The sequence below is a fragment of the Aythya marila genome (genome assembly GCF_965140915.1).
Source record: "Aythya marila genome assembly, chromosome: 3".
NCBI classification, from domain to species: Eukaryota; Metazoa; Chordata; class Aves; order Anseriformes; family Anatidae; genus Aythya; species Aythya marila.
In genome coordinates, this window is record NC_139044.1 from 44,432,299 (window position 1) to 44,720,656 (window position 288,358).

General features: G+C 39.4%; 4 protein-coding genes across 16 annotated transcripts; 1 reads left to right on the forward strand and 3 right to left on the reverse strand.

Moving 5' to 3' along the window:
- Nucleotides 1-20,369: 20,369 nt before the first annotated feature.
- SMOC2 (SPARC related modular calcium binding 2) lies at nt 20,370-165,784 on the reverse strand. 7 transcript variants are annotated; one of them, XM_082755641.1, is made up of 13 exons: nt 165,322-165,784; nt 121,992-122,163; nt 106,715-106,821; nt 105,528-105,627; nt 98,607-98,654; nt 94,505-94,555; nt 93,675-93,749; nt 63,565-63,751; nt 58,369-58,451; nt 26,991-27,093; nt 25,779-26,053; nt 23,366-23,409; nt 20,370-20,529 (listed from the first exon to the last, which is right to left on the reverse strand). In XM_082755641.1, the coding sequence occupies exons 1-13, from the start codon at nt 165,394-165,396 to the stop codon at nt 20,506-20,508; spliced, it is 1,344 nt and encodes a 447-aa protein (XP_082611767.1). In that variant the 5' UTR covers nt 165,397-165,784; the 3' UTR covers nt 20,370-20,505. The 7 variants fall into 7 exon arrangements, with proteins under 7 accessions (XP_082611767.1, XP_082611766.1, XP_082611763.1 ...); XM_082755640.1 differs by having other exon boundaries at nt 63,565-63,775; XM_082755637.1 differs by having other exon boundaries at nt 94,505-94,588.
- Nucleotides 165,785-170,789: 5,005 nt separating this feature from the next.
- Nucleotides 170,790-223,998, reverse strand: LOC309876925 (sulfotransferase 6B1-like). 4 transcript variants are annotated; one of them, XM_082757813.1, is made up of 8 exons: nt 223,742-223,998; nt 222,519-222,664; nt 221,974-222,063; nt 221,147-221,273; nt 220,633-220,727; nt 220,087-220,243; nt 182,020-182,099; nt 170,790-170,816 (listed from the first exon to the last, which is right to left on the reverse strand). In XM_082757813.1, exons 1-8 carry the CDS (start codon nt 223,941-223,943, stop codon nt 170,805-170,807), a joined length of 909 nt encoding a protein of 302 aa, XP_082613939.1. In that variant the 5' UTR covers nt 223,944-223,998; the 3' UTR covers nt 170,790-170,804. The 4 variants fall into 4 exon arrangements, with proteins under 4 accessions (XP_082613939.1, XP_082613938.1, XP_082613936.1 ...); XM_082757812.1 differs by lacking the exon at nt 170,790-170,816 and adding an exon at nt 178,207-178,684; XM_082757810.1 differs by lacking the exon at nt 170,790-170,816 and adding an exon at nt 180,027-180,107.
- A 2,545-nt stretch (nt 223,999-226,543) lies between these two features.
- LOC309876927 (sulfotransferase 6B1-like) lies at nt 226,544-240,304 on the reverse strand. Of its 4 annotated transcripts, none has more exons than XM_082757817.1 (8): nt 236,811-236,849; nt 232,592-232,697; nt 231,057-231,193; nt 230,296-230,385; nt 229,526-229,652; nt 228,596-228,690; nt 227,895-228,051; nt 226,548-227,214 (listed from the first exon to the last, which is right to left on the reverse strand). In XM_082757817.1, the coding sequence occupies exons 1-8, from the start codon at nt 236,832-236,834 to the stop codon at nt 227,084-227,086; spliced, it is 867 nt and encodes a 288-aa protein (XP_082613943.1). In that variant the 5' UTR covers nt 236,835-236,849; the 3' UTR covers nt 226,548-227,083. The 4 variants fall into 4 exon arrangements, with proteins under 4 accessions (XP_082613945.1, XP_082613943.1, XP_082613942.1 ...); XM_082757816.1 differs by lacking the exon at nt 236,811-236,849 and adding an exon at nt 239,800-240,302 and having other exon boundaries at nt 226,549-227,214; nt 232,592-232,835; XM_082757818.1 differs by lacking the exon at nt 236,811-236,849 and adding an exon at nt 239,800-240,300 and having other exon boundaries at nt 226,551-227,214.
- A 29,669-nt stretch (nt 240,305-269,973) lies between these two features.
- Nucleotides 269,974-283,733, forward strand: DACT2 (dishevelled binding antagonist of beta catenin 2). Its single transcript, XM_082755956.1, has 4 exons — nt 269,974-270,302; nt 275,255-275,387; nt 277,015-277,302; nt 280,754-283,733. Exons 1-4 carry the CDS (start codon nt 270,054-270,056, stop codon nt 282,541-282,543), a joined length of 2,460 nt encoding a protein of 819 aa, XP_082612082.1. The 5' UTR covers nt 269,974-270,053; the 3' UTR covers nt 282,544-283,733.
- The last annotated feature ends 4,625 nt before the right edge of the window (nt 283,734-288,358 follow it).

The following is a 288,358-nucleotide window of genomic DNA, read 5'->3' on the forward strand; positions in this document are numbered from 1 at the left end:
GAGATCCCAATTTACCAGCATGTGGTTCTCATTTGGAAAGATTGAGGAGGAGCAGTGTTCTCATAACAGCTCCAAACAAAAAACATTTACTTGAAACTAAAGAGTATAGTGAGAGGTGATGTCCACAGGAATATTTTTTGTTTGTTTTTAAGCCAAACATGGTACAAAAAGATGCATTCATTTGCCAGCCTCATTACCTTACCATGACCTCTGTGAATTCAAGAAACACAACTGAGAACAGGAGCATTTGCATTAGTACATCATGGGTATCATGTTGAATCCATCTCCTGATTGAAAGTAAGAGTATTTAAAGCTCTGAAATTTTAAAGCATTATTTAACATTTTCTAGGTTGCTACCACATAGCAACATGAAAACTATACTCATTATAATATTTCCTACAACCATGAAGTCACTTAGAACTTCCCTTAGTGTGACATAACTACAAAATTAACTACAAAATAATAAAACACTTTACCATTTGAATATGATCGATCAAATTTGACTTTACTAGTTATATATGAAACATCAGCCATAATTCTGAAACCTGTGCAGCACTAATGGAAGGAAGGAAGGAAGGAAGGAAGGAGGGAAAACAACACCCTGTGTTAAATGATTTAACAAACTTTTCTTTTGAAATAAAAGAAAATTCAGTGAAATTTCCCCCAGTTGGCCCAAATAAGAGAGATTTAAAAAATCTTAATCCTCTTCTAAATGAGAAAATTGTTTATTCTCCTATGTGTCTTCTTCCATATTTTTATTTTAATTTTGGTAATTTTCAGTTCTTAGATCATTTTTAAAAGGGCAGAATTTCAGCTTGCACAGAAATCAGAGGCTGAAGTGATCATGTTGTTATTTTGTTATTATTGTTGATTCCGCACCTGATTAATCCAATTTTGCATTAGAGTAGATTATTTCCTAGGACATAGCTTAAGGTGGGGACAAAAAAGAGCTCCTAGAAGCCTTCCTGAAGATGACAAAGTGCAGATTCAAAGGTATTGCACACCACTGAGATTATTTCATCAACCTCCCAGAGTCTAGTATGTAGACATTGGATTTGAAAAGGTTTCAGGGGAGTTAGGCTCTGTGTTTAAATTAACTATAACATACATGTACCTCTAAACACTATAGAAGAGATGTGAAAAAAATAAATGACTATGAATATGAGCACATCCAGAATCTCAACCCTTGGATGGATTTCTTGATCATTCAGGTCATTTTGCTCTTAAGGGTTGCTATAAACAGTGATGAACATGCTTATAAAGCATGTTTTTATTACTGATTTTTCCTTCAGTGTCTCACTGAAATTTACATCATGATTTTTTTTATGTTTCTGACACTCCATGAGACAGTATACATGCAGTTATCCTCATGGCATACAAGAATGGTTACAGAAGGCACGGACTTCTAGGCAGGTACTCAGCAGAAGAATCAGGACAGAAGGAGGAAGAAGTATACATGGCTAATTACAGTAATGATAAAAAATCAACCCTCTGCATAGGATCCACTGGGAGGTAGAATAGCATGGGGTGGGAGTGGCAACAGGGATTTTTGCCAGATGTGAAGAGCAGAGAGAGGACAATACTGACTCACTGCAGGATGCCTGTTTTCCTCCTACCAGTTTTGAATGACTGCCAGCAAAAGAGTATACTTAGGAATATCTCTCCCTTGAGTGCCTGTGTTCCTGACAAGTACTAAATACATGCAGAAGGGCTTGGCTATACCATCAAAATGTGAAGTAGAACTACTCAGAAAGTTTGAGTGTAATTTTTCTGCTAGCAAAGGGTTTGTCCAACTGTTATCATGAAAAATTGTTTGTTTTTTTTTTTTTTTTTTTTTGTCTTTTTTTTTTTTTTAAGTTTCCAACAGGAAGACAAAATATCAAATCAAATCTCAAGGACTCCAAAAGTAAAGTTGTTTGTTGTTGTTGTTGTTGTTGTTTTTTCTATTTCTTTTTTATCATTTTATTGCTCATTAAATTAGGTATTTTTCTGTTATTTTTGCCCCACCTTTTATTTTATTTTATTCCCAAATGTGATTCTTCCTCTCTTTTGTTCTAATAGTGTTCTAATAGTTAAAACAGCAAAAAAAAAAAAAAAAAAAAAAAACAACAAAGTAATCCAACTGACAGTCAGAAAGACTTTTTACACTACCTCCACTCCAAAAAACCTCAGATTAGAAAATAATGTTCCATTTTAGTATTTGTAATTTTTTTAATCAGAGAAAAACATCTCCCTAAGGAGGCAATGTTCTGACTAGAACAAGAGGAGCCAGGTTGTCTGACACCTCCTAATATGTAAAGACCCTGCACAGGCTATCAGTGCTGTTGAGCCATTGGGAGGGACTAAAAAAGTGAATGCAGCCTCTTCCCTCTCTCACACTCCTGCCACCCATGGTGCAGTTAAGTTAGGCATCTTCAAAGAGAAAAGGTTCAGACAGAGGGACCATAAATCTACCTGAAACTGTTCTTGTGGCAGTAGATTGTTAGCTTGCTGGCATGCCACTGGCTCTGGCTTTGTTTAACAGCTTGGCATTCTACAAAAAAAATAAATCAGGTCTTTAATTTAGATGCTAACTTTATGCCTTCAAGTTTGAATATTTGCATCCAAGACATTTAAAATGTAACAAGTTTTTTTTTTCACAGATCACATAATCAGATAGTAATAATAACAATAACACCTAATTGACTTTTCTTTTGGCTAGAACATATTTCTCTCATCTTAATGATTACTATAAAATATGCCAGTTGTTACACAAGAAAAGAAAGAACTTTATTATGACAATGGAGTTTTGTTCCTGCTTAGGTACAAAATTATTTGGTCTGACATAAGTTTCTGGAATAGAAGTTCAATGTTGTCCCAATCAAACAAAGCCTGTCATAACTTCAGCTGAACACTGTTTTCAAACTGGGTTTTATTCCTTAATTGACTGGGTTTTATGCCTTTGAGAGCAAATGTGGAGCAATGGTTCCCCTGAACTATGGATCTCTGTCTGGATCCCACTCCCAATAGATTTGATATCCATGATTGCTATATCAAACCTGAATCTTTTTGTAATGAAAAATATCAGGCTCTGTGCTATGTGTGAATAATAGTCCTTCAGTACTGGGTCTCTGTTCCCCATATAAGTATATTGTATCTTCATAACAACCTAAAAATTCTTAGAAGATCGTTAATGGGAAAAAAAAAAAAAAATGTTGTGCATGAATCCCTGTCTAAATGTGTCCTGGGAGAAAGTTCTGTTAGTTAAAAGAAAACACATAACAGGAAAAGATTGTTATTAGTATAATACCAACACAGCTGGTATCTCTTCTTCAAGAAAATGCTATGCTCTTTACATCACAAATGTAAACAAAGGTTAATAGAAAAATTTAATTTATTGTATTTCCATTAAAAATAGTAATAATAATAATAAGCTTAGCAAAATCCAAGCAGAACAGGAACACAAGAATTAGAACAACTATTCAACACAAAGTATAGAAAGAAGGTATGGAGGTCTCGGAAACAATCATTTTGTTCTTTGCTGTACTGTTTTCTCCATAGTTGATATTTTCTAGCTCCACTTAAATATTTAAATGTAATAAACATAGGCAGGTGGGGAGGAAGTTAAAGCAGACAAAAGAAAGCCAGGTTTCCATTTCATGGTGCCAGACTTTCAGGTAAATTCCATGTCTATTTATTCTTTGTCTCTGTACAGAACATAGGTATTCTTTTCACTGAATTCTGTTGAGGTGCTGCAGGGATTAATTTGCTACAAAATTCATTCAGGTTTTCTGATGGTGTTGCATAATGGCATATAAGAAACTTGCTTTGGAAATCCACATAAATACATACTCTCAGCTAACATGCACTCAGCTGCATTAAGACTGAGACAAAGTTGGGAGTGAGGTAGATCCACCTCTTAGCAGACTACATGAAAGTTGCACCAGTCATGTCTGAATTTGGTCCACTGTGTGCACAGACCTTCAATACGCTTGGCAAAGTGTATTACAGTATCTTAAGAACAAAACCTTGTGTGTGGTATAGAACAGACCCACCTTTTCCATATTGGGAGATACTGAGCCAAATTGTATTTCATAAATATATCAAATTTTGATATATTTCATAAATATATCAAATTTATATTTGGGGTCTAGCCATACCCATCTGACTCAGATAAACAGGGCTTGCTATGATTTATACTTGACCCTTTCTTCTGGGTCAAGTTTGTTGGTCTTCTCATGGCAGCTTAAACATGGCAGCTTTGTGGAATAGGTTGTCCTAGTGTTCAGTGATGGAGTGAGGCTTGGAAAAGAAAAGAGAGGAAAAAAGATTTATTTATTTGTGGTGAAGAAACCCTCATTAGGCAATTCGTGCAGTAAAGTTATATGTTTGGTTGTTTTTTTGTTGTTGTTGTTTGTTTGTTTGTTTGTTTTTTACAAAGTGTTATAAAATACTTAACTTTGGAGCTGAAATTGACATGTGTTTGTCCAGGCAACAACTCATGCCATAAGTCTCTTTGAAATTGCTTCTTCTGTGTAGCCTTCTTTCCTTCTCTGGCAAATTATGTTCTCAAATAGTCCTTAAAGAAGGGACAAACATGAAGTGCAGAAACTGTCATTTAAGAGAAACGACTATTTTCTACGGAGAGGCTTCTCTCTCCACTGGAAATGAGATATTGCTAGAATGGATCCCAAGCATAGGATCTATTCTTACTGGTCGTGGAAGGTTGATATTTCTCATTACAAATTGAATTAGATACAGAGGTGTGATCAAGTACTCCAATTAAAAGTAAAGCAAAATTAGTTCAGTAGGAGGTAAATCACTGAAAACCTCAGCTGAATAGCTCAGTTCTGCTGCCTTTAAGTGGGTAGAAGACCATGGATCATCTCAGGTGAAAAAGTTCCTCTTGTCACTGGCACAATGTGTTTAGTTAAAACTATATTAACACTGGCTGAACATTTCCCAGAACTTAGCTCTTAGGATGTTTTAGAATGAAGAGAAGGTGATCTCTAATATCTTATCAGCCTACTAGGAAACGTAGCTGGCAGCAGTACTCTAGAAATGCTGTTATAGTTTATATGGTCATCGATTTTTCAGGTTTGTAGGAAAACAATAATCCACTAGCCTAAAAAGATGTGAGAAGGGACTCTTATCTCAAAGTGTTTACAGATTAACACAACAGAAATATACTTGGAAACTGCCTGAGAACAGCTGTAGCTGAAGCACATAAATGCCATTTCCCTGATGAGTTCATTCCATAATTAACACAAGCAAGATGAGATGGTAGATCTCACTCTCACTGAAACCAGTGATCAATCATTTTCTCTACTAACTAAGGCACTTAACACAAAATTAGGACATTCAGCCAACAAGCTGAAATTCAGTTTTCTACAGGCCAGGTAGAAGTGCTATGCATAAAATCTCATTAAATCCTTATGGATTCTCATGAGATCTAAGTTATATATGGGATATGCCTCCCATGAGTCCTGAAATCCTTGTCTCAGACAGAGAATCAGTCTGACTCTCCTGGGTGTAACACAGCATAACTTTATAGGTATGAAAAAAAAAAAAAAAAAAAAAAAAAGGACTTGCTTCCATGAAAGTAAAAAAAGTTAGGTATCTCATGCTCCTTATACATTTCTTCAGAGTATGACAGTGACAAAACAATGCTGCTGAGGTGGCTAAAGCCCCTCTAGGGCAAAGCACTGTGTCGTGGCCTCATAGCTGCCATTGGAGGGAAATGGAATATTCTATCAGACTATTGGATGGATATAAAGATGTCCCTTCAAATGATGCATGTAGAAAGTACACATCTAGGATACATCCATCCTTGGAGTTTTAGCACTGAAGATACACATAATACAGTCAGTTTCTATATTGCAGGGGTAAAACAAACAAACAAAAAGTCTCCAAAGTAACTGCAAAAACTTTGCAGATGTTGCATTAGACAAAGCCAGAAAAGAATGTTTTACTAACCTAAACTGTTTATCATGTATCAGGTGGCATGGAAGAAAAAGAGAAGAAAAGAAAATTTAAGTGTTCTTTTTTTTTTTTTTTTTTTTTTGTGGAAGAGTAAGACATTGCATATTAATATTGATTAAGAAAATATGCAACCACAAATTTCTAAAATAATATAAACACCTCTGCAAATCTTATGTTTTAAAATAACAATCTAAGGAGCTTGAAGAGAGACTGAATTCTGAAGAACTGCTGTGTTACTATTCCCCTACAGCACTAAAAACTGCAACCTAGAATATAATGCCAAGCCCAGCTCTCATTTAATAGTCCTGTTTGAGAAATTATACTTAATATTAACAAATGAAACAATAATCTAAAACACAACAGACTTCTGGTTTCATTTTAGGCAAAAAAAATCCTTTGTGAGCTAGTGATAGCGCATTTTATAGACAGAATGACAACAGTGGGGGGACAGATGCTTCATCTGGTGGAAAGCTTTCAAAGATGCTATTATCAGCACTCTCTGGCTAGCTGAGCTTTGATATTTTCCAATAAAATCAATCAGTGAATGTAAGCCATGCTTTGGAACAAGGAATTCATATTTTTGTAGCTAGGCACCACAAGGGATTTGATTTTTTTAAAAAGTACTAAATTATGTGTTTGGTAGAAATGGTTAGAAAACCTGAGCATCAGAGCAGCCTTTATATAGTTGTTTTAAAATATCTAAGTTTGAAAATCTTTGTTCCTTATGGACTGTTAAACAGGACTCCTAAGCAAGAGTGATTGATGTGTTATTTGTATTCGTATAAATTTTGAACCCTGTGGACAACTTCAGGATAAAGGAGTAAGGATCTTCAAGATATTGTTTGCACAACTCTCTTAAAAGTTATTAAATACCAGGAAATTCAATCACAGATGTCAAGCCATCAGAAATCAGGACCTTCACATAAATATTTTTTTATTTGAGTCTCTTTTCTGTACCTACCTTGTTCTATGTCTTGTCATATTTACATAATTAGCTTCATGAAACTTGTTTAAACTTCTCCATAAATGTCAGGACCTCTTTGCATTCCTAGGAAATGCATAAACAAATTAATGTGAGGTCTTGGGCAAGATTCCTACCCGGCCAAACATGGGTGAGTCAACCTCTAGGACCTCAACTGTGACGTCTGTGGGCCCTGCCCAGAGTCTTCCTCTTAGCAAGTGCTTCAGTAAATTTCTGTTTGGTATGCTGAGTTGCAGCAATAGGTAGCTTGCAATGGGGTCCTGTACAACTTTGACTGTTTATGGGCAGGGAACAAGGGACTAAGTGACGTTTCATTGGTTAACTCCATGTCTGTCAGTTGGTGGGTCCCATGTCAGTTTTTCAAACCTTTCACCACAACCTATGTTTACATATCATAGTTCAAGGGCAGACAAAATGAGAAGAAGCAACTCCCAAAATTCATAGTATCAATTGAAACAAGAATGGCTAGTATTTTTTTCTCCACTTCTGGCTTTTAGCAAACAAGGAAAAAATTGCTATTGGGTTTTGGTAGCAACTGAGCGCACAAGATTGTGTGAATTATTAATCTTCATTCACTGTAAAGAGAGGATAAAACATGAAATCTAAAGTAACATGCCTGAAAATATGTGTTGGAGCCAATATTTCCCTCTGGAAAACAAATATTAGTAAAGTTTGTCAGATCTGTGTCCTACGAGAAAATCTTCCCTCTAATTAAAATTTATATTAAAAAGTTCATTTTAAACAAGTGGTATTAAAGGCACTTCCCCTTTCCTCCTCTATATTATACATACCTGTTTTGAAATTCACAAGCTGTGAAATCCAAGAAGCCATAGTCTGATCTCCTGCCATGTGGATGTGCATAGACCCTCACTCAGTTACTACTGCTCCAGGTCCAGCAATCTGGAGGAGTCAGGAGAACATCAACCTTGATTTAAAAAGTGAAATTCTGTCCCCACAGCAGGATACAGAAACTCACCCCCAGATCTTACCTATGTAATTACTAACTAGTTTGGCTCTGGCAGGCTTTTAGCAAATACAAAGTACAAAGGAACCTGGTGATATATACTTTGCACATCTCCATGTTGGGAATCTGCAGTGATGTTATTTGATGAAGCAGTTGCTCTCTAGACCTCTGAGTAACTTAATTTTATGTGACCACAGGTAGATTCAAAATGACATGCAGGCTCTAAACTAGGCAATTGGCAGCACTGGTACAGATACCAGAACACAAAATAGCAAATTTACCAGGCTGTGGCATCAGATGATCTGCATACTGTGAGATATCAGATTTTCCAGTATAGCTTGTGGCAGAATCAATTATTTTCCAAAGTACAAGGATGTGCATTAGCAGATGAAAATAATTTGTATTGGTTTCACAACTAGTATTATCCATACCACCAGTGTTTTCTGACTACACTGGTGATGACTACACTGATAACAATGATGAACTGAATTTGCTCATGGTCCATGTGGATTCTGAGGAATCCACAAAAGGTGGTAATTAAAGATCTATTGTCAGCTGCTTGTATTGACTCCAGTGAAGAAAACACCTTCAAAAAAAAAAAAAAAAACAAAAAAAAAAAAAAAGAAAAGAAAAACAACAAAACAACAACAACAAAACAAAACACCAACCAACTAAAGAACAACAATTACAAGAAGATTTACAAATTGAAAAAAAAGCTAGAAACTAGTAATTTAGGAGTGTGTTGTCCTGTTTCCTGCATTACCAAATTAATAGGACAATTGACTACTGAAAGAGCAGACAAGCTGAGACAAATGGAAGAGAAATAGTTGCAGATATAATAAATATATAAATATAAATAATATATAAAATATATGTAAATATAATATATATAAATATAAAATATAATATATAAATATAAAATATAATATATAAATATAAAATATAATATATAAATATAAAATATATATAAATAAATATAAAATAATATAATAGTTGCAGATTTAACAAAGAAACAAAAATATACACATAGAAGGATTACAAAAAAAAAAAATACCTTCACACCTGCTGGCAGAAGGATGTTGGACAGTAGCCAAAAGAATCCTGTGTGTGGTGTTGGAAGTGTTGTATTGAACTATATTATGTCCCATGTTTAGTGGTCCTAGTGACCATAGTAGGTGGGGATTGCCTTATGTGTGGAAATGTAGATTATTGCCTTAGCTGAGGGAGATAGATTAGCAATAAGGGTGTCAGTCTGTTGTCCAAAGTGGTAGAATTGGCAAGTGTAACTTCTAACTTGCAAAGAAAATACATTTTCACTGCAATACATTGTCTCTGCTTCATTTTTTTTTTTTTTTTTTTTTTTTTTTTGCATGTGTTGCTTGCATTCATAACCTTGTTTAAAAAAAATTCCAGTGTTTTCCACAGATTTAAGGTTTCACCCCAGTTCATGACCTGGGAAGTTATCTAGAATTTGCTGCTATATATCTTGTATTTTGGTCACTCCCAGACCACAAGAGGAAAATATAACCAAACATGAATCTCCCCTGTGAGATATCTGATTGTCAAGTGGACAAACAAACAAAATTTGCTTTGAGCCAATTGAGACATAAACTAATAATCCTTCAGTTTGACTTTCTGGAAACATTTTTTTGCCTTCTGCTGGCAAACGCTCTTTGTCAAATCTGACCAAAATTTGTGTAAAGCCTTTCTGGGGGTGGGTTTGCTATTCATCACAAATTTCGTGCCAATTTTAGTCCAGTCAAATAGATATTAGCAACCTTTCAGTCTCTCCACATTTGGTGAGAATTTCAGTATGGTATCTGTTTTCAGGGTAAAAATAAATAAACACATAAATGAAAAGCTGAAAGATGCATATTTATATGTATATGTATGTATGTATTTTTTTCTTCAGTATCAGTTCCAAAGGCTTTCTAGAGCATATGTAACCCAGCTTTCTGATGCAATCTGTAGATTTTCCATGCACCTGGAAACAGATGTATGTATAGACTAGACTGCCAACCATGTTTTTTTACTGCAAAAGAATTCTAAGACTTGTACAAGGATGGTAAAACTCAGCTGGGATATAAGCAGTGCACATAACTTCTATGGCTCTATTTATCAGGACAGATTTTGTTCTGTATTAGAAACACCTAATATGTTGATTGACCCTTTAACTTTGGATTATGCACTTGCTTCTGACTCAACTTTCTTAAGATACTTCAATATGAAATGTACAATTTGCTGACTTTTCACAATACATGGATCAACATTTTTTCTTTCTAATGATGGCCTAAACCATTACATCAGTACAGATGTCTGGATTACACATTAGATACTTTTATCCTAGCTTCACCTATGAGAAAAACATAAGATTAAACTTGAAAAAATACATGTATGTCTGATCTGTAATACTAGCACCGCCTTGTTCTCAAAATCCCCACCATGGATTCACATACTTATTACTCAGAAAGTCAGCCAATAAGCCCAGATACATTGCTTTGTATCTGGGGCCAACTATGCCCTAGTCTGAGGTCTTAGTGTGAATTAAAGTTGAAGTTATTGTTGCCCTAACTTACTGCTGGCAAACAACCATTTCTCCTCCCTGTTCATGGAAGCCAGTCCTTGCACACTTCTTGCAATACAGAGTAGGTCCCATCTGTTTCATCTGTTTATTCATGCCTGTGCTGATTAAGCCTGACGGAAAGGCTGCTGTAAGCCTGGCACTGTTTGTGGGGATGGCTCTTGCTGGGGCTTGTCTGGAGTCTCGCTCAGCAGCTGAGCCCACAAAGCCGTGTTCTAAAGTAATGGCATTGGAGCCCTGCTTTGTAACGTACCCAAGCACCACATTTAAATCTGGTGTCTAGACAGCTGTGCATTTAGTCCATCACAGCACACAGTCCTAACAGGTTTTTAAGGCAAAGAGCATGGCTACTCTACAGTGTATGGGCTATGACAGAGTAACACACTGCTTGCACTGTAGGATGAGGTGAGAAGGGAAAGGGTAACTTCACTTTGCAAACGTGAGCTCAAAGCCTGCATCCATCACACTGTCAGCCCTTGCCTTCAAAGAACTGGGCATATTTGTATTTCAGAGTACCTTAACTCACTACCTTTGAGAGCATCTACATGTTAACTCTCACAGGAACACAACATGATAAATTGATGTTTCCACATTCTCCTCTCAGATCTTCCTTACTCTTCAAATCTGCTTACTGCAGCTGATCTGGACAATGGTTCAGTGTTCCCAGTGAACCAGCACACAGCTGATCTGCACAGAGTTTTAAAGAAAGGTAGAGATCTTTTTGTGGTAACAGAAATCTTCCTGTGAGTTATGTTGTCTGCATAAACATAGGTTTTGCTATTAACCACAGCACTGACTGTTTATAGGAGGCAATTCACAAGGGATATTATACAGGGGGCATTATCTTCTTATGCAGAAACATTTGTATGCATCTTCCTGTAGCAAATGTAACATCACTTGATATTAAATGTTGCTCTTTAAAAAAAAAAAAAAAAAAAAATGAGTTGAAAGTTCACCAGAAGGCAAGTTTAAGAATAGCACAAGAAGGCATTTTACAGGTTTCCACATGTAGGTTTGCCTTTACAATTCCACCTGGATCATTTGTATTCCACTCCTTGCTATCTTCAAACAAAGGCTGTCAGCCACATCCAATTATCTCATAGTTCTATGATGTACTACAAACACATGGGGGTTAAGATGAAAACAGTCAACTCCCTTATATTTATGGCAGACACTCAAGAAATGGGAACCTTCTTTTGTGAAATCATGTAGCATGACAGAACCACATAGTAGATCAGTGCAAGACAAATTTTGCTCCTAGAATTGTGTGTAAAAGATTATGAACATTAACAAACCCTGCAATATAATTACTTCACTAGCATAATGTCATGCCTAAATTATATATATATATTTAATCATTTTCACTGTTTCTTATTTTCAAATACCAATTGAGAGATCTACGATATGAGCTAAATATATTTTAAGTGCATGACAGACAAAGCATGAAAACACCTTCAGCAAAGCACTATCACCAATACATTAATGCTGGAGGAGCTGACCTGTTAGGTTTCTCTCCATTGTGTTTTCTATTAGTTTCTATTAGCACTATTCAATATAGACAACAATTGGTACAAGTGGGGTGTTTTGTGGTGTGAAAGACTTTTTGGAATCCCACAAGAATAAATAAATAAATAAACAAATAAAAAGATACACTATCAGTTGCAATCAGCCAAGGCTATGATTGTGCCCATTACTGGCTTCACCTCTGTGACAAGGCATATATTTTCTGTTTGGAAACTAATGCCAACTACAGCAAGAATTATAAGTGAAAATATCTCTCAAACTGAGTAGTTGCTGTTAGTTTCATTTCTATGGCTCAGACTACAATGACAAATTTCTTAAGCAAAATCCATCAAACGTAATGTTGAAAATTAAAAGAAAAAAAATACAAAGTTGGAAATAAAAGGAAGAATGTGATGATTGAATCCCTACACTCCAGTACTCAGTTATGGGTTTAGCTACTAGTCAGTGTTTGTCAATGCCACATTTGAAAAGTAGTTTTTATTGTCAGAAGGCACACTTTGCAATCTTAATACTATTGTGGAAGAAAAGCAGATATTTTGACTCTCAGCTATAGAAATTCTTTCACTTAAAAATAAATACATAAAAAAAAAATAAATATGAGAAGGATATGAAACTTCTGATGTACCACAAAAGTCAGCATATTGCCTGGCTGGGAAATGCTTAGAGAGGTGTTTTCTCAATGCTTCTGACTCAACAGATGTGGCATTTGGACTGTATGAAACTTGCTCACACTGGTGCCTTGATCTCTGTTTCTCACTGTGAAGAGGACACTGAGCACTGGGAAGTTGCATGTCATAGATTTCAGGAGATAAATTATTCTTTCTTTCTATTTCAAAAAGATGAAATAGAGCAGAGACTCTGGAGACTAAAACACATTTCTTTCACACACACACACACCCTCACGTGAACTCCAAGCAGCTGGTGAATCAGTGCCCGTTGTCATTTTGTGGCAGTACTGCCTGGCTTAATGTGAAAAGCTTCCAGGCAGAATTTCTTCTGAGAACATCAATACTGACAGGCTATGCTGCTTGCTGCAAGGATGCATCCTTCTTGACAGTTAAGAAGTCTATGGGCTTAAAGGAGTGCAGCAGGAACTGTTTGTAAACCAGAATGGCTGGCAACCCTCAGGGTCATCCTCTTCTTCACCTGATCCTTTCCCCCCAGTCCACTTATAAACTCTATGTCAGCATGTAACTGGCACTCTCCTCTCTCCCAGCTGCTCAGGGTATGTCTGTTTCTATTTGCATTAGGACAGCATATGATGAACATGATCCTTTACCTTCTCTACAGCACCTCTGAAAATCTGAAATGTGAGGCACTTCCTCTCATTAGCTATTATCCAAGTCATTTTCTGGATGACTATTCAAGTCTAATGAAATCAAGCTGCTTGTCATCAGGTCATCATGACATTTGGTACCTTGAACATAATTCCAGTCTGAACCTGTTACATTTTCCATAGACTCTAAAGTTCTCTTGAACATATTTCTTTCACTCTTTCTCTGTCTTTTTCCCTCTCACACACAGTTACAAACCTTCAGAGTAAAGATTAAAGATTTTGAGAAGTATTTATATAATTAGTTTTAGCCACCCCAAGAGTGAACATAAAGGCAACCACAAAAAAAGACAATGAGAAGCCAGCACTCTCTTGTAATCCTTTGCCATCAATGTGCTGATTAAAGAAAAAGTTGAACTGTAGGGTATCAGCCAAGCCTGTAGAGGATCTATTGGTACAATGAACAAAATAAAATAAAATAAATAAATAAATCTAATTACACTTTGCTTGCATCTTTACTGAATAAGAAATACAAAAGAAAATTTATCTTTGTTGTGGTTCAGATTTCCTCATCCTTCTCAAATCTGCTCTTAATTTAGAAATATGCTGGTTTCTGCTTTCACATTTTCTTTAAATGCTGCTTAGACTTCCTGGATCTAAAGAAAGCCTTAGGATTGGTCATGAAAACAAATGTCTCTTGGAACAAAGAACCCAAGCCACCAAGATACAGAGGACCAAATTCAGACCTTATGTATTGACAGAGAAGTGATTCAAGGGCAGGCTGCACCTTCTTTCTTGGTCAGAAAGTGGATGCGCAGTATCTGAGTGACAAGCTGTCTCCAGAAAGAGGGAAGTTGTGTCCTTTTCACCTGTGTCCCCTTTGTTCTTTTTTCCCTCCAAGCAAAGTCCCTCATACTTTCTCTTTCCGTATCCATATCTTATGGGCAGTTCTGCTTTCTTCTGTCTCTAGCATTTCTATGTGTGCTTTGTTTTCTTTCTTCCCTCTGTCATTTCTCCTCTTTTACCTTCTCCTCTCATTCCTACCAACTTTCTCTTTTCTTATTTGTTTAGTCTCCTTGTCTGCTCCTCCTTCACTCCCACATGTGCCTTTAACACACAGCTCTGGCCAACCTTGCAGTTTCCCTGTGGTATCTCCATTATCCTCCTTCCATTCCTTTCCTCTCTCTGTCCCTCTACTTCATTTTTTCTTCTCTCTCTCTTATTTTTAGTAGTCTTTTATTTTTAAACTGTATATCTCAAAGAAAGAGTGTGACTCTTTCTTTGTCTTTCACTTCAGCACCTCATCTTTCATATATTTTGTCTTGTAAAATACTTCTTGAATTCTATATAAAGCAGCAACAGTATGATTCTGGCTCTTGGGAGAACAGTGAGAGAGGGCCTATAGAATAAGCTTCCTCACTCAATGCTAAGAGTTTAACACAAAGAAATATGCTACAGACTGAGAGAAGCATACTTCCCATCTGCAGAGCATTAAGAAGCTGGTGTGTGCAGAGGTTGTTTCATCATATGGTGCTGTAAAATAAAGAGGAATTCTTAGGTGGGAGTTAACTGAGCATATGCATTTGTTGAATGGGTGACAGGGTACTTCTCAAATACCCCTTAGCTGAAACTTGCATTGACTCCCCACAGCTGAAGCATGATGTTCTGGATTGATCTTGATTGTTCTGGATGGATTTGATGGATTGAGAAGCAAGTAGTTAGGGCTTGTCATTCATGATACAGGGCAGGGGTTTTCAGCCTTTTTTTTTTTTTTTTTTTTTTTTTTTTTTCCAGTGGATATAACCCACCAGGGTAATAAAATCTCAGCTATGGAGTAATATCCTGTAATTTACAGTTTCTGTCATTGTGGTTTTTCTTGTATTCTTTGTTCTGGTTCTTAGTCCCATTGATGTCCCAGCCTCAGATTTCAGACGACTGAACCCAAGCTGTGGGTTCAGGAAGACTACCTTGGGAGCTGCATGCTGACAGAACTAGAGCTGTTCCTCAGGTAGTAGTCAGAATGGGTTTTTGCAAGCATCAAATTTAGATGAATTGTCTGGTAAATGATCAAGATATGCTAGGATATTAATTTAGATTTAAGTGTGTTTGCATTCAGTCCCACAGCAGACTTATTTTGCAAAGCAGGATAGTACCATATATATTTCTGCAGGTCACTAAATCACACTGCCATGGCTTCACTGCTTCAACTGTGTTGTGCAGATATAAACTGGGATAAATACCCGTACCCATATTACGATTTTCTTCTTCTGAGTGCATAGAGAGCTAAATCCATCTTTAAGCTCTAAACCTGTTAAATGAAAATGTAGCATTTCTTTGACTCATACAGGGATAACAAAGTACACAGAGACTGTAAAATGAGACTCAGATGAAGCATGAGAAATGAATGGTCAGAAACCTGTCTTTTTTCAAACAAAAATGATTTTTAAAAATAATCTCAAGTTCAGAGGAAGAATAACAATGTTGCTACTTTTCACAACCTCTAATTTTGGGATAAAATTCATGTCAAAATGCCCCTTTTGAAGTCCACACTTCTTGCTTTTTAGATAAAGGAAGGGACATGTCAACATAAAAATAAACTCTAAATCAAAAACAAACAAACAAAAAAACCTTTCTAAAGCAAAATTTTATCCCAATCACCTCAATCTTCTGATGTTGGCCAGTCATGGTTTAGTGAATATAATGATCATTCACTACCTTTTTTTTCCTTTCCCAAGTAACTGCCTAGAACAGATACAGGCATCTTCATGGATGTTCTTCAGGTACTGCGTGAGCTTTATGAATGTTTATAAACTGTTATTTCTGGTGTAATATACAATTGCAGCATTCTGCCTACGATCTCATAGACTTTTATGAGTTATTTTCTTTATAAAGTACTCATTCCAGATTGGAACAGATTCTATGTCAGTATGAAGTATTTTGTATTTGATAAGAAGTAAGATATTCTTTGTATTGAATTAATGTCAAGAATAGAGACCCTACGGAAAGGATGCCTCAATTGACTGTATTTTATGGAAATATTGTACAAATGCAGAGAACTGATTCTCATTTTGCTGTCTTCCTTTCCAACAGGCATTGTGTTCCAGCAGCAACATTAGTAAGAGGACAAAGCATATGACAAAACAGGGAAGGTGAGTCAGGGGATAAAGCAAATGACAAAACAGGGAAGGTGAATGTAGAAAAGGCAAATGATTGCAAATATTTCTGATGCTAAACCAGATGAAAAACAGGCTTCTCTCCCTGTTACCCCCCACATTTGACATTCTAGAGAAATGTGTTGTTCTGAATGCTTTCCACATACGCTTTTGTTTAAAGAAAAAAATAACATGCAATATTTATGCTTTTTAAACAAAGGGCATATTTTCACTTCTAAAACTTGAACTGGAATAATTAAATGGGACAAAGAGTACAGTTTGTATCAGTAATTTACTATAATCATTCTAATGTTTCAGGCATCAATAAATTTAGCTAGTTGCTATTTAACGTCAAAGTAATTACTCCAAAATGACATCAATTTGCCATCCCAAAGAAAACAAAAGTAATAAACCTTTCACTTTCGACATTAAAGACTCTTTCACACCAGTTTCTAACGTAAATCCTAGTTATACAATACACTAACGTAAATATTTAAAAGGGATAGCTAAATTATCCTTGCCAGGGAAGATTTCTTAACCCCTTTTAATCCACCTTTTATTACTACTATTAAAGGAAACATTACCTAAAACTATCAAAGCCTGCACATACTTAAATATCTTTAATGAAGCAGTTTATATTTTTCTTCCTCCTTACAGTTTTCTAGGAATGTCTGCTTCTGCAGTGGCTTATGGCACTTATGAAGGTCAAAAACCTGGTCCCAGTGAGAAAAGTGTGAAGTGTAACACTTGATGTATATGCAGAGAAAATGTAGTTTAAGTCTTCTCCCTTATGCTCATATGAACTGATGGCTTTTTGCTCTCTTCTACCTTTGTTATCTGAAATTATATTAGCAAGAAATACTGTAATTCCAAGTACTCATATGTTGTCCAGTTCTACAAAATGAGGGTCTGAAAGCTATACTGGAAGAATGAGAATTAAGTGATTTTGGTAAAACTGGAACTATGAAGTTGGCCTACTTCTAGGGGTGGGACCAGGATGAGAAAGTTATCCAAAGTGTTGACAAAACATGGAACATTTCTTACTGTGTGGCCTGTTGACTAATGGACATTGCAACAGACTGGACAAATCATTGAACACATAGACATTTTACGAAGTTAATAGTCTTCTACTTACAACTTTATAAAAGCTCTAAATAAATCTGTTCAGCAACAGCTGGAACTAGAACAAATAATAGTCCATGAGAACCAGAACATACATTGTGTTTTCAATAAGAACTGAATTAAAATTGCATCTGAATTGTAGCAATTCTTTGAATGGGGAAAAAGCTAGAACTAATTAATTATTGTGGAACTAAATAAACACTGGTACTCTGGTGTGAGCCTGAGGGCCTATCCACATAGATTACTTTTTGATATCAAGGCCATGCTTCGCTACAACTAGAAGAGCCAAGATTTCTCTGAGTTTCACTATACACACAGGTGTGTATAAAGGAGATATAGGAACTAAAAGCAAATTTACCAAGCTCTCAAATGTGTTCCATTTAAGGATCAGAACTCTAAATAGAACTATGAGAACTAGGTATTGATTGTAGCAAAATGGTCTAATCGCTAAAATATATGGACCATAAACTATGTGACAATACCAAAACATGCACAAAGATGACATACTTTGAGCTTCCATCACTGTTGAGTCATCAAATGACTCAATGTTACAGAAGTCCTTGGATATCCAAGAGAATTCATGTAGCATTTATTGTGATTTAATAAGCTCTTAAGGCTATTCTTTGAATAAGGAAGGCTAGTTAAAATTTGCCTCCCCACAGACCTTTCCAGTTTAAATAGGCTGCCACTTCAAATTCATGGACATAGCATTCATCTTCCATTCACAGACAGCAAAATATTTAATTGCACACATCTGTATTGTGTCCAAAGGCCACAGTGATAGAATTAGATGATTCTTACAAAATCTAAAATTACAAAATGCTGCTATTAACTATTCAGGTATTGAATATTCCTCATGTTTTGCCTGTTGAGTATTCCTCATGTTCTGCCTTTTTCTGCTCATCATTTCCAGTCTGGTTGAAGGTTGCCCGGCAGTTTACAGTTACACCGAGGGGAAAAGTCCCACATTGAACTTCACTAAGAGGCAAAAGAACAAGCTGAAACTATATAGAGATGGCAGCAACAAAGAATCTGGCCTCAAAATCACTATTTTGAGAAAGTAGTGGTGTAAATAAGGTGTGAGTTTCAGGAGAAAATAAGGTATGAACCTAAGGAAAGAAGACAGTAAGGGGTCAGGGAACGAACAAAAGATAAGTGCAATATGAGGTCATGAGGTTTCTTGTAAACTTATTGCAATGGTGAAGTCATAATTGTATGTACCTGTTTCCAAAATTCTCCGTGTCACAGAAGAAAACCACTAGCATAGTTTGATAACATACTGAGCTTTAATCTATAAAGAAGATTAAATTCAAAGCTTAACATCATAAAAGAATAACAAATACTTTTTAAAACAAAAATACAAGATAACACACGGTTCTAACTTAGTTCCTCCTGTTACCAAAGCTTAGAGTACATATTTTCTGGGGTACAATTCCAATGCATACAGTATTTCCTATCACCTCAGCATATATCCATATGTTGAATTAAAATGAAACATTTTTATTTGCAACATAGCTTTTCCAGGTAAAAGCTTGAGCCAGGGTGCTACTATGATTAGTTAGTCACTTGTCAGATCCCACACATTATTTAAACGAACCAAAATGAAATCACTGCTTGTTGCAACGTTCCTTTTTTCCATTTTTCATGTCATTTCCTAGATGCCAGCAGTCCATCTACCACTGCACTGATCAACCCAGCTCCTTGTAACTCACAGCTGTTTAAGAGCTGAACCTTTATTTACTTGGGTCTCCTGCTCACACACACAAGTTCTTATTCACCTCAGGCACACATACAAAAATGTTGGGAGCTGGGGGGGAAATGATAGAGAAGGTATGAAAACTTGTGACAGCTTCTTTCAGACAGCAAGAAGGAACCCTCAGGCAGGGGTGATGTGAGTAGCCCCTCCTTAAGGCAACTCTTCATAATTTGTTCAGCTTTACCTCTAGTGGGCCCCAAGGCAAAGCAAAGAGTTGATGGGGAGAGCCAGGTGTAGAAAAAGAAAAGGTTGACAAAACCGTTTAGCTTTCTTGGTCTCTTTAGAGTTAGATTTACAATTCTGATCCATATCAAATCTTCTATGCTTTTCACAGAATCATGCTGAATCAGACTTTAGTCACATTACTATCCACCTTACTTGTTCTTGGTTTGCTGTGTTAAAAAAAAATAAAGGGGGGGGGGGGGGGGGGGGGAAGAAAAAGAAAAAACTACTACAACTTATATTAGCAGGCACCTCAAAAAAAAAAAATGAATAAAAGGATACATTTTGATACATTTTTGTACAAAAATCTTAACTGTAGAATAACTGCTTTGAATCGGTTAGTGGTTGCATTCTCATTGCATGATCTTTGGTAATAATAAACACTACATGAAACAAAATATTGCCATGGGTGAAAAACTCTGTTTAGTTAAAAACTGCAAGAACAAGTCAACAGCATTTTACACACTTCCCTCAGTTTATGGAAATCTGAAGCATCCAACATTGCTTGGACAAAATTGAGAATACAGTAGACTTTTCAGCGTAACTCTACTTAAATGACAGTACTGGTTAAGAAAAACAAAGTATACTGTTGAAACCAAAATACATAGAATCAGGTTTCTTTGCTAGTATTTGCCAAAGAACTACTAAAAAGAAGAAGAAGAAGAAGAAAAAGAAAAAAAAAAAAAAGTTTAAATGCAAACTTTTACATCTCCAACATGTTTTACATATTTCAGACAACAGAAGAATCCACATACATTGTATGTGATAATTTTTCAAAACTAGCCATTACATTTTCACAGATTAAAAAAAAAAAAAAAAAAAAAAAAAAAAAGTCTGTTTAAATATTTCATTTCTACAAAGTGAATTTACATTTTAAGTACAAAGTGCAAATACTACAGTTGTTCTTATTGCCTTTTGGTGAGGAAATCTCCCACATGTCAGAGATCTGCCTTGGATCAGTAAGCTGTTCACCCTTGCTTCTTAGAAACTTGCTGAAAGACAGTTGAAAAATTTTTCATTATTAATGATGTCCTCAAATAATCAAGCATAAACATTTCTCTCTTTGTATTTCAGCAGTATCTACATGCTACTGTCAGGACAAGAGCTCTGCACACACACACACACATATATATATAGGAAATACAATGATGCTGCCTTGTAGGCTTTCATGGCATATATGAAGGGTATGAGCAACATCTTTACCATTTCTTACCTATGGCTGCTTTAAATGTATACATATCAAATGCACAGTTCTAGCAATTGCCTAGGCAAGTCCCTGGTGCAGTATAACCTTCTATGGCATGCGATGCATACGGAACGGGCTGCTGGCCAAAGTCTTATGAACATTCTCTAGTTTCCTTGTAAACTTTAGGCTAGGCTGCAAAAGATCCTTTGGGTCTCATTGACAGTATGTGAGTACATGTGTGTGTTTGTTGGACAGGGTGGAGCTGAGAAAGGGAAATACACCTGGCTGCTGCCTCAGTTGGGTCAGATCCATCATGTACTTGACCTCATTTAGAACAATAACTGCTTCTAGTACATTAGTACATCTATATCTGCCTTCATTCTGTAAGCTTCAATGTGCCCATATGTTAAAAAAGTATTCAGCAATACATGCATAAGCACATATAAACATATATAACAACTACTATAATGCACTAGTCGAAAATGAGCTTTTGAATGCCCGTCTCCTGAATAATACCAATCTGATCACTCCTTCTCAGATGAGTGGTTTCTTTTAACCAGCTTCCCAGTCCAGTTTCTTTCTAATAACTTCCTTTCAAGTGAAAACTTTTGTGATGAAAGCCACCTTCTGTATTTGCAGCCTTGTATTGTTCAAGTATGAAACTGGCAACAGATGGTTTGCTGAGCCAGCCTTAATTCAAGGCTATCATTTGTCAGCAACAGCTTTTAAAATAATTAGTGCTGATTCAGCAAAATTATTGGACAAAATTAAAAAATAAAAAATAAATAGAAGCTCTAGGACACTTTTATTACAGATTCTGCAAGTCAGGATCAGATTACAAGAAAGGGGAGAGGGCTTGTCATGCTTCAAGTGTAATGCACGTGTGCCAGTAATTGCCATTATATAATTAAAATAACCCCTTTGAATGTTCTTCAGTTCCGACAGGATAATTGTTTTCAGGCTGCTTTGTTTAAAGCGTAAGTGATTTGTGGAGGGAACTTGAAAAGTTAAGACCACAAACATTTGTTTAAACAAACAGAAACTTATCACATCCCTCAAGCTGCGAGAACATTTTATATTCCTTCAAAGGTATGTAGGAGGTCTTTGGTAAAACCCACAACCAATGTTGAGCTTGCCTTAGGAAGTGCAAACCTAACATCAAACAAATCAGAGACAAAGCAAGTAACAAATTGGATAGCAACAATGACAGGAAGGCTTTTTTGGCTTGTGGGGAGGTTCACCCTGGGTTCAATTTTTAATAAATTAATATAGCTTTCTGATAGATGGGAAGACATTGACCACAACTAATGAGGTATTTTTAACCAAATTCCTATTTTCCCAGATACAGGATCACCTGAGCTGATGTTATAATACACTGTAAGAAGCATTTGGACTGTGCACAGTCATATGGTCTGAATTTTTGGGTAGACCTGTGTGGTGCCAGGAATTGGACTGGATGATCCTTATGGGTACCTTCCAACTTGGGATATTCTATGATTCTGTGATTCACTGATGTTTTTGTGGGCATTAACCATTTAATTTCTCTAAAGAATACAAAAGTGAGGCAAGAACAGTAAGAAGTTGATTATCTTACTAAATTATTAAAATAATTGGCAGATTCACAAGTCTTTCTTCAGACGCATGTAAAAGTGTCACAAAGTTGTGCCCATGTTGTCCAGAAGAGGGATTAATTGTAACAAAAATAGATATAAAGAAGACATATGAAGATGTTTTTTGTCAGTTTTGTTTTTTAACTTTCTTCCTTATCTTCCATTTGAGCCTCTCTTTGTCAATGTCTAACTTACCTTGATTTAAAAATTCTACTTTTGTGTCTTTTTAGCTCTGAATGCCATGTGTAACCAAAACTCTATGAGTGAAATACACTGGTGTTATTCAGAAGGGCAAGGTAGAGTCTTTATAGAAAATTGATGCAAAAACAGATCATGGATTATGTTGTCAGGGCACTTGACATTTTATTTGTTGCAATCATTCCACAGACCAAACCAATTTTAGTTTTAGCATACATTATCAGACTGATGCAAATCCTATGTTCTCTAGCATCATTTTACAGAGTCAGCAAAGGTATTTCAAAATGACAGCTATTTTCTTTCTACTAAGATCTTTAAAGGTATCTAAAACCACCACAGAGCAATTCAGTGGTGTTCACAGAATATATAGATTTTCATAGGGTATGGGAAATACATGGCGTGTTGCACAAAGAGTAATTTCAATCACTGTAAGTTTGCATCTATAGTATGACACAGGAAAGTTAACAGAATTCAGTTAAAGCAAAAGGTAAATGAAGATAATGCAGGACACTTTTTTAAAAGTGTGTGGGAATGCTGTCATTCAGGAATGCAGAAGACTTATGTGAAGGCTCAGTTACAGTCATCAAATTATCACTAGCCTGGATGTCATTGTACACTTTACTAGGAACATCCACAGGCAGTCCTATTCTACTTTGCATTTTGGTACATTTACTCTGTACCTGTAGTTGACTGAATGACTTTTCTTAGATAAATACAAAACCAAGATTTGTTAATTAGGACACAGATCTGTGTTTTCTTGTAGAATGGCAGACTAATGCATTCTGAAGCTACAATGATAACAGAAATAGAGATTTTGCTCTCCTCAATACTCACCTGCCTGCTAGGTGAAGTGCTCTCAGTGTTGGTTTTAGGAGCTGCTAAAAGAAAGAAAACATCATAAATATGACTTGCAAGTTATATGTAGCATCCTAAGAACTGAAAAAAAAAAAAAAAAAAAAAAAAAAAAGCAATTTTTAGAGCAGGGTAACTGCAGTTTAAAAAAAAAAAATCTTTAATTGAAACATTTATTATTTTTTTTTCCCCTTTTCTCAGTCCCAGCATTGCTTCTTTCATATGAATGCTGAATGACAGCATTTCTAGCCAGCTAATACACGGCATTTGCTTTGGACAGACTGCACCTACTCAGTATTGAGTATTTCAAACTTATTAAATCTTTAGGGGTAAATATAGCCTATTATACCTGTGGGAAAGAAGCATGTAAAAGCAAAGACTGTCTGGAAGTATTCACTTTACTTAAAGATATTGCACAGAAACAGGTCTAGCAGCCAAATACGTTGTTCACATTTAATCTGTAAAACAGCAAGATTATTGCTGCTGGTTTTTAAGTTTCTGCTTAGTGTCAAAATCCAAGATACCCTCTAAAAGAAGAGAGAAATAATAAAAATAAAAATTGATAAAAGTAAACCAGTTATAACAGTCTGCTGATTCATTCAACTTCACAAGCAAACTTGGGAGGCTAGGGCAGAACTTAGCATCTTGGTTTTCTGTGTCAGTTTGCTAGCCTGCATTCAGACGAAGACAAACTAAAGAGGACCTTAAAAAATGCTTTAGAAATTACCATTCCCCTGAGAATATATGTTTTGCATCTCTCTGTCTTTTACATTGCTTCAAATGGTTCTCACAAGACACTTGGGTCTAACACAGAATGACACAGTTACCTCCTTATCTCAGCTTTCACACCTCAGGTGACAGGGTCTCACCTATTCCTAGAAATATAACTCTAGCCCTAGGAAAGTGGTGATTAAATCCTTTTGTTTGGAATGGAATCCCCAAGTGAAAGGATTATCAGTAAGGAAATTTTAACTACCAAAGCAGGAGAGGGAAGAAAAAAAAAAAAAAAAAAAAAAAGATATTCTAATAAAAGCTGTTTTATGGTCTTGTCTTAAAAACATGCATTGTTAGGAAGTCAAACAAATGATCTAGTTTAGAAATGTTTTCCAACTGGATACTCTTAGTGCAAAAGTATTTTTTCCTTCTTAAAACAAATATTCTTATATTTATGAGGTTTTTGGGAGAGAAACACTGTTAAAAATCTTGCATGAGAATTATTATTGCTTCAGCAAAATGTGTGTGATCTTCATATAATTTAATGTATTTTAAAACTTACAATGATGTCAGACCCAATTTCACCTAGTATAAAAGCAAAGAGTGCTGGCTATGGCAGGATAGAATTGTTTTGAGGTGGATGTTAAAATATGAAGTGACTATAGTGGCCTCCATTTTAAGACACTGGATTACCAAATAGTCTAAATGAAAAAGAAAGTGTTACATTTATTTTTTCCACCTTTATAGAACAAAGACAACAATATTCAGCCACCTTCATATACAGTATTTTACCTTTGCATAAGTGAAAATTGCAAGGTATTATTATTAAGTCCACAAAATATCAGAAAAAAAAAAAATCTTGATTTCTTGTTTGTTTTGAGAGATCCATTTCCATGAGACATGAACAATTTATTAGTGCAACATAGAGCTGTTCCTCCTTTCTGCAACACAACCTTTCTAGACTTGAATATAACCATTTCCCACTTGTCATGCTCTTCATTTCCTATGGCTCTTTTATTTTACTCTCCTGGCTTCATTTTAGTGTCCAAAGCAAACAGAACAATTTGCCCACATTAATTTTCTACAGCTTCTTACAGTATGGAGTTACTGTATATGTTCTTCTATTGTTTACAAAGTATTTTAGATTCTTCTTTGTTTTCAGGAATTGTGTGACTGAATTCTGCAAGGACCATTATACACTGTAATTAATTGTTCCTCTTTCTATCAGTTTTGCAGCAAGTAACTGGCTGTTAAGTTTTGTAGCAAGTAACTGACAATTGTCCCACCTGTTTGGTAGATGACCACATTCCTCACATCATCTCTAAACCACATTTGAGAAATAAGTCATTAGAAAGCTCAACAATGTTTTTTCCTCCCAGCACGAATCCAGGGAAGCACAAGTGTGATACTTGCACTCATTCAGAACACATTACAATAATGACATTGAACAGGCTTTTCAATGATGATATGATGTCATGTCAATGGCATTGTATCCTCATGTTTCCTGCTCTAAATGCAGAAGCATATTTCCAACAAACAAGCATCTACTGGGCTGGAAAGCTTTTGTTTCTCTCAGAACAAAGAGATAATTTGCATACCCAGAAGCTGCTTTCCTGTCATCTGCCCTAAACAAAAGCTATGGGTTGAAAAATCTAGACAAAAAGATATAAAAGGTTCTTACTATGGCGTTTCTTTGTTTCTGCTTTACCTTCTTCTTTTGTTACTCCCAGGCAACCCATTAATTCTTGAACTGACAAGGACTTGTCATTGTTCACATCACAGTATTCCACAAACTTCTTCACACATTTTTTAGGTTTTGATTTCTTTCTTAGGAACCTTTTGAAAGGCTTAATTTCTTTCTTTCCAATGTCACCACTAGAATTTTTATCTAGTTGTTTGAAATACCAGTGGACTACTCTCTCTTCCAGAGTGTGATTTGGATCAGGTTCTGAAACCCTGAAACAGAAAATAGGTGTTAAGCCTTTATTCTAATACAGAAACCTTGGTTTATTCCTTTGCTTCTGAATAGTTAAAGCATTGTTAGATGTTTTGCTACATGAGCCTCTCTGCTTTTGGCTACTAGTTTCTTGCAGTGAATATTTCTCTTTTCAGTTTGGCCAACTGCATGCTAAATTTTACCCAAAGGGCTATAATCTCCTTTTAGTTAATTCTCTTAAGCTGTATTGAGGTCAGCACAGTTCTCAGAACATTGCGCCTTCTCCTTTCATTTCCTTAAACAAAGAAAACTGAAGAGAGAAATAAATGAAAGACAGACATGGCGGGAACATGAAAACACATAATATACATAACTGAAGTATGTCAACAGTCAACATCACCAAATACCTAGACTCAATTACAACCCATGATGGATGCTTTCAGATAAAACACCAAAATGTACTGAATTACAGGGTGAACTATAATAATAAATGCCCCCTCCTTTCAGGTAGTAAGCACCTGACCTGCAGATGCCCAAAGTTTGCCAACACTTATGTGTTTTTAATTATGTATTTTTAATTATGGGTGTTGAAAGCATTTATTTGTTTTAGTAGCAAGTAGGCAAAACATAAATCAGGAAGGCAACACATATTCATCAAGCAAAGGCTGACAAGAAAAAGAAAGACCAAGGCACAGTTGCACCAGAAGCTACAGATAAATTTAAGTTCTGATGATGATGAGAACTCAGCCATCAGGTGTATCTCTGTTTAGTGGACATATTCCACAGTGGTAAATTTGAAGTAAACTATCCTAGACAGATAGATTCTTGGAAATTTACCCTTTGTGAAGGCAGGAGAAGAATTACTTCTCAAAGTTTTTAACAATTCATTCACCACTGCCAGAGTCCTTTTAAAGACAAAAAAAAAAAAAAAAAAAAAAAAAAGGATCTGAAACCCACCGGCTAGAAGACAATGATGGATCAGAGACTGCATGCACCATATCTGTGGACAGTGCATCCAAAACACTCGTCAGGAACTCATTCTTCTTGGCCCCAGGACAACCTAGAAAAAACAACAGTGATTTTTTGTTGTTGTTGTTGCTGTTGGTTTTTTTTTTGTTTTTTTTTTTTAGTCTCCTATTTTTATGACATTTAACTTCCAAGAATCTTTCAAAGTTAGAGATAGATGTGACTCATGTACACAGAACTCCCATAAATGGTGCACAAATTTAGAACCTAATCCAAAGAAAAGCACCTAAATTCAGGCATATATCTGTATCATAGAGCAGGAATAGAAAAACATCCCTTTACATCCCCTTACATCTAGTAAAGTGGTTTGTATACCTTGGAGTCCTCTTTTTCAGATGGGGCATTATTCTTACCTCTTTAAGATGCTTTATCCACGTTTTCCCATTTTGAAAAGAGCAGCTTTGAAACAGCAGAAGTTTGTCCATCACACAGAACATTTGAAACATAGACTAGAAACCCACAGCACAACACCTTTTCTTTTTCCACCTTTCCTTCTCTGAACTACCAGTGGTTTTCTCAACATACATTCTCTTAGTGTATCATTTTTCTGATATTTAAAATGGCAATCAACTCATTTCTTCTTTCGCTTTTCTCTAGGGATTAATTACCACTATACAGTACTTCACAAAATAGGATGCTGTTAGATGGTTCTTTGGATCATACTGTGGGAACCTATGGTGATGCTAGACCATTCACATAATTACATTCCTTATGCTACAAAACTCTCATCTGAAAGAAACTGACAGCATATTTCATACACATAATACATTAGATAAATATATACTGAAAGATCCACTCTTAGAGCAGTGCAGCTGGAGCAGATAAATCCATCTGACAAGAGAATGGTTGTTGACACATGGAGATATGCTTATACAGCACACCTGCTTCCTCTCTTCTTCCCTATAGCCCTGAGCCATACACCAGGTCTTCACCTAGCCCTGTAACAGCTGAGATAAATTCTAGCATGATCCATGAGCAGTGACACAGACATCACAAGCTTGAAGCTGGAGGCCACCATTCACAGGTGATTCTGTGCTGGAAGCCCACTTATTCTTGTTGGAAGCGAAAAAGGAAAATGCTCTGAAGGGTTGTGGGAAAGGAAGATAAGTTAATCAGAAGGTATTTGTTATTTTGTTAAACTTCTCAGTGGCCTCTGGAGCAGGTAGTAGAATTATCTGTGCCCGAAAAGCCTCATCTTGCCCAGCAAATTATTTTTTAATACATCCAGTGTTGATACAAGGAAATGAACCTGTGTTATATTAGCACTAAGCTGTGTTACAGTAAGAATAACTCAGCTATTTTGAATACCAGCAGCAGCACCCACTACATGTTATTGTCCAACACATTCATGAATTTATGAGTTCCCTGTCTCTTATGAGTTAGCCTTCTGCACCAGGGATATTTTATTGAGTAACTATGAAAGGCATATGACAGGAATTCAGTGAAGCAAGTTCTACTGCGCTAAAAGTACACATCTGAAACCAGATGTCATTCTCCTAGAAATGTTCCTCTTCCTTTAGTCTTTAACCAGGGTTTTGGTGGTTTTTGTTTGTTTTATATTGTTTTCTTGTTTGTTTTTTTGTTTGTTTGTTTGTTTGTTTTTTTCTGCTACAACTGGAGTAAAAAAGGACAAAAATAACCAACCAAAACAAAAACACACACACAAAGACATTGCTATGATTACAGTCCTAAATTTGAGTTCAGTGAGACAAGCTCTTGAGCTATCTCTGTCAGCTACATAAATGACAAAGGTGGCAGGAGAGTAATAGGGAGGGACAGAGGAGTGTACCTACAAACTCCTGGCAGTATTCAGTACATAATTCAGAAGTATATTCTTTTAGAACAAAGAATTTTCTAGTAAGTAAGGCTCAAACTATGTTGCGCACTGTGATTTAAATGAAACCCTGTAACTTTGAAAGACACAAAAACCCTTCCACCCAAAGATGAACAGACAGAGCCCAAACTGCTCCAATCCAGAAGGCATGTCCAGCCATGCTGCATGGCAATGTGCCTGAATAAAGCAACCAAGTCTCTAAGTAATCTATTGAGTTCAGCCCAACATCTTGCCAGCACAGATTCTCTGCCGGAGGACCAGAGCTGGTTCTCTTCAAAGCGCAGGCAAAAATTGGCTGCCCATGTAGAACTGTCGTGAGTGATACAAGCTTCATCCATTTCTTGCTGGGGTTGTCACTGTCATAAAACAGAAGCCTGAATCCTACTCCAAACATGCGTTGTGAATTGATAGAGGGCTCTTGGAAACTGCAGACAGTAATACCTCAGTATATAAGAATGCGGGACAATATGGAGACAAGATAATTTGACTTTTTCTTTGTTTCTCTTTCCTTTTGGGGCTATATGATAATGTTAATATCCAATTTGATTTAGGAGCGCCATCTGACATTTTCATGTCAGTTATTAGTGTATTCCTGAAACATCTGTAAGAAACAAAAAAGTTTGCTTTGGGTAGTTTCCATTGCTGTCCAGGGAGCTGCTGTGTGTACATATGCTACAGATGTAGAGATCAAAATCATTATTTAGCTTAATATTTATGAGGTACAGTTAGGTAGGAGAAAGAATTAACTTTTCAATTTACAAGAAATCACAGGGGGAAAAAAACACACAGTTTAAAGCCGATCTCTGATAATTTTCCCTAAGATTAAGAAAGGTTTCTAAATGTGCTTTGCATAAAGTTGAAATAGCAGCTGACAGTAACAGAAATCTCATAGAAAAGAAATCTTGCTGTTAAAACAAACATTATCTGTTGCTGTGAAACATTCCAAATTATAACTCTACTATTTAATGTAAAATGACACCCCACAAAATCCTCACCAGTTAAATACAGAGAAAATATTCAGTTTCTCCCAATTATAATTTTTGCTGATGTGTGGGCAATCACACAGCAATTTACCTCACAGTGAAATCTCTGTTCTTTGCAGGTGTTATTAACTCAGAATAATTCTCTGGAGGCTTCATGCTGAGCTTTAATTTTCAACAAACTTGCAGATGAAATGGCAAGACTAGGGGAGCTTTAGCTTGATTATAAAGAATAATTCACTCTTAGTGGACTAAATAGAGAAAGTGAAAGCATAGTTTGTTATGGGAGCCTTATGTTTCTTACTATGGTTTAAGTGTTACAAATTTTTCTTGTGCAGCTGCTTGTCCTGTGTGGATTTCACAGCTTACATAAATAATATTTGTTGTCAAAGTGTTGAAGTTGAAACCACATGAAATTGCCCTACAGGTTCAGAGATGTAGCATAGAATCGAGTGTTTGCTTTAAGGATAGTTTTACTCAGAGTAAACCTTAGACCAACAAATGCATACCACAAATGGAGAGAATACACAAGCACCTCATTTCAACTACAGCATAAAGGCAATCAAAGAATCTTCATTATATTATTATATAACTCATATTTATATATACATGTCTGTATAAATCTATCTTACATTAATATGAATAATAGATTTTTGGAGTTAATCGGTGGACAGGTACCTGTAAGTCTTCTGAAGCTGGAGCTTCCTGCTTGGTTGATAATAATCTATTACTACCAATCTTGGAAGAATATATTATACTGAACATCTGAAGTTACAGCAAGAAACACACGTTGTTCTTTTTTTTTTTTTTTAATGTTCATACAATAGGTAAGATTATTCATTTTAAAAGGGAGTTTACATTAATCTTCCTGCAATGGAGGAAACTCTCTTGAGTTGGTCACTCATGTAACTAAAAGTATGGCAACTTTTAACTACCAAATCTAAAATTCCCCTTTCATTTCCTCTTTGTTTATATGAAAATCAGGCTTAGCAGTCTGCTCAAACACTGAAATATCTCTGTAGATTATAAATAAGTTTTGATCTGCCTGAAATCAGAATGAACACAACTACTGATATTTCCTTTGCAGCTTGGACTGTACTGTAAGAGTGGTATAAGTAAAAACTGAATTTAACAAGATTTTTCAGTGCTAATGGTTATGCTTGGATAGCAGAAATTGCAGGAAAAATACTTTTTCTTAGACTATTACTCTATAAAAATGTATATGTAAAGTTCAGGACTTTATTTCTGTTGACCTATATAAATCACAAAAAGTTTGTGTTTGTCTAGTTATGCACAGAGCCCTCCTCATTTTATGGAGGACTTCCTGAGCTATGCCTGAGCCCTATTCCAGAAGGAAAAAATAAAAAATAAAAGCTTCCAAAGATGAGTCTGGGAACTGAAATTTGTAACTCTGCTGGAGACTAAAATCATGACCTCAACAGAGTCAGTGGTTTTATAGCTCATTACAGTTTTTTCCCTTACTGCACCTCTGGGTAACCTCTCACAAACAGTAATTATCTCCCTTTTACTCTCTCTATCCTACAGGATTTGAGGACATCATCATTTCTCCTTGTTAACATCCCTCAGGTATTAGATTTTGTTGTTGGTGTTTTTTTTTGTTTGTTTGTTTGTTTTTTTTCTTGAGTACTCTTACACATTAAAAGAATTAAGTTAAACTCAGAGCCAAACTCTCCCATATCTGTGCTTATCCAAATTTTGTGGTTCTTTTCTTCCAAATGTATTCTTTTGGCCTAGCAATGAGATATCACCTCTCCCTACAGCTTCTCTTAGCCTTACTTCTAATTTCTTTTTAAATTGTCCTGTGCTTCAGAGAGCCAAGACAAGGCCATTCTTATAACCTTAAGACTGACCAGAGATCTTGCTGATGGCAAGTCTTGAGGAAGAATACAATTGTGTTTTTTTTCTGTAGCACTGTGTTCAAGGTTTTTGTGTCCTGAACAGACCAGCACAAAAATAATAAAGTAGGACAGAACGGATGTTAGCTGGAAGGGATGTTAGCTACAGGTCTGTTGCTTTGTAGCCACAGAGCTGTAAGTCTTAAAGGGAAGAAGTATTATTTCTGTAAAAGCGCAGGTATCAGATTTCAATTCTCCATGTTTATTTATTAACTTTATTTTTGTTACTATTTTAAAATGATCTTTCTGTTTGAATTTCAGGGCTGGAGAAACAGAAGAGTCAGCAAAGGATGCTCTTTCAGGGCCCTACCCTACAATCCCAGACATTCATGTCATACCAAAGTGCAGTGAGTGGGATTTGCTGAATTTATGTCTACTGAAATGAGATGTCTCACCCATAACCATTATCTAAGCTCAGTATAAAGGAACACATTCAGAAGGCATTCATCCCATTAGACTTCTTCTTAGAACAGGATAGGATAGGATCTCCCTCAAAATGTATCTCTTCTTCCCTACAGAGGAAGCCTAGACCACTAACCTATGCTCTCAGATGATGTAAAGGTGCTTGTGATTAATTCTGTATGTCTGTTTTGTAAGTTCACTTAGGATCAAGCTACTCTTATTTTCCAGGTAAATGTTGTGGACAGAAGGGATAATGTTCATAACAGAAACAGATCCTATAAACAGTTTTTGCAGGCAACTGAATAACAAAGTTGGGCTAGGGTGACAGGAAAAGCAGCTCATTCCATTTATTTCAGTTCTTTAAATATTATTATTAAACAAGGAAAAGAAAATCAGAATGTCATAGCATAACACAGACAATATGAAATGACTAACTTTTGACTACCACTTGTTAATTTGAGTGTTCCTCTGTAAGAGTTTGAAAGGGATTTAAGAAGCAAATTTCTTGCTTCTAACTGTTCAGGGATGTCATTGTGAAAACAGGAAGAGATGAGCTGTAATTCTCTCTAATGCCATGCAAAATACAAAGCAGAACTTGAGAAGGTCTGTGGATTTTATTTGCCTTTTTAAACATTTTTTGTGGACTTCTACCTTCCTAGTTTTGACTAAGTCCAGGAAAAAGGTCTGAAAACTCAAACGATAAGAAGGTCTTGCTTCCTTTGCTGCCTATCTGGACACAAAGCAGATGATGTTTTTATTAAGTAGTCACTACCTATACACTATCTATGCCAGTTTAGGAGGCCAAAGACATTTCAGTATGTTGAGGAGAATTTGAAATTATGAACATTTATGTTCAGCTTGAGCCAATGTAAACTCCTAACCTTTAGATGCTTGTCACCTTGCCACCAGAACATGATCTGCAACATAGCTGTGTGGATCCAGTTCCAGCGTACATGTAAGAAACACAGCGTATTTGGATGGTGTTTGCACCATGACACAAATGCACCATGACTATCACCCATTGATTAGGACACAGACAGAAGAGCTTCATGATTAGAAATGGGCACCCAAAAAGGTCAAGAAGCAAAAAACAACTGGATCCAACTTTCAGAAAAGTTTGCCTTACAAATATGTAATATTTCATGACTACCTGTCCCTGAGATATACATGTACAGATGGTATTTCTGACTGCAGTAACACTTTCTACTATAGCTTATTAAATTTAAATATTTTGAAATCCAGTTTTGTATAGTATGGTATGGCATTTGAATCTCCACGTTATCACTCTGAGAGTCTTAACAATTAACAACCAATATTACTCATGGATTCAAAATGTAATCTTTTTTAACAGAAATTTACTACTTCTAATTTACCTGTATTTTTATGGTGCTGCTATTACCTCTCAGGAGATGGGTATAAATAACCATATTTAATTACATCTATTTAAATATCTATTAAAAAGGAAAAGCTATTACAAAAGAAGTATGTTGTTGCAATTATGGAAGTGACCTCACAAATAAGGTGCATGATTCTGGTCTCCTGCTGGAAAAATTGAACTATGGGGACTTACTTAGTGGGGATGTTTTTTACATTACTTAATTAATCTAAGCAGCCTGCTCCTTGGAAATGTGCCTGAAAAACAGTCTTTTCTACAAAACTTTCTGGATATCTCTTACTGAGACTGTTATCATTGGAGGCATCAACTAAAAATTCCCAAAGTATTCATTCTCAACTAATGCCACAAGAAAGCTCTCTATTCTGATGCTAAGAACATTAAAGTAAAATTAAAGCTACGGTCATTAAAGCAAAAAGATGAAGGAAATTCAGAGCTGAGTTAAAATTCAGTCAGCCGAGAAGCACAATTTTTTGAGAGCTATTTTTGAAGAGTCCCTTCCCACAGTGTGGTACCAGGTGTTCAGAGAAAAGCAAAGCTTTCATGCTACTCTGCAGTCCTTATTCTGTCATAACATGAGGTAGATGGAGATGTAAAAGACAGCACTCCTTAAAGACACCATTCAACACCTCAAAGGGTCATACATACATGATAGGTGCACCTCTGAAACACTGCTTTGTTGCCTTTTTTTTTTTTTTTTTTTTAATCCAATTGTAGACATGATAAAGAGCAACCCTACCTGTGGCTAACAAGTGTGAAGTCCTAAAGATGCAGTGATCTGGTGTGTCTCTACCCTGGAGATGAAAGCAGTGACAGAACCACCAATTATCACCATTTAACACTGCTACAGGGGAACAAAACATATTGTTGTAAAAGGAGACAGGGAAGGAGGTAACAGAACGGAGGCAGAAGATCTAGATAGATTGCAAGCAGTCAGGTGAACTATCAGAATCTCACCCATGCTAGATTTTGCTTATACAGAAACCTACAATAACTGAACTTGAATTAGAAGTAAATTTTTCATCAATTATTTGATTATTTTTCTCCCTCACTTCCACAAATTGCAGATAAAAGAATTAGAAATTGGATTGCAAACACAGAGGGGAGCTGGGAATAAGGAGAGGCAGGGATGGCTATTTCTTGGATCATTAATTATATAATAAATTTGAACTCAGAATTTATTTATTTTTTTTACAGCAGTGATTAAAATAGGTTTATAAAATGGAAATTCTGGAAGTAACTGAAGTGAAACAAGAGTCAGCAAGAACCACTAAAGTATTACTTGAACACTATGGAATGAACCGGTCCTTGGAAACCTGGCATCACAAAAATCTATGAATTTTCTTATGTAGTATTTAATTTGAGATTGGCAGTTGTTATTTTCCTGGATACTCTCCATTAAACATGGCAGACTTCCTCTGCAAATAACATTTCAAATCTCACTGCCTCATCCTTTGCTAAATAAAAAAGCTGTAAAATGACTAATACAAAAGCATAAATGCATCCTCACAATTGCTCAGTATGAAATTTTTACAAGGTATGGTATTATGCAAGAATGAAACACCCTTAATTCCTGCTGAAGGAAGTGGGGATACTATGACAAATTGCAGGCTCAGACCTTAACAATTAGACTGTTCATTTAGTTTAAAAATGAAGATCCACTCCTAATTCACTGTTACCCAGCTCACTTCTCCAGGACTGACAGAGAGCTCTTTACCTCTAGCAGGATTGCAAACAAACTTTCTTTGCAAGTTGGCATCTGTTTGGAATGGATTCCCCAAGCCAAATATAATACTGTGTCCACCGTTAAACCACAATAAACTAATATTCAAGTAATTATGAGCTTGACTTCATCCCACCAAGAGTAGGGCAATTCAGAGTTAAAACCGATGCCACGCTTAATTTGCCATTTACAGTAAGCATTGAAGAAATGAACACATAGTGCTTGGTAGCAAAGATCTTGCAATGACAGAAGCACAATGGAGTAAATTAAATATGGAGATGAATGTAATTATGGTTCTAAAGTGTCTGCCAGGAGGGATGCAATGCAGCTGACTTCATGTAAAATAGTTAGCGGCGTTTGGTTTGATTACAAAGTGCCTTGGGTCATCTTACACCATGGAGATCCAATTACATGATAGCACTCCATTATGGATTATGAGGGTGGTTTCCTCACTGAACTGCTACACTGTACGCTAGTTTCATTGTGTACAGTGTGGTCTGTTTCCCTTGTGTACTGCACATCCTAGATTTGCTTGGGAACCTAGCTGCAGCCTTGTCAAGGCCTGGATTTCATTACATTTTGTGCAGAAGCCCACTCTACAACCTTTAGCACAATGATAATCATGTTGCCCATAGTCAGTCATTTAGTATTAGCAAGTAATATCCAATAAGGCTGAAAAGAGAGAGTATTGAAAACTGAAAACCTTCTCAGGCTTACTAATTGTGGGACAAAGATACAGAGACATACTCTCCAACAGACGGAATTGTTCTGGAAAAAAAATGACCCCATTTTATTCACAGGCTGACATGATACGGACTGTCTGGAACTGATGTAACATTGAGCATGGGTACACAAGTATAGGAACATGTGTGTCTTATTTCTGGAGCAGACTATGAAATCTCATTTGTTGACAACACAACAACAGCAACATAAAAAAGGGGTTCCCTGGCATCTTGATATTTGCTGCTGCATAAATGCAGACAGATGGAAACAAGACAAACATGATTTCCAGACGTATTTTGCAACAGCAGGTGCCTGCTTATGGGTGAATGGAACTGAAATAATGTCTCTGATTACAATTCATTCATTCTACATTTCCATTCTAACTCTCCTGTGAATACTTCTTCAATATAAATGTGTGTACTCCAATATTGATGTAGTAAGTAGTGGTAATTTTCCATCTCAAGTGAATGAGTGCACTCATTCAAAATCAGAGGTCCACATGCCATGCTTAGAGATATACAGCACTGCAAATTCTAACTGATAAAGATGTTATGTCCATGAACTTCATCTGACTAGAGTAATTAAACCACGTATAGATGACTATAAAAGGGTTGAAATGCTAAAGTCTCATAAAAAATATTTATTTTATTTTTTTAAAAAAGGAAGAAATTCTACTGCGTGTTTAGAAATGGAATGCAGAAGATAAGGTAGGGAGAATAAAGATGTTTAAACCTTTAAAAATGCCTAGGATTAGATTAAGAAATTCGATATGTGTGTGTGGATTACAAGGACAAGATAAACCCATCCATTTCTGTCAGCTGATATGAGCACAGTCACAGAGGGATTTGTGCCAGGGATCAACCACACGTGCCATTACAAAAAAATTAAAATAAAATAAAATAAAATAAAATAAAATAAAATAAAATAAAATAAAATAAAATAAAATAAATAAAATAAAATAAAATAAAATAAAATAAAATAAAATAAAATAAAAAATAATTTTAAGCAAATTTCTTTGCATGAGAAGTTCAAAATTTAAGGGAATCAGAAGGATGTGAATATATAGAAAGGGCAGTGAAAGGAGGAGACAAGCACAGAAATTAGAGAGAATCAGGTAGAAAACCAAGGGAGAGAAGAGAGGCACAGAAAACAGTGGGGGAAATAGCCGCTTGAAGTTTCAGGTGAACTCTCATAGACAGCCTGTGCCCTGACACAGACACCCCCATTGCACTGATGCTGATAGAAGATAAATCCTCCTCCACCATTCTCCTCCAAACAAAACTGTAGGTCACTGAGACAGCTCTGGCTTTCCATGAGGATGCTTCTGGTGGTTTTGTTTTTCCTGCTGCTGCCAAAGCCATGTAGATAATGTGTCTGAATCTCTTTGCATTTAGCTGCATTTGCAGAGACAAAGAGGTTTTATATCTTATTGGTTCTGGCTCCCCCAGTATGTGACCACAAAGTCTCTCTCTCTCTCGGCCTGGCCAGAAAACAATTCCATCATGTGGAAAGCGTCAGGATTGGGTAATTTGGATTTTATTCTGGTGCAGAATTAACTTTTTTTTTTTTTTTTTTTTTTTTGTAAGAGCAAAACACCCCATTCCATTGGCCAAATAGCTTCCTGATGAGGGCACACAGCTGAGATGGGGGAGACTGAGGTTCAGCTCACTGATCCAAACCAGACAGAGCAGGGGGTTGAACCTGGCTTGCTGTTATCCCAGTGGAACACCCTAATCTCTGACACTAGAGTCAGGTTCAGTTCCCTGCTCTGTCTGGTTTGGATCAGTGAGTTGAACCTAGGTCCTCTCCTCCTCAGCTGAGTGCTCTAATCATCAAGCTATTGTCTGTCCACAGAAGGGTTCCTTTTGTTGTGAGCAAACTTCTCAGAACAAAGGCTGTCAGAAATTAATTCTACTGCCACATTAAGACATTTTCTCCAGAAAAATAACAATAGCTTCAGACTGGACACCATGTTCGTTAAGTTATGGTTTAATCCTGTGTGGTGTAGAGAAATGCAACAAACATCTTCCAAAAAACCTGGCAAGTAGAATAACAGAGTACTCTCACTAAATCAGATGAAAGCATAAGCTTAAAGACAAGCATGTGTTTCAGTGCTTTGCTGGATCAAAGCCCCTACACTTTACACTCTGATGAGTTGAATTCTCAGTAATTATTTTGCCTTGCATGTTTTGGATTCATGATTTCTGCCTTACCAAACAATAGAGGTGTGGGAACTGACAATTAAGCAGGACTTTTTCCTTCTGTAAGACACTTTTTAAATGTTGGGTTTTTTGTTGTTGAAGTCGTGTTTTTGTTTGTTTGTTTGTTTGTCTCTTTCCCAGCACTGCTTATTCACATGAGAAGCCTGTGTGATATAGGAATTCATAAAGTCTGTTGGATTTAATTTTCTATCTATAAATACATTCTATTTAAAACTGAGTATTTAACTTGTCTATTATTCAAGATAAATGTTACACTTAGGAGACATAAAGAGGAAAGAAAACAAAATTTCTTTGATAAAATAAAATTCAGTGGAAAAAATATGGGAGCTGGAGAGAACCAAACATTCAGACATCAAGGAAAAGAACAAAAAAAAAAGATCATTCATATAACCAAAATATAATATAGGGTACTTAACTGGTGAAGTCTCAATTTGACAGGTATGCTTCCATTCAAAACACATAGTGTAATCTTCATTTCAGCTGTCTTTCCTCTTTCTTGTCATGAAATATGTTCCATTCAATTTACTAAATTTTAAATGAAAGGAGAACTCAGGGTTCCTACAGAATACCTTCACAAACTTCACCAAATGTTATGTTTAATGACATGGCTTAGTAAAGTATCTAGGATTTTCTTGAATATTAAGTGCATTTTAGGTTGTTCAAATGTCTGTGGTCTTCTGGAGCAGGACCAATATGGTTTAAGCATTTCATGGATATATAAACATAGAAACTATTATCAAGAAAAGAGAGGGTAGGAACTCCAAATTTCACAACAATTTTTGATGACCTTTTGTTTTTCTGTTTTCCTGCATTAAAAAATTATTACGTTTAATCTCTCATGTACTTGAGGGATTCTATTAATACTGACAATGTGTTCTGGTTATCGGGAAATGGTTATCAGGAAAAACCCATCAAGAATGGAACTGTATGGCTGTCAGTACAGATTTTAAGAATGAATTGCAGTGGTTTCTTTTTATGACAAGCATTTATCTGTAGACTCTACTGAGAATATAATGAGTATAGAATGTCCTCACTTTATCTTTCCTGTTTTAAAGCATTCTGGTTTATCTGTAAACTGAGATAAAATGTAAACCAGGCAAGTGGGGACAGCAGGGTTGGGAAATGAATACTTCGTTGTTGAAGAAAGGAGTTCAAATTTTGGTTAAGTTACAGACAAACCCAATTAAATCCTACTTGTCCCCAAATTACATATATTACTAAGGGAAAGTGCTGAAGTTAAACAACTGACTGGGAAAATTAATCTGTGAGGAGAAACTTGACTTGAGGTTATGTACCGGGACGTGAATCCTTGATTTAATAAATTTGCAAACAAGTAAATAAATGCATTCATCAGTATTATGACTGAAAATACGTTCACTCATGAGTGTCATCTGACATATAAGAAATAAAAGGTGCCCTTATCTTTCTGTGCACTTGAACAATTTTGAAAGTCCATTGTAGAAGGAGGGAAAACCTCTTCCCTCACTGTGTCCCACAGTGCTATATATCACTCATATTTTTCTGAATTAAGAAAATAGCATAATATTACAATTAGAATCAAATCTAGCATAGATATTTTCTTTTTTTCACCCTCTCTCCAGAACAAGTTTGATTTGGAATGAGGAGCCCAGGTTTAATAGACTCATTCATTTAATCATTTAATAGTTTTACGATAAGAAATGCATGTCTCTCTTCTCATAAAGAAAAAAAAAAATGTTTTTGACCTGCTTCCCAGAGTGACTTTCCTTGGGCCAATTGCAAAGAATCAGAGCAGTGTGTATCTGCTCACATAACCCCTTCCCCCTCCAACCTTTCACACGAGGCGACTATCAAGCGAAGCCTGCCCACAAGATACCCCACAGCTAGAGATGAACGAGAGCTAGCAACAATAAAGCATTCACCCAAATGCTTAGCTAGGTCTGCAAGCTTAAAGCACAAGCAGCGGAGGAATTTGACAAAACAAGGTTTCACTGTAGAATAAACTGTACAGTTTTCACTCTCCCAGAAGATTTCCCAAATAACCCTAGTTTCACTGAGCCACCTGCCTGTGTCAAGGAAATTAATGAACTTCAAAAGTAAAAACAGCTCAAGATGAACAGTGACCCTGTTTTTCCAAACATCGGAAATGCCAGCACCACAGCAGTATGACTTCTTTTTCACCAAGTCATATGGGGAACTGTAGATTAAAGCCTGATTTCTAGACCTTACATGTCCAGCCACTGTACATTAATCTATTTGCTTGATTCACTTGCCAAGTTTGCAATAAGATTGTATGATATATGCCTTGAACCACAAGCTTGGATCCAAGAGAACTGTGCACCCTTTTAATACAGGGGTCAAAATATGTATCTCAAGAAATTGATTTTTTATAGGAACTTCAAATGAGTAGGGTTTTTTGTAATCCCTACTGAAAAACGCATCTAGTGAACAAAATCCTACAGAGAAATCCTGCACAGCTCATAGAAGTAATGAACATGTGAGAACATGTGAGACACAGATGTTGTGGCTCAGTTTGCCTTGAATTTTTAATCACGAAGCATGAGCAAGGGAGAAAGAAGCACAGTAGACAAAGGATGAAGTCAGTATTGTGTCAAAGTGGGCATTCAAATCAGAGAATATTATTTCAAAGAATTCATAGCAGGCTGGCATTTTAGTGTTTGAAAACAAACAACAACAACAAAAAAGCTCATAATTTTATGAAAATAATAATAATAATAAAAAAAAGTAATTCAGGAAACAAAAGTAATTTCTATCAGAGACACTAGCTTCTTTTGATTCAGTAGGAACTGAACTAAGTTCAGTCAAAGAATGATTTGCTTCAAAATCTGACATTGGGATTGTATATCTAATATGAATTATTTTTATCCATGACTTTGTTTCAAATTGATACAGCCATATCAGTGACATCCAGAACATGAACTCTCTGTAGGTGCTGTTTATGTAGTTTAGATAACTTCAGCCTCTGCAGCCCAGCTGGTCTTCTAATTACACTAAAGTATGCTTTGCACAAGCAGATCTGAAAACTTGGATTCTGCTAAATGATTAAGGAGGAAAAGAGATATTTACCAAAAGTTCTTAATTAACTAGGAAAAAAAAAATATTGTATACAGAAAGTAGTCCTTTGAATTATATACAGCATAAGATACATCAACCATATTTTTTTCAGAAGCAATTTTCCTGCCTTTTTGTGAGAAAAGATGTCAAGACAGTTATAGTTGTAAGGGCTGAAAAGTTACATTTTCTCCCATCCTAAAGTAGACTCCAGTTTGTTAATAGGTCTGCATGAAAAATCTGGAAGATAAGTATGAAAAGCTGGTACCAAAAAAAAATAAATGTGGCCCAATCAGCCATTTCAACAACTGTACATGGTAAACTACCACTTAACACCTCCAAAATGATTGGAAATCACTGATAAATGGGAAGTGTGGGTAGACCCAAGGTATCACATCATATATGTAGTGAACCTGACATCACCTGAGGCTGTCAAGGTCACTAACACAACATAGGGGAACTCCATCCCCACCACAAGGAATGGGTCACACCGCAACCTTTATGCAAAAAATGAAGGCAAATACATGTGCCTGTGGGAAATGTAGGCTGGCCCACGTAATTCACTTCTGATAAAGGACTAGTTTAAAACCCCTGCTAGGTCTCACAGCAGGAAAAGATTTTTTAAAATGTCATTCAGCACATCTTCCCCCAACCCAGCCTCATGCCTGAGCAAGCTGGCCCCTGCCACGTGGAAGGAGCTAGCCAACATATCTCAGCACAGGGGTGCAGATGGATGATGTCACTCTGGCCTCATCCCCTGTAGCCCCTCCAGAGTCTGGCATCTGAGCAGGGAGCAGATATGGAGGAATGACCTCCATTCAGACTTCTGGAGAGCAGAAGACAATAACACCCACAATCGAAGTCCCAGCACCACTCTCCAGCAAAAGTCAGGGTTAATGAGAGATCCATGGTTTGTAACACTTGCACTTCTGGAAACCTTCTGACAATTCTTGCTACTGAACCTCATTTATTTCTTCCATTCTATGAAATAAAAATGCTAATAAAAATATCAGAGTTCTCCAATTCATATCAAGCTCTATGTAGGGACTGGTAGATGTTCTGTTCAGTTTTTTTATCACTGTCATTTATTCCACTTTAAACCCTGACTAGCCAAACAGTTCACAGTGAGAATTTTACAGTTTTCAATTCAAAGCAAGGAATTAGGGGCAGATTTTGATCTATAGTATTATATATTAAATAAAATAATAAAGCTTCTTTATAGCAACTACCAAGCATACCAATAAACCACAATTTACCAAGTCAATTACAAGCTATTTTCAAGCAGATACCTATACAATCATCTGGATAATATCAGCTAATATTAGAAGAACTATTAGCACTGTATTCATCTACTTGTTTTTCTAATTCTTAAGAAAATGACAATTAACATAGTAAAAAATCCTGGTAGCAAAACCACTAATTTCTTAAATTTGAATAGTACAGTTAAATTGAATGATGCTAAATAAAATTTTATTTCTCTAAAGTATCTCACAACAACTAATGACAAGCAGCAAAAATAGCATGCAGTTTACAGAATTCAATTAGATTTAAATCAGTTCAATTCAATACATGAGAAAACTCTTCACTGAGCTGACTTCAATCTATGCACAAGTAGAACATGTTTAAGACCTTTCCATAGGAAGGTGAGTTGAGAGGTGTAAGAGAATGTGTATGTGTGCATGTGCAGGTTAGTATAAATACAGATTTAAATACAGGGCCATGTAATCTATTGTATAAAAGCTTTTAATCTGTGCAAATCAGAATCACATTATTGCTGAGTGGTGAAATTACAAGCACATATCACCCCAAAGAAATTTCAGTAGAAACTTCATAGCCCAGTTCACATTCACAAATGCTGTGTAAGCCACATGGTGTTTGTTTGTTTGTGGTGGTTTTTTTGTTTTTTTTTTTTTTTTGGTGGTGGTGGTGATATTTGTTGTTTGTTTGTTTGTTTTGGGGGGGGGAATCCAAAAGTCTTTTTTATAAATATTTTAGAGAGTTTTAAACATTTTATAAGAACTATTTTTATATCCTTCCAGCTCTTTCCTCTTTCTCTGATACTGTGAATTTGCCTACACAGATCTCAGTGCAAGAAAAAAAAAAAAAAAAAAAAAAAACTAATAAAATACTTCTCTAAATGACTTAAAATTGACTTTCTGCATTCAAAGTCTAATGGATCAAATAACAGATACTCTGAAAAATTTTCAACAGTGGAAATATATGCTGTATATCTTAATGGAGAGACAAGAATCTTCTCTTTTCATTGGTTCAGAGATCTTGTTTCATGACTATTTAAAAGTAACCTCTCTGAATTTAAATTGTGAGGATGGAATCTCCAGCATACATGGAATGGTAACTCTTTTTAGTCACTGGTGATTTTTTAAATGTACAAACATACACAACCATAAGCAACTAATGGAGTTTATTTGCTTTTTATGATTTCCTGTTTGAAATGTTGAAAATTCATGGGAATAACAGCAAAAGGCAAGTGAGATCATAGAACTGAATCCCAAATGCAATTTATCACTTACATACAAAATGCAGTATATTCTTTTCACCACTACTTATATAATACATATAATACAGCTAAATATACAAGTGAATGTGCCACTCAATAACTATGCCTAAATGCTGCTTTTTTCTTCAGTTAACTTTTTTTTTTTTTTTTCCCAAACTTAAGGTTTTATTTTCTTTGAACAAATCTGCCTAGCTCTAGTACATATTTTCTATTGTTACTGTGGATGGCCATAAAACCTACAAACTCTTTGCTTATTGGTGTTTTTAACCATTGTAAAGTTCACAGTATAGAGGGTTCTATAGTGCTGAATAAATCATTCAAAAGTTTATGAGTATTCTTTCTGATTTATAGATGAATTGGGTTTAATAACCTTTGTGTTGCATTTGTTTTGCTGTGTTCCAAAGCTGATTTCAAGTTGGATCACAAATCAGCAAATCTGAATTATGTACTCATTCAGATTCGTATGGGTGGATTCTGTTAATCTTGACTTAGGGAATAAGAATGGTACCCAGGGACTGAAAAATCCTAACTTTCTATAGGTTCTGAGTGCCTGCATCTCATTTTGCAATCAGAGACTACATAGCATGTCGAATGTCAAGGGTTATGGAACCAACCTAAACCTTCACCCTACAAACTCTTATGGCTAGGCTTAACTTTACAACCACATGTAAAGGTTCCTTTGATTTTAACGGGACTAATCACAACAAGAATGTGAGTAAGTTTTTGCAGGATCAGGGTTAGGCAGACCGTGAATTGTATTTTAGGAATATTTACGGTGAATTGCTTGTGGGTGACATACAGAGCAAGAGTTTTTACCAGAAGAAATTTCTAGATAGCAAGCAAATTCAAAAACTTCACACGCATAAAGGGCAAAATTAGTGAATAATTTATTTCCCAAAATTATTCATGGATTTCTGCCATATGCCAACATCAGGAATCTATAACAGTAGCACTCCTGCTGAGCTATAGAGAAGCAAATTTCTGAATCTTGTGAAGCATTCTGAATCCTTTGAAAGAATTCCCAGATGTTTGTATGGAGTAATTTTGTTTCCTCCTTGAGGGCTCTCAGTTGTGGGAGCCTACAAGTTGTACGGAACACAAGCAATAACATTATATGTTATGAAACCAATGAGATAGTCTTGCATACATTCATCTTTATGAACGTCTACATCTCCTCACTGATTCCAAATAAATGCATTCTCTGCTGTCTAAATACCTGATGCAAAAAGGGCTCTGGCGAAAAGCCAGCTGGCTTAAGCTGAGTCAATGTGAAATAGAGGTGACGCATGTTGGCAGACTGAAGCACTTTGAGGAATTGGCAGGAACTTTCACTGCCTCTTCAATTGATGGCATCTGTCCACCTATTGTCCAAGTGGCTTTGCAATCAGATGGACTGTAAAATTTCCAGGGATCATTTTGTTGTTCTTTGTTTGTATAGTGCTCAGAACACTGGGATCTCTGCACAAGGCATTCCTATAAAATACTGTGGTACAAATAATTAACTATACTAAGCACATAGACTTCCCAAGCATTTTTCTGTTCCCAGGTTCTCCATATCAGTAGTGGCAGGTATGCCTTCTTTTATCTGTGGCTGTGACAAGGCTTTAAGCACTTCCTTACCAAGATACAACACATACAGTCAATTGTGCCTTTGTAACTACATGACTAGGAGGACATAACCTTTGAACCTCGGCTGCAAACCTAAGCTTGATATTTTGCTTTCTAAAGTAAAGCCAACCTCGGTGACAACATTCAACACTTATTTTGTCCCTTACACTGCTAACCAGTTCCACTGTCAGGAAAGCTCAAAACATGTATTAGCATTCACAAATTCATTTCTAGTCTATGTCACAGGAATAAAGTGTGCTTTTTCTCAGTGTCCCATTCTGATACTTCAGGTAGTTTCAAAGATATATTTAGAAGGGAAAGACTGTCAGCAACAAACTCTTTCTGGACAGATGGGTTAGTGTCAAAGCAATCTTCCATTAGGACCTAGGTAGGTCCATGGATAATCTCCATCAGAGTACATGCAACATACAGATTTGTCCTAAATAAATCTTGTAATCACTAGATATTTGATGTACTGTTTTATTCTATGTCATATGTTGGACTTCCTCTCACAAACTGTCACTGGTCTTTCCATGCAAGCCATGCTAGTGTCTAGAAAACACAAACATTGAATATACTCTTTGTCAGAGACAGCCTTTTCCTCAAAAGCAAGTGAACAAAAAAGATTTATGCAGCGGGCTAAAATCTAAACATTTGCTTCAGAAAAAATATACATACTGATCTGAGATCAGAGTATCAAAAGTTTTGACTTCATCTTGTTCATTTTCCTTGTCAAGTGAGCTAAACTCACTGCTAGACACTTTCAGTCATTACTCAGAAGCCAAAACTGATGTCATTTCTGTATTATACATCTGCATTATAAATTACACAAAACATTAGGAATTGGGAAGTCTTGTACTGGCTTAATATTTCATAAGCCCTAACCTCATAACTCTGCCTGGATTTCAGCAAGTCATGGTTTGATACAAAACACAAAATTACTAGGGTGGTTCATTATCAGTACAGGATATTTGCAAAGTTTCTGGGAACTGAAAATCCCACCAAACTCACTGAGAACTAAGTACTTATTCTGTTTCAAAACTGTAACATTTCTCCAAGTGACTACATGCAAGGAATAAGTGCCCAAACTTTGCTATCCCTTCTTGAAAATATAGCTGTAGATATCCATCTATTCAGAAATGAAAATATTTATTTCTCCCTATCTGCAGATTAAGCATGAGAGCTGTTTCTGCTGGATAATCAAGGAGGACTTGTATCCAAAAATGAAAACAAGACAGTGCAAGACATCCATTTTACAGGGAACAACCTTACAAATCAATGGCATGTTTTCATTCAGTATATACTCTATCAGATGGAAAAGGAGAAGGCCCATACCATGCCTCTTAAAGGAAATAATACCTTATTATGTGACTCCTACTCACTGTCACGATAAGGTTCAGGTGTCATTTTTCATTATGATTACAGCTCTGGCAGACTAAAAGATTTTCACCTTTTCTGTTCAGTCATATGAGTTTTTTTCCTGCCATCTGTCAGATTGCAAAATGATAACTGCAGGCATTCTGGTAGAAAACACTGAATTTATCTTCCCATCAATCTTCCCATCTTTGTGTGTTGTTTTTTCTACTCCTCACCCAAGAATTGCAATCCAGTTGCCCCTAGTTATTATGAGATACCTCTCCCATGTCTTCGCTGTACCAGAAATTATATCAAGATTTTGTTAATGCATTTCTTGAAGCTTAGTAGCTTTAGAAAGACAGTGTCAATGTTTGTTTAATGAGGGCAAGTATTTTAATCCCTTTCAGGTTCCAATGTGATCAAAGGTTCACTCTGGTTATGCTAGGATTTTATACAGAGCACGGACAATATCTCAGTATCTATAGTCATGTATTTACAAGCAGCTGCTTTAAAAGGGTCTGAGGTATTTTCATTGTAAATTACAGACTCCTTTTAAAAGGCAAGAACTATCTTGACTTGACTCAGATATATTTTCTGTGAGCCCTTTCTAAAAGAAACAAATCTGTTTAACATACACTGTTTACACTTTCAGATATTAAACTTGAATGGCTGCATTGAAATATTTTGTAAGAAAGTATTTCCCTCTTTGTCTCTTTGATTTTAGAAAAAGGAAAAAATAAAATAAAATAAAAATAGTTAATGTAATGTTAAGTAGAAAGAAAGGGCTCACAGCCCTTGATTCCAGAGCATCTCTGTTACCCCAGGGAGGGCTAAACACCGTGTGCTTTTAAGCACCTGATCACTGATCAACAGAAAGCTCTTGAAGTACAAAGCATTTATCCATGCAGCTTGGGTGTTTGACAACAGGAAGCAGGTCTGAGCAGTCTATATGAAGTGCAAGTTTAAGAAGAATGAAATTCAAGACTTCATCAGACTAAATTTGTTTCAGGAGGCCACTAGTCATTGCTCCTTCCCTTACCAGCCCACTATATCCACAGTGTAGGTAAAATTCTAAATACTTCTGTTAAATGAGATAAAGGAATATCTGAAAAAAAAAAAAATGTTTTTCAAACAGGTGCTCTTATAACCTACTAGTATTTTTTAAACTTATTTCTGTGCTAAAAGTACTTCCGGGTAGAACAGCACAAGAAAGAAATGTTGCAGCATGATTTAATCCTAGCTAAATACTATCAACCACAGTACAGACAAAGCCAAATTGTATCTGACTGGAGAAAAGCACAACTGTTCATTTTCATGAACTGCTCAGGTAAAGTGTGAATTACACTATTTAATTTGAACTATCAAAGTATATTCAACTACTGATGTTGCTCATACATGCTCTCTCTACAGTCAATGGAAATTGGCATTTCCAGAAAGACATCATACAACCAAAAAAAGATACCAATGGGACATCAAGACATAATTCTATTATGATTGTATATATATATATATGAACTCATTGAATATTTTTATTTAAAAATCCCTAATATTCTAATTATAAAAATGACCATTTGCTTGATGGGGAAGATTTAGTGCTGTGTGGGTTTCTTTCCCCCTCTTTGGTGTGATGACTACAAAGATAAGATAGATTTCCCTACTCTGTTTGCTAAGTGTGGTTTGACTAGTAATGTATTCTGAGTTTCATCCAGGAGGGCTGTATACATCTGCTTGTTACAGGCTAATCTACTATGGCATTACCAAGTCTGTCCAAACTTTCACTGTCTTGCAAGATAGCATTTCCTTTTAGGTAGAAAATTCACTGTTCTGATTTTTGTTAATGGGTGGGCTCCTTCCTATAAACATTTCAGAGATATCCATGCAACTGTGTGAAGGTAGAGGACTGCTAAATATAAGCAGAGATTTATAGTGGTTAGAAATTTCTCAGTAAAAGACAAATAAAATATTAACCCTCTTTAAATTAGCTCTAACCATGATTTATTTTTTTTCCAGATGTTTCAAATATACAGCTGTTGGGTGACAGCCCTCAGGGAAGCCAGTCAAACACAGGAGAACATTCTCTCTCTCTGGAGGGACCCCTGGAGGTGTACTGCTCCAGGGTCTTTCTCATCTTCCACTGAAAGCAGGACCCAGTGGCACAGAGCAGCACAGCAGGCATGGCTGCTGCACTTAACAACGGATTTGGCTGAAAACAGAGGATAGCAACAAGTGAGGTGAGAGACAGAATTTATATTCTTTGGCATAGCCTCCAGCATTTTTTTTAATGCTGAGAAGCAAATTAAGTCAGTGTTTATCAGTCCTAATATAGCCCTTTAAAATAAACATTAAATTATAGGTTAATATTAAATACAGCAATGAATGAAATGCTATTGCTGAGCCAGTAGCATCACCTTTAATTAGCCAGGTTTTCTCTTTTGCTAGCTGTGACACAGCTGTGTCTTTCACTGGTACTTTACTAGTAGCTCAAATGTTTCCACTGTAATTTTTTTGGACAAACTCACTCATAACTGGAAGCTAAGGCTGTTCTTTAGTTATGTGTTTGAGCTTTTTTTTTTTTTTTTTCTTCCAGATACTAGTATTTGTTTATTAATAATTTTTAGGTTGGGGGGAAGACATTCTTTCATTAAGAAATAAATACAAATTGAGGCAAGAATAAAGAAATGTGACTAACTGTTACCAGACCATTAGTAATTAAAGACAGGATGGGGAGATGGACAGAAGGGACTGTACAGGAAATAAATGTGATCTGCAGAGCCTTGAAAAATAACTCACAGGCCTTCTTTCCTCTGGAACAAAGCTGCCTACTGGGAGACTACAATATAATCATGTAGTCAGACAATAGGGTAATAATATTTAAGTTACTAAATCCAAAAGCCCAAGAAGACTGTTGTAGGTTAAAGAGACAGAATCCTCTGTGCTCTGCTGCTCTGAAGTTATTGCAGTGGTGTCAGCAAATACAGGACTAATTACAGCAGAACTCCCTCTTCACAAGGAGGTCTGACCAGTAGATACACACAGTCATTAAAAAGTCCTGCCTTAGCCCAATGTCCTCCCTAAGCTACCACTAGTCATTGCTAAATAATTCTTTGTGTTACAGCGTGGGTACCCTTACTCAGTCAGCACATGCAATACCAGTCTGTGCTTTGTACCCCTCACCCCATCCATCGGATGCCCTGGTGTTGTATGAACCTTACTGCTCTACAGTCACTCAGATCTCTTCTTTGACAACCGAATCTTTGCCTGGTGAGCATCCCCCACAGATGATGCTCAAGCTTCCAGCACAGGATAACTGTAATGGACTTTGATATGTGGAAAGGGTCTTTCACCGAGCTGTCACTGACCTAAATGAAGCCTCTGGTAGTGGAAAGATATCTGGCCACTCCAGATAGCTTAGGCTATCTTGAGATGCAGGAAGAAGTTGGGCTTCCTCCTACAGCCTCATACCTTAGAAGACATGGCTACTGCTTTGGAAAGGGAAGTAAGCATTCCCCAGCATTATGGGAGCAAGGCTGGCCCTGCAGCACCCCTCAGCATCTCAAAGTTAAGCATCACCTCTCCCACCCTTGCTGCAGGAGGAGCCAGGCTCCAGGCAGACCTTCATCCATGTGCTTACTCAGTTCTGCCATCACTGCTGTGGAGGTTTGCACCAGCTTTGCATTGACAATTCCTGATCACAGTTATAGCATTTAACTAAGCAGGTCTTAGTATAGAGCGTTTTGGGCAAGTATCTCTTAGTAAATAAAGCTGTAAAGGGCTCAGCATGATAGCTACAGACTCAGCCAAATCAGCCAGAAACTTCAAATATTTTTTTAACTCGTGGACTTCAGACTAGGCAACCCAAAGCTTAAATATCTGATAACAGAAGGGGATATTTTAAATATTAGCTCATCCAGCCAAAAAGATGTTTACATCATAAAAATATAATCCATTTAAATCTCAGCTCAGTGGAGAAAGTTACATACCAATTGACCTAACAATTTGAAGCTCATGGGAAGGAAGGCATATAATCCATGTTATAATCAGAAAAACTCAATTATTTAATCAATACTTTTAAAAACAAGCAAATTTTTAATAATTTAAGCATCTAAGAATGTGTGGTAAGATAAGACTATTTTCTACTCGGTACCAGCACTAGACTCCATAGAGGAAACAAAGAACAATATGAAACTACAGTAAGCAAGATCAGGTAGACCAGCAGTGGGACCTCAATATTTTGGCCAGGAATCAGTCTGGTACTTTTCAAAATCTGAGGTGCTCAGGTCAGAGGCAGAGTAACTGTAACAGTATAGTGAAACATACCTCAAAAGGAAAAGCAATTTAAGCCTCTATCACTTTCTTTTTTTAAAAGGATGTCTTTGAACTAAGTCACTTTATATGATAGCTGTTTGGCTGTGGGTCTTGCATCATCGTGGTTTGAGCATTTCTGATTAATTCTCTTTAACTTTGGAAAAAGAAGACGCAGAGCCAACAACCAAAAGCAAACTGTAATTATCCACACACAATTCACCCATAATTTAAATCATGAGTTTTGCTCCACAAAGTATAAACTGTTCAGCGTCAGTGCTGAATATCCCATTGGAACAGTAAATAAAGCCATTACAATAAGGAGAAAATTGAGCAGTTAGAAAAACTGCCTTTCTCTTAACAAACACATGGATGTGAAATAAATGATATGAGTTAAATAGCTTTCATGCATGATTTTTGGGAGCAAATGTTTAAATGCAAAAATTAAACTAAGTTTATGAAGATCCATAGGACAAAACAATAGCTGTGAACTGAGTCAGTAGTAGACTGTGAAACCAGAAAAAAAAAAAAAAAGAAAGAAAAAAAAAAAAACAAAAACTGTGAATTCAACAAAACTGTATTTACCCAAGAGTTCTAAGGGATTTTTCTTGTTCATAAGTAAATTGACTGACTGTACAAGAGACATACATCAAGACATTTTAATTAAGTAAAATCTTAAAATTCATAGCACGCCTTAAACCACAGACCGACAGAGTACAAACACAGTGATCGGCAGACCTTAGGCACTGGATGTAAAGCAGTTTTTTGGTTTGGTGTTGCAAGGAGGAAGGGCAGTGATCCATACTTTGTCCAATTCGAGAATTCAAAATCTGGCTCACAATGCAAGCAAAGATGACAATTTTGTTAATTTGGACACTTATTTTGCCACTGAATAAACCTCAACTACTAAAAACAGAAACCTTTCAGATACTTCTTAGTGATATCAAAACCCCAAAATACTCATCTTTTTACAGAAATGCTGTAGGATCAAAAAAATTAATGTGAAACATCTGAAGTGAGGCTTTTTGGAGAGCTGCAAAATTACCAGGAAAGAAAAAATAAGAGTGAAATGCTAATCTTATTTCACCAGTAGAAATCTACTGGAACTTCAATGCAACTGATGCTTTTTGCTGGATTCTAGCTGGGTTAATTGAGAACAGCATCTCAGGAAAAGAAAATATGTAGAAGTAAAGATTTATTTATTTATTTTTTAATAAAAAATGACATTTTCAGGACTCTTAGTATATGGACTTACTGAGTCTGCACATTCATCCAAGTCAGTAGATTGTAGTAGATTGTATTACAGTTGTAGTGTATATAGCACTGTCATTTCCAATCTACAGTTTGCCCTCCCAAATTATCCTTTTGTATAGAGAGGAAGTATCACAACTATAGGAACTTTAAAAAACATACTGCAGTAAAGAAAACAAGAAATTTAAACAAACCAAAATGAAAGATAAACAAAATTAATGGTCTGACATAAAGCCACAAAACCATAGAAACCCAGTTAAGACTGAAAATCCAGCTTGACATTGTGTCCCTCTTTCATGCTAGTGTGTCTTCCAGTCATTTGGGTTTCTTTATTTTTGGTTCACAAAAGATAATGGTATTTCAAATTAAAGAATGTTGTGGTGGCAAAATCACATTTCCCATAATACTTTTCAATTTTTTTCACTTATATTTCTAATGTCAGGTCTTGGTAACAAGAATAATTCCCAGGTTAACAATACACTATAACTATACTAAGGGTTATCCAAATTATAACTATATATCCTTATATAACTATATAAGGATTGTCCAAAGTTTCTCTGGCCCTCACACACAGTGGAGTTTAAAATAGATCTTTCTTACATTTGATGCATACTTTTCTAATAAGAAAAATATTTGCCCTTGAGGCAAATTAGCTGAATAGTCTGTCACGCTCCCTTTACACTATCATGTCTTACTCCCTTGCATAGACAAATCCCTTTCTTCCAGGTGCTTAAAACAGAGGCAAGACTAGCTTTATGAACACATAAGTTACCCATTGTCTAAGGCAGTGGTCTCCAAAATGCTGTGTGCACTCCCCAGGGGCTTTGCAAAAGAATCAATTGGGGTGCAGGAAAAAAAAAATACCACTAATAAATATATTTTTTTTAATTGAAATTTTGTTTATGTCATTTTAATCTCATCCTTCTCTAATTTCTATTTTTGTGTATGTTTTTGTGTATATTTAATAATGTATTTAAATTTGGAGAACACTGATCTAAGGTCCCTCTAGGAGGGCTAGCAGGTATGAGAACTTCACTTCTTACAACCTAAGTGACCTCACAAGTCTCTCTGTGGTCAGGATCTGCCTTCTGCAAAGACTGGTCATGGTCAGGAGCCATCATCCTCTTAGCCTACACCACCCTGAGACAGAACAGAGTCGTACCTTACTTATACGTATGGGCTCCAAAACTAGAGATTTCCCTCCTGGGTACAGAAACATTCATATGCCTACATGTTGTCTGTGGCACTCAGTGAAGAAAACACTGAAGTATGTTACCTAGAATACACTTTAAGTGATATGAGTTTAAATGCTTGACTTCAATTCCCTCTGCCTAATTTTGTTGTGTACCTTGCTAATTTGAGGCAGACCTTAGTTTGGAAGACCCAATCTACAGGGAAGTCATCTGCTCAACACGATTCAAGAATTTCAAAGTTTGATAGAATGACTAGATTAAGAAATGCGTTACTTTTATGTTGTACATATTATTAAGAATTTAGAAATAAACAGTAATATAAAATGTAACTCCCAACATATGGAATCCCCTAGTGTTCCCTAGGAGAGACCACCCCATGCACATGGGAAAGTCTTCTCACAGATAGTTTTACATGAAATTTGCATAAGAATTTTCCTTATTTTTTGGCAATATCCCACATCTTCTCTCCAACAAATACAATACATGTTACTAAATTAAGCAGAGAAATTAAATAAACACCAGATGACCTGAAGTACAATTTTAAATTATTTAGAATTTTTTGCTCAGAAAAGTCCATCAGCTTCACTAAACTGATGTTTTCCTGACATTATTCTCACCTATTAAAATTACAGAATATATATAACTCTTTCACCCAGACAGTATAGATTCAGTTCTAAAAAGTGATATTTCCCCAGCTTGGCAGAATTTGACCTACTACTACTTACGAGTTCATAAAAACACAGCAGCACCTACATCTTACTCCATCATCCTATAGACTTAGCTTTAACTAGCCTTCATAGTATATCCTTTTAAATGCTCTCAAACAGCTTCTGCAGAAAACTGATTTTCGGTTTAACACACCAGTCATTCAAAAGTCTGAAATAAAGCATTAAAGATTACAGATGAATATGTCAGCTCATCACATATCACAATATGTCAGGCTCATCACAGCTCATTCCATTTTACTGTATAACACAGTGGAGAACAAAAGGTCAAAATAGAAACATTTGAAAACACTGTGAGAAAAGTAAAAAAACTTGTCCAGTGTGAGACTTTCACTATACTCCTTTCTGAGTTCATTTTCATTATCTAAGAATAACTAGTTTCTAAACAGAACTAAAACCACAAGTAACGTCAGCTTTATCAGAAAGAATCAGAAAGATTCTTTGGCTTTAAAATAAATAAATAAATAAATAAAATAGGAAAAAAAAATAGAAGACTAGAAATCTTATGGGAAGAATTATTATTATTCAACTTCCAGCCCAATCTAACAGATACAGGTGGCTTGGATCATTCTTAAAAAAACATTAGATTAGCCTTCAATGTTAGATGTTTTATATTAAATTGCTCTCAGGATGTGAGGATATACTCACAACTCAGTTTAAATCAGTGGGAATTTTGCCATAAACTCCAATGGGCCATTACATTCTACAATTTTGCCTTAACAAGGTATCAGTGTTTGCAAAAAACTGCACTGTGTTTTATTTGCAAATTATTGCTAAAAATATTTGGCTTAACATGTAGGAGGTTCAAGTTTTCAGGTGGTATAAATTAGTGTAACTGCAGAACTATGCCAATTTAATCCACCTGAGGATGTATCATTGTATCTTATCCTATTTAAGATCATTCAGACTAATAAAGTAATTATTTCAAAATCTTTCTAGTTTTACACAGCAAGCAGTCACAGTGGTTTTACCCAGGGCTACTACATTTTTGTGGGTATAAGCTGCAAATCAAACAAACCCATCCTTTCAAAAATGTATTATTCCTTGAAAGTCAGCACACGGTTAACCTACAAATTTTATTCAGTCCTGGCACCACTCAACAATTAGATGCTGTACTTAAATGTAGACAACACAAATGAAAACATGCCTTTGCAACACTGCTTAAAGTAAAGAAACTTTGAGCAACAGTGGTTCATTCCTATTAAAAAGTAGAATTGCCTCAACCATTTGTATGATTTTACCTGTTACTTGTTAACAACTAGCTATATTTGTGCAAGATCCTCTTTCCACATCCTCTTTTCAAAATAACTATCTAAGGTAAACTCAATTCATTTTTACTTAATGTAGTGTTTGCATTTTATGCTGATAAGAGAGAAATTTGTCAAGTGAGTGATGACATCTTGAGTATTTAATAGACTAGCTGAGAGAGGGAAAAGAGAAAACCTTAAGAGAGTGAAAGAACAATAAACACATCTAACACAGCTTCAACTGTGAAGCAAGCTCCTCCTTCCATTACTTCTATAGGTACGTACTTTTTGCTGCTGCAGTGTAGAAGAAGGTTTTTCTAGATAGCTCCTAACTATTTAGGAAATGTTAAGAAATTTTGGTATTTGCTTTATTTTAAACTAATTTAAAGCATTTGGAAGCCAAAGGTTATTCGAGGGTAAGCAAACTAAAAACTAAAAAAAAAAAAAATTTGCAATAAAATCACTTTGGCGATAAAATCAGTATCATGGATAAAATTTATGATAGCTATTAGCTCACACTGCTGCAAAGGTTTGTTGGACTAAAGATCACATAGTGCAAAATACTGGAAGTGAAAAGAGATAATCAAAAGACCATTGCCTAACTTAACAAAAATGAAATGATCAGGAAAGAGCTTACAGCATGGAAAGTTCTTGTTAATTGCTTCCTCAGTAAAGTATCCTGACTCGGGATAAATCTTTATTACTGTACTGCTTAAAAGCACTATTGGTTTGGATAAGAAGTAGGTGTTTCAAAACACCTACTCATCTTCACCTTCCCATCCTGCCTCTGAGAATCAAATAAAATCAAATACTTTTTCAGGTGTTTTTTTTTTAAAGGTAGACGTGACCAACAAGTCATGTCTTTTACAGAACTAAGTGCCAAACTTGTTTCTTGAGTTTTGACTCTGTTATACTCTCTTCTGAGTCTATGTTCTTTTCACACAGAAAAAGGCACACGTTAAATCAAGTAATTATACTAGCCTATAACTATACAAGTGCTGTTTTGACAGAAATTGTTGGAGGTTACTAGAGTACGTAGGAAGAACAGGCCTGATCTTATTTCCACAGAAATTAGTGGTCAGCTTTGCATTGGGTTTCATGGAGTTAGGACTGTAAAATATATCCCAAATTATCCCTGAAATACCTGCTAACTTCTCTGATGTTACAACAGCAGTAAGTAATTTCAGTAAGCAAGTACTGGCTGATGAAATGGTGAATAAAGATCATCAATCTGACTGTCAACAGAGGTGTATTTACCATTAGATTTCACACATCTGAGGATTTATGTGGTACACATGGCTCTTGCTGAACTCTGTGAAGAGCTAAACAGCACAACTGCATGTCAAGCATGTTCAGGCTCTTATTTGCAAATGAAAAGAAATTGAGACAGTTTGGAAAGATCTGTGAAATTCATACTCCCAAGTCAATTTTTAGGGTAAAGCAGCTTTTCATCTCTTTGCGTGTATATTCAGTATTTTAAGCAATAAGAGACAATGCAGAGCAAGTATCTCAGCCATGCCCCTCTCCTTCCCACTGCCTCTCTCATAAACTGATCAAGAGCTACCTAAAACGTAACCAGAGTTTCTGCCCCATTACTAGTCCTTTAGAAGACTTGCCTCACTGCTCTAATCATTGGAAAACACTTTGCAATTTCCAAGTGACATACGTTCAGTGTAGTTTGTACCTATTTGTCCTTGTGCAAAGTTGTCACTGAGGAAAACAGCTGTTTGTCTTCTTCATGGTCTCAGAGGAACAACAGCACCTCTAGACCTTGCCTTGTTTATCTAAACAAAGCAAAGGCTTTGTTCTAGATGAAATCCAGAAAATAATAGGTGTGTCTAAAATTGCATGAGTGTTTCCTTGTCTATCTTGACAGTCCAGTTCCTGTCTGTATGTCCCATCATACCTAGATAGCTATGTCTATGGGTCATGCTTGGCATTTTTTAATTGATAGCAATAGGATGGCTTATGGCTAATGCTATGAGTGACTTATTTCTGCATAGAACACAACATATAACTATATATGGTATAATAACACATCTTTCACGTTTCTTACTTCTTTTCATATTATCCCTTGTAATTACATTTGTTTCATGACAGAAAACATTAACGTCTGCTTCATTCAAGATGAGTTTCAACACTAGTGGACATGATCAGTTCAAAATTATTGCCTATACATTCCTTTGGGTGGCTAAACTAAAATATTTCTCATGACACATAAAATCTGCTGAAATCATTTGCTTGTTTCTGATTCTTTACAATAGCTGACAGTGAGTCATAATTTTCTCATTACATGCAATATCACTAAAACATACTAAACCTCATTGGCCTTAAAAGACCAATTCAAAAAAGAATCAAATCTACTGACTTCTATATAGCTCAGCTACCCAGAAATAAGGTGTCTCACAGTCATAAAAAGTCAGAAAAAAAAAATCTCATCAATAAATAGTGTTCCTACAACAGAGAATAATAATAATTATTTTTCCTGAGGTAAATTGAAGGGTTAGCTCTTCAAAAACTGTAAGTAGATACATATTTTACATAGATCTGAAGATAAAGGTCGATTTCTGAAGGATTTTGCTGACTTTTCTGGTGTGAAAACAGTAAGAAATAATGTGAGTAGCTGTGACTGCCTTTTAAACACTAAACTAAAAAAAAAAAAAAAAAAAAGTTTCTTACTTTCTCTGACAATATCCTAAGACCATACCATTCCAAAGCCAAAACCTTCAGTCAGTGGCAATTCAATTTAGCAATATCTAAAAGATAAACTGTTTAGATACAAGGTAAGGAATTGCTTTATAAGTTACTGCAGTGACAAAACAAAACACTGGAATGCATGAAATCAAATATATCTGTTTCACTGACCTTGAAGCTGGCGTCCTTTGTACAAATCCTTCGTTTTGGTTGGGTTAGCTCTGGCACTGTTATCACACTTAGGTTGTTCATACCTAATGAAGAAACAGGGAGAGAATAAAAACCAGCCATAGTTAACTTAGAACTAATTTATTTCCAATTTTGTAGTTCAAATTAAACTTTTTTCCTCCTTTTTTCAGGGAAGAAACTGATTTCTTATTCAGAAGAGGCAATGCAGATTTATCTGCCTGTTTTCCACTTCCCTCAAGGAAGCCAGAACATGTTTATTTTCCTATGGTTGATACCAAACTGAGTAATTATTATCTATTCCAAAGTCCGTTTTACAGGGAGAAAAACTGAGGAAGAAGAAAACTATGGGGGATTGCCATAAAATAATATATAATAAAAATATAATAATAGTAAAGATGAGTCTCCTCCCACGTGCAAGATCAAAAAGCTATAAGCAGCATAATAAATTTTGGCATCTGACTCACTATTCATTCTGTAAATGTAAAACACCACAAAAGCAACTTCACAGCAAGGCAGGTACTGTAGTTAGTTAATACTGCAGCACTAAGTGCATTTACCACTGTATCCTCTCCAAAGCGAATGTTAGTTTAAGAAGGGCTAACTGTGAACAGCTAACATTTCAAACAAGAGGAAAAAACTGATAGGGATTCTGGAAAGATGTGAATTGGACTAAAATAGCTTGAAATTGGTTGTGGAAAAGACTGATTCTTCACCTGCTACATGAGTATGCTGGTTCCTCTCTTCTTCGTATTATGTTTACTTAAAGCTAAATTGTTAGCCTGTAACAAGAAACCCTATATTTGTTGTTTCAAAAAATATTTAGTATCAACATCACTTGCAATTTCATTCTTGCAAGACTGAAGGCATAGGAGCATTTACTGCTGAGTTTTTCTGTTTCTTACAATCCCACTATTATTGCATGGTAGTTTTTCACTCAGTTTAACACAATCTGAGATGTTATTTTCTCATTCTTCTCAGTAGCTTGAAGGTGCAGAATTTAATGTACAGCATTTTAGAGAAATTTCAGGCCTAAGTTAATATGACTTGTGTCCATATATATGCATGTGCACATACATACCTATTAATTCAATCTAGGTTCTTTCATACCTTATGTAACTGGTCATCTTTCTTTGAAATGCTCCCATTCTAGATTCCCCAAAATCATATTTACTGAGAGGCATACTAAAATGTCTAATCAAAATATACTAATGTGATTTTTTTTAACAATATATTGTTTTTTAAAGTGTTAGACTGTGGTTATGTCTTGGGGTTAGACCAGACTGCCCCTAAAAACAACACGGAAGTGTTCAGATTTTAATTACCAGTCAGGATGAAAACTTATCTTTTTTTTTCCTTTGAGTGCTTAATTTTTTTCCCACTTGATGAAACTGCCCACAGCTCCATCTAATTTTGGCTGCTGCAAGAAGGTATGGTGTTGTTTCACAAACATGAGAGCCACAGACACTTTCCTTTCCATAGAGAACGGTGGAAATAGAAGCTGCTTTGATAGCATGGTTGGGATTTAGATACCTGATGGATGACCACTTCAATCAGACAAGAAAAGAGTGAAAGGGAAATCTCTGAGCAATACTCACTAATGCAGTATCTGGCAACCAGCCTGGTCCCTGATTAATCTGATACCTAACTCTGCATTCCCCTTGTCCTCTTCCGTTGTTACTGCTCCATGCCTACGCTTTATTTCATCTCTCCTCTTCTACTCTTTCAGCTTCTATTTTTTTAGATACAGATGTAGCTCACCATATATAAAATAAATCTATTAAATCACAATACCTGCTAAAGTGCAGTAATGTAAAAAGTATGCTTTTAGTTCTTTGAAGCAACTGAAGAAAGACAAAGTGAATCATCAGAAATTTGCCATGCAGACACAGCCACACTAAGAACTGATAAGAAAAACACACTTGACTCAGTTTTCATTGGGAAAGAGTGGGAAAGAGATTGTGTATCAGAATGGAGCACTGTCAGGTAAAAATAATGTAGTCAAGACATACGAAGTTCCTCTTTAGAATTTTAAAACTCAAAAACTCCCAAGCACCAAATATGTATCTAGAGTTAGCAAGGGCTTATGACAGCTGCTTTATACCTCTGACCAGTCTGCTTGGAAGCACTGAGAGTTACTGAGGCATGCATAATAGCAGACAATCAAGCAGACAATTCCACAGTGTGGGCAACCTTATAAAGTAGCTGATTTGCTTTTTTTTTTTTTTTTTTTTTTTTTTTTTTTTTTTTGAGTCTAGAGAATCTTGTGCAAGTGGATTGACAATTATTTTGCCTATGATCCTAGTTGCTCAAAAGTCACAGGCAAGAACAGAGACTCAGGGCCCTGTTGAGGCTCTTATGTCCAGAAAGTATTTGGAGCAAGCTGGTAGAGATCCTACTAGTAAGATTTTCAGGAAAACAGTTGTTTGTATCCTGCATGTATTCCTTTTAGTCAAATGAATATTCCCTCTAGACATTCATAAAATCCAGCTTTATACCATATCATCACATATTTCTTTTATGTTTCGCTGTTTTACACGTCCTAGAATGGTTCTTCATTCACATATCTTTATTTTAACTCTAGAATTATTATTTTTCTCTGGAATATCTTCACTGACAAGTGATTTATCTTTGCCTCAGATCACAGGGCATTAGAAGGTCAATGAATATTAATAACTTCCCTTCATTTTGTGGGTCTAATTTAACAGGACTACTTATTATTGTGGTATTCATAGCCTGATTATATGACAAATTTCATCCTCATGAATGTTTTCAAAACAAACAACATGCAAAATGCTAAGCTGTTCTGGCAAGAGTTTCCATGATATGTGCATTCTTTCATTGTTGTCCCCTAGTGATTCAATACAGATTTGCAGAACAAAGATTCCAAGATGCAATGCATCCATCTTTCTACCATGAGTACTATCAGATCCTGCTGTAGAGTTTTAATAGCTACTCATCTAATTTATTTTTTTGCAATGGGAAGCTGGAAGATAGCATACACCACTTTGCCCCTGAGACATTAAACTCGGAAAGACTCACATGTTCATCTTTTCTATGAATTAAAGAAAAGATAACTGCTTCTTTTTCATCATATTCTGATCTCTATCTCCCCTTGCTAGGGGAGAAAGTTTAATTTTATCAATACGGATATACTGAAAGGAACTTTTAACTAAAAAATAATTAATGGGATTCCATCCCACATAAATCTTGCCTAGAAATGAGATCTAGACACTCCTCTTAAACTCCAGACAGGAATCCCACCTGCTTGTTTACTAGGACTGTAGATGACAAAATTTACCATGCATTCTTTTAGTATAAAACTCATAAAATTAAGCACTCTAGTTACCCATATAATTCAGCACTTCTACTCAGAACTTCATAAACTCTCCATTGAGGACTCCCCATAAATCTGGCAAAGCTGAACATACTAGAAATTATCAAGGCCAAATCATCTGATATTTTCAGTATAAGCCATGAGGCAAAAAGAATTGTGTCTAAATCATGAGATTGAATCCAACTTGCCAGTGTTCTAACTTTGAAGATAGGCAGCACAGTGAAAGAATCTCTGCCACCTCTTCTCCCTCATCTGAGATACTGTGTAGTTCCAGAATCATAGAATATCCAAGTTGGAAGGGACCCACAAGGATCATTAAGTATGCATCCAGCAAGCCAAGTGAGGTGACCTTTCCCCTCCACTCACCGTTGGTGAACCACATCTGGAGTGCTGGATCCAGATCTGGGACAGCCAGACAAGAGAGACAGACATACTGGCATGAGTCCAGGAAAGGACAATTAAAATGATTGAGACTGGAGCATTTTACACAAGAAGGAGAGTGGAGAGTCTGAGTGAGCCTGTTCAGAGACTGTTCAATCTGGAGAAGAGAAGGCTCCGGGAAGTTATACCAATGTGTATCAATATTTGATGTGGGGAAAAGAAAGAAGCCTGAATCAGACTCTCCACAATGATCTCCAGTGAAAGGACAAGATGAAATGGACACTCCTAAGAACTGCAGAAGTCCTTTTACTTCACCAGCAAAAACGGATGCTCAACTCAACTTAGAGAATGAGAACTAAGGCTCCAAAAAATGATTTAAATTATAGTTCAAAGAAGGATCACTAAAAACAAGGAACAGTAAACAAATGTAGGAGTGGAGAACAGAGGAAGAATAGAAATGAACCTCTGGAATCTCTGTACTTATCTTAGGTTTTCTAGACCAATTTTATAATATTTAATTTTGACAATTTACGGATCTCAGCTTGCCAGAAACAGTAGATTACTGGTAACTATTCCATGCTCATTTAATCTAGTACTGTAATTGGTATAGACTATGGTGTAAACAGGTATCAGTAAGTAAATCAGCACTTGAAGAATATGTGAAAGCTCCTTCCCAAGAATATAATAAATTGCAGCAAGTGGCTTATGATAGTTTTCATAAATATTAGGCAAATGATCAAAAATGATTTTTACTTAAGATTGAAAAGATTTGTAATTGCATCAAGATACCCATACTGCCCACCAACTTTGTATGAGCTTCTATAACATTACTACAAGGGCCAAACCTCAATAACCAGCCTAAATAACATCCTTTGGAATCTGATATTTGCCTTGCCTACATCTGCTCTATGTGGCTCACAATGCTTTACCATGCATCCGGCTCAGCCGACATGACTGAACTCCAAGTTTCTATTAATAACACACTAAAACGATACTTCCTCTCTATGGGTTCCCAGGCAATTGTTGCATCAAAGCAAGTCATATGAAATAGTTGAGGAGGTTGCTGGAAAAATAACTGAACATTTCTGAGGCTGGATGTGGTTCCTGTCATAGACCATCTTACTTGGTTCTTCCATGTTCAGGATAAGGGGTGTGAGGTTTCCTCTGGGATGATTCATTATCTGCTTCAAGCCTTGGCTTCCCAGCATAAAATAGCAAGAATGGAAAGTAAAAATATAAAATAAAGGATCTGGGGAGCATACTGCCCATGGCATTGCAGTGTGTCAGTCTTTGGCCATCTGGACTTATGGCCAATGGATCTTAGAATTATTTCACTTCAATCTTTATAGTGGAATAAATCTACATGATATCATTCAATTAGCAATAGGAAACTACATATTACTACATGCACATTAAGGCATCTACTCACTGCAGGTTTGAGCACTGAACATGCATTCCCTTACCTTGTTGATGTACCAGGGATGGGACGTCCTGTATCCACGAGAACACACCAGCAGTAGCCTGTAGAAGGATGGCACTGCACTGGTTTGTAAAGGCCACCCTGAGCACACTCTGGAATGAAGACATTGTCTTTCTGGGGTTGTTTAGCTTCCTCTAGAGCTGACTGAAGTTCTTGATCACATGATGATGCTTTTGGAATGAAAAGAAAAAATACTAAACAAGCCATGTGGAAAAGACCTACTGGAAATATTGAACAATTTTTTAGTTTTTATAACTTTATTTGATTTATATAAGGAATGTATTTGAAGAGGCTTGAGATAGCCCAAGTTGGTTTATGCTGTATACTTTTAGGACTTTTAGTTTCCTTTTCATACACCTGCTACATAATACAGTCATAAGACTATCCTGACACCCCAACTCCTACACTAGATATAATCTGTAAATAGCCGAGTACTTTCTCTGCCATCTTAAAAAATTCTCCCCCACTCCACAGTTCCTAAACTACTGATTCTTTTCAGAGGGAACAGTAGAAACCCAACTTCTTAGGATTCCTTATAATTCATATAAATGTTTATTTTCTTTATATTTTGGAAAAACATATTAGTATGGTGAAAATTCTTCCACTTCCTTTCCTGGTATTTCTGGTATTGATGATATATCATTTGCTCTGGAGGCTTAACACCCCAAAGAAAAAGTAATACATTTTTATCTCTGCCCTACCAGTATGCCTCAGATCTCTTCTGAATGCGGGAAAAGCTTATATGTATACATGTTCCTGGCCTTTATATGAAACTGAAACCAGGGGCAAAGAGCAGAAGCCCCAGGAACTGAGAGTGCCAGCCATTTCACACCAATTAGTAAAACACCTCTGCTGATGAATTTTTATCACTCTTAAACTGGTATATGTGGCACTGTAGGAGATAAAAAATTAGGCGATAGACTGTTTACTCAAGCTATTTCTTTCTCCAGGATTTTTAAAATCAGTCTCCTATCATGTGAAACTTAGATGGTTAATAAAACAGTGTTTGCATAATTCCAAAGTACTCTAGTGAACAAAATTTAAATATTTGAAAAACTAAAATGTCGATAACAATAACCTCTCTACAAACACACACGAATGACAAGAAAATCTCAAGTTATTGGAATTTCAATAAATAAGAAAATCTGTTCAGTTAAAACCAGATTCTTGCAGATGTGGTTGAGCAAATACAGTAAGATTTCTGGTGCAGTGGAAAAGACGATGGAAGTTAATCACCTTCATATTTTAAACAGCACATGACTGCATCTATACAATAGCCTGGTTTCTACAACATTGTATTTTATTCCAATATATGTAAAAATGTATGTTAAAAGTTTAAAAAACAAGCTAACTTGACTATAAGACAATTTATTTATTTAGTTAGTTAGTTCTTTAGTTGATATTTTATTATTATTTTGTTTCATATGGTAGGACAGCTAGACAAAATGATAAAATTTGCATGGTTTGTCTTTGTCTGCCCCTGGACATAATGAGAGATTGAATAGTTCTCAAAACACTAGTGTTTACATAATAAACTATAATTAAAGAATCAGTGTAGTGAGAAAAGATCCTTTAATAAAGACAAATAGTTAATTATTTACATTAAAACCTTCACATAAATAGCTATAGTGTCATAAACTGGAAATCCATAGCCAACGTCCTGTTAGAGTAGCCAAAATAAATAATTTCTTTGGTAAATCTGGATTATGATTGTTACTGATTTACAAAATAGAACAACGCTGGAAAGCACATAACTTTTAACTTGATCACTTTTTATATTTTGTATATAATCAAGCAAAAGGGAGCAAAAAAGGTGAAACAGCTGTGGTGAAAGGGAGGAGGAAATCATTACTCCTCTTTAAAATCCAGTAAATTCTTTTCTCATTCACACTGATAAACCTTGGTATCATCCCATCAGCTCCTGAGACCTTTTCTCATTTTACATCTTTGTAAACTAGCAACGGAATCTGGCAGATGTTCATATATTCTGATTACCTCTTGCTAACCCACAGGAACAATACATTTTCATCCTCTCAAACTTGTTTAGAAAATTTGGAGGCTACATAGGCAGATCATCCAGATAAAAGTGTAACAGAAAGCACAGAGACAGTGTGATGGAGAATTCCCAGTGCAAAAGCAGATAAGGACAGTTTCAGCTGTAAGTATGTACAATGCCACCTAATTTATGGGCAACTCCAGTTTCTACTGATTGAAACAACCAGAAAAAAATTGCTGATTCAAAACCAGAGTCATGGGCCACTGGAAAAAATCTGCTTTGTGGTGATTTGGTAACAGGTGTTACAGACCTAGATAAATGGACTTCATGCTCCTGACTGACTTCCCAAGGAGAGTTTTCAAGAAGCTACTGCTCAAGGTAGAATTTTAGCACTAAAATAAAAGCATGAAGTCTTTATTTTTTTATTTTTATTTTTTTTTCCTGGTTGTTTCTCTGATTCTAAGTCTCAAAGGTAGAGAGACACAGTAATATGGGACAGATTTCAGAGGCAGGTTGCAAAAGTGGCTTATGGCTTTACAAGGGACAGTGACAGTAACTGAAATGGAAGTTTTAAGATTAAAAAGGCCTTTATGGCAGAAATCTTGGAAAGAACAGACAAAAAGGCAGGATTCATACCAAATACTAAGGGAAATGCCTTGTAACTTGGAAGACTTTAGTGATGAAAAAATATGCCTTTGAAGAGCAGCAGCAGCACAGGCATTCAACACCAAAAAACATATAGAGGAACCTATGGTATTTCCAGGAAGGACTTCCCCTTCTTACAACCTTTGGTTTCTTACCCTTCTCCTACAGATGGAAGATCATACCAAGAAGAGGAATTTATCAGTAGTCCTAAATTACTTTTCAGAAAAAATTAACCAGACAAAAGGTAGATTATAATAGACAAACTGGAAATAATATAAATCAGTGTGATGGACAGTAGGCCTGTTAGTTTTGTATATGCCAAATGACAAATCTGCTGAATCCAGATTGTTCATTTTATTCATCAAAAGTGCATAATAGTTTGTTATTTCTCTTCCTTACTCAAAGGCAAACAATCTTCAGGTCAGCTATCAGCCAATCTGTTTACTGACTGATCAAGAAAGTTATTTCCTCAGATTTAGTATTTTTGTATACTTTTAACACAACCATTTGTGCCACCACTACTATTTCCTTGTTTGTTTTCATTATGAGAATACTGTTCTTACGTAAAGTACTGCAAAACAGTGTTTACCTATAATCCTGCTTGATTTTTCCAGAAACAGAACATTAGTCCTTTGTGTAATTTCCTCTCTGAGAACCATTCAAACTTTTCTTTCAATTATTTACAACAGGAGCACTGGAAAGATTCAACTGTAGCCTTGTGATGGTTAAGAGCTCTTATCACAGAGCTACCATACTGTTGCGAATAATTGCCTTTGTAATGTCAGAAGAATCATGGTTAACCAACGTTCATTTCCCAAGAGAACCAGTGATAAATGTCATTAACTTAGAAAATGCCTGACAGTTTGTCCAAACAATCTGAAAACTATGATCTGGAACTGTAACAGATGGATGCCAGAAGTTCATAAAATGAACAGTATGGAAAAGGATCTATGCTACAATAAAAGCAGAATAAGTACAGCGGTTATTAAAATACGTCAAACTTTCTATGCACTACCTTCCTCCCAGAAGCAGGAAAGCACTGATGCTCTAGCTTCTTCTTTTCACAGACTATGTTTACGCTCTTGTTCTTACGCACTTAGTTATTTTATATCTGTCTTGACGGCAATAATAAATAAATAAATAAATAATGAAATTTAATATTAATAATAATAATAAACAACTTTTTTTTTTTTTTTCTGTGCTTGTTCGTTCAATAGAATAGTTGAACACGGCTGAAAACTCCTTTCAAGATAGTCTACCATGTTCACCAGCCACGCCGTAGCTCACCTGGGATACTTTGTAGGTTGATAAACCTTCCTACAGTTTCTATCCCAAATTCTATTTTATTCCAGGTTCATAAGCTGTAGTCATTCAACACGCAAATTTCAATCATGTAACAAAATAAGTATATTTCACAGTTTTACAAGACCACCTACTTACTTTGAGAAAGTTTTTTTTTTTTTTGAAAGACAAAGTTAAACTCTTGTTCACCACAAAGAATGAGTTTAAAAACCTGCTTCAAATATAATATACATCACATTGTTATTCCATTTCTTCCCTATTTCCTTTAAACATTCATTTTCAAGTATACTTTCCCATTCTGGTTCAAGATGCCTTCACAGTCCATTACATATAACCAGTGGAAATATTTCATCTTCTGTCAATTGGAAAGGTACTCCAGCTAATGACAAACAATGTGGAGAAGTTTCATGTTTTGTATAAAATCCTGAGTCAGTTCTTGCTGCTAACAAGCAATTCTCCCTGAAAAAAAAGGTCTGAATTTCAATGACTCAAGTTAATTTTCATGAACAGAAAAATACTTAAACAGTAGAAGGGTATAATGCTGCAAACCATTATTTATGAGAGAATATGTTTATTACTCTCTGATGGGCTATTTAAAGTGTTTATTAATGTTTACTAGGTGATATCCTAGAGGAGAAAAAGAGGTGGCTTTTCTGGGAAAATCATATTGAAAACAACTGCATACCTGTGCATTTGTCTGTAGCATATCTAAAACACCAAGCACCACATTATGTAAGTTATAATAATAAGTGTGTTAGTGTGGTAACAGGAGATGTTTTAGCCACTTGTTTCACAAATTCTGTTAGTTGTTGTGCCGTGTCTTATCACAACTTCTCCCAACATGTGGATTTTTCAAGATTAAAAATAATTTTGATATTTTTATTTTGCTTAAATGTGAATTGCTGTTTCTTCAGTGTGTTCTACAGAAACAAGCTGCCAAATCTGCAGAAAATTACAAAGGCTTCTGCTCACTACTTTAACATTTCCTGCCACTACATAAACATTTCTTTTCAATTTCCTTAACTCCACAATATCTATATCAGAAACAGAATCCATAAAAAAAAAAAAAAAAAATCTATTTTCAGTTGATTCCTTCTCTGTCCTTTTCTCATTACCATAATGAGGCATGAAAGGACAATTTAAAGGGATCTTTTATCAGACCTCGAGGCTCAGCATACTCTACAGAAAATAAGTAACAAGAAGCTTTTGAACAAAAATACTCTGAAAAGTGATACCCATGCTTTGGAGGACTGCAGTGTTTCTAAGAGGATATACAGATAGAATATATTCGTGTCCAAATTTCAGTTTACAGAGCTTTAACTTCTGTGACTATTTCTGCTAATCAAAATGTTATCAAAATCATCAGTCTGTTCTACTTAATTTAGACTAATTTAGGCACATTTTCAGAACACTTCAAATATTGATTTATAAAAGTTCTCTGCTAGTTCATTTCAAAATCATAATAATTAGTATGGCTAAATAGTTATCCTGTTGACTTCCTGCAACTCTCCAACAAATTCACATCTCATGAGGATAAGAATTTAATTCTTTTGCTTAGGGTGAACCCTCCTACAGCCAGTGAACAGGCACAGAAGAAAATGATTATAATGTGTTTTTGTATTTTCAAATAGTGGTTTTTTTTAGTATTCAAGTTTCATTGAATAGATTTCCACTTACACTACACCAAATTGTATTTCCACATATAACCAAAACGTTCACTTTGGAAAGGCAGTAGTGAGTGTGATGATCTCTATTCAAGCTAACTCCAATCTGCAGAAGAGTTTACATTGACTGGATGGCAGATTTGGAAAACAAAACAGCCTATCACAGCAGTATTCTTACCTCTAGCAAACATGCATCCTCAGGGTAAACTAGCAGGTTATTTACCTGTAGCTGACCAATTTCATCACTCAAAATCCATGACACCTGGTTCTGCTATAAAGAGAACAGCAGCATCCAAGGAAGTCAATGAAGTATGTTAGGTAATATAAATGACAAACATTATCTAAATAACTTCACCCTAGTGAAAAAGAGGTAAGTTCCCTGGCTTCATGTTCTTTTGGGGTTTACAGCCTGCATTGAGACCTCCTCTAGCACAACAGATTCCTTCTGTGAAGAGGCACATGAGGTTTTATAATGGGGTTTAAGATGACAACTTCATACCCTTTAGGTATATAAAGTTATTTTTCTCATCCTTTATGGCCATGGTATGGACACCTCACACTAATCTTTCTTAAGAAACACTGCTCCTATAAGAATTTATAAGAATTTTAATTTTTTGCTTGCCCTCTCTTGACTGTTTCAAATAAATTCATATCTAACAGAAATTAAGTGCAACTCAGTGAAACAAACAAATGAAGGATCAACTTTTCTCATGCTACTAGTGTCTTATAGAGACTACTCATAAACCTAAATCAAAAGGGAAATACGTCTGTCGCCCATCTTCCCCCAGCAGAAATCCGTGGAAAAATACCCGCTAAATTCAGTGAACAATACATCAGGTCTCAGCTGAATATACTCCCATATACGTATGTTTCCAGTTAAACCCAATACTTGCTTATGGACCAAGTACTGAATGGAAGGAATAGGTAACGTTAATATCCAATCAAACTTAGTCCCAACATCTAGATTGCAACCAAAAGCTAAGACTAAATTATGGTATTAGTACTTATCTGGCGCCACATGTTTTGATTTACATTAGGTTCAGATACTCATCAGCATGAGGGTTCTCAAGGCCTGAAGAAAGCTGGCAACACTCCTTCCCATACTCATTCTTGTTTGTGAAAACTTGTGGGAACCAAATATTTCAGGCCCTTGTGTGTATTTGCAGACTACTCTCAATGTACTGTTGATCACTATTTTGCACTTTTGGAGTCTGAGTGGATGACTGTGGCCAAACACAAAGCCCATGGCTTCAACAAAGCTCTATGGATTAATTTATGTACTTCACTCCACCAAACAAAGCAGGATAAATCACCAACAGATGCTCTCATTTATCTATGTGGTTTCATACGCAAAGACACTGCAATAAATAAGGATGATCATCTGGAAATTCACTGAGTTCATAGAAACAAAAAGCCAAAACACAGAGAGCACCAGACCCATTTAGCTTTACCTGAAAAGGACACAGCCACAGTGACTCCAATCTACCTGTATACACCGGCTTTATCTCCACCTTTACCCTGGGTTTGAGAACCTATGTAGCACAATGTTAAACCAAGACTACACAAATTCTGTTTCTAGAAATAGGAAAAAAATTGGGTGCCCATAAGAAAAAGATGTCAGATTTAAATATGGTGACTTTCTCTTTAATCAAAATCCAGACCCACATGTCTACTAAAACTTTTAACAGACCCCACAGTTTCTGTTTGAAGGAAGGTTTCACACACACCTCTGCATTTTTTTTATTTTTTCCTTAAAATTTGAAAAGCGAATTGAAAAATTTGCATTTGAAAAGCAAAAAAAGTACAGTGAGAAAGGTTGTTGCTACAATACTGTAAAAGTAAAAGAACTGTTTTGCCACAACAGCCTGCTATTTTACTGTTTGGTTTGTTTAATTGTTTTAATTTTTAGTCCAGCTTCTTGGTTAAAGAGATGAGAAATATTATGTAAGTATTCCAATTTATCCTGCCACAGAATTACAGTTCATTAAAATTACTCATTTTAATTATTCATTTACACCAATTTTTCTCCTTCACTGGGTTCTCAAATTGCCATTGTACAAATTATAAGGGCCCAAACTAGCTACTTGTTTTCCTACAAAACGTAACTCTAAATTTTGGTATTCTTATTTACTTTGAATAAAGCAGTAGTGTGAGATCTGTCCACCGAATTGATGAAAACTTACAGAGAAGCTAGTCTTCTTCTACAAGTGTGACAGAATCTGGCTTTAAATGCTTAAGTATTAGCATTTAATTCTCCTGTAGATAAATGACAGAGCAACATGAAGTCAATATAAATTAGATTATAAATCTGAGTTCTTCCAGTGATGCATTTAGCATTAGAGCCTAAATGTTATCCTGAACATCCTGAGTCAAACATTTATTATACCATCTATGAAACGTGAAAGAGCATTGAACCGAGAGTAGCACATTTTTCTTAAAGCTTTGACTGCAGAGTGTAAAAATAATAGCAAACATTTGCAAAGTAGATTTCTTTAGACAGGCTTAAGCCAAGGATTTTTTATATACTTTACACTCCACTCTGGATTTTTGAGTGCAACCTTAACACAAATAAAAAAAAAAAAAAAAAAAAAAAAAAGATAAAAAATAAAATAAAAACTTTTAAACCAATGGTTATTCACATGACACCATGTTAGGAGGTAAGTTCCCTAAGCCCCTTTTGCTTAATGAGTTGAGGTTGTACAGTAAGTTACAAGACTGCACAGAGGATGGATTATCATCTCCAACTGCTTCTGCTTGACTTTGATGACTTGGCTTCCCCAACATGAAGAGAGACATGGCACAAAAGACTGCCCTATTCTGCAAAGACATAACTGAAAGCAGCATTTGCAAAATAGGGTGAAACCTGATTTTCCTCTAAGCTGAGACATAAGGGAAATATCAGTTCCTATTATTGTTAGGTATGACTGCATCACACTGTCAAAGCACAGCAGCACCATAGCCTTCAAACTGCAAAACCAACCAAACCAAAAAGCCACCACCCAAAATTATAGCACATGAAAATCACTGACTTCTCAAAAACACAGTGGCTAGCTGGCCAGTCTGCTATAGAAATCTGAAGGCTCATTCATTAAACAAAATTGCACAAGGCTACCATTCTTCCTTTATGAGTATATTGACCAGCAAATGATATTTTTCTGCCAGTGGAAAAATCTCTAATTTTTTAAGAAATAGTTGAGGTGAAAACAAAGCTGGTTCACTTTTTCCATAGAGCTGTGAAAACAAAAATCTTTGCCAGGTGAACTGAGAGTAAGCACTTGTTTGAATGGCTTTATTAAAAATTACAAGACAAAATGTGCAAACTGGGTTGCCTAAATTCATGTTTTGGCAGTTAAAAAAGCCAGCAGCTTACAGGAATGTTTATCAACCAAGTGTTTCCCCTCAGTGAAACAGGAGTGATTTCTGTTCACCATTTGGGAAACTGAGAAGCTTACATCAGTGCCTGGATATGACTTTGGGTACTAGACCTTAGGTACCTAAATAGTTCTAATTTCAGAGGTTTCCAGTGGCATTGCTGCCTGCAGTTTATGTCAGATTCCTGCCATTGATCCACACGGCTAATGCTGTTGGCACTGTGCAGTGTTTTCCAGCCTTATTAGCCTTATTGCTTAACTCCTTGCTGAGACGGCTGTGCTCCATTTATGCTCTATTTTCTAAGTATCAGTTTATTTCCAACTCCCTTACAGGGAATTACCCTGATGGACAGTTACCCTGGAGCAACTATGTCATCTACCTGGACTTGTGAAAAGCATATGACACTATCCCACACAACATCCTTGACTCTAAATTGGTGAGACATGGATTTGATGAATGGACCACTTGGTGGGTAAGGAATTGGAAGGATGGACACACTCAAATTGTTGCAGTCAACAGTTTGATCAAAGTGAAGACCAGTGACAAGCGGCATTCCTCAGGAGTTGGTACTGGGGCCAGTGTTGCTTAATATTTTTGTCAATGACATGGACAGTGGAATCAAGCACACCCTCAGCAAGTTTGCCAGTGACACCAAGCTGTGCAGTGTGGTTGACATGCTGGAGGCAAGAGATGCCATCCAGAGGGACCTGGACAGGCTTGAGAGGTGGGGCCGTGTGAACCTCATGAAGTTCAACAAGACCAAGTGCAAGGTCATGCACCTGGGTTGAGGCAACCCCAAGCACAAATACAGGCTGGGTGGAAAATGGATTGAGAGCAGTTTTGAGGAGAGGGGCTTGGGGCTGTTGGCTGATGAGAAGCTTAACATGAGCCAGCAATGTGTGCTTGCAGCCCAGAAAGCCAACCATGTCCTGTGCTGCATCAAAAGGAGTGCAGACAGCAGGTCGAGGGAGGTGATTTTCCCCCTCTGCTCTGCTCTCATGAGACCAAACTTGGAGTACTGCATTCAGCTCTGCAGCCTTCAGCATAAGAAGGACATGGACCCCAGCATAAGAAGGCCAATGAGTAATGGCTTTATACTAAAAGAGGGCAGATTTAGATCATATATTCAAAAGAAATTCTTTACTGTGAGGGTGGTGAGGCACTGGCACAGGCTGCCCAGAGAAGTTGTGGATGCCCCATCGCTGCAAGTATTCAAGGACAGGGCGGATGGGGCCTTGAGCAACCTGGTCTAGTGGGAGTTGTCCCTGCCCATGGGAGGGGGGCTGGAATAAGGTGATCTTTAAAGGTCCTTTCAAATTCAAACAATTCTATGGCTCTGTGAAATACTTAAGATGTAAACAGCATCAACATAAGGATGAAGCAATCATCTTAAATCATGTTCTGTCATGCAGTAGTACATGACAGAAGTTATCTCCCCCTGTACTCCCAAGGCACCCAATTACTCAGGCAAATCCTGGAAAGGCATAAGCAAAGTTGATATTTCTCTGGCAAGGTTTCTTCACAAAAAGAAAGGAGCATAACCCTAACTTGAGCTAGACCTCCCTAGAGCCCCCAGTCATGGGGCTTGTCCTGTGCAAGCTCTTTATGAAAACAGGGCACCCTCTGCAACCTCCTCATGTACTCTGCAGCCTGCCTATGTGTACCCCCCACACTGTCTCATTTCATAGGCAGCAGAAGAAGGTTCAGTGACAAATTACAGTGGGACTTTTGATCATTATATTCTCAGATTTCACTGCAAGAATCACAGGCTTGAGGGGCATGAACCCTAGTCACTGCCACAGAAGCCAGGAGGAGATGGGAGGACTTTGGGCTGTTTTATGGCAATGTGGTCTGAGGTGGACACATAAGAAGTATTCAGGTATATTCAAAAATAAGATATTATTTTGCATCTAGTAGTTCTCCCCTGCGTATCTCAATGTATCTTACAAAAATGGTAAATATTTGGTAAACCTCTGCCTGTTTATAGCAGACCGGATGAGCATTACAAAATGGTAAGGATTTGGGCTTCTGAGACTGAGCAGAGATTAAACAGAGATTAAATATACTGTTCAAATGGAAATTCTAACTTCTTGTGAGTGCTTCAGGGAGTGCTACTCTGACAACCATAAAGTGAAATTTTATGCTACTATTGTTCCCACTTCCTCTTCTGTGGCTAAGTAGAATGATTCCAACCCTGGGTCTCTCAGGTACATATCCTTCAAATCTACTTCATCCCAGCATTTAAAAATTGTACAAATACTGTGAATATATTTACACCATTAAAATGACAAATGAATCAAAACTGGTCACTCTTATTCTGACTTGCTCTTCACTTTGTCAAAGAGATGTCAGGAAGCAGGTGGAAAATGAGCATGCATATTTACTGCTCATGTCTCTAATTAAAGGTACTGTGCTGTGCAATGAAAAGTCCTTGAATAGACCCAGAAGCAAATTCTGTAAAGTGCTATCATCTGTTGAGTCACACTGCTCCCAGAATGCATTAACTCTTATTCTCAGCATTAGATTAGACAAATAATGTGTACATGAACCCTATTCTAAAGGTAACTGCATTGCTTTAACCCCACACATGTCTGAATCTCATGTTAAACTAAATGCTGTACAGGTCTTGCTTTGACTCTCAGCACATTATATCTAAAACACACTATAGCACATAGGAAGTCAGTATTCATAGCAGGAGAGATACAGGATTCTGATAGAAGACTGCTTACTGATTTTGGACAAATTTCATGTGCAATAAAGAGGATGAGCCAAGGAAGAGTAATAGCCAGTAAGAATATTCTAATACTATTTATTTCAGCTCCAGAAACTTTTTAATATAGTTTTATGTAGCTCTTTTTTTTTTTTTTTTTTTCTCCTCATATGGCTATGGTTAAAAGTCTCAGCTTTGTGCTTTGGTTTCAAGAGTAAAGCCAAATCTTTGGCTTGGCTCTACTTTCAAACTTTGGAGAAAAACAAGGGGAATGTGAATTAAAAATAAAAATGCTAATTCCACCCCACTTTCATCTCTGTTTTCAAAATGAAAAAGTTCTCTGAAGTTTATATAATGCTAAGTATAGTGTGATTGTGAAACACCCTTATGCTTTTGAAAGATAGAAAACTCCCTAGCATATTGAAAATCCCAGGTCATAATTTCTGGTCCTGTAAGCAGGAGCCATTCCACTGTACACAGGAGGGATCACCAACAGAAAAGTTGTATACACGGATCAATTTTAAAGGCTTCTTAAATGACACATGGTAGCAAAGTCAAAGGTTTTCTGAACAAGTAAAATTAAAATTTTAAAGTGTGACTAATTTAATCCTTTACAAAGCAGTGTCTTATGGTTAATCAGAAGTATCTTATGTCTGATCAGAAGATGATTAGTTTTAAGTGTTCAACTTACCACAAAAATGACCCATATCAATGGAAAAAGCCTTACACAAATACTTCTCAACAATTTATTGTGTGTGAGAATAAAAAGCTTCAGAAAGTGTTATTTTTTGGAATGTTTGCTTAGTATATTTCCCACAAATATTGCCATCCCTTTCAGAACTATTCCCCACACACACACTCATGCATATCTACCTCAAGCCTCATTTATTTTGGAGCTCTCTATGACAAACAGAGAAAATCCAAAGGATAGGCTTTGGCAGAACTGTTCAAATAAAACAGATTCTAAATATTTAACTTTTCTAGATAACCAGCATCACAGGAAACAGCAATGTTGGCATTCAGTCACCTAATAAGGAAACGTTTTTATTATAGCTTGTGTGAAGAAAGTTCTGCTGTTCTTTCTACATATCGTATGCTTTGTTTTCTTTTTACTTTGTTACTTGATGCTTGAAAATAATGCAAAATGAAGCACAGTGCATGATGCTTCCAGGAGGCTGTGAAGCTGCTGTAACTGGAGCTATCGCTGATTAAATCTGTCTATAAAGCATTCTGGGCCAAACCAATCAACCACTGGCATAATTAATTAAGTCCAAAAGGGCCTGTAGTGGGACTGTTTTCATCCATCAGGAGAAACAAACACAGGCTAATGTGGAGTGGACAAGCCTGTGTATTTACAAACCTGTTTTCCACGTGTCACTGTTGTGAATAACTGTGGCACAATCCCACAGTAACTGGCACGTAATTTTGGCTCATGTAAGTAGGTTCATTTAAATAGGGATAACGCAGGGGTAAGTTTTTATATAGGCTCTCTTTTACACCAAAGTCATGGTTATCCTTTCTCTTTATCTGTGCTCTACATACATATTTATTGCAACCATACAATGGCAGGTACAGTTTGCAGAAAGACAGGGAACAATCTCTGAAGTTTCAAATCAGTTGAAAGGAAAAAAAAAGAGTGAAAACCCAATGGCACGATTTACATGATTGGAACAAAGAAAGCAAAAAAAAAAAAATAACAAAAGGCAGGAAGTCTAGATGCAAAATCGAAACTGAGAAAAAGGAGTTAGGCTGTGGCTTTTCATTTACAGAAATGCTACTATTTCCACTGGTCTGCTTATTTTTCTTGATTTCCACCTCTTATACTATATTAGTCCGTAAAGCTCCTGACTGTATTCAGCTGACCTGCACTAGACACTATCTCAAGCATATCTCTGCTGAAACCTTTGCTTCTGTTGGCACTGATCTGTCCAGACTACAGCAGGCCTCCCAGAAGCAGAGTCAGGGTTAGAGCCCTGGAGCCACTGGCTAGCTGCCATGAATGTAAGCAATCAAGCCACGCTGTCTCTGTGCTGTAGCTGACGTCAGATGCTTTCATATACAATGCTTTGTAGGCTGCTCACATCTCCCCAGTGACATCCTGAGGAAGTAAAATTGGCACAGAATATAGGCCAAGAATGTAATAACACTAGTCATTCAGACTAACACCATTGATGTTCTGACACTTGCAGTGAGTTTTATTTAAAAAACAGAAGATTCCTTCCCAAGACAAACAACAAACAAAAACCCTTACAGCCTTGATTATGGATAATGCTGATAGTGGATAATGATTGATTGTGGATAATGCTATAACAATAAGCACGTACTCTACTAGCTTCAGGATCAAACACCTAGTTTGGCATCCTTCTAGTATGCAGTATGGATACCACAACTGCTGCACAACTCCTGATCCCACAACTGAATAAGGTACTCCTGAAATGGTCTCTGACATCTTACGTAGACAGATAATGACACTTTTCTACGTTTATTCCATCTAGGAGTCAAAGTATCTCTCCTATCCATTGCACTGCACTATTCAGGTGGTTGCTCATAAGACCTATCAGCTTGTTTTTGATTGCAAACTTGTAGCATGACCTACATCCATGACCTACCTATTCCATGGTATCCACTCTTGCCTTTAGCTGCAACAGTCAAAAAGAGAAGGTAGAAGAATAGAAAGATGAGAAATCTGTTTTGGAGGAGAACTCCAAAACAGCAGCATTTGAGATTGAAGAATGATGCCTGGGCAAAAATGGAGAAATTCACAGTGAAGTTGTGGGTGGAATCCCTGCCTATGGCAGGAGGGTGGAGTTAGATGATCTTTAAGGTCCCTCCAAACCCTATGATCCTAGGATTCTATGATTCAAGATCAGCTATTCACAGAAGACAAAACAGGCAGCAAAGAAAGGACTGGAAGCAAAACAGTAGATTCTAATTGTTTAACCAATGGTGAGGATAATTAATTATACTAGAGATAACAAAGATGATGAAAAATTTTCATAACATTCCAATAAAGATAGATAATGAAAAACAACAAATTAAGCTTAAAGGTAGTATTCTGACCCACAAATTTTCTTACTCACTTGTAATAGGGAAAAAAAGATCCTAAACAAGGGATGTTCTATACAAAAGTGACACAGGCTCATTTTGAAAAACATATAGAAAATGTAACTGCACCACAACATCCTTGAGGCTAGCACTATTGTTACTTATGTGATATTATATATGCTGCATTGTCAGCAGCTACATCAAACCATAAACATCACAAAGCCTTCTTAGATGCTTGTTACTATACAAAATCCATGAAACTAAAGTTAAGCACCAACCCCTGATGATTAGAGGCTCAGGAGCAATAGTGAGTCTCTGCACAACTAGACCCTTATATGGCTCCTCATCACACTGTCTTCTCCTTTGCAGATTTGCAAAGTTTTCTACATATCCCATGTGCTGGATAAATCACATACAACTAACATAACAAACTTCCATTCTTCTTTGGCTCTTTGCCACTAGTATGATGAGAATTATTGACTATTGTTAACCTTGAGTCTCCCTAAAAACATGGGACCAGACAGGAAACCGTAAGTTCTGACCCAGTTACCTCCACTCATGCTGATGTTAGCAGCAACTGTGTGGTATTGTTAACAGGATTAAGGACTTCTTTTAAAGGAAGTCACAATACCATTAACAAAGTCTTCTAAAAAATACACAAGGCTGTTCCTGAATATTCAATACTCCCGAATAAGACTTCAGTGTACCAAAATCACCTCGTCTACAGAGAATAAAGTTGTACAGCAAAGCAACAAAGAGAAAATACTAGGCTTTGTTCACTCTTTCAGCTGGCAATGCAAGTGGACTATCAGCTCTTCCGCTGACAGTACATCCATTAAAGTCGAGAGGAATTCCAGCTATGCAATAGCAGCCGTATTGGGGTAGACCATCCTTTTATCAATGATCTGGCAGACAGATATATCACATACTAGCTACTAAATGAAATGTGTAGGCACTGTATTTCCAAGACAGGGAATAATAACATCAACAGTCCTGTACCACTAATGTCCCAATTTAGAGGGGGAAAAAAAATATAGGCCTGATTCCTGATTCTCTTCTCTCCTCATCACGCTCCCAGTGGCATTGCCCATCTGGCTACGGTGGAGTTACTCCTATGTACACTTGTCTAAGTAAAAAGATGCTTCATGCCTGCTAAAACTAAAGCATATCCTCCTACAGTCATTTGCTATTATTATAATGAAACATTTAGTTTAAGGGATGAAGTACAGGATGTGTGACTACATTAGAAGTCATACTTGGGATGTTGGTAGAGAAAGAGAAAAGTGACCTTTCAAACCACTGACATTTATACTGATATTTTTGGCTTTGCTGCTTCCCTGTTGAATCAACCCAGAGGCACTAAAAATAATGCCCTAAAAATGATTTTAAACTGTTTTTTAAAACCTGATTAGAAACTGCGACAACACTAAGATCATAAGTCTTGTAAGCTGGGCAGGACTTGGCCTTTATTCGGCCAAACAGGAGGGCAAAGAGAATAACTCTTTCGTTACCTTTTTCAGGCCTGTAACAGCTATCAAGATTATGGCTTCAGCTAGACAGTCAGAGATTTGGAAAAAACAGACAGGAAATGTCCAAGATCAAAGTACTTACATATCTTCTCTCCGAACCAGTTATGTAAGTAAAGCAGAAAGGGTCCCCACCTCCTTGCCAGCCAGAGTAATTGGTCACAGTGCTTTTGTGCAAGCAGGGTGAGCTGTATGATGACAAAGTGTGATGGACATGAACCTCTACAACTAATCACACCTCTGCCTCTGTTAGGAGTCTACATTGTAATGGAGTCTGTGGGTAGATTTATTAAATAACAGGGAAACATAATCAGATAGGATCCACCCTGTACATCAGTGGAAGCTTTCCTCAACACAAATCTGAAGATTTGGCCTAGTGACTGAGGGGGAGAACTGCAGACCCTCGACCTATGATTTGAACCTGAACAGGTCTTGCAACCTTGAACTAATTTCTGCTTTCTTGCAAAAACTGTATCTCAGTTTCTGGAGGCACAAGTGGATTTAACTTGACTTTATACTCCTCTGCTCCCAGATGAAACACCAATCAGTCTGATGCACTGCTCTAACTAGGTGCACTTGGAAACAATTCAAGGGTATTTCAGGTCATTACCTGTCATGTAAACACAGAAGCATCCTCCTGAACAACAACAACAACAAAATATCCTTTCTGCTCATCACAGGGGACAGGATATTGTAGAAGATACTGTGCTAAAGGAACCTAACTACATATTAGCTTTATGGCTGCCTCAGTGCACATGGAGCCTAGGGTGAAAAAGTGAGGAGGGATGAAACCATGATTTCTAAAGTAGTCACAGATACCACAGATCATTCCTTGAACTAAACTGCTCAGTGTTTTAATAGCAAATGACCATAGGACAGGCTGGTTTGGTTTCAGTGGGGACAAAGCCTCTTTTCACTCACACCAATGCACGTAATGAAACCACTGCAGTCAGAAGGGGAATGCCACTGGAAGCTTGATGAGGAGAGAGGAAAAAGTAAGGAAGTCATCTATTCAGTCACCTTATTTGCTTGCGTAATATCACCAGCTCTTCCAGAAAAGACAAGAACCCCTAATTCATTCTGGTAGGAAGAGAAAGCCTCTTGGTTTTGGTTCCAAATGTGTGTTGCAAAACAGGGACATGTCCAAATGGATTCTGATAATGGTTTAAAACATAAAGATTTGAGGACATTATGTATTTATTATGCATTACAGTCCAACAAAAGCTACATTTAAGCAGTCATCAAAATAGAGGACAATAAAAGTCCTTCCATTTTGATAAGCTGTCTTTACTCACTGAGGGATGGCAAAAATGGTAAGTTTAAATAGCACTGGAAAACAATGGAACAAGGTAACTCACTGTTTTAAGTGTTGATAACAATTTTTTCATAGCTTGTTATGTTTCATTATGACTGCCTGATGGAAAACCAGGTATTTGAATTAAAACGTTTTTTATGAAAAGCATTTACTTTTCATAAAAAAAAAAAAAAAAAAAAAAAAAAGTGTTTTTCAATGAGAACAGAACAAAAACAAAAACCCAAAACAATTGTTTCTTTGTGTGGAACTTCCCAGGGAACCACATGATCCAAGATGTCTATAACTCCTCTAAGGTATCTCTGCATCTTTTCTAAAGGGAGACTGTTATATCCTGATGTGTAGTAAGCCTGGAGACCCCAGCACCACCAAAAAAAAAAAAATATATATATATATATATATATATATATATATATATATATATATATATTCAAAATCACAATTTTGAGTTTTGTGACAAAACAAACTGTTCAGCTATTTGAAGGTATGCTTTTATGATTTGAATTTTCAACTTGTAAATATATTTTTTAGCTAAAATGTGCATTTAAAAAAAAAAAAAAAAAAAAAAAAAAGTGCCCTAAGAAGTCAGATTATTTCCAAAGAAGGCTGAGTTTTCAGCTAGTTTGGGATATTTAGCTTAGCTCTCTCTTTTTCTCTTGTGTTTTGTAACACACCAAGAGAATCTAAGATCTAAAATTTAATTTACAGCCTTAATCTTATTTAAACACAGTTTTATTTGTGGTTGAATGCAGATACTTGGCCTGCCGCTCTTAAACTAAAACAGGTATTAAAAATAGCTTAATGAAAAACAGTGGTCTGTCTCTTCAACCACTGCTTCTTCTCCAGTAACACAGAAATCTAATGCATTATGGCAACAATACCTAATGCTATTTCTCAGCAGTGCAGAGTACAGGAAAAACATGGTGTCTAGCATTTATCTGGAATAGTCTATTAGAGAGAGGACAGAGCATGACAGACAGAGTGGAGTGAAGAGGGAAGCAAGCCAGTCGTAATATGATACTTGAGGTATATACAGCACCTTATAGATTAAAAGATCTCAAAGTAGTTTGATGTACTTTAATAATGCAATTTGACTGGAACAAGTTCTCTCATGCCAAATATGACCCTTGGTGTAGCTTTGCTTGGAAAGGAGATTCAACACCAGTCACAAACAGAAAAGCCATTGCATAAGAGCATGCTTGGGGAAAGGATCCATGGATGATGGCATCAACCTGGGCCCTTAAGTGCCTATAAAAGTAGATGCTGTAGACAAGTCTTGTTCTGATATAATAGCTGAATTGCAGATGCATGGCCAGCACACAGGTTTTGAGGTGAATTCTACTCCTCCCACAAAATTCCCTGTAGAAGCTGAATTTCTTTTGCTTTTATACCAAATGGAAAATACTAGCATTAGTGATGAATCCTCAGAAAATGTTTCAAGCATTAAAAAAGGAAAAAGGCAATAATTTAGTTTGAAAATAATTAAGCAGTTCATGAACTGTAGCACAAGCTGTCAATCTTTTCAGGATTTTTGTTCAGACATACTTGGCTTGGCAAATAAGAAAGTTGGAAGTTATACGTGATAAATGATCTCACTAAAAATCCCTCCAAATTTAAACCACTGTGACTGCCCTTAACTTGATCTACAAGGGAACATCTAGAAATGAATTTAGCCTGTCAGAAACATAGATGTCAGGAAAACTTGGCTACAACTGCCAGGGCTGATTCATGTTACATGGCTACCAGTCCTTTTATAGGCAGTATTTCCATTAAAGAATTTCCATTAACAGCAGTTAAAGCTCTTTTGTACAGAACAGCCAGAACATACAGAATTGCACATTCACATAAGATATTAACAATGGTGTATCTTGTTGTGAATGTTTTGGGCTTTTTTAAAACATTTTTTTTCACTCAATTAATGGTACAGTTAGCCACTTGACTGATCCATTTGGAAGAAAGTGAAAACTGTTTTCCTCAGAACAGTCTAATCTGCTTTATAAAACCAGAATAATCTTGCCAGAATACTGGATCACTTTGATTAAAATTAGAATTGAAACTTAAATTTTTGTTATACCGTAAGGTTAGCGTTTTCTAGAGGTTTTCGTCTCAGAGATGAATCACAGAATCACAGAATTTTCTAGGTTGGAAGAGACCTCAAGATCATCGAGTCCAACCTCTGACCTAACGCTAACAGTCCCCACTAAACCATTTCCCTAAGCTCTACATCTAAATGTCTTTTGAAGACTTCCAGAGATGGTGACTCCACCACTTCCCTGGGCAGCCTGTTCCAGTGCCTCACAACCCTTTCAGTGAAGAAGTTCTTCCTAACATCTAACCTAAAACTCCCCTGGCTCAACTTAAGCCCATTCCCCCTCGTCCTGTCACCAGGCACGTGGGAGAACAGGCCAACCCACACCTCGCTACAGCCTCCCTTGAGGTACCCATAGAGAGCGATAAGGTCGCCCCTGAGCCTCCTCTTCTCCAGGCTGAACAAGCCCAGCTCCCTCAGCCGCTCCTCGTAGGACTTGTTCTCCAGGCCCCTCACCAGCTTCGTCGCCCTTCTCTGAACCCGCTCAAGCATCTCCATGCACGTATGGAGTTTTTAGTCTTGCAAAATGTGGTAGAATTCCATGAATATACTTAGAGCAATGGAATAACTTTCTTTACCTTCTGTATTCCTAACAGGGTTTCTTCTTGTTCAAGAGCATAACCACAAATTTACTGAAGTTTTGAAAAGATGACTCTCAGGGTTCTCTGACTTTGCTTGCATCTCTTTCATTTGTTTTGTGCGTTGTTTTTTTTGTTGTTTTGTTGGTTTATTTTTAACCACTTCAACCTCAAGAGTATTGTATTCTTCATATTTCAGCAAAAATCAAGACAATTGTTTTGAAGCCATTTTGTAGGTTGAAATGCCTAATTCTATGTGCTCACCCCTGTCTCAAGAAAATGCAAGCGAATCAATAAAAAGTTGGCCTCCACCACACCAACAAAGGTATGCAAATCTTACTGTCTGTGCCCATTGCTTCAAGGGTTATTGACTGTGAGGAGTCAGGGAAAGGAAGGTACCTCTGCATATAGCTTGAACAGCATTTCCTCATAATTATATGATTATTGGGATGATGATGGAAAGCCTGTCATCTCTTGCTGTTGACCCTTATGGACTTCTAGTTGCCTGAAAAATTTGGAAACCACTTAAAGGCTTATCTTATACATATACTGCCCTGCAATCATAGCACAGCCAAAGCCAGATCCAGACTCTCTAGGCTGGAAGATTTATCCATTTCCCAGAAAGATTACGTCTTTAGATATGATCTAGTCCAGCGTGTTTCTCTGCATTAACATGATTTACTTATTTTCTATTTTTTTTCCTCTTTTGTTAAAATATAGACTGTTAGCCTGATGTCCAATATTGGATTTATGGAGCTTATTGATGTTTTTATGATTATGCAATCTGATGTCTGGTAAACTGTGGAAAGCTATGTGTAGGTGGGGGAGTGCATGTCTGAAAATTAAAGGAGAACTTCAGACATGACTGTTGTGTCATTTACTTTCTGCAGAAAGTAATATGATATAATTAAAAATGGGGAAGATTAGTATCTTTTGGCATCAAATTTTAATACATGCAGTAAAATAAAAATTATCAACCTTGCATAAAGCAGATTTATTTTATTTTTTTTTTCACAGTGGGGGTCCAATAAAACCCTGGAACATCCAGAGCATAAAGAACATCAACTGGATGTAAAACAGAACTCTACTTTTTAATGGTTTAAGATGGGAGGATCTTTCCCTGCAGTGGGAGTAAAAAACTGAAAATGCCAGAACTTAATGTTTATAAAAGTTTTGTACTAATATGTAAAATTAAAATAAAGATAAATGAAAAAGCTTGTAAAAAGGATTATTAAAGATATGACAGTACTATTACAAATATGATCCAGCAGCCTGGAAATTAAGAATGTATTGTAATATACAAGCACTGTGGGGCGGTCTGGAGAAGTTTATCTTTTTGGAACAGGCTGAAAGAACAGACAGAAAACAGTAATTTTCCTTTACCAATTTAGGTCTTGAAAAAATGAAGCAGAAAAGTAGGAAGAAGAAGAGGAGGAGGAGAAAGAAGAGAAGGAGGAGGAGGAGAAAGAAGAGAAGGAGAAACAAGAAGAACAAGAAGAAGAGGAAGAAGAAGAAAGAAGAAGAAAGAAGACAGCAATCAAAATGAAACAGAGCAAAGGAGGACCTAAAGATGATGAAGAAGATGAAGAATACTGTTTTCTCCTTCTGTAATTACTAAATCAAAACTAGGATTCATTAAAGACTGCTTCTGAAAAGTAAGAAAAAATTCACCATTAAGAACTATGTCTACCATTTACTGCTTGGCCCCAGTGGTGTGGACCATCATGAGTTCCAAAGCCACCAGTTTTTCAGCTGCCAGGGAGCATCTCGAAACCATCTCCTAAAGAATTCTGTTCTGAAACTGTTTTGATTCTTGACAGAAAAATAGCAAAAAATGGAGGAGGAAAAAAAAAATAAAAAATAAAAAGACAGAACTACTTCCTAGTCTTCAAAAGATTTAAAACTAATACAATAAGTGATATATTGAGACGTGACAGTATCTCTCATTTCTCCATCCCAACAGTTTCTTAACAATGCTGTTTTTATAGTAAAATGCAAACCAAAAATTATAGTTCACTCCAAATAATTGTGTTCATTCAGGAACTCTAAAACAAACATTTAGTGAGTTAGCAACCAGAGACAATCCAGAGAGTCTGAGGAGGTTATAATACCGTTAGCCTGGAAGCTTCCAGTCTTCAGCTATATCATGTTTTCTTACTCAACATCCTCACACTTTCATCACTTTTTATCTTCCATGCACAACTTTTTGGAATAACAGGACAAACAACAAATATTCTACCAGCTGATGTCTTCCAACACCCACAAGTTTCACAAGACCTAAAAGCCAGGCGTGTGGCCATCACAAAACATTCATATTTCATCTGTAGATGTCATACTGAAAATGCCAGTGCCTTTTCTTGTATAGGGAATTAACTCACAAATAAGCCCAAGTTATACAGTTCACATTAATACCTGGATGTCAACTTGTCCAAAGCTGGGCAGAGACTGCCAGTGGGGATTAAACTAATTTGTAATGGACTGAGCTACCATTGCCAGAATTCTTGTGTGGACTTACTAGCAAATTGATATGTTTGAAAACTTATTTAAAATCAATGGCTTTGCCTTCTGCTTACCTTTCATGGCTTGAATTTGGGTACTTTGGGCTCAATTCAATGTCATTCCAGGTTCTCTGCACTATCAAACCTACATGCCAGAAGAGAACAGACTTCCTTTTTTTTTTTTTTATCTCCCAGTCCATGCAGATATCTCAGATAGTCTAGACACATGAAAAGGATTTAGATGCCTATGTTTTAGCATCTTATTCCCATGTTATTCATTTCTCCAGCAACAGCTATGGCTGTATTTACAATGCAGTCTGGGAATGTAAGTCCCATATTTGGGTGTGGCTGATTCCTTCACCAACCATTGCAATGAAATGCTGTCCTTAAGACTGAAATTAGGTGATAACAGGGAAGAAATTCTTTAATTCTGTGGTTTGCCATGAATGAACCACTCCCAATCAGGCTATTTTCCTGTGCAAATCTACTTGATATATTCATTTAAACACAATTTCTGTGTCCAGCACAGGTGTAAAAGCATTCAGAGTGGGTATACCTCTTTGCTCATATCTGTACATATTGCTCTAGAGTCCTCACCTCCCCCTCGTTTCATGATGAATACAAGCAAAGTTGAGAACAGAATATTGGCCAGGCTACTGCACACTAGCACACAACTTGCTAGGAATCTCAGCTTTAAAAAGGGAAGCAACAAACTTTTAAGACACTCTCTTCCCCCTCTTGCCTGTGTTCTTTTCTCTATCTTTTTTTTTCTTTTTGTATGTGTGTGTGTGCATGTGATAACCTTTTAATCCTAACTGGATTAATACCTCAAATCTTCAGATTGGAAATTTAGACTAATTCAAAATAGTTTTAGAAAGCTTCTAACTAGATTGTAAATACATTTGTAACCAGGAATGTGTAACGGATCTTATTTTTTTTTTTCTTGCTTGCTCACACATCTTCAACAGCACATAATTTCTGTTGAGTCAATATTAAGAGCAACATCTGGAAAATGCAACAATAAATGAGAATAAATACAAAGTCACTGAGCTGTTACTCATTTTCCTGTCTGTAAGTTATTCATTTTCCTATGCTGAGAGAGGAACGGCTATGAGAACTGATGTGATCAGGCACACACACAAACTCTTACACTAATTTCCACTGCAAGAAAATGCATGCTTTTTTCATGCAGACTTTAACTTTAGAACTGAGTTTTGCCAGGATAGGCACTGTCCAGAGACATTATCCAGGTTTGCTTTGTCATGAACATGAGCACTACAGTGTGTAACAAGATTTGTCTTTGTCCCTTGCAAGAAGGTGACTTTCAGAGAATGATCAGGGCACATGGATCCCACTGGAACAATTGCATTTGAGAAACAAAACAGCTAGCAAAACAGAAACCTCACTGGCAACCAACATAATTTCCATGTGAGAAAACTCTTATGTACAAGTGCTTTAAAGCAGTCTGATGAGGCGGCAATAAAAACTGTGTTCAAATATTAGAATGTTCAAATATTAATCAATCTCACTGGCAGAGTTTGTCAACAGATTCAGACTGTATGGGCAGATAAATCACAGAATCACAGAATTTCTAGGTTGGAAGAGACCTCAAGATCATCGAGTCCAACCTCTGACCTAACACTAACAAGTCCTCCACTAAACCATATCCCTAAGCTCTACATCTAAATGTCTTTTAAAAACCTCCAGGGATGGTGACCCAACCACTTCCCTGGGCAGCCCGTTCCAATGCCTAACAACCCTTTCAGTAAAGAAGTTCTTCCTAACATCCAACCTGAAACTCCCCTGGCGCAACTTAAGCCCATTCCCCCTCGTCCTGTCACCAGGCACGTGGCAGAACAGACCAACCCACACCTCGCTACAGCCTCCTTTAAGGTACCTATAGAGAGCGATAAGGTCGCCCCTGCGTCCTCTTCTCCAGGCTGAACAAGCCCAGCTTCCTCAGCCTCTCCTCATAAGACTTGTTCTCCAGACCCCTCACCAGCTTCATTGCCCTTCTCTGGACTCTAGAACCTCGATGTCCTTCTTGTAGCAAGGGGCCCAAAAATTAACACAGTACTCGAGGTGTGGCCTCACCAGAGCTGAGTACAGTGGGACAATCACTTCCCTGGTCCTGCTGGCCACACTGCTTCTTATACAAGCCAGGATGCTGTTGGCCTTCTTGGCCACCTGAGCACACTGCTGGCTCATATTCAGCCGACTATCCACCATCACTCCCAGGTCCTTCTCTGCCTGGCAGCTCTCCAACCATTCCTCTCCCAGCCTGTAGCTCTGCTTGGGGTTATTGCGCCCCAGGTGCAGGACCCGGCACTTGGCCTTGTTGAACTTCATACAGTTGGCCTCAGCCCATCGGTGCAGCCTATCCAGATCCTCCTGCAGAGCCTTCCTGCCCTTGAGCAGATCGACACACACACCTAACTTGGTGTCTTCTGCAAACTTACTGGGGGTGCACTCAATGCCCTCATCCAGATCATCGATAAAGATATTAAAGAGGACTGGCCCCACAGTTTGGGATGGAGTCAAATACCTAATTTGCTAGTTACATTAAACACTTTCAGGATTTGTATATTTCCTATTTTATTATTTTAAGAATATCTTCACAGTAGACATTGTACTATTTTCACTTGTATGTGCAGTCATACTGTGCTAAATTACTGTATGTGCAATCCATACATGTGATGTTTTGAAAATGAAAATCCTGTTGGATCAAGCCCTCTTGAGCTAATTGATAATACCTTGTCATAGGTATTTTAATATATTTGAAACTGATGGTCTATAGTAAATTGGGAGCAGTAAAACAGTACTCTGCTGTGTTTAAAATTTTAAAAAGTTCCATGTTGCTTTCACATGTGCACAGCCAAAGCCAAAAATTAAGCTAAAGATAATTCTATGTTACTGGTACATCCAGATTCAGGTGTAGTGTTGACACTCTCAAAGTCAATAAAGACATAGTTTGAGGAGGCAATAAATTCTGATTTAGGATTATTAAAAAAAAAAAAAAAAAAAATCATAATCACATGACCCACTACTTTTTGCACAGATGTGTTAATTTTAACAGCTGGACTCTGTGCTGACCCTATTTTATGCTGGATCACTTACAGATTGTTTTTCAGCACCTGCTTAAAGATGATAAACATAAAGCTGGCACAAACACATGCCAGCTTTATGATAACACATCATATGATCACGTGTCTGTGCCTGATCCAGATGAAATGTGAATGACTGGTGTACTAGTAGCATGAAGACGAAGCATGAATGGTTGTGGAACCATGGTCTAGAAGTTCTGCCATGGATTGCCAGGGGTCCTCAATTTTTATTCACCAGTTTCGTGTGTTTAAAATTTATCACACAAATCAGAATCAAGTTTGGTGAAGTATAAAAAATGTGACAATTTCTTCCTGTCTTCTAGGTCATACCAGACTATCAACAAAACAAATCCCAAATTTTTCAATCACTCTTTACAATGCTCATTAAATAAACTATACAGATAATCAATGAACACACACATTTTTAGTGCTAGTAATGCCACAATAATAATTTTTTGAGGAAACAGCATACGACTGTAATACATCTTAGCCAACGATACATTACTTGACCCTTTCTCTTTTAATTTGAATTATATTATCATCAGAATCATCTTAAGCACATATGTAAGTATATTCCATATTATGGTTGAGTTTTTGCATCCTGCATTTGCAAGATTTATGAAATTTTATACTGCCATTATTTATTCTCATTTGTGTGGTGGACAGATTTGTAATTAGAAATCATCCAGTACTTTAAGAATTTTCTAAGCACTAACATAATTGTAAGTTAAACTCACCCTATTTGTTTTCAATGGAAGAGATACCACAACAAACTGTTAGAGAAACTCCTTAGGAAACCGTATCCCCTGTTAGGTGATGGGAAGGTATCTGCATTGCCATGTACTGCATTGCCTACACCTATGTTCTGGCTGCTCCTAGCCTTGAAGCTAATGTAACTGACAACTGCTGAATCCAAAATGTCTGGTTTCTCCAAATCCAAAGACCTTCTGTCTTCTGTTCTTTACAAAATACAAAAGCTCCAAAAGCACACTACCTAGATTTTCAAATGATATTGTGGTGGTATATATAAACAATATTTAGTTCATCTGAATGTAGGTGTTATTTTTAACACCTTATTTTTAACACTTCTAACACCTTAACACCTCCAGTTTATTTTTGATAGCTGTTGCTATAATTCTTATTTTCGTCAATCTGATGTGGCAAAAACACAAATATCTTCTGTGAAATGGGTGAAGAAATGAGGAGTGTAAGATTAGAAAGAAGTCCAGAAATTAAAAAATCTTAAAATACCTTCCAAGACAGAGAGGCATATGTATATATGCATAATATATTCTCCACAAATACTGTATTATTTTAGCAACCAGTATATACATTTTCTAATTCTGAAAAGACCAAAAAGAAAAAAATAAAATCTAAATAAAAAAAGTTTTAAAACAGAGAAAGTCAGATGTTTACAGCCAAATCCACCACTATAAACAGAGCTATTTTTGGCCCAACAATAATGTTTTTGTTTGTTTGTTTGTTTGTTTTCCAGGGGTAACATTTTGTCATCAAAATCTGATAGGTTAAATACCACACTGTACTTTTACTTAGCTTTACTAAGCAGCAAAGGTCTGTTTCTCTGAACCAATAAACACAATATGCACCAGAAATCATTATTCAATATTGATATATAATCCAGTAATTTCATGCCCTTCATCTGTACATTTTCCAAATGTCATTTCTCTGTACTAAATTATTTTTGGTTGATTTAAATCAAACGGAGGCAATGAATAACTAATATAAAGTAGAATTTCCTGAGCTATTATTTTTTACCCTTCAAAAATTAAAATCTTACACTAATTTTATTGTTTCATTATAATTTATAGGTTAGTTATAGAGTTGCAAAACCAAACTACTCCAGATGAGTGCAATAAATGCAATGTAGTCATCTGTGATTCTTAACACACATACACACACACACAAAAAAAAAAAAAAAAAAAAAAATCTAAGAAAACTGATTTCTCAAATCTAGACAAGTTTCTTTATGCCCATACCTTATGGATTGTGACATCTTAGGACATGTATTCAGATTAAAAAAAAAAAAAAAAAAAAAAGTAAGAGCAATACAGACTAATGTAGGCAGTTTTAAATAGGATATTTTTAGTTTGCATGAAATTTTTAGCATTATCATCTTACGTTGCTTATTTTTAACAGGCAGGGCTAAATTACTGTGTTAATTGGACCAGAAGTTCTTTGAAAGCATTTGGATTACACTAGAAGAAAAAAGGAAGATTACCAATAAATTGGGTTTCATCTTTTGTTTTATAAACATATTACATCCACAGATAAATTTTCCTCATTTTTCTCAGACAAATACATTTAAAAATCTTTCTTGTATTTGTATATCCACACCTGAATTGCTAAGCAAACTGAGTAAAGAAGACATCTGTATTTATTCCTTGGATTGGTATCGGATACCTAAGCCTAGGTATCTGAACGTGGTTAGTTTACAACCCACTGTATTCATTCATGGGGTCCTTCCTATTCTACACACATAGCAGCACAGAAATCTTCTCTGTGGATGTTCCCCAAAGCCTTGGAACCACTCCGACAGGTAATAAGGAGAAAATCTAACCTAATGTTTTCAAGACCTTAGAAGACCTGATTACAGAATATGTGAGGTTCAGCCATCAAAACAACTTATATTGCCACATGACTCACTGTATATTTCTGACATCCATGAGAGAGATACTGCCAAGCACAACTGATTAACACATTGTTTTTAGCATTTAGATTCATATGGCTTGATAATGTCGTATTAAATACGTAAGAGAAGTAATGGAAGAGACAGTGGTGAGCCCTTCTGGAGTACCAGATATGCCTACAGACAAAAGCAAGTCTCACTATGTAGTGTCTGCTGACTTCTGTGGGTATAGCATGTGCAAACACTCCTGAGATCTTACACTTGTTGTGAGCAAGTCCTATTAGCAAATACAATACAGTCATGCTTTTGATGTTAATGGACCATATAGCTAGCAATCATAATACAGACAGACTACACTACTGGTCTCTTCTTTTGTAAATATGTCCTTAGGTAGATTGGAGGTTACAAGTTCCCAGTAATAAAACCCACCTTTTCTTTGTTCTTTCCCTAACATTTTATGCATGTCCACGTTTAAGCTTTCACTTCCTGCAGCAGCACTGCAAACTCAAGAACTCTTGCTTTAGATCTACCTAATACATCTAGCACTGTAAAAATGAAAGAAACGCTCATGTAAGTTACATATTTCTATGCACCTATTTTACAGACAGAAATCCCAAAGGAAGTATGTTCTTGCTAAAACCAGCTAAGGAAATGACAGAATACATCCCCAGCATGGAAAGCGTTTGCTTTTCTTGTCTATAATCTGTTTATAATCCTTATCCTAGCTGCCTATTAGAGCATCAAGGAGAGGGAAAGGTATTAATAACTATGGCTTTGTTGTTAAAACTAGCTTAATAAATGAATATATAAACCTCTTAGTAAAAATGTCTTTCTTATGATTGTTTGACGTTTAGTAATTTAGCAAACTACTTAAGCACAGTACTAAAGGTAAAGCACAGCTTCAGTTTCCACTGGATTTGAAGTGTGCTTTTGGGTGATTTAGTGAGCAACAGTCTGTATCATTAATATTTCCTTTCAAACTAAACTTTTTTTTCCAGAGGCAACATAATTCATCCACACTAAACTGGTAATCAGTTTGTAAATAACAGATAATTTATGTAAGCAAAACACATATAACACAATCTTTCCGATTTCCTTTTAACTGATAACTGGTTTCTGATGGGAGCTTACTTCTTTTCAGATTTGCCTCCTAAGATTTAGCACCAAATGTATGTAACTTCCACTGTCCATTTCCAAGTACACACCATCAAAATAATAATAATAATAATAATAATTAAAAAAATAAAAAAGAACAATGAAGGAAAATACAAGTAGGTGATAAAAATACAGATAATCAAAGAGGAAAAGAAATATAAATATCAGATCCACTCACAGATGCATATAGTTGTGAGCCAGAGACCTTTGTGGAATAATGGCAATTTACACCCAGTAAATGTTGGCCAAAAATGTTTCCATACACAAGGAGTGCATGCCACATGAGCCTACAAAATCATCATGATTTAAATCATCAGTCACTAGCATATGATAAGAGTGGGAGCAGAATGGTTACTCAAACAAATTTTGCTTAAATGGCTTCAGCTCTAAAAAGGCTTAATGTGCCTCTTTACAGGACCTCTGCAAAGTAAGGACACCACAGCTTCTTACCTGAGCTTTTATTGGTTTTGTTTTGTCTGCTCTTTACTTGCTCAGTCCATAATGTAGGATAACGAGAAGCTATATCTAGAAAAAAAATACAGCAGAAAAAAGTTTGTAAATGTTACAGTTTTTTAAAAGTTACTAGCAGCTGAATAATATTGAGTTATCAGTATTAAAGATATGTGGATTTTAAAAAGGGAGAGGGTATACTGATCTGTATTAGAACAGGTAAAATCTTTATTCATACAAAGGCATAAATAGTTCATTTCTTATTCCATTCAAACAAAAGTTTGAAAGATCCAAAATGTGTAGTAACTTTAAATCAGTGAGATATACGCTGGGTGGTAAGATAGTCACAGTATAGAACTACCATTGCATATGGGCTTTGAGCTTTCTATTTGTAGAGCACTGAATTTTCCCAGATCCAAATACGCTTGTAAAAGCACTAACCTTACATTGCTAGACAATATGCTGAGAACAGAATTTATGCTTTTAAATTCCTTGTTTGGTCATACAGTTTTAATCTGAACTGTGGCTCAAGTTTAAAACCTGTCTGTACCCTGAGTATTCGCAATAAATTAGCTACTGTTAAGAGTCCATAGCTGAAGTGTCACCTCAATACTACCCCCATGAAATTCATTGTTTTTAAGTTTTAAGACTTGACTGTCTTCTGTTTTTATCCTGAAAAGGGTACAGACGTTTTCAATTTCTTGCAATTTCAGGAAGTCTGATCAGCCCCAGCAGGTGCCCTAGTTCTAAAGTAGCATTTGATGCTGTGGTATATTGCCTATATTGCATTAATTTAATATCGCACTGTTAAAATTCCTGTCGATGCTTACCTTCTTCATCACCTTGAGGCTGAGTCTCCAGCGCGGGAGCTGAGACATCATCTGAATTCAGAATGGAAAAGATTTGCAAGGAGACTACAATTATGAGAGTAAGCTAAATAAGTGTACATACGTGATTGATGCTAATGATTTGCACATAGCCCCGGCCGGTAAACAAACAATAATTTAAGCATTATTAATATGTACTGTACAGCATAGACATATTACGTCTGCACACTATAGATTATAAATGTATGGCTTTTAAGATTATGGCTGATGAATTGATTGCAGGGTCTCTGAAGAGCATGAAGTGATCAAGTTGTTCCCCAGACAGTAGTTCTTCATTTTAATGATTCCTATAGATTATAATTGAACAAATAAGCATTCATAAAGAAGAAATTCAGTAAATGCATCAAAGGGGTAAGTCCTGTGAAAGCAAAAGCAGTCTGAGATGGAAGTGGTTGCAGATATGTTGACACCTTAAAATGAAAGGAAAGTTTCTTTTTGTACAGCAGAATGTATTTAGCAATCAAGATGATTTTATTGGTAAGATTCATAAAGAATCAGATTTTTCTTTGCATTATCCTTATCCTTTAGTCAGCCATCTCCATCCATTCACAATCAACCATTACTGCAAAACAAGAGGGATGAAATGATAAAAGAATGTGGATAATTTTAGTAAAATATAGTAGAAGCAGCACTGGAAAAGAAAAATTCAGTATGAAAAAAATTCAAGTTAGCAATCTGTGAGAAAGACAGACCCACCTTCACCTCATTATGGTTTTGTTATTTAAAATGATTTCAGATACTGAGTAAAAATGAGCTAGTACACCTTTTACTTATTTTCTAGCTGCTGTTTCCTTTAGAATGGAGCTAACTCCAAGTTACTCTGTGGTAAACAGCATCTTCTGTGAAAGGGTTTTATGAACATTTCTTGCAGTTTCACAACTGGATCCCAGACCAACATAGTTTCCAGGTTGTTTTTGTGACATTTTCACAGAAGCTAGAAATGAAGGTAACTTTGAAGCTTTCTTTTGCACATAGAGGATTTGGAAGTACTCTGACCTTCCCCTTTGGAGGCTACAGTCTAATTCATAGCAAATACTCTGGAAAATTTTCATGCATGCTTTCCACAAAAGCAGGGCAGCAGCAACAGAAACTTGTTTTCATTGCAAAATATTTTAACCAAACCATAAGGAGACTTCTTTTAAGAATGTTCATTTTTCATGTCCATGCAATGATAGGATACTTCGTTCGAATAGCATGACAGACTGTCACTTCCCATTAGTTCTACTAGCAATTTTGTGTTGTCCTCTGGGTGGTGGAATAAGATCATTAACTAATTTCAGAGAGGACATCAAATATCCCAGCATATTAAAAATGAAAACCTGCATTTAGATTAGCAATTAGTATGTAATTCAAAAAAACTGACTTTTAGATTGTACCTTCAGATGGGTAAATGTTGCCAAGAGCTCTGCCACAAAATCAGTTTGGGACTTAAGTGACATTGTTCTATCATCATCTTTCTGTATACAGTTTGAGTTTGTCATGCATTTGTTCTTACATTAATAAGTGAAATACAGATAGAATGCTGCAATTTTAACAATTATCAGCCCAATCAAAATTATCCTCTTGACAACAAACTCTGTTCGTTTAAACAGCATTTACTGCACAACTTTTAAGACACAGTTTATTAATATGAATATATATTCTAAAAAAAAAAAGAAAGAAAAAAAAAAAGGTACCTAACAATTGAATCGTAAAACTGGCCACAGGTCCTCCAGGAAACAAAAAGAAAGAGAGAGGTTTTCTTTTGATCTCCATCAAATCAAACATTTGGTGTGGGAAATCTGTATTAATTTAACTTCAGAACTGGAGGAGCTACAACAGCTCCTGACCTACGCTTAATCTGAAAGAGGACTATGGCATTAATTTTCTCTGTGAAAGTGTCTTCTCTTTTCATAAAAACCTTTTGTATTAAGTATGAAGAAGCATGTAGAGGTTTTTTTGTTCAAAATCCAATACACTGCCACAACTACATTGCAGTACATCTTCATTTCAGGTATTTCATATGTTAACTTCATAGGACTTCCTGGCCAGCACCTGCATACCACTACATACATACATACATGTAAATAAACCATTCCATTATCAGAGTTCCATTAAAAAGAACACAGTCCTGCAGTCAGCTAAGAAAAAGGGGCACAATCCCATGCCTAACACTTATGCTTTTCAGATAGTCTGAATACTTTCTCTGGCTAGAGGTGGGAACTGTGGCACAGGGAAAAGATATGTTAGGAAGTATCCTTTAAGCTTTGTTGCTGTTTGAGTTCATATGCAAAGTTGCAAACAAACAAACAGTGCTCCTGACATCCAAAATCTGTGACTGGAAATTTTCATTGAGCTTTCATTCATTGAGCTGCACATCTCAAACAGATATGGCCCTCTATGTTACTCTCTCTGAGTATGTGTGGAAGAACTGTCTTCCACACTGGATGTCTGTCTGTCTTTACCTTGGAAGAAGAGACTGCCTCAGGCTACGTTTATACTGTCTCTTGACAGTATAGTCACCAAGACCACTCAAGTTTGGGGCACATCTTCTGTAGCTTTTGTAGCAGCAAGAATGTCATCAACTTTCGTAAGCTTGCTGTGTTACAATATCAGAACCCCAACCTGTGGCACCTCCAGTTAGTCCACAGCAACATGAAGAAGGAAGATGGGCAGGAAGGGGTGCATGCTAAATTTATGGTTATTCCAAAAGCTACCTCTGTGCCCTAGCCACATGAACTACAAAATATTTTTACTACATTGACAATGAGGCAAGAGAACAGATCCTTAACTCAAATAGCAGATCAAGTTCATTACTCTGTGATAGTCTTAAAGAGGTTGTGATATCACTGACAATATTATTTTATTTAAAGCATAAGGCAGTGACTTTGAAGGGTGAGGAGATGTTAGCAGTATCTGAGAAGAGCCAGGAACCACCTGAGAACCAGGACATCGGCCCTTTGCACTGCAGGCTTGGGCTGGAGAATAAAAACAAGGCATGAGTGAAATACAACTGTGTCATTTTAGACACAAATATATGTGATGCAAATATATGTGATTTCTTGTTCTAGGAGTGTCTATTCAGGCTTCAGCAACTCAGCCCCCACAGTCAAAAAAAAAAAAAAAAAAAAAAAAAAAAAAAAAAAAAGAATTCCAAGACCCAGACAAGTTTTATATATGGGATAGTTCATATAGTTCAAAGTTGAAAATGAAAGTCCTGACCCAAAGCAAATTTTCCCAGAACATAATGAGGTTAGTGGAAACCACAGTTTGTCCAGAAAGACTTGAAGGAACAGTTTTCCACTGCTGATTCATGTACCTTGTCATTATTAGCCTTTAAAGAAGTACTGATTTTCTTAACCTAATGGTGCATTAGTTTATTTAAATGTTCAGTATATTACAAAGCTACAAAAGTTACTGTAAAACTTATATCAATTATATTTACAGCAGAATAAACTGGATAGTCATTAATATTAGCACAAATTTGAGTTAGCTTCTTTAAAATTAATTTATCCCACTGCAACTGGCAGAAATATTTAGTGTGTTATTTTCAGATGAATCTAATATTCTTTTAAGTGTTTGGAGAGCATGAGCTCTAATTTTGTTTAAAGAACAGATATCTCTCTCATTTAAATCTACCAGCTATGTTGGAGTTGCATCAGATTTTGTCCTGCCAACGATATACGCTATGATCTATCTCTAAGAACAACAATCATTTGGCCATGAATGTAACCCATTAGTTGAATTAATCACATTATAGAAAAAAGTGTTGGGTCCAAGATGACTCAAGCACTGGCTGCTATGGACATAAAGTGAGGACTAGAGTTTCCAAGATTTTGGGACTGCAGAATGCTGGCTTTATCAAACAGACAGAATAATCTGTCCTCTAACGCAAGAGAGAGAGCAGTATGGGAAAATAGCTGAGTACTGCTATGGGAAGCAAAGTTTATTCCACCATTCATTGATAATTTAAACCTACAGAAAATCATGGTGGTTTATCCCACAGTACACACAGTATACTAAAATATATTTTATTTTCTATCTAACGGCCATCTAAGATATTTACCTGTTTTTCCTGCACCTTCTCGTTGTGGCAGTTTCTCACTCACTGAACCTGCAATTACAGAAAGAAATTAACCAGAAAACTATTATTTTCATTTTTAAAACCTTTTATAAGAAGCACAGTTTAACTGTAATGATTCATCTTTGTTTATTGTAGAAAAAAAAAAAAAATATCAGGAAATTTCTTCCTTTGCAAACCAAGGATTTTAGCTTTGCCTGACTTCTGCATTTGTGTACCATCAATTTATAGTCAGGTGCTACTTCTTGGCTACCACAGGACCTGAGAAAGAGATAACATTAAACACTACAGAAACAGAAGTGCAAGAACGTGTTTGTGTGCAGCACACTCAAAGCATCCCTTCCCCACCAACCTAGGAAGGCCAGGTCCTCCATGAAGTGCATCTCTCCAGTACTACTCCATTGAGGTTCCTTGTGAGGGACAACAGCCTTCCTACACAGTCTTGCTTATGTACCTCAGCGTTTCTGTGGGGCTTCTTCAGATTGAAAGGTGTCCCCTTCTGCTTTAAAAACCTCATGCAAGGCTCTCCAGAAATATTATGCTGGTATAGAAATGTGTGGTATGGAAATGAGGAAGCCTTACAAGCCTGAACCTGCTTTGGTTCCTCAAACCTGGGGCCCCTGGGAAAGGAGGCAGCAGTGGTGGGAAAGGAGTAATCAAGTCTGCAGGAAATGGGTTTTAACAGCTTACTGTACCAGCATGAATGCCAGTCTTGATTTAAAGTCATCAAGAAATGGAGAGTCCACTTGTTTTCTTTGTAGTTTTTACAAGAGATATTTGGCCTTAGCTTTTACAGTAGAAATAATGCCTTATTTCTCATTTATATCTGATTATCACAACGGTTTGTATGATTGTAATTCCTAGTCACTTCCTGTCATCATATCCATCATATCCATGTCTCATGAATTTTATTGCATCACATTTGAATTACCAGAAATTCAATATATTTTGTAATGCATTGGCATTAATTCAGACAGGAAAAAAATGCCATTATCATCAAAGGAAGTATATCCAAGAGTGTTTGGGATAACTTGCTCTAAGTGTACTGCAATACTCATCCCTATTACTCACCATGAAGAGGAGGCAGATACTTGCCTTAATGCTATCTGAAGCCTGAAGGTCTGAGCCTTTGGGTGCTTGACTTGAATCTCCTGACAGGCAGCTTGAATTTGAGCAAGATGTTTCGGTTTTAGAAAGTACTGTGTATAAAATTACATTTTTTTCTAATTGCACTAAAGACCAGTGATCTATTCTTTTCTCAGATTTCATCCAGTTGCAATTAACTCTGTGGTTTCTCAATTTAATTTTTATGTACAGGAGTATAATTATAAAATCTGTTGTAAATACTGATAGTTTATATCTCATTCTCATACACACTAAAGTGATTTACAACAATTTGTGAGTACAAATGAAGTCTTGGCATGGGTGGGGTACATGTGATGAACCTCTACCAATAGCCCCTTTGCACAACAGTAAAGAGTAAAGCTCCACTTTGAGAACAGTGTTCTGTCTCTATGTAAATTCAACATCAGATTTGATTTTTTTTTTTTCTGTTTTACTTGTATTTACTCTAAATTTTGAAGGAAAGATGATGGAGGAAGATAGTGGCATTCACAAATGTTAACTTTATCATAGTGAAATTAGTTTCATTATGAAATTAAAACATTAGGAAAATTAGGTTCTGTGGGCAAACAATTTTTGTAGTCTTAGGAAACTAACAGCAATATTCACAGAACTTCCTAAAAAGGGAAATCTTCACCTTTCACATTTTTTTCACTTAGAATTTTCAATTTATATGTCAAAAACTTTGTTTGTTCTAAGTTGGAGGTGGAAAGGTTGTTGAGCTTATATCAATATTTTTCTACCATTTTCTGAATATATTTGAGCTTAAAGTACTGTGAGGTGATAGGAATTGCATTTGAAAATTTCTAGGAAATTATGTCTTCAATACTCACAACAAATGTTCACATTTTCAGCCAGGCAAGAAATAGAACTAGCAACATCTAACTTTTGTAAAAGGGAATACAGTCAGGTTCCAAGTTTTCAGTGCATTGTAAACAAACAAAACACCATAAAAATACATTTCAGGAAGGGGAGAGGGAAAGGAGGCATATTAGACTTAACATTATTTTATCAAGATGAAGTTAGTACCATTCTGGCTTGTGTATGATCACCCCCTCCATTCACTCAACAATTGATCCACTAATGATCGTGATGATCCTTTTCTTAAAGAAATTGCTTCCTCAGCTTATTGCAAAACCCACAATTCAGCCCAATTTCAGTCACACAATTTCTGAGGCACAATAAATCTTCCATGGAATGTAATGAGAGTTTTGTGATTTATGATTTTAGCATATACATTTCATAGAGTTCTGATCATATGTGACTGGGCTTTAAATCACATATAATCAGAAAAAGAGAAAGTGAATGATTACTTATTTAGCTTATATAATGATGTCTCATCTCCTGCTAACAAATACTTGATATATTATCACTTAATGCAAATAGCAGGAAACAGGAAAGTAAATTTATCATGCTGCTCTACATTTTACATATCTGTACATCTAGCTGTGTACGTATAGAAAAAATACTACATATGGGGACAAAGAACTAGATAACTTGAGGATGGATAATTTTCTCAACTAACAAGAACAATGCAGTACAAACTAAAAAGTTAATTGCCTTCCCCAATATATTAATTTTCATCATATTATCTGATGATAATATTATACAGATAGGAAGAGTCCTGAATTTTTAAAGGTACTTGATTTGGGCCTTAAAAGAATATAATGGCATTTTAAATATGAGGTAGCAAAACTACCTCACAGAACAATAAAACATGTGGTCATACTTCTGCAATCTTACTGGCAGAAGCGCAAAAGAGTTAATATGGCATAAAAACCCCACAGTAGGAAAACACTGTGTTTTCCAATGACAATTTAACACCTGCTTCTCAATTTCTGCACCATTTCCCAGGACTCTGTGTGTATGGAATTTCTGCAGTTCCCTGCAGTGCTGATAACAGACACAGGGAGTTGTAAAAATGTCTTTTTTTTTTTTTATGTCTGGTGTTCTTTAGTGAAAGGATTGGAGGACATTCATCATTTTTAAGGAGCTTTCTTTTTAATGCTCTCATGGGAATGTGTTTGATTTACTCTCCTTCTCACCACTGTTCCTGCAGCAGTGGAGATTATTTCCATGGAGTGGAATGGCATTTTGAGATTTATCATGTGTTTTTTAGCAGAACCAAGTGTTGGTGTGGGAATAACTGGACAGGATGGAAGAGGAGCCTCTTTCAGGTAAAGATGTAGTAGCTAAAGTGAAGGTTTTACATGAATCAGTTGGAGAGTCCTGACTTTTTAATGCTGCTTATAGCCTTCATGCTTCCATACATTTTGTCTCTAGCATAAAAGACATCTTTGATAAGAGCAACTGGAACAGTAGAATGAGAACAAAATTTCAAACAGCTATTGTAGATACTTAAAAAAATATGTATGTGATACTTTTCTATCCCAGGACCTAAGATAACTTTTATGCAGCTAACCAATATTAACAGTTAAATAAAATTAGACATTACTTTTTAAAATTGTTATCCAATATCGCAATCATGGGTAGTAAATGGAACTGGAAACTGCCTGTCCTAAATTTTATTCTGTATTTCCTCTATTAAAATCCACGTTTTTCCAGGCTGTCATGCTCTTCTTTCCTATATCTAGATATTCACCAAAGCCAAAGGTGGTTCTACTTGGAGAAATGAAATGCAAGATATTATCCCATAATTTAAGAACTGCACAATTGTTCATATTCATATTCAAACCAAATCTGACATTACTGCATAACTAACCTGGAATTGAAAAAAAGCACTGAACATTTTCATTAAAAAGAGATTTTTTCACACGCTGTACAGAATCACATTTTCTGTGAGAAAATCTTTCCAAATGAATGTTCACAATTGATTCTACCTGTTGTCTTGATTGTCTGTGTACATCCTACTCTAAAGAGAAAAGATCAAAAAGTGATCCTGAGAGAAAAAAGGTTTGATATATTCAAACTGAGAAATATGTATAAATGTCTTTGAAATAGTTATAGCATTATGCCTGCAGAATACACAGAAGTGAAAATACATAAATGTGATGCTGTCAGGATACTACTGCTACGAGATCTGCCTGTGGCATCAAGGAACAAGACAGTGCCTGCAAAGAGGCAAGTAACCACACAATCAGACTGAGTAGGGACTACAGTGTTGGAAGTAATGGCATCCCTGAAACACTAGTTAAGCTAGTTAAGATAGTAGTACATCTACTCAGCTTCAGTATACCCACTAATATTTTGACCATAATTTTTGTGCATGGTGGAACTAAAGAGTAAATATAAAAGGGGATCAAAAGTGATCTGGAAAACATCAACAGTCCTTCTGGGAAAAAAAAAATGTTATCCTAAACAGATGGCAATTTTGAACATATTCTGGGAAATGAAAGAGGGATGCAGGTGTGCTTGAGGCTTTCAGTCTACAATGTAAGAGCAAATGTTTGCCTTATTATACCACATAACTTTCTGGAATAATCTGTAGCTGCCTTCTCTGCTGAGTGAGATGGTTTCTCCAGACTCTTCATGACAGAGCTCTTAGCCACCACTACTGAAAAATCCCCTAGCTTCTCAAATCTATTTCTGAACTCTGCTGTAGCTGGACTTCTTTCCTGAGAGACAAAGGAGAAGTGGTCAGCAATGAAACATAAGAGCAGCGATACAAGCAGGGTAGGAAATCTGCAAAGACAGTCCCAAAGGATCTAAGAACACCTGGAAAATTACCCATGATTTTTCATGGAGCAGAATAAGACTACATACTCACCTGGACCCTGGAACAGTCTATTGACCTCAGAGCTACTAGACTGAAGCTGAATGTTACTATGACCTTCTCCTTAACATTTCTGGAAAACTAACTTCCCTTCTCCAAAATAAACTGAATCAATCTGGCAGTTTATTTGCTAGGCACATGAAGACATTTCAGAGAAACTGGGGTTCGATTCCTGTAGATGTAGGATAACTCTCACATCAATCTATTAACAAAACTGGAACTACATTGCAGCTTCTCCTTGATATTACAAAAAAAAAAAAAAAAAAAAAAAAAAAAAGTGAATATACAGTAACTAAATCAGCAAAATTTTGAGCCAACAATAATGCCACTTGTTGTGATACAGCATAAGTATAGCCCTTTTTCACTGATGTTAGTGAAAGAAGATGAAAGGAAGCTACAAAGCTTTATGACACACACTGATATTGTAGAAGAAGCCCAGAGAAGCTGTGAATGCCCCATCCCTGGAGGTGTTCAAGGCCAGGTTGGATGGGGCCCTGGGCAACCTGGTCTTGAGGATGGCATCCCTGTCTATGATAGAGGAGGTGGAACTAGATGATCTTTAAGGTGCTTTCCAAAACAAACCATTCTATGATTCTATGAAGCAACGAGAGCACACTTTCAGAGAAGCCCTAGCTAAGGACATTCAAAACCACCACAATCAATAGTACATTGGAACACATAAATACTATCCTAACCTACGTCTTATGAAGATATATTCAAGCTATGAACAATAATTATATTAAAACAAATGCATGCATTAATGTATTTTAAACCTTTTGAATATTTATGTTAATTTTCATAATTCACTGTCATGCCAGAGAGACTTCTCAGACTGGATCAAACAGATTAGTCAGAAAATTATTCTTTCTGGCTGAAGTTCACCTACAGGCAACATGCATGGAAGATTCTGCAAACCACTTAAACAAGACAGACCTTAAAAATGAATTAACTTTTTAAAATCTTTGTTGAAACTTTCATAGTGGTATTTTCCCTCCATGTACTTTTTAAAAATTTCATTACTCTGTTCAAACAATGGGAGTAGATAAAGCCTGGTGAATTCCCTCAAAGATCTTAATCACTTCTTTCAGCTTTATCTATACTACAGTTAGCTTTTTTTTTTTTTTAAAAAAAAGTTTTAAGTTATTCTTTCTACTCTCTGACAGAGAATGGTGCTGCAACACAAGCAGAAATGCAATACATACAGCTCGAGTATTTTTTAGAGCTATATCTGTCAAAAGGGTGCAATTATGCCAGCTTCAAGCAAGGTGAACAGCAATTCCAGCAACTGTCCATACACTGGCAATTCATCATCTTTGTTATCAACATAAATGAAATAAGGTCAAAAGTAAATTCCTGAAAAACAGGTAATTGTTCTGATGAAAGACAAGTGAGTTTGATTTGCCAATTAATTTCTACAGACAATTATTCCATTATGTTCTTAGTGCTTTGTTTCATTTTTATTTCATCTCTGGATTTGGCCAATCATGAGATTTGCTGTGGGAGTTCTTTCACTGGACTATGTTACAAGTCAGTGTCATTATTTTCGATTGGGAGTGGTTTTTTGTTTTGTTTTGTTTCTGTATGCCAAATACTTAAAAAATCAAAATGGCAAAGCCCTCTGGAATTTCTGAAACTCTGCAATGAGTTTACAAGCATGAAAGTTGCAATATAAAGAACTGCCTCTGCAAGTCTGTTGCATGGTTTCACAGAGTGAATCATAACTATCATACAAATAACCACTGCAGAAAAACATTTCAATAGCTAGAGAATAATACAAATAAAGTAGACTGATTATAGAATTACAGAAAGATTTAGGTTGGCAGTGGCCTTGGAAGAACTCAAGCAGAGCTAGCTTAAAAGCTAGACCAACTTTTGTGCAGTTGAATTTTGCTAATCCCCAAGGAAGAGAGTCCCTTGCTTCCACAAGCATCTGCTCCTGCGTTGAACATCTCTGGTGAAGATTTTTTTTCCTTAAGTCTACTCAGATGCCTCAACTAAACTCTAATATTCATAAGACAATGTCATAAGCCAGTCAGCTGAACAAATCTTACCTGGGCACCGGGGAGTTTTGTGGGCCACAGCAGTTCCACTGATAGGACGACCATTGGGAGTGACACACCAGCAGTATCCAGTGTAACTGTGGCACTGAACCTGTCAGAAATGACATGAACCACGTGCAGTCTGTCAGACATAAGTCTATCATCCTGCAGCATTCATGACATGAGTACTGTGTCCAGCAAACTATATTGGCAAAACCTAGAATGACAAACCATAATGGACCTTAATCTCCATCATACACATGATTTTTTAGCATTATGAAGAGCTTCTTTCAAGCAAAGTGAGGTAGGTCCTTCAGAATCTAATGGAAGAGAAAACTATTGAAATATCCAGTTGTTTATGTCCTGTTTCAGGAGAGTGAGGTGCAGGTGTTTTGAAAACCTCACAACAAAATTCCTCAAGGGACACACAAACTATTCATGAAGCAAGCAGTCTTGAGCTTTGTCCACACAGAGAACATATTGTTCCACCCACTGAAAGTGCAGGACAGAATGCTTCTGCCAGCATTATTCATATCCCAAGATGTCAAAAAGGAAACTCTTGGAATTCCTCTTAGAAATCAATTGCATTATATGCCCTGAGGGCCAATATCACTTCCCTCTTAAAACAAGAAGGATGGTCTTCTGCACAACTCCACAACTGAATTGCAGTACAGTGGCAGCAGAAGGCAACCTTGACCAGAATATATATCACAGGGTAATCACCTAGCTGTGCCCTTTCCAAATTCTATAATCTAACCTAATTAGCCTCACACCATATACTTGTGCAGAAATTCAGCTGAGGATAGGGAAGAATCCTGTATGATTCATGCTATTAGCATTAATATATGGACTCTGGTTACAAGATTTCTGGTTTAGATCAGTAATAGATCAGAAATTCCAAATATTTTACCATCTGATGAGTATTCAGGGGGCTACAAGAATGACTCAGCTGCCTCAGCCTAGAAGAATAGGGAGTGTATCACATGCACAACAGTAATGTTTGGCTCTTTTGCTGGCCAACTCTGAAAAAAAAGAACAAGGACTCAGCTGGCACAAAATATTATTTTTTTTCTATTTTTTAACATAATTGCTAGTACAAATTGCATTTCATTTTGAAATCAAATTTCATTTCATTATATTTGAAAGACACATATTTTAATTTTCCAGACACGCAAGATACTGAATTAAAAATTTTCAACCTGACTATATGTGCCATCATCATTGCATTCTGGAATAAACACTTGTTGAAATTCCTTTCGAGCTTGTTCTTGGGTGTACTTCCTTTCAGCCACACATCTGGAAACATCTAGAGAAAGGGAGAAGACAAGTCAGTTGGATGATGCAATGTAAAGAAAATATAAACAATAACCTAAGGTGGGAGAGGGAGAAAGGAAGAAGGCTTCCTTTGTAAATGTAAAGAGATCTGGAATTTGGGTATTTTGAAGCATAGTAACGCCCAACAGCTTTGGGCATTAGTAATGCCCAACACCTGTAAAGAGGTCCATGTAAAGAGATCTGGAATTATAATCAGGGAAAATTTAACATTAGTTGCATTATTTCTATGAAACAAAGAAAGAAAACCAGTGGAAGACAATAATTTAAGGGCAATATTGTCTTAATTCGCCTAACATAACAACATTTTTGACATAATTCATATTGTGCTAAAATTTAGTGCAACAGCTTATGATTTAGACTTGGCGCTAGTCAAGCCAGCCTACCACACAGGCCTTTTTTGTCCACTGTGTGGTTCATTGCACCATCTCCTTGATTACCCGGTACTGGTCTCCATCCAAGACAATGCAGTAAATTAGCCAGCTTTAATTCAGTAGTTTCTATTGCCTAAAATGCTATATTGTCTAATACAGATATTATATTTCAATTAGGCAACCAAAGGCTGAGAAAAGACACATAACATAAGCTTTTGTACCTTTTATTGTCTAAAGCCACTACAAATTTTAGCATGTTGCTGATGCAGAATCAGTACTTCAGCATCTGCTTGAGCTAGGCAATTTCAAGACAAATGAGAATACCAGACAAGCTTAAGGAAGTATTAATGATTTCAAGATGTGATTCAGAGATCATCTGAATTAGAATGATCTCAAGCATACAAACTGAGAAATTTGCTACTTCTGATCTCTGCTTTGTTTAAAGATTGTTTGACAGTAACTGGCCAGTTCCCTTCTAGGATGAAAACTGCCCAGCAATTACAAAGACATGGGCATTGCGTTAATTAGTGAATGTCTGTATAATTCTTATAAAGTTACAGGACAGGTTTTCTAGTGCATGCAAGTTGTAAATTGAACAGAATCTGAACGAGGCAAGAACATTTTCCATTCCCGATTAGACACCAGTGTATCTTGACATCATTAATCATCTAACAGTCCCCAAGAGTTACTCTGTCACATACAGGTGAAACAGCTAAGTTTCATTTCCCCTATGCACCTTGCCTCCCTATGCTAGCATCATCTAGCCATGCATGCACAGAGCCAGCACAGAAGCCTGGTGCAACTGCCTGGTCATCTCCACCAAGTTGTGGACAACTCACCTGGCAACTTTAACACACACACACACACACAAAAAAAAGAAAAAAAAAAAAAAAAAAAAAAAACCTCCTTTCAGGTCCCAGACAATCTGGTTGGAAAGTGTAGAATTATGGACAGAAACTAGTCCTCAGTATCTGTACCCTGAACACAGAACTGAGCCCCCTTAATTCTAATCTTCTTGTTGATTTCCTTTCTGGTCTTGGACTTGTGAGCATTACTTCTGTGGATTAGTTTATTCTTCTGTAAAGTAAGATGTTATTTATCTCTCAGGAGCGTTATGAGAGTTATACTGTTCATGTTGGTGAAGTGCCCAAAGTACATGTTGTTTCACTCTGAAAAATTAAGTTTCAGTCTTAATTGATCTTAATCATATTATGCGGTTTCAGGAGAGAGAATCACAGTGATATGCCATCACCTAAAACAGACAGAAATGTTCAACCATCTAGAAATGTGAGAAAAAATAATAAGGAAGTCAATTAATTTGTTCTCTGGTATTTCAACAACTTGTTTCATCAAGGGAAAAATTACACTCAATGTACTGTGCAGCTCAGGTAAAATCTGTTAATGCATGCACTGCCAAAGTTTGTGGTAGAAAAGAAAAGAAAAAAAAAAGGAAAAAAAACATTTTAAGTAAGCTTTGGTGTCGTAAGCCTTATTCTGAGCATGGTTTGGTCATACAGTACCTAATAACATGTGGTTTTAATGTAGCTAGTATTTTAACTGAAAATAAATCACTTTGTTGGACCTCTGTCCTCGTTTTTCTAGAATGACATGTGGTTTAAATGTCTGAAAGGAAAAGTGATATAAATTCCATCACATAAGGTCTCTGCAATAGTACCATCAGGGTTGTAAATTATCTCCAGTATATGAATTATCCTAAAAACATGCCAAGGCAAAAGAGAAGTTCTCCAAAACTGTCCACCACTTGTTTCTAAGCAGCTCGATGTTCTGAAACCCTCCTATTTTTGGATGATCTAATATGCTTTAAAATCAACAATGACCACATTTAGGGGAATATAAAATTCAGGTTTGAAGTATTGTTTTGTGTTATATAACCATGGAAACATTTTAAAGCTGTTGGGCATTACTATGCTTCAAAATACCCAAAAATAAACCCAGGAGGAAGCTCTCTTATCAAGCTAAGCATCTGAAATTGTATCTAGCCAAAATATTATTCCAAATTCTGATTTTTTATTTCACCAAGGAATTACCATAGGAGAATAACTATGAGACATGGAGATGCAGTCCAAACCTGACAGGAGAAATGTAATAGGGTTGTCAAAATAAAAAGACATATAAAATATTTTTCCTCAGAATATTAATGAACATTAGGTTATTAATTCAGAGGAGCTAAATTCATTTCAAATAAAATATTACTGAAGCCAGAAGAAGTTATGATAGTTTTTTTGATGATACATTTGCAAGATTATAGTATCTGATTATCTGATTTTCTGTCCTTGTTGCAATATTTTCTGATTTCAACCAAAATTTTCCAAAGGAAAGGAAAAATTCAAGACACTTAAGGGTTAGATATTTATATAAAATAACAGGTGAAAAAAGGACAAGAAAATAAATTTTGCTGTGACCAGAAGTAAAAATGAAACATGAGCTCACATTAAAGCATCAGACAAGACAGATGTTGGGAGATCTTGCAGATCCTAAAAGGCAAGAGTCAGTGAGACATTAGACCATAATCCATAGGGAAACTAAACTGCCACTTGGCCATTGCTCACACTCTTTCAGTAAAGCCAAATCCAGGACTCACTGTGCAAAGTCCTATGAGCGCATCCAGCCAATTCTTGCTGAAGATCCCCTCTGTGCCCCTCACACAAGTAATAATGAAAATAATGAAGATGACTCATAAGCATATCAAAGTAGTAGAATAGGCAGAAGTGGCTTGTTGGAAGGAGGCTTATAGGAATACTGACAGCTACGGGGATCCCAGTGCAGTCTCTCACATAGAGATTCAACTTCCCTCTTTATCTACAAGTGGAATAATTCAGAATGGGATGGACTCTGATCTGCTTTGAAATAAAGACCAAGAATGAAAGGTGAGGGGGTTACTTGGTACATCTGTGCTGATTAACCAGCCCACAACTTTGGTTTTGGTCATCACAGAACCTGGCCAAATCAGGCTGAACTCTTTCCAAGTAAATGACATCACACTGGTGACAAACAACCCGAGAGCAGAGGGGTCTCCAAGTCTGCAAGGTGTTGGAAGAACAACAAGCACTGGGCAATGCTGTGCACCACTGGAACAAGAAAGACTCATTTCATTGTTGTTATAATGGATTTCTACCTCTAAAAGAAAATAGAGAAAGAAAAATAAAACATTTTTCTCTTTAAATATGTTTTTGTTTAAACTTTTGGAATCGTCTAGTGGTAGAATCCCCCCTATTCTGTATTTATTTCCCTAGTGTAAGAATTAATATTGAAGCCAGCAGGCTCAAGCAGGAATGCAGTGAATGACATGGTGAAGAGACAGGTTCTAAGACCTGTGAAAAGCCTGTTGAAATGCGACATTATTTGCCTATATTCAGACAAGGGGAAAAACTAATTTTGCAGATATGTATGCCCAACTGTAATTCTGAATTATGTTCATGGCTAAGTTAATGAGACTTTATCCTCTTACCTCCAAGCAAATGGGTCTTTACATCTTAGAAGCTTGCTGGAAAAAAAATTCTCCTGGCATAGCAACTGAGCATGAAGATGCAGGAGGTTACTTTAAATTAGCTCACTTGGACATTATTAGCTGACAAACAGGGCTGACAGAAAGCTTTCATCTCAGAAGTGGCACCAGTATGCAGCTGCAGCATCCAAAACCAGATTCTGGTGTACATCAGTGCTAGGAACATAGGACTTTCTGAAATAACACTAAAGGTGATCCAAAATTGGAAGGGAAATTCTGAAAACAGAATTAGCATTACAGGCAGCACAAGACTGACTTGGAACTTATCTAATTTTATGTTTAATTTCCGACAGTATAGCACCTAAAACACTAAGCTTCAATAAATAAATGAACAAATAAACGCAATCCCTCTACTTCAACTCTACTGGCTAACCCTTGAATAATATACCACATAGAAAGAAGTTTATTACTGCAGAGTAGAAGTTTATCTTTAAAACAATGACACAAAATCATCAAGGGTGTAAACACCATCTCTAAAGTAACATTTAATACAACTGAATTTACAGCAACTTTGGGGCTCCACAGGGAGATCTAACCCAGATTCTCTTATGGAAAAGTAAGCAGCTTGCCAGAAGAATAGATAAATCTCCGGAAAAGATTTTGATTTAGCTCATCCAGTATTTCTTGGTTTGCTATAAAGTACCTTTCCCAATAGCAATACACTGAAGCAGATGTCACATACTTTAAAAGAGATTACTGTGTGTGACACAGGCTTCTTAGGTATTTATGCATAAAATACACTCTACATTTTATTTAGTTATTTTATTGTAGCTGGAATATGCCACTGAACAGTTCAGAAACATTTACCACTTTGTTAAAACTACTTATAAAGTGGTTAAAGTTAATTGTTTGAAGAAAATGTTTCCCTGAGGGCTTTCCATAAATACTTAGCTGTTCCTAAGGTATAGAGAAAGCTTTTCTAAAGTCACAAAGATTTGAACAAACAGACCTAGTTTAGACACAAGTAATTTCAAATATCTCTTGATGTTTCTCCATAGGCTTCCCTTACTGCCCCTCCATTATGCCAGAATACCTATACACATACTTAAATTTAGAAATACACAGTGCCTCAAGGTGTTTAAAGTTAGCTATCCAGCTGAGCACTTTACTGGATTGTCCTAACAATTAGTGAGCTTTTTTCTACCATGTTTCTTTCCCGCTATATCCTTTTGCTAATAAAGATACAATAAAAATCAAATAACCTTCATTTGTAGCTCATTTAGCACCTTTTTTTTTTTTTTTTTATTCAGAAAACAGTTTGGTTTCTAGGGCACAAACAACTCATAACATGAAAATTTTCTATGATATTTGATTTAAATCAATGCATATTTCAAAGAACTGATCTTGTCTGTACTAACAAAACATATAAATAGCAGTAATCTCTAGTGATTGGAAACACAACAAGCTATATGTGCTCAAAGTTTCAGTTTCAAAGATAGAGATTATTAGCCTCTTGGATTAGAAAGGATGTCAGCACAGACATGTAGCCTGACAGCCATAAAAAAAAAAAAAAAAAAAAAAAAAGGCTTGCCTTGTGACAAAGGCTAGCTGACTCTTTCACTATTTATTTTTATTGCTGCATTCTGGATTCAAACAAAACAGCAAAGCAATCTTGGCCTGCACTCTCCTCTGTTGGCATCCAACAGTGGCAGGCAGACAGTGTAGCATTTTTGTTGACTTTTTTATTTTTTTTTTTTTTTTAATTTTCCAACTACCCAGTGATTCGGATGGCTAAGCTTTAAGATAAAATAAGGAATGTCATGCTGGAAGTCTTCTTAGCACAATAATATTTCTCCTGATCTGCTAACAGTCACATTTGGAGAGATACACTCTGACTAGAACTGAATCAAATATTTGCAAAAAAAACTGAAGCTACAGATTTCTGATATTTTACATAACAAAGACCAGACTAGGCTTTCTGAACAGAACGCTGAGTTGATAAATACTTTCACTAAGCCTAATATGGGCCAATTTATAATTCTTGCACTGAAAATCTGAGCCTTGCAACTATTTCTGGTTTCAAATTTTCAGTGCAGTATTATTGCTTTAGCACTACTTGTTTCTACTTCACTTGTTTTAAGATTTTCATTTTATATTTATTTAATTTTATATTTTAACAGAAAATTAAATTGAAATTACATGATTGGAAAAAGAAAACCTTTGCAAAATGAAAAAAAATATATGACTTTGCATTTTTTTGTTTTAAAAATTCTTTTTGTTCTAAAAAATCTTTTTGTGCCCAAGAATGCTCTTTTATGTTTTTTTTTCTGTACAGTCTGGTTTTGGCACATTCCATTTTGAGAAATATAATCAAGAAAAAATTCAGTATTTTTATAAGAGATAAATTCCACCTCCAACAAATTTTGGATAATATTTCAGTGCTTTTTGTCTTATTTTCCATGTGCCAGTAGACACATATAAAAAGCAAAGGATATTCCACAAAAATATTCCACACATACTTAAAACTTTATCCACCCCATTTTAAATACCTCCTAGAAAGCAGTATCAGAAGCCATCTCCTCTTGCTTTCAGTGACCACATAAATCATATCTTCTCTGTATAGATACATTTTGTTCACCAAGATGCTGAGTATTTCTTCTTGAAATAACACTTCACTACAGTAGCTTGATACACAGCATAAATGAAGGCTCAACAAGCTATAGTGAGGTTAGAGTTGAACAGGGTTTGTATTAGCAGGACTGCCAGCAGTGCATCTGGAAACTTGCAGTCATCCTACAGATTAAATGCAGTATTCACAGTGAGAAAATAGGTCTGGAAAAGGAGGAGACAGCTCCTAGTTAAAAGTATTTTAAGATAAAAATCTGCGCCCAGAACTTTTTTTTCCTAAGGAAAGGGTTTATTTTGGGGAAAAAAAAAAAAAAAAAAAAAAAAAAGTACTGATATTACTGATATCACTTACAAATTTTTTCCTCCTTTTTCCTCAAAAACATTAGAAAAAAAAAAGAGAGAGAGAGAGAAAATGGAGAGCCGAGGAAAACAAGTGAAAACTGTTTTGCTTTCAGTATGCAGACTGTGCAAGCTTTCACTATATGTTCAGGTTTACTTCATAGATTGACATCTTGGTCCAGTCCCACTTTCACTGGAGGTAGGGAAAAAAATAGACCTAGTCACTGTGACTTTCCCTCTCCAAACGAGACGTCTCAGGAGCACAGTCTGGCTCCCAAATGCAGCCCACAAGGCTTCCTTCCAGGCAGCAGGTGGGCTGGCCGAGCCAATGTCTCTGCCCACACGCTGACCTAACTGATGTGTTTGGACACTGCAGGCACACGTCAAGTTCACACCTGGCTTGCAAGCAAACCTGAGCTGGAAGAAAGACTCCAAGGGAATACGAGATTAGGTGTGCACTCAAAAACCATGTCCAACATTCACAACGCAGTTCCTTAGCTATGAGGCAACAGGAATGTTTCCACAAAGGATGCTTACATTCGTGAGTTATGGGACCGAGATTTATTTACAAGCTTAAAACAACTGTAATCCTTTCTCTTCAAAATGGGAATATCATATCTGCATATTTATCCAAGGACAGAAATGTCCTTGGATATTTAATTCATATCAATTCATAACATTCAAACATATCTTTAATTCATTCACCAAACTAATAATTCAAATGAGTGAAACTTTGCATTATTGCTAAAAGCTCTGTTTTAACAAAACAGAAATGCTGGGTGTTTCTCTCTTCTAAGTAAAGCAAATAGTAAATAGTAAAATACATCTTTATGGGAAATTCCACTCATATTTTGATGTGCTCCAGTTCTTTATGTGAATCATGAGAATGAAGATAGTACCTTTTGTTATGCCTATGGTAGCCCATAAAAGAATGGCATTTTTAAACAGATAGGCTCTTTAAGATACCATAAATAAGTTAAGCTAAACATAAGCTATCTAGGGTTTCCAATGGAGAAAGAGGGTCTCCATAGCTATAGAATACCAATAATGCTGGTGTCTGTGACAGCTATCCTTGGTGCTCAGGAAGCAGCAAAGATTTGTTGGGGCTACCTCTGAATGCATACCCTGTGTGCCAGCCAAAATAAATGCCAAGCTACTCACAAGTGAAATTATCATTCTGTGTAAAGCTACATAAGTTCCTATTTTGAGTATGAGCCACTCAGACATGGGTCCCCAGGCCAGTTCAACAGTTCCCAGAAAACTCAGGTTGCTGCTACATGATGACAGTGAAGTAGGGAAATGTGATGCAAATTGGCAGTTGCAACCTTACAGTGAGGAACAATTTATATCAAACCTCTAGCCATTACAGAATTATTAAGTATTGGTAAAGAATCTAGAAATGTTATGGACAACAAATCCAAGCTCCTTGGCTGGAATGTTTCAATAAGTCTAGGTTAGGGCTGAAATATACTGACAGGACTGTACATATAAACTTGTTTTTCCACTGATTACAACATGAGAATACCAAATATTATTACTGAGCTACTTACTGAATAGATTCAGAATAATGGTCTCTAATACCCCAATTGTGGGCATGGTACATTCACTTAAAAACAAAGGGAACAAGTTTTCATTACTGTTATTTACAGAATAAGAAGAGAAAAGAAAAAAAAAAAAAAAAAAAGGAGAAGGGAGAAGGAGAAGAAGGAAAAAAGATATTGTGCATCCATTATCTTTCAGTGCCCTTCAGGGCAAACTTAAGCAGGAACTCCCCTCAGCTAACTCTAAGAGGGAAATTTCCATGGGAGATGGAGGCTTAGCTGTTCAGGCAAAAAATTCTCAGTAGCCAAAATGAGAATGCCACAGACATCTAAAATTCAGTCACAGGCATTGAATACGCTTTTCAGCTGCCTCCTGACAAACTGCCTAAATCTCAGCACACATCCATGTAAGTAACTTAAATGCTTGAAGTTCAAACTACCCAGATGAACTAAAGTGCTACTTCTTCCAATTCACCCTCACACCATCAGCAAAACTGCCAATTGACCTGCTGCTGGCAGCTAGTCACCATTTTTTGGTGATCCAAGAGAGAGAAAAACTGTGTTCTCTCCACCAGACATTCCTGTTATAGATAGAGCTTGCTTTGAAGATGCAGTCAGCTAATAGAATTTGTACACTGGAGACCTGAAGTTGCTGAGGTGGTAGGTGAAAGGCTGTGCAATGGAAACTGAGTTATTCAAAGTTCCTAAACTCTGAAAAACTCCATTGATCCCAAATCTTCCACTAACCTAGCTAGGACTAAGTTTGTTGTTATTTAAAATAAGTAAATAAATAAAAATAAAAATCTGGGAAAAGAAGCACAGGGTTTTGTTTTGTTTTTGAAAAAAAAAAAAAAAAAAAAAAACCTTCAGTCCCACTCAACTCCACCCAGCATCATAATTTCAGGTTTAAAAGTTAATACACATTATTCAATGTCATGGAAAACCACTTGAAAAGCCTAAAATTACTTGAAAACTGCCGCAGGAAAAATATGAATTCACTTTTGGAAGTTCACGGGTAAAAAAACTTGTTCAGTTTTGGGAATACAGAGGCTAAAAAAAATATATATATATATAGAAAAAAGTCTATTGATTTTAGCATTGAGGAAACTGACAAGAGTCTACGAATTATTGACGCATTCTCTTTTTTTTTTTTTAATCTATAAAGCAAAATTCTCATGACAATAGAAAATTTGAATTTTTTTTGTACAATGGCATTCTACAGTGATGAGACTAAATTTTACAGAGTAATTCTAAACACAGGGGAAAGAAAAAAAAAAAAAAAGATTTTTTTAATGGAATATACAAAATACTCCATGAAAAACAAAACCTAAACAAACCCCCTGTTTCAGGTAGTCCCATATCATGACTTATGACACACATTCAGCCTTACATTTGTCAGATTAAGAAGGAAGTCCTCACTGAGCAAAGTACACACTAATTATGCGTGTAGTTAAGTTTGAGTACATGCAGTAGTTACCAAGACTACACCTCTGTGCACATTCAGGTTTGTACTATCCATTCTGTGGCTCAAGGGCCTTATTTCATATGTGTCAGTCCCTAAACATTTGATGTGTTAATTTATTTCTTCCTGTATGTTGTTGATGGTCTGAACTGCACAGACTGTTTATGCAAAATTTGTTGAAGCCAGTATGTTCTAAAACTTGAGAATTTTCAGAAGACAATATGAATTTTCTTCTAAGGTTCTCTGAAGTTTCACAAAGCTTTGTTCCAAGATGGTAAGTGGTATGTATAGAAGAGTTGAGTTATAACCTCCTTTGAGGTGAGGTGGGTTCAGGAAGGCCTTACTTCACATCCCCTGTTTTCTTAACTGGGCAGTACTTCTGTCTTCAAGAAGATGGGAATTAACCAAAGCACAGCCTCAAAAGGACACTCAAACTCTAGCTGTAGCACAGTATGTGTTTGAGCACCAGCTAAAATGCACATAGCTTGTAGGGCATTACTGTCTAACCTCAAGCTTTCAGGGATTTGTTAGTCACCAGAAAGCCAGCCTCAAAATAATATTGAATGAAAAGGGTGACAAAGATGAATACCTAAGCAGTATGTAAAGCATACCTAAGCAGTATGAAAACAAATCAAAACTTAAATCAAATCAAAACTTAAACTTCTGATGTCCATCAATGCCATAAGGATGCCTTAAATAGGATGAACGTATTATTCTGCGTTGTCATTATCATAAGGCAAAACACATTTATAGTATCTATTTGTTATGAGTTTTATTTGCCTTATTTTCCAATTTAAAAGATAAACCCAAGGAAAAGCAGTGCTAGGTCAGGCATAATGATACAAACCTCTGTCTGGACATTGATGGAGATGAGGTAATCTGGACTCTTCTCCTTCCTCCATCACACCCCCACTCTGAGGAATTTTTTATGCCATGACAACCTCTCCTACACACCAGACACTGATAGGAGATAGAGGCAATAATAGTGTGTCGCCTGGGCCCCACTGATTTCCTCTTCAAGGATCCGAGATGAATTTTTCTGCAAAGGCTACAAGGGGTCTCCAGAGCATACGTCTCCTACTTCTGACGGGAAAGCTGTTTTTAGTTGATATCTTCTGTGCTTCAGCTTCCACACAAGCAAAGTCTTCTGGGGTAACCTCTGCCATGTCCCAAATCTTGTAAAATCTCCGTTAACTGTAAGACAGTAGCTACTGGTCCTACAGGCAAAACTCTGCTCATAATGGGCAGCTGCATCATTCAGGGATATAACTTAAAGGAGTTATTTTCTTTTTACTGTTAGAACCTTTTTTTTCTTTTTTCTTTTTTTTTTTTTTTTCTTCACAGAAATGGTTCTTCTGCATGATTGGTTCTATTTTCAAGAGTAAGAAACTTGTCTTGTAGTTTTCACATGCTCTGACAAAGAGTATTGAAGGCTCAGCTTTCTAACTTACCAAGCCTTCCTGTGTGACATCCAGAGCACTCCAGTCCCGTCCTCACCAGTAGTAGTGGAGGGAAAAAGGCTAAGTGCTAAAGGACTCGTGCCCAAGGTTGTGCTAGCCACAGGAGTAGATCTACCCTGACATGTACCAGGGCAGTCCAGTAAAAACAGCTAGCTTAGTTCTCAGGCTGAATTGCCTTAAATCCTTAAAAGAAAGTGATTCTGTGCATGTTGCCTGCCTGGGACTGTCCCTGGCCCATGATAATTCCCAAGCCTTGTAGATAAAGTCTTGTGGAAAACACTAGCTGGCCCATGCTCAAAGTGCAGCAGGAATCTCTTGTCCAGTTTACCAAAGAAGACAGTCATACTGTGTCCTGGCAATGTTTAATTTAGTAGTGTGGACATAGCCTCTGTGTCTTTCTGAACTGTATAAAAGCAAGCACATTGCTCTCTCACTTCTTGTATGGTTTGTTTCTTGGGGTATGCAGGGACAGATTTACTGTGAAGCATTTGTGTGTGTGGAGTGGTTCGCAGTCACAGGTGATACTTTAACAGTCCCCCAAACACAAATAATATTTCTCAACTGTCAACATACATTTATTTATTAGATTCATAATCTTGTTGCACAGTAAACTTCTCTGTCAAGTTAAGTGGCAAAACTCCAGAACTTCAGAGTTCAGATTTTGTTTGGAAAAGTATACAAAAATGTGAATGTCCATCTACAGTTTACAAAGATTACTTGAACCCTTCAAACTGCAAAAGCAGACTGGAAATTTAGCAAGATTATAACTTATTTTAACTTTTCCAAGTTTAGCAACAGATTTCATCACTGCCTGGAATCCAAATATATATATTATATATTATATATTACATATATATATATATATATATATTTGTATTGGAATAAAAAAAGAAATATAAAACTTTGTGAGGACTTCGAAGGAAGGAAGGAACAAATGAAGGAATGAAGGAAGGAACAAAGGAAGGAATGAAGAAATGAAGGAAGAAATACACTATGAAAGCAGTCACTTGTGATGCTTGTTTTGTCAAAGTTGAATTCATTTTCAGAACTGAGGGGAAAGCTTATTCATTTTCAGGTTTGTTAAAGCTATTTCAGTCCCTGCTACAGCTATTGGAAATAGAAAGACAGCAGTAGAAGAAAAGAAAACATATAAAGTTCTGCCACTGTTTTTTATCATTTAGCTACAAGATTCGGGCCCTAAAAAATTGTTTCCTTTGTAATTCCAAAGTATTACATGAGCTGATTACTTTGGCTGTGAACAAAACTTGAATTCAGAAGTATAAAGGAGAAAGGAAACAAGACATCTTTAAACAAAACTATCCCTTTGTAATTTCAGCATTTAAATCAAATAGATCAGACAAATGCTGAGAACTAGTGAGGAGGAATAAAGATAGCCAATCCAAATATGGCTTTCAAAAGAAAAAAGATATATGTAGGGAGAAAGCAGGCATCAATCTAATTGTGGTTCAAGCTTACTTCCTTTATCAATGTAAAATGAAATCCACATTCTCAATATATAAAAAAAGAAATGATGGACTCAAAATTATTCCAAAAAGTTTTGGGCATATATTGTGAAGGTGTTTAGATTTGTAGTGAATAAACTGAACTGCACAAAAACCTGGTCACAAAGTTTACGATTAATTTAAATTGTCCCTGGAAGCATTCCCTTTCAGACAAGATTTCTGGGGGCTGAACAGAGATTTTTACCTGAAAAGAAGACAGGAGAAAGCAGATCTAAACTTAAGATGGCCCTTTCTGATCAATGATGGATGAGACGATTTAAAGTTGTGAATCCTATAACAGGGACCAAAGATGACTTCATCTCTTTTCTCCATTCATAACTTCCACAGGCAAACATTCATGTTTCTTCCACTAACATCGCTAACATTAACAACTTCAAAACTTCATTCAAAACCAATGTTTTAACGTATTATTTTTGTTGTTTTTCAGGTGGACGGATGAACATTTCCAAAAGAATTTGTTTTCATTGCAACACAGAATGAAAACAAATGATGAAACCTTGAAAGTTGCCCTGGAATTGAACCATCATCTTTTGGTTAACCCTACTGAAACAACTCTTTCCTCTTTGGTCAAGCATCACCTGCAATAACAAAAGTCACCACACAAAAGCAACTGTCTCAAAAGGGGTCTTAATCTGAGGCTTTTCTCAGCTCTTGTAGGGAAATGTTTGATGGGACTATCAAAAGTAGTAATGCTAAGACTGAAACTGCTGCTAGGCCAGTGAATCATCTTTTTCTTCTATAAAACTTGTTTGTTACAGCTTGAAATATTTCTGATGATTGCAGGCACAAGTAGGAATAATAATAATAATAATAAAAAAAAAAAGACACTTTAAAATTTGTTATTAGAAACATTTAAGCTGCCTAAGGTGTCTAATTCCAAGTCTACAATTATATTGACATGCTGCATGTTAATAAAAAAAAAAAAAAATCAAATCAAATGAGCACTTCTCCAAATTGTAGTTGTTGACTGCATAAAAAATGTCAGCATTTCTGGATACATTTTGGGTAAGGTGATTAAATGTATCCCTATGGGGGGGAAAAAAAATCTTGAAGATGACATTAAATAAAATAAATAAATAAATAAATAAAATAAATAAAAGCAGAAAGAAAAACACTTTGGAAAACTCATTTCTGCATAAGTGTATAATGCTCTAAATGTACAAAATGAACAAAGCTTTAAATAATTCTCTCTGTTGTTCATAAAAGTAACAAAAACTTTGACTCAGGTAGCTTCATTATGTTATCCTTGTTCACATAAGTAAATGGATCCATCTGCTAATACAATGGCTTATTATTAAAGGGCTGAAGAATGAGCACAGTGTTTCATCTAGGCAGAAGATGAGACAGAATGTCTCTTTGAAACAGTCCTGATGCTTCAGAGGCTTTCTGGAGCTAATGGAGAAAGATGATGTGGAAAATTGCCTCCTAGAGGTTGAACCTGTGTGGTCCCTGGGGTTTCCTTCTCTCCTCCCACCTGCTCTTTTTGGACAGAGAGAAAGGGAAAGTAAATCTTTATGAGTGCTGCTATTCTTACATTTTAAAAGTAGTTAATTGTGTTGGGAATCACCCAACACTTCAGTGAGGAATTATGGCATGTTTCTCTTAGCATGTCAACTGAAATCTCTAGCACCAGCCTACTCTAAAGTGAAAAGATTAACCTGTGTATACTTTAAAAGAATTGGAACTGAAGCACTAGGGTCGCATGTTGCACAGCTTCTTCAGAGTTCAGAAGTAAAAGAGTAGATGATGTAGCTAGGTATGGCCTGTGAGGGCTCTAAGCATTACAAATGATTTAACTGAATTTCAGATTTACACCATTTGAGGGTTTACACAACTTTCAGTTTTGTAGAAAAAAATCCCACAATTCTACAACTATGTTGGGGGGGATTACATTCTGAAACAAACCAAAACAACATCAACAAGTTAGATTTTTTTTTTGAGTTAACAATAGCAGTTAGGAAACATACACTGAATTCAACTAACTCTAACTCAAAATACTAAACTGCAGTAGACAAGAAATCTCAGGAGACAACAATCTTGAGACTTACTCTGAGTCTGCCAATGAGATGGTTCTTCAGGAATAAGGTCCTAACTATACAATTTCCTTAATAGTCACTTAAAGTGTAAATGGGTGAGGGAGTCATATTTTTGCTGATAGATTCATCTTCATGCAGCACATTGTTACAGAATTGACAGGACAAACTTCAACCTACTCGCTTTCAGTCAGCTGTACATCACTGCAAGTATAGCACTACTAGTTCTCAATATTCATTAAATTTCAAAAGCTATTTTAAGTCTATTACTTTGCATTATGATCAAGGAAAACTATTGGAAAGCTTTGATTTGCTCACCTTTACAGTTGCCCCGGTATGCAATTTCCAGCTGAGGGTCTTTGCATTTTGCTCGTTGAAATTCACACCGAGACAAAAATGTTCTTCCATCAGATGCACAAAGGGATTTCTGAGGAGAACCTGCACAATCCAGGCTGCATTCTCTGTCTTTGTCTTGGTCCACTCTTAGAAACTAAAAAATATATATATATATATTAATGCTGTAGGAACGCTATTCTCAGGTGAAAACTGTTTCATGATCCCCTTCCCCAAGGAACACATACAAATATTACCAAAAAATGAAAAGAAAGCTCTGTCTTTTTAGTCTATTCAAATAATAGTTGATTCAACATATGTGGGGTTGTTCAGCTCCTGCTATGAAGTGGTAGTGATTGCAACTTTTCTGTAACATACAATAAATCCACTGTTGCAATTAGGAAATCTCTGAATTTCCTTCAACCTTTGTGAAGCTTAAAACAGTATCGTGGAATCTTCAGAGAAAAATGAGACAGCAATGGAAACTTCTCTATTTTATTTGCCACAGATTAACTAGGCTACAATAACAAGCTGAAAAGTCTGTTCTAAAGATCCAAGTAAGATTTTTTTAAATCAATATACCCGTAATATTTCCAATTGCCTCAGTGCAAGAGGTCTAAAGAGAAAATAAGTAAGGTATGAGAATGATATGAAGCACCATACGAAATGCAACAGATCATTTATTCCTGAAACGCATACATTCAAAAATTTCAGATACATTTTATACATACATTTCTATTTCTGTGTATGCTTGCTTATAAAAAAACATGCCAAGACTGAATAGGGAAATGCAGATTGTATAGACACAATCATGTCTTCCCCCACCATGGGCCTGCTACAAAGACAAAACCTGAAACAGGCCATCTGCTGCATGATGCATCTCAACTCGTAATTGTATTGAAGTTGCTGCCCAGCAGCAAAAACTTCTTATTGCTCCTTTAAGCACTGTCCCAGCTCTAGCATGGATCATCCACAGCTTCAGTCATTTAAGGATGTCCCTGTCTGGGCACAAGTTGTCCATGGGCCACAGTCAATCAGGGGTGTCCCTGAGCCAGTGTGGGTAACCTGTGGACTACAGATTTGGGGTGGGTACTTTTTGGACTGGCACAGAGCAGTTCATGGTCTCCTCTCATACAAGAGAGAACCTGCAAGACCCCTGCTACTCAAATCCTGTCAGTTCTGCCCATTACACCACAGGTTCTCCCATTCTCAGAAATTAAATTTCATCTTCTCTAGAAGACAGTGAGTATAGGAATATATATATAGGGATTTATACTAGGCATTTCAGCAGACACACCCCTTTCTAGTTCTGCCACAAAGCTACACTGAACCACAAGCATGACCAATGGAGCTTGGTGTCATCTTTGGTACTCTGAGAAGGAGCTGCTCACCCTGAACCATGCTGCCAAAAACCTAATCAGTTGCTTGCTGCATGCCGGTGATAGTATTTTATCTTCTAAGCTCCCAAAAGGCTGGAATGAGCAAGGTGGTGAAACCACTGAGACCTCAGATTAATTTCTCTATCATTTTTCTGTTTCTGAATAAGCACAAAGTTATGCAAGGCATATAGCTACCAGGAGATAATCATTCTCCCAAGCATCATGAGGTACAAGGTAATGGACCTAAGAAAAGGTCTTCATCCAGCTGAAAAAACATTTTCGTTGCTGCTGTTTCACCATCATAAACCGCAGGTACAGAAAATTTTAAACTTTAGATTACAAAGTTTATTAGGAAGAAGATTTAAAAAAAAAAAAAAAAAAAAGTGACAGAGTGGTATTTGAGCAACAAAGAGCAGTACAAGGTAATAAATTCAGAAAATCAGAAGAGTTATTACATGTAGCTTCCCTGAGTTTTATTAAAAACAAAATAAGATTTTTAAAAAAAGGTATAAAGAGAGTCATAAATCTCCATAATTTTCATACTTAAACTTTGGTCTGTTTGCATTTCCTAGCACTTAATGTGAGGAAATACAGATGCCTTTCTGGAGAGTATGCTTGAAAATGGAGACACAATCTCAAAAGTATCACTTTAAAATAATAATCATATGGTTGGGATTTGACCAGATTTTTTTTATATTTTAGTGGCAAAGTAACATAAAGATGAAAGCTTCCTTTTCCTGATACTTTTGAGCAATTCTTCATTTTTAACATTAATTAGCTTCAAAAGAAAATTACTTAGAAATTACACAGAAATCTCTAATCTTTCTTATTGGAATTTAGCTCTAGAGCTTCAGCAGTGGGAAAGAGATGTCCGTCTCCACTCCTACCCCCACCCCAATGCTATTTTGCAGATCCATTTTGCTGACAGGAATTTATAATTAGCTGAGCACAGTGGGAAGACTGTTGTCTCTCTTTATGTGCAAAACAAGCAACAGTGAAGACAGTGTCCTGTGTCTCTGAACAATCTCCACATGATGCTGGTCTCCAGGGCCTGGCCAGGTGCCCTGATGAGCTGCAAAAGGCCCTGGTAAGGCCCTCCAAGCATCTCTCTCTTGCGTGTGTGAGACAAGCTGTCAGAAGGGACAACCTTGGAGCATCTGCAGGACTCTAGGTTTAGACCTAGCCAGGCCTGTGAAAAGGATTTGTCAAGGAAAAAATAGACAACATGGGGCCTCTTGCACAGAAACTCAATCCAGCTCCCTGCTCTGCCTCAAATGTCCCTGGTAGATTTAGTGATGGTAAGTCAAGCAATCTCCCTTTTCCTATTTTGTGAAGTAAGGATTTCTCTGTTTAGAAGACTACTCCTTCCATCTCTGTAATGGCTAGGCACTTTGCCATCTCTAATTTATCCTCAGCAGTGTCCCTGTTGGGCAAAGAATTATTTTTCAAATGCACAGGAAGGTTTCATGACCCACAAAATACCATGTGGTAGATCAGGAAACTGAACACAGGACTTGGAAAAAAAAATGCATACAGAGAAACAGGCTAGATTCTGTCCCATTTTTCTTCCAGACTTTCATCATCCTTCCTGTTCCGAGTTGATGCAGGAGTTAAGATGGGTATGCCTGATCACAGTGGACAAACCACAGTAACACAGTTGACAGAAAATCCCCTTAATTGCCTGAGGAACAAAATTCACTCCCCTGAGAGCATGATAGTTCACAGATAAAACTATATTTTAAAGGGCATTTATCCAAAGGGTTTTATTTAAGTATTTTATTATTTCAAAGCCTTAGAGGAGATTAGCGTAAATTATGGGTTCATGGATATTCAAGCAACCTGGAAAAGCAGAGGATGAAGACATACCCAGGAGACAAAACCACTTGAATAGTTTGCTGGTTAGCCAAACCTCAGTGGAGAATTTGGGTTGTACATTTAAACAATTTCCACCAAGCTAGTGTAACTAAGGGATTTAAGAGCAGGAAGGACAAAAAAGCAAGCAATTGCAAGAAAGATATAGCATATAAAAGAGCCTAGAAACTGTACTTAAAAAAAAAATAAAAATAAAAATAAATAAAAATTATGTGATTGGCATTTGGAAGATACTCCATTGTCATCTTTACTACAGCAGCATATGATGATACAAGTTGAAACCAGCATTGCTTACTCACATGTGGCCAAAAGAATAGATAAATATGTCAAAGCTAATAAAAACACTGAAATAAGCAAGGGTTAGGAGATTTCTCATGGGATTTGCTATATGTTTAAACAGAAACAAGCAGAGTTAGTAACACAGAAACTGGAATCATACTGATGTACATCTTAGGGCTGTACTTTACTGTGAATACATTCCTTTAGCTTAAAGTAGGAGAGTTTAGAGAGAAAGATAATTCAAAATGTGAGTCAACGGACCTGAACATTGCTCACCCTGAACACTGGCTCATCTATTTCTATATTTAAGTTCATTTAACAAACAAATCTGTTGTTTTAAAAACACATGATTCACAGAAAGACAAGCTTAAAGCAGTATTTTTGTTGCTTGCTGGTAGCAACTGAGATAAAGCCAACAATAGCTGATTGACCTGAGGTGGAATTATTCTGAACAAGTGACAAAAAATGGACAGTTATGACTAAACCCTGTTAAAATGCAAACCACTTTCAATAGAGAGGTGTTCCTGTCCCTAACAGTGAAGAAACCAGCCTAGTCAAGTCTCAGAAATTGTTTTCAACAGCAAATTTGAACTTATGCTACCAACTAATAGGCATGAGTCCTTAAGTGGAGTTGACATTTACTTGTCTTCTGCTTTATATTTAATATTACAGAATATTTTTATAGCCTCCAATTTGTTTCAGTCTTTTCAATGCATTATATTTTATAATATCCAGTTTTTAAATGGCCTACTATTCTACACTAGGCACTGTTTTAAACTCTCACACAGTATTTCTATGTGAAAGAAAGGACAGTAACAGGACCATGTCAAAAGACTTCTTGATTAAACTTATCTCAGTTAATGAAACCAAAATTCAATATAAGCTGCATGTACCCACTTGAAAGATATGAGCATGGATAAAATATTTTTTACAATCGTGTCTTTCAGGCACCATGGAATTCTGGTATTTTCCTTCACTGTCACATACAGCAAAGGCTCTTAATACCGTGTGAAATAAGGTCCTCCTGTAGCACAAGTGGTCCCAGTGTCATTTCATCCTTCCATTACTGGAGTTTGGTAACACTAGCATTGTCAGATTATGAAGTTATTGGTACCAGAAACCTTGCTTATACTGGAGAAAATTATTTATACAGCTGTGTTTTCTGCTCTGCTTTAACTTCCAGCTTTGTTCTTGTCATTTGTCCCACATCTGGGCTGTGGAAAATCAGGATGATTTTAAATTCAGCCACAAGCAACATGCTGCAGTCCAGACCTCAAGAATAGGCATTATGTTGCCTATTCTTACAGAGCTATTAAACCATTTATCAAGATAACATGTCCATAAAATCATTCACTACCATGGCATTAAATGTATCTTCTTTTTACCTTACATTATCCACTTTTATGCAGGGATTTGGTTTCATTCCCTCTGGTCTGTATCCTGCCTCCTTGTCATCTTTATGGCCAAAAAAAAAAAAAAAAAAAAAAAAGGTTTTCAGATGAAAATGAGTTACGTGTAAATTTCTGCATTTCCAATGCACAGATCTGGGATGCCACCATCTACAGGGCAGAGCAATTAACCACTCTCCACTAGACAGATCATATAGTATACCACGAGAAAAACAATGCATGACTGGAAAGTCAACATATACCTACATGTCCAAACGATCATCCATCCCCAGTAGGTGCCTAACTGACAGTAGGTACTTAAACCTATTTTAACCTAAAAACTGACAACAGTTTTTTACTGTTACATTCTGTGAATCCTTTGTAACTGATATACAGACTCGCCCCCCCAAAAAAGTGAAAACTACTGCTTCACAACCTAATATGATTCTATGATTCTAAAATGCAGTTTAAATTGGCTTGGGGGAAAAAAAAAGAAAAAAAAAAAAAACATGGGAGAAGAGTATTTCAAGCTGGGGGTCTGAGGCTGAAAAGTCCTGATAGACAAGTAGAAGAGAAAAGATGGATGCTAGTCATCACTGTTTTGCTTGGAACAGCCTAGTGCAGACTACAGCTTTGAAAGGCAATTTTTTTATCCCGCATCTGGTTACTGTAAGATGTTGAACAGAATGGTCTGACTTGCCTGCTGCTGGCATGGGAGGTCTGCAAACAAACTAAGGAGCAGTATGCTATAAAGTGGCTCTGTGCTTAGGGCTTTGTGCTGTTGAAAAATGTGCTGATTTGCAGTGATTTATGTAGCCACACTGTTTCTTTCTGATAGCTGCCTGAAGGACAGATGTGGAAACCTCCAAGCTAGGAATATTTTGTTCCCTCTGGGATCATCCACAATGGGAAAATGAGTTAGACAATAGTAATACATATGTGTATATATATATATGTGTATACACACACCATTGTATATATCTACCCCCACATGCAGGCTATAATAAGTAAAGTGATATTTGCATGTGTATTTCAGACAAAGGCAATGATGTTTAACTAACAATATGACAGTCTGCCTTTGAGAGCACTTTAACCAGCTAGATTGCCTCAGTTAATCGCTTTATTAAAAAAACACACTTTTTCAACATTCTTTCATCATTTTTTTGCTAAGGAATAAAGCAGAAGGTACATTTATAGAACAAATCCTACTGTCATCCCAATGTTATGAAAAAGCATTCCATCCTAGTTGTGAAATCTATGGAAAACCTACGTTCTCCTTAACCTTGAGTGGTTTGGAAGAGTACTAAATGGTACTTTCAAAATGACAACTCAGTTTAACTGCTGTACTCAAAGTATCTTTAACAGATTAGTTCATCTAGCACTGTCCCAGTGAAGCAATGCAATCCTTCATGACTGTCCCAGGACAAAGCCCAGAGCTGCCTACAGCAAATTGTGACCTTCTTTGTCCGGACATACAGGACATTACCACTGAGGTTAAGCTTGCATGGAAGAATTTATACAGAAAGGCATCACATACATGCCTTATCAGAGAATAACTCTGATGAGCTAGAATGTGCTCATCTCCTCTACCATACTAGGCAAGGAGATTTGCACTTGTAACAACGAACCTCACCAAAACATCTCTGTGTCTACTCTCAACAGTAAAGGTTCTCAACGTAAAACAGAAACTTTCCATTATCTTCTATTACTAGACAAGTGAGCAGACTACTGATTTCAGTGAGGCTATCTAAAACTGAACATCTGTTGCTTGAAATTTATTTATCTCTGTTATATATATATCTATATAGTAATTAGAATATATATATATATTCAGTTACAATAATGCAGCACTCTCCAAGGCAGCTAAATATTACACAGCAAGTCAAGGTCATGATTTTATAATGTGGAACTAGTTGCATGGACTCCCATTTTCAGGAATTAAGATAAATTGGATTGGGGGGGGGGGGGGGGGGGATAAGATTCATCTGACTTAGGATAAAATGGATCATCATAGACTAGAAATGTTTCTTACACTTTATGAACTGGAGAGTCTGTTCAACTAGCTCCCCTGTAAATGGCTGAAGTCCTTTGAGTCCTGTGAGATTAACTCAGAGTATAGTGCCAAAGGAAAAGCAAAGGGGAAGAAACATACAAAACCTCAGGTTCCAGATGGTTAAAACCAAGGTGGGCTTTAGGTTTCAGAAACTTATCAAAGAAATTTATCAAAGATGTCCAGGAGCTGCTTGTGGATCTGCAGAGAGAACACAGAAGGGACAATTTTCCCTAACGTCTACTGAGATGTCATTTTATTGCAAAGAAGTCTGTTAAACTCTTGAACACAGACCTCCCCACCTTGCCTCATTATATTTCATGTGATTTTTCGTGTGTAACATATCATACCTCTTACCAGCTGTAGCAGTGATGGTTGGGAAAACAAATAAATAAATCAGATTATGTAATTTCACTGAGTGGGAAGGTGGATTTGCTTTTTGTGTGTGTGCGCACACATTTTTGTTGGGTTGTTATTTGTTGTTTTGAAAAGCAATCTTGGGTCTGTGCCAGAAGTCAGGTCCAAATTACCTATCTGTTAGGACAGTGTTTTGCTTTACTCCCTGGTGTCTGGAGCGCAGCGGAGCTCTTGGAGACTCACTGCCATCTGCTGAATATGAAAACATGCTAAACTACAGTATCATTTTTTTTACAGCCAGCACAGAAAAATGGTTGTTAAACAAGGTAGTGCTTTGATTGACATGTTTGGCTTTAGCATGTAATTTTTTAATGTTTATTGCTTTAACAGGTATTTTGTTAAGTGAGCTCTACTATGCTTTATTGATGGATGGATGGTGGGGCTGAATGTCAGCACATCCATAATTTCTTTCTGCTGTTGCCTCATGAATGACTAAAGAAGGCAAAGCATCTCAGTTCTGCATCCATGTAAACTAGGAATGACTGCTGAAATTAACTCAAGAGTGACACAGGTTCTTTCCTGTTTTGAAGAAGGGATGGACATCCATTTATCCTACCTGCAATCTCAACAAAAAAGTCTCTCCCAATGGCTCACTGACTGAAAGAGAGCTGAGGTGAATTTGGTGGCTCTATAACTAACAATATTTCTAATCTACTTTGAAGGAATTATTCTGGGGTTGTAGGGAAGTAGGGAACCACAACCAATTTAGAGAAGGGTTGGGAAAGGCAGAGAAAGCGAACTCTGCAAGGGGTTCAAAAGTCCCAGATGAGCAGATTTTTCTTCTATTTATTATAGTTTTGATCAAATTTAACTGAATTGCTTTTGTCTGTAGAGGCTTAGAAGAAGGTACTGCAATTTTTTTCTGTGCTGTTTAAGCATTCTAAGTATAGTATACCAGGAAAACCGATGAAACACTACAAGAAAGAAAGGTGCAAATCTTTATTTTTTTCCCCTCTCCATTTGGTTTTGTCTTGAAAAGGAACTTTAAGGTAGTGCAATCATACCCCTCGAAGGGCTGTTCTCTTGAATAGCTTAATTAGAGGATCTGATTCCATCACTAGTAAGATAAACACACAGATTTCAATAGGAGTAGGCTTGGGTTCAAGAGTAGCTCTCAGTCCTGATGAACTATCCTTTCAGAGGGACCTTTCACTGTTTCATTTGAATGCTCCTTTAATACAGCCTTTGGAAACACAAAGCACTCCCTTCAAATGAATCCTGCCAGACACTGCAAAGTCTAAGCATCAAAACCAACACTGGCATTGACCCCATACAGCTAAAAATGAACTAATGGTCTTAATTTTCAAGACATGATAAATATTGACAGTGACACTAAAACACCCATTATCTGACTACATTCATTTACTTCCAAGACTGGGAGTCTTCCCTAGTCCACTTAAACACTCACTCTTGCTAAGTGAGCCTAGTGTTTTCACCATAGATTAAAACAGCCCACACATTTAATACTGTAGATATTTAAAAGTAATAACTGGGCACCACAGCAAGGACAAATGGACTGCACCTTTTTTTTTCCCCAAAAATAGTTTACTTGGCTTTTCGTAGATCAAAAAATCTTCCTGTTACTTTTATTATAATTATTTTGAACTCCAGTTTAATGTAAACAGTTGGTTTCTTTCATATTGCACCATCAAAAAAAAAGTTAAAAGGTATCCAAACTTTGGGTAGACCAGCCACACATCAGTTTGCTGTATGTATTGCCCGAAAATTGAAATGTAGATTGGGATAGAAAGCATGACTAAGTTTTAAGTACAGCACTGAAAGTAGCACTGTTTAAGATGTGGTAAAGAAAAAAAGACAACGCTTATCAGGAAAGTGGTGTCCTTCGTATGTCTGAGCAACCACTAAACAGAAAGATCTTTCTTTTAGTTTCTTCAGTAAATACATAGATTTTGTTTCTTGTTTCCAGTGGCATTACTGCCTTTGGTTTTGGAGTATTATCAGTAAAGTGTAGGGGTTCAACAGAGTTACATAACACCTACACATAAACAGACCTTGGATTACCAGAGACAAAACAACCAATTTATACCAAAACTCAAACGGAAATGGTCTCAGATTTGAAGGTATCCTATTCTTCCTGTATTGCAACCCACTATTTTTTTGATGTGTCATGTGTCCAGTGTTCTGCATTTTTCCCAAGTCACTGGTAACTTTATGCCCTTCATTCTTGTGGTATTGTTATTCATAATCTTTTCTTTGGCAAGTTGCTGTCATTTATAGTGTTTCTTGTCAGTTGCCAGAAGTCACACAGGGAGAAAATAAACAGAGAAACAGTGGGATGCATTGTCTATGTATTGAATTATCCTCTAGTTTACTCAAGCTTTTCACAAGGACTGACCCAGCTTTCAGAATACAAGTGGGCTAGCTCAACCATCCAGTTAGCCAGTTTCTTCACACACAACTAATCTGCCTGGTTGGTGTCTGTAATAACCGCAGCTAGGATTTGGGAAAACAGACACCTTTTACTTTTTCATCTGGTTCAAAGGCTGCTCATATGAAAAATATTTTGGCTTCTAAAATGTTGAAATGCTATTTTAAAATGCAAATAAAATCTGAGCCAGATCAGCATTTCTATATTTGAGGATTTTATTTTAGGATTAAAGAATATGCCCACACACACACTTAAAGTGTCTGAGGTAGCTTAAAACAATAAAACGATACGCAATGTTCCATAAGTCAAAATAAGAATCATTAGGCTGAATCTCTATCCTAACAGCCAGAAACCTCCTTGTTCACTGGTACAGCACATAGGGCATGCAAAACCCTGAAAATCAGTTTCTAGGTTCTCTCACACTGTCTTTTCCTAGGTGAGATATTGCTGTTCTAGTGCTATTTTTCCTTGCAATCATGAAATGGAGTTCCCCTTCCCAGCTTACCTCTGCTGTCTTCCCACCACACACCCAGGAAGCTGCCAGCTCTCCACACCAGTCCGGCAGCAATTATACTGAGGGGTGTTGACAAATTCATAAGAATCTGCTATCTTGATGATCAGTGTTTGGTACAGTTGGCAGAAGGTGCATGAAAATTATGTCTGGTCAAATGCCTTTCCTATTTAGACAAGTTCTCCCCTCTCTCCCCAAAATCACACCTCTTCCCCACTTAATATGATTTATATCTTTCTCCTTGACATCAAGAGAAAAGCCTAATGAAGAACTCCATTAGCTTTTGAAATGATTTACTTTTAAATGATTTTAAATGAGGGACCCCCCCCCCTCAACACCTAAGGTGAAACAGTACTGAACGTTGTGCTACAGACTGGTAAGGAACAATCTCTCTTTGTGGGGGGACAGAAAGGCTCTGCTAAATGGGGCATTTCTACATCTGAGTTCCTGTGCAACTCTATTTAATGCCTATCCTGATCAGCAGGCAACTGGCCACTCTCCATATGGCTGGTTGCCTTCTCTTCCTGGGGAACTAAAGAACACAGAGGGCGTCTCAGATGACGAAGACACAGTATGAGACAATATCACAACAGAGCATTTCTTTTTATAATTTAAATCAAGTAAGCAACTGATTCACGCAGCGCAGAAACTTGATAAGACATCAAAGGTCTGATCCCCGACCCATAAAGCTAACTTGCTGACAATAACTGCAGAGCTCTAACTCTCTTACATTTATCACTGCCACCAGTTTCTTCAGAACAAAGCATTTTGGGAGGAAGGCAAGCAGCTGAATCTGAGAGGCAGATTTTATTCTTGTTAAACTGTTGATCTTAAGAGAACACATTGCTAGATTCAAATACTGTCATCTTTGAAAGAAGAAATCATGATAAAAACAAACAGTTAAAGCACACATTTGGAATATACCAGAGTTTAACAAGCCAGCCTAATGAGAAAAAACACTTTCTGTAAGGACAGAAGAACCTGGCTGTGGTTTTCTCAAACCACTGGCATTTTTACTTCCCCCCAACTTTGGGGTTTTATAGAACTCTTGCATGTTTGCTTGTGTATTGGGCAAAAACATTTTTTCCTTTAATTTAAAACATTGTTTTGCATGGAAAAATGTCATTAAGGAGACATTATTTTCTAATTATTATGAGGACTTTTGGAAAAGAAAACACTCATATATAAAAAACAAAATCTTGTGTGTATCTTGGGGGGGGGGGGGGGGGGGGGGGGGGCTAGTGGGGCAGGGATGTCAAATCATGATCCAACAAAGGCAATTTACCAGCAGAAGAAAAAAAAGTCCAGGTTCTGAGTCACATTATAAGTAGCCTCCGCTTTCTTTGTAGCGGAATGCATTTCCCTTGCTGTTCTTTGTCTTTACACACCAGTTGGCCACTAGCTTTTAAATCTTTCCTAAAAGAATATGCAACAGTACCAGAGAAAGTTAAAGAATCCAGTGCTACTAGCAGTTCAGCCCATTAAGTCTCTTTCTATTGTGGATACATATATGTGAGACTTCCCAATAGCAAAAGGAAGCATTAGGGATGAGAAATCTGAGGAGCATTTGCACCAGTTCCAGTTAAATTCAGTGAGCAAAGACCCCACTACATTAGGCATTATACCTACAAAATCCCCACAGAAGCTGAAATGACATTCACATATATGGTACTGTGGGTAAAACACCAACAATAGAAGATACTACTGTCCAGAAGTAAAAAATCAGTGCAGTTTCTGAACAAAGTGGAGCTAAGAACAGACAGAACAAGCTCATAGCTGTTGATTGGGTTGCTTCAATCAAAAAAAAAAATCACCTTTTTTTGAATATTTTCAAGATTTTGAAATAGGATGTAGTCAAAAACAATTCTTACAGTCTCATTATACACTCAAGGAAGTTTAGAAAGTCTTTGTACTAATGGTAAGAAAAATCTTCTAACTACTTCAAAAACATGACATATGAAAGAAACAGAGCTCTGAAGAACAGCTATGTCAATCAGATTTTCTCTCACCCTCCAAAGTGGATGAAGTGAGGCCCAACAAGTTCCAGCTCTTACCAAGAATTGATCTAAACATTATATTTCTAAATACAAGGATGAAGATTTCTGGAATCCAAAGTCTCTGAAGCAATGTTGTATATTTGTAGCTTCTAGTCATATAAGAAAAATAGCAGGAGCTTATCCTCTCACATTATTTTTGTTGGGAACATACTATTACTTCATGATACAGATATTGCTTCTAAGCAATGGAACTGTCCAACAAAGGAAAATAAAAGGAACAGGGGTGGCACCTATGAAATATTTTACTATTTCACTAGAGAAAATAGCTGGCTGCTACAGTTTTGTACAGATTCTAGCATTTTGAATAGTATTTAACAGAGTTCATCCCCTTCTAACAGGCATACCCATCCTATCAATTCCACATTCTCTTCCTTGCCTGTCTACATGTTGTCTTTCTTGGAGTCTGGGACCTGGCTCTTACAAATCATATTTTGTCTTCTGTTGCTGGTGAGATCAAGCATAGGAACAGCTGTTTCTCCTTTGTGTGGAAATACAAAAGTGAGATGGCTAATTTCAATCAAATTTCATTGTCATGGGGGGAGGAAAAGAATAGAAGCAAAGAAAGAAAGAAAGCTTAATCTTACTTCCTGCACTCTATTAAGCAGAATTATAAACTGTCCACTCCAGGTTACTGATGGACAGTGCTTGACCACATTAAAAAGCAATCTTGATGAGTATGACAAATGTCAATTTAAACATATTCAGCTCGAATATAGCTTGAACTACTTGAACAAGGATATTCTTCAGGGTCCTTGGCAAATATAAATCATTTTTCAACTGTTCAGAAAACAGAAGAACAAAGTTATGTGAATTCAGTGTGTCCATATTTACGATTGGAGAGGTCTTCTAGTTAAGACTCAGGCCTGGGAAACTACAGAATTTGTCCCCCATCAGATCTAGTAAAGATTGCCTTTAACACATCAATTAAGCTATTCTTCTGTATTTTCAGTCTACCACTTGATCTTTTGGTTATCATCTACTAGGCTGAGATATGCCTAGCCACATCTTACAGCAGCTGAGGGACAGGCCCTTATTGTTTATTAAAGTCCCTTGAGGCCCATCACTAATTCATTCTATACACCACAGCTCCAGCCACAACTTGCTCAAAGTAGCATCATTACTTGACTCTGACACATTTGCCATAGTTCTGCTGTCAACTGCCTGGACTCTGGCTCCCAAGTAAGGAAGTTCATTCAGCTGTGAAGCTGTCTGACAGAAGGAGGTGCCAAAGTACCACAGATTAATGATACAAATGACTCCAGTTAACATGGCATTTTCCCATTATCAACAGAACCCATAGAAAATGAATTATCAAAATTAAATACTTCTTTTGGATTCATACATTTTAGAAAAACTTCAACTTTACAAAGTTAAAAATCTAAGTTCTCTACAGCTTCAGTTAATGTTATTATGTTATTTTCATTATAAGGACATCTTGATTAATTAACCTATCTTCAAAATTTTCCCCTAAGAGAAATTCCACTAGCAGCAGCTTACAGACAGTAAATTAAGTCACAGAGAAAGTCTGTGGCAATGCTGTGAATTAAACCTAAGATTCTCAAAACTCATTTCTGTTTTTCAACCATGTGTCATCTTTCCAAATGTTCTTTCCTACAAAAAGATTTAGTCATGGCTGAAAAAGGCCTGTCTCATTAATGAAGCAAGGATTCAGTAAGAGAAACTCTATGAATCCTTCAAAACTGGCACGTATATTTACTTGTTAAAAAAACACTTGAGGACGTTCTGTAAATGAAATTGTGATCCTCTTTGTTTCCATTTAAAAAAACCTTTGTTGAAGGTCATTTTTAATGGGATTTGGATGATGTTCCAAGAGAAAAGCATGGGCTGAGCTGTTTGGCTTGCACGCCATTAAGTCTCTGTTTTGAAAAACAGTGTGGTACTGACTGGTGTTTGAGCTCTTTCAGGGCACGCCCTGAATTCAAGGCCTCACACAATTCTCCTCCACTTCTGAGCCTAGAAGAATATAGGAAAACAGTAACATTTAGTTTCTAAGAGCTATATACTGGCAAAGTTCCTTCTTAAAAGAACCAGGTCTACCTAAAAAACAGGTAATTGGAGTCAGGACTCCACCATTCCTACCTGCAATGAACTGACTAAATCATAGATAAGCCTTTTTACCTCTTGGCATTTCTTCAGTCTATACCCTCCTCCACCCCTTCACCCACTCCATCCCCCCCCCCCAAAAAAAAAAAAAAAAAAGAAAGACTATCGTACTTGCCTGTATTTCTAAAACATTTCATAAACCATGATTGAAGAATGGAATATAAGAGCAAAACATTATGTAAGTGCCAAAGCCACAAGATCAGGCTCTGAATGAGACCACAGACTTGACTTGCACTTCAGTTCTCTGGGGCTTATTAATTGCTGAGCATAGATTACTTGGATTTTCTATGATAGCTTAACATAGTGTTTTATTTAGTTATTGGTATTATAGCTCTAGGAACACCTCAGTTTTCAGATAACTCTTGTGTGTAGCTATCAGACTTAGAAACTACGACATAATTGTTATATCCATCAAAACACAAAATAGATCAAATAGATGCGATACCTTAACACTTCTATAGCACACCATTACAGTTAAGGCAGAGGTATACGTGCATTTTCCACAGGTTTTCTCAATGTTCAGTCCTTGCACCATAACAATTTGACCAAAAGCTGTACCATAGAGCTTCTAAACAGCAATACTGCAACTAAATTACAAGTTCACCTGAGAAAAATAGCAAGTATTCCATTAAAGGAAGTTCCTTAAATGGATTCTACACCCAAATATTTTTTTTTCTTTTCCCAGTTGGAAACGTAGAGAGATTTATCGCAGAAAGGAGCTGTTATCATGATTTATCTACTGCATACCATGCTTTTAATATCAGCACATCTATCAGATTAAGTAATAGTGGAAATTCTTGAACATTTAATATTCAAGATACATCTTTGTTAGTTGCTTCAAGAGGAATGAAGCTGCAAACTGGCTAAATTATTTGCCCTCCTTGCACTACAAATTGTATCAAGGAAACTAGACTCTGCTTGAAGTTGGGAATGTTTTGTTTCTGTAAAATATTGTTGAACCACAGGAGGATCCAAGCTAACTAAATATGGAGCAAGAGATGTTTTTGCAATACAGGCCAAAACATTCTGTTACTGATTCATTGGTAATTTATGACTGGCTTGGATATAATCTTAACCAACCATCATTGGTTTTGGGAGGTGAAATGACATGAGTCAACTGAAATTAATATGATAAAGAACAGCTCACTCTTACTGCTTAAATCCAGTCAAGGCTTTGCTTCTTGCAAGAGTGTTCCAATCCTAGTCTTCAAGAAAAGGCAAATACAAAGAGCTGTAGCAAGCTCCATTTGTTGTACAATTCCTACCTCCCTAGCTCAAAATCATAATAGCCTTATGCAGATGGAAGCAAAAACATATGTTTTCACAGGTACAGAACACCCTAAAAAAATAATAGACAAATGCAGTATTCATAAAATGTGGCAATTGTATTGGATATACTGCTTTTTTCCATGTGGTAGCTGTATTGGATATACTGCTTCATAAGCTGTTGCTCCCCATTACCAATCATTCTCCTTTCTTCCTCCCATTTCTAAGCCTAAAAATCTTGTCAAGAGATACTCCAAGCTCTTTTATATAACCTCGTGTGAGAATCACATTAAGGTCCTGCTCTTTGTCCGTAATAAAGTCACATCCTGGAAACATTAAAACTTCAACCTTAGAAGTAAGAGAAGACTATTTAAAACAGAAAAAAGTGCTATAAATAAATATAGTAAGTGAATTGTAAGACTATATCTAACAGTCTCTGCAGAAATAGTATAGACAAATGTGAGTTTTTAAGCCAAATTCTGAACTACAGATAAAGAAGTAGGTAACTTGGTGCCTCCAATAGAAAGGGGATGGATTCCAATAGTTATCTACACCTAAACATTAAAAAAAATCAGTAGAGAGAGTGAGTGATAAGTCTTGGGGAAACACGGTTCTCAGCAATGAACAGTCTTCTACTTTAAACCTTTACTCCCTAACTCAAATTGCCTCAGTTACCATTTTGAGGAAATATACACCATTAACTAATCGCTGTAAGAGTTCCTATCTTTAAATGTTAGGGCCATATAAGTTATCCCCAATCATCCTACAGGTCTTCTTTTACCTTTGAATCTTCCCCAGATTAGCTCTCATTCTGTTTAATATGTTAACTGAACACTTTAAATAAAGTTCTGACCCCATAAACCGATATCCATTTGAATATGATCCATCCCTGATGAACTGCATATGATGGATATAAAAAATAAATAAATAAAACCAAGGCAGATTTGCCTTCTCTATGATGCCTTTTTAAGCTGCTCTTAGACTGAAAGCTCAGCTGATAACTGCTACAGAGCTAGCCTACATTCTCTAAAGACTTTAACCAGACATGTATTTTATGGACACAAGACATTCCTCACAGGAGTCACACTTTGCAAGGCTTTAAAATACTGCCATTCTTAAGGGGAGGCAGTCTATGATTGCTCATCCTTGCCTGCCTCAAACTTAATGACAACTTAAAAGGAAGCATCAAGATGTGTGTGTTCCTTAGCCAAGACCTAATACTTTGCTGAACAAGGGTTTGTAGGTCTTCCTTTTTTTTTTTTTTTTTTTTGCACTATTTTATTACTGGCCCAGAGCTATCTGAGGTACCAGTCCCTTCTATCTGATAGAGCACACAACATGAAGCTTCATGGGCCTCACTGTTTTCTCTCTTGCTCCCTTAGTGGACTACATTTTCAATGCTAAGTGTTATTGAACAGTGTCTGGTAACTGCATAGATCTTACCCTTGATTCACCCTGTTTTATATTGTTCTTGGCTGGAATAGGCAAGAATGAACAACCCCTAATGAGAAGTCTGACCATCTTCCTCCAGGGGAATTGCAGCTGTACAGAGACCACATGCTGTCTTTGGAAAATGAAAATCTGTGAGGCAGTTTCTCCTTGCTGGTGTAATACAGTGCAAGTCAGACCACTTTTACTAGGACAGATAAGCCAAGCATCCTCCTTTGATGAGAGAGGAAAGTAGCAATTGCATCCAAATAAAGACACGAGTAAAGGAATAGCAATGTATTTTCATCCAGTGGAAATATGAAAACACACAGATCAGTTGCAACGAGACTGAAAAAATGACACAGAAACATTTGATAAAAGAAGAATTTTTGCAGCAATGTTTCCAGGAGTTCCTGCATCTGGCCAAGACAAGATATAGCACAAGAACAGCTACACTTCAGTCTGGAACAGGATAAAAGGATATGCATACAAGAATATGGGGTAAACAACACGACACAGGAAGGAAAGGAGATGACACAAAAGCACAAGACTTTTGCAGGCTCCATCCAACCTAAAGAAAACATGGGTTACTTCACAGCTTAATTTCTGTTGAAACCTTTACGTAATTCAATAGGGAAAGCTGGAGTGAAAATCAACACTTGATCCAGCTCTCTCTTTACCTAAAATAATTCTATGATGTTGATACTTAATTGCTGATGCAGCCTTAAAGTTGAGATAAAAGGCACACTGACAAATCCTGTGCTATCAATAGGGTGCAGCAGGAATACGAAGTGTGAAGACAAAGCACTGGTGGTATCAGAGCATAGAAGAGTGAAGTGAAGGAGGACAGCAAGGAGGATAAAAGGGCAGCGAGACTCACCTTGAAGAAAAGGTTGCAAATGACCATAGTAGAGAACTGTCATTCCTACTCCATGATGTATTTTATTTGTTAGCATATCTGCAAGATGCTCATGTACGTGCAAAGGCTTGCAGACGTGTTTCTCCCAAAGCTACCGCAAAGAACACATTCCCTTTTATATTATCATACAAAGGCATTCTATGGAAAGCCTAGACATTTCCTCACACATCAACCACTGGCACTGGTTGCACTGACTTTAGCTAAGTTCCTCCTGATTTACATCTGTGTAAAAGTAAGTCCAACATGTTCGTGGAAATACTCCGCACAGCTGGGACAGTTTAGACACATGAAATAGATGTTAGCAACACCATGTGATTAAAGAAAAGTTCAAACCACAGAGTTTAGATCTGAATCCAAATCCTCCTCAAGCTTGGGGTGTTTTAGATCCAAAATTTTGATTCAGACTCTTGTCTATATAAATTGTAGCAATTCATAATTTGCTGTGATTTAGACTAATACATTACACTGAACAGATCAGCACCTACTTTGGATTTTACAGGCTTTGTGGTAACTGGTAAAACAAGTTGTGGAACATGAACAGTAATGACTACTGGTCTAGAATAAAAGAGTGCCAACTCAAGTGCCAACTTGATGCTCCATTGAAATATCTTCCATTGTCCATGACTCAGATGAGAACATTAATTTGCTATATCAGCAAATATGTGGTAATCAAAACCTATCCCAAAAACCTAACCTATTTCCAGCATGAAAAAGAGTTATGGCTCCAAAAATATATTCTACTTAAAGGTTAGAACTCTGTTTCTATGAAGACTATCCATCAAATTGCTCAAATTGTGGGGAACCAACTGCACTTTGTTAATGTCATTAACATTAGCAATCTGTCATAGCTTTGGCTGGGACTAAGTTAATTTTCTCCATAGATGCTTTTATGGTGCTGTGTTTTGGATTTTTGATGAAAACAGCAGTGATAGCATGCTGATGTTTTAGTTGTTTGGAGCAGTGCTTACATGGAGGCAAAGACTTTTCAGCTTCTCACACTGCCCTGCCAGAGAGCAGGCTGGCGGCACACCACCAGCTGGGAGAGGACACAGCCAGGACAGCTGGCCTAACTGACCAAAGAAATGTCCCATACCATGTAGTGCCATGCTCAGCAATAACAACAGCTGGGGGAAAGAAGGAGGAAGGGGAGATGTTGGGAGTGATGGTGTTTGTCTTCTCAAGAAACCAAGCTGAGCCCTGATATTCTGGGAGTGGCTGAGAACCTGCCTGCCAATGGGAAGCAGAGAATTAGTTCCTTGTTTTGCTTTGCTTGTGCACCCAGCTTTTGTTTTTACCTAGTAAACTGTCTTCATTCCCAACCCATCAGTTCTCACGCTTTTACCTTTCTGATTCTTTCTCCCACCCTACCAGGGGAGAGTGAGCAAGTGGCTGGGTGGTGCTGAGCTGCCTGCTAGGCTAAAACATAGCAAAGTCTCAATTCCTTCCATAGAACAAGTCACTGATCACTTAAAGATTAGAAAGCCAAACTTATCTATTGTGAAAACACTTTAAATGCAAACAATCTTCACAGATATTTTGCTTAATATTTTCTCATTCAATGTGTCTGCCTTAACATCTAAAGGCAAAGATCCAGTAACTTGAGGATGAAGTTAGAAAAACTCAGAAATTATTCATTATTTTTTTTTTTTTTAAATAAGTTAATCAGATGGATTTACACATTAGTAATGAAGAGGTCAGGAGTTACCTATCTATGAATACATACATAGATGTATTTAATGATTCCCTCTCTAATATCCTAATATATTTCTGAATTTGAAAGTACGCATTTTTTAATGTATATACTGAAATTGGTTGTATAAGAATTAAGCAAGTAATAAAACAAACTCATCTTCCTACTCTTGAGAATCAGTGTCCAAACCAAAATATGCCAGCTATGCAGTTAGTTGTGGGAAAGAGGTTTCTTTCCTAGAGTCTAGGCCGGGAATCCCAAGTTTGAGAAAGTACTTTCCAATTAAGCTAACGGTCCACTGACTCCAGACACAGATGTTTTCTCTCAGAGGTGGTATATGCTGCCAACCAAGTTGACAATTCAGAAATATCAGGACTATGCAAAATAAGCCTTCATTTCCCCTTTCACTCCAAGCTGTGATAATCCAGTCTTTTGAAGATTTTTCATAGAACTGTAGTCCTACAACTTTGGATCCTGTTCTTCAGCAAGCAGTACTGAAGAATCACAGAATGGTTGAGGTTGGAAGGGACATTGGTTTTTCTTGAAGTTACCTAATTCAGATAAGCAGCACTGAAAATAACCCTCCAGACCTGAGCATTTTACCCTAGTAAGTTGACAGCCTTCCCTACACTGTGTTATTGTCTCAGTGGAAATACAACTACCTAGCAGATACGGCTAGAGAGATCTGCAGCTTGTGTTTTAAATTCACTTGACTTGCTAAAGTATAAACTGTTAGCTAGATGGATCAGCATCTTCATGTAATGCACTCATAGGGATAAACTAAAGATGAATAAACAACATGTTTTCAGGACTGAGTAAGTCAGAGACATTTACTTCCAAGGTCAGAAGCTGCAGGTTTCCAGGTGAGATCAATGCCCAAGGTTTTTTGACCCAACCAATAGCTGCTGGTTACGCTCACCAGGGAAAACCACTAGCAACACACCCTGCACTCACTTCAAACCAGACTTGAACACAATGAATTACATGCATCATTTCAGTTTAGGATTAAAGCCTTCTCTGAACTGTAGATCTAGATAGGCATCCCCATCTACATTTGATTTCTATTAGCTGCCATGAAAATCTTCATTGCCACTACTGCTAAAAGCCAGACATCACCAGGATTTTATTTTATTTTATGAACTGTAAGCCTACCCAAGGAAGTTTTAAATTACTTGAATTACATTATGGCATTTCAGTTAGTATAGTTTAGGGCTGGAAATAGAATTTGCATCAAAAATATTCATCTTTGGGATTTTTTTTCTAGCAGTCTAAGAGACTAAGGAACAATTTACTACTTTATCCCGTGTTTTATCCCTTTTAGATTCTATTAATAGAAAAGCTCCATGGTCATAATCTTAGCATTTTTCTCAACTAGTGAATTCAATCCAGTTTACAGGAGTCACTAAAGTGCTGCTAACAATAGTACCTTTATTCTGAAACAGGTAAGTTCTTCATGCATTCAGGAGCCAGCTGGATGTAGGTATCTTCTATTACTAATGAATGAAAATACTGAAGAGGCTGATGAATGCTTCCAAGTACCCATTTATAATACAGCCTTCAGTAGGGTTTATTCTCCCAATCCTAAAATAAGCAGAGACCAGAACATGTTGTCTTTCTGGAAGGCGTCTATCTTTCAGGAAAGGTGCACATTTCATCTTCAGACACCTTTGATTATTATACATTTTTTCCTATGGCTAAAGTCCCTAATCAACATAGACCTTCCAGGATGTTTAAACTAATATACTTTTATCCTTGAAGCTAAACAGTTTGAATGCTGATGAATAATTTAGGCACAAAGAATCACTGAATAAATGCTGCCCATCATCTCCAATAAAAAGCAGTATCTCACAGAAAGCAAAGTAATTTCCTACTGTTATATAATGTACGCAAACAACAGTTTTTATCACAGAAAACAAAGGGGGTGGGGGGGGGAAAGCACTCAGCAGAATTACCAAGAGTTCCTTTTTGGGAGATGTGCTGAAAATTCATTGATATTGGATGTCCTAGTGTACAAGGACCACATGACTTAAACACACAGCAGCATCTTGAGCTAGGAATATTAGTTCTGTGTGCACAGCAATTTGTGGTGAACTCAAAGAAATATACACAGGAGATATAATGGCCTGAGCAGTAACTCTTCCTTTTTCATTGTTTCTGTTACAGTGCTTTAGGGAGCATCTTTTCAACATTCTTGACATACTCCCCTCCCCACCATCCCCAGAAAGGAGGGTGAGATTTAGTCCTCCAACCACAAAATTGTGGAACAAATCCCACACAGCACTAGTATGGGAAAATTCCCTCTTCTGAGTGCTTACACAAAGCTTTGAGCATCAAAATTAGAATATAGCACGCAAGCTGGCATCAAGTTCATACTGATGTCCTGCTTCATGCCCTTTTTCACCTCACTGTCATATTTTCCTGGTTGTCACTCAACTTAAGTGACACTATTACCTGCCTAACAAATCCTCTTCATCTCATCTTTCCCCCAATGGAGGAGTACTATGGGTGGTAGATCTTTTTTCTCAGATATAAACAAGAACTGTGAGGTTGAAGAATTTCAATTTCCTCTGGAACAAGACATGGAAAAATTTAGTCATTCCTGCCAGCTAGCCACAGGCTTCTGCTGCCTCTAGGCCAAAACAGCTTGAGAGGCGCATTTAGTTTGCAAGACTCCTCCCTAACAGGATGTATATTTCTCAACTATTCCCTCCAATTAATTTATCTCTCTCCTCTACTTCCCTCTAGCACAACAGCTTCCCTTTTCAACAACTCCCTCCATCAGGTTAAATTAGACCACGCAACGCAACTGGCAAGCATCCTGACACCTCACCTACCATGCGGGACTTCACAGGCCACTTCACAACAACACTTCCAGGAATTTGTTTCACAGCCTCACACTTGAGAGCCTTACCTTACACAGGTACAGAGCAAAGGCCTCAGAGTAGTTGTTCAATGCAAACAAGGCAGGGCATGGCATTGGTTGCAATGGGTCTCCAGAGAGGGCTGACCAAGGAGCTCCTCCTCTGTGAGGCATTAAAAGCACAGGTAGGAGGGAGGTCTAGGACCTCATAAAACCTCACTGCGTGGGAGGCCTTCTCTTTACGTAAAAGAGAACAAGGACAGTTCAAGCCATAGGCATGCTCTGGTAGTCATTCAGTGCTTGTAGATTAAAAGCAGCAAAAGGACAGAGGCCACTTAAACTAACATTCTCCTCAGGGAGACCACTACACAATAGAGGGCTAGAAAGACACTGGATAGCATCACCAGAAGGAAGAGTTGATTTAGCCATCCAAGGTATCAGCCTACATTTTCAAGGCTCCCAAAGGATAGAAGCATTCTACTTTTTGTGACCCTCTGAACCCCCTCCCTACTGACAGCTTGAGATAAGTTAAAATTGTTCCCTGAATAACAGCTTGCTAGTGCTGTACAACAGAGTAAAGGCAACACCTACAGAAGGCATACAAGGTACAGAAGGAGCAGGAGACTACTGTTGATTGCTGCAGTACGCAGACTGCTTCCAGCCCTGGAGAACAGAAGGAAGACATGCTCCTTTCCTGGAGAGAAGAAAGCCAAAGAGTCCTAGGAAAGCAAGCCTCATAGCTTTCCCAAGAGATATGTTTTCTTGGTTTTATAGAAGGACAGAATACAGTACACATCAAGCTCACTCGTGGCAAACAAACAACTAGAGCAAGAACACACCTGTGCAGTACAGGCCAGGAAGCAGATACAGATTTTAGTATTAGCAGCACCAAAGCTTCTGCAGAGCCTAAAACTGAGGTTTAAGGCTACCACCAGCAACACAAGTGACTTTCAACAGATCTTCAGAAAGTAAAGAAGGTAACTGGATGGCAAGAAAGTGTCATACAGTGAGGTGTTTCTCACCTTGTGAGCTAGCAGTCTAAACAGCCTCTATCATTAGCCACACTGTAAAATGCAACTAAGTATTAGGACTCTACAGCATTTTAGGGAAACAAACACAAAAAAAATAGCCTCATCCCTACACCATACCTCTACCAGCATCTCTCCTAGGCCCATCCCAGGCTAATATATCAGACCTCCCCACCCCAGGCACCACCTGCTATACAGAGGGGGGAGGGCTAGATAGTTGCACAGCTGCAACAGTTCTTCATCAGATGAAGCTGGTGTGAATGGGAAGAAGTTTTATTTCTTTCTTCTGCTATTAAATCCATATCATCACTCCATTCAAAATGCTACTCAAGAACATGTGTTGACAAAGAGGTATAGATCTAAATAAGTTATGATAAAAAACAAGGTTGTTGAAATGAGATGTCAAAATCTACGTGACTTAAAGACAATCTCAGTGAAGAACTGGATGGATCACTCAGGATTAATGCATTTATTGTAAAGGCAGATATAACTTACTGATGTGCTTTTGTCTCCATGTATATTCTTACCAAGCAGCTCCTGTGTGAAGCCTTTAAATTGATTCATGAGCTAATGCCTATTCCAGAAAAATACATGAAAGGAAGTCTATTAAATCAAAATCAAATCAAAAAGGTAAGTCAATCAAATCAAAGTATTTTATGCTCCCCAAAAAAAATGCTAGCTAGCAAGGAAAATTTCCAACACATTGTGAGATTTCTTCCCATTATTTTAAGTTGATTTTAAGTTCATTCAAGTTGATTAAAAGATGAGCTATGAATGGAAATTCTGCAAATCTGTCTAATCTGCCTAAATCTTTCTAATTTAGCATCTGCCCTTATGGTGAGATATGACATTAATCCAAATTACTTTGCAAATGCTTTCATTGCTAACCTTTCTCTGAAATTCCAGAAAAAAAAAAAAAAAAAGAAAAAAAAAAAAGAAAAAAAAAAGAATCCTGGTGTGCTGAAAAATGAGTGCAAATGTAAAAATACCATTTTTTCTAAAGTAAGAAGTAAAAAATGGGTAATTATTTCTTTTTGTCTTGCTTTGGTGGTGAAGTGTCTATTAGAGTTTTCTTGTCTCAGAAAAGCTGATGCTGGCAAGCAACATTTTGTTTCATAACTGCAGCTACAAGGCATGAAATTTGATCTTCCACCAACATGAGATAAGGTCCTGTGGTCCCAAAGCTATTTCTGACCAGACCTTTCAAGATAATAGAAACTGATCTCATTAAGGCCCTTCTAGCATGAACATCTGAAGGCAGTTCGTATGTCTGTTAGATAACTGCAACTTGCTTATTCTGTTTAGTCATCTTCTGAAATTTGAAAACATTAAGTATATCTGACGATTATAAGCATAGTAACCTATGACATCTCTGCACTGCCCCATGGAGAACTGTACTCCCACATTAGTGATGATGTAGGTGGGTATGTTTACTCAGTATTGCACGACTCTGAAAGCCAGAGTAGTTTGGGCACTGCACCATGGTAACACAGTCATGCTGAGCTATGTGGTCTCTTACAAGCCAGGAGTGTTTGCACAATACTCAGCTCTGCACCACAGAAACACTCACAAAGCACCCATCCTGCTTCCTTCACCTTTATATATGTACACAGGTATGCACACTAATAGACACAGACACAACCCCTCTGCAGCTTCTGACTCTGGCAATCCATCCATGCTTTCCTAAGCTTGCAGTTCACATGCTTGCACTTAGTTTATATGGTGTAGAAAGCACAGAACACAATGTGGAAAGTAATTTATTCATTTCCTGTTGTAACTTGCTCCAGTTCACACCAGAGGAAATTGTGGATGAGAGAACTGTGTCTGTATGCTGGCTATCATGTCACATATAGTAACGTGAGTGCTCAACAGTCTAGTAATTATTGTATGGCAAAAATAGTCAATATGATGTGGGAACCTAAAAAGACTATCTCTCTCCAGACATACTTTTTGATTAGCTGTAAGACCACTGGACACACATTGCTTCCATGGTCTGTCCAAGACAGTCCTCTGTGCAGATGTCTGCATTTTTTACAGCCTCATACACTCGCATTGTAGGGATTCATTTCCCCAGGTTTCTCCATAAGTCTGGTCTTTGTTTTCATGACCCAGGGAATGTTGAGATGCTTAGGTTTGGTATCCTGCTATCTTCTTTGTGATTCTCCTCCAAGTGGAAAGTTTTCACTCATGAATAACAAACCAACTTCAGCATAATGAATATTACCAAATCAGAGGTTTATTTTCTCAATTGTCTATGTATTACATAGTAAATTAAAGCTATCAAATGTGAAACGTACTAGAATAGTGAGGTGGTTCATTGAGGGTCCTTACACTGCCACTGACCAGCAGTTTCTGTCCTGTAAAACTACAAAAACAGCTTGGATTCTGTTTGTCCTAAATTGGTTTCTGGGTTGGTCAAAAATCTGGTTGCTGGGATTTTTCATCAGAAGAACTAGTTCATGGATTACACACCTATTTTTTAGGGTGCCTCCTGGATTTTAACACCTAAATGTCATGTTGGGTCTTTGTGAAAGGGTCCTAAGAACTCATGAAGGTTTAGCAGCTTGGGCTCAGCTGGCTTCCCAGCTTGACATCAGCCCATTCCCAAGGAGGTACCTGGTGCCTGGGGCTGTAGCTCTCCTGCTACCTTCAGCTGCCCTGCTCCTGGCCAGAGTGGTGGGACAGGCCCTAGCTGTCCATGGGGAGCCCCCACTGCTCCTGCCCGCTGGTTCTTTTACAAGGCCTGATGCTTTAATGTAGACTGCTTGCCTTTAAAATCACATTTTTTACCATATTAAGAGGTTTTTGGCAGCTGTGCTGGTGCAAGTAGAAAGGAATTGGTCCCCTGAGAGAGATGTGTAATGATTTGCTTTGGACTGAGGAAGGGGAAATCATTTTTAATTGGATAATATGAAGGAAAAAAAGCCTTACATGTGTTAATTTGTTGGACTCAAACATATTTAGACTGGGTTATAGGGATGTTTTGACACTGTGTAATTAGGGTAATTAGAGAAGACAGTTGTAAGATTGGATTATTTTGACACTGACGATTTTGATATTGGTAAGGTTACTGTGACACTAAGATGGTACAAGTGATATAAATTCTAAAGCAACTATTGTTGCTTTACCAATTAAACAAGCAACCTGGAAACTAGTTTACTATATAACACCAACCATAGCTTTAAAAAAATACATAACTGCAATAGCTTGGGATTTTTCAAAGGCATGTATGGAGAATGGACTTTTGGAGACATCTCCAAAATCACGTCTTTAAACACTGACAGATGATCTTATGTGCCACGCAAAGTATGGAACACATAAAACAAACAAAAAAAAAAAAACGTGAACATGATTTTAGTCTATAAGATATTGTCTTGATGATCATTATAGGATGACATTTCAAGGCTGAAAAGTATTCTGCAAAATGTGAAAATCCTTGGACCTTTTTGTCACTTTGTATTGGAGGCTACAGACTGATAAAGAGAGGACTTGATATACTGGTTTTAAAATTAACTGTATCTTGACATGCACAAAACCCTTTATCAGAAGTGCTTATTCTCATATTAAAAATGGTAGATGGACTCTCAAAAGAAGAAAGAGTAATTGCAAAAACAGGCAACACTGAATACGACTGTTATAATCTTCAGGGTTGAAATAAGATATTATGGCAACTAACAACGAGCTACATGAGAGAAGCTGATGAGTTTTCAGATTTTGCAGTATACCATTCAGGTTAGAAGACGTTAGAAGATGTTCACAGAACCAGTTTAGCTATGGTTACTGAAACACCTCAAAACCATACACATAACTAGAGTAACCTGTAAACTCTCCATGTCACACTACGCACAAAATACTACAGCTGCCTGAAGTTTTTTCTGATTAAAACCCCCTTCTACTTGTTAGTTTTCCTGCACTTTTATCTTCTGCCAGCTCTTTTAGGAAACAAAACTTCTTTGCATTACTATACATTTCTAGAGTACAATATAATGACTGCTGCGCCGTCTCTTTAAGAATGCTATAAACCCATTATTTCAATAAAATCCACAACGTTTATAGAAAACTTTCAAACAGAGGAGCTGTTTAAGAACTGTTCTCTTTAAAAAGGCAGTGTTTCATAGGCAAATTGCCTTTTAAAAAAAAGTATTAAAAATTGCCCAAATTTCTCTGTTCCTTCCCTTTTTATGTCAATATAGTTTTTAATCACTTGTAGGTTTGCTTACACAATTCTTATCATGAAAGAAAACATTTAGCCATTCAGTTTATCAGATTGGCTAGCAGAGGTTTCATTTGTTTTATTATTGATAACAATTATTTTTAAATCTCAGATAGTAAAAAGCTATCTATCCCTAAAAGAAGGAAACCAGTTAAAAAAAAAAAAAAAAAAAAAAAAAAAAAAGAGAAAGTACATGCATATACATGACTTGGGCAAGAGGGGAGCGTTTTCTCCAGACTGCCTGGAGCTAGATGGCTATCTTGTATACGATATTTATTAAAACATTCTTCTCTTGTGCTTTGCTTTTTTGATCCTTTGAATATTTATGCACCTAGTTTTGAATATATGTGACTAATTTCTCCCTGTTTTCTTAGCCCCTCTAATAGCCAATATCTTTTTGGCCTTTGACAAATGCTCTTTCAGTAGGTGAGGGAATCATTCTTTTCATGAGCTCAGTTTCCACTGGCTCCTTAAGAATGATACTTTGCAGACGTTAATGAACAGAAATAACTGATCAACTCTTACTGTAGCTTCCAAACCCTAACTTTCTAGGAGAAAGGGTCCCAGGAGAAATTCCCAAATGACCTGTATATTGTGGAACTGCACTTCTCCACTGGAAAGATCCACAATCCTCCTCAGGGTAAGAGAATGGTCCATAATGAATCTGAGTGCTGCTGATAAATTATCCCTAGGGTAACAAAGTACTGGATATGTATTTTATTGGGTGATGAGCAGGAGAAGGATAACATCTGGATTCACAGCCCATCAGGCTAAATCTGCCAACTGTTCAATTCAAGTTACAGTGTATTTGAACAACACCATAACGGTTAAATGGATTCCCATGGCACAGATCCTAATGCAATTTGGAAAATGAAATAGCAATAGTGCAATGGTGTTCACCTTTGACATGAGAAGTGTGATGAAGAAAAAAGTCTATCTGAGAGACAGTGTACAGTCAACAGCTGTCTGAGAAAGCAAAACAGTGAGCAGCAGAGATCTCTGAGCTTGAGAGAGCTTAAAACCCTGATCAATGTGCTGCAATAACAATGAGAGTGACCCAAATGCTGAAAGACCAGCCCTTCATTTTATAGCACCATTCACAACTTCAAGTTAATGGACATGGGGGAGTACTGGCCACATTAACTGAAATAACAGTATTAACTAGTTTCATGCATCATACAGTTATTAGGACAGAGGCTGGCTGTTTAAAATACAAACTGTCATGCATGCTGTCAGATACAATCTGCAGAAGAAGTTTTAACACAATGCTCAAATGCTTCTAGACAACAATGCAGATTCTCAGCTAAGGCAGCAAGTAAGTACCTTGCTTGAGGGGAGCCTCACCTATGTGCCTTAATCAAGCTCAGGCAGGATTTCAGCCATGGGACAGCAGAACTCGGGGCTGACGGAAAGGTGCCAGCTTTGGAAACACGGTGTATTGTGAAACCAATGCACCCTGAATCTACATGCCTATATTCGTTGTGTAGTCACAACGAATAGTAGGTATCTCAGCACTCCAAGTTCCCTGAACTTTTTTAGTGACCGTGTTGATGAACAACAACACACATACATGCCCTTAGCTCTAGTTTTATGAAGTTTCTCATGCAAACAATCATAGAATGGTTTGGATTGAAAGGGACCTTAAAGATCACCTAATTCCAATCCTCCTGCCATGTGCAGGGACAGCTTCCAGTGGATCAGTCTGGGCAAAGCCCCATCCAGCCTGACCTTGAACACTTCCAGGGATGGGGCATCCACAGCTTCTCTGGGCAACCTGTACCAGTGCCTCACAACCCTCATAGCAAAGAATTTCTTCCTAATATCTAATCTAAATATACCTACCCTCTTTCAATTTAAAACTATTCCTGCTTGTCCTACCGTTACTCCTTGTCCTATTACATAATGCATGTGACTGATGTAACATGAAACCATTAGAGATTGTTTTATAACCTGCTTGTAAGGAAATAACTTTGTAAGTATGACTCCATTTTAATTATATCCCATCTTATTCAAGAACAAGCATAGCCTTTTTTTTTTCCTTATTTATAGAAAAAATAGCAAGATCTGAGTTTTCACACTTCTGGCATGAGTACAGCTTCCCATTCTGTTGCCCCTGCATACTGCCTCTTCCAGATTCTGCTCACCTGTTCTATTTCACTTGAACTGCTGCCAGCACCTCCTTCAGATATTTCCAGTCTTTGTCCCTCAGAACAGTTTCCGGAGCATGGACACAGCATATCATACTAAAAATTTAAGAATGGTTGTTTCCAAAAAAATTCTTCCCTTGCTGCCAACGTCAAACCATAGTTTTCACCCAAAACACTTGACCAACATTCCTGTGATAATGGTTCTGTCAGATGTGGGATTTAGCCCCATCTTATCAAGAGATTGAGCTATATTTGCCTTATGGAGTGAGAGTATTTTAACAACTTTCATTTCACAAATGAGTGTTTTTCTATTGCTTTAGTGGACCTTTAAGTTATATAGTCACATGCATTTGCTAACAATTTGTAAAAAACATGGACATTAAAACAAAACTGACTCAAGAGATTAAATACAAGTAGCTGGATACCAGCAGCAGAGTGCAGGGAGAGGTGATTTTGTTCCACTCCGATGCACAGTAAATGTCCAGTGGTATCCTTCTGCTGATCACCTTCTGCCTATATGTACAAAGGCTGACAACAAGTTCCTGTTTTACTCAAGGGATGTGGGCATGAACAGCCCCACCACCCAGACATGTACTGACAGAGATTTTGTCGCACCTCTGAAGCTTCACAGACAAACATGCCCATTGACAGTATCAGTTTCAGGCATTGTAACCATCTCCAATTTCCTCTGGACATTTCTGCCCTTGTATGGGAGGTCCATAGTCAAGTTTATTCTCCCTCATTCCTTTCAGGGGAGCAAATAAATTTTCCCTTGTTCACAGAGTCAAGAGGATTAGTACAAGTCCAACTTTGCCCAAACTCCCACTGGACTCAGAAGGATCTAGTGGAGAAGTTTGGTCATGTCCACTGTCAAGCTTTTGGAATATTTGAGTTGCCATCATACAAACCCTCTGGCGCTCATGTACAGCTGCACCTGCAGCTCCTCTATCCATGTCACAATCAGAGAGCTCCTAACTTCTGTGGAGTGCCTGTCTCTTTTCAAGTCACGTGAGGGTGTACAAGAGCAAACTGAGATTCCAGAGGGACAGGACAGAAGCTGCAATTGTGACCCCCTCTTAACTGGGAAGGACTGTAGCATGATGAGGCAGAATCATTTCTGATCTCTCAAAACAGCATACCGAGGCAAACTCTCATTTCCCCTCATCCACACACTTCTCCACAGTTTGAACTGTTTTGCAGACACCTGGCACACATCCCAAAGGTTTTTTTAAACAATGCTTGGTAAAAGGGCAGGACTCAGAACGTGTGTGTATGACACATACAGCCCTCAGGCTGTTTTACATTCACAAAGAACTGATATGAAATTAAGTAATCAGTTGCAATTATACTTTGTTAACATCTAAATGGCACTCCCCTAAACTGCAGTGTCCTAGCAAAACTAGAAGCGTTTTTGTTTTGTTTTGTTTTAAAAAAAAAAAAAAAGGCAAAGTTTTAAAAGGTGTTGATGTATTTTCAAACAAGAAATATCAGGCACAGAAAATAGAAAGCAGCTATTTCTGCCTCTCTCAGACACATGCACACCTGCTTTGCTGTTGCTGACAGTGGATAGCTGCAGGGCTCTTCCTGAGAGACATCCTGCATACCACAAAATAGCTGTAGAATATGAACTGTGACCCCTTTCAGCTTTGATAGACTTGTCATTTCTCTTAAGCTTTTCCATCCATCATACACACTCTTTCTAATGCTTAACTGTGTCATTTATACAGAAATCCCTTGAGGGAATTTCATTCCATCTCTGACACTGGCTTAATTGCTGTCAGCTGGAACTAATGAGTTTTTACATGTGATTAGTCTTATTTGTAACCACCTAATTTCAATGAACACTTTTGGTTGCTCCTCACTTGTAGTAAATGTGTGTGATTTCCTGACAAAGTTGTAAAATGCATCTCACTTTGGAGTTTCCTCAGCCCCAGGTGTGAGGAGAAGGTTCAGCACAGGTATTTTAAAGAAATGATTTACTTTGATGTCAAGGAGAAAAACTGTGTAACTTTTTTATTGGTCATGTAATAATTAGCAATTCAAGCAGTAAAAATTCCCTCTGTTCTCTCGTAGTGTAGGGTGATAGTCAAGGAAGCTACTAGCATAAAACCAGTGACCTGATACAAGATTTGAAGGAAGATGTACTTCTTTTCAGTTTTCAAATAACTCCACAAATTTATCAACTACCAAATACAGGTGACCTGCAGCATCTCCAGAAATGTCAAAACCTAACAAGTTTAGAAATCATGTCAAATGAAAGCTAACACTACACTCCTATGCACCCTCCACTTTCTTAGACCAAAACAAACAAAAAAGTTTCAGATCAAGCTGCTCAGATCAAATTGAATAAACTTCAGGGGGGAAAAAATGATACTTTGGTTATTTACACCTATAGAGCTTTAGGCCCTTATTGGAGTTTCCCAATAACCCTTGGAAAACAAAAGGAGGAAAAGCTTTTCATGGGAATATATAAAGACCACCTCTCTATACACATATGTAGCTGACATGGACAGTCTTAAGATATGAGATGGCTATCTAGGGAATTTATTGCTGTGGATGGATAACATTTTGAAGCCCCAAGTACCCTGCAGGAAGATCAGTGCTCCTTGATAACACTTGACACCTCCTTGAGGTTGTCAAGAGAGCCTTTGGGCCAGGTTTCCCAAAGGGTTCTTGATGCTACTAGTGTAGAAGATGAGAACACTGTCACCAGCTGGGGTGGCAGCAAGAACAGCTCTCAGCTCTTTGGTTTGCCTCCACAGGATGGATGTATCTTGCACCAGACCCATCTTCTTCTCTCTCTTAAGAATAGGTAGGAAGGGGTAATGGTTCATGAAACTCCCAGCACTGTGCTGAGCTACATGTATAAGTAGGAAGGGGCACCCAGGCACTCCCTTTATTCTTTGTGAACAGACCAAGCTGTATGGGTTTGGGCCTTTCTTTCCATCAGTTGAGAAAGTTTTGCACCATGAAAGGAAATGCATACCACAGCTTGAGAACCCCAGCTTTAGGGCTGTGATAAGGTTGAAACACTAAGCTCTCACAAGTCAGGAAATACCATGCAGATGACACTTGGCCCGTTGCACTATGCAGATCCCCTTTGGCCAGCGGCATGACTAGACCCTTTGGTCATGTATTCCCTCAGTGGTGAATTATTGCTCCAGTTCTTTCCAAAGTTAGATGCAGTTCAAAATAATATATATTAAAAAAAAAAAAAAAAAAAAAAAAAAAAAGGAAAGTAATCAGTCTGCATACTAGCCAAAGGATGTAAAGAATTGGACTGCCTGCTTAACTCCTCTATTTGTATACCCTCCATTACTTGTGTTCGATCTTGTCTGTAACCAGGTGTCATTCAGGACATTTATTTATTCTAATAATGGCAGAGCAAGTGGGCCAGCCAAGAATGAGGCTTTTCTTCCTGAAACATGTTACAAACCCACAGAGCTTAAGGTCTATAACTAGGCAAGGCATGCTCACACTGGGAAAGAAGATATTCTAAGGAAGAAATGTCAAGGGTATGAAGAAGGAGAAGGTTGGATCAAAATCTCCACAGGACAGAGACAGCCTAGTCAAAACAACAGGTCACAAAGTTGTCAGCTTTGTGCTCTTCTGAGCTTGCTTCTACCTGCAGGATCTCTGCTAGCTCTTTCCTTTGGATTTAACCCGATGCTACATGTATTGTGACTGCAGTTTTCTCACCATTTACTCTAAAAAAACAGCACTGCTCTGTCTGCTGTGTGTTTCTCACCAGCCACCTGGGTGCATAAAGCAATCTCTGCCAATAGCATTCATGCCATTTCATCTTGGTATCAGATAATTGCCATCTAGTAGGAAATACTCTCATCTGGCTCTCTCATCATTACCTTGTATCTCTCTTGATTTTGTGTCTAGTGAATGTAAACCATTAACATTTCAGAACTGAAGCACTGTATACAGATTTTACACTGTAGAAAATGACTGCACTAGATGCACACAAATAGGCATTTGAGTTCTCTGCTTTTTGCCCTCTTCCCTTCATAAAGAAATCAATTATCAGTGCATGAATATTGCCTTGTAATTTCATTGTAAACTAATGAAAGTCCGTCACCAAGCAGTGACAGAACTTTTGCTTTGGGAGTCATTCAGCACCTGGAAAGGGAAAACTTAAACAGAGGAGTAATTTACCAAATGAACACTCCTTTCAAAAATTCTTTCCCTTTCTCTCAGAAATGTAATTTATGAAGGCTTTCAAGGAGGAAACATGATGGAAAGATAAAACCTCCTGTACAAAGTTCAGATTTGCAACTGAATCAACTCAGGCTGAAATCCATCAAAAATTTGACATGCCTGAAAACTGCCTTCCCAGGAGCATGCACTCTGAAACATAATCCTATTAAATACAGTGTGGAAAATAAGTTGTCCACTTTATTTTATCTTGCTCACCAGAATTCCTGTAACTAAATGCTGCAAGAAGAAGTCATATGGATACATGTAATGAAATGAACAGGACATACGCTTTCCACAGGCTGAAATCCTCCTGGAGCCTCACAGCAAAGAGCAGCATATAGGCATGTTTCCCCTCTTGTTCACACCAACCTACTTGGAGCTCCCACCAATGCTAATGAGTAACTAATCAAGGGAAGGCAAGCCACCAAGACCTGAATTCTACCTTTCAATGTTTTTTGTTTATTTATTTATTTATTTATTGTCATTTGATGGTCTGCCCGATGGACAGCAGAACAAGAAGTGTTGCAAAAATTAAGTTCTCCATATTTTAACCCCTCTTCCTAATTTAGGCAGCGGGGTGGAGAAATAAGGGTTCCTACTACCGTCAGCCCTTCCCAGAAGTGACAGAGAAGGCCGTGCTACTCTTTCACTCCCTCCTGTGGTGGATCCCGAAAGTTTCATAGAAGAAGACAGGTGAGCTCCCTGCCCCTGACGATGCTGCAAAAGGGATGCCACTGGGCTGTATCTCCAAGGGAGCAGACATGAGAAAGACATGTATAGAACCACCCTCTGATTTTTATCTTAAGTTTCTTAAGTCTTTGATGGCTGTTTCCAAAAAGTCATTCATCCAACAGACCTGAGACAATTTACTAAACAAACAAATATAATTTCAAGCAGACTCTTCTACAGTTTCTTTGATGGTGGTCTTTTTCATACCTTTTTAATTCCCTCTTGTGGGGAAAGGGCACATTTAAAACTTGTGCTATCTGCTTCTACAAGGTAGCATACTTGGTATCAGGTTTCACTTATTTATTTCATTTATCTGATAGAAATCATGACTTTAAAAAGCAACATATGTCACGGTGCGTTTTCTCTCTAATGAGAACATCAGGCCACAGGATAGCTACTCTCTGGCCTTGAACAGTGCTACACAACACTATTGGTATAAAAAAGTGGCACACAGCGACAGCAGTATTTGACAAACACAACTTTGCAGAGCCTTCACTTATCCATTACCGTGGATGCTAAAGGGAATGAGAACTAATAAAAACACTGCAATTAAATACATTGAGAAATTCTCACCTAAGTAGATGGCCATGAGGACAAATGCACTAACTTGGACAACTGAGGAAAGCCATATTCCTCATGTCCTTACAATGCCTGCCTTCCTCTGATGGTAACTCTCCTTTTAAGAGTGCTTGGTCCACCTCCCAGTTCCAAATATGAATTCAGTGTGTTTGAATGCCTGTACAAAGTCAGAAGCAAGGCAAGTGCACTGCAGCCAGCATTTCATGCACCTATCAGCTCACCAAAAGGTGATTCTCTCATTTTAATAGCACCACCTTTCTGGTGTGCTTCCACCTCCATATTCCCCCTCTGTATTCTCCAAAAGGGGTCCCTGACCCTAACTCTACCACCAACAGAAAGATGCCACTGCCAGTGGCACTACCTGCTGCCGTTAAAAATAGCAGCACCTGGCAAAGAAAAAGGTTTGGGAATCCATTCTCTAGATCACATGATCTAGATCCCAGGCAGATCACAAACTTTCTGCTCTCAGATACTTTAGAAAGAGCTGGTCTGGCTTAATAGTGTTTCTATTCACATGGTCATATTATGGTTAAAATATATTAAATAGCTTGTATATCCACCAGAATTTCACCCTCCATTCTCCCACTCCTTCAAAGCACCAATGAGACTCAGTGGCAGACACTTTTACTAAGATTAAACTCCACTACTCCTCCATTTTACTTAGGATAAGAGCAGGAGAAAGATAATGAAACTGAGTCATTGCCTTCCCTCCCTGACTTCCACATATGCCCACGATCTGCAGGTTTTCTCCACCCCACAGCTTGCTGTGTGGATCACAGTGAGTCCATCCTGCTTATCATTAAAATGATTTTATATTTGCCTTTACTTTCATTTTGAAAAATGTACTGACCTCTCCTGATGATTTATGCTGCTTATTCACTCACGGTATCTTATCTGAATACCGAACAAAGGTCAGAGTAGTGACAAATAAATGAGAATTCTTGCCCCAAATGTGAACAATTTATAGTAGCAATTGTATCCCAAAAATCTGGAAAATACAACATGCAGCCATGGCATAAATAAAGAAAGCACATTCCAGATTATTTTTTTCTTTGTTTTCATGTAAGTAATCTTTAGGTGCTCTAGGATAGAGAGTTGAAGATTTATAGCACATGTATGACAGCTAATTTGTATACAGTTTGAAAGTGAACACCTAAAAGTCAGGAAAGTATACTATTTCATCCTCAGAACAAGTTTAAGGTAACACAAAAGTGTTACTAGGTGCCTCAGAAGATGACAGAATAGGCAACCTGAAATAAATGAAGGGAAAAAAAAAAAAAAAAGAAAAAATCAACTAGGTTTTGGATAGGTATAAGGTAAACATTCTTGAGCGAGATTTCTAGCAACACACTGGAGCCAGGGAGAGAGCTGGACTGGATCTCCTGGAGGAAATGTTTTCTCTCTCCATGCTGACAAAAAGTCTAGGATGTATTCTCTATTAGCCTGGATTTTCAACAGCTGATGAAATGCTTACTGGTCATTTCTGAAAACTAATAAATTAGAATGGGGAAAAAAATCACTGAAGGGCAGTTACTAACTCATCACGGCAATTTCTTTTGCCAAGACCAGCTAAAACTTTAGTTCACAAGACTAACTCCACATACAATTATTTCCCTTGGTCCATGTTAAGGAATGATGCTGTGTTAATGTTGCTTTTTTGAAGAATATTCATAATTTGGTACAGTCATATTAAGAAACCATCTGCTACCGCGTGTTCCCACACCAATTGAAATCCCAGTCAATATACTTTTGGGCAGCTTTCATCATCCTGTAACCAAAGTTTTCATTTTTTCATCCTATGCACACCGCTGCATTACATCAATGGCTTCAATTCAGACCTGTGCAGATAAGGTAATTAGACAAAAATCAAATGCAGGAAAAAAAATGCAGTTCTTTATGCTGTACCAGTCTGCTCAGTCAACATTATTTTCCTGAAGACAATTACCAAGTATTGCTTATGGCCAATATTTTGCTGTGTCTTAAGTTATCCTTCTTTTTCCTTTGGTACCAATTATTCTGTGTAACATCAGCATACTGTAAATAGTCTTTGTTTGTTTGTTTGTTTTCCTAATGATTTTCCTCTTTTCAGGCTCCCAGCTGGAATTTCACTGGAAAGTATCTTATCTACCACAGCAGATAAAAATGAAGGCAGTGAATATAGATTAATACCCAGAATTTGATACAGAAATGTCAACAGAAGCATGTCCTGGGAGAGTGCACAGGGCCATTGAGATCAGAATGACTGGCATCATCAGAATTTGTTTGTAGAATATAGTACAGAGGAAGAGGAGGGGAGGGTGGTATGTCAAAAACAATTCCGACATTCTTTCTGAAGAAAGCATTCCAGCTTTGCACCGTCAAATGGCCTTCATTGGGAACCTGGTATCTGAACTTTCTAAAAATCTACCTCCAAACATAACAATGAATCAACCTGAAGCATTTCCTTCACAAAAAAATTTAGAAACATTTGGGGTTTGATCCTAACAAAAACAAACACTTGGAAATGTCTGAGTCCTTTGCAAAATGTAACCCCGCAGCTTCCCCAAGATCATAGGAATTTGTTCTGATAAAAACACCACTCCTGAACCAAACTCAAACCTGCATTTGCTGTTCAAAAATAGATTTTTGATCTCAACTCTTTCTTACTCAGTTTTTAATTTTCAGGCGCCTCTGCCCTTCCCGGTCTCAGGCCCAACAGGAAATGGAAGTACCAAAATACCATGAAAATGGCTGTGCCTGTGGTAACTCTGGTCTGGCTGAAGAAGTGGAAACACTAGCAAAGTCCTGAGTGAGCCAGATCTTGAAAAGACTTGCAGCCTGATTTCCAAACCAACACGGTTCAGATAGGTTTTGGATAGCAGCTAAACCTTTGGAGGCTTCTCAGAATGAACCAAACCCTGTGGTTTGCCAGCTCTCAAGGAATACTCATGGCCATTCTTCAAGGTATTCAGAGGGCAATAGGGGAAGAATGAAAATATCAGAACTGGCCTAAGTATGCATGATTTACCTCAGTTTCCTCTGTCCTGCTCTTCCCTCCCTACCCATAATCACTTCTACTCTTCAGTTTTAGCTTTAAAATCTTAAGGGTGTGCAGTCGACCTGCCATCTCCATTATGTATTTCACATGATAAGGTATGGTGTACGTTGGCTGCATGCAGAAATAGGACTTTTAACTCTGATCACAAGTATTGCTGGCTCTTTCAATAATAACCCTCACAGGTTTTGTTTTTGTTTCTTTAATGAGAAGTGTCTTGAGAGAGAGTTTATTGCTAGGAAGCATTGTTGAAAGTGTTTTATTTTCAATGCTGATGTACCCTTGGTTGTACCAATGCCCATTTGCAGTAACAATGCTATTAGGATCTGGAGCCACTTACAGTTTTATTTATGGTCTTGGTTTTTGAATCACAATTAGAGTAACTTTTCCAAATGTTTGGGTTTGCAGGCGCCATCCAAATGGGTCCTTAACTTGGAAAGCTTTGATTGTGTTTAGCTTCCATTTACTGAACTACCTTAGTGGTCCATCTTATACTGGTGAGTGTTGTGGAAGCTATCCAGGGCATTAAATGCTATTGAATACTCACAAAGCATGTGCCAAGGGAGAAAAAGAAAACAATTGTTCCCTGAAATATTCAGCTTCTGATGAAAGGAATTTTTAACAGGCAGAGGTGTTCATTTCAAGAAGCGATTTCAAGCAAACTTTCTTCCTTCATAAGATCTAAGATCAATATTATATTCAGAGGGACACATGGTTCAGCAAGGCTTTGAAAGCATAAAATTAAATAGTTTGTGGTATGTTACAAGTCATCAAGATTTTAAAATAAGAAACACTTGTGTCCTATTGTTTGTACAAGCACATGCACACACACAACACTGCAACTGAGATAAAAGCTAGGCTGATGGTTCCAAAAATAAGGCGTAACAATGCCAAAGTAAGTGTGGCGATAAGTGCCGTGATCTTAAATTTACTTCTTCTAGGAACAGACTGAGCTTTCTTCAAAACACCGTGTTTCAAAACAAAAGTACCTATAACCTCAAGATATAACTATTCCCCTAAGATAATATGCCAATAAGGCTCTGCTCTCACCAGTTTCATATGTCCAGAAAGCATGGTTGTATATCGCAGAGCAGAATAAAAACACAGCATCGTGAAAGCGTTCCAACAATGTGCTACAGGAATTGCAGATTATTACCTGACTTTCCATAAACAAGGTAAAAAGACAAGGTTACTTAAGATATTTTGTGGAAAGTAAGAATGTTTTACATTAGTATTTGACACAAGGGGAGGAAAAACCAGGAGCAGCCAAATTGGCTACAGTCCCTCCAGATCTCACAGTTTCTTATGAGACAGCTCTCAGCCTACCTTCCCGAAATGAAAGCCATTGTTCTGTTGCCAATGTTTGTTTATTTGAAATAACAGTAAATATAACACAAAATAATGTTCTCCTCCCCCATCTATCCCTGTGGCTCAGTTAGTAATACAGAATTGGAATATCATGTTTCCCCTCACTTTCCCTATTATTGCAATATGCTTCTACTCAGGAGACAAACGTCCAGGAGCAACTTTAGTAAAGAGTATTTTTTGACCACAAGAGGCCAAGATTGCTACAAATTCAAAGTAGATTCAGGCTGCGTCTAAGCTAGTGAACCCACAAAAACTTCAAAACTCTTGGTGCACATCCTGGCTTCCCAATAAAGATTCAGGTGTGCAACTGCTGATCCCTCATGTTTCTCCTCTGCTCTGGCATACAGATGGGGACCCATGCATGTTCTGGCTGGGTCCATATTTTGGACAGAGAGGAAAAAGTTACAACACAAGTTACAACTCATTTTGGATGTAGCTGTGAGAACCTGAGGACCAGAAACTAGACCACCTGGTACATTTCAGCTACCTGCTGACTACTTGGATGCCAGATACTGATCTGATGGTTATTACCAAGGTTGTAGGAAGCCATCTGCTCATCAGTCCCTGTGGACCTACAGTCATATTTGCCATTAAGCAAACAGTAATCTGTTGGAATGCTTAAGTTTTGTGAAAACTCTGTAATTTCTTGCTATTGGACTATTGCAAAGCTTTCAACATCTGAAAATCACATATTCAGAGGTGGTTGTGGGGTTTTCTGCCTGAGAGAAATCCAATGCAAAAACGTTATTCCTAATTAGACAAGGATACAGCTCTATAAACTGCTGAAAGTCTTGTCCAAAAGTAATACTTGCTCCACTTCTGGAGCTAGCAAGGATGTCAAGTTAAAACAGCCCAGAAGTTTGTTCAGCAACATTAAAAACAGCTGGTGCCCCTCTCACTGCCCATAGTGAATTTTACTATCACAACATTGCTAAGGTTCACCTTATGGCAGATTTATCACTGTGGTTAAGGAGCCTATGCCCAAGCCATTATTGCCACCACCTGGCATATCCCACTGGCAGCATATTACCATCAGGGATCTGCACACTCTCCCCTGTGATCATCCTGCAGTTTTCATGAAACTCAGGTCCACGGTATGTGTTCTGTCCCCACGGCTTCTGCTTCTTTTTAAAAACATCAGTCTGTCTTTGTTATTCTTCCAAGCACAAATAAAAGGAAAACCTTCATCTGATGTGTAGGAAAAAAAAAAAAAAAAAAAAAGGAAAAAAAAAAAAAGGTAGTTTTCTGTCATAACACAAGGTCAGAGCAGGTGGAAAAAAAAAAAAAAAAAAAAAGTTATACATTTCCTTGGTGCTTCACAGCATGAGTTTTTTTGGTGGTAGTGGTGGTTGTGGTAGTGGGTTTTCTTGTTGTTATAATTGTGCAGATATTACCCACAAGTATTTGGGAAAGGTACATGTGAGAAGGGATTATGCAGTCTGTGCATTTTGCTATAAGCAAATTGACTGCAGGAGTAAAGAATGATTTAGTGTCATGGTATTTGTTGCTGTTACAGTGATGTTAGTTTTGTTTTATTTAAATAGGGAAGTACACTCATAGCAGAAATAAACCTGCCTCATGCAACCAGAACTCAGAGTTCTTGTGGGAAGAAGTAAAAAGTATGTGTACATGAGTGTGTATGCGTTGTTCTCTTACCACGGGTCTCTGACAGCTCATTACCCATTTTATGGAAGGATTTCTAATGTACTTGTATGTGCCACCATCTCTGTAAGATGAGCACAGACTGCAGAAAAACTAGCATGGGCTGACCACAGCCCAGCAGTGACACATCCAGCCACCCCTACCAAAACGTTTGGGTTTAAGGAGACTGAAAGCTTAAAGCCTCCAGTGTCATTGCCCTTTCAATAGAGAGGGTGGGGATTCCACCAGGATTGACTTTTCTAATCACAGCTCATAAAGATGCATGTTGTTGTAAGGTGCAGAAATGAACAATACACATTCTGGGTGGGTGAGAGAACAGAGAGGCTTCAGACATCTCTCAGAATTAGCTGAAGTCCAATACATTCACATGAGTTTATGCCATTTTATTTTTAAAGGGATTTCATAAGTGCTCTTGGCCAGATTTTTATTCCCTCAGCTTTAGAAAGGCAACCATTCATAAACACCAGTTACGTTGACAGTGATTGATATGCATCTGTTAAAGGCTTTAGCACCATTTGATCCTTGTATCATTTTAAGATGATATAGCAGTCACAATCACTCCTATTTCACACTTGGATTATTTCTGTTAGCATCTCTAGTTAACTTCCGTGCTGACATTCAGATTTTTTTTACATACTGGAGAAATAATATAACATGTCATCTCTTGCAAATTCCTTTTACATATTTGTGCAAGTGAACTTGGAATTAAATTACAATGCTAACCTGTTAACTGGAATAGTACATCACCTGGCAGTCTGTGGGTGCTTCAAACAAGTTCTTAAAAAGATCAAAAATCACTTGACTTTATCTGTCCCGCACTTGCAAATGTCACACGCTATAAAATTCATGGGGCAAACTCACTCCTTTAAGGTTTTCAATTAGCAGCTTCTAATCTACAAATCATTTAAAAAAAAAAAAAATGAGAAGGCAAAACTTCTCCTGAAGAATTTCAGGTATGAACAGCTCAGCCGTCCCCCACCACTGCTTCTCCTTGAGCTGTCCCTAACCCCCACCACCACCAAAGGAAAGACAAAAAAAGAGAAAGAAAGAAAGAAAAGAGCGCTCAGTATTTTACATAATTTTTCTGAAAGAGCGAGGTGACATAGGGTCTATGTCACTTTGCAACTGTCTGTAACTTCAGCATAATAAACTCCGAGGGGCACAGCCCTCACCCAAACACTTAAAAACAGCTTGAAAGGGGTGCTGGTTGCCCGTTATGTTTACTCAAGCACTTGTTTAAAAACACATTTAAGGAAAATGTTTTTATTTCTCCAGATTGCATTAATTATAGCTTTGCAAACACTGCGAGCTCTGCGAGAAGGCTGAACCGAGCTATTAGCTGCAAACCTCAGGTCTTGGCTGGAGAAGTGGTTATGGCTTATTTAGCAAGCCTAATGAATTGGCTCGCCCAGCTCCGCGCAGAGCTCCATGTTTAGCACCGCGGAGCCCGGAATAGCCCGAGCCTCACGCCGCTTTGGAAGCAGAAATAAAAAGAGAAATCGCTCGACCTAAGGCGGTCCTCGCTGCAGCGTTATTCCCCGGGGGGGGGGGGATTTTAAAAAGCATCAAGGCGGGCATCACCCACCAGCTTCGCCCGGGGGCTCTGCGGAGACCCTCGACGAGGCTTGGGGGTCCCGCTGCGGGCCGGGCCGGGGGCAGCAGCCCCCCGCCGCCCTCAGGTGCGCCCCGGGGCCGGCATCCCGCGGCGGGGCGGCCTTACCGTGAGGGCGGACAGCTTCTGGGCCGGCACGGCGGGGAGCAGCTCCGGCAGCAGCAGCAGCAGCGGCACCCACATCCTGAGCGGCGGCGGCAGGGGCTGGGGCACCCTCCCGAGGACGTCGCTGCCCCGCTCTGCTCCCTTCTCAGTCGCTTTTTTTTTTTTTTTTCTCCTTTTTCTTTTTTTAGCCCCCACCCCTTGAAGTGTGGCTTGGGGCGCACGGCAGAGCGCCGGCAGTTTCGCCCTTTCTCCGTGTCCGGCGGCGCTCGGAGATGCTCCCCAGCCTCGCCCCCCTTCGCCGCCTAGCCCCGAGGGTCGCCTCCTTTCCTCTCCAGCCCCTTCTCCCCCCTCGGCGGGGGAAGAGGGAGGAAAAGCCGGGGAGGGAAGGGAAGGGAGGACCCTCCCACCCCACCCCACCGCTGTCCGCCGCCGGCGGGGGGCCGCGGGAAGGCAGAGCCGCAGCCGCGGAGCCGGGCGCTGGGCGACCTCTCCTCGCCGCTCCTTCCCTTCCCCTCTTATCCTCCCCCCTGCCCGGCCCGGCCTCCGCTTTCTCCTCCCAGACCCGCAGCTCCCCGCCGATTAACCCTCCCCGAGGCTCCCGGGGGACTCCGGATCGCCCCCCTTCCCTCCCCTTCCCTCCCCTCCCCGTGGGGCTCATCCCATTCCCCCTCCGCCTCCCCCTGCACCACCGCGTACAAACGCAGGCGGCCGCGGCCCCCCGAGCCCGGTGCACCCCACTTTGCTAGATGGGGACAGCAAGAGCCGGGAGCAGCGGGATGTGGGATGGGGTCTGGGGGCTGCCCGGGGAGCGGGCAGGGGCCAGGGACAGCCGGGAGCGGCTACAGGTTGCCTCGGGGCTGCCGCTCCGCATGCGGTACAGCGCCAGGTGAACCCTCCCTCCCGCCGGCTTTGCGCTTTTCTCGCTGATGTTTCGGGAGGCAAACGGAGGAGTTTTGTTATTTCCCCGCTGCGAACCGCCGGAGGATGTCCTCTGCTCGGAGCGCCGGAAAGAAGCCCTTCTAAGTGCATGTTTGCCACTGGAGCAGCCCCCCGCTCCTCCCCTGAGCCCCACGGCTCCCGGCCAGCCCGCAGAGATCCCCGCGGTTCAGGGGGTCCGAAGCGACCAGGGCTTTTTTATTAGGGTTGTGCTCGTCAGAAGGAGAGGACCCAAGCCTGAAAGGGCTTTGGGGAGGCTGCGAGGCAGCACGCACCCAAGTGACAATTCCCCAGACCCGACCTCAGCGGCTGGGCACACCCTGGCTGCCAGGGCTGGGCATGGAGCACGCTCCCCGGAGCGGTAGCTTCAAGCCCAGAGAGGCAGGGAGAAGTAGAAATTAATCTAAGACAGATTTGGGTGCCCTGCTTGAGACAGCCACTGCTGACTTATCTGGATCTTGCGATGTTCAGAGCATGCAGCCAACAACCCAGCCACAGATCTCAACTGGGCACCTAGAGCAGTAAAAATTTGAAGACTCCCCTTTTCTAAAGTTTGGTTTTAAACATCTTCATTGTGAACATAAAGTATGTGTGCACATGCCTGTGTGTGCTCATAATATCTCCTCGACTTTTCCATTGGAAAAAAAAAAAAAAAAAAAAAAAAAAAAAAAAAAAAAAGAAGGATAAGGAAGCTATCACAGGTGTTGTCTGGGTCAGAGCATGTTTAGGACCTTTCACTCCACCACACAGACCCCCATCAGTCTCCAGCTAGCAGCATCCCCCATGGACACAGCAGATTGACATTTGCTGCAGTGGGCAAAACAGGACATTTTTTCCAGCAAGGACTCTGCAGCCATTTCCTCACAGCTGGGAGGTGGTGAACCTTCGCAATGTCAATGCCCATCAGAACCAGAAGATTTTATCCTCATGACCATGCCTCCAGCCATCCATGCTTGTGTCCCCTCCAGCTATACCCTGATTAAGTGTTACTTCTTCTATCCCTCAGAGTTATTCTCCGTGTGGACCTAGTCCCACTCCCCTGTCATCAAGCCTCTCGTTGCCTTGTCATTGCAGTCATCATCTTCCCAGTCCTCTTCCTTCCTTCTCCACCAGTCCATCCCAGTCCGTCTCCCTGTCCCGACCCAGGCCTCCTTCATCACCAAGCAGCCCTACAGCCCCGTGGCTGCCTTTCCACCTGCCATGCTCTTTGGAGCTTGCTAACTCCACAGCCCCTTTGTCTTCAGTTCAGGGTCCTTCTGTGCACTGCTGCTGTTCAGCCAGGCAAAGGCAATATGCAGCAGTCAGTCCCTCAACTAAACAGCACGGCAGTTTGGATTTGGCATTGCAGGAAAAATCCAAGCTCAGAATAGATGAGAAATTTATCTAATAAAAACAAGCTGCAGGTTTTTTAGGGTTTATGACTTCATCAGATTTGAGTGGATTTCCAGAGGTGACAGTAGCCAGGAGACCAAAATGAGAAGTCTGAAGTCCAGAAACTGGTGGCATTATGGTTTCAAAATAAAGACCCCTTGCCAATATATGCATTATTATTTTGTCTACTGTCATTTCCCCCGTTTCTTTTGAGAAAGATATTTGTCTATTCGGCCTAAAATTTCTTCTTCCCTTTCTTTGCCCCCCATCCCAGAAGATAATTCAGCCCAACGAAAATATTTTTAAAGGAAAATGTGAGACCAAGTGATAAAAATACTGTCAAGGATCAAGCAACTGAAAATAGTGTTTTATAATGTAAAAGGCAGAGTGATTTTAACAGGCAGAGCTACCAGCCACCACCATGGTGGTAAGAAAACTACCTGCCTCCAAAAACTTGCAGTCAGATTAGATGAGAGTACAAAAAGGGAAATAAATGTTATTCCTTGTTAAAGGTGGGGGAAAGACTATAAGACAGGCACATCAGTATTCTTCACAGGTGTTGTTCTCCCATTTAAAAAGGGGTCATATCGCCAGAAGAATGCATGGGTCCCCTTTCCATGGATATCACTGAAAGGAAATTTATGTTTTCCACTTCTTGCTCTAGTTTGTCAGTGGTGGTTTTATCCTGAACACAGCCTTCTCCCACAATGTTTGAGTCATGTCATGGTGAATTTTGACTCAGCCACCTCTTCATCCATGCCAGCACCATGTCCAGATTTATTTGTACTACATCAGGAATTGTACCCAAGTACAGTTGAAGTACAATCTGAAGTCCTATGTGGGTTCTTTCATAATAAGACCCAAATTTTCTCCTCTTTCCTCAGTCTCTCCAGAACTGTGTGCTCAGGAAGTTGTAGAAAGCAACTCAAGTTGCTTAAATGAGTGAACTTCACAGAGCAATCCTGTACAGTTTTACAGCAATGGTTAGAATTATACAGGAAACACTTGATACAACTTACTGGAGCATGAGAGCTTTCCTCTAATACCTTTAATTAGGTCAGAAAATGCAAAAGGAAATTATACCTCATCTATAGAATTGTTCAGGCTGCTTTGCAATCCTGTATATAGTTGACCATTCCGTATTAAATTCAACAGAAATGTTCCAATAAGGATATTGGAAATTCTGACTTTGATAAAGGAAGAACTGTCTGGCTCCTAAGTATCAAGACTACAGAAAATAAACCCTCTTAAGTAAGTTTCAGTGCAGCGCTTGTGCCTGCAGGGATGGGCCACTAGATCCAAGCAGAGATGTGTTCCTTGGCTGGGGTACGTAAGGGCTCAGGAGTCTGCTTCCCATTGCAGGATCAGTTGGTGTTTGGCAGAAGATAGCGCAATTCTTAGAAAGAGATTTTTATTTTTTTCTCTTATGGGTCCCTGGCACTAGCTTTGAAAGAATTAGCAGGCAAACTCTGCACTCTCACCTGCTTTTCAAGTGTGCTGCTTTTCAAGCAGTGAATATATTTTGCAGCCAGTTTGAGGTATACCAAATGTTTGATTCTTTCTTTAAGTTTGGAAAAATAATGGGAGATAATACTAAAATTAAAGCAAATAGTTCTTGTAATACTTAGAGAATATACGTGCACCTATAAATGTGCAAACGAGTAGAACAGTTATTTCTATTCTGTATAGCTATGGCATACCTCTTTCTCCTAGGTTTCTACATTGCAGAATCACAGAATCATCTAGGTTGGAAGACACCTCCAAGATCACCTAGTCCAACCTCTGACCTAACACTAACAAGTCCTCCACTAAATCATATAAACATCATAAAGTCCAAGTCAGTGACAGAGACTGATAGGGACTGCAGAAGCACAAATAATAACAAAAAATGGGTAATTAACTTTTTTTGTCTGTTTGTTTGTTTTTTAATTTGTAAAGTATTATCATTAGCTTCTTATAAACAAAGGTACTTAATCAAATCCAGCTGACATCAATGGAAAGTCTCCCATGCTTTTAATATGGATATAAATGAAAAGCCCACAAACAGTGACCCCAGATTCTAGCCCTACGATATTTAGGGTATCATTATACTGTATCCACAGGGATAATTATATTCTTGACATATAATTGTTCAAAAAAAAAAATAGATATGTATGTCTAGTTTAAACGAATAATAAAACTCTCTGATGCTTTATTTCTTTGTGTTTGCTGTGAGTAGTGGAAGATAGAGTCCCAGAGTTAAGTAGGATGTTTTGAATCTTCTTTATCTAAAAAAATAAAATAAAATAAAATAAAATAAAATAAAATAAAATAAAATAAAATAAAATAAAATAAAATAAAATAAAATAAAATAAAATAAAATATTTATTCATTTCATTATTTTGAAAGTAGAAAATTATCTTTGTAAACTTTAACATGCAGTTTGTTTTAACACAGCTATGAGCAAACAGCTGATGACTGAGCTGTGCTCTGTGCCACATGAAATGTAGAGTGGAATTTTTAAAAGTGTTTATGGGAACCAGGAGCTGAGATCCTGTTTTTGAGAGCTACATAGGTGAGCCAAACCCTAATCCCAAAACACCAAGGCCCACACATTATTTGATCATTAAAAATAAAGCCATGAAACCAGCCTTTTAAAAATGGGGACAGAATGTAGGAGTAAAGTCAAAATTGTGAGTGGGTAGGAGGAATGGGCCCACATGTGACTAGTTTTGCTTGCGAAACAGATAGCTTTGAAAAGTGTCATCCTTAGGTGAGATCTTCCAGTATTAGCATGTTGCATTTTTCATGATTAGAGCTTACAGTGTGGGATTTATCACACTTTAATGAGCAGTCAGTATGAGGAAAATGACTTAAGCCTTCAAGGAAATAACAACACACACACAAAATCATGCTTTGCATCTTGTAGGGTGAGAGCAGAGCAGAGCTAGTACATTCCCCATCTCTCAGAGCCACAGTTCTGCCATGCTTCTCCCAGCTGAGCATGCTCTTCAGGCTTTTCTGAAAGATGTTGGCTGTTGTAACGCAGAGAGAGGCATTGCTGCTGACTCACTCACCTTACATTAAATCATCCCTCACAGCTCTTTGGCCAGGAGTGCTCCCCTTTCACCCAAATGTAGACCTTAGGATGGTGAGGTCAGGATCAAGAGCAAACCCTGAAAAAACAGCTCGCTCCTGTGTTAGATGAACACCTGGGATGGCAAAAAGAATGTGAGTGCTGATAGAGGGAAGAACAAAAAAAAAAATAGCCTTTTGGCAATGGTGCTGACAAACAGTCTGCTGTCCGATCATCTGGAAACAACCACGGATTCTGCACAATTCTCAGAGTCTTGGAAAAAAAACATAGTTTGGAGACTATCGGAGAGAGGAGCTCTGTCTGAGGAGGGATATATGTATCCACAATGCTTATAACTAGATTTACACCAAGAATGAAAATCATACAGAAAAAAAAAAAATGGGTATTACATGAAGTGATATACTGACGGTAAAATGCCTTCCTGAGTGCTAGTGAATAGCTGAAGCAACACAGGATGCAGTAGAAAAATGCATAAGTCACAAAATAACTTTGAAATCTTTTGGCACACAAATAAATGCACTTATCTCATATTATTCCCCTTCCTTGACCAGACTTATTTTTCTGGCTGTACCTGTTGGCTGTATGGCTCAGCATTTTGCAGAGGAAGTTCTTTCCACTCACAGATAGAAATGAAGGAATGAACAGTTTGAATTAGAAGATATAAGTCTTCCTATCAGGAATATCCTGGACAGCTGTCAGAGATATGCTACTTCACCATCCCCTATGCACTGCTTCTCAGGACAGGAAGAGTTCTACTGTGGGGATAGATGGAAATGCTTTCACAGGAAAAGTGTGGTATTTTAGCAGTGGAAATTTCGTACAGTCCTAAAAGTGGAATAAAAAGCTAGGTAAAGTGTATGAGTATTTCTTATTTCCAGTCCCCAGCATTGACATTTGTATTGTGTACCAGCTTGCTATTTCAGATTTGGAAACCCATAGTAACCCAAAACCCATTATGTTCGCCAGCCTCTCCCTCAGCCCAGTGTAAAGCAAGCTTTGTGGTCCCAAGCCAGTCTCCTGTGGGAACAAGGTGTTTGTGAAGCCTTCACCACAGCGAGCAGCCTCAGTCCAGGCACCAAAGCCTAAGTGGGCCCAGAGCCAGAGCCACACTGTCACCACTGACAGAGATCAGCCCAGGACAAGATGGAGGCGAAACCGCCTGAGAGCGCTGGGAAGCCTCCCTCACCCATTCCTGCACCTTCCCATCTGTACATAAACATGGGATTAAGGCTCCAGGCCTGCTATAGTGGCACCTTGCTCAAGGATTAATGCCTTTTAAGAAAGCAGGAAATAGGAAGCAAACAGGCAGATTGTGGCTCCCCCTCATCCCACCTCCCCTTCCTTCCTGCCCCCTCCCTATAACAGGCACACAGGGCCAAAAAGCTGTGCTGAATGGGAAAACATAGCTCATGGCTACAAACAACACTCTCATTTGCAGGGGTGAAATGATGGAAACATGATCAAGAGGGTGGGGAGGACCCTACAATCAGTGGGGAGCAGGAATGTCTCCATCACAGGCCTGTGGTCTTACAGGGACATCCCCGTAAGGCCTGTGGGGCAGCAGATCTGCAGTACATGGCCACAGACAGGTCTTGGTTGCCTTCAGGAGATAGTAGCACACTGCGATCTGTATAAGAGTGGCCATGCTTGACCTATTCAAGCTCTTTGCAGTGGGTGACAGTGGCTTTTAGTCCATTAAGAGTCATATTTTCTTACCTGTCTGAAAGAGGACAAAACTGACAAGCAAAGAGAGAAGCTCAGTTAAGCCTTCAAGGAAAACACCACAGTTTGTTAAGAATGTTTGTTTCATTTCTTTTTTATGATTTTCCTTGGCTGTTTTTTCCCAGTGGGTAAGAACAGGTACATTTTCATAGAGTGGTGGCAGTGAAACAACAGGTTATCATGGTAGTGGATATGGCTCCATTTCTGCTTTTAATCAGTTCTTTCCGTTTGGATTTACTTGGTATTTCAGAGGCTGTGATTTTCATGGGCTTCACAAAGAGCTACTTGGCTGCACCTTCTATAACCAGTTTGTTACCTTTGCTGACTACTAAACCAATTAACAATCATGTGTTTTGGAGAACATGTTGATAAGTGCCAAGGTTTCTTCAAAACCCTTAAAAAATCCTGTAACATAATGTCAAGAACTCATTTGGGCATGTGTTTCTTTACCACTTTAGAGAAAGCACAATATTATTATATTTATTTTTTTTTAAAGCAAGGCAAAAAGCAGAAGGTTTTATGGGTTTTGGCAGACTGGTCTTTGTTGCTAGCATTTCCCCTTAGGCTGAGTTAGTGGTAAGCTGCTGGCTGCCCCTGTCTCTGAGGCATGCAGAGGTAAAGAGGGTGGCAAAGAGACAAATTTACAGCAAGCACTAAGTACAAAGACATTGTGAACAATTGAATAAGGACCTGTCTGCTTAGACAAACAACTTGCCCAGGGTTTTTCAGCATGACGCTGACATGAGGCAAAAAGTTCGTTTCTCAGAGCTGAAGAAAACCTTTCTTTCTGGTTGTGGTTTTAAATCTCTGACAGGCTCCATAAACATTAATCTGTAAGGTGTTTAAAATTTTGTGCCTTAGCGAAGATTTGTGCGGGTTCTGTGGTTTGTATTTATTTCTATGGAGTGACTGTGGAATAAGAAGAAAGATTCCTGCTTTTGAAGTGTAAACACTACCCCACTTGAGAGACAGAGATATGAATTACACTAAATATTTAGCAAATGATTGGTTTCCACTGGGAGAATAAAGTATTTTGCATTGGAAGACATACAGAAAAAAAGCAGGAGAAAAATTCAGTAGTTTCATAACTATTTTTCTAAGAAAAAATGTGAAACACTATCTGTAACTGGCACTTTGTAACCCTTAGGTCATTTGGCCTTTCCTGAGCTCACAACAAGAGCTGATCAGAAATTCTTCAGGCAAATGTGACTGTGCATGTGCTTCTGTTAGAATACAGCCAATTTTTAAAAGCTGTTCTCTTCGCAGAGGCGTATCAGCTGCAAAAACATCTTCCTTGGTAAAGACTTCTTGGGCCCAAACACATGCTTCTGCTGAAAATCAGATAGAGCTCTGCCTTTGAGGCTAGCTGAAAAGCTGGTGTTTGAGCTGTCCTGAGGCACAGGAGAACCTGCTTCCAGCTCCTGTTTTGCCTGACTGACTCCCAGTTCTTCCACCTTCTATTGTAATCACCAGTTTATCAAACTGTCCTGCAGAAGCTGTGATGGATGAGTGTAGAGGGACAGAGTAAGCTTTTGGCAGGCAGTAGTGCCAGGGCTGAGGAAATGTTTATGCCAGGTGAATGTCCAAAGCAGCTGGCCAATGTGGAGTCTCCGCTTGGTTTCTCAGGAGAAGATTTTTCTGGTATTCTCTCAGGAAAAAAAAAAAAAAAAAAAAAATCCTTGCAGCTATGTTGGCAAAAAATGCTCGGGTTGCCAGGATGTGTTATTTCATCCTTGGAACCTTGGAAGCAGTGCACTGCTGGGAGTTGCACCACCCCTTAGGGGTTTATTGATATAAAAATTCCAGCATAGATATACTTGCAAACTCTTCCTAGCATATGCTATGCCTCTGGAGTGGAAAAAAAAAAAAAAAACGGGGGGCGGTATTTGAGAACATTTGGCATTAACATTTTTTTTTTGCACATTTTTACAGAAACATGGGATAAACAGTAAAAATAAGCTAGGCTAACAAGTTCTGTGCCTAAGCAAATATTATAGGGTGCTTTGTTAAACTGGGGCTGGCACTGCAGTTAGAGAAGAAAAACAAACAACAGTGTTACTTTTCTTTGAGATTTGTCGCTGGTCAACCCTATTAACTGCAACTAAAATCTAAATGTCATCTTAATAATAATAATAAAGTGATGTCCCTTAATTCTTGTAAATCATATTGAATTCAGTTGCATTCCTCTGGTGCAACTGAGAGCAGAATTTGACCAAAAAATATTAGCACTGCTCTTTTTCTCACAGGTTATGCATATTTCATGTAGAGATGTCTAACTACATATCAAATAGCTGATCATCTGCCACCTTGGCAGCCAGCATAGATCCCAAGAACAGACTTGATATGATTTATCTCAATACTGCAAATTAGAGGGAAAATATGCAAAGATAGTCTGAAAAGAGCAACGGAGGGCAGGTCTACCTTTCCAGGTGTGATTACAACATGTCTGGACTCTGCAAATGTCCCCTGGGCGGCTTGCCTCTGGTGGAGTGCCTGAGAAACCACATCTGTCCCATGGTTTGCTACATCAGTGCCTAATTCACACCATTAGGACAGCTCCAGAGAGCAGGCTTCTGCATGCAGCCAGGGCAGTGAATAGAAATATCAGCTGTCCTTGAGCCTTCAGTGGGGCACATCATTTGTGCCCCAGACATTATGAAACTGTTCCTTTCCCCCCCCTACACAGCTCTAAGATACTGCTTTTTCTCTACTGTGCCTTCCTCTGATGGGGAGTCAGGACTTGGCTTTTCTCTCCAAGATGTCTCACAACTGCAGGTGCCATTACAAATATTTTATTAGTTCATTTTCAGAAAACGAGAGTGAAAGAATTTGAGGTAGAACTGAACACTTCTGTACAAATGCTCTGGAAGGTATGTCCAGCTTGGCACTGAGCTTAGTCATCCCAGCTGGCAGGAGAGTAGAAAGTCCTTTTCTCTCTCAAAGATGAAATCTGTATGTCTGCCAACTCCCTGTAATTACAAGCCCCAAAGAGTGTCTACTCCACTGCAACTAGATATCTACAGGCTTTGGCATTTCATGTATCAATTACCACTTAGCGCTACATCACCAGACCAAGATGGGAATTTCCTTTGTGGGGAGACCTCTTTTATTAATAAAAGACAAATCACATTCATTCTCCAACATCAAGCTCAGCTGGCTCATTTCTTTTCTGTCCCCCAATACACAACTCCAGTTGAATGCTCCTGGGGAGTATCCATTCTCTTGCCTGTCTCCTTGCTCTCATTTAATTCTGCCTTCAGCACACACAGACAGCTTTTTTTTTTTTTTTTTTTTTTTTTTCCTCTGTGCAGCAAATTCCCATTCCAAAAAAATAAAGGTCCTTTCTGAACAGCCTGCTAAGGTCATTACAGGTTGAACCAAGGTTGAGGCTCCTGGGCTCTGCCATGCCTTTCCATTACTACCAACACCACAAAGTCACACCCAACCATATAGTCACAACCACCGCATGTGGCAGTGAGATTTCAGGGGGCTCCTGAATCAGAATAAAATTTGCAAAACCCGCTGAGAAGCTGTTAAGCACTCAGGTGGCTAGCCAGTGCTGAATGCTGTCCTGTCTGTGCCATGCAGCAGGTGTCAACTAAAATGGCTTCAAACTGGAGTTTCATTGACATAGATGTACAAATTGCATCAGAAAAGTGATTCACCAGGTATTATGGAAGAAGTTGGTCTTTCATGGGGCCTTATGGAAAAGTCCTTTGCTCAGAGGCTCATGAAATACGGATCATTACTGCCCTTCGTTCATTCATCTTTCTCCATTCCCTCCACTATCAGGTGTGGATCCACTGCTGGGAAGACAAATCTTTTCCTACCTGTGATTGAAATGTTATCACAGAAGACTGAGAGAGAGGAAGACTATGAAGAACATTTTTCCAGGAGCCTTGTCCCCAGGAGGAGCCACTGAACCATATAGAAGAGACTCACTAGGGGCTCTTGTAATACTGTTGGAGCAGTGACTGCTGCAGTCCATGGAAAGACTTTCTGTTGTTGTTGTTGTTGTTTACCTGGTGGGTAGAAACACTGTGGAGTAAAAAATTTCTGGAGGGCGAAGGAGAAAGAGATACACCAGGTGTTAGAAAACAGGCTGTCTGCCTCAGTCCCTACATACTCAGGGGCCTTTGTTCAGCACCTGTTCTTTAAGTTTTCTCTCAATATGAAGATAAAGGAGAGAAAAGTTATGAAACAAATATAAGAGGAGAACTGAGTCTGAGCAGAGGCTCTTTCCCTAAATATTGCTGTTCAGTGAGCAGCTGAACTTGTTTGCCTCTGGCTTCAGTTCTGCAGCTGAAAAAGCCCATGGCTCTGAGCTTCAACCACAGCTGTCCCTGCTGTTGGTATGTTCACCATGGGTCTCACCTCTTTACTGTTTCTGGTGTCTGCTGGTGACACTTACAGGGCTTTTAGAACCAAGCCTCTAGCTCTCTGTCAGCTTGGGCTGGAGTTAGACAGTGGAGCTCAGAAGAGACTTAAAGGGCTCTGAAATACAGTGATATTAGATAAATCTTGTTTCCTTATGCACAACCTAGAAATTATATTCAAATAAGCCATATGTATGGAGAAACAGCCTTCATGTGTTTGCCACTTGCCAGTTAGAAAGCTCTCTGTGCAGTGATTTATAGTTTATTGCTAACCACACTCTCATTGAGACTCAATATTATTTCACACCAGAAGGTTTTTGCAGACTTTGAAAACATTTGGTTTCGGTCTGATGGGACTTCTGAATCTTTCAGGGGGTTGCTGGATTTGTTTTTTGTTCCTTCGGTTTAGAATTACAATCTGCATCCTTTCCCTTAACCTCCCTCACCACTTGTTCTCATTATTTATGAAAATATGGATATTATTTTCCATGCTTATAAATGTTTCTTCTTCTTAAGAACCATAATCAGAAAGGATTTATCTGGCATTTGAGGAGTCAGTCTAGGTGGGGTTTGGGGCTCTGTTTGTACTGGAGCCTGAGGTCCACAGCTAATTTCAAACAGTTGAAAAATTAGAAGGAAAGTGGGGCTAAAGTTTCAGTTGGTTTATTGAAGCAATCACAGATAGGCTCAAAAAACAAGTATGGCAAATCTTTCACTTCCTTTGACTACTCAAAGACTTATTCTTGTTCATGCATACTGTCAGTATCTATCCATAAGGTTACCTATGTGGAATTGCCCAAGAAAAGAAAAGGTACAGAAAGTATTATGTTAGCAGCCTAGAATATGGCAGGACATAGAGCTGTAAGCATCTATATAATTCTATTTGGATTTTATAAATTCTATTTGGATTTGTATATAATTCTATTTGGATTGATCAAATCAATGTAATTTGCACACTGATGGGTTTCCTTAACTGTGTGAAAATGGTTACATCTGGCTAAATGCAATTATCCCCTGATCCCAAAACCCTAAGTCAAAATAACGTCACAAGATAATTGCTATTATTATGAAAACGGGATGTTTTTTAAAGGTTAAAGGTAAACACTGAGTAGAATAAGAGGAAGTTTTCTTTCAGGGAAACTTTCATCACTAGTTTCATCACTGGAATAAGTATTGTAATGTTATTTCTTTAACACATAAAAGTATTTCACTTTTTACGATATTTGTAGCCCAGTCAGTCAATCATGATAATCCACCACAAAGCTTCTCCTGGCAAGAGCTGGCAAAAATAACAATTATTCTCAGAAGCATATATTTTATATAAAGTATATTTCATATTTGGTGATAAAACTATAAAACATGACTGTTTTGAAATTACTTTTTATTGTTGTTGTTATTTTAAACCAAGAATCCCCCAGGAAATTTCAGTGGAATTGAAAAATTCCCAGCAAAATGTTTGATTTGGTCAAAAAGCTTCTTCAAGATTAGATGAAAGTATTTCAGGCAGTTCTACTGTAGACTCCAAATTGTGTCTTTAATCCAATAAAAACCTCCATTTAATGAAAGCCATCTGCAAGTCATATCGTTGTTACTCCTCACCCCATTCTTATTGTTGCTTGAAGCATCTTTCTCTTGGCAGTGTCAGCCAGTGGCCACCAGTTTCCAGTAGAAGCCTGGTAGTTCAAGCATCAGTCTGGCAATTAGGACATCGTGGTTTTTGCTACCTCTCACATTCACTCGTGCTGCAATGCTGAGCCAGTGGTGATCACTGTGCTGCTCGTTTTGCCCATCTGATAAGAGGATACTTTATCTGCCTGCCAGGTGTGTTGTAGGAACACAGCACTTAATGTTTGCAAAGAGCTGCTGCGGTACTTGAATGCAAGTCCTGCAGAAGGGCAAAGTTTCATAATGGAGTTATAGCAGATACTCAGAAACCATACCTGATATTTTTCTAGCCTAAAATATTTTATTCAGGCTTCAGTGAAATGAAATGCTGGATAAACTAGCTTGAGAAATCTCTAAGTCTTTGCTCCCACCCCTGTTCTATGTCTCACAGTCCACTTGTGCTAGGACCTTTTGATGGGATCACACTGTACTTATCAGTACATTGACCTGAATGAGAAATGATGTTGGTCAGGCAAGACTTATTTTTAGCTAGATAAGTTTCCTGCTCTGGTTTCAGCATCTCCCAGAAAAAAATCATAGCGGCTCAACTGACAGGACAGTGAATTGCAGTACACAGACAGTCCTTAAACTATTATCAGTAAACCACATCACTGAACAGCATCACAAACAAGTCCCCTCTCTGATTTAAGTGGTTCACAGTAGTACCTCCCTGCACGCTAAGAAAATGCATGAAAGATGGGAGAAAGGAATCGTAGTGTTTCCCTCTGCAGAGCTGGGGACTCAGAAACACGGAGAGCAAATGACTCACCAAAAGCGAATCAGACACTAGTTGGAGAGCAAATAATGAATGCAAGTGTCTTGTATCTCAATTAGAAAGCCCATTTTCTTCCTGTCTTGCATTTTAGATAGCTTTCCAATTGTTTTCACTCTTTCCACATCTAAAGCATAGCTTTGACTCAGTTCTGATTGAAATTTCCTGTAACTGAGATACTGCAGGTAGCATCTGGGGAGCAAAGACTAGGGAGCAAGCTGCAGTTTTACAAAACGGGGGAGATGTGTATGGCACAGGAGTTCAGGAACTAAACCAGGGCAGTTTGCTTGGAAAGTAATTCATTTTTGTATGCACTTAAACTCCCACAAAGAGAAGAGGGGGGTCTTTGAAATAATTATCATCATATATATTGCTGTTATTACAACATGCTCATATAAAAACAAACTATGAGAAGAGTATAGAGTAGACTCCTAGTGAGAATGTCATTATTGTGGCAGTTTGTGAAGGCAGCTTCGGATGTGTCCCTGAGGGTCACTCTGGATGAGTGAGGATGTGGGCTGCATGCCTGGCTGTCACAGTACTTTTTAAAGATCCTTCTCCAAAAAGTTCAAAAGAAAAAGTTCTTCAGTTGCTGGAGATCTGAAGGGATGGACCTTATCTTTCAGTCTCCTGTGTTTCTTTCTTTTTTCTTTTTCTTTTTTCTTTTTTTTTTTTTTTTCTCAATTGTTGTTTTTGAATATATATTTTAATTTTTCTTTTAATTCTGTAGATATCCATATTTTTGAAGAGGTGACACTAGGGTAACTTTTGTGTGTTTTAGTCTTCATGCATAGTTGTCTCCCTCTCAGCAGCATTTTCCAAGAGTTTGAAACAGAGGAGGACTGGTGTGGCAGAACCATAAAGCAGCTCCCTGAAAACAGTTACAGAGAGACAAATGCCAAATCCTTCATCATCACTGCAACATGCTGTTGAGCAGGAGGTGTACCTCTTCTTGGGAAGGGGAGTGTTTTGCCTTGACATCAAAATGACAGCTCTAATTACCCCATACATTTGTGATTTGCTTTGGAAACTTATTTTGACGCACGCAGAGCTAGAAATTGGAATAGCTTAAGGGAGAAAGGAAACCTGTCACAGATGTGAGTGGCAGAGCAAGAACAAAAGGTTGTGCATTTCCTCTCTGCCACCACAGCTCTCTGGGTTGCCATCTTTTTACACAGCAAACCAGGAAAGGAAAATTCCTGAAAGCAAAGCTTTGTCGTATCAACAGTGATAACATCTGACAAACTGTACAGATCTTCCCCCCTCCTTTCTCCTCTCTTTTGCAAAGGCTGGGGCTAGGCCAGCAATAGAGTAGCAGGTCACTGACCTATTAGCCTCTGCGATCGTTTTACCCCAGGCCCTGAATGATGTCTGCAGACAGGCCCATTGGGAAAGAGAGGCACTAAGGTCACCACCTCCCCACTTCCTTTTCACTGCTATGTCTGCAGCAGCTTCTCCAGGCTTGACTTCTGCATGAGTAATTGATGTGTTGAAAGTTAAGCATGTGCTTAAGTGCTTTGCTGGAGTGGGGCCAGCATGTGCAGCACCTGGCAAGGTCTAGTCCCGGGCACAGGAGGGGCCAGATCAGAGCAGCTGTCTATATCTCCTTGTGGAGCTGCTGAGAAGGACATTCCCTGGACTTGAAAACCTTCTTCACCTTGGGTTTCTCCCTGCCAGTCCAGCCCAGGGAACTGTATGCTGCCCATAAATGTCTGCAGAAATCCAAACCCTTTTAAAATGTAAAATGATAGCTGTTTTCCCCTCTGATTTCCTAAAGAAATGAGCCATGTATCATGGTCGACATATGCTTGGGTTGTGTCTCACAGTCCTCCCGCCTCTCTGTTTTGAATCTATTAGTCAGTTTGAAGGAGGAATAACAATCTCCAGGAATATTAAGTTCCTCCAAATTTCTTTAAAGTAGATGACTAGAAAGACATGCTAAAACAAAGATCCAAAGGATTCTCCAAGTGCTGCAATCTCAGAAGCATCTTCAATGATCAGACATGTTAATTGAGCAGCCAGGCAGTATTAGCAATAGTGTGTACAGAATGACTTCTAGGTCCTGCTTGTCTTTAATCTGAGTGTGTCATATATTGACCTGATTCTATGTGCTGGGATTTCTGGGAAAGAAAACTAAAAAACTGTTACCTCCTCACTACCCCAAGTTTGCAAGAATTGGAAACACTGACCTAGGGTAGAGAGCATGTATGGTGGACCTCTTGCTCCTTTAATGTCGCGGAGTAAAAAGACAAATAATGGCATGGTCCTATTCTGGACAGCAGGGGAAAACAACACCTGGGAGGGATGTGCTTGGGTTATAAGTAAGGTTATAACTGTCCAGTGTCCTGTAAGTGTTATAGGATATACAGTACTACACAGCAATCAATAAGATAGGGGGAAAATAAATAAATAAAAAAGCAAAAGAAAAAAAAAAAAAGAGAACATTCCCAAACACACTCCATACAGCTGTTCACTAAAGGCATAAAACTGCCTAAAATCATGGCTGTGAAATGGTTAAACCAGCAGTCACAGTTACTAACCTATAGTCAGAGATTTTTGAAAGGTACTACTGGTATCAATAAGCAAAGCAAAACAAAAGGAAAATAAAAGGTAAGTTCTTTCCATTTGACCAGCCCTCAGACATACTGCACAAACTGGGGTAGCTTTTTGCTTTAATCTAATCTTTTCTGAGTTTGAGTGAGAGTTATATACCTATTTTGTTTTAAGGAAACAAGCCAACTAGAAGAGTTCTTTGAGTTCTTATTTCAAAAAATTTAACATACCTTAAGTGATATGTTCAAGCACTCTCCTAGCAAAGTGAGAAACACCAAAAGGAATTCCAGAAAGACTGAAGTTACTTCTCCTGTAAACAAGAATTGAAAACACCATCACTGATCTTTAAATTAAGGAAACTGGTACACAATACAAAAACATTGCTGTTTCTGAAAAGAAAGAGAGAGAGAATATTTTCAACCTTTGTGAACAACTCAAATGCAAATTTAGTCGAAAGAAGTTTGAAGAATACTTCCAAAAAAAGTCGGAAGAAGTTTTTAGAAGTTATTCAAAACTGACAGTCAAGTACTTACCATTGTTCTTGGGTCATTCAGTGTTAGGGAGAATGATGGTTTTGCCCACCTTACAACTTACATGTAGGCTTTCTGTGGAAGTACAGTAACCACAAATATTGCAAATGGTAAATGAAGAGTCTCAAAGGAGAAGCTTCGGCAATTTCAACATACAGTGAGTGTAGTGAGATTCAGTGCCTCTGCTGCCTCAGGTGGAACAGTACGTTACAGGCGCCCTTCCTCCTACAGCCAACAACAGCATCACAATGTTTAGATATATTTATGTGGAAGGCCAAGTGCGAGGTTTGAAGGCCCTGAAAGACTCCAGGTGCTCCTGAAGACACCGAGTGCTGTCCAAGAGCCAGTACTGTGCTTCAGCATGTGTGTAATATTCTCTACCAAACAACATAGATTCAACCACTTGGTCTGAGATAAGACAAGAGCAAAGCTTCCATTTTCTGTGGTTTGCTGAACACAAAGCACGCTTGAATTAAACTAACCTGTAGCTGCTGATTTTAACTTTAATTGTGGATGTACTGAAACAAGCAGCTATTTCTCTTTCTCTTCAAAGGGAGGCAAAAGTGGAAGCAAACACAATAGTGTTCGCTTTTAATTGTACTTTTAAATTCCTTGACTATGTACATAAGCCTGGTTCAGCCTCTGGATTCATGGCTAGGAGTCAAGGGAGGCAGAAGTCTAAGGTAGATACGGACTTGATCCAAAGTCCACTGAAGTCAATAGCAGCACTTTCACTGACCGTGGTGAATTTTAAATCATGATGCATAACTATAAATACGAAGGTTCACTTGAAGTTGACATGGGAAAATACATGTGAAGTTAGTAAATGCAAAAGGAGGAGTTGAAACAAAATCATGTTATTACAGCATGAAATATTAACAGGAACTTGTATTTTTTGAAGCAATACTTTTTTTTTTTTTTTGCTTTTTTTTTTTTTTCCCTCTGCATTGTGCTGCTCTGCAGAGCACACATGGCACACTGCTGTGATTATGTGTCCTAAGCCTCTGGTACCACTCACTGACTGATAAAGAGGTCAGAGGGGGAGTCGGGGTGATGATAGTGGAGAGAAATGTTCCAGAAGAAGTCTTACTAAGGGCTGTGAACTGTGGAAATCCACTCTCTCACTGTCACCAACTATTAGCAGGACCATTAATAACATGATGTCCAGTGTATAGGTGCATTAGCTGAAGTCTTGCTCTAGCAGTGGACCTTCTACATGAAGGATGGATGGGTGTCTTTATACTAAAGGATCACAGTAACCCTGTGCTAAATTCCCCCTTACCTTTATTCTGACTTGGAGGGAAAAGAAATACATCACACACAGTTTTCTGAAGCAATCATTCCTGAGAGGTTTTTTTAAAGTCTTCAGTGCTTACAGCAACTGCTGTACCCAGTGATTTTAACACTTCTGCTTCCAAAGCTAACATACTGAATGTACTCTATTTAAGGGCTTGTAAATACTTGTTATTAGGTTCCTTTGGTTTGAAACTGAGTCATCTAATAACATTTCCACTCTCGACTGGGTGATTTGGGTCCCTGCAGAAATTCTATAAATTGCACTTGTGCATGCAGTGGTCACTTCCGAACATGGCGGTGATATTTCACCCCAAGATTTACAAACAGGCCAATTTCCAGCTTTACAGAAGAGCACCCACTTCAGAGATATTAAAGCTTAAATCTTGTGAACTGACAACACTACAAGAGTATATTGAAGATATATAAGTATATATGGAAGGAAGATATATGAAGTATATTCAGGAGGAAAGTATTAATGTGATTTTTTTGGGGGGGAGGGGAGGGGGGTGGCAGGGGGCAGAGGGGAATTATCTGAGAATTGAAAATGATATTCACAGCAATACATACTTTATATCTTGAATTGTTAGCAAGGATGTAAAAACACTGAGTGTTAGAGGAAACACTGAAACACTTATGAATATTTTTGGAGCCCTTCCATCATGCATACATATGCATGCCTGGGGCATGTGTGAAATCTTACTGTCACTGTAGTTTCAATCTATTATAAGATCTAGGAGTATCATGTTCAGCCACGTCAGAGCACAGGGTTGGCCTCCCTTAACCTCTCTCTGCAGCTCTCCTCACAGAGCACCATGGCAAGACAAGTCAGCAGGTAGACCGAATGACCAAAAGCAGAGCCTAAAGTACAGCATGTACAACAAGTAAAGCCCTGTTGTCTCTCAGGAAGGACGAGTATTTGATGAAGATGGGAGACCTAAGACTTATTGTTAGTTTTTCTTCAGATGAGTCTTATTTGGTCTACACCCCGTGACCAAGCTCCTCAGAAGAAACCTGCCACGTGTTGCTGAGAATGGATCAAAATAAGCAAGACAAAGATAGAGAGGTCTGGTTACCTGATGGGTAGAGGACAAATAGACAGGGATATGTCTCTCAATTATGGAAAGCCACAAAGACGAATGTGTTGAATTTGCAATTTTAATCCCCCTGAATTTTAGCTTGAGTGGATAATACTGATGACAGTCTCTTTTCTTGTCAAAGTTAGCATGACAGTCTCTTCTCATTTCTTCTTTTAGAGAAGCCAGAAGAGAACTATGTCTCTTTCTATGTCTCTGCCATGCCACTTTTGCAAGATCTTCTCTTAGCAGCTGTGCTAGATGTTGTTGAAAAGGCATAAGGTTAAATACCCTACCATGTACAGTGTATGGCAGTGCTAAAGTGATGGCTGGCTGTGGGCTAGAAGGGGAATATACTTCTAGGAATGACATCTGGATTACTAATTTATGGCCAAAAAGAAGCTCCATATTTTGATTTGCCACATGATTTGCCTACCTAATTATAAATAAATAAATAAAATAAAAAATATATATTTAAAAAAAAAAAAAAAAAGGAGAAAGTTCTGTTGAACTCCAAGCTCAAGGAAAGAAGACAAATATTTTCCCTCTTATCCTGGAAAAGAAGTAGGCATTGTCTTTCAGTATGCTCTCCTTAGCCTTTGCTATTCACCCTTTGGTTCCTAAGCTTATTATAAAAGCTCAGTTCCTCTTGTGAAATTACTGTTTTATGCCCTCTCTTTGTCTGGGCCTGTGACATAGCAGAGGTCCTTTGTCGTTGACTTGCAAGCTGGCCAGATTGAAACCAAAGCACAGCTTCTGCCTTTCTAAAGCTGCTAGCTCAGGCTCTCTGGCTTGCAGAGCTGCTATTAAATAACTGTTCTTTGGGAAGTTGCTAGTCTAGTATCAATCTGGGAAAACAAACAAACAAACAAACAAACAAAAAAAAAAAAAAAAAAAAAAAAAAAAAAAAACAGAATAACAGCAAGTCCTGTGGTTGTGGAATGACATCACATGTGTTAGTGTCATGCTGGGCATGTTGAGTGGCAGCTGTGTTTCTCTTTGAGATCTTTCTTTGGCAGTCATGGGCTGATGTGCTATTGGAAATAGGATTGTTCAAGAGAAGTCTGTGGGAGTGATGCTAATGAATGATTCAGCAAGACTCAGATGTTTATAGAGTTGGCCCTGATGAAGGAGAATTTTGTTTTAGGAGAGAAGAAAAAACAAAAATGTCCATGAAGGTTATGGAAAATATATTAATGTGCCCAGATGAAGAAGAAAAGAGAGCTGAGAAGAGAGGAAATGTAGGACTGAAGCCAGAAGAAAGGAAGATGATAGGATGATATGTAATGTAACAACAGCACGAGGATTGACATAGGAACAGTGAACTTTGCTGCGAGTGAGTCAGTCAGAAGAAAGCAGTGTATCTATACTCTATAGTAATGATGTCAGAAGGAGAATTCAGCAAAATTCTCTGTGTCAAGTTTTCAAGTTGGTTGCGAGATGTGGTGTTTACTTAGGGAACTGGACCCTGAATGTAGGCATTGGCAAACTACAGCACAACTGCTTCTCCAAAATATTGTTTTAAGTTAAATTCATTTAACCATACACTCTTCTCACTTAGTAATTATGTACACATCTGTTAAATCCTAAAAAAAAAAAAAAAAAAATACACCTTTACTGTTCACCTCAGCTCACCTTTAAATGGATTTTTTTTTCCACAGCATCAACAAGGAAAAGACATCATCTAATACCAGCTGCTTGTCAAACATCTTGTTATTTGTGGCTTGTGAATAATTGCCTGTCATCTGCCAGCTTACCTCAGTTATGGTCTGGACACCTACAGAGTTGATAGATTGTCCTGTTGGCAGCCCATGTGGCATGTAACTGCCTCTCATCAGGCTTGATCGAGGAGATCTGCATTTATCAGTCTGCAGCTCTTTAACCTGCTAACACCCATTTTTAACAGGATAACTTTGTGCTTGAAGTGCCTGGGTGAAAATAGATGATGTTTCTAAACTGAACTACAGCAAATTCAGAAGGCCACCATGAGGTCACATTCTTTTCTTAGAGTGCTTTGATCCTAATACAACATCTTTGAACTCACTGTTTTTTCTCCTCTGCAAAAGTGTAGACCAGAATCACAACTTCTCTGCCTTTTCTCTCTAACATAACCTATGAACTTAGGAATTAGAAATGGAAAAGACTTTCAGGATCATAGCATAGCTGTGGTAGGAAGAGACCTGTGGATGTCTCTAGTCAAGCCCCCCTGCTCAAAGCAGGGTCAAGAGCAACACTCTCACGGCCTTGAATCTGTATCCTTTCCTTGTAAGTGCATAATCAACAACCCAGACCTTTGAGCTTCACCTGTGCACGTAACCTTTGTTGATGTATATAATCCACCCCTTTCAGTGAAAATTACTCCTGGCAGTGGGTGATTGAAGAGTACAGCTTTGAGCTCACTGCTGGCAGAAGGCATGGCAGACACCAGACTACCTCCAGAGCCACCTCTCTTTTTTTTTGCAAAAGGTCAGCAGGGATATTCTTTTTTATCTGTCATTCTTAGCAGAGACATTTCAGCATGTGTCACAAACTCATTGACAGGAGCTTTGTATACCAGTGAATTTCATTTCCTTGATTGGCTTGCCAGTATCCCAACCTGTTGATTTTCTGGGCAGGATGTGTGGCTCATCTGTTTTCTCAGGCCCTTGCCTAAGAACATGGTGGTGAACATGTCTAGTTTATCCTGGAGGGGACTCTGCACTGAGTTGACACAGTTCAACAAGACGTCTGTTTTATTAGCAAATTTCTAATGGTAGCCAAAGGCTGTCTGGACACATTTAATAAATAAAAAAGCAAATAAAAAGCCACTACATTTCATTTGAACTTAATTGGCATAGGAAGGGAGCTATGTAAGGTTTTATGGGGGGTTATTTTGACAGAAGCCATCATTTGTTAAAAGACAGAAAAAAGAGAAATAATTAAAAAAAAAAAAAAGCCAGAACTTTGTTTCTCATTCACACTGCTCTTCTAAATTACAAATCAGCAAATGATGAAATCCAGACATGAAGGGATACAAGTATTCATTGGCTCTGAATGTAAATTTGTATTTTTACTTGTCATTTTCATTTTTTCAACTCTCAATGTCTGCAATTATTTCAGAACACATTTAGATTGAAAGAGTGGAGGAGATAAAGATATTTAGGTTACAGAGGGAAAAGAATAAGGAAAAAGACGTTTAAAAAAATAAGAAATATGAGTGAACAAGGATATTTGAGGTGTTAGAGAAGTATGGATGATTTCTCCATAGGCTTGTTTGTGCTTTAGTATGCTCTGTACTTACAAATCAGTGCTCTCAAATCCACCATATCCCACTTATCTTGAATCATGTGAAAGCTGGTATCTAAAATTGATGCTGAGTAGGGAAATAGCATTTAACAGCTTCAGTCCAGCAAACCTTTTCGATATGGGGTTCTTCAGCTGAAAGAAGATGGGGACTCTGTCACTGTGTACTGAAAAGTTCATCCTGAAATAGACTGCAATTTGCAGTACACATCATCCGCTCCCCTTCTAATAAAATATGCTGTCCACATACAGTTTTTACATTTATATATACTTACATCTATATTTATAATATGGTTGCCTTTTTTTTTAATTTCTCTGCCATCATCAAAAACTTCTTTTACTCAAAAATAAAAATAAATAAATATTAAATTAAATTAAATTAAATTAAATTAAATTAAATTAAATAATAAAATACAAAAAACACTTTTTCCCTGGCAATTCCTGGGGTCCCCATGATGAAGCCTTTCCCTTGGACTGCACTGACACCTAGTGTTCGTATCCTTAAAGCAAGACTAGCCTGTGGCTTTGATTTGTGAGTTTTTGAATATTTTCTCATTAGTACGCAATGCCAAATAATGGTGCCAAGATTGTTAATGCAGTCACACCACAGTGTTTGTAGTGTTTTGGAGTTCCTTTAATGCGAACATTTGTGTGAAAGTCTGTTTTGGCAGTGTTGGGCTAAGAGGGGCCAGGGGCAACAGGAGTTTTGTCACATACCCATGATGTGAGGAAAAAAAAAAAAAAAAAAAAAAAGCATCATCTGGGTTCCTGGCTTAAGGAGGCTTTCCAACCAGTGCTGCCCAGGTCTAGACTTGCAATTAGTTGTATAAAGACCTGAATGAAGGTCATGAAGGTCTCATAATGGCCACCATGTTTCAAAGACTGCAGCATCTAAAGAAGTATCCAAGCTAATAGCATGAAATGAAGTATTTGGACTATCTCTAATGCAGTTTATAATGTAGGTTACAAGGCAGTAGCTCCAGTGGATCACCAGTGCTCAGACCATTTGCTCGCCTTCCTAATGCTGTGAGAAGGGCTGGCACATACACACTAGTTCACAACCAAAACAGGGCGCATGCTGGAGCCAGGCTTTTCAGGAGGGATTTTTTTGCCCCATGCCTTGACCACTAGCTCCATGAAGCTGTTTTATGTCTGTAAATGCCTTCGTCTCTCAACCAGCTGTTGATGGTACCATTTTCTGGTGGTAGCACTTAGTAGGACACGGATAGCTGTTGGCTCAAAGGAAGCAAAAGTGATACTAAGCCAGATGGCCATCTCTGACCATGATTACCTTCATAGAAATTGCCTTTTTCAGGGGAAAAAAAAAAATCTGAAAGGGATTTCAGCTTTCATTCTCAACAATAGTGATGCTTCTAATTGCAGTGGTTGTTGACATAAGCTAAAAATATATTTTGTGTGTATCATACAGAATCAAAAACTGGAAACCAAAGAGATGGATACACTTTTACAAAAAAAAAAAAAAAAAAAAAAAAAAAAAAAAAAAAAAGCTTTTAAGACAATCTTATCCTTTTTGAAGACAGACATGACTTACACAAATTTATGATTTCTGTGCTTAGAATTGTCAATTGCTATTTAACATCCATGAGAAGAAAATCTGATAAGGGACATGTTCCTCTACTCATTTTATTGTTCTAAAGCACAACAGTACTTCATAAGCATGCACTGTTGTTTGTAGTCTCATCCAAATTAGAAACAGTAGTTCCACAAGATGGTACTAAGGAAAATAAGAGATGGACAGGTTTACTGTTCTAGTGGCTTGGGTTCTGCTTCCCTCAGGGGTATAGAATGTTTTTGTTTCCCAAGGGCTAATTGCTTATCTTTTCTGTGCCAATCTTCCTACCCATAAACTGAGGATAATAGTGCACCCATGCTGTGAAGTTAATTACATGTAACAATATTTACAGAGCTCCATGAAATCTTCTTTGAGCACCACAGATGTTCGAATTTCTGTAGAATGCATTGCACATTTTCATATATTTGGCTGTGCTCCTTTAGATTGTCATGCTTTGGCCTCAAAGGACTTTGTTTGAGCTGTGGCAAGGAGCTGTCACACAGAATGTCTGGAGATGAAAAACAACATCCATGATGTTCTTTCTCAGCTCTTGGCTGAACAGGCAGTACAAATGGCAGGCTCCAGCTATGAGCTGCCAGCTGCCAGCCTCTGAGGGTACAAGTCTGACTTGTAGGAAACTGGTCTCACCCCCTGTATTGGGTTTACATCGCAAGAGCTTGGTAGCAGGGGGGCTGCAGGGGTGGCATCGGTGAGAAGAATCTAGAAACTGCCCCATGTCAGATCAGAGCCAGCTCCAAAAGGGACCCACTGCTGGCCAGAGCCGAGCCAGGGAGCAATGCGGTGTGGGCCTCTGGGAGAGCAGATTTAATGAAGGGAAAACAAAAACTTCTGCTCTACAGCAGCTAGGAGAGGTAAGTGAGAAATGTGAGATAAAGAGCCCTGCAGCCCTCCAGGTCAGTGCAGCAGGAGGGCAGGAGGTGCTCCAGGCAGGCAGCAGCAGTTCCCCTGCGGGCTGTGGAGAGGCCCCTCGTGGAGCAGGCTCTCCCCCTGCAGTCCATGGGTCCCCCATGGAGCAGATCTGCACGCTGCAGCCCCCCCGTGGGTGGAGGAGCCCCCGGTGGAGCAGGTGGATGTGGCCTGGAGGAGGCTGCGTCCCATGGAGAGCCCCCGCAGGAGCAGGCCCCGGGCCGGAGCTGCAGCCCGTGGAGAGGAGCCTACGCAGGAGCAGGGGGCCTGGGGGGAGCTGCTGCCCACCCGTGGGGGACCCGTGCTGGAGCAGTTTGCTCCTGGGGGATGGACCCGGTGGTACGGAGCCGTGTGGGAGCAGCTCTTGGAGAGCTGCTGTCTGTGGGCAGCCCCCACAGGCTCACTTCAGGAAGGACAGCATCCCGTGGGAGGGACCCCAAGTGGAGCAGGGGCAGAGAGTGACCGTGAGGGAGCAGCAGAGATGAAGTGCTAGGGACTGACCACAGCCCCCATTTCCCGCTCCTCTGGAAGGTGTTTATAGTTTGCTTTTAGTTTCTCACTGTTCTGGTCTGTTAGTAATAGGCAATAAATTAATTAATCACACTGCACTGAGTCTTGTTTGTCCGTGGTGATAATTGGTGAGTGATCTCCCTGTCCTTATCTCAACTCTTGAACCCTTTCCATCATATTTTCTCCCCCTTTTCCTTTGAGGAGGACTAAGAGTGGTTGTAGTGGAGTTCAGCTGCCCAGCAGGGTAAAACCACCAGCCTGCCAAGCAAACACGTGTTTTAGGTGCTTCAGAGTTACAAAGCACTGCATTTTCTGTCACTTAATGCTTTATAAGACAATCAGATGTGGCCACAATTTTTCATCACATATACCCTGAAGTATGAAACTGAAAAAATGAGACCCATCATGGCTGATATTTTATGTTTTTCATTGCTACAACAGAATCGAGAAGTATTTCTTAGTGATAATAATAGCACAGAAGAGAGTCCTCGCATTTCTTTTGGCACAGGAAATCCTACCCACATGTTGCACTGCAGTGCAGAAGACAATGGGAGAACATATCCAAAAACCTCTCCAACATTTCTTTCTGCAGAGTACCCAAAAGAGTGACTAGCTATGCTGTCTGTTCACAGCTGTTTTGGAGGAAAAAAAATGCGAATAAAGGTTATACTAAATACTTAGCGAGATTAGTAAAAATAATGCAATCTGCTACACTTGACAAACTTCAAAGGGAAAATGTTCTCTCTCTCTTTTTTTTTTTTTTTTTTTTTTTTTTTTGGGGGGGGGGGGAGAGGGGGAAGGATCTTTAAAGCTTCTTGGTTGTTTATCAAGATATATTTAACAAGTCGTTTCATAGTCAGGTGATTCTTCGACATGGAACTATATTTATCATGCCAGTTTTTATATTCTGCATTTTTAACATTTGTACGGATTACCATTGCACTACATAAAGAACAAAACTTTTGTTCACTTCAGGAGGTACCATCTGGTTTGCATTTGGTCAGGAGGATGAGGCCCAGTCTCAGTGCAGCAGTACCGAGGGAGCTGCAGAACCAGGTCTGGCAATGCCTTTCCATATGCACAACCCCACTGGCCCCAGCAGCCTCACCCAAAATGCACCTCACACCTGGGCAGGCAGGGCTCTGTGTCCCCACTCCTTTTAGCCTAGATTTGAACAGCAGTTAATAATTTTTGCCCTCTGGTGTCCCTTTTGAAATACTGCAGCAAATGATTTAAGAACGTGAGAATGTTTCTTAAAAGCATTGACAGCTGTATATGGTTATTTTGCTACTGCTGGAGCATACTGAAGGCAAAGCCTTACTGAAATCAAGGTGCAACAGCTTATTAAAGGATCTGGAGGGAAGGTAAAGAGGCCTTTACCTTTAAAGGTAAAGGCCTCTGCCTCTGCCTTTATGAAAGCAATGTAGATCCCTGAGACACAAATGAGTAGTCTGTTTCTGAGTAGAAATGGGAGTTGTATCTGCTTGATTCACTATTGCCTGGCTGAGCCATAGGCTAACCATTTTAATGGGCTGATTTCCCCAGCATGCTTTTGCCCCCATCACTGTCAGTGGTGGTGGGAGCTGTATATGCTCAGCATAGCTAAAAAATCTTTTGCTTCTCTGTGTTTTGTCTACCATAAGAAAGTCTTACAAGTAAACATTTAAAAACTATTTAGTAGGAAATTCTGTTTTTGTTACAGGATTTCTTGTGGCAGACATTTTAAAAAACAAAGACTCTGGAGAGGATATATTTCCCTGTGTGTTTACAATAACTTGTATAACTCTCCTGTTTAGTTTAGGGAACTTTTAGTTTCATCTCTATCAGATTCTATGAGCATTTTCTATGTTCAGTCAGTACCATCAGCTTTTAAAACTGGGATAAAACAAAAATGCCATAGTCTAAATATTCCATCCTCTTCTGCTAATAAATGGATTTATTAGTACCATAAGTGCTCTCAGCTAACAAGCTGACATAGTTATAGCACCAACAAAATGAAACCTACCTGGAAAAAATGAAGAGATAACATGAGGTATTTTAAACACTGGTATTAAAATAATATCTCAGTCGTTTTGAGTAGAGACTATGTAGTGTGGTTTCTTCCTATCTTTGGGATTGCACTGTAGGATGGCACAACAGGTTAAAACTGTCATGTGGTGTTAGGAGAGACTTCCCAGGCCCTTGACTCCAGCTAGGAGTCACACTACCATAGTACCATACAAATATTCATCCGGGTGACACCTTCAGCTGCTTAGAACTAAGCTAGCTCCAGCACAAGTGATCCCTTGCCGAACACCATTCAGTGATGTCCAGGGAGATGTATGTCCTGGGGCAAGTTATCCTACCCACTGCAAAGCAATGCTGTAGCGACAGAGATTTGCTGTATCTGATGCATCTGATCAAGTCTTTCCTCTCAGAATACACTGCCTGTAAGTTCTTATGCTGCCTCTTAGCTCCAAGTGCAGGCACACATGACAAGCAGGCTTTCAGTGGCTGCATAAAGTGTCCCTAGAGCAGACTGAAGCACAGAACTGCAGTGTCTGACAAAATTCATGTAGTCTGAAATACACTAGAAGTTTTCAAAGACAATTCACCAGAGGTGGTTTTGCAGTGGTGCAAAACTGACTGTTTCAAAACAAAGTTTCTTGAGGTAATATGTTCCAGCTGATTCTTCAGCCAAGTTTACTCGTCTCTGATTGACTGTTTGCTCCATGTGTGTGTGCATATACATTACACAGGCTGAACATTGACTTCCCCTGATCTGCTATGCAGCTGGGAGCCATCATTGACCATCTGCTGAAACCTGCAGGATATTTCACCTGTTCCCTTCTTCCTCCTAAGACGGCAGAAAACTTGGCACATTTCTAGTGGTAAACTGAAAATATCTTAGTGGCTGCTGGTGAAACAGTTGCTGGTGAAACAGTGACTCTGTGTTGCTGTAGGACAGGACCATACTGCCCAACAAGTTGAGAATAAGTACATGAATGGTAAGATTTGCTCAGAGTGATTTGTTTTCAGAGATGAATTGCAGAAAAAGCCACACAGGAACATGGAAGACAAGGATGTATAGGGGGCATAGTCCTAACATGGATGTGTAGGGGTTGTAGCCTTTATTGCTAGATGAAGCTTGGACCTCTGGTTTCATGACAGCAAACTTCCTGGAGTTCTGCCGTCTTACACATGTGAGTCCTGACTGTTTTCTCTTTCAGCTCAGCAGTTTTAACCCACTCACTTCAGAATTGATCATTCCTAATGGGATGAAGACAGAGACTGCTCTGTACCAGTGCTGGTACAGAGCAGTTTGGCACACTCCATCCCCATCTTCCTCACCTCTCCAGAATCTCAAGTAGGAGCACAGTTGCTGGAGCCCCAGTGGAGACTAAAAGGTGATTCAACCCATCTAAAATCAGACTCAACCTTTGTCACCCAGAGGGATTTATTGCTTTTAAAGAAGTGTAGAGAAGGCTTAGGATGCTGCCTCCAGTGCAGGTTACTCAGACAATCTTTAACTGGGATGAAACTGGGACTCCCATGTGGAAGTGCCCAGCACCTCTCAGCATGCCAGATGAGGAGCAGCTGAAGAAATGTTCTCGCAAACATCTATATATAAAATGTAGGCAGGCATTCATAATGTCATAGAGTTAAGTGGTTTTTAAATTATGTTTCTACGGGAAGTCACTAAACTGAGTTTCAGCACAGATAAGCTGTTAGAAATCAGCATTTCTTTCTGTTTCCCTGAATCATTTTGCACAGAGCACAGAGAATTATGCTACATTATATTAACCATTTTGTACACCATTAGCATTCAAACACCTTCCCAACAGTGTCTTAGCCTCCTGCCAACATTTCCCCTTAAGCAACCAGAAGACCCTGCTTCCCAGGTTGGCACATTTCTCCTCTGAGAAATGCCAGAAATTCCAAGCTGGGTTGCAATTACCAGAAGGGATGTTTTGAGCCATTTAGCTGCAAGAAATTCTGAGGTGAAGAAAGCATTTTAAAAGTGACAGGATAAAAATAAAATTTTAGTAAAACCAAGATTGTTCTTTTGGCCTTGTGTAGGCAGACCAGTATTAGCAAGTATTTTATGGTACTGAATGATATTCTGGAGAATCAACACTATATATTCTAGCTTTGCAAAAGGTTTGTAAAAATGATTAGTATTTTAAGCTGTTTCCATCTGGAGAGGCCCAGATGGAGACTCGTAAAGAGCCTGCATATTCCAAAAGTGCTGAGTATGAGGGAAAGATGAGATCTGACTGTGAAGTTCAAACAAGCTGTACATAGTTTCAAGAAGCCCCAGGGCTCAGAGTCTAAGACAGAAGAGTTCTTGGACATGTCTGGAAGCAGAGTTTGGGTGTCTAGAGACCTTTAAGACATAATGGAGTCATTTCACCTCTGGTGTAAGGCAGCACCTGAGCAGTGGTTTACAGGATGAAAAATGTTACATTTGTGTATTTTAAATCTTGCTTAAACTCAATTTAAGATATTAAATACTTTGTGTCCTGTAAGTCATATACAGCCTCTTCTGAAAACAAACATAAACTTCATGGAGTTAATGGAATTTCTCACCAGGAGATAAAAAATCCAAGTGATTTTTTTTTTTTTTAATATTAACTTTGTGTCATATTTATCAGCAAGCAAAATCATAAGATTTCAAGATTTCTCCTGCACTTAGAGAAGATAAACCATCTGCTTAGCCTTGGTGAGAAAACCTAGGATTAACACCATGAGGAGTGTGCAATCAGTACTGATCAGCTGACATGCTATGATTCACAACATCTTTTAAAATACGGCCCATTTTCCACAAAAATAAGTGGTGAATAACTTATTTTCAAATGAGACGTCCTCAGAGTCTCAGGAAAGCATGGGTACCCCCAGAAGGTAATATACCAAGACAGAGTTCTAACAAAAGACTAATGAACTTTCTACTGGAAGAAATCTCTTTGTGGACTAGGAAGACACCTAGACAACTAGCTTAACCTAAACACACAACTTTAGGTAGCTGAACTGAGGTAACCTGAATACCACCTTATATCATTCTGTAAATACAAACACAAGTTTTTTGCTATATACCATGAGATCTCTAAACATAATTCTGATTGATAGATATTATCAGTACCAAGAGCTAGAATAGTTTTTTTCTACAGCTACCTACAAAGAAATATCATCTTACCTTTCCAGGAAAAAAAAAAAAAAAGTTTTTTGGGGGGTTTCCTTGGATGTCTCTTTCATAGCTTTCAAACTGTTTATCTTTGTAGCTGAAGAGATTGAAACTCTCCATCACTCAAGAAGACCCAGGTAATTAATCTATCTTCCTCATTCCCAGCATCTGATATAGAAATTTCATAGAATTATATTTCTCTGTACTATTGGTAGAGGTGCCTTCTATAGGCTTTAAAGTTTTCCCCAAGTAGGCTTCCTGTGAAGTGTTTTTGTGTCCTAGCTCCACTGAGGAGATCTAAGAGGTAGAATAGGTAGGAAAGCAGTGCGTAGAGATTCCTCCTCATCCAAGGCTATTTTTGCCATACAAAACAATACACATAGGCCCCACTGCACTCACACTAGCTTCCAGACAACTCTAACAGGTTTGCTGACACAGCTTCTGAATCCATATTTGTAAGAGTGAGTGTGCTGGGAAGATATGGTGTTATGAGCAGAAAGAGCATGTCCTGGGTAACCAGCCCCAGTGGACAAAAAGATATTGAGCTAAGAAAGCAGACTGTCTAATAGCAGGGTAGCAGTTCCTACATGCCTATCTATTTCAGACACTTTGAAGAAGATGCTTTGAAGACATTTTTAATCTGAAGACCAATTTGAGACTGGTCTCATAGACGTCTCAACAAAGCTGAAATTACATTCTTGTGTTTCAACACAGCAGGGGTTTGGTGTTTCTAATCATCATTTTCCCAGATGAGTAGTGGCTGAGCTTCTGAACTTCCAGTTCCAATCTGACTTGTGTCTTTGCCTCCCATCTGAATGAGGAGTGATAGATAAAATCAGACCAGAGGCCTCGCAACCCGGACAAGGATGTGCTTTCAGAGTTGGGTACCAACTACCCAACCATTTTAGTGACAGAAAGCCTTAGAAACTTGTCATCTTGAACACTTAGAGATCTGAAACCTTGGGTAGCTCAAGGCATGGGAAACTCTATTCTTGGGATGCCAAAAAGCCTCAGAAGCCCAAGTGAATGTGTACCTTTCATGACAAGGAAAGGAAAGGAAAGGAAAGGAAAGGAAAGGAAAGGAAAGGAAAGGAAAGGAAAGGAAAGGAAAGGAAAGGAAAGGAAAGGAAAGGAAAGGAAAGGAAAGGAAAGGAAAGGAAAGGAAAGGAAAGGAAAGGAAAGGAAAGGAAAGGAAAGGAAAGGAAAGGAAAGGAAAGGAAAGGAAAGGAAAGGAAAGGAAAGGAAAGGAAAGGAAAGGAAAGGAAAGGAAAGGAAGGGAAAGGAAGGGAAAGGAAGGGAAAGGAAGGGAAAGGAAGGGAAAGGAAGGGAAAGGAAGGGAAAGGAAGGGAAAGGAAGGGAAAGGAAGGGAAAGGAAGGGAAAGGAAGGGAAAGGAAGGGAAAGGAAGGGAAAGGAAGGGAAAGGAAGGGAAAGGAAGGGAAAGGAAGGGAAAGGAAAGGAAAGGAAAGGAAAGGAAAGGAAAGGAAAGGAAAGGAAAGGAAAGGAAAGGAAAGGAAAGGAAAGGAAAGGAAAGGAAAGGAAAGGAAAGGAAAGGAAAGGAAAGGAAAGGAAAGGAAAGAAAAGAAAAGAAAAGAAAAGAAAAGAAAAGAAAAGAAAAGAAAAGAAAAGAAAAGAAAACAAGAACCTTGGCTTCATTATAGTACACTATATAAGTAATGAGGAGTGAGAGGCACATGGAGTTTAGGGAACCTTGTTTTCCCTGCAGTCCCAGGTTGGCTGATGGTGAGCAGCATGTCTGCAAGGCTGGAGATATCTGAAGTTCTCTGCTGGAACTACCACACTTCTAATCCCTAAAGTTCTTCATGAGTCTGGGGCAAAGTACCACAGTGAAGGTCAGGCAAAAGTGAGATTAACCTGTTTGATATAATTTAGTAATTTGAATGACACAGAAATCACCAAATGTAGTTTGCACTAAAGACCCAATAGAGATTTCTCTTCTCCTTCTCCCTTCTACCCAATGTATGAAAAAAGAAGACAAAAAAAAAAAAAAAGAAAAAAAAAAGTTATTTAAAATCAATGTATTTCATTTCAGGAAAATTAAGATTGCCATTGAAAAGAGCTCTACCCCACCTAAACTATTATGTATGTGGTTGGTATCACATTTACACTAGCTAAGCTTCTCAGCTAAACTCTGTGTACTTTGTGATATGTGGAAATAATCTGACAGTGTGTGAAGAACTTACTTTTCAAATGTAAGCTTAGTTAAACATTTTGGCCTAATATATAATATATAACATTTCATGTTACTGCAATGCAGTTTTCAATTCCATTTATAGAATTTATATGTTACAGTTAACTCCTCAGTTCAGTCCTGGGCAGTTTAAAGTCCATGACAACATATTGGGCCTTTTTTTTTTTTAATTTTGAATTTATTCATTCATGGCCAACATTGTCCAGACAACTTAAGAACAAAAGCAAACCTCTAAGAGCAGTCCTGATTTTGCTGAAGACTGGAGATTTACACCTCTGTGCAGACATGTGGACTTTGGCTGCTGGGGATCATTATGGACAGCACTGGACCTATGCCTTGTTCATACAAGCTGCTTGTGTTTGTGAAGCCTAGCTTCTTTAGCACATTTTTCTTCACAGCTGGCAGAAGTCCTCCTGTGCAAAAGGATTGCACTAGAACCATTTCATATTCAAACTCATTTTTTAGTCCTTCAAAATATATTTCAATGTATATGGTAAGAGATTCTGACACAATATTTTCCAAGAAGAAAAGGGCTTTTTGACTGAATAGAAAATTTTATGCGAAATGTTCCAGTTCTTTTCCAAAACTGGGTTTTGGTATTTCAGGTTTCAATAGAAGCCAGCAACCATACTGCATAAACATACAGCTAAAATAACAGTCTTTTAATTCCACTTGCAGGATCAGCAATTTCCTTACCATTTCTATCTTGAAGAGTCATTGAATTGATCTTAAGGGGTCATTATGACCTGTTATACCTAATTTCACTGATACACTGACTGAAAGGTGAAATATGTTTTACTTTAAATAGCATTAACTTCAGCTCCTTTGATTCCTCATGCCTTATTGACTTTAGACATTCATCACTGAAATACTTGTTTCATTCAGCTGCAGAGAGAATTCCCATGCCACTGCCAAGGAGAAAAAAAGTATTCAGCAATAGTGAAAGTAAAGGTGCATTATGTTAAGCAGAAAGCATTTCTTTTTCACCACTACCTTCCTTTCATGACTTCAGGTTTATATTTAATAGGGACCTGGACTGTGACTCAATGACAAAGAGACAGAAGACCACTGAAGCGTAATGTCCAAGCATTCATCTGGGGTGAATAACAAAATTCTGAATTGTTTCCAGCTCCTTAGCTGCATTTAGTTTTCTTTACTGACTATGGCAGAATAAGATGGAAGAAAGATTTTCTATATAGCACGGAGATACTCAGAGAGTTTTATTAGATTTAAATTTTGGAAGATTTTGATTCTGCAAGTGTTTTGTCATGCATGCATGTGGTAATTAAAGCCATTTATATCCATAAATACATGTTCTGTCAGAACCTTTGCTATCTCTATTTTTGAAAATAATATGAGCTTTTTCATAACAGTCTGTCTCACTGACACATTATCCCTTTTTTCTCCTCCAAAAAACATGAGTCAACAATTTTGCCACTCCATTTTACAAACGATTAGTACTCGACATGCCTCGCATTTGAATTGTTTTACAAATAGCAACAACCTTTCTTCAAATCTGAATAGGTATTCAAATCCGGATAGGTATGTTCTCCATATTACAAGGAAAGAAAATAAATGCAACTGTCCAACTCATAAACCAGTTTTAAATGGCCATTTTTTCCCTTTTAATACCACAACTTTAATGTCCTTTTACTGAATCATACACAGCTAGCATTTTTTCTCCCAATATAAGCAAGTCTTCAGGCAATTGCACCAGTGTGATTGCTATGTTGTGCTTTGTCCAGATTATAAAAAAATATATCAGCAATAAATAAAAGCTAGAAAACACTGCCCAACAAAATGTCTAAGGACTATGTCCAGCCTATCCTGATGTTTCAGTCCAGCCTTCCCTGCTTCTTGATAGCAAAGGTATACATTCATTATTTGTCAAATTATAAATGAGTTTCTAGTTAAAAAAAAAAAAAATGCAATAAACCTTAAATTATTATTGCCATACTTAGGGCTAAAGCTCCCTTTACAGAAACACACCCAGTTCCCCTCCCCACCCTCAGGCTAAGAGGCTATAACTTCTAGCAGATCTACAACTGGCCAGCACAGTTGCCACTCTCCAGGTATCAGGCAGAAGGATGCTGTCAGTGCACACACAGTGTGTTGTGTCAGCCCTTTTCCCTTTCAATGGTGGGGCAATGTTGCCGCTTTGCCTTTCTGTGCCTGCTCTGTTCCATTTGAAGGATAGCCCTGAGCTGGGAAAGCTGTCTGGAGCGTGCATGACCCAGCAGGCAGGGAGCCTGCGGTGGGTAAAAATTCAAGGAGATGCCTGAAAGCACCAGCAAATGACCAAGCCAAGCTACTGAATCAACAGAAAAATTGTTTCTTACAGACCCAGAGGCACTGGGGTTGAGGTTGCACAAGACAGCTGGGACAATCCAACAGCTTGCTGCCACCAAAAGTGAGTATTTTATGTGCTGCTTCAAAAAGCTGTGAGTGTCAGTCAAGCTCTAGTTGAGCTAGGGCAAAAGGATCAGGCAAGTACAGTCAGAACAAAGAAGTAAGCCTAGCCTTTGGGGCAACCACTAGCTCAAATTTCTCAGGAATATTCAGCCTGTGATGAGCCTGCTGCAACCTAAAATCCACTAGATGTTGCTGGACTGAGACAAAGAAAAAATGTGAGAAGAAAGGTTGTTTGCTTTAAAGGTCTGTCATATTACTCTGTTCTCAATCAGAACATCAGTTTCTGTATTTTAAAAGTTGATTGTCCTCGTTTAGGTATACTTAAGCATAGCCTTTAGAAGTTCACAGCCTTTTGTGTGATTCCAATGTGTTCACTGTACTGGAAAGATCAAGTCTGGTTCACCTCTAAGCTTTGGACAACACAAGGTCCTTAGACAGATCATAAAATCATAGAATCACAGAATTGTTAAGATTGAAAGGAATCTTAAAGATCATCCAGTTCTAACCCCCCTACCATGGGCAGGGATGCCACGCACAAATTCAGGTGGCCAAAGGCCACATCCAACCTGGCCTTGAACACCTCCAGGGACGGGGAATCCAACAAACAAACAAACAAAACAAAACAAGATCCTAAGGTGCATTTCTTTGATATTTTCAGCATTTTTTTCCCCATTTCTGGTCAGGCTTTCCCCTTGTGGACAGTCTCCTTGCAGACACTGAAATGCACACTGCTTTATCTTATCTAGCTGGCTTTTCATGTTACCACTTCAGGAAATAGTAAAGGACATGTATTAAAGAGTAGAAAAAAAGCATTGCTGATCTAAAATAATTTTGCTAGGAGACTTGTCTCTTTTCATCCATGGAAGCCCAGACTTAGATGAAGTTCTGTTCTTTTGGGAATGAAAACCTACAAACACAGAGTCATCAGGTTCAACAAACAAGTCTCTTTGTACAGGGCGATTTCACGTTTTGCAGAGAAGTTCAGAAACTCTGACTGAGAAGTGGCCTGTGAATAGCCACTGGAGCACTCTTGTCAGCAAGGGTTTGAAAGTTGTGCTTACTTTAGATGTCTTTTCCTTGGCTGAATTACAACCTGGGTGGATTTCGGCTCTGACTGCCATTAATACATCTGTCTAAGTTTCCCATAATGTAGAGATCTTAGAGCCCTCTGATTAAGGGAGATTGTTTTTCTACTGCATACAGGGACGTGATCTTTCTGCGGAGCTGGAAGTGCAACATGAACTGTTGCTGCAGCTTGAAGATGATAAACAGAAGCTGCAAGAGCAGGTGGCTTCCCTTGAGCTTCAGTTAGAGACTGCTAGGGTGGTTGAGAGAATACGCCATCAAAGATGGAGTAAAGAGAGAACCCAAGAAATGAGACAGAAGCAAGAACTCAGTCATCTTTTTCCGGTAAATTCATGTACTGTTTGGATCTGTATCAACATTGCATTCATTTGTTGTTGGGGTCATTGTTGTTAGGTATTTTATTTTAGGCGGCTAGTTCTCATTGGTAATGCAGTAACTTTGGCTTCCCTATAGGGAAGCTAGAGAGCTGAAAATAGGTGCATGAAAGTGCCTCCGGGTGCGTCGCATGATCTGTGTGCATGAGAAATATGCTGCCTTCTCCTCACCCCCTTCAATACAGAGATGGGAAAGTCTGTTCATACTAGCTTTCACCTAAAAATAAGAGGAAGAACAGTGTTTTTTCTGAAGTAAAATAAAGGAAAAACATTTAGTTGTTTCTGATGCTTCCTTCACTGAGTGGGGCTGTCTTTTTTCCATTGGGTATGGGAACTGGCTGTGTGGCGTGGACATGTTGGGGCGGCAATGCCGTTCTCTTCCTGGTTCTTGAAGTTGCATTATATCTTTCAGATGCCGGCAGTCTCTCAAGCCAAATCAGAGCAAATCAACATCCAAGAAATGGCTGTTAGAAAGTATCGGGAACAGCAAATCGCAGCTCTGAAATCAGAAGTGCAGAGAACACAAAGCTTGCAGCAGGAGACTCTGCTGCAACTAGCACGTGTAGAAGCAAAACTAGACAGGTCAGACCAACAGTATTTGATGCAGAAGGACATTAGAAGATGCCTCACAAATAAGTTCAATAGGTGAGTACGAACATTTTGTTTGTTTGTTCATTTTTGTTTCAATCTTAAACTATACGATATTGCTCTCTTCACTGCTATTCCATCCAACATCCCTGTTTTGGATCCAGTCCGCACGCTGGATGCACAGCAGTTCAAGCATGCTTCTGTTGTTTTCCCAGAGCTAATAATTTGCTGGCAGATGTCAGTGCTGAAAGGCCTCAAGAGCACCTGCCAAGCAACTCCTCACTTGCAAGGCCAGCTCTGAGAAACACCTTGAAAACAGGAGAAGACTTATTGGGCACAGGTAAGCAGCTTTACCTTCCATTCTTCAACAGCCAAGTCTTTCAGAGATGGGATTATTGGTTGGCTGCAGGCTCCAGAATTTCCATCACAGGCTTTAAAAAGGCCTGATGGTCAAACATGAAAAATCTCGCTTTGTGTGTGTCCCTATCATCCTTTGTTTCCCTTTAGTTGGCTTCACATCTCTCCAGATCTTTGCACTCTCCTGTCACACTACAGACTTTTCCACTGATTTCTTACACTTGCTCTGCTCTCGAACTAACATCAGACCCCTTTTTTTTCTCTTCCAGTCACCAGCGAGCGTCAACTCAGATCTGCTGGGACTTCTCAGATAACTCCTGGCAGATCTTTCAAAGTAAACCAAGTCCAGGTTGCCCCCTTCAACACAACACAGTTATACCCCAATGATTTGAATCAAGAATTTTTAAACTGAAAAAAAAGCCCTCGTGACTGTTTGTGATTTTTTTTTTTAACCCAGCCTGCCCGGTTTTCCCATTGCTGTGCCTTCCTGAGCAATAACAGCATATTTCTCTTCAAGGTTTAGTGGCTGGAGAAAGTTAAGGCATTGGAAAGCTCCTGTCCTCTTCCTCCACACTGAGGGCTAGATACAGACAGGAGAGCTCTGAGGTTCCACGTGGTTGTCAAAAGGACAAGACACCCTATGGGATGGAGGGTTCCCGCCTGCCTTGGAGGGCTCAGGGCACTTCCCATCTCTCTGGATCCAGGTCACTCTGAATCCCCTCTGGTTGGTGAGACATCCCTTCAAGGCGTGTGGGGCACACTCCTGGAGGACCAGGAGACCATGACCGATGCTAGTGTCATTTGCCTCCAGCACCAGTGCAGAGAGACAGATGGAGACGCAATATCCCCCAAAATGCTGAGACAGTTCCAGGCCGTGCTGGGCCTGCGAGGGGCCTGGTGTGGGCAGAAGGAGACTTGCTGGAAGCTGTGCAACACCTTCTGCCTGAGAAAGCCCCAGGACAAATTGCTGAGGACGCGGGGACATTTTTCACTGCTCTGAACGTTCCCCTGACACATTGTGCTCAGTGGGACACCAGCCCCCTGGCAGCTGGGGCTGGTCCATGCTGCAGGGAGACGGTAGGCCCATCTGGTGGCTGGGGGTAGCACGCTGTGTTGGGAGGCTGGACATTGCCTGCCAGGGCCCTGGGGGGCTGTGAAGGCTCCTGGGACTCTCCTTGCCTCCAACTGGGCTGCAGAGGTGCCATCAAGGCAGCTGGCTCCAGCGCCCTTGCTTACGGGTGAGAGTACAAAATGAGGAGGTTTTGTGGCTGCATGGTCACCGGCTGCTCCCCACAGCCCTGCTCAGCCCCATGCACTGCTGGGGACGTTCCTGTCCCTGCAGGCAGGCCTGTGCAGTTCCCTAGTGTGCAGCGGCTGTCAGGCTTGGCCCCAATGCCACAGGCCTCCGCAAGGCTGTTCTCCCAGGGCTTCCTTCTCAGGGCTTCTCAGACCTACAGGTGCTGTGGGCTCTTGCAGCCATCACAGCTCTGTGGATGCTGACATGTCCACAGGGACACTCCTCAGCCACACAGTGCCATGGGCCAGGCCCTCACCCCGCCACCTGCTGCCGGGCTGGGGGCAGATCTGTAGAAAGCCCAGGCCTGGCCCTTGGGGAGGGTCCCTGGGGGCTCTCCCCGGCACTAAGGCAGCGTGACCCTGCCCAGGCTGCTGCACCCGGCAGAGGGGTCTTGGCCCCAGCCTCGGCTGGAAGGGTTGGAACGGTTTCAACGGATACAGGCCTGGCTGGGGGGCTGCCCTCCTCAGAGGGCTTGGGCAACTCCACGTCATCCCTCCTGAGCTTCCTCTTCTCCAGGCTGAACAGCCCCAGCTCTCACAGCCTCTCCGGGCAGGAGAGGTGCTCCTGCAGCATCTCGGTGGCTCTGCCTTGGACTCCTTCAGTCTCTCCATGTCTCTCTCATGCTGGGGGGGCCAGAACTGGGCACTGTGCTCTAGGTGCGGTTTGCCCAGTGCTGCCTAGAAGAGAAAGTTCACCTCTTTTGGCCTGCTGGCAGCAGAAAGGTTCATGAACATCCCAAATCACACTCTGAGTGTCCAGTAGCCTCAGAGAGACACGGTCTGGGTGTCCAGACGCCCTCCTTTATGTCTCCAGGAACAATATGGAGTCCTCCAATCATGCGTCCTGTCTGCCTGCTGGCTGTCTCAGGGCAGGCAGGGAGTGGCTCCATGAGTCTTCCTGCCTCCCTCCTTCTGTCAAACTGCCATACTGCACCCAGTCGCTGTTCCTGGCTGCTCACGCTCCTCGGGGGCTTCCTTGGACACGTGGGGGAGGCGGCTGCTGCCCCTTTCAACACAACACAGTTGTACCACAATGCTTTGAATAAAAATCTTTAAACCCAAACAAGCACGCGTGACAGTTTGTGAAAATTGTTTACCACGGTGTTTGTCCCGTCCTCACAGCCCTAAGGATCTTTAAATCCACCATTTTTTGGTCACCACAGGCAAGCCAGCATTTGACCTTCACATTCCCAATAAGCCCGTCCTCGTTCCTGAGAAGGAGGCTCAGCAGAGCACTTCTCCTTGTCTCCTGTATCACTTGGATGAAGAAGTTATCAGTGCATTCCAGGAGCCTCATGGATTGCTCATCTGCGAGGTCGAGCAGGGACCTGTTTCCACTCCTCTTTACCTCCAAGGAACCCTCCCTCTGCCCGACAGCGACAGGGCAGGGGGTCCACCACTATTTGGGGTTTCTCATCCCCGTGCCTTCCCTTCAGGCCTGGCAGGGAGTTGCTCCACCAGTCTATCTCCCGCTCGCACTCCCTAATAGCCCTCAACCTCTCCACCCCCTCCTTGAGTTCTGCCACCATGCGGACCATGTCATCCACCTGCTCGCACCTCACGCACACAGTTACTCTGCCTCCCTCCGATGGCATCAACAGGCTCAGACACTGCCCGCATCCAGTGACCTGAACTGCCTCATTTTTGGACGGGCTGTCGGTCTGGGTGTATGCCGTCTTCCTGGAGAGAGCACCGTGCCAAGATACTACCTTGTGACAAGATACTATGCAGCATGCTCTGCACAGCTGCAGCAAGGACATTTGCACCAGCCAGGAGGGTGTGGAAACCAAGCCTAAGCAGCACAAATGCAGTTGTTGTAGAAAAGCACAGCTTTAATTAGTTTAGCTATGGGGTCATCACGGGCCTCTTTGCCCCACGCCTTCCAGTCAAGTGTCATGGTTCTTCCCACTTGCCTGTGTCCCCAGTGTGGGCAAAACACCGGACAACATGTGTTTGTTCATTACTTAAGAGGACAGGTCCGTAAGACCTCCAGAATTGTCACCCTGCAGCAAAGTGAGGACTTTGGCAAAGTGTCAAAGGCCTTTCTGGCCTCGCAGAACAAATGTCAGTACCAGGAAAGTCGTGGTGTGTCTAAACCCAAGCGGTCGTGCATTCCTCCTTGGACTTGCACCCAAATACAGGAGCTCTCTGACAGTACAGTTTTTTCTCTGGATGGTCTCTCCAAACAGCATGTGGAAGGGCTACATGAGGGCTGGTAGACAGGGCAGGAGGGAGAAACAGAATTTTATGCTGCGTGGCCACTTAGATCCACCTCTGTCCAAGACCACATTGAGAAGGCTTCTGAAGCCCTCCAAGAAGGGAGACTCCGCAGCCTGTCTGGGCAACCTGTGCCAGTGCTCATTCACCCACACAGTAAAGAAGTGCTTCCTGATGTTTAGATGGAATACCCTGTATTTCAGTTTGCAGCCATTGCCTCTTGTCCTGACATGCAGGAATGCACGGGGAGACACATCAAAAGGTTGTGAATGTCCCAGACCGTACACCGAGTCTTCAGTCATTTCAGAGAAACACAGCGTGGCTGTTGAGGTGCCTTCTTTTATGCCTCTAAGTAGCCTTGCAAGCACACGCCTGCTCTACTAAGACCATCCATCTACACCCTGCAGATGAGCACTGCACAGATGCTGGGAGAGGAGGGGATGATGATGATGGGTCTGCAGGGCATGCAGAGTGCCGGGAGTTTTGGAGCAGCGGCCTTGGGCAACCCCGTGCTTCTGGAGGCACATGAGGGGTTCCTCCTTTGGCCATGAGGCCCGTGTGAATGCAGAGAGGTTACAAACACATATCCCCCTCTGCGAGGAGAAGATGGCCACTACCGGCCCAGCCTGCTGGCACTTTAAGGTGTCAGCAAGATGTCACCAAGCCCCTGATGATGCCATAAAGAGCTCAGCGGACTTGAGGCACTTGCACAGCCCCCACGGGCACAGTGCCTTCTGGTGCTGGCAGTGCTGGCAGTGCTACTCGTTGTAGTGGTGCTGCTCTTGGCACTGGTGGTGGTTGCATTGGTGCTGCAGGTACTGGTGCTACTGCTGGTGGTGGTATTGCTGCTGCTGCTGCTGGAGGTTCAGCCAGTGGCAGTGACCTGGGCCCTGCTGCTCCCCAGGGCTCAGTTCCTCTGTTGGCCGCCTGCGCCCACAAGCATCTGCCGAGCCCAGCGGCGAGGCGAGGTGCTACAGCGCCCTCTTCTTCTGAAACATGAAGAAGATCCAGCGGCTGCTACGCAGGCTGAGGAGCGATACTAGGAATGAGGTCCGGGCACCGCACATGGACTTGCAGCACCCCATGGCTGCCTGTGGCAACTCGGCCCTAGTGCAGCTACAGGCAAAGAAGCATGGCATCACCCAGCAGGACAAGGACAACAGGTAACGGGGCAGTGCTGGGCAGGCAGGCACTCGCTGGGACATGCCTCAGCTGTGTCCCACCTCTTGTACCTATTTTTGTGCCTGTTGGTATCTGATCTCAAGGGCAGCTGCATGTGCTTAACACATACAAATCAGGGAAAATCAGCACATGCCCTGAGGACGGCGGCTGGGCTCATGATGCCTCCTTGCACACCCTGTGCTGCCCACAGACATCTCCCAGAACAACTGGGCGCCAGATCTGGACGTCATTTCTTTCCCCTGCAGCCCCTGTCTCTCTTTGCCAGTGTCCAGTGGAACCAGCAAAAAGGGTGCCTAGGTCCACTGTGGGCCGTCAGCACCTCTGGGAGTAAAGCATCCTTAGAGGGTTCTGTACAATAAATAAAATGCAAGCCAGACTTCCAGCCAAAGATGAAATGGGTTGTCAATGCCTCATCTTGCATAGCAGCCTTGCTTTGAGAAACTGCTTGCTGGTAAACCGTAGTGTACAGGAGAAAGATAATTAATTCTAGGAAGTGTGTGCTGCTCTTTCACAGTTTGCCGTCAATCTGGAAAGAGTGGCCAATGAAGGGCCATTATTAATGCCAATGGGCATCGTGTGCAACTGAACAAACATGCCTTCTTTCTTTCTGGGCACAGGTCTTGCGTGCAACCCGTGGGCTGCAGAGAGCAGGAAAATGAGAGAGAAGCTGCTCCATGCAGTGAGAAAGGGTCGCAAGCATCCGGTGCTGGCCATGGGGCAGGAGCTGCTGAAGCCGGACAACATGCATCCTCTCTGGAGAGAGCAGGTAGGACTCTCCAGCACGGAGGAGGCTATGGGCAAAAGGCCTGTCACCTGCCCTTGTGGTGGGTTGCTGTGTTCACGCTTGTGTTCAGTGGAGGAGCTGAGTGGGCCAGCACAAGACACCTGTTTGCTGCTACCCAGACACGTAGCTTGGGAGGCTGCGTGGGCACTCCTCTGTGTGCTCAGTGTCCACTCAGAGAGCCGTGGCCTGCCTCTCAGATTCCCCTTTGGAGAAAAAGCAAACTACCAGCACCACCAACAGCAACAACAAAAGGGGGACATTTATTTGTCTACTTTGATGCTAATAGCTACACCCGTAGAACTGTACACTTTCTGTGGGCAGTCTAAAGCACAGTGGAGACATGATATTTGGAAATTATTAGGTCTTGTGCTGTAGAATTCAGAAAAAAATGAACTGCTAGGCACTGTCCCTGGAAAGCAGCAGAGCTCTTTAGACAGTATTTCCCTCTTTAGACAGTCGTTCCCTTTTGTCTTGTTTCTGATCACTTGGAGTGATTTCTCTGGTGCATGAAAAAGAAGTATGCACCAGACGAAAAGAGCTTCCCAGCAGGAAGACAGATGCATTTTGAGCCTGTATTGAAATAGTCCTGTCTTCAAGATTCCATGAGCTTGGAGACACGTGTCTGTGATAAGATTTTTGCTCAAAGCATGACGATTCAGAAAGCACTGTAGGCATCAAGAAGTTGTTTTAACTCACACTGGTTCCAAAAATATGTGGTTTTAACCTAGATGAGCCTGATGTACACTCAGAGCCTGATCTACGCTCAGAGGCTGCTGTCTCTGAGTTGCCATTAGATGAAGAAGAAGCTGTCCAGCATAGTAGCGAAAGCTCTGGGAGCAAGGTATGTGAAAGCAAGGGCTTTAAATCAGCATCTTCATTTTTGGTGTATATTATGCGCTGGTGTAAAATAAGACTTTTCTGTGAATAATGCCAAATTCAGAGTTGTGTAGATGAAAACTGCTTTAGAGTCTGAAGTCAAGCTGGTGTCAGTCTTCTGGTTTTATAAAATGCTTCCATTATATCCTCTTTTGAGTGGACTTGCTTAAGTTTTGTCAATGTTTATTCCTTGACTTTGAACAGGACACAGAAAGAACAGTGGAGCCAAAGTCTGACTTGCTCGCTTTCTCCCCGAGCCTCGGAATTCATCAGACCTCCAAAAGTGCTGCTGAGCAAATGTTTCAGAGAGAGCGTGAGCAATGGCTGTGTTTGCAAGAAAAGCTCTATCGCGACATCTCTGAGATGCAAGGAAGCAACAAGAGCTTGTCTCAGCAGCTGAGCAAAGCTGAAAGAAAAGCTAGTAGGCTTGAGAAGGAAGTGGAGCAATTGAAAGAACTGCTCCAGGAGAAGACATTGTTTTTACAATCAGCAGAACGAACGATAGAGGAGGTCAGGAAGCAGGCAAAGAAATGTCGCGCTCTATGCCCTCAGGAAGCTCAATTGAAAAAAGAGGCTGCGGAGAAGGAGCAACTGCAGGAGCAACTGTCCCAGCTCCAAAAGACAAACCTTTCACTCTGTCAGCAGCTGGAAGACATGCGGAACAAGGCCATCCAAGAAACAGTGAGTAATGTCTTAAAATGCAAGACTGACAAAGTGGGGAAAAAAAAAAAAAAAAAAAGAAAAAAAAAAGTGAACACAGACAAAGAATAACATAAAGGGGAGCAGCTCAAATGTCAAAAAAGTCATTTGACATTTGAGAATTTAGCAGGTATAAGCTACTTGCATGGGAGGCCATCACTTGGGTTGGCTCTGTTTTCTTCCATTTCTGCTGGTACTCCAGAATGGTTTGGCAACCAGCATATCCTTGCTCCAAACTCACAGGATCACAGAATCGTTTAGGTTGGAAGAGATCACCTAGTCCAAGATCATCTAACACTAACAAGTCCTAACCTAACCTCTCACCTAACACTAACAATCCTCCACTAAACCATATCTCTAAGCTCTACATCTAAACATCTTTTAAATACCTCCAGGGATGGTGACTCAACCAGTTCCCTGAGCAGCCCAGGGCACCCAATGCCTAACAACCCTTTCCGTAAATAAGTTCTTCCTAATATGCAACTGTGCCAGGAAGCTATCTTCCATGCTCTCCAGGAACCTCCTAGACTGCTTCCTGTGAGCTGTACTGTATTTCCAGGATATGCCTGGGAAGTCAAAGTCCCCCATGAGAACAAGTGCTGGCAATTGCACGACCTCTGCCAGCTGCTTGTAGAACGCCTCATCTGTCTCCTCATCCTGGTTCGGCGGTCTATAACAGACCCCGACCAGGACGCTTGCTTGGTTGGCCTTCCCACCGATCCTAACCCATAGGGACTCAACTTTATCATTCCCAGCCTTGAGTTCCACAACATCAAGACACTCCAATATAGGGAGCCACACCACCACCCCTTCTGTGCTGCCTGCCCCTTCTGAAGAGCCTATCGCCAGTCATTGCAGCACTCCAGTCATGGAAGTGGTTGCACCACGTTTCAGTGATGGCAACCAAGTCATAGCTTGCCTGCTGCACAATGGCTTCCAGCTCCTCCTCTTTGTTGCCCATGCTGCGTGCACTAGTGCAGATGCACTTCAGTTGGGCCATTGCCTGCTCCCCCAGCCCTGACAATGTTCCCCCAGGCTCATCTCTAATGAGCCTCATTTCATCCCCATGCCCCTTCTTACCTAGTTTAAAGTCCTCTCAGTGAGCCCCGCCAGTTCCTGGGCTACGATCCATTTTCCCCTTAGAGATAGGTGGAACCCGTCTGCAGCTATCAGGCCGGGTACCAAGGAAAGCACCCCGTGGTCAAAAAAAAAAAAAAAAAAAGTGCTGGCACCAGCCTCTGAGCCACGTGTTTAACAGGTGGGCTTTCCGTGTCCTGTCTGTACCCCTCCCTGCCACCATAGGGATAGACGAAAACACCACCTGTACTCCTGCTCCCTCTACTAATCATCCCAGTCCCCTAAAGTCCCGTTTTATAGCCTTCAGGCTTCTCTCAGCAATTTCATCGCTGCCAGCCTGGACCCAGCCTGGACTCTCAAAAGAGGATCATAGTCAGAGGGGCGAACCAGGCTGGGAAGCTTTCTGTCAGCATCCCTGACACAGGCCCCAGGGAGGCAGCAGACTTCCCTATGGGTAGGGTCAGGATGACATATAGGGCCCTCTGTTCCCCTGAGAAGGGAGTCGCCTACAATGATTACTCTTCTTTCTTAAGAAAGAGGCAGTCTTGAGGTGTGGAGTCAACTTCCTTGCCCTAGGCAACCTCTTGGGTGGACTTTCATCCAGCCACGTCCTCACCCACCAGTCTCTCAAGCTCCCAGGCCTCCAACCTGTTGTATAAGGGCACCTGGGAAGGCAGGGCCAGTAGGGAGGGGGGTTGCCTGCGACGCCAAGCAGAGACCTGTTTCCACTCCTCTTTACCTCCAAGGAACCCTCCCTCTGCCCGACAGCGACAGGGCAGGGGGTCCACCACTATTTGGGGTTTCTCATCCCCGTGCCTTCCCTTCAGGCCTGGCAGGGAGTTGCTCCACCTGTCTATCTCCTGCTCACACTCCCTGATAGCCCTCAACCTCTCCACCTCCTCCTTGAGCTCTGCCACCAGTCTGACCAGGCCATCCACCTGCTCACACCTCACACACACGGTGTCGCTGCTGCCCTCAGATGGCAGCAACAGGCTCAGGCACTCCCTGCATCCAGAGACCTGAACTGCTGCATTCTTGAGCAGGCACTCAGTCTGGGTGGCCACAGACTTTCTAGAAGGAGCTTTCTGCCTAGCGCAGACCGTGCCTGGTTTAGCTATAGGTTGACAGCTGGTAGACAAGCGATTCTCCCGAGTGCGGAGGGCTGCTCTGCTCAGCCCTGTCCTGACTGATGTGCCACACCCTGTTTGCCCGTCCTGGTCAGCAGTCACCTCGGCGAGGATGAGGATCATCACGTGATTCTCCTCTACAGTTTTATTTCCCTTTGCAATTCACTTAGAAAACTGAACTAGGCATAGGAACTAGGAAGTAAAAGTAAAATACAGCCTTTAGCTTCTTACATTTTTCTTCACGCCCTCCTACCATTGTTTCTCTAGGGAGCAGTCACACAGCTGCAAGAAAAACTTGCTGATGCTTCCAGAAAGCTGTGGAAGGCAGAAACATCACTGCTTGTTTCTACGAACACATGCCGTCACCTGGAGGAAGAAAACTCGAAATTGCAAGAGGACTTGGACAAGGCTAATGCTAAGGTATACACCATCTGTGAACAGGTTATTAGAGGTGAAGCTGTTCTTTTCTTCTAAATACTGCAAGAGAAGAAATAATCTGAGAACAAATGCCAGACAGATTTGTTTGAAGATGTTAAAAGTTACATTGTCATTAACACTCATTTTCCACTACAGCAAGCTTTTATCTGAAACATCAACAAAGCCAACAGGTTTCAGTCACGCGTAGGAGGCGATACCGTGCTTCCACGGCAGAGTGGAAGCCCTACTACTACTACTAGTACTACTACTCAGTACTACTACCCTACTACTCAGGCCCTAGAGCAGTGTTCCAGTGATCTCCTTTCTCTTCTTGCGTTCTCCCCTTTTGCCTTGCAAAACAAATGGCTCTTCAGGAAGCTCATTCTGAGACTTAGGGAGAAGGCTGTGGGGTCGGGAGTAGCATCTGGAGGAGTAAGAACGAAGCAGCTTGTGCTCCTTCAAGACTCGCTGTTGTTCCAATGATCTCACCCGCTGGCTGTTCTGTGATATTGCAAGGCACGCTCTCCACAACGTCTCCGGGCTTGCTTTAGTTGCAAGTTCTTTCTCCTCTCAGTCTCGGCACAAAGATGAAGCCCTCATTCTCTGTTAGTGGAGTTCTTGAGAAACAGAAGTAACCTTTTGTTTCCTGCAGCCTGGTAAGGCATGGCTTGCTATCCCTTTAGGTAAGGATGACACAAGGCCTCGAGCCTCTTGTGTCTTCTCCCCACGCTGGGAGGACATTCTCGCACAGGTGTGTGTGAGTGAGAATCATTGTGTTTCACAGGCACGGAAGCTGTATAATGATGTAGAAGGAGTTGAGTGCCTTTGCCTTGAGGCCTTTCTAGAAAGAAAGTAAGGATGGAAACCGGAGCAGTCTTGTCAGCAAGGGTTTGAAAGTTGTGCTTACTTTAGATGTCTTTTCCTTGGCTGAATTACAACCTGGGTGGATTTCGGCTCTGACTGCCATTAATACATCTGTCTAAGTTTCCCATAATGTAGAGATCTTAGAGCCCTCTGATTAAGGGAGATTGTTTTTCTACTGCATACAGGGACGTGATCTTTCTGCGGAGCTGGAAGTGCAACATGAACTGTTGCTGCAGCTTGAAGATGATAAACAGAAGCTGCAAGAGCAGGTGGCTTCCCTTGAGCTTCAGTTAGAGACTGCTAGGGTGGTTGAGAGAATACGCCATCAAAGATGGAGTAAAGAGAGAACCCAAGAAATGAGACAGAAGCAAGAACTCAGTCATCTTTTTCCGGTAAATTCATGTACTGTTTGGATCTGTATCAACATTGCATTCATTTGTTGTTGGGGTCATTGTTGTTAGGTATTTTATTTTAGGCGGCTAGTTCTCATTGGTAATGCAGTAACTTTGGCTTCCCTATAGAGAAGCTAGAGAGCTGAAAATAGGTGCATGAAAGTGCCTCCGGGTGCGTCGCATGATCTGTGTGCATGAGAAATATGCTGCCTTCTCCTCACCCCCTTCAATACAGAGATGGGAAAGTCTGTTCATACTAGCTTTCACCTAAAAATAAGAGGAAGAACAGTGTTTTTTCTGAAGTAAAATAAAGGAAAAACATTTAGTTGTTTCTGATGCTTCCTTCACTGAGTGGGGCTGTCTTTTTTCCATTGGGTATGGGAACTGGCTGTGTGGCGTGGACATGTTGGGGCGGCAATGCCGTTCTCTTCCTGGTTCTTGAAGTTGCATTATATCTTTCAGATGCCGGCAGTCTCTCAAGCCAAATCAGAGCAAATCAACATCCAAGAAATGGCTGTTAGAAAGTATCGGGAACAGCAAATCGCAGCTGTGAAATCAGAAGTGCAGAGAACACAAAGCTTGCAGCAGGAGACTCTGCTGCAACTAGCACGTGTAGAAGCAAAACTAGACAGGTCAGACCAACAGTATTTGATGCAGAAGGACATTAGAAGATGCCTCACAAATAAGTTCAATAGGTGAGTACGAACATTTTGTTTGTTTGTTCATTTTTGTTTCAATCTTAAACTATACGATATTGCTCTCTTCACTGCTATTCCATCCAACATCCCTGTTTTGGATCCAGTCCGCACGCTGGATGCACAGCAGTTCAAGCATGCTTCTGTTGTTTTCCCAGAGCTAATAATTTGCTGGCAGATGTCAGTGCTGAAAGGCCTCAAGAGCACCTGCCAAGCAACTCCTCACTTGCAAGGCCAGCTCTGAGAAACACCTTGAAAACAGGAGAAGACTTATTGGGCACAGGTAAGCAGCTTTACCTTCCATTCTTCAACAGCCAAGTCTTTCAGAGATGGGATTATTGGTTGGCTGCAGGCTCCAGAATTTCCATCACAGGCTTTAAAAAGGCCTGATGGTCAAACATGAAAAATCTCGCTTTGTGTGTGTCCCTATCATCCTTTGTTTCCCTTTAGTTGGCTTCACATCTCTCCAGATCTTTGCACTCTCCTGTCACACTACAGACTTTTCCACTGATTTCTTACACTTGCTCTGCTCTCGAACTAACATCAGACCCCTTTTTTTTCTCTTCCAGTCACCAGCGAGCGTCAACTCAGATCTGCTGGGACTTCTCAGATAACTCCTGGCAGATCTTTCAAAGTAAACCAAGTCCAGGTTGCCCCCTTCAACACAACACAGTTATACCCCAATGATTTGAATCAAGAATTTTTAAACTGAAAAAAAAGCCCTCGTGACTGTTTGTGATTTTTTTTTTTAACCCAGCCTGCCCGGTTTTCCCATTGCTGTGCCTTCCTGAGCAATAACAGCATATTTCTCTTCAAGGTTTAGTGGCTGGAGAAAGTTAAGGCATTGGAAAGCTCCTGTCCTCTTCCTCCACACTGAGGGCTAGATACAGACAGGAGAGCTCTGAGGTTCCACGTGGTTGTCAAAAGGACAAGACACCCTATGGGATGGAGGGTTCCCGCCTGCCTTGGAGGGCTCAGGGCACTTCCCATCTCTCTGGATCCAGGTCACTCTGAATCCCCTCTGGTTGGTGAGACATCCCTTCAAGGCGTGTGGGGCACACTCCTGGAGGACCAGGAGACCATGACCGATGCTAGTGTCATTTGCCTCCAGCACCAGTGCAGAGAGACAGATGGAGACGCAATATCCCCCAAAATGCTGAGACAGTTCCAGGCCGTGCTGGGCCTGCGAGGGGCCTGGTGTGGGCAGAAGGAGACTTGCTGGAAGCTGTGCAACACCTTCTGCCTGAGAAAGCCCCAGGACAAATTGCTGAGGACGCGGGGACATTTTTCACTGCTCTGAACGTTCCCCTGACACATTGTGCTCAGTGGGACACCAGCCCCCTGGCAGCTGGGGCTGGTCCATGCTGCAGGGAGACGGTAGGCCCATCTGGTGGCTGGGGGTAGCACGCTGTGTTGGGAGGCTGGACATTGCCTGCCAGGGCCCTGGGGGGCTGTGAAGGCTCCTGGGACTCTCCTTGCCTCCAACTGGGCTGCAGAGGTGCCATCAAGGCAGCTGGCTCCAGCGCCCTTGCTTACGGGTGAGAGTACAAAATGAGGAGGTTTTGTGGCTGCATGGTCACCGGCTGCTCCCCACAGCCCTGCTCAGCCCCATGCACTGCTGGGGACGTTCCTGTCCCTGCAGGCAGGCCTGTGCAGTTCCCTAGTGTGCAGCGGCTGTCAGGCTTGGCCCCAATGCCACGGGCCTCCGCAAGGCTGTTCTCCCAGGGCTTCCTTCTCAGGGCTTCTCAGACCTACAGGTGCTGTGGGCTCTTGCAGCCATCACAGCTCTGTGGATGCTGACATGTCCACAGGGACACTCCTCAGCCACACAGTGCCATGGGCCAGGCCCTCACCCCGCCACCTGCTGCCGGGCTGGGGGCAGATCTGTAGAAAGCCCAGGCCTGGCCCTTGGGGAGGGTCCCTGGGGGCTCTCCCCGGCACTAAGGCAGCGTGACCCTGCCCAGGCTGCTGCACCCGGCAGAGGGGTCTTGGCCCCAGCCTCGGCTGGAAGGGTTGGAACGGTTTCAACGGATACAGGCCTGGCTGGGGGGCTGCCCTCCTCAGAGGGCTTGGGCAACTCCACGTCATCCCTCCTGAGCTTCCTCTTCTCCAGGCTGAACAGCCCCAGCTCTCACAGCCTCTCCGGGCAGGAGAGGTGCTCCTGCAGCATCTCGGTGGCTCTGCCTTGGACTCCTTCAGTCTCTCCATGTCTCTCTCATGCTGGGGGGGCCAGAACTGGGCACTGTGCTCTAGGTGCGGTTTGCCCAGTGCTGCCTAGAAGAGAAAGTTCACCTCTTTTGGCCTGCTGGCAGCAGAAAGGTTCATGAACATCCCAAATCACACTCTGAGTGTCCAGTAGCCTCAGAGAGACACGGTCTGGGTGTCCAGACGCCCTCCTTTATGTCTCCAGGAACAATATGGAGTCCTCCAATCATGCGTCCTGTCTGCCTGCCGGCTGTCTCAGGGCAGGCAGGGAGTGGCTCCATGAGTCTTCCTGCCTCCCTCCTTCTGTCAAACTGCCATACTGCACCCAGTCGCTGTTCCTGGCTGCTCACGCTCCTCGGGGGCTTCCTTGGACACGTGGGGGAGGCGGCTGCTGCCCCTTTCAACACAACACAGTTGTACCACAATGCTTTGAATAAAAATCTTTAAACCCAAACAAGCACGCGTGACAGTTTGTGAAAATTGTTTACCACGGTGTTTGTCCCGTCCTCACAGCCCTAAGGATCTTTAAATCCACCATTTTTTGGTCACCACAGGCAAGCCAGCATTTGACCTTCACATTCCCAATAAGCCCGTCCTCGTTCCTGAGAAGGAGGCTTAGCAGAGCACTTCTCCTTGTCTCCTGTATCACTTGGATGAAGAAGTTATCAGTGCATTCCAGGAGCCTCATGGATTGCTTATGCCCTGTTCTGCTGTCCCTCCTACAGCAGTTGCAAATGTTTCTTGCAAGTAATCACTTTGCTGTATCAGGAACGCAAATATAGAGTTACCATTCAGGGTTGCAGCCCTCTCATCTTTTCAAAACTTCCCTTCGACATCTGCTTCCCTCCTAACTCCACATCAAACAACTTCAGTCTGTTGACTATTCATAACCTAACACAGAGTCAGCCTCAGTGAACTAAAGGGGATGCCATAGTTCTGTGGAACCTCCATGTCGAAGGATTTACATTGCCCAGAGCAGTCTATCAGGCAGGGTTATGTGATGAAGGGATGGTAAGGGATAAGAAATAAATTGATTTCCAGAATCAGCCCCTGTCTGTAAGGGAAGTCTGAGTGAGAAAAAGCAGGTAACGCCTACCATGCTGAGCAGCAAGTACAGGAAGTGCAAAGGATGCAAAGGATTTCGGTCCTCCCAGGAACTTCAGTATGAAGCCAGCCAAGGTGTATGAGACAGCTTGTGGCATTCAAGACCCAAGAAGATGTAGAGCCTGTACCACACAGGATCACCTCTGGGGCCTCTGCTTATGGCCACAACCTGATGGCATTGGACTGTCTTCCTCCATACAACTCTCAACATAGACACCCTTCCAGTTAGCACCATGTGCTCTCTCTCTACAAAGTCATTTGTGGGTTCAGACCCACACCACAAATGCAAGTCAAGCCCACTGCGTCCTGGGAGGAAGGTCTATGTGGAGACTCCTCTCCCTTACCAATGAGCACTGCAGAAGCCTCCCTCACAGTCTCAGGCCATGAGGCAGCCACAACGAAACCACCAGATGGGTGCTATGATGCCCATGCACCATCTCTCTCCTGGAAGGATGTCAGGCACTCACTGAAGAAATGCGCTCATTTTATTTGCTTGTATTAAGCAACAGCCAGGCTCCAGGCACAGCACAAGCCCAAGAATTACAGCCCAAATGTTTAGAGGTGCCAGGTCAATCTCTGAGGGTTTCCTCTTTTCTCATGGTGACCGGCCACTATTGGAGAATCATTTTTGGGGAAGAACTTGCTGCTCTTCTGCTCATTTTCAGGCCTTGCAGTACACATTGTATTTAATCTTTGCTGCCAGCTTTGTTCTCCCTATGGAGTCTTCAAATTTTCGGTCCATTTCTTCATTCTGAGCTTTAGAGAAGAGGTCTCTCCAGCTTCCAACAATGCCTGTGTACAACAAGAAGCAACAAGGACTGAAGGTGGCTATTCCTGAGAGAGGATAACACAACAGTGATGCAGACTCACTGCACACAGAGGCAAGAAGCGTCTGTTTTATGCCCCTAAGAGGGCTAATTGCCTAGGAGAGGCAAGGTCACAAAAATAAGAAAATAAAGTCTGGAGCAAGACCACAGAGAGAATTGGCGCTGCCTGCACGCCTTCCCTCCCCAGAGGCATTTCCAAGGTGGTTTCATGCAGAGTTTACACTGAAAAGAGATGAACCTGTTTTTGTCACAAGGGAATATGCATTTGTGAATGCCTCCTTCTGAAAAGTCAAGTTATATGGGGAAATGGGGTGAGTGGTGGAGAGGAGATCAGTTAAATCCTTCTTCCTCCAAGGGGTTGGAATGGGAAGGGGCTAAAGCAAGCCCGTGTCCACAGCAGTCAGAAATCAGAGACTCCTGAGCACTGGGGAGCAACTGAGCTACAAGAGCCCGGCCCTGGCCCCAGGTCTATAAGTGATCACCACTATTGGCACACCTGTTGAGAGAAACCATGTTGAGACTATTTCTTATCTCCTGGTGAGGAAATAATAATGTGATGCCCAGGAGGCCAACACAGCATTGAGTATGATGTTCCTGAGACCCATTAGCACACCTCCTCCAAAAGAGAATTTGTATGAAGTGACACGTGCAGTCAGAAATGTCAAAAAGCCTACTTGAAATTCAACTCCAAAGACAGAAACAGCCTTTCTCCACGTCACACCAACCCACTGTTCTTCCCCTCCAGATCAACCATCAGCCTCATCGCACAACTCCTGGGCAAAGGCCACACCAGCAGCCACCCATAAAGACAAACCACCCAGCCCAAGCAGATTTAGTGCATAATTGCTGGTATACATGTAACCTACGTAATGGTAGCCTCCACCTGTACACCTCACTTGCCTAATTGACCAGCGTTGCCACAGGGAAAGAGAGCAACACGGAAGCAATGGCTGAGGACCATGGATAGCTGAGGCACTCCGGTATGCTACTCACAAACAGCCCCAAAATCTCACCAATGGCAGAAGCTTTCTGTACAGGATGCTACAGAAGACACCCCAACCATACCTGCCATTCACAACAAGGCTAGCAAGCTCATGGCTCAGTGACTCTCAGAAGACAACTTTAGAAGGCAGATTTTTCATTTGCAAAGACTTACCCTTACGGAAGAGGATGTCCCCAAATTTACCATGGGTTTCCTTGGATTTCTCCTTCATGGCTTGGAAACTGGTCTTCTTGGCAATTCTGTGAAAATCTTCCTCATCCAAGGAGAACTCAAAGAAGGCAGCAATCTTTTTCATTCCCAGTATTGGGTTCTGGCCAAAGGAACACAGCACAAAGGTGAAGTCAAAAGACTGGGCACCATGGCTAGGTTACAAAGCCAGCATCCAGTGATGTCACCAAGGAATTCTAAGGTCTCTCACAGAGGGGGAACCTATACGTGGTGGCCTCCGGTTCAAGGCCTTTTCTTCTCCCTAAAAGCAACTGAGTAAGATGAGACTCCCTCCACAAATAGACAAGCCTGCTCTCCTCCTAAGCCCCCATGGGCCAACCCAGGAGCAAAAGAGACTAGCTCAGGAAAGCGTGCTCTTCTAAAGGGACAGACAGGCTTGACCCAATAGTTTCTACTTCCCCATAGCCCCCACATATATAAGGACAGTTGCACAGTGCATCCATCAAGGAAGAACTGGCTGAGGTACCACACCTCTTTCAGTTCCTCATAGCTTATCATCATGATCTTCTCATGGTCAATGTATTGGTTCCATTCCACTAACTGGTCAAAGTAGGATCCCCAGGCCACTGCAAAGAAAAGAGGAATAGTTGTGCAGGATATCTGTGAAAACAGCCTTTACCAAACTAGAGGAGTCAGCCCATACAGCTATCTAAACATGGCACCAGAATGGTGAAGTGGGGACTAGGTAATGTCTATTGTTTTGGCTGAGGTCAATGAAGGATCCCGCAGTTCTTGTCACTAGGTTGCACTGAACCACCAGCTCTATTACGGGAATAGAAAGATTCAGGCTTTGCCACAATCTCTCCATTCTAAGTTAGAGACAAAAGTAACACTAGTTCTCTGTTACTCCGCTATTCATCCATAACATGGGCCCGTCTGCCCATGACTGCCTTGGGAAGATATGCTGGGGTAAGATTCCCAAGCCCAGAATCCTGTATATGCACTCTAGGTGGAAAGAAATCCCAGAAAACACAGGGAAAAGTACATTTCCCATTCATGAAAGCTGCAAAGTACTCATCCCAGGAGGCGAAGGATGGCAGCACTGGCATGTTGTTGTAGAAGTGGTAATAGGAGACGGCCGTGTCTTTGGGGTTCCGAAGTAGCACAAGGACCTGGAGGAGGAATATTCATGATTTGGTTGTGATATGGTGACTGAGCAAGACACCATCTTCTCAACACATCACAAGTCCACAAACACCCACCAGACAATGACATGCCAGTCTAATTCCTTTGGTTTAGTAAGAAGTCAGAGCCTTGGCAGACCACTTGCTGGCAGCTTCAAGGTGAAAAGAGATACCTTTTCAGTGATGCCCTTGGGACACAGCTGTGAACTAGCACCAATCCAAAGAAATGAGCTCAAGGGCTACAGACCAGAAGATTTACAAACAGGCTGTGGGTGCACCCATGCTTCTGTTTGAAGCAGTTCTCATCAATGATCATCTTATCTCCTGAGGCCCTGCTGGGCTTTCGACAAGTACTGGTCTTAGAGGCAAGTCCAAGCCTCTAAGCTTATCCAAACAGGGTAACTGCTTGCCATGCTCAGTTTTCTGACACAAAAATCTGGAAGCATTTTTCTGAGATCTTAGGGGCTACTAGCCCACCGAGAGAAATTAGAGTCAGCAGAGCTACTGCTGCCAGGAGAGGATGCTTATTCACAACTTCAGCACGCAGCACTCTGCCTCTTCACCCTTGGAAATGTGCCTATGCATTGAACAGCACAGGTGAAAGTGCAAAAAGACATCTCACACAGGCAGAGGAAAGCTAGCTTGAGGTGGAAATGCTTTTGCAGTGTGACTCAAAGAGAAGACTCACCTTAGCCTTTCCTTGGAGGATGGAGAAGGGCAGGAGATGAGGATGCAGATGGGTTGAAATGATTCTTCGGGAAGGCAGTTTCTTCATCCTCTTTAAGGCAGGTGGGAGAAATAGGACAGAAGTAGCTTATTCAGTGAAGTGAGCCTTTTCAGGAGTCATGGGTAACAGGAAAATGTAAGACCAGACGAGAGTTATCTTATCCCTTGGGAAATCCCAGGCACTGGCGGCATACATGTAGGCTTCTGCTAGCCTCTGCCACAGAGCATCACTTCACATGAGACAGGTCTGAGGACAGGACACCCACAAGAACAGTCTTACAGATCCAACCAACTGGCTCCAGGCCTGGAGCCCCCAGGCCTCCAACACTGGCTGGTGTTCTGAGACCCTTGCACTGGGACACCAGGGGCAATAGGACATGCTGTTTGCACTGACCCTAACACTTGTTACTACTCTGAAGTCGTCTATTGCTCCTGAGATTAAACATTGTCTTTCAACTGTTACTACCTGTAGCAAGAGTATTGCCAATATTTCGAAACCCTGCCCACCTCATATATTCCAGGATCTCCAAACTCTAGACGTGGAAACATCTGTTGCTCCTTTTCAGCATTTATTCTCTCTTTCATTTCTTCTTCTGTATATTTAGCATCTGCTGATTCCAGCTCCCTCACCATTTCTTCAAGCCAGTTGGTTCCTGAAATGATAAAGACACCAGGAGAACGTCCGTCCTGGGCTGCACATCTCCACCTTTTCCTTTCAGCCTGGCTGAGAGGAGCTTCAGTTTTCGGCCTTTTACTCGTAAGCAGTTTGGTCTCATACCCAGCCCCCAGCTAGGCTCCCATAACTGACTGAAGAAGGGTTCTTCAACCAAACCAAAAGACTGTCAAACTCTGACAGCATCTTTGCACCAGGCTCAGCTGTCTTGGCTTCTGTGACCTGCCACAGCTGGTATGTGAGGCACTGGGCTCAAAGAACCAACTCTCACTTTTCATCTAACCTCTTCTGGGACGTGTAGGTGGACCCTCACACGTCTAAACTATTTCTGCCCATGCACAGCTCTACAGGCTGCACTCAAAGTCAATGTAATAAGAATCACCAACTCCTCTTTCTGTATATGACCTGTTAATGTATCTCTCCAAAGTGATTAGAGACAAATGTGAAGGAATCCAAAATGTCCACATGAAAGGAAACAACTTAAGAGTCCTGGTAGCATTCTTTTTTCCTCCAGTTAGATGCATGGGAATTACTTGCATTCTGCAATGCAGTAGATCTGTGGAAACACTGCTATTCTGCCCTCGTTAGTAGGAAATAGTCCCTGTATTACCCTTGCAGCAAGTAGGGTAACATCATATTTTCCTGTACTAACAAGACTGTATTCGGAAAGTCAAGGGATGTGATTATTGTGCTTTATCCAACACTGGTGATTTCGCCACTTGCACACAGCATGCACTTCATGCACTGAAGCACAAGAAGTTTTGAGAATCAGAGGAGGGTCCTGCTGAAAGCCCCTGAAACCACTGCGAGCTGCAGCAAGTGAAACACATGGAAAGGCTTGGGTTGCTCAGGCTGGGGAAGAAAAAAAAAAAAGGCACGGAGGAGAAGGAGGTTGGATTAGAAGACCTCCAGAGATGCCTTACAACTTAATTTAAAGATCCTATGGAGAATGGTGTCACCATAAGCTTTTCTCAGGTATTACTGCTGCATTAAATGAAGGCACATGCTTCTGGATTGTAGCATTGCACGTTTGACTATTTATCCAGTGAACACTCACCTGTTTTAGGATAGCCTGCTAGAATCACATCGTCGCTCCTGATTTCAAGGGATTTCAGAGCTTCCAAAGTTTCTGGGCTGCTAAATGCAGTAGGGTACAAAATACCTTTGTAAGAAAACAGCATATCTTCTGGGGAAGTCTTTTCATTCTCTGAAAAGCAACTTTCCACTGCTTCAATGACTCTTTCTCTATTTCTGCTCATGCTTGTATCCCTGTGGAATTCTTTTCAAGCAGAGATACAGACTGTCTTTCCACAATGCAGAAGAACTTTATACAGTGTGTTAGGAAATCAGAAAGGGCATTCACTCAGAGATTAAGATACATGTCACTGATTAACTCCATTTGTACTCTGTTACCTCCTTTCGAAACTGCAGGACAGGAGACTCACAGTAGTGACATGGAGTCTCTCTGCCATGCCTGATACCAGCAACAATAGTCTGTTCTCTGCAAAGCATTGCTGTTGGGACAGCAATTCCAGTTAATATTGCTAGCATTCAAAATATTGCATGAAATCAGGGAGAGACCTATAAGTGTTGTAAGATCCTACTTTAAATATTTTTAACTGCTGAGCTACATAGTACAATTTGCAAACTAGATAACCAGCATAACTATGAGGGCAGTGGATCTCAGCCTACTTTGGTATTGACTTCACTAATGGATGCATACCCAAGGGTCCAACTTTGTTCCAGGTGCCAGTGCTATCTTCAGCCCATTATTGTAACATTATCACTCCAGGTAATATATTCAGCACTAAGGACTTGTACCATCTAAGCCATACTTCTCATGACTGAATACTCACATTCAAGACCTTCTACTTCACCATATCCTCCAGAAGCATTGATTTCATGTGAAACTCTAATACTTAGGTTCTGCATTAACATGAATCAAGTTCACCTGTATCACATTAGTTCTTTTTGTGTCTATACTTGGCCATAATTTAATCTTTGGGTGAAAACGTTCTTAGTGGGGGAGTTATTGGTATTCTGGCTGCTGCCTTTTCAGAAGATAAGTAGTACTAAGATGGAGAAATATGTATCTCGACAAGTTATATCATTGCAAAAAGCCGCATTGTCCACATTCATTGCCCAACATGGCTGCTTGCCTTCTCTGTCTTCCCCTCACACACATCCCTACCCTGTTGAATGCACAGGCCCACAGAGCATCTTTAATGAAGCAAAAGCACCTGAAGTGTTACTGCTATAAAACAGATAGGGTGAGATTTTAAGGGCAGACAGTAATTGAACCCCTAACCTTGGGATAACACAGGAGAGGATAAACTACATAAACAGGTCATTGGCTGGTTTTCCATCAGATAAGCAAGGGCATGTCTACAATTTATTTCAGACCAGGTGCTTTCAAATTAGTTTTAATCTAATTAGTTTAACAGAGTAGCAGCTATACAGCTTCCCTTGTGCACACTGTAGCACCCAGTCTTTGCAGAGATTGTTTCCAGAGCCTGTGAGGCTCAATAACAACCACATACGTAATCTCTCATCCAATAGTGCTGCAATGGTAATACTATTTGAAGCTCAACCGCTTCCCCTTACTAAATAAATGTGATACTTACATTTACTTCTCAAATCCCTGTGTGCTTGGAAAGTCTCAGTGCAACTCAAGGCTCTTGTGCAGTATCTGTCTGAAAACCCCAAAGCTGCCATTAAACTACTGTAAGATTCAGCCAGTGAGAATGAGGAAGGTAACTCTAAAATCTGGTGTGGGTTCAACTGAGGAAAAAATGTCACAAAAGGAAGGCAGTTCATGGCCTCCCTAAGCAGCAGCACTCTCAAGTTTAGAATGACCTGCAACCAGTGGCTTTAACAATTACTGCCTCTGTGTTATGTATGAACCTCCTATTACTGTAAACCAGAATAAGATTTGACTTCCCCCCCCCCACTTTCACCAAATTAATCCTTGCTGAGTGTGATTCTTCGTCTTTTCTTACAATTCACTCACTGGCTTTCCCCCATTAAGTACTTCAGCCTTTGGTTTGTTTGTATTTTCACACTTACCTTTACTGAACTTTATGTTTTCCAACCTTCTTCTTAATTTGTCATGATCTTTTGAATTGTTTCCCCGTTTTCCCCAATACTGTCTCATTTCTGTTCTGGTCCCCAGACTTAAATATCAAATAACTTAAATTCATATACTATACATATACTAGTTTGTCCACAAGAGTGTTAAAATAATGTTGAATACATCCAGGCCTCTCCACTAAAGGATATTGCTTTAACTGTCCTCCCAGTTTTGTACTGATCCAGTTTACGAAGTTGTACCTTGAACAAACTATTGCAATTAGTTTCATAACAGCCATGTAAACAAGTGGAAATTCCTGCAAGTGTTGCTGCCTCTAGATGCATTTTATGACTGTTGTTTGGATTTCTAGGAACTCAAATCTACTCTCAGTACTTTAATCACCTTACATAACCCATTTAAGTTGCTATCTCTACATATGAAGCTATAAATCTGTTGATCTAAGTTGCTTCTCTTTTGGTGTAATTTCAGAACCTGTCTGATGCCAGAATTACACAAATATTAACATCACAATTTTGCTTTTTACTAACCTTTATACAGATAGAAACATTGGTTTCAGTGAACCAAGTGCAAATTTATATATGAGAAAAAAAAAAATAGGGATTTTTTTTGTGTTCTACAGAGATAATTATTTGTGATCATATGTAAAACCAGTGCCTATGATTGGATCATGGCTGTTAATACCAGTCTGTAATTTGAATTCCAGATTGAAATTCTGCATTCAAAGACATTAAAATACTTAAAAATTCTGATCTCCATGCTTCTTCATTCTATTTCTTCTAGCTTTCATCGCATTTGTCCTGAAGTCACAGGAAAGATATCCTTTGTCATTATTTAAGGTTGCATCAGATCCATATTTTGCTAGTGATCTTAGTTGTGAAGATGTTGCCTAACTTGAGGAATTTTTGGAAAAAAAAAAAAATCTCCATATACTAAATAATTTCTAAATAGTCTAGAATGACTGTTTGGCTGGAAGCACAAAAGGACCATTTCCTTCCAGTGATAGCTACTGAAACAAGGCTGTCAGGTTTATTTGAATATAGTTAGTTATCATCATATTCAGCAAATAAATGTAGCCAAAGCAAGCCAAAGAACATTAAAAGAAAAATAAACAAACATATAAAAGAAAAAAATGAACAACAACAAAACAACTATTCATCACTCTCGCTGTAAAGGCTGATGCAGTGTGATTAATGTGATTATTACGATAATTCCAAGATTCTTGGATCATTCCAGCTTTCTAGTATATGTTATTCAGATGATCTGAAAATGCAGTGGAAAGCTCTTCCTATAACCACATTTAATTGCTCTTCAGGCTTTGCAGTACACGTCATACTTCAACTTCCTCCCCAGTTTAGTTCCTGCTATATGTTCTTCAAATGCTTTGTCCATTTTCTCATTCTGATCTTCATTGAAAAGACTCTTCCAGTCACTTACACCACCTTCAAAGAAGCAAAGAAATTATTGGAGAAAAAAAGAAAAAACAGCATAAGGTCCTATTTTTCTGCAGTTCTTTACTCCAGAGTCAATTATGACTGACAAAATGGAAGATCAGGAAGGACTGATTAAAAATCATCTGTCTGGAGGCAGAACTGGGCTTGTGCTCCCTTGTCAGCTTCTGATTTTATCCAGTGACACCTTTAATGTCAAATGTAGAAATAGATTCTGACAACCAGGTTAGCCCTCTCATATCTGCATCACCTACACTGCACTGCAAAAGTAGTCTTCTACTATCTTGCTTCTCTCTATTACCGATTCTTGGATCCTTGTCTTTTCTCTAACTTGTTAGCATGAACAAGGGGTTGACAGTGGCCCTTTCAGGGCACTTACACTCTCCCAAAAATTTAGGCTGAGTTTTGGCCCCTTTCTTTTAAAACGCCTGCCCTCCCCAGGTAAGCATCTGGTGGCTGAAGAAGACTCAGTGAGGAAGACTCTTGGCCCATAGAGGGAAAGTAATTCAGACACATGACTACTCCTTCCTGCCAGTCATCTGTGGGCCTCTAAAATTTGCTGTATGCTGTTGCTTCTCCCATGATGGCTGCAGTCCCTTCCTCACGAATGCTCCTTGACTAGTTCTTGACAGCATGATGTTTCTGCCTCTGGGCCTCTTGGAGCTCCCTACCTTTGCGAAAGAGAATGCTGCCCAGCGCCCCGTGGGTCTTCAGCGAGTTCTCCTTCATGGACTGGAAGCTGCTCCTCTCCACCACACCCTGAAGCTCTTCCTCAGTCAGAGAAATCCCAAAGAAAGCAGCGATATTTTTCACTCCCAGGGCCCGATTCTGAAAAGAGGAAGGCAACATACCACATGACATTCAAACAGATTACATTGCTTTTTTTTTTTCAAGATGTTTTCATGGCCCTGCATGCCTCTGTTAGCTGCATATACATGTATAGAGTATTCAGAGTTCATCAAGACTGGAATGGTGTCTAGTGTTTTTATTCTCCATTACTGTTTCAGATAAGATATGAGCTGTATTCTTATAGATTACAGAAGGCTGTGTATAATTTACAGTTGAGACAAATCTACACCATTTGGAGCTATAACAGCTCCAAAAAAATAATTACTGAGGATTTTGATTTACAATGATTTGGGCTGATGCTGCAGCTAAAGAGAAAATAAGAATCATGTTCACACGCACACAAATATATATTAAAAAGTTTTTAAACTGGAATTTCATTTTACCCTATTCCTAAAACAATAATCTTTCTCATACTGTATGTATCATGCAGTTTGAATACACTATATGAATATAATGGTTTATTGGTTAGGAACAATTGTTCTTTGAAGTATAAAATACTTGTTACCTCAAGAGGTAACCTCACCTCTTTTAGTTCTTCGTAAGTTATTGTCATAACATTTTCATCAGCAGCATACTTGTTCCATTCAGAAAGATAATTAAAGTAGGATCCCCAGGGCACTAAATAAAACAAAATAATCCTAAGATGAAGAATAAAATAATATTAGACAAGCTTCTTATGATATTAAACAATTTTTTGTCCTTGGGTTGATCCTTCCACCACAGCCATTATGTTTATGCCTGAGTTTACCCCCTTCTGGGATAAACCCCATAAATCCCTCTTTATGGGATCTATGGGGTTTTGCTCCAGACTGTTCCGATTTCTGTCATAGTCTCTGGACCAAAGCTAGTCCAGTGTGGCTCTGAAGGATCTGCCTTCACACCAGGGCCAGCAAGGGAGCAGGGGGTCTGGCTCAGAACCTCTGCAAACACCTCCACAGAAACGCTCCTCTCTAGTGTGGCTAGTTTTAAGCAAAACCTACCTTGTCTGCTTCTTTCCATTTCTGTGCAACAAAATTTCTGTGCATTTCTGTGCAACACAAAAACTGGAGAATTTATGCAGTTTTAAACTAGTGGGATTATTTTTTTTTTTTTTTTTTGGCCAGTTTGGCAAGCTGGTGTTCAGATGTCTGTGTGAGCACAGGATAATGGACAGTGGAGAGGAGGAGGGGTAAAGGGGATCCAAGAGCAAGATAAGGAGGAACTGCTTCTTCCAGCAAAAGTAACAGTTTGTGCAAATTAAAGCAGTTTGTGTAAGTGCAGTTCTGATGAATATCTGTCTTCAGTCAGTAAGACAAATACTGTTAAATTCACTGCAAATTTCTCACTTTCTTTCCTTAATCACTGCTTTGTTTGCTGTAAACTAAAAAAATGCAAGTGAATCTGATTTACAAAATGCAAGGTTTTTAGATAAAGTCAAAACATTGAATAATTAACATAAAAGAATATACTGTACTTTTCTCTGTCATGAAAGCTATGAAGAAATCATCCCAGGTCTCATAGGAAGGAAGAAGAGACATGCCATTGGAAAAATGATAAAAAGATGTAGCCACGTCTTTTGGATTGCGAATCAACAGCAATATCTACAAAATAAAAATATTTTATTTCTACAGTGAAAAATAACAAACCATAGTATGAAAAAAAAAAAAACAATACTCTTCTTTAGAACTGCAGTCTGGGGAATTTCTAGTATGTCATATGCTATTTGCAGTAGTAACAATTCTTTTCTAAATCCAGTAAGTGAAATATTTTGCTTCACTTCAGCACCTTGTGAATATGATTGCCTATAGTTATCAAAATATCTTTTCCAGATTAATCAAATTAATTATGCAGAATCTAAGTATGATTTGCCCAATACGAGTATTATTCATCATTTAGATAGAGAGGAAAAAAATCACACAAATACATATTCTCTCCAGAACTTAACACATTTGTAACAACATTGTGGAAAGCCTTCCATAGGAAGTTGTGTACAAATACATTTTTTTACTGCTGGAGGTTTTGTTTTCCCCCACACCTGCCTTGTGGATACTGAAACAAATGTGTCAGTAAGGATGAACTGAGACTTACTGAGATAAATGGTAGCTATCAGTCAAGTAAAAATGGCCAGGCTAAACACTATGTAAGTATAAGAATGATTTTGAAATTTGGCCTAAAAGCACTAAATTGGCTTTCAAAAGCATTTGTAGGAGTGTTTGCTTACAAAACATTCAAATCATCACCCACCTTGGCTTTACTTTTGAAGATAGACCTGGGAAGATTGTCAGGAAGAAGATGAGTAAATATAACTCTTCGAGAAGGTAACTTGTTCATTCGCTTTATTAAGAATTGGAAGGAGGAAAGTAGACAGTTCAATTACTACAAGTATTCTGTTCCATTGGCCTGTGATAAAACATTAATTTGCTAAATTTATCAACAGTTTTTGGCTGATCAGAAACACTTATGCTTTATGAGTGTTATCCTGGGATCTTAGCAGTCTACCCTGAGTAGCAATAATCTTCAAAAGCCCCTGAGAATGAACATTTGGAAGGAAGATTAACCATTACTAATTCTCTTTAGTGATAATGAATTTAATATGTTCTGCTAGACAAGGTATGAAACTGAAAGGTAATATCCAGAATCTAACCGGGAGCATGGGAAAGATGAATGATCCCAAGAGAGAAGGGGGGATAAAGAAGAGGTAGTAGAAAAGACAAAAGTCATTCTTTCAATATTTAACTTTTCATGAAACTCTTCATAAATACAGAAAATGCTATGCCGAATTTCTGTAGTGCTTGTATTTCTAATGAGTATGTGCTCCTCTCAGGCCCTGTAGAGTGTCCCTTTATCCCTCAGCATTTTGCAACATAAATGAGTTTCAGCCTGGCCAGATGAAGCCTACAGAGACATGGAAGAGTTCTTATCAAAGGGTGGAGTATTTCACACGCCATATATTCAGTGTTTGAAGCACCAAATTTTTAAAATTTTAATAAGTATTCTGTGCCCACCTCAAATTTCCCAGCATCTCCAACTTCAAGGTAGGGGAATTCTTCTAGGTCTTCATCATTAACACTTTCTTCATCCTGCGTTTTCTTTTCAAATGTGGCTACCAGATCACTTAAGATCTGACCCACCCAGTTTGTACCTGGGAGGGGAAAAATACAGAATTGCTTGTAAAGCCTTGAGAAAAAAGCTGAAATGTATCTGCCAGCAGCCAGGAAGTAGGTAGTACTAGCAGGTGAGTTGCCTGATCTTCTTTCTTGTGATACAATATCACAGCTGACTGTCTGGACAATCACCTCTCAGGGCCCTACCTTTGCACCTTTGAAGGTTACACTTCTCCAACTTAGATGGCTAAATACATCATAAATTAACTTGTAAATTGTAAAATAACTAATTAAGGAGAAAAAGCACTGCATGCACTAAACATGCATTAAAGTAATAATTTTTAATTGTTACAAGTGGGAATAGGGGTGGTGAACCTGTACCTCAAAACCTAGTAAATTACAAATGTTTCCTGATGTGCTGCACAGGATTATCTTGGGTGGAAGGACAGGTCACAGAACTTTAGCATAGTTGCAGTACTAGATCCAAAAATTGTGCTTTGTATGCTCATTTTCTTTACCAATATGTAGTATATAAAAAAAAGTCTAAAATGTTTCATATATATATATGATATATTTTTTTCACAATGTAAAAGAGAACCCGTAGAGATCTCTCATGTTTAGTTTACCATTTCCTGACCTGTGGACACTGGGTTCCTATGTCTTTGTCATTAGAGTTCAAGAACTGCATTTTAGTGTACAACATTTCTTCAAACAGAAAACATGCTAAAAAAATAGCAAAAACTTTATAAACCTGTCAGCTCTGGCTATCTGCTGTAAGGCACTGTGAATCCTATTGCTGAAGGAGAAAAATAGCTATATTAAAATGGATATGTAACACATCCAAGAGCCAGCGTAGAGTGCTTTCAGGGAGATGCAGCAAAGATGTAGGGTAAACTAGCAACCCCAGAAAAGAACTGCTCTCCATCTCCCAATAAAAATCCATGTGGCCACTGCCAAGTGTTGCAAAATAATTTTTGGTAGTCATGGATTTTAGATATTCTATACATTTATGAGGAAAAAAAAAATATATATATATATATATATGCAGCACTGCATGTGAAGGCACCAATGGGTTCACTCTGTGTAGAAATACAAAGCTACTGTCTTTACAAACGTAACTGCAAGAGAAGGAAATCTAGTTGCCTCCAGTTTGAGAATTACATTTTTCTTCTTTTCAATTTGTGCATATAAATTCATAACTACAAAAATTAAAGATAACAAAAGCTTTACACGCTATAGCTAAGAAAATCAGGTGTCTGTCAGTCATTTGCAAAATTCCTATATAATGTCCTCATAACTAGCTTTGTTGTGTTTTGTTTTGGTTTTTTTTAGAAAAAAAATGTTCTACCTTTTCTTTTTTCTCTAAAAATTGTAAATAGAATCTACTTATTTGATATCACACAAATTCATTTACAAAGAAAGCAAGTTATATTCACCAGATTTAGGGTATCCTGCTAAAATGACATCATCACTTCTGGCTTCAAGGGACTCCATAGCTTTAAACACTTCAGGACTGCAAACAGTAACAGGGTAGAGAATCCCCTTGTAAGAAAAAAGCAGTTCATCACGATCCATTGTGTTAGCAGCAACCATTGCCTTATCTACCACATCAATAAATTTCTTCCTGGGCTTTTCCATTCTTCTCTGCCTCACACACAGGCTCCGTCACAGTGAGAAATGCTACATGGAAAGAGAGCCACAGTGTGCCTTTTAATAGGGCTCTTACTTTTTTGGGTTTTGGGGAGGAGGAGGTGGGGGGGGGGGGGTGGACCTTGTAAGCAATAATTAACTACTCTTTTTGAAACTGGAAAAAAAAAAAAAAAAAAAAAAAAAACAACTTAACTGCAGACAAAGACCTTAAGTCACTTGAACCCTTTGATATCAACAGAATATGGACATAATTGAACAAGAAAAACAAGCAAATGGAATTGCATCCTGGGTTAAAGGGTTTATCTAACTCAAAAACATCATATGCCAAAAATATGCAAATAATCACAGCACAGAATTTATAAACAAAGTACATCAAGATAGAAGAAGGACATGATTACAGGCTAGGGTTTAACTGGCATAAGCACATTCCTTGTGGCTGTTCTGCTCTTTTCAGCATTCATTCTGCTGGGATATTTTCTTATATAACTCCTTTTTTTTTTCCCAAAAAAAAGTGTGATAAAATGCACTGGGACTGGGAGAGTGTTTAGTGCATTAGTGGCTGTCCTGTAATGGTGGCCAACTTCTCCCTCCAGCTGGTGCCCAGGAGGGCAGAAGGACCAACATGCTCTTTGATCATTGTTCTTCTCTGTTTGGATTGCAACAGAAAGGTCTGGCTCTCTGATGGTTACATGAAAATGACTACTTTTACATGTTCTTCCCTTAATGAGCTCAATCATTGCTTAACAGCTGATCAATGATCACTGACTTAGTAAAAATGTAGCCTCAGTTATAATGATTATTATTTATAACGGACTCTAATTTATGAACTTCAGACTGCACTGATCTCAGTACAAAAATTAAAGTAATGCCCAGGTTTAACATTAACATCTTTGACAAGAGGATGGATCACAAGGCAGAGAGGAAGTAGAAAATAGTTCCCCATTCTCCCCCCCAAAAAATAAAAATAAAATAAAAAATAAATTGTGCCAAGTGTCTAAATGCCATTCTTTCCCATCTCCATCTTTGAAAGCTGCCTATTGGGCAGCTCGATCAGGAGGTCCACCGATGGCACACCTGTATGCTTCTGCCAGTTGCTTGCCCTGGTGAATTCACACCCAGGCACTGAGGCACCCTGCAGCACTCACAGGATCACCTGGCCCTACAGCTCTTGCATTTTGATGCAAATATTGTTCAGTCTATGGAAATCTTTTGCTTTTACCTTCATCTCTTCCTTTCTGTAAAAATTTGTCAGTGTACATGTATACAAGACTACCTGTGAGCAGGCATCAGCTGAACCAAGTGGACACCACATGACTCCTGCTCAGTCCATTTCCTGAATCAGAGCTTGCACCAAAGCACATCCAGTTGGCACCGTCTGCATCGCTTCACTTACATTAGCTAGAAATTACTGTACCATGAAATAGAGTCTTTGCTGATTCTTAACATGTAACCAGCTATTCTAGCAAAGCACAAAAGCTGCTTGCCTTATTTTTTTTCCTTTAGTTGGGGTTTTCATAATAGAAGCACATAATTCATTCCCATACTTCAATCTTTGCAGAACAGTCCGGAGAAAATTTGAGAGTGAAAAACCATTGGATTTCTGGTGTATATTTGCCAGAGGAGGCAGTCAGGGCACTTATTCATTGGAGGCATGTATTATACTTAGAAACTGAGCACCCCCCAAAAAAAAAAAAAAAAAAAAAAAATTAATTAAAAAACAGTATTACTGAAGAAAAACCAATTAGAAGACGTAAGTCATAAGGAGGGATTTGGACGGGAATTAAATTTCTTGAGTGAGAAAAAAAAAAAAAAAAAGGATCAAGATTTCGTAACATGAGCCTTTGATACAGCCATCTGCCAGGACACTGTAGCTGGGAGAGGGGGGATAAACCTCACACGGTACGTCTTGCATAAGAAAGACTCTGATCCTGCCAAATGCTGAAACAGGAGACTGACGGAAAACATTAGTTGGTTTAAAGTTTCTAAAAAGCAGCTTTAAAAACATGGAGATTAAAAACAGATTAAAGGATTTGGTAATCTCCAGATTAATGGTGTTTGTTGTTTAAACCACCACTGTGCTTCTAAAGGTTTCTGACTTCCCATAGATATCAGACTTGGTCTTTCCTGATTGTGGAGTTTTGCAGAAAGAGTCTGGTGACCTTTGCTGTGATAGCTACAGGACTCTACCAGCTGACAGTTACCCAATGAGCTGATCTGCTTGTGCAGAGCCACTGCCTGTTAAATGAAACAACAACACAATCCCCAAACATACCCTCAAAACTTAAGGGAATGTGCTCTCAGTTGGTAGGTAAGAAGAGGTGGGTTTCCATAACTGTTCCTGTGATCTGCATTTATCTCATTCAGACTCTAGAAAAGGCTTCAGTAAATCAGCCTTCCAAAATGACCTAAAAGGGATCTTGGTCCACTTATGAAGGTACCCCCCTAAACTCCTTCTGACCATCAATATGACAAAAAAAAAAAAAAAAAAAAAAAAAAAAAAAAATCAAGAGCTCAAGAGGGGAACGTTTCCTGGGATCCTATAAATCAGTCCATGAAAATTTGGGCCCCAAGTAGAATTTTCTCTACGATGGAAACACCATTTGTGTCATTTTTTTTCATTTGAATAATCCAGTGTGTGCCAGATCTGAGGGGAGTCAAAGTCTCCAAACAGCGACTGGGGTGGTAGGATGTGTTAGGTTATGTGGTAAAAGCTTGTCTGCCTGTCCACAAAGAAGCACAGAGACAATGGCAGGCAGGGGTGGGCAGCCCAAATAATGTCCTGCTGAGCTACTCCCAGGGCCATGACAGCAGCCATCAGCTCATCACCACCACAAGCACAGAGGAGCACACAAAGGCAGTCCAAATCCAGGGCTCAAATGGTGCTGGGTGGGCTGCTGCCTGGGGACATAGGCACGTTAAGGGTTGTGAGGGAAGAAGGTTTCATCATTGGACAGGATTCATCAGGGGACCAAAGGTAGGGAAAGGGAGGGATTTAGGCAGTTTGGGGAGGAACAGTGAGGGAAAATAGAGGGATGAGTGATAAAAAAGGGACAGCTACATGTAAATTGTTGGCTGGTCAGAATGCTTGTCTGCTTTGCCCTGCACCTGACCATCACAGTATGTCCTGTCTTCTAATTAATTTCCTTTCCATCTTTTTGTCTGGGCAAGGGACTCTATTAAATGTGTACGTGTGTGTAGGGCAGTCTGAGCGCCAGCAGCAGGGGTCAGATCCTGTGTGGGAAGGCATCTGTGTCTGAGCGCCAGCATCTGGATTGAGTGCATCCGAATTAAGTGGGCTGGGACCATGAGCCAGAGCACCCATGTGCATGGGTGCCAGCAACTGGGGAGACCCAAGTGGCACCAAGTGCCAGCCCCTGAGCTGGGACCAGGGCTCAGAGCCTTTATGCATCTGGAGCAAGTGCGGGTGCATGAGCGTGGGTCTGAATGCTAGCAAAGGCCAAGACGGATGTGCCAGTTAAATCACCTCGAGGCATGTGTGCCTCTAACAGTAAGATTGCAGAGTGCTGCGTGCCTTCTGATAAGCTGATTGTTGAGACTACCACAAGAATAAACCACTTTTTACTCATTCAGTAAAACAGATAACATTTCCTGTTAAAATCAGCCATCCTTACTCAACTGCACTTCTAGATGCAAAATCTCCAGACATCCAGTCCTGTCTGAAAGTGCATATTAGTCAGTGTGCCTTGAAGGTCTGGTGAACTACCATGAAGAAAAATGCACAGCTCTACATGTCCACTCAAACGCAGTAGCAAAAGAGCAGGGTCCCCAAAGGCATTTTTACCTGGGTGTACTGGGTGTAGTATCTTATTCTAGCAACTGCATGATATTTTTGCTGCTATGTACATGTGCTATTCTGTTAATCCCCTAATAATCTTCTATGTATTAGGTGTAGAATTAGATAAAAATTAGCTTATGAAATTTGTATAAATCTCCTTATCTCAATATTTATCAGTTCTGGTGATTCGAAAGATTATAATGCCTTACAGTTTTATGGGATTCCAGAAACATTCTTCATCTCCAGATGCATGTTCGCCATACCCTCTCTTTTAAAATCCAGGAATTATGGGTCAGTGGTATGTCCATGTGAACCCTTTTGCTGAATTCTTGATCTTGTCAATAGTTTACACCTATATTCTCCCAAAACATGAACCGGCTGGATATTTTGGGTAACTGTATCACTCCTCAGGAATACAAGACACATGTGAACAGACACAAAACAGGCTATTTACCAGACTGCATGACACTATCGCTATTTACTTAAAAATACAGGAAAATACTGAAACAGAGATGAAAAAGAATTAATCCTCAGTACAGGATCCAGGTTTGTTTTCTTCAGTACTCTACAAAGCTGTTTGAGCTGGGGTGTTATCTGTAAAATTATCTAGGATCCACCTTCATCTTTTGTTTTCTTCCTGAATTGTAGTCTTCTTTGTGACAGTTACCTTTCCTCAACAGAGCAAAGCTGGTCTCACCACCAGGTTAGACAATAGTTCCTAGTCTACAAAAGTATACCCAGACCTATCTTTCCCCTACCCAAACTTTCCCATGTGTCTCTTTTAAGCTTTCGTCTCACAGCTTTTTTTCAGCCTCAGCTTTGCTGTCTCTGGAGAGTTTCCACTCTCTAATCCCTTCTCTGGAACAAGGTAGGAAATAAGCAATTTTCCACAGCTTTCATCATCTTTATTAATGCATGGGCTAGTTGCCAAAGTACAGATGCAAAGGTTAACTATTCCCTCCATCCTGTTAATACTCCACTAGGTAAGAAGAAAGAACATCTCAGGACACACAATTCTGGAGAAATCATCTTTTTACACTAATCTAAATATAAAAGGTGTATGTTAACAGAGTCCACAAACCATCACCAGAAGAGGTTTACTCTGTTTTGTCTGATCTTTCCCATTGATATTGGTGAAATTAACTTAAAATGCATAAGTAAACAATGAAAAGCAGGAGAACTCTGACTACAGCTCTGTTACCAAGTAAATGTGTAGAAGGGAGAGTCAAGTCAATGACCTGATTCACACACAAACACACACACACACACACACAAAAGTAACTCATTACATCCTTGTCTACCCATACAACTTGACATTAAAAGTAAGAGAACAAGGGGAAGAAGTGGGCAGAAGGGGATAAAGAAGAATATCAAAGACTTACAGAACATTACCTGATGTTTTGGAGGACTTTCTTATTTTGGGTAATAAGCTAAATATCCTACTTCCTGCAAACCTTTTATAAATCCCACTATGGTCTACGCCTATGAAGTAGTCAAATTTCTGGAAACTTTAGTACAGAACGAATTATGTCATACAAACAAAGTGTAATGTGGCAATACAAATGAAGCCAAATATATAATGCAGAAGTAATAGAAGTGAAATAAAGCTGATTAAAGATGTATATTGAAACAGGTTATTCAGATGCACACAAAAACAATCCTTAAAAAAAAAAAATCACAGTTTTAATTTTCAGTTTATGAATTCTAATATACAAATCAGGATATTAAAGCAAACATAAATTGCTCAGTAGAACATATGAGATTAAGTGGATATATCCCTGTGGGAGCAATTTAGGTCTTAAACATGTAGTCAAAATTGTGTATTTTGACAGAGATAAAAATTCTTTGCCTGAAGATCATATTTTAATTGTTTGTTTTGTTTTGTTTTGTTTTGTTTTTTTCATGTAACATCAAAGACATTTAGTTTTATTCAAATATTGTAGTATTAGAATTGGAAAGGCATGCAAAATGAACTGTGGAGTGTTTTTCTCTGATTTGTTCAGAACATATTTCTGCATGGAATTTGGTCCCAGTCATGACACTTTAAATTAATCCTTCAGACATCTTTGGAACTGAAAATTAATCCTTCAGAAAGTTTAAACATGAACTGCCAGTCTGTATGCTAATTCAGATGCTGAATAGCTTGCTACCAAGCCAACTTGGGCACCAGCAGTAGCTCATCCTATTTACTCCTAGTCCATGCTATACCACTTTCTTTTTCCTCTTGTTTCCCTCCAAAGGACTGAGCTGAACACACTCCATATTGTGTGTTTTGGAGAGGATGAGGGCTGTGGTGTACTGCTGGAAGAAAGGTTGAGACATGGAGGAAGATACGTCTCTGTGTCCATGCCCCCCTATCATCATAGGGTATGGAGATATAGGAGAGGGAGTTGATGAAAGGAAATAGGGAGGGAAACAATCATCTGGGTACCTCGTCCCTAGAAATACTCAGTTCACAATTATCTATGTTCATTTTAGCCAGATTAAGATTAATGGTCATTAGTGCAAGAGTAAGAGTTAAAAGCTCACACACACCATTGTGTGATAAATACTGTTCTGCTGCTTCCAGGGTAAGCTTAGCAGCATAAATATTTTTGGCAGCGTCATACCTAACAAGCCCTGAAAAAAACGAGAGATGTCTACATGCAAAGCTTCTCCAGATGTTTGTGTTGCGTTTCCTAGTGCTCTGGGTGCAGCAGTAGACCCAGGCTGGCTCCATGGTTCCTGCTGTACCAACCCTTAGCAAACAGTCTGTGTTCAGGCAGGTTGTGTTTCTGGAAGAGTAACTGAAGTTTAGCTGGGAAGTTACTTCTGAGCTTTTGTGAAAGACACCAGATGCTAATACCCTGACCACAACTCAGCAGACTTCCACAGCCAGAGCAAAGGTACATCCCTCCAACAAAAGTTATCTGTCTACCACAGACATGGCATAACAAGGTGCCTTAAATTACCAGGAGCTCTCAAGTGAAAGTCTCCAAATTTGAGAATAGAGCTTGACTTTTGTCTTCAGAATAGACGTGTGAGACAAAAAGTAACTAAAACCCAAAACGAGGCAGGAACTTCCAACCATCAGTTTTTCACACTCAGGTCAGTCAGGTAAACATCTTTTCCAACTCTGTTCCTTACAGTAGTGGGTTAATGTGTAAAGCAGCCCTCATTCATTGCAAATATTACCAACATTATCAAGAAAGCCCTTACCTGTAAGTAACTGAAGGACACCACTCAGTGATGAAACCAGCAAAACCATGGCTAAAGGTTCACCTCCTCCTTCTCCAACTGTTTTCCTCACAACCCCTTGTGCCTTCTCTCAAATCAGAACAGGATTTCACAGCAAGGCAGGTCAGGGAGGTGTGAGTAACCTGTGAAACAAAAAAAAAGGCAGCTGTAAACTGTAGTTTTACTGTATAGTGACTAAACCAATAACAACAGTGCATATAAACATGAGCTGTTTGGTTTATTACAACCATTTTTATCAGGCTAAAAAAAAAAAAAAAGAAAGAAAACAGGAGGCTCAAGCTAGCATCTTATGTGTTAACAAGGTTCAGATTTCTGCTGATAAGAAAAATAAATAAAAAAAGCACAAAGTCTGGCACAGAGTTTACCAAGCAAACATTGGCACTAGCTATGCATCAAAATTACCCAAAGCTGTGGAGAGCGAGTCTGATATACTGTCTATAAAAAGATAAGAACATTTTAAACAAATCTGCGTCTGATATGTTGAGGTTGTTTTTTGTTCTTGTTGTTGATGATTGATTGTTGCTTTTTTTTTCCTGATCAGTGCTTAATACAGATTTAATTTAATTTCCAAGGAATTCAATGAAAAAAAAAATCCATTAATTTGAATCATAGTTGGATGAGAGATTAAATATGCAGAAATCATTCTCCTAAGAAGTGGCCTGAATTGATACAGTTTCTGTGTGTCAAATACCCCTTTAGCCTTCTAGAGAGACCCAAGAGAATTTGACAATAAAAGGGGAAATATAATATTTCTTTAAGACAGCATCTTGTGAAGCAGAGCCCTTAGATTACTCTGTATGAGATTAATTAAAATGCCACCCAGTAAATGAACACTCTTAGTATGCCAAAAGTCTTATGTTTAACATTAAAATCTGACATACACTGCAATCACTGTAAAGACAGTTGTAGTATGAATATTATAACACTTATCTGCAACATTGATTTTTCTCCTGTATATCACACAACTGCTGTCCTGATCAGAGTTCAGAAACTGATTGCTTTAACAGCTCTATTTATCTCTCAGGCTTTGCAACACACATATTTTAACCTTATTCTGAAAGTGGTTGCTGCAAACTGTCTCTTGTACATTTTGTCGATTTACCAACCATGCTTTTCCTTAAAAAAAAAAATTCTTCCAGTCACTAGCACCAAAGAAGCAGTATTGACACTACAAGATGTAATGCACATGCTTTGATACACTATTCAGTGTATTTATTTTCTCAGGAAGCATCATATAAATCCTTCTATATGACAAGGAAGTGTTTTTCCTTGCTCTTTTAAATTATAATAAATTGGATTTCTTTTTAAACCTGAGGAGTTCTGCCAGTCTGCAGGGATCACTTGGTGACGTGGTTGTCAACAGCTCTCCGCTTCACATATGCAATAGATGTCCCAGTCTTGGGGTACAGATGAGCAAATAGCCACAGACTAACTCCTGGGTTGTGACACAGGTGAAATAAAGTTAACTGGTCTGATTTTTGAACACCTTAATACACCAGGGGGACAGCAGTTGCACTTCACAAACTCTTCACTAGCTGCTTATTTATTCCTGCCATGACAGCTGTAACTGTAGGGTTACTCCAGTAACCCTAGATGGCACCCTTAGATGGCACTGACAGTCTGGAGAATAAGGCTTACAGATACTCATGGCCAGAAAAGAAAATCTTTCCAGAAAACCAATGGGCCCTCAAAAAGCTCCCAAATCTTTTTCAAAACAAAAGCAAATGCCACCTTTGAAGAAGGACTCAGTAGTCTTAATAGCTGGACAGTTCCTGTCACGCTGTCATCTAATATCTGCTGTTGCTGCAGGGGGATAAGATCTCATTCTTTTAGCCTCAGAGGGGGAAAGAAGTCATTACCATATCACCAGCTCCCTTGCTCTTCCCATCTCAGGTCAGCAGAATTAGGCAAGTCAGATGCATACTGTTTCAAAAGAATAAAGGTGTCCAAAAAAATGTGTGCTAAACCCGTTGTAAGACAGTCATTATATAACCCTTCAAGTTAGGAAATCTATTGGATTCTTCAACATTGTACATTGTGAATAGTCAGTTAATATTTATGAAAAGAAAATTAAATTTCTCTGTTGTTTTATTTGACAGGAATGCTAAGAATAGTGTTTTCAGAATGGCTAGAAAATTCACCTGTATGCAAGAAAACATCACTAAATACCACTTTGAGATCTTCATAGATTGGAAGCTACTCCCCAGTACAACAGCATGAATGTCTTTTTAATTCAAAGGGAATCAAATATAAGTATCACTCTTAAATATGTATTTCAGTTGGGAAAAAAAAAGTAGCATAGTAGATATTATCCAATGAAACACAGAATTTCCTCCTCATAGCTTTCCCAGGGTGTCTCTTCTTGCACCACATTGATGACAAAGTGATGAACACAGCTGTTCCCAGGACTAATTCAACAAATTACTCAAATCAGGCTGTGTATATTTAAAGTCCTATAATAATGAGCAGAGCTCATTTACAGAAACATCGACAAAAGCATGCGTTTCATTCAAAGACAGTGAAAATTGCACCCCCACAGCACTGGATGAAAATAAAGCAGATAATTGCACAATGAAATATTAGTGAAGACTGAGTACATGGTTTCCAATCTAGAACCCACATGAAAACTACAGAAGGAACTCCTGTCCAAGTTCCACATGCCCTTGTTCCACAAGAAAAGGCTTTAGAAGTTGTCTCCTCACTACCCAGAAAATGCACCTGGAATGATTAGCCTTGGCCATTTTACTACAAAATACCCATGTACATTTCATCCACTGGATAATTTCTTTTCAAATAAATATTGCATATTAACCATAACATAGTTATACATACAGATATTTACAGTTTATCTGAGTTTTTATTATCACTACTCTCTTATCCTTAAACATTCTATTATTAAATGACAGTATTACTCTCAAAATTGGAAATAATGATTGGATAACTTTTAATAACCAAGAGCAATGGTGACTAGTGAAGACTCCCTTACTGACTATGGAGTTTTCCCAAAGGTATGCCTTCAGTACTCAGATGAGCCAGATGAACTGCAGGAGGTCCTCAGAACTGGTCAATCTGAGAGCATCCTCATTTGATGTCAGATGGTCTGAACATACGTTGCACTGCCACAATTTTATCATTCCGGCTGTTAAACAAATGAAGAATTTCCATGCTAGAAGTTTAGTAGCCACAGGTCTTGATTCATCTTCAAAGTATCTAAGCAGCTAAAGCAAAGCCCTGCTGTAGGATGCTGTGATGCTGAAAGATGAGAAGCTTTCCATCAAGTTCATGGAAGAGAAGTTCTCCGGCACTGTTCTTCCAGATTCAAGATGTCCTTAGGTCACAGACCATTGGAGACTGGGAAACTATTTTGAGTAATTATCATTATATGCTGAATATTCCCTCATTATTCTTGTTATATTCTCTCAGCCACTTCTGTACATAGGATGAAGTTAAATGCACCTTTGGCCTGTTCTAGGATGGGACGCTAGGGTCTCATATTCTTTAAAGACTTCTTTTTAACTTGGACTCCCCTCACTGGAGGCTGGCCAGAACCAATATTTATCATGTAATGGACAAATAAAATATCTAATCTAAAATATGTCTTCGGCTTCAATATATGTTATGTTATGCAATGTTTGTTTAAAGTGCACTGTTAAGCTCTTTCTCAGGTTGCAGTTGATGAAAGGATCAATTTTCAGTTTTTATTTCATGGTTCTGTTTGCTTAGCTGACAATTATACTTAAAAACAGAGGATTTTAGCCATACATACTGATGTATGTACTTGTAGGGTTTGTGAATATGGTTTCATATTATTTTACGTAGAATGAATCGTGTCAATACTGTCAATCATCCCAAAGACTTACAGGTTAAGAATTTGACTTGTTGCCAAAGGCTATATTTTTATGAGACTTTAAGTGAAAATGATCTTGCCACTTTTGAGTATGAGAAAAATGGTTAGGAAAATAGTTTCTTTCTTCCTTAATATGGCCATTATGACTAGATATTCAGTACTGTAGTCATGACTAAAGCCTTGCCCTAGTTAGGACTTTAACAGGCATAGTATAAATCACTGTTGCCTTACCTGCCTAGGTAGCTGAGCTGAAGTACATTACTGGAGTAAGGAGTAGAAACTTGACCCCATTATTTGCCATCAGACATAGAGCATTGCATGAAAGCACTGAGCACTGCAGAGCACGGGAGCAACCAAGAGCAGAACTGCTGAGCACTGCCTCCTGGCAATGTTGGGCACAGTTACAATCCAATCAGACATTAAATTTCTCATCTCACACTTAGTTCTTAAGGAAAATGAGTCCTTATTTCAATGTTCAGCTGCAAGAAAAAACAGCTAGAAGCAATAAGGGAGCACTGACACAGTGTTTTTGTTAAGGTAGATATTTAAACCCATTCAAGAAAAAAGATTTTGCCTTCTTCGCCCCAGTCTTGCCTTCTTCGCCTCAGTCTTTAGTGGCAATACCGGTTGTTCTCTGGATACCCAGTACCCTGAGCTGGTGGAAGGGGATGGGGAGCAGGATGTGGCCCTCACTATCCACGAAGAAATGGTTGGTGACCTGCTACGGCACTTGGATGTGCACAAGGCAATGGGGACGGATGGGATCCACCCAAGGGTACTGAGAGAACTGGCAGAGGAGCTGGCCAAGCCACTGTCCATCATTTATCAGCAGTCCTGGCTATCAGGGGAGGTCCCAGTTGACTGTCGGCTAGCAAACGTGACACCCATCTACAAGAAGGGCCGGAGGGCAGACCCAGGAAACTACAGGCCTGTCAGTTTGACCTCAGTGCCAGGGAAGCTCATGGAGCAGATTATCTTGAGAGTCATCACACAGCACTTGCAGGGCAAGCAGGCGATCAGGCCCAGTCAGCATGGGTTTATGAAAGGCAGGTCCTGCTTGACAAACCTGATCTCCTTCTATAACAAAGTGACATGCTGGGTGGATGAGGGAAAGGCTGTGGATGTGGTCTACCTTGACTTCAGCAAGGCTTTTGACATCATTTCCCATAGCATTCTCCTCAAGAAACTGGCTGCTCTTGGCTTGGACTGGCTCACGCTTCATTGGGTTAGAAACTGGCTGGATAGCCGGGCCCAAAGAGTCGTGGTGAACGAAGTCAAATCCAGTTGGAGGCCAGTCACTAGTGGCGTTCCCCAGGGCTCGGTGCTGGGGCCGGATGAGGGCATTGAGTACACCCTCAGTAAGTTCGCAGATGACACCAAGTTATGTGCGTGTGTCGATCTGCTCGAGGGTAGGAAGGCTCTGCAGGAGGATCTGGATAGGCTGCACCGATGGGCTGAGGTCAACTGCATGAAGTTCAACAAGGCCAAGTGCCGGGTCCTGCACCTGGGGTGCAATAACCCCAAGCAGAGCTACAGGCTGGGAGAGGAATGGTTGGAGAGCTGCCAGGCAGAGAAGGACCTGGGAGTGATGGTTGATAGCTGAATATGAGCCAGCAGTGTGCTCAGGTGGCCAAGAAGGCCAACAGCATCCTGGCTTGTATAAGAAGCAGTGTGGCCAGCGGGTCTAGGGAAGTGATTGTCCCACTGTACTCGGCTCTGGTGAGGCCACACCTTGAGTACTGTGTTCAGTTTTGGGCCCCTCGCTACAAGAAGGACATGGAGGTGCTCGAGCAAGTCCAAAGAAGGGTGAAGAAGCTGGTGAGGGGCCTGGAGAACAAGTCCTATGAGGAGTGGCTGAGGGAGCTGGGCTTGTTCAGCCTGGTGAAGAGGAGGCTCAGGGGCGACCTTATCGCTCTCTATAGGTACCTCAAAGGAGGCTGTAGCAAGGTGGGGGTTGGTCTGTTCTCCCACGTGCCTGGTGACAGGACGAGGGGGAATGGGCTTAAGTTGAGCCAGGGGAGTTTTAGGTTGGATGTTAGGAAGAACTTCTTTACCGAAAGGGTTGTTAGACATTGGAACGGGCCGCCCAGGGAAGTGGTGGAGTCACCATCCCTGGAAGTCTTTAAAAGACATTTAGATGTAGAGCTTAGGGATATGGTTTAGTGGGGACTGTTAGTGTTAGGTCAGAGGTTGGACTCGATGGTCTTGAGGTCTCTTCCAACCTAGAAATTCTGTGATTCTGTGATTTTCTTTAGCTAGCCTTGTCCACTCTCTATCACAGTAACAGCATAGCTGAGGTTTGGGGAGGCCTCTGAAGAACATCTGGTCCAACTCCATTGCTTAAAACAGTCACCTAGAGGAGGTTGCTGAAGACCATGTCCAGTTGGGTTTTGAATATCTCCAAGGAGGGAGACTCCATGACCTCTCTGAGCAGCCTATTCCAGTGTTGGACCACCTAACACACACACAAAAAAAAAAAAAAAAAAAAAAAAAAAAAAAAGTATGTATCTTTATGAAAACCCAGCTTACTTGAAAACTTTTCATCAGCTGAATTACTAAGAACAGAATGGAACAGAATTGAAAGGAAAGCAAAGGGAAAAACAGATTGTGGATCACATATGAATCTTTTATTCTGAAAGAGCAGATCTGTTTGCTCCATACCTGCTCCTGTCCTTCATAGTGAAGACTATGAGGCTGAAGAAAGTTTCAGGCACTTTGAATTTAAAAAGTAAACTGGTATAAGATTGAGAATACTGCCTGGACCCAGACAAAATTCTGATGAAAGCATCTTGACAGAAAGTGAATAATTTTTAGACCTTGCTGATGTAAGTAGGCTAAAAAACCTTTCACTGACTGCACTGCATTCTGGAAACTAATTCAGTTGAATGATTTTGTTTGACCTCATTATTGCCCTGAAGCCAATATTGAGGAACAATAAAGACAAAATATTTATGACACATAAAACTCCATCATTAACTAAAAAAAAAAAAAAAAAAAAGTATTTTAGTTTCTTTTCTTTCTTAGTTTTCATCATTTTTTCCCTCTGGCCAAAAGTTTATCCATAATAAGGATATCCAGTAAAATATTACCTTTCTTCTTACAAATATTCTTCATCTTCATTTATATAGAACACCATAATAACAAGACTGTTACTAGTGTTTTTAAAATTCCACATCTTTGAAATAAATCCTGTCCCAAAAACTTTAATTTTATTAACATCTTCATGGTTAATATCACATGTTCAAGAAGACAGTTACATACTGGTATGATTCACCAGATACATACTGGTATGTATCGCCAGTTGTATCTTTGGGAATTTGTGTCTGCAGAAGAGAGAGTACATTCATACTCTCTCTGGCTTTTCTCAACATTTTTTCCTAGTCCAGAAGTTATTATTTTCAGCAATAGTCTGAATATATCTCCTTTTTATTAAGAACACCCTGAAAAATCAACTATTTTTTGACCCCCAGAATCTGTTTCTAAAAAGTAACAGGTGATACACTGAAAGTTGTTGGCATTGAACATATTTTTTTTTCCCTTGGTATTTGGACCAGTCTGATGCCAGAAATATCTTTAACAGAGTTATGGGAAATTCAAGTATACTTTCCAAAACATTTTAAAGTAGTTTGAATGTTCTCATTTCATATCCCTGTTTTCACTGTGAAAACAGAAGCTCCAAGATATTAACCAGACTGGAGCTCAGAAATGCTGAGCACACAGAGTGTTTGTTTGCATTACTGAAAATCACAGAGAGCCAGTACACTTCTCACAAATGTCTCATGAATGACAGGATTTTGGCAAGATCAACACTATCTTTACATCATATAAAGTCCCTTCTAACTAGTTGCTTGTCCACTATTTTTTTTCTTTTTTTTTCTTTTTTTTTTTTTTTTTGACTAAAGGAGCCATTGAGCCATTCAGGAATTTTCAAAGCCAATCACATCTTACTCCATCCTTTTCAGAAACAAACCAAGGTTTTCCATCAGCAGAGGAAGACCAGAAAAAAAAAACACATACTTGATGTCCAGAGAAACTTTGGTTTCTTCTTTCTTCAAGTAAATAAATTAAGACTTCCCCCTTTTTCGTCTTTCTTGGTATCATCTGTGTTAGATGTATGAAAATGGAGCCTCTTTGCAAGGCCTGGGTTGGTCTCAGAGTTAAGAGACTGAGGAGAATAACTGTATCTGTGAAACTGAACTCAATGCCCAAGGGAAGGAAGAGAATAGCTGATGCTAGAGAGACAGAGATGATGAGTTTTCATGAGGAGTCTGAGAAAACAGATATTGGTGTGCAGTCGCCTAGGGTGGTGACTGCAGGAAGGAAGAAATGGAACTGGGTCAGTGAAGCAACCTCTTAATAAATATTTTGTTATCATCAGAATTCTATATATTCATCTATAGGATACATCCATCTCCTGTCTCAACAAAGACTAGTAGCTTAGAGTTCAGACAGAATGTTGGGTGACTGGAACTAAGTGACTCCTTTATTTCATGCATATCTTCTCCTCCAGCTGGGGCTACTCACAACAAGAAAGTCGCTTACAGCTTTGTCATCTGGATGACATGAGGCAGATAAACCATTGTGTGTCTTTGGCCAGTTTGGACAGCCATAAACAATTTACATTAATGAGTTAGACTTTGGGTAGAGCAGGCCAGGCAAGGAAAAGCAAGCAAAAGACATCCTAACTGATAAGTGTTCTCTTTGCCCAGAGAAGCTATGGATGCCCCATCCCTGGAAGTGCTCAAGGCCAGGCTGGATGGGGCTTTGAACAACCTGGTCTGGTGGGAGGTGTCCCTGCCCATAGCAGGGGGATTGGAATTAGTTGTTTTTTAAGGTTTCTTCTAACCTAAACCATTCTGTGACTCTATCATTCTGCCTTTCTAATCATCAAATAGTCAGTGGTAGAAAGGACTAAAGGTTGAGATCACCACGTCTGATACCCTGCTTAAGATCAGCCACAGAATTCCACCTGGTAGTTCTTGTGCCCTGATATCTATCTTATGTTTCAGTGTATCTGTTAAAAATCCCATATGCCACACATGTCCTTCAGCAGGAACAAGCAGCTCCTCACCACAGGAATTGTGTGGCGAACTGCTTTCAAATAGAGCGGAGGGAGAGGATGGACTTTTTTTCTTCCAAAAGCATAAATGGTTCTTTAGCACATAACTCTCCATGACAAAGACATCCATCTTTTTAGAAATTGTCCTGTATTTATTCAAAGCTCTTCTGGTCACTAGTATTTTTCTTTATCACTTTGACATTAATCAAAAGATGATAATTAGGAAAAATTTAGAAAACAAATCATTTGCAATAAAAGACAAAGCATCTCTTACGGAGCGCTAGCCTAACATTTTTCAGTGCTTCCTTATTGATGGCATAATATATGTGGCTATATGTAATATATGTTTTCTATATGTGTTTCTGTATCTGTTACATTCAGTTGCATGACTATAGTAAAAATATGACTGAAGGAAAGGAAAAGAAGTGTATCTGATTAGTTACTACTGCTGTATCTGACGATCTATGAGCAAATGACTGTATTTTCTTCAAGCTATGAAACCTTTGATAGGCCAGAACTGACACATGCATATGTTTTCCCTCCACAGTGAGTTAAACTTAGGGCTTTCTTTGTATAATAAAGTTTCTATTTATACCATCTTTAAGATGCAGGCACAAAGATTAATTTCAGTAGATATCATTATGAAGAGTTATAGCATAGCTACAATTCTATATGTTAATTTTCTAAGGACTCCATTACAGTCTGATGTGACCGATGTGATGTTACCAGTGCCACCTAGTCTAGCTGATGGCCAGCACACATTACAAGCACAACTCCGAAACTCAGCCAAGGTCACCTGATAGGCCATTCATTGATGTAAGAAATAAATTGTGTTCCTATGTAAATGCATCTTTACTTCAGTACAACCTCTTTGTCTAGCAGCAATCAATATTGTCCTACTTCTTAGTCTATGAATATGAAATGAAGTCAGAGAAGTTCCTGAAGACTCCTCTATCTCAAGATGAACAGCTTTTCCAAAGTTCAGCTTGTAGATGTTTGAGGGAGGGAAGCGCTGTGAGGAAAATCTGCTATAAAAATAGTTAACAAAATTTAAAGCAAAATAGGCAAGAAATTTTAATGTTACAGTTTTCTTGCAAGTAAATTCAGTTTTGAAACCAAATTTGTTTTAAACATTATTATTTATTTTAGGATTATTTATAAACTATATTTAAATAACATTGAATATTGTATTATAACTTTAAAAATATTCTCAGCTTTTCTTTGTTCAAAACTTCTTACAGGTCATATAATGTACAGATTGGCTTACAGATTGGCTATATAATCTATGGTAATACTTGTGTCTGCAGAAAGAAAGTTTCTTCCTGCTGTGGAGGACAGATACATGTTAGTACCTGGTAGAACACTTCTTCTTTTCCTGTATTAATCAATCCTAGTTCCTATCAGTGAAGTTTTCATACTGTACCGAACACACAGGGAGACCGAATATTGTATTGTTAACATTGATGTTTCTATATGATAGAGGAGAACATGATTATGCAGATATTTTCAATGATAAGCCATCTGTTTTCTCAAATACAGAATGTCTTAGAAGACAATGATGTACATTAAAGTTACTTTTTTTTTTTTTCATTATTATATCTACTTTAGTATTTCCTATCTTATTCCTCTGAGTTTTTCGCTATACACAGTGCCCTGGCTAACATCACATTTCTGTATCTGCTGCTGCCCCCAATGGAGAGCTGTTTCTGGTCTTTCCCCTTCTTGACATATGAATTCTTCATATATAAGAAGAATTATTTAAAAAATAAATAAACCAAAAAATAGACACAATAAATAAGATTTCCGAAGTGACATGTTCATATGTTCCATGTTCTCAACATGGGTATTATGGTACAAGCTGACAATCACAAAATGTCACTCAGAGCTCTAAGACTGACTGTTACAATTGCATCAACCCCCAACTCACATTTTTTATGTCTCAAAGCTCTCATTATCTTTAAGCCTGGAATACAAAGCTATATATATATTTTTTCAACTTCACATACGGACACCAGCCAAATATCTAGGGGCTGTTATTTTGATGTTCAGATGTGCATTGTGCTTTAAGTATACTGATATTCTGTATAATCAGCACACACCCAACATTTCCTCTTCAGATGGTAATGGGAAAAACCCTAAAACAACTGCAGTTAGTTACCTCATACATTGCTTGTTTTGGAAGACACTTAATTATCATGCCAAGAGGCATGCCATGAGACCCAAAAATGACGTCCTGTTCCTTTTGTGGACAACTGAAGCTATAAAAGGAAGAATCTCAGAAGAAATAACAACAATAATAATTATATATATTAAAAAAAAAAAAAAAGAAAAAAAAAAAAAAAAAAAAAACAAAGAAAACCCCAAGGAAATACAGTAGAAAACTTCTGAAAAAACGTGTGAAACATGTATCTCCCATTCTGTGAACTACACACACTTCTGCATTTATGTGTATGTTTTATAAAGAGGGTTATTTTTACTATTGGACTCACCTATTCCTTTCTTAACTCCTTTAGGTGTAAAAATTCATAATTGCAGCATTATACTACTAAAGTTGTTTTTTGTTTTTTTCTTTGACAGGGGTGGGGTGGAGAAAGAAATAGAGAAAGACATATCTGATTGGCTACATGGCTTTCTCTGTATTTTGTTTGAAAACCCTTTGTCCTTCTAGTTTTATACTACACTGAATAATATATATTTTATCCTTTGTGAATACCTGGCATCTTGGTGTTTGTTTTTTCCCAACAAGGAAGACCATTTACGTTTGTGCTGTAACAATCTGTGTAAATTATTTTTTATATTCATTTTAAAGAAGTATTATCATTAAATTATAGGCTTTAAAACCTTAAAGATCATCTACATCTAACCTCTCTGCCATGGGCAGGGGCACCTCCCACTAGACCAGGTTGCTCAAAGCCCCATCCAACCTGGCCTCAAACACTCCCAGGGATGGGGCATCCACAGCCCTTGATTTCCTCCCAGACCTTCCACTGCTGGAGGTACTCATTATTTCTCCTAGTCTCTACTGAGTCTATTTATTTCTACAGAGACTTCCTGTTCATATAATCCTGAAATATTCTGAGCAGGAAGGGACTCACAAGTCCAACTTGTGACCCATTGAGTCCAACTCTTGGCTCCACAAAGGACAACCCAAAAATCAACCCACATGTCTGAGAGCATTGTCTAGACACATCGTGAACTCCAGCAGGCTCGGTGCCATGACCACTGCCCTGGGGAGCCTGTCCCAGTGCCCGAGCACCCTCTGGGTGCAGACCCTTTCCCTAACCCCCAGCCTGACCCTCCCCTGTCCCAGCTCCATGCCGTGCCCTCGGGTCCTGTCGCTGTCCCCAGAGAGCAGAGCTCAGCGCCTGCCCCTCCGCTCCCCTCGTGAGGGAGCTGCAGGCCGCCATGAGGCCTCCCCTCAGCCTGCTCTGCTCGAGGCTGAGCAAACCAAGGGACCTCAGCTGCTCCTCAGGCATCATCCCCTCCAGGCCCTTCACCATCTTTGTAACCCTCCTTTGGGCACTCTCTAATAGCTTTATGTCCTTTTTATAGTGTTGTGTGCACAAAACTGCACAAAGTACCTGAGGTGAGGCTGCAGCAGCACAGAGAAGAGCAGGACAATCCCTTCCCTCAACTGGCTTAGCAATGCCGTGCCTGATGCACCCCAGAATATGGTTGGCCCTCCTGGCTGCCAGGTACACTGTTGATTTATATTCAACTTGCTGTCAACCAAGACCCCCAGATCCTTTTCTACACAACGAATCTAGTCTCAGTAGTATATAAAACTCATGCATTTCTCTTAAGTCCAAAAGGAACAGTTCAGTATCTGGTCTGATCACCTATACAGACTGGGGAATTTTACCTAGTTTCTTTTGTTAAGACCAACAACTTGCTGTGGACTGGACTTCTGACAGTGATCACCTAGTTCTCTAATTTTATTTCACCAAGATGTAGTTGGCAAGATTTGTTGCTGGACTAAACCATGAGGATCTCTGACACAAACCATGGGGAAGCAACTGTCTCAAGGTGATATCTCAGTACGCTACACTCACAGCCCACAGCAATGTTCTCCTCAGTGGCCATACCCTTCACACCTCTTTCAATCCATAACTCTTTTTTCTGTATGGCTGTGTGAGCCTGTGCTAGCATAAAGGGGCACTTTGGCTAGCTGTTTCTCAACGAGTAAGTTAAAATAAAAAAAAAATAAAAATAAATAAATAAATAAATAAATAAAGTCTTACATGTTTATAAATCAACCATGGATAATTCTAAGGACTTGCAACAAGTTCAAATGATTTTGACCCCTGTAGCCAGAGTACAGGCAATGACACAACCCTTATCCTGATACTGGTTGGATGGTTGTACTGCAGCCATGCAAACAGCTGTCAGCAAACACTGAGAAGGAGATCCACCTCACACTATGAAGGAGGCCGCAGTGATTCCTTGGTCAGCTGTGTAAGCATGAAAGCCAAAGCATGGATTTATTACCTCAGATATGATCCTGCACCAATGATTTTGGCAACCTGTTGTCTCTGCACATCATCACAGTGTATCAGGTAGATGCACTAGGTTGGGTTAATGATAGCTCTAGTGTCTGTCCATGGAGCTACATTACCCACAGCTCTACAGTGATAGTGCCAGGAGCTGGAGGCAGGCTGGAATGCCACCTTTGGCATCCCACAAAAACAGAGGAATGCCACACTGCTCTGAAAAATGCCAGGAGTGTTTTTGTTGGGAAATTCTGGATCACCATAAATTTTCACAAAGATTCACTTGCTGCAACAAAACATTCACACATCATTTTTGTTAGGGAAAGTTTCTCAGCTCCAGAATTAAACATTTAAAAACGAAAGACACAAAGAGACCTGCCCTTCTTGAACAGGCTAATGATTAGGACATCCAAGGTATAGAACCTGAAAAAAAGGACATAGGAAATCAGACACAAAGGAGTTAAACATAGTCTCTCTTATAGCTTGGGTGTCAGGTAATACTGGCATGGTAATTTATTGCTTTCTGGAAGGCTCCAAAGGCTTTGTTTTATCTCAGGGTAGAGTGAGAAAAGTCCGAACTTGAAGGACAAGACAGCTACAAAAATCACACTGAAAAAAGTTACAAAGGTCTAGGTGGGAGCAGAATGTTTGTAAAACACTGGAATCTACTTTAGTAGATAGCATATGCAAACTTCACTTCAGAGTTGCAAATGCAGTGGTATAAATAGCATTTCCTTCATTTCTTCCCACACACAATCCCTGCTGGATTTTGAGCAATAAAGCTGAGACTTTTTTTGCTCTTATCCTACTCGCCCTAAAACTCTTTGGAGTCTTATCCCTAATCTGAAAGAAAACCAAGACGTTTTCTTACATCTTTGCGCCATCTACTGTCTTCCACAGATCTTAGCATCCAACTCAATTTTTTTTTTTTGCTTGCTGCTGCTTAGATGTTTTTATGGAAATGTCGATTATAATTGCATGACCTCGTTCCTGAGAGGTAACAATCAGCTCAGAACCCCACTTTTTCCTACAGCTGATGGAAGGTGCCATTATCACAGTCAGACTGACCTCCAGTAGGTTACAGCCTATTCAGAATTTCCCTGAACTATTTTCAGCCCTTCAATAAGTCAACTCTCTTTGGTTTTAAAATGTTCTAATGCTTAATTATCCCAGCTTCCAAAAAGTATGCCTTGTTGCTAATGACTTCTGTCCCCAAATAGCATACTGTTTTTCTCTGAGATGGAAAAGTCTTTAAGGAAGCAAACACAATGAAAAAATAACATTCTTTGTTTTTCCACAGAGACCCTACAAAGTAGTCAATGCATTCCCAGGCTACTTCCTGGATGTGAAATGATATATAATTAAACACCTTCCTTAGAGCTGAAGAAAGGACCAGTGTCTAAAACTGTAGGCCTCCAGCTGCTGGATACCAAATGCTTTGTTAAAGAAAGGCTCCTTGCCTGAAGGGTAGAGATGTTCAGCTGAAAGCCCCTTCTGAGCACCATCAATACACAGTGACAGGAAGCTTGAGATGAACAAAAGCATTACATTTCCAGATTTGCTTGCTTAATAATCATACAGGACACTGGATATTAGCTTAAAGTGATGCGGCCATAATGGTAACTCATTTACCTTTAAAACTGCAGCCCACTTGTATGTTGATAACGATAAACAAGTGCTTTTCCAATCTGAATTAAAATACTTAATATTCAATACTTTAAAAAAAAAAAAAAAACGCTTTATGGGGAGGAAAAAAAAAAAAAAAAAACTATCACAACAGCCATAGGGGAGAGAGCAAAAGTGCAACTAGCTGAAATAGATTTCTGTCTGTAACTAATACTGGATGCTAAGTGAAAAAACATATGAAATGGTGCAATCAGAGAGTAATGCTTTCCCCAGTTTATACTCTCATTCCTCAGCCATCAGCAGCTCTGGCTTCCTGAGATGATGGATGCACTCCAGGTACATTTAACAGCCACCAGTGGACAAATCTTTCATGACTTTTCTAATTCTCTTTTGTCTAAGTATTTGAACTTTTGTCTCCACAGCAATGAGATCCTAAATTCAATTTTGTATTGTACAAAAAGGATTTTTTTATACTGCTTCTTCACTACCACAAGCACAATAGTATTTCCATCACCTTATAAAGACTTCTAGGCAGAAGGGTCGCTAGAAACTCAACTTTCTAATGTAAAAACCCATAAAGAAAATAATTGAAAATAATATATATTATTTATATATATTTATATTATATATATATATTATTATAATTATTATAATATATATATTTATATATTATGCCTTTTACAAATCTATTTTTAAAAGGCAAAATTTAATTCCTTTATCATGAATTCAGAAAGCTAAAGAATGACAGGAAAAACATGCTACCAGCACGTCATGATTAAAGGGATGCAAAACACACCAAAGCCACCTTGTCCCTGGCTTCACCATATGCTGCTCATCCTTCTTAAGGATGGAACCAAAGTGAATTACTATGCACATGCATAGTAATGTGCATAAAGTGTTTTTAGGTGAGGTTTTGTTTTATGGATTCAGGGCAGACTTGAAAACTTACCTTAAAACTTACCTTACTGTGTGTGCTCTAATGCCTCTTAGGCATTGACACTCTTTAAGTGTACTATGTACAGCCTACTAACTGCTTTATGTATCAATATACACACATATATCAGATAGCCATATATGCACATACATATAATATTAAATTTTTCCTTTTAATTTTGTAGTTCTGAAACTATTCTCAATGCAATATCATTCAATGCCCATTACTGCAAATCAAAATCATTCATTTCAAGGTAAACAGATAAACTGCTATTTCCCTAAAAAGTCAGCTCTAGCAATTCCACAGATTTTCTTGCTATTGTTATCCCGTATTTAGAACTATGCATTTTAAATGCCAGCCTCCTACACTTGAACACAGCACATAAAGTATATTTCTTGCAACATTAATCATGCAAAGGTGCCTTTACTGGTGCCTGTAACTGAATTTATACAGTATATGCAAATGTATTTTTATGTTAGTAAGACTTGCCAGATTTACAGTTTTCATAGTACAAAACAATGATGCCACAACACAGCACTGAATGATTGAAAATGGAATATCTTTTATTAGAATATGCTGTTTTCTTCAAAACAAACTGTATTGAAGGACCCTGGCAATTTTGATAAAAGCAATTATATATACTTAATGTTTACTCAAAACAGAATATTTGGATTGACTCATTTCTGGAATATTGCCCTGACTTAGTCCTTTCATATTGTTTAAACTCACTGGTAGTTCATTAAGATAGCATATGTGTAAACTCACTGATAGTTCATTAAGATAACATATATGAAATACATTTTTACAGGCAACTTAATTTTGTTACTTCCTAACTTTAGATTACTTAATTTACCAGCTTTATTCAGGTAATAAATATTGAAGTATGGCTACAAACGGAGCATTATAGTTTAGTTTAATATAATCTATTTTTTTTCCACCCCTGACTAAATTTACCTTGCCCTTGTCGCTACATAAATGATAGGCAACTATGGCTTTTTGCCCACTTACCTCTGGTTAGATGTGGTGCTGTCTGCTACTGTGCCATTAGATGTCACTCTGGACCATGCAAAAGACCAAGTACATGAACTAGCATCAGCAGCAGAAATAAACAGTTTCAAAATAGGAAATACATCTTTCAAGGCTGCACCTTATCCACGGACCGTCTCCAGTACATACACCTTCACCTCCACCTTCACGTTCCTCAGTGACTACTGGCTGAGTTGACACAACAGCACGTACTGGAAAGCCAGTTAGGCCTCAACTAGCACAAACTTGGTACTGTGCTCCTTTCATTCCACAAAGTGCCAATTTCTAAGGGCCAGAGTTTTCAATCACACAGGGGTAGAGAACCATAAGAAAACACAGCCGTGGGATGCCTCTTGGAGGGATGAAGGGCAATGCCAAGCATGGTGTCTGAGCCTAGGGCAAATAATCCAGCAAATGGGATGTTTGGTAGATTGGATCTGAAGCCAACTGATTAACTGCTCTATTCTTGCATCGCTTCTTATGAGTTCATCTTCCTTTCGTCTTTTTGGTTTGTTTGTTTGCTGTTTTATCTTGACTGAGTTGTTACCAGCAAAGCAGTTCATCAGTTTGTTGCTACTCCCCCAGGGGAAGTGGGGAGTTATGGTAACTTTGATCTTGGAGGAGAGATAACAGTGGTGAGGTAAAGCACTCCCACATCAGTGGGGTGGATTCTGCTGATGCTGAAATCCAGAGAAACACTCCCCACACACACTGACTTCTTGTGGCAGCATGATCACAGTCTTAGTGCCTTTACAGCTTTTATTATGTTCCCAGCTCTCTGGTCTAGGGCACCACGACATTTTATGCAGAGCTGCCACGTGAAAACAGGACAAATTCAAACTATCCCCAGGTTTTCTGCTGACACAGACAGCTGTGTCATTTGTGGTCCATCCTGGAATTTCAGCCAAAGGGAGAAGTCCTGCTTGGGATAACACTTTGCCCATTGCCATGTACTTCCACTCATTCTAAGCAGTACACAAACAGCTCAAGGTGGGGCATCTTTTAAGTCCCTTGTAATCTAACCATATTTATATGTTTTTAGGCAGACTACTTGTTACATCTCAGCAAGACAGGATGGATTAATTTAAAATTAAATGAAACAGAGAATTATAAATATATATATATATATATATATATATATATATATATATATATATATATATATATTACACCCTGCTTTCTGACAGCAGCAGCATTTAATCTTCTAAGAAACCAGACTACACACACAGGTGAAAAGCCAAAAGGAAGGGGGTTCTGGGCATGAGCCCTGTGTGTAAGTAAGGGAGAAGCACAGCACTGCCAGGTTGAGAGTTCACAGACCAGAAATGAAAGCCTTCATTGGAGAACTTAGCCCAGAAACCATGAAAGCAACTCTTTATCTCTCCTCCAGAGATAGGTATGCAGAGATCAAGCTCCTAGGGTTCACACCACATGGTTGTTTTGGGGGGCTCCCAATACATCTGAGAAAGATGAAGTGACAAACCTGAACACAAACACCAAGGGTGGAGCAGAGCTGAGCTGAGAAAATTACTGATGTGTTCCAAGCCTAGTCTGGTGTGTAAACACTGACTTGAGACCAGCATCACGTGAGAAGTGGTCTTTGGGGTACAAGTAAAGCTGTTGCATTTCATTGGTGGGATACCAATACTCTTCAGCTTCTGACCACCCACCACCACCACCTTCACCATTACAAGGGGCAAGCTGCTGCTCTACATGATGCAAAAAGGATGGCTGAAGTTGCACCACTGCTGTTCTCCAGAAAACCTGCTGTATGATTCAGCTAGTGTCCTTACAGGGTTTGTCTGGAGCAGCTGTCTTCTCAGCTTGCAAGAGAGCAAATGGGTTTTTGTCCCATTTTCCCTCTCTTCAGCAATGTTAGAAAGGGAAGTGAGCATCTCCTCCTCCATAACATCCTCATCAGTCTCATATTTCCTCAGTTTCCCACATTAATCCAAGGAACAACCAGAACTTGATCCCAGTCTCTGTTATGGCACCACAAAATAACACCTGCCATCTCTGCATGTCACCTTACATGGTGGGGAGAGCAGACAATGCCATTCACTTCAACATTGCTTCCAGAGGACAATAAAGACAAAAACTGCCTGTTGCTACCTTAATTCGATTTCCTGGGAGGGGTGGATTACTGTCTGCTAGCCAGGATGGATTTGCAATGGAATACGCTCATTAGCAAACAGAAAATGTACACAAAGCAAATCTAGTCTTCCAAATTTTCTCTAGGAACAGCTTTACAGGATTTACACAAGAATTTGCTTGCAGGAAAGGAGATTTGAGCATCTAATTTAAAACATCTTGTTCTGTGAAGTATTTCTTTGGGTGCCCACACATGTGGAGATACTTGTTTTTTTGCAAATGTTTCTGTGTTTGTCCTTAATCTGTACTGCAGCTGGTAGATCAGTGTTGTTTTACAGGTATTAAAAACATCCAGCAGGGTAGCTGCCAGCTAAGGTTTCAGGCTCCTGATAAGAGATGGCAGATGTTCTTCATCGTAACAATGAGTATAGCAGCTGCCCCTGTTTTTCAAGAGAGAGTAGAGAAAACTTGATCCACACTGATGCTTGGACAGAGGGCTGATTTTAGGTCTTCTGGCATACTTAATGAGGTTTAGAAAATAAATAAATAAGCACTAGTGTCTCACTTAAGGTCAGAGAAATAGGGAAAAAAGAAATCTACCATGCTGTGGGGCTGGGCACTAACTTCTCCAGCTTTGCAAGGTAAATTCTGGATAAGGATTTCTGCATTGAGACCATGCATCTGCTTTGCTGAGAAAGAGCTTTTAAAAATGGCTCTATACAGAAAAGAGAGGAAATTTGTCAGTGTTGCAGGGAAGGAGAATCTGAGAAACAGGAATGGAAACAACCAGATGGATAATTTCAGCTCAGCAAAAGTGATGAAAAGAGTCTGTGCCTCTTGATTGCGCTTTAATCTACAGCTGCTGCAGAATGTATAGAGGTAAGAAAGCTAGAGTGTCCTTCAGGCAGGCTTGCACAATGAACTCATGGGATGCCCAAGCTACAATGCAGGGCCATGAGCTAGCACCACAGTACCAAACAATGTGGGCTAGAATGGTGCTGCAGCACAAAAGGGCTCAGGGACACCATTTCAGTGACACTCACACAGTCCTGCCAGAACCTGAAGGAGCATCTCTGCACATATAATGGCATCGATGTAGCAGCTCATTCCACATCTCCAGAACGGCACAGTAATCCCATGGTCAGTAAGACCAGAAACGTGCCCATTGCACTAACACACAATTCCCTTTGTCAGTGGAAGAAGAGCAGGAGAAACTCTTGCAATTGTGCTGCTCCCGCTCCTAATGGAAGCATGTCTGACATCCAGAAAACCTGTTACCAGTCATAGGAGACTGTTTTACAGGCAATAGGTCAAGCTCAGACCAAACTTAGTTGCCTGGACATTTTTCAAGCTGGATTCAGGTGTACTCGAAGTGACCCTGGCTTGAAGCTTTAATAGACAAGATAACTAATATGTAGGAAATACTGAGTCATTACAACACAACATTTTCCAGCCATGACTGGAAATGCACTCTAGTATTATTTGTGCTTCTCCAGGATTTAGAGAGGGGCATCCCATGGGAGAACTTCTCTGCTTTATCAGTTTTTATGCAGATTTATATTGGCATTCACTTCACATAGTCCCTCCTCAGTTTTGTAAGCTTCTCAATACCTGTCCACTCAAGCAAGTCCTGCACAACACCTCTGAAGCTGAGTATAAGAACATTCAGCAGGAGGTAAGACTCAAGGTGCTTATTTCCTAGCCTGGCACAGGTGGGAAGAAGGAATACCTTGTATCACTGCGGCCAAAAGGACAGTAAGGCAAGTAAGAGATGCCTTGTAAGCTCATGTTCTTACATCAGAAAGGCACGTGGAAAGGTCATATGAGTCTGCCATGGTAAGGGAGAACACATCATGTACTGTAGTATGTATTTTACATCAGATCATCTCATGCACAATTAACTGGTACTGTTTTGTCTCTTTGTTTACTGATATTGACATCTGCTACTTTGAGTGATTTTAAGAACCTAGTATTTTATAAAATGCTCTGGTTACAAATTGCTCTCTTCTTTCTTCCCCAGGTGTGCATATGGCAATGTACTTTGCAATCAAATCAGTCTAAAAAAATGCAATTAAGAACATAAACAAGGAATCCTCTTGGGCACCTGACAATAAATACAAATTTGCTGAAGAGCAGTAAGTTGAAGTGAGGATGACATGGTGAAGTCAGAGGGCATAGGTAACATATGTGCATGTGTGTGCTCTTTCACATCCTGTTCACAGAAAAATTTGTGAGCAGCAATGTTAAACAAAGCACAAACGCCACAGCCTCAGTAGCAGAGGAATTAGAGATCAGCTATGTGTCTCCCATTCTTCTTTTCTGTCCTGGAATGTGCAATATGTGCTTTAGCCCATCCCATTGCTGAGCACACAGCCGCTATCTCAGCATGCTTGTAAGTTTTCCATTTGTTTTTCACAGTTCGCTAATGACTTATAACTGCCCCTGATCACCACCCTGCTGCAAATGATGAATTTAGCAGACTCCACATGTGAATGGCAAAGCATGAGAGACGATGTCAGTACTGGTATGCAACCAAGAGTTTTGCAAACCTGCTGGTGTTGCATGGTATGCTGAAAAAATAGATACACACAATAAGCACCACCTTCCTGCCAGCACAGCTCTTCTTCAAATGACAGGAGCTGCAATATCCTATGAACAAAGAACCATTGTCTGTAAAATAATTCAATTTTATTAAGTAGCTAGGTTTAGTTAATCTTTATAGTAAGTAAAAAAGTGAAAGAACCATAATTTTTTAGTTTGCTACTGCCCTATTTAGTCATGAAAAGTGAAGCAAAGGCTTTGTTGATGAAAAAGGTTTCCATAATATTGCTCCACAGATGCATTCAGCAATACTGCAGTGATGTGATGTACACCAGTAACTTTTGCCCATTTACAATGCTGAAGTAATTTCTGCTGTGGCTTTATTACTGACCTACCTACCTATCAGAAAATGGAGATGCAATTGAAGCTCTGTGAATTATTCTTTCAGGGTAGACTCAGCAGGAAAGCATGCTCCCCAAGGCATGTTTTGCACAGTGGGTCTCCTTCTTATAAATAGAGGCTAAGTAATGGCTGAAACAGAGGATTCAGTATGTGGGTTTCCATACAGTTCCATCCTAGTGGAATTAGGATTTAACATCATTGGAATGAAGCAAGGAATTTGATAAGGCTTTTTCTCCCATCTCATTGACTTGCTTCTATGGGGATACACAGAGCTGCATTTTTAATAGAAGTCATTTAAGTGAAAACATTTCCCAGTTGCCACAATGCTCAGTATGACTCTTACACACCATCATATAAATCTTGTTAGCTTACAAAACTCACAAACATATTCCCACTAACTATACATGTCAGAGAAGCAAACTGGGTCCGTCCAATTTGCTCTTTCCTAGAAAAAAGAAGGCATTTCAAAGGATGCCCAATGAAATTCGCAGCCCTCACAAGTCAGCAGGCTGTTGGCTTTTGTTGTTGCTGTTGTTTTTTTATTGTTGAAAGAATCCAAACGGAGCAGACCTTTTAGCATCCAGCAAGCTAAGAGTGCATTATCTGAATGCGTTCAATTCCTGTTAGTCAATAAAAGTACATTAGCATGTCATCCTCTGCATTGCAGTCTAACCTCCATTACCTGCACAGATCTCCAATGCAAATAAATAGAAACATCAGCTATATCAGCATGCTGTAAAACTCTAAGATGAATTCCTTTTTCTTTCTTTCTTTGTTCCTCCTGGATATCTTTAAGATAGCAGATCTATTTTTAACAAAAGACATTTCATTCTGCATGCTGTGATCCAGAATGTGCAGAAGCATTTGGCAAGATTAAAAGTAGTGAGTCAAGATATTACAGCGTTTGCCTGACTTTAAGCACAGAAGTAGCACTATTGACTTCAGTGGGACCGCTCACCTATTTTGAGGTAGATGAGTGTGTAAGCATCCTGCTGAATTGGTGCCTTTCTAACCATACGTCTTGAAAATCTTTGCCATCCTTAAGTATGCTTGTCAATACATTACTATGAAAGGACCCAGCTTTTCTGTTTTTGTTTTTTCTTCTTCTTCTTCCCTGGCATTGAGCTTTATTCATGCTGGAAAAAAAAAAAAAAAAAAAAAAAAAAGATTATTTTGCAACAAACAAACTTTAAATTTTCATCTTCCCTGAAAAAATAGGTAGTGCCCTTCATTTATAGGACTTCAGAGTAGAATTCTGCAGTAGGGCAGAAGGAATATTTATACTGCAGAACTGCACATTGATGTTCAGTTTTTCCTGTTGGAGATACATTCCTTTTTCAAAGAAGTAGAGTAAGAAGTAGGCTAAGGAAGTAGGCTAAGGCCTTGCACACAGCTGTTTTTGCTTTGTTTTTCAGAAAAGTATGGAACTTTGAAAACAGCAAGATCATAGATCACACATACAAACAAAATGGTGAAAAGATAAATCCATATGCAAATGCTAGTTAAAAATCTGATGTGATGTGTCCAGTATGAAATATGAAGCAATGGTACACAATTCTCGTATTGGTATAACTTTAAAGGCTTTGATGGTTCCATTTATTCTGAATGCTGGACAAGTGAAAGGAGAAAATTGGGGTCCCTTGGACTAGAAGAAAATGAGAATGACAAATGATTAAAACAACATAATAGCATAGATTCAAAATATTTTTAGAAGGCAGCTTTGCAGTCCAGAAGTACTTAATATTATATTATTATATAACTATATTATATGAAAACATATATTATTATATAATATGTTATATTATATTATGTAATATTAATGTACTAAATATTAGCAGAAAGACACATACTTAAGAATAAATGAAGCTTATAAGGATGGGAGCAGACCCTCCAATGATGAATCACGTGTAACTTGGAATAACTAGGCATACTAACAGAAAAGATGGCAGCTTGGATACACAAACATGGTCACCTATGCTGAAAAGCTGTTGAAGGGAAAGGAAGTAAAGGGAAAGTAAAAATGAAGAGCAAATGAATGGAATTCTCATTTATTATTAATGATCAGGAAAAGAGATTTTAACAATATTTTAATGAAATCTCCAGGTGATATGAAATTGCTAAGCATTATGAATGCTAATGAGGGCAGAAAAAAAATGCTGCAGGGCCTACAGAAATCAGGAGGACAGGAAGAAAATAAAGTTCTGCTGGAAAAAAAAAGTAAAAGCTATAAATTTCTCCACACCAAAAGATGTGGAGAAATAATCATTATTCTCCTCAGCCAGCCTGACCCCTTCCACCAGACCACAGATGAGGTTTTGAAGTGATGGGGAAGGGTCACTGCCCCTCTCAGCAGCAAGTTACTGATAGCCCTTCTTCAAGAACTGCCCTACCCCAGCTCTGTGGGACAGTCTTCTGACCCAGCTCTCCACTCCATGGCAGAAGCACTCAGCAGCTACTTTTGGTGTCTTATTCTTAAAGAAGCCAGATGAAAATCTTCACTTACTTCCAAAGAGCATTAATACCCATTTTGTGCCCAGTCCCATAAGCAGGTGGAGGTGCAGTGACTGAGCGCTGGCCCCAGCCCAACTGTACTTACCACATGCCCCCCCGGCATGGTTGCAATCTGTTATAAACTTAGACCTTGGTAGTTGAAACAATTTCCTTGTGCTTCAGCTTCTTCTCGGTTAAATGATGGTAATGCTTTCAAGATCCCTGCAAAGAAGCCGTTATAGTGACACAAAATCGTATAAATTTCTTCCTGGTTTCCATTCTCTATTATGCTCCCACACCTCCCATTCTTTCTGAATCTGTTTTCTGGCTTCACTCTCAAGCTTCTGGCCCCAGACTCATCCTAGCTATTCTGTGCCACTCCTCCTGCCTCCCTGGATTTCTGGTCCCCACCATCTTCTCCATTCTCCTGCACGCTCGTGGTTCCTGGGTCTGCATCTATGCAATAATTGCTCACGTTCTCCCATTTGCTGCCTATCCACAGATTTATGAACAAACAAACATTTTCACATGGTCCAAAATAAGGCCTTTTAGACATGAATATTTAAACTGGAAGGCATAAACTGGAAAAAGGCAAGACTGAATGCTTTCATGCTTTCATGGTTTCCTGAGGGAAACCTCCTCCCATCCCTACAACCCCCACCATTGTGCTGGGAGCATCACAAGAGAGACTCAATCTGCAGCCTCGCGAAAAATAAACAGAAATAATCACAAAAACAGATGGACATCTCCTAATCCCCAGTAGCTGAAGGCAGGATTTTACTCATGTTTTCAGAAGATTCCTCTCTCTAAAGACCACCATCAACTCAAATCTGTTTTTTGTAGCAGAAGCTGTATGTCAGCTGCACTCTTGCTTCCTCTTTCCCATCCATTACCCTGTAAGCTATAGTTCAAAAAGTCATTTTTTCAATTCAAATCAAATTCTCTGAACTCTCTAGAAAGAGACCATCTCACCAGCGATTTGTTTCTTTCTAATTAAAGTAATCCTTGAGATATCAGCCTTTAAGAAGAATGTTTTCAAAAGCAGCTGCTCTGCTAATTAGGCAAAATGCCCGGATGAATGCAATTTACTTACAGTCACCTCATAGAGGCACACACAATACTATGCATTCTCTGGCAAGCAGTGACAGCACAGAACTAACACTGCCCAGCGTAGGCAACATGAGGGTTTAATCAACTTTCAGAATGCTCTTAATGCTGAAGTTAATGTTTCCAAAAAACGGCAAAAGGCTCCATCCCACTTCACGGCTGAACCCCATACTTCTGTGTGGTGCCTCAGTCCTTCTCCATTGAAGGATATGCTCAGCACAAGCCTTCTTGGGTATGCAATGAGCAATGGTCACAGATACAAGAACTACACTTCCACATATCATGACTAGGATAGTGGCTTCTGTTAGTTTTGGCTCAATCCACGTCTGACTGCTCTGCATCCTCCAAATAACCTCTTCAGCATCTGCCAGATGTTAACAGCTTGGGAGATTCCTTTAGGCAGTACCTCTCCATCAGACCTTTAGTGGGATCAATGGCAAGAGGTTTGCAGAGCATCTAGGAACAACAGGACAGAAAAGAGACAGAAAACGGGATAGAAAGGCTGGTAGCGTGAGTGTGCTGGTGCACCCACTGAGTTTCCATCATGCCAAAAGATAGTCCTAAACAGCATTGGATGAATTTCTTCCTCAACTAATGCCACACGTGCTAGTGCCAACTCAGGCCAAAGTTACAGTTAAAATATACACAAGCCAAACCTTATACAGAGAGACTCTGTCTCTTCACATGGTAATACTGCCAGAAAGATTCTGAATGATTTTTCCAAACAAAACATAAGCAAATGTGGGAAACAAACTGTAGTTTCACTCTTGAAGCTGCCTGTTATTACCGCTGTATTTTGTGTACTCTGGACTTCATCCAAAGTAAATATTCAACTATTTTCCTTTTAAACACATCTGGAGGTCAATACAAATTGTTTTACCATTAACATTAGTCCCACACAAACTGGCTAATATGCACCCACAAAACAGGGAGTGAAGTCATTTTTTTGTGGTCAAATTAACGATGCAGCTTCACTTTCAAGTCCTACCACAGATTTCCTGTTCGATCCTTGGTTAAAGGGTTAACCTCTTTGTATATCTACATCTGCAAAACAGGGTAAATAACACCTGCCTCCTTTCTGGTATTTTATGAGGCTCTGAGGGCATTTCTATACCACAGGTGCAAGGCACACCCAAGCTAGCTCCATATGAGGAGCACTAACTCTGTTCCTCATTTTTCTAGGGATTCAAATTCAAATTAAAATATGCAGTATTCAATTTACTAAAGTGCTGAGTGCTCAGAACTGCAACTGAAGTCAAAGGGAACTCTGCAATTTATATATATTGACAATACGATACTAAGTACTCTGGAAAAATTGAACCAAAGGAATCTCCAATGGGCACCTAAAATGAGTGAGTATCTCTCAAATGAAACTCAGTGTCTCAAGTCCCCTCCTAGAAAACAAAAACAACTTCACAGCTTTTGGGACATCATAAAGACATTATGAGTTCCAACTGTAAGGTACTTACAAGCTAAAATGCTAATTACCATTACAAAAAAAAAGAGAGAGAGAGAAAGAAATTCTGTCATTAGTACACAGCTTCAGTAATCTGCAGTAAATAAGGCATGAGGTTGGAGCATGAGAGAGGAGGGTGTAGAGTAGTCACCCACTGAGTACGCATCTTACATTGTACACATCTTTCACACTGAATGAGAAATAACAACATTTATTAACAGGGGGAACAACATTGTGTAATCATATCTTAAAAAACAGGGCCCAAAGTAATATTATGTAGAATAATTGTTATTTTTTACTGGTTTGGTGTCTGATTTTGCAGGTACATAATTCCCTTACTACAGGTTTCTCTTCCAATGTAATTTATGCATGACCTCAGAATCCATTGATGGAAAACAGAAGTGTCAATTTGACTCTTGTATAAATTGAGAATAATGTCTTTGAAATTAATGGAATCAAAGCAACACAAGTGAAAAGTCAAAACTTCTGGCTCCTGAAAAGTGCAAGTTACATTTCAGCATTTATATTCAGTGTACTAAAGCTAGGCAGCAAAATGGGGTGTTACCTGTACTCTTCTCCCCTTCTTTCAAGTCTTTCCTAAAGTCTAGTGAAACTTCACAGAGCGTCAGCATTGAACATTCTTCTCTGTCAGTCATCAAGAATTGTGGAAGTTTGACCATTTCCTACTATGAATCTTTCACCTTTATCACTACCATTGCCCCATATAATACCATAGCTTTAAAACTGGTGGCAATTCATACCTTTTACTCTTTCCACAACAAATCAGATAGCACAAGCTATTTGTGGAGTTATCTGAAAAGATTAAGTGACATCATCACATGGGTTCCGGGGAAGACTAATCAGTACAACACAGGGGATAATCAGGAAGCTGATTAAAATAAAGATACTGCTGTGATATAGCCCATTTGGGATTTAATGCACAAAAAGATAAAAAGATGAAAGAAAAGGAAGAACAAAGTGCAAGGGATAACCGTTCCTTGCAAGGGAAGGAGGAAAAGAAAGATATATGACCTTAGATTAACTAATTCTCCTAGCAAGTAGATACTAACTGGTATTTGTTTCGGTGACTTGTATTTGGTCATGTTAGAACACGGTTTGAATAAAATAAGGAGCAGTGTTGTATTGTCTGTTTTAACAAGTGCCAAGACAAGTGATTTACAAAAACGCTTCAGCTCCTCATACCTGCCATGGCATTTTGCAAGATTCTTGCCACATGCTGCACACTACTGGTTGTCTGCCACACTCCACCCAAGAGGTGACAGTATTTCATGCTGTCTTTTGTCAGCACCTTCAGAAGCATCTTAGTTTTTGAAGGCAGTTTTTCTTTCCACTTCGTAGATTGAGCCCAGTCATCTTGGCTCTGAGGCATTGCTCTACACAGGGAATTTTAGTGGGATGGATAGGGAAAGCAACAGCAGAAGTATATTCATAATTAAAAAAAAAAAAAAAAAAAAAAGCCTTAGATAATATTGTTCATATTGTACCCCTTACACACCTTAACCAAGCACCATGATCATCGGTCATACTGTTCTGCAGTTCCATCTTATATGTGAATATTAGAACTGTGAATATTTACAACTTGCCAGAACAGGATCTCTCTAGACCCCTTCTGATGTAGTTCATTTTCATGGTGGACATGAATAACTTGGCCTCCCAGCAGGTGCTGTTTTTGACATTACACTAGCGCATCTGGTACTCCTACAGGGGCCGCAGCCAGGAAAGCTAGGCTGGCTGCAGGTTTGGAGGCAGAAACAGCCACCCACACATGGTGTTGAAAGAAGGCACTTGGTGAACAGATGACAGAGCAACTTGTTCCCACTCACCCAACTTGTGTATTCCAGCACAAAGTCAAGTGGCATTCAATTTGAGGTATGCTAGCTTTTAAGGATATGCCAAATGGGCAGAAGGAGGTGACCACAGACAGATGGGCTGTATGCTTTGTGTACATTGCCTCGCAGAGAATCATACACACTCCTGAAACTATTAGAATCTCCTTGAATGTGACAAAGTGATCTGAGGACCTGTGGGATCCAAATGCTTCCTATTTTGGTGTAGGCAGAAGAATATTAGTTTTGTGTTGTACGGTCTCCACTGTGTTCACCAGAGTCTTGGTATCAGGGTTTCTTCTCACCCTTTGCATCACTATAGACTACATATTAGTATTATACACTTTATTAGTATATTCATTATATTAGGATATTCACTTTCACATATTGGTAGTATTCACTTTGCTTTTCTGCCTGATAACTGAGCAGCTCCTAAGAAGCTGTCTTGGAAGCTTTAAATGGCATTTTCTGGGTAGCAACAGCAACACGACCTTGGATTTCTGTGACCAACCATTTCCAGACCCCATTTAAAACAAATCCTGAGCCCTTCAAGTGACTTTGGGAGGCTGAGACACACCTCGATCTCACAAAATGACTCTCTGCCATGCTTTTAAGCCAACAACAAACAATTTAGCACTAGAAAGTGAATGGCCATGATTAGATAACACACTTGAGTTGGTTTCCAGGGGGCAAGGTGAAGAGTGCCAGCCCTGTGTGTGTCTGACATGAAACACTAGCAAACAGGGGAAGGAACAGCGTTAAGAGAACTGCATTTTTTGTGAGGGAAATGTTCTACCTGTGCGCACTCACTGCACCAATATCCTCGCATTATCTTCATATGCAGGAGGCTTCAGCACGACGACGGGCACGGGCGCACTTTGGGCATCGCAGAGGGGTAAATCAGATCCGTCCTCAGCCCGCAGGGATCTGAGCAGCCTGAAGAGCGTCAGAAACCAGCAGCATTTGCAGAGATGCTCCGGACAGAAAGCACCCCCATGGGGCAGGGGCAGGGGCAGGGGCAGGGGCAGGCAGGAGCCTCCCCCTCGCGGGGAGGAGGCAGCGCACCGCCCCGAGAGGTGGCCCCGGCGTTGCCCGGAGCCGCAGCCCTCCTCCCTCCTCCCCTCCTCCTCCTCCTCCTCCTCCTCCTGCTGCTCCCTCCCCGCTCCCCACCTCTCCTCCAAAACCTGCGGAGCCGCCGCGGCCCGGCTGCAGTCTCCGCGCCGCCCCGGGGCCGGCCGCAGCCCCGCCGCCTCCCCGCCGCCTCCCTGCCATGGCCGAGCCCGCGGCCCAGCGCTGAGGATGCTGCTGGGCGCCCCGCGGCCGGGAGGGGGCGGCGGCTGGGACCGCGGCCGGGTGGGCGAGAGGCTGCAGGCGGCCCTGGCCGGGCTGCGGGAGCTCCAGGTGCTGCGGGAGCAGCAGCGGGACCTGGTGCGGGCCGCCCTGGCTATGCCGCAGAGGGGCCCGGCCGCCGCCGGCGAGCAGCCCCTGTGCGCCCGCAGCAAGGAGCGCCGGCTGGAGGCAACCCTCAGCGCCCTCAAGGAGCAGCTGGTAAGGGACGGGACGGGGTCCCGGTGGTCCCCCGGGGTGCGGAGGGGAGCCGTACAGCCCAGGTGGGGGACAGCGGGGCTCCTCGGAGCCTGCGGGGCTTGGCAGAAAGTGCCCACCAGGTGGGAAAGCGCCGCGGCGGGCATGGCGAGATTAAAGGACATGGTTAAACGCATAGAAAACGCCGGCGAGCGGACTGCCGGCCGCTTGGTTGGCTGTCAGTAATGATTCCAGCTAATGGCTCCGCTTGGTGTATATATAAGAAAAGAAAAAAAAAGAACTGAAAGCGTTTATTGCCGGTCTGGGGCCACTGGGTTAACAGCAGCACCCGGTGACCTCTGGCCGTAGCGGCTATCATTTCTTCCTTATGTCAGCTGGTGTGCTTTTGTTACTGGTTTGTTTATATACATCTCAAATAAGGTCTGAAAATAGAAGATTATCTCGTTAGGACTTCGCTGGCACCTCGGAAGGCTTTCAAGGACACGGGAGAAACTAGCGGATAAAATGGAAGGGGCTGGGATTAGATTTATTTCCCGGGACGTGCGGGAGCTGGGAGGGCGGCAGTAACTCGGCTCCACGGCGGAGAGGGACGGGTCTCACCAGTAGGTGCCAGTGCAGGTTTGGGAAGCATCCTCTGGGGGTGCCTGCAGCTTGCGAGGGACGGCTCCGAAACGTGTAAAACCGAGGGTCGGGTTCCTCAGCCACGCTGCGGTTGTGCGAGCGCCTGGAGCTGCGGTACAGCGCGCTTCCGACGGACCTGCGGCTGCTGGAAGCCTTCCAGCAGGGCATACCTGCTGTTGGTCTCTTCCCTGCAAATTTCAGACGTATATTTAAGCATAGGTGCAGACCTCGGCTTTGCATAAGACTAAAATAAACCTGAGAGAAAAGAGACTTTTCAAAGTAGGATTTCACACATCCTAGGAACTCAGAGACCACAGGCTGAAAAAAGTTTCTTGGTGCCTTGTGAACAGGACATTGCAGTCAAACCCCTTGAAAATGGTGTTCACGATCACAGGAAGTTAAGTTAAAGCTAAAAGCAATAGAGAATGCAAAGCACGGCATTGCTCAGGGAGTGTTGTGTCTTCACCAGTGTTGTTCTTGGCCCAGGGATGGTAGAGTCTGTGATCACAGCTCTATAGGCTTTCAGATGGAGAAACTCATTAACAATGTAAACGTGGCTTTGCCTTGGAGTGCATCTTGATCCAAGTTTCACGTAGGGCTGTAGCCCTAGGCTTTTGTGTGGTCATAGCTGCATTCATAAAAAGTTTGGTCCTTGTCACATAAAACGTGGAAATTGTATCAGATGGAGCTGGCTCGAGGCTTCTCAGCAGTGGAAGCAAGACAGATAAGAGTCACACCAGGCTTCTTCTGTGCTGGGAGGGTGAGTAACAAGCACAGAAGCTTCCTGAGGTGTCAAATGCCACCAGCAGGAATGGGTGGAGTGGAGCCGTCAAATCTTTTAGGGACCACTTGCAGATGCCACTCCAGCATCCCAATCTCTTTCCCAGCAGCGGGTGCTTGCAGCAGCCAGCAGCTAACCTTTCCAGCAGTCTGCTGTAGGCAGCAAGGCCACAGGCTTTCTGCTGCCCCTAGCAGGCACATCCTTTTTTGTCCCTAGTCAGTGGCTCTTTTTGGTGTCCAGGGGCTCTTCTGGCAGAGCTTCAAGTTACCGCAGTGCAGGCAGCGAGTCTGTAGCAGAGACTGGGAAGAGAAGCAGAGCTGTGATGCTATCTACCCTCAGTGATCCCAGAGGTGCTAAACAGGTCTCTCGGCCAAATTCTTTTGTGGTGACCTAGAGGACAAAGAAGAGATGCATATTCAGGCTAAGGCAAAGGAAGAATTCTATGACATTTCCACTAAGTGGGTAGATGTCTAAGGCAGCAGCATACAGTATTGTTCATGTTTTCTCAGGGAACATATTTATAAAACCTCATTGATTTGAGTCCAATGATCTTACTTTGCAAGCTTTCGTGTGGCTTACAATGTTGTAAAAATGTGGAGAAGGGACAGAAATTATACTGAAGAGGAAAAAAAAATGATTGGTACCATGCTTTTTGTGCAGATTTTTTTCCCCTTTAAATATTTTTAAATGGAAGAAAGCTTCTTTTACATCCTGGAGATTATTTTTTTTAATATATATTAAAATAAAGTTTTTCTCAGCTGTTTTTTTGTTTGTTTGTTTGTTTGTTTGTTTTTTCTCAACTGAGAAAAGCGTGTGCTTCCAGAAGGGATTAATGTCACACCAGAATAAGTGTCTGAGATAGGTGAAATTGACCTTCCTCTGAAACTGGCTACTTTGCAGACTCAGTTACAAAAAGACCCAAGGGTGAATGGATTTTAGATGCACAGACCTAGGTAAGATTAGTGCTATCTTTTGTCCATTCCAAAATGCAGTTGGATTAATAAAATTATCAGGTGCCATTCTACAACCACAGCAAGAAACGTCAAAACCCTCTTTAGCTGAAGTGAGCTGATTAATAGCAGAGCGGAGTAGTTAAACATGACCAGTGCTTTTTGGTACCTTGTTTTGGGGTGCCAGTTTCTGTAGATTCAAAGGAACCTGCTTTTCAGAGGGTGTTCTTCTGAAAAATGGATGGTATGACAATATTTTTGGCTCCCAGAAACCATAGTCCATCGATAGCATGAGTTGATTTGGAAGTCTGGTCCTACTTTGTGCGGTGTGCAGAAGTCTTTACAGCTGCATTGCCCAAAGCAAACAGATGGCTTCACCTGCAAGGTTTTGTCTCATGTAAAATTCATGTTGTGAATTGAGAAAGAGCGTGTTCGGGGTTTGTTGTTCTGGGTGCCGCTCAGTGTGGTTATTGGAACAATAACAACCTCAAGCAGCACGCTGGAAAACCTGTCCTTACCCAGCCAGAGTGAGACGTGCTTGTTGTCTTGGAGAGCAGAAGGAGTTAACTGAAAGATCAAAGCTATGAAGTCTGCCAGAAACATGAAAACCCAATGGTGTGAGGCACCATAAAAGGGTTAAAACGATGATGTAAATCATGTGTGTTGGTTAAAATGCTGTGAAAGCGCAGACAGAACCTGGAGGTATAATAAATAATCTTTGAATACCTGAGAGCCTTGTGGCCTCTCCGTCATTAATCAGAAACCACAGACTGAGGGATTGGCTGGCGAAACATTAATCATTAAGCAATTAATTCCAGCCGTGAAAACAAAACTTTGTGATTTCCTGAGTAGGTGAGATTGAAGGAAGCATGGCATGTCTTTGCTTTTTCACCATAAAGGAAATAAAGAAGTACTGAGGAGGTCATGCATTCATCATTCAGACGGGATAGAAAATATCCTTTATTATCCAGGTCTTCCTTTTGTTTGTAGGAAACAGGAAGAGTGAAAATCACCACCTGTATTCCTAGGGAGCAGTAATGAGCTTGCTGAGCTTAAACATTTCTAGACATGCAACGCTGATAAAATGGGGTTTTACTTCTTGTGTGTTATATGTCCCTCCGGTTCCCTAAAACAGTGTGCTAGAAATACCTTTTAGTTTTCCCAACAGCACCAACAACCGTAACAGTTGTCTTGTGAGACTTGAAACATCTGTCTTTTCTCTCTTCTTTGATTTTCAGTTTCTAATCACTTACTGATTAGCTCAGGATCTTAGCTTTCCTTGCATTTTGTATTTGTAGCTGTGGAGAACCCTAAAAATGCAGATCTTAAAAGCTGAATAATGATAACACAGGGAAAGTAGAGCTGAAAATGCATACATGTACATACTGATTTTAATTTTGTGTATGTTGTTTAATGTTGTATATACTTTAATTAGTTAGGGGACCTAAATATTATTTATTTGAGGTTGGAAATGCTGTTAGAGCTGCACTTTTATATGTGAAATGTAGGCACAAAGAATCTTTTTCAAGAAGAGTGCCTTTCTCGCTGTTACTGAACAGAAACCTGGCCTCACAAGGGCTGCGAGCACAACTTTACAGCCACCCTGAAGAGAATACCTTTCTGTGAAGTATTGTAGGATGCATGGTTAGGCATGATATAATTAAAAGCTGCCTAAATAGCGGCTGGGCTTACATAATTTGCCAAGTGCCATGTGAGAAGTTGGTGACAGAAAGCAACTGTGGTTCTTTGGCTGGTACCCTAATTCCTGGCCATCTGTCCCCCTACGCTGTCCGTGTAAGTGTTGGGGGGAGCAACTGCGGGAGCTGTTACCACAGATCAGTCTGGTCAGTGACCACAGTAGGCAAAGGCCCTCGTTGCTGGCTTCTGAGGGGTTATTTGCAAGCTTGAAGGCACCATTTTTTTTAAATACAGACGTTTCCACAAGAAAATTCAAGAGACGCATTCTTCCTACTTATAATGTGCGGAAACAGCTAGCCATGAGACATGCAAGGGAAATTTTCAGCAGCAGAGACGGTGTATTTCATGTAGTGTACCCTTCCTACTGTAAAGAGATGCTACCAGAGCTAAGGGCTTTGCAGAGTGCAGTAAGCTACCTGTGCTCCATGTGGTGATAAGATACCTTTATACACAGTCGTTTCCTTTCATCAGAACATATCTTTGAGTTCACTCAAGCAATCCATAATGTTTCTCTCATCCTCTGCCCAGAGGCGGTGTATGGCAAAATGCAGTGCATATATTAGTGTGATAATTAGTCAGGAGATTACCGTCCTCTTTAGTTAGACAGTCCCTGCTATAGGTGTAACAAAACAAGGGAAGTTGAAGTAGCATATTCAGTATGAGAAGTTCTAAGAAAACATTCAGCTGGGCAGAAGGCAATATATGCTGAGAAACAAAATGTTTTGTACTTGCCTGTTATGTCAGGCTCATTACAGAGATCCATTTGCAACAGTCCCTAGCTAAGCAAAACATTTCACGAGTGCAGAATCTGTCCGGCACAGATGGCCTGAATTCACGTGTTGCTGCTGAGATTCTAACTGCGATTATTCTTCATTTTCCCTTTCTTTCCTTGACTTGCAAATCAGTCTCGTTTAAGAAGACAGGATGTCGGCTTGAAAAGCCACCTGGACCAGCTTGACCAGCGAATAAGCGAGCTGAAGCTGGATGTCAGCAAGACCTCCAGTGAATACCTGGACAGTGACAGCCGCCCCAGCTCAGGTAACGTGCACCCTGTCCTTTATTTCCAGGAGTGTGGTCCCAGTAGAACTGAAGGATGTCAACCACTGAGCAAAACTCTGTGTGATGTTTGGTAAGAAAGAGTGCCCCAGGGCTGAGGTGGAGAGTAGTGATGTGGCATTGAGCGCACACACAGAGCTAGTGAGAATTTGCCTGCAAAGTGGATTTAATTGGAAAATGCTGTTTCACTCAACAGGATTTTTTCTGGAAATTTTCGATTAAAAAATAGACATTTTAGCAACTAAGAGAAGGAGAAGACAAATTTATTAATTAATTACCATGTTCAGTGCAAAATGGCCATTGGCAAAAGGTCTAAAGTACTTACTAGAAGCGAAGGAGACCAATACCTTAAACCTGCAGTCTTGAACATCAGTAAAGCCTTAAAGATCACAACCACTGCAGTGCTCTCACCTAACGAATGTTTGATCATTTGTATAAAAATGAGTTAATGAATAAAGCTCTATTAAAAGACACTGAGTAACAACACTCCAGCAGTCTGCTGAGTAACATTCTCATGGACAAGAGAGAGACGGAGTTTCAGGTTTCTGTTGTGATTCACAGGGAGAGCTGAACTGAAGTCTTTTATAGCTGGGATGTCTGTTAAAACCGGTTTCTGTTATCTAGTCTGGGACAAAGGGAACACCTCTTTTTAAACAAAATTTTGAAAAACCTTAAGTCTACCTTGATACAAGGAAAGAATTTTTATTTTATTTTTTTTTTGAATCTTGAAAGCTTGTACGATATGAGAAAATCTTTTTATGTCTTATCTGTATCTATACATTGAATAGTAGTAATTTCCTGAAGCATTACAAATAGCTGAGCAGGAATAAAGCTTCTTACCACTAACTACTTCTTCCAACAGTTTTGTTCCACATGCAGTTTATGTGGATATGCATACAAATTTGCAGGATGATACTTACAGTGTGTATAAAAGTTCAAGTTTCCATGAGTGTTTAAGTTCAGGAGTTATTCACTTAGGCATATACACAGTTTAAAAGGAAACAGCATCCTTTTCAATTTGCTTTATATAGAGAAGAATTACAAAAATTCCCACATTGAACTGACACAGAGCCTTATTTCGTAGTTCCATAATTAATTAGCAATGATGGTAGGACCTGGAGAGACAAGATAACCTCCACTCTGTGCCCTCAGATATTCCAGCTATCATAGACTTGGCAGCTCTGATCACAGGCTAGTTTTGCTCTACTGTCCCAAATGAGCTGTGCTTGTATGCACCTAGCACAAGTTGCAACAGCATATGATGGCTGTTTTACACCAGTTGCATAATAGTCCCCAAAGGTGTTCTTCAATAAAGAACAGAGCATGATGGTGCTGCACTTCACCCCACCTCACGCTAAGAACTAAGTGCACATGTCTGTCCTGAGCTGGCTTAGGGCCTAAGGAAATATGCAGAAGCCCAATAAAAGGTAGTTGAATTAGTTGAATTGGAGTATGCCTTTGCAAAAGTTACCCCCCAAAAATGGTGACAAATTTAGACCTGGGGCAAATAGCAAATGGAGATTTATCTTATTCTCTGCACGTTTCTTCTACAGAGCATATTTAGTAACTGTAAGTTGGAAATATCTTCCTATTTATTTCACCTCTGCAGGCTTCTACGACCTGAGTGATGGTGGTTCTTGCTCACTCTCCAATTCTTGTACCTCTGTGTACAGTGAGTCCATCTCCTCCTCCCACACCAGTCTCTTGCCCAGCTCTCAACACCCTAAGGCAAGGCTCAGTGTGTTTGATTACCGACCCAAGTCTGCAGATGAAACTACTGTGCATACCACCAGCTTCCAACAGCAGGACACCTATGCCAGCGATGGATGTCGGATTACAGCGAGCACAGACGTTTCTGGGACTCCTGCCAGGTCCAGACCGAGGCCAGTTTCCACAGGTAATTGATTGCAGAGCTGGGTACTCATTCAAGAGAAGGGCAGAGTCCTGGCTATTACTCTTAGAACCTTGTACACCAATAGTGTAATCAATACATAGCATTCATTTTAAATGTACAAAGTGAGAATTAATTGAAACCACAGAGCCTTGCCATTTACTGTACAACTTCCACTTGTCTCAGACTCAGATACTTTTAAATAATAGCAAATATGAGGAGGTATGCAATTAGAGATGGGAAAGTACTTAAGTGCATGAGGTAAAATTGTAATGAATGTCTAGTTATTTTTTTTTAATTTATCTGTTTGAGAAATCAGTAAAATTGCATACTTGAAATGTCTTATGTAAAAGTACAGTGATGCATGAAAAATATAGGGTGAATTCAGTATTAGAACTATTGCATTTTACTGAGAAAGATTTTCCAAGAATTTGAAGGAGAAAAAGCTATTTCCAGACTTAGTGTCAGTGTTCCCAATCTGCCCCAAAATAGCATGATAAGACTTAGTTTGCTAGCCATATTTACTGAAAGTAATGTGCACACACGATATTCTTCATACTTTAAAATGTACAGTTAGGGATAACAGACACCAAAGGTTAATCACCTATCTATGAACTGCTCTTGAGCCTAATACTGGACCAAACGTAAATTTGCCTCACACCTTTATGCATAATAGACAAACCTACTAGTTCTCTGAGTCCCTTGTTCATGTAGCTGTGAAGTGCCATCATATTATTTTCCATTTTGGTCCTTCCATATCCTCAGAGCAGCCTCGTGCTAGTACAGTTCTTAGGGTGACCCAGTCAGACGTGTTGCTGTTCCATTATAGAAACAGTGGAGTCACAGAGAACGTCTTTTCAAGTACAACATCTCTCTGGAGTCATTCCCACACCTTCCTTACCTGAACTAGCTCACCCCTGGCTTGCTGAGAGCTGAAACAAAGACCCCCTGTTATGTACAAGTCTGTGCAGACACACCTGAAGCAATGGTGGTAAATTGCAGTATAAAAACAAATTGTTCTCAAGGCTTCTCAGATGCTGGGGAGGAAGAAGTGTTGATCTTAATGATCCGTGGCTTCCAAGTTCAGATTACAGACTTGGTATTGTATCAGAAACATGCAACGTTTTGCTCTTAGCAAATGTGGCTTTATGCGTGTAGGGTATGGAGATAGATTAGCAGAAAAAGGGATAAGTAATGTTAAGAAGAGGTGTGGGAGTGAGGGCACAGACCTCCTTTAGTCCTCCTTCCCCTTTTATACGTCCCACTCCTTTCTTCCTGGCTACAACCTCTTACTTCATTCAGCGTGAGAACCATAAGTGGTGGGATTGTTGCCTCTGTGGAGAAAGAAACAATTTCTGTGAAGCTGGCCATGTTGCAGAGAAGTGAGTCAAGATTTTACTTCAAAAAAGCATTGTTTGGAAAGGAGAAAAAAATTCTCATTTCCTCCCCCTAGCTTGTCCCTGCTGAAAACTGCAGGTACAAACAGATTTCCTGTTGCCACAGAAAGAAAAGGCAAGCTTGCTAAAACACCACACACGCACAGTATTCTTTTGACCCCTTCCTGGTTTGTTTGTGGTGGCTGAGTCACTGCTCCTTTGACTGATTTTTTGCATAGCTGTTCATTTTGTAGTAGAATAAGTGATTTTTGTTAAAAGCTTGTGATACTGATCCTTTTTCACCTCACTATAATGAGTCTGGACTACCGTTACACGAAAGCATCCTTCGTTTGAGCTAGAACATGTGCTAGAGTGTCTTCTCTTTTAACGTAATGTTGGGGAAAAATCAGTTTGTGGTAAAACCATGTCCTTTTTTGTGGAATTTCTATGCTGTGCACAGAAGGTAAAAAGCAAAGGGAAAAGAGAACACTGCTACACACTGCCAATTTCCTAAAGAATTTTCACGTTGTAGTTATGTTGTTTGAGACATCATCATCCTGAACTGCTGAAGCAGTTCTTTAAGTGCCTTAGGTAGGAAACTGCTGACAGCTCCAAATTTTGAAGTCTCCCAGAAGCTTCCTTGGACAGGAGAGAGGCAGTCACTCCTGGATTTAATGTTTGGGTTTCCTGGCGGCATGAAGTAGCCAGGAAAGTAGCTAGCAGAGGATTTGTTGACACTGCAGCCTGCACTGTCATACCAAGAAATCCAAGCAGACTGCAGATGGTTCCAGCACTCTTGGTATCTATCGGAGGTAACACAGCACCATGGTGCTCTACCGGCTGACTTGTCCAGATGGAGCAGTCCTGCTCATGAAACACAACCTGGCTCTCACAGAGCAGATGTTCCTGAGAGGAAAGTCCAGCAATCTGGTGTAACTTGCCCTTAGGTTTTTTTTTTCTTTGTCAAAATTAAAAGGTTCTCTAGCCCATTTTTCTACACACTTAAGGTTGACTTTTTTAAAATCTGCACACATAATTACAGCAGACATGATTTTGTGCCTTTTAATAAAAGCTCAGAATATTTTGTTCTGAAATTAAATGCTCCAAGAAGTTTGGAGACTTAAAGGCATTGACTGGTGATGTTGTCAAATAAAATTAGAGATTCAGTTAGGAGGTTTTATTGGATTTCAGGTTGAGGAAAAGTAGAATCACTTCATTGTGGCCTGTCAAGACACCTGAGTCTTAATGTCTCTGCACTGTAGGTTGAGTGCCTCTGTTCAGTAATGCCTTACTGAAGCAAGATGCAAAAAAAACACAGCTACAGCTTGCAACTGTGAAGAGTTTAAGAAATACCTGGTGTCTGTTCAAGTCTTCTTAAACAAGCTGGTTGAGTACTGTAGATTTTTCTAAAATGCATGATATAAAAGGGTTGGAGGAGAAACTGGAATTCAGATTTCACCACTTTTTAAAAAAATAAAGATACTGTTGACTATTTGGTAGACTCTTGCATGCTGGAAATTCCAGGAATTTCTTTCTAAGTTATAGATTTGGTTTTGGTTTTGTTTGCTTTTTCAAGCTAACAAACAAAAAGTTATTTAGTCAGAGGAAGTCTTTATCCCATCCTGGGGGAAAAGTATGAAAAAAAATATATCTGTTGTATTGGATAATTCTGGTTAGACGCTTCAGGCTTAAAATCTATTGGATTCACTTTTTTTCTCTACTAAGAAATAAAAACAACTTCTTATTTTTGGTTGATTGGATTCCTGTTGGTCTGTGTTGCTTGAGAACATTTTTATATATACACAGATTTACTGTCATCCAAGTAGCACAGTTCAAATTTCCTGCGAAGGCATCAGTTTTATCATTGGTGTTAAAAGGCATTCTAATCTCCATTATGCTGAGGTGAATAAGAGCCCTGAGCTAATTCAGTGTTCTTGGAGGACTGAAAGGCTTTCTGCATTCCTGCTACTGATTTTAGTATAAGTTAGCACATCCCTCTGAAATAACACTTTTAATATAAGCCAGCTTGAGTGTAATTGTCTGTGATTTAATTAGGTTATTTATTTTCATCCACTGTGTAGGTGACTTGGAAAGACTCATTCCAGCAGACAGTAGATTTCAGACAGAGACAGATCACAAATCCTCATTGCCTCCGTGCCATGCAGACTTGCAGCTGCACAGCGTGGACCCCAAGTTCCAGAATGATCTGGTCTCCAAGAATGGCATCGATGTGTACCCTTACCCAAGCCCCCTTCATGCGGTGGCTTTACAAAGTCCCCTTTTCTCCCTGATGGGGACATCCCCAGAAGCAGACCTCCAGGCTTCCCCCAGCAAACCCATGCCTAATGCGACAGGTCCCAGCTTGATTAGGACTAGGCCAACCGCTGAGGCCAAGCCGGGGGGTTACATCAATAAGTTACTGCAACTGACGAGATGCAAAGGGAACAATCGAGCTGATGCCAGTGAGCGGGTTTCGACAAAGAGCCAGCCAGCCACAATGCACCAGAGACTCATTATAACCCCCAGCGCTGGTGGAGTGAAAATTAACAGCAGCGGTAGCCAGCTGGAAAAACAAGCAAGTTCTCTGGAAAGTAACAAAGCTGAAGGAAAGCTGCAGAGAGAGATGCCTGAGGGGGAATGTGCCAAGCAGCAGGAGACCATGCGCTGTGTGAATGAGGAACAGCCGTCCACTCTCCCTGACACAGAGCCATCAGCTGTGAATAGTTGTTATCCTGCCAAGTCAGCGGCTAGGGGCTCTCCGCTGGCAGAGGCAATGGAGGTCAGTGCAGATTGCAGTTCATCCTGCTCGCAGCTGTGCCAGGAGGACTCCAGCCTGGGCAACTGGAATGCTAAAGCTGTCCCTCCCAGAAAGCTGCCCCTCAAAAGAAGTGGCAATGCCAAACTGGGTAGCACTGGAGGGCATGAGCGAGCTGCACGAGGTGAGTTTGTTCACGCCCAGTTTGTCCCTGCAGAATCCCACCAAGTCCGAGTCAAGTTTGCCAGCTCCAAAACAAAAGCAGTGAAGATAAAGAGGAGGAACAGCGAAAAGGTGCTACGTCCTGGGAAGCAAGCCTTTTGTGTGGAGAAGGCAAGAGGGGCTCATGGGGCTGCCAGGCCGCCTGCTGAGTGGAATCAGCCCCAAAGACCACACGCAGTGAAGAGCCTCATCCGGAGACCTTCGTACTCTGGTGATGTGAGTGGCAGGTCGTGCTCAGAGTCTAGCCTGTTCCCTGCACAGGTCAAGCTGCCCACCACACCATCCAGGTCTGAGCTCTACAGAGCTTCTGCCAACGTGCTGTATTCCCTTGAAGGAGCTTCTGCAGACACAACCAACAAGAAGAAGCAGCAGCGCAAGTGGCAGTCCACGGTGGAGATCTCTGCCAAGGCCCATGGGGCCAGCTCCTCTGGCCTAGGAGCAGCGAAGCAGCCAGCAAGGAGAGCCAGTGTCCTGCGCACCCTCAGCATGAGGGCTCGCTCCAAGAGTCATCACCACGGAGCTTACGCCAGAAGCGAGTCAGACCACTCTGAGTACTCTGCAGAGTGTGCTTCCCTCTTCCACTCCACCATTGCGGAGACCAGCGAAGGGGAGGTCAGCGATTTCACAGCTAACCGTTTTGGGGACAGTGAATCCAGTGAAAGTGACTCGGATGGCAGCAGTAACAGCAGCAGCCTCGCACTTGACTATGATGAGGGGGATGAAAGTGAGCTGATTTGGCCCGAAGGTTCAGTCAGACAATCAGGGACTGTCCAGGTCTCATCCAGGCCTCTTCCCCCAGTGCCCAAAATCTGTCGCATCAAAGCTTCAAAGGCACTAAAGAAGAAGATTAGGAGATTCCAACCCGCTTCTCTGAAGGTTATGACCATGGTTTAAGGGAGAGTGAGCATTTGTTTCTTTCCTTGAGACATCCTGCTGGCTCTCATTTGCAAAACAAGAAGACCGATGTGCAGAGAAAAGGACCTGTTTAAACGAACTTTTAACAATCCCTGAGTCAACACAAGGGATCTTTTTGTTTGTTAATGCCTGGACATAAATGTCACATTATCTAATTTCCTCTTTTGCCATTTATTCTGTAAATATGGATCTGTGTATATTGTGTGATGCCTTTTTTTTACTATGCAGAAGGGTCACCATGGTAAAAATAAAATGCCAGGAAGAGATGACATGTTCAAACAACCTCTGCCATAAGATTTTGCAGGCAGTCTCTTGTACATATGCACCCACAGTATCAGTCTCAGACATAAGAGCCTCCTAAGAAGAGGGGCTCTTTCCAATTGGAGATTTGGGAACATCCCTCCCTCTTGTAAGTAATTCTGTGCAGTCTGAAGGAGCGTTAACCACCCACCTATGGAAAAGCTCTCAGTGCTGTCTGTAGTTCTTTCTTTCATGTCAACCATTCATGTACCATCTCCCAACCACAGGAGGACAAGTCTGTTCTTCAATAGAAACATACCATGCTTATTCAAAAGGCAAAGACATGTTTGTAAATGAGAACAAGACTTAAGTCTGTTTTCAAAACTGAGAGAATAGGGTTTTTCCTTCAACCCCTTCTCTATATGATTTTCTATGTTATTGTTCATTTATTGAATGAGTGAAAGAACATGAGGGCTCAGTACCATGGTGTGTGGATAGCTGGGACTGAGATTATAGCTTTGCCCCTGAAATTGCAGACTCAATAAATACTATTTAATGTACTTCTAAAGGCTATATTTGTCTGACTTTCATGTCTAAAGAAAATGATTCTGAGGAAATGTAAATATTCTAACATTGCATGAGGCAAGCAGGAGGAGCGGTCTCTGGTAGAGCAGATATGCATTTTCATAATCACTGTGCCAGAGGGGTTCTGTTTTATTTTTCAGAGGGTCTCTATAGCTCTGTAGGAACCAGGGCCCTTTCAGCCTCTACCTCAAGAAACCTACCTCAGCATCTGCTTCTGACTGAGTGAATCTGAAAGCAATATTTATACTGAGGACAGAGTGGTGTTTTAACTGTCTCACTTATATTGATGCAATTTTGCTACAAGACACTCCTCATTTAAAAGGTTTATGTATGTATACACAACATATTTTGAACACATCTGAAGGCACCTATCTGAGGCTTTGAATCAGTTGCTAAACTGATGAAGTGATTTTTTTTTGTGTGTTCAGACAAGCAGTCCTAATTCTTTCCTCCGAGCACAGGAATCTGGAAGCTGAGCTGAAATTCACCCCGTGTTTACCAAAGATCAGGTATTATCCTCCTACCCTGAATACATTCCTGGCCTAGGAGATGTAGGCATTACCTCATTCAGCCCATGTACTGGGTCTGAAACAAAAGGCAAGTGCCTTAGCAGAAACTGGGGGTAAAAGAGTGTTTGTTTACTCCAAGGATTCATTAGCAAACAGAAGTATTGAAAGACTAAACTTTTAACCAATGCCTTGCTATGTTATGTTTTTAAACCACTCTATTTTCAAACCATGTTTTGAAAATGAGATAGGGAAAAGTAAAAGCTGCATGAAGTAATTCAAATATTTGGAGCTAGTGCCTAACACCATCCTTTATTTTAGCTAGTGAAGTGTTATATTTCAGCCAGTGGAGTACATTTAAGTGTTTTTTCATGGTCCCAAGAATACTTGGATGTAACTGCTCCAGTAGGATTAATGGGAGAATTTCACAGGTCTGGTGGTGGTTTCTTGTTCAGCATGTCAAGCAACAGAACAAACAAAATAGTGATTTATGCCATGTTGACTTTCTGCACTACAAAAGGATTCTTTTTCCCGTTTACACAAAAGGTTTGGTTTGGGGGAGTGTGTCAAAAGTTACATATGAACCTTTAATCCATGGGTTTTCTGTGCTTGGGTGGGGTTTTCTGGTTAGATGGGAACTTGGAGGGTGTTTTTTTTTATGGGGGAGGAAATTGTTCCTAACTAGAAAACTGCTCTGGGTAGGAGCATTCTGAAACCTAATAAACATCACCACCCAGTAGCTCCCTGCCTTTTTATCAGAGTAAGCTCAAACAATAAGTTTGTGATCACACAACTCAGTAAATCCTGCTTTAGGGTTGTTAATACTCCGTCAGAAATGCTGCCAGACATATGATGAAAGTGCTGATCCAGAGTGAACTCACACTGCCAATTCAAATAAAGAAAAATGATGACTTAATTTCATACTGACAGGTTTTATGCCAGATGAGGTATCGCTGCCTCTACTGCTCACACCTTCTGCCAGGTCAGATAACGTCTCTCCTCCCAGAGCCAGCAAAAAGCCAGCATAAAAGCATAAAGCTGGCACAAACTTCATCATCCTATGCCCTAGCTAATTTGACAGAAATATGATTATGTGCCTACACTTGATCCAAAGCAAGCCTGGAGAACCCCAGCTGTGCAGAGGATCTGCTGTTGCGTGTTGAGGTATCATCATATATGATGCCTCATCATGCACTGTGATGCCACTGAGCTGTGGCTTTCTGGGAAGGACGGCACTGGTGGTGTTCAGGGCAGGGTGGACAGTAGCTTTCCCACCAACCACTGCTTGTTCTTGCTTCCCAAAGCTCTTGGTACAATGGGGGGCTGAGTGCTGTCTCTGGGGAGCTTCATCCCACAGTGGTGGAGATGGTAACAAAGTCCCTTGGAAGGAAATTGGATCTATTTCAGCCGCCTTACTCCAGGATAGTGGACCTTCTCCCTGGCACTTCCTTTGGAAATTCATTGGTTTCCTCTGCTGGAGCAGAAACTGCTGGGATCTGAGCCCTGGAGGCAAGAAGTAGGACAGCACAAGGCAAAGTGGGAGACTCAGATGGCCAATACTGCAGCAACACTGGCCAAAAAAAAAAAAATACAGTTGTGGCTCCATACATTGATAAAAAGTGGTATATTTTGGTGGCACATACATTAAGAATTTAAATAACTGGGTAAGAGTGTGATGCCTATTGGTGCTCAGCCCATCTGAGACTATGGGCTAACTGCTGACAGCACTGAGGAATACCTACCTCCAAAGCAAACAGATCTGAAACATATTTAAAAACAATAAATATCTGTAAATAATTTGATGCAATACTATTTTATATATGCATGCTGAACATCACAGAAACAGCTTTCAGCTCCATATGCAGCCTAATAGTGAGAATCAGGGATGCCCAACCTTACTGATGGCCATGGCAGTACACAACAAAAATGTTCCCCACCTATTTTCCCTTTCAGAAACAATCCGCAAAATCCTTTTATCTTGCTGTGACAAGGACTATAAAGGCCTGAAAGAATGCAAAAAATGTCAGTTGGTGATTCAATTAAAAGTCTAGCACCAAACCTGACACACTTCAGGAGTGAGAAGTTTAGCACTTTTGCTGCGACTTGGTTAGCAAGTGTGCAGTTCTGACAGCTATCTGAGAAACAGCTTTATGCAGCGTCCCCATTGCAGGAGCTAACATCTGTCATCATTGCTCCTCCAAGCTCTAGTGAATCAAAATCATCCACTGCTGAAATGTGTGCATCCTACCAGCAGTTTTCTTCTGTCAAAAACCAATGATAAAACTTTGGTTTAGAAGCAAATTGCTCCTTAACCACAAAAGTGAGAAAAGAAACTGGGAGAGAGAGAATAGAAAGGGCATTAAGGAAACTTTAAGAGCAATTTGCAGAATAGATCGGCCTTATGATTTTCAAAACTTCATTAATCCTTTTATTACTCTAATAATTTTGGAATTTGGATGATTACCAGCCTCCTTGGCTTTGACACAATCTCAACTTTTCTAGTCCACATGCATTACCCAAGGCTCAAGGGAGGCATGCAGCAAAAAGAGGCATCTGTGACCTTTGTCTCAGCCAGGGGACAGGAGAGCAGCTTGCCAGGGAAGGTCTGAAGAATTCTTACTCTGATGCAATGGTGGCAGTTTTCATTTTCAAGCCCCTTTAACCCCCCTCAACCATTCAGGGGCTGAAGGAATCACCTGGCGTATGTTGAACATATGTTGACTGGGAAGACAAGCACTCCAGTTTCTGCAGCTTGCCTGTGAGGAAAGCAAACCTACAATGACCAAATATTTCAGAAGCAGCATTTAGCCTCATATCTCATACAGATGTGAGGGACATCTGGGATGCCACCAATAGCTCTTTTTCTGTACAGAGAGCTGCTGTGGTACTTCACTACAGGTGAATAGGAATCAACAGGAAATTGCTCAGCTATGGGCAGTTTCTTCATGTTTGTACATTTCAGGTTCAAAACCACTGTGGCAGTGCAGAACATCAGCAAGGTAACAGCCGCAATGAGCAGAAGTCCAGCCATCATCAATTCTGTTAATTCCATGTGCTATCTTTACAATGAAGCCTGGAGACTATTGTTAGCTAGTATTGATTTTTTTTCAAGCATTCCAGCCTTTTTCCTTTCTGTCCCTGGCTCTGCATTTGTAACTAGGGATGTAGTGCATTGAATTCACCCATTACACAATTTCAGGGAAGTCGCTGAAGCTACCCCACAGATTCCATTATACCCCCATGCCACTCTCAAGATGTCAACAAGGGGGATGATTGGGAGTGACAGATGAAATATATAAGGAGGATTTCAGACCTTGCTTTCATTCTTGGCTGGGCTGCAGGCTGTGGAAGTAACTGTGTTTGTGGCTCGTCTGCCTGGGGAGAATCCTACTACAGTGGTACATCTGTGTTAGTGGGGGAACAGGAGCAGTGAGTAGGGCTGAGTTCAGCAATGGCTTTTCATGCTTACTCTGGATTCAAAAAAAAAAAAAAAAAATTGAAAAGAGTATCAGCAATCTAGTGATCCCTGTCCCGGTAAAGCTATATTTTGAGAGAGAAGACAGTGCATAGATCAGATTGAGCAGGCAATATTGAAATCAACTGCAGATTTGCAAGCCCCAAATTAAGAATGGCAATTTCAGCAAAAAACTTGAGTGACTGGATGTGCTCAAAAGCTCTGTCAAGTCACTCTTGGTGCCTGCTTTTCAGCATCCAAGACAGAAATGTGAGGCTAACAAGTTGCTCTGAGAAATGTGTACTACTGTAAATCTTTACTCCTACATGCAATACTTTCTCTCCATTCCTAGTACCCCAAAAAGAGTCCAAAAAGCCAAAGTTTCATGTAAAGTGAAAGGTTGACTCAGTGAGTTATTACATTCAAGATTCTGTACGAAACTCTTTTACAACCTCCAAGACTGAGCTATATGGATACATTTAGTCTCCAGACCACTGCATGTGCCCTTCATCAGAAAACCAGAATTGAAACTTTCACCCACACAACAAGATGTAGCACCAAGAGCTTTATTATTCAATGTACAAATGTTTAAGACTTTGCATTGCAATGGTCCAGAATAAAACACAATGAAACCTTCATTATTGTAAGATTAGTAGCTCACTCACTAATGAAAGCCAGAAAGTTCAATTATGAAAACAGTCTTTGATTTTGACAACTCTCCAGGAATACAGAATTTGACAGCAGGATAGGTTTTTATACATATTTTTTCACTTTTCTACTTAATTTTCCTTAAAGAATAAAATGAAGAGGAGAAGGAAAAAATACATGAAGTTGAAAAAACAAAAAATAACTAAAATATTCCAAAAGGCTTTGCTTAGGCTTGACTTTAAGGTAAAAGTAGAGGCTAAAAAACAACTTATTTTGTTAGAATATAGCTGCCCATCCTTCTATGCAGTTATTTGGAAACTTTTTCTCACAGTTTGTTTTCAGAAAAGAGAAGAAGACCTTT

Coding starts and splice junctions, on each gene's coding strand:
- SMOC2 (XM_082755635.1), bottom strand. CDS start 165,396: ATGTGGGTGCCGCTGCTGCTGCTGCTGCCGGAGCTGCTCCCCGCCGTG. Junction 105,628..106,714: donor ATGATGGCACATATAGTCAG/GTTGAAAATTTT, acceptor CATTTCTGACAG/GTTCAGTGCCACAGTTACAC. Junction 63,776..93,674: donor CAAAACCAATAAAAGCTCAG/GTAAGAAGCTGT, acceptor TGGCTTGTTTAG/TATTTTTTCTTTTCATTCCA.
- LOC309876925 (XM_082757810.1), bottom strand. CDS start 223,943: ATGAGCAGAAATAGAGAAAGAGTCATTGAAGCAGTGGAAAGTTGCTTT. Junction 221,274..221,973: donor TCCTCCAAGGAAAGGCTAAG/GTGAGTCTTCTC, acceptor TTCCTCCTCCAG/GTCCTTGTGCTACTTCGGAA. Junction 220,728..221,146: donor AGCTTTCATGAATGGGAAAT/GTACTTTTCCCT, acceptor TTTTCTTTGCAG/TGGCCTGGGGATCCTACTTT.
- LOC309876927 (XM_082757816.1), bottom strand. CDS start 232,793: ATGGAAAAGCCCAGGAAGAAATTTATTGATGTGGTAGATAAGGCAATG. Junction 229,653..230,295: donor TCTTCAAAAGTAAAGCCAAG/GTGGGTGATGAT, acceptor TTTATTTTGTAG/ATATTGCTGTTGATTCGCAA. Junction 228,691..229,525: donor AGCTTTCATGACAGAGAAAA/GTACAGTATATT, acceptor TGTTTTATTTAG/TGCCCTGGGGATCCTACTTT.
- DACT2 (XM_082755956.1), top strand. CDS start 270,054: ATGCTGCTGGGCGCCCCGCGGCCGGGAGGGGGCGGCGGCTGGGACCGC. Junction 270,303..275,254: donor GCGCCCTCAAGGAGCAGCTG/GTAAGGGACGGG, acceptor CTTGCAAATCAG/TCTCGTTTAAGAAGACAGGA. Junction 277,303..280,753: donor ACCGAGGCCAGTTTCCACAG/GTAATTGATTGC, acceptor TCCACTGTGTAG/GTGACTTGGAAAGACTCATT.